At 54.5% G+C, this 270152-nt stretch overlaps 66 protein-coding genes across 66 annotated transcripts; 33 read left to right on the forward strand and 33 right to left on the reverse strand.

Moving 5' to 3' along the window:
• Positions 1–2026: 2026 nt before the first annotated feature.
• Positions 2027–2799, forward strand: rib5 (Riboflavin synthase; the record flags this gene model as incomplete). Its single annotated transcript, XM_032023426.2, has 2 exons — positions 2027–2057; positions 2135–2799. The coding sequence occupies 2 exons, from the start codon at positions 2027–2029 to the stop codon at positions 2797–2799; spliced, it is 696 nt and encodes a 231-aa protein (XP_031879799.2).
• A 141-nt stretch (positions 2800–2940) lies between these two features.
• MUS81 (Crossover junction endonuclease MUS81) lies at positions 2941–4704 on the reverse strand (the record flags this gene model as incomplete). The annotated part of the gene is made up of 1 exon (XM_032023424.1): positions 2941–4704. The coding sequence occupies one exon, from the start codon at positions 4702–4704 to the stop codon at positions 2941–2943; it is 1764 nt and encodes a 587-aa protein (XP_031879856.1).
• A 969-nt stretch (positions 4705–5673) lies between these two features.
• On the forward strand, positions 5674–7345 carry AGM1 (Phosphoacetylglucosamine mutase; the record flags this gene model as incomplete). Its single annotated transcript, XM_032023423.1, has 2 exons — positions 5674–6432; positions 6485–7345. 2 exons carry the CDS (start codon positions 5674–5676, stop codon positions 7343–7345), a joined length of 1620 nt encoding a protein of 539 aa, XP_031879855.1.
• A 1543-nt stretch (positions 7346–8888) lies between these two features.
• CGGC5_v013733 (uncharacterized protein) lies at positions 8889–12327 on the reverse strand (the record flags this gene model as incomplete). Its single annotated transcript, XM_032023422.1, has 2 exons — positions 8889–11727; positions 11861–12327. 2 exons carry the CDS (start codon positions 12325–12327, stop codon positions 8889–8891), a joined length of 3306 nt encoding a protein of 1101 aa, XP_031879854.1.
• Positions 12328–16804: 4477 nt separating this feature from the next.
• Positions 16805–19313, reverse strand: CGGC5_v013734 (Aconitate hydratase; the record flags this gene model as incomplete). The annotated part of the gene is made up of 3 exons (XM_032023420.1): positions 16805–18423; positions 18488–19130; positions 19200–19313. The coding sequence occupies 3 exons, from the start codon at positions 19311–19313 to the stop codon at positions 16805–16807; spliced, it is 2376 nt and encodes a 791-aa protein (XP_031879805.1).
• A 5963-nt stretch (positions 19314–25276) lies between these two features.
• gsfR2-1 (Transcription factor gsfR2) lies at positions 25277–26647 on the forward strand (the record flags this gene model as incomplete). The annotated part of the gene is made up of 1 exon (XM_032023419.1): positions 25277–26647. One exon carries the CDS (start codon positions 25277–25279, stop codon positions 26645–26647), a length of 1371 nt encoding a protein of 456 aa, XP_031879852.1.
• Positions 26648–27806: 1159 nt separating this feature from the next.
• On the reverse strand, positions 27807–29244 carry rmt1 (Protein arginine N-methyltransferase 1; the record flags this gene model as incomplete). The annotated part of the gene is made up of 6 exons (XM_032023418.1): positions 27807–28285; positions 28365–28696; positions 28777–28886; positions 28979–28998; positions 29069–29082; positions 29162–29244. 6 exons carry the CDS (start codon positions 29242–29244, stop codon positions 27807–27809), a joined length of 1038 nt encoding a protein of 345 aa, XP_031879851.1.
• A 698-nt stretch (positions 29245–29942) lies between these two features.
• Poll (DNA polymerase lambda) lies at positions 29943–32372 on the reverse strand (the record flags this gene model as incomplete). Its single annotated transcript, XM_032023417.1, has 1 exon — positions 29943–32372. The coding sequence occupies one exon, from the start codon at positions 32370–32372 to the stop codon at positions 29943–29945; it is 2430 nt and encodes an 809-aa protein (XP_031879850.1).
• Positions 32373–33473: 1101 nt separating this feature from the next.
• On the reverse strand, positions 33474–35197 carry amt1-0 (Ammonium transporter 1; the record flags this gene model as incomplete). Its single annotated transcript, XM_032023416.1, has 4 exons — positions 33474–34057; positions 34114–34874; positions 34940–35004; positions 35066–35197. The coding sequence occupies 4 exons, from the start codon at positions 35195–35197 to the stop codon at positions 33474–33476; spliced, it is 1542 nt and encodes a 513-aa protein (XP_031879849.1).
• A 3580-nt stretch (positions 35198–38777) lies between these two features.
• On the forward strand, positions 38778–39261 carry CGGC5_v013739 (uncharacterized protein; the record flags this gene model as incomplete). Its single annotated transcript, XM_066152970.1, has 3 exons — positions 38778–38783; positions 38960–39001; positions 39079–39261. The coding sequence occupies 3 exons, from the start codon at positions 38778–38780 to the stop codon at positions 39259–39261; spliced, it is 231 nt and encodes a 76-aa protein (XP_066007742.1).
• Positions 39262–41222: 1961 nt separating this feature from the next.
• On the reverse strand, positions 41223–44555 carry sin4 (Mediator of RNA polymerase II transcription subunit 16; the record flags this gene model as incomplete). The annotated part of the gene is made up of 8 exons (XM_032023415.1): positions 41223–42469; positions 42520–42633; positions 42689–42808; positions 42862–43087; positions 43139–43578; positions 43628–43877; positions 43932–44286; positions 44350–44555. 8 exons carry the CDS (start codon positions 44553–44555, stop codon positions 41223–41225), a joined length of 2958 nt encoding a protein of 985 aa, XP_031879848.1.
• Positions 44556–47210: 2655 nt separating this feature from the next.
• Positions 47211–49238, forward strand: CGGC5_v013741 (NAD-dependent protein deacetylase hst4; the record flags this gene model as incomplete). Its single annotated transcript, XM_032023413.2, has 1 exon — positions 47211–49238. One exon carries the CDS (start codon positions 47211–47213, stop codon positions 49236–49238), a length of 2028 nt encoding a protein of 675 aa, XP_031879788.2.
• Positions 49239–50684: 1446 nt separating this feature from the next.
• Positions 50685–56220, reverse strand: hrp3 (Chromodomain helicase hrp3; the record flags this gene model as incomplete). The annotated part of the gene is made up of 7 exons (XM_066152971.1): positions 50685–50847; positions 50903–55022; positions 55085–55178; positions 55236–55262; positions 55316–55656; positions 55728–55756; positions 56183–56220. The coding sequence occupies 7 exons, from the start codon at positions 56218–56220 to the stop codon at positions 50685–50687; spliced, it is 4812 nt and encodes a 1603-aa protein (XP_066007619.1).
• Positions 56221–58106: 1886 nt separating this feature from the next.
• Positions 58107–60042, forward strand: RLI1 (Translation initiation factor RLI1; the record flags this gene model as incomplete). Its single annotated transcript, XM_032023411.1, has 3 exons — positions 58107–58566; positions 58623–59953; positions 60010–60042. The coding sequence occupies 3 exons, from the start codon at positions 58107–58109 to the stop codon at positions 60040–60042; spliced, it is 1824 nt and encodes a 607-aa protein (XP_031879790.1).
• Positions 60043–60829: 787 nt separating this feature from the next.
• prp40 (Pre-mRNA-processing protein prp40) lies at positions 60830–63532 on the reverse strand (the record flags this gene model as incomplete). Its single annotated transcript, XM_032023410.1, has 6 exons — positions 60830–61015; positions 61078–61845; positions 61897–62013; positions 62067–63141; positions 63190–63338; positions 63389–63532. The coding sequence occupies 6 exons, from the start codon at positions 63530–63532 to the stop codon at positions 60830–60832; spliced, it is 2439 nt and encodes an 812-aa protein (XP_031879791.1).
• A 619-nt stretch (positions 63533–64151) lies between these two features.
• CGGC5_v013745 (uncharacterized protein) lies at positions 64152–66095 on the forward strand (the record flags this gene model as incomplete). Its single annotated transcript, XM_032023409.1, has 2 exons — positions 64152–64329; positions 64384–66095. The coding sequence occupies 2 exons, from the start codon at positions 64152–64154 to the stop codon at positions 66093–66095; spliced, it is 1890 nt and encodes a 629-aa protein (XP_031879792.1).
• A 299-nt stretch (positions 66096–66394) lies between these two features.
• CGGC5_v013746 (uncharacterized protein) lies at positions 66395–69085 on the reverse strand (the record flags this gene model as incomplete). The annotated part of the gene is made up of 4 exons (XM_032023408.2): positions 66395–66975; positions 67027–67535; positions 67585–68303; positions 68357–69085. 4 exons carry the CDS (start codon positions 69083–69085, stop codon positions 66395–66397), a joined length of 2538 nt encoding a protein of 845 aa, XP_031879793.2.
• Positions 69086–82474: 13389 nt separating this feature from the next.
• On the forward strand, positions 82475–83605 carry CGGC5_v013747 (uncharacterized protein; the record flags this gene model as incomplete). Its single annotated transcript, XM_066152972.1, has 3 exons — positions 82475–82796; positions 83053–83300; positions 83405–83605. The coding sequence occupies 3 exons, from the start codon at positions 82475–82477 to the stop codon at positions 83603–83605; spliced, it is 771 nt and encodes a 256-aa protein (XP_066007624.1).
• Positions 83606–83681: 76 nt separating this feature from the next.
• Positions 83682–84515, forward strand: CGGC5_v013748 (uncharacterized protein; the record flags this gene model as incomplete). Its single annotated transcript, XM_032023407.1, has 1 exon — positions 83682–84515. The coding sequence occupies one exon, from the start codon at positions 83682–83684 to the stop codon at positions 84513–84515; it is 834 nt and encodes a 277-aa protein (XP_031879794.1).
• A 3041-nt stretch (positions 84516–87556) lies between these two features.
• Positions 87557–88905, forward strand: dpb4 (DNA polymerase epsilon subunit D; the record flags this gene model as incomplete). The annotated part of the gene is made up of 4 exons (XM_032023406.1): positions 87557–87880; positions 87974–88107; positions 88234–88352; positions 88490–88905. 4 exons carry the CDS (start codon positions 87557–87559, stop codon positions 88903–88905), a joined length of 993 nt encoding a protein of 330 aa, XP_031879795.1.
• Positions 88906–92814: 3909 nt separating this feature from the next.
• On the reverse strand, positions 92815–95273 carry CGGC5_v013750 (Chromatin structure-remodeling complex subunit rsc7; the record flags this gene model as incomplete). Its single annotated transcript, XM_066152973.1, has 7 exons — positions 92815–92857; positions 92938–93013; positions 93064–93357; positions 93412–93840; positions 93901–94734; positions 94865–94948; positions 95207–95273. The coding sequence occupies 7 exons, from the start codon at positions 95271–95273 to the stop codon at positions 92815–92817; spliced, it is 1827 nt and encodes a 608-aa protein (XP_066007613.1).
• A 13924-nt stretch (positions 95274–109197) lies between these two features.
• dis3 (Exosome complex exonuclease dis3) lies at positions 109198–112203 on the forward strand (the record flags this gene model as incomplete). The annotated part of the gene is made up of 2 exons (XM_032023402.1): positions 109198–109393; positions 109448–112203. The coding sequence occupies 2 exons, from the start codon at positions 109198–109200 to the stop codon at positions 112201–112203; spliced, it is 2952 nt and encodes a 983-aa protein (XP_031879838.1).
• Positions 112204–113294: 1091 nt separating this feature from the next.
• NUG1 (Nuclear GTP-binding protein NUG1) lies at positions 113295–114991 on the reverse strand (the record flags this gene model as incomplete). The annotated part of the gene is made up of 2 exons (XM_032023401.1): positions 113295–114913; positions 114964–114991. 2 exons carry the CDS (start codon positions 114989–114991, stop codon positions 113295–113297), a joined length of 1647 nt encoding a protein of 548 aa, XP_031879837.1.
• A 340-nt stretch (positions 114992–115331) lies between these two features.
• On the forward strand, positions 115332–116673 carry GPP2-0 (Glycerol-1-phosphate phosphohydrolase 2; the record flags this gene model as incomplete). Its single annotated transcript, XM_032023400.1, has 5 exons — positions 115332–115349; positions 115536–115608; positions 115662–115776; positions 115895–116004; positions 116171–116673. The coding sequence occupies 5 exons, from the start codon at positions 115332–115334 to the stop codon at positions 116671–116673; spliced, it is 819 nt and encodes a 272-aa protein (XP_031879831.1).
• A 12920-nt stretch (positions 116674–129593) lies between these two features.
• ceh-14 (Homeobox protein ceh-14) lies at positions 129594–131448 on the forward strand (the record flags this gene model as incomplete). Its single annotated transcript, XM_032023398.1, has 2 exons — positions 129594–129896; positions 129949–131448. 2 exons carry the CDS (start codon positions 129594–129596, stop codon positions 131446–131448), a joined length of 1803 nt encoding a protein of 600 aa, XP_031879833.1.
• A 969-nt stretch (positions 131449–132417) lies between these two features.
• CGGC5_v013755 (uncharacterized protein) lies at positions 132418–132725 on the forward strand (the record flags this gene model as incomplete). The annotated part of the gene is made up of 2 exons (XM_066152974.1): positions 132418–132522; positions 132591–132725. The coding sequence occupies 2 exons, from the start codon at positions 132418–132420 to the stop codon at positions 132723–132725; spliced, it is 240 nt and encodes a 79-aa protein (XP_066007689.1).
• Positions 132726–133345: 620 nt separating this feature from the next.
• On the forward strand, positions 133346–135625 carry LIP1-3 (Lipase 1; the record flags this gene model as incomplete). Its single annotated transcript, XM_032023397.2, has 7 exons — positions 133346–133666; positions 133724–133939; positions 134001–134167; positions 134220–134353; positions 134408–135029; positions 135084–135213; positions 135314–135625. The coding sequence occupies 7 exons, from the start codon at positions 133346–133348 to the stop codon at positions 135623–135625; spliced, it is 1902 nt and encodes a 633-aa protein (XP_031879832.2).
• Positions 135626–136732: 1107 nt separating this feature from the next.
• On the forward strand, positions 136733–137980 carry CGGC5_v013757 (putative carboxypeptidase; the record flags this gene model as incomplete). The annotated part of the gene is made up of 1 exon (XM_032023396.2): positions 136733–137980. One exon carries the CDS (start codon positions 136733–136735, stop codon positions 137978–137980), a length of 1248 nt encoding a protein of 415 aa, XP_031879835.2.
• A 590-nt stretch (positions 137981–138570) lies between these two features.
• wis4 (MAP kinase kinase kinase wis4) lies at positions 138571–142687 on the reverse strand (the record flags this gene model as incomplete). The annotated part of the gene is made up of 2 exons (XM_032023395.1): positions 138571–139100; positions 139147–142687. The coding sequence occupies 2 exons, from the start codon at positions 142685–142687 to the stop codon at positions 138571–138573; spliced, it is 4071 nt and encodes a 1356-aa protein (XP_031879834.1).
• Positions 142688–145285: 2598 nt separating this feature from the next.
• Positions 145286–146707, forward strand: CGGC5_v013759 (putative aminomethyltransferase; the record flags this gene model as incomplete). The annotated part of the gene is made up of 1 exon (XM_032023394.1): positions 145286–146707. The coding sequence occupies one exon, from the start codon at positions 145286–145288 to the stop codon at positions 146705–146707; it is 1422 nt and encodes a 473-aa protein (XP_031879862.1).
• A 2999-nt stretch (positions 146708–149706) lies between these two features.
• On the forward strand, positions 149707–151881 carry epp-1 (Endopolyphosphatase; the record flags this gene model as incomplete). Its single annotated transcript, XM_066152975.1, has 2 exons — positions 149707–149831; positions 150045–151881. 2 exons carry the CDS (start codon positions 149707–149709, stop codon positions 151879–151881), a joined length of 1962 nt encoding a protein of 653 aa, XP_066007630.1.
• A 420-nt stretch (positions 151882–152301) lies between these two features.
• Positions 152302–154326, reverse strand: ofd1 (Prolyl 3,4-dihydroxylase ofd1; the record flags this gene model as incomplete). Its single annotated transcript, XM_032023391.1, has 2 exons — positions 152302–154199; positions 154263–154326. The coding sequence occupies 2 exons, from the start codon at positions 154324–154326 to the stop codon at positions 152302–152304; spliced, it is 1962 nt and encodes a 653-aa protein (XP_031879785.1).
• A 1075-nt stretch (positions 154327–155401) lies between these two features.
• Positions 155402–156776, forward strand: ustD-0 (Cysteine desulfurase-like protein ustD; the record flags this gene model as incomplete). The annotated part of the gene is made up of 4 exons (XM_032023390.2): positions 155402–155523; positions 155578–155711; positions 155758–156663; positions 156718–156776. The coding sequence occupies 4 exons, from the start codon at positions 155402–155404 to the stop codon at positions 156774–156776; spliced, it is 1221 nt and encodes a 406-aa protein (XP_031879798.2).
• A 217-nt stretch (positions 156777–156993) lies between these two features.
• Positions 156994–158048, reverse strand: RPE1 (Ribulose-phosphate 3-epimerase; the record flags this gene model as incomplete). The annotated part of the gene is made up of 4 exons (XM_032023389.1): positions 156994–157260; positions 157345–157590; positions 157682–157808; positions 157933–158048. 4 exons carry the CDS (start codon positions 158046–158048, stop codon positions 156994–156996), a joined length of 756 nt encoding a protein of 251 aa, XP_031879780.1.
• A 1032-nt stretch (positions 158049–159080) lies between these two features.
• On the reverse strand, positions 159081–160727 carry vma13 (V-type proton ATPase subunit H; the record flags this gene model as incomplete). Its single annotated transcript, XM_032023388.1, has 3 exons — positions 159081–159693; positions 159743–160271; positions 160430–160727. 3 exons carry the CDS (start codon positions 160725–160727, stop codon positions 159081–159083), a joined length of 1440 nt encoding a protein of 479 aa, XP_031879781.1.
• A 2200-nt stretch (positions 160728–162927) lies between these two features.
• CGGC5_v013765 (uncharacterized protein) lies at positions 162928–164115 on the forward strand (the record flags this gene model as incomplete). Its single annotated transcript, XM_032023387.1, has 2 exons — positions 162928–163984; positions 164036–164115. The coding sequence occupies 2 exons, from the start codon at positions 162928–162930 to the stop codon at positions 164113–164115; spliced, it is 1137 nt and encodes a 378-aa protein (XP_031879779.1).
• Positions 164116–165252: 1137 nt separating this feature from the next.
• RPL9B (60S ribosomal protein L9-B) lies at positions 165253–166680 on the reverse strand (the record flags this gene model as incomplete). Its single annotated transcript, XM_066152976.1, has 6 exons — positions 165253–165306; positions 165364–165541; positions 165596–165851; positions 165988–166035; positions 166396–166554; positions 166626–166680. The coding sequence occupies 6 exons, from the start codon at positions 166678–166680 to the stop codon at positions 165253–165255; spliced, it is 750 nt and encodes a 249-aa protein (XP_066007631.1).
• A 413-nt stretch (positions 166681–167093) lies between these two features.
• vps26 (Vacuolar protein sorting-associated protein 26) lies at positions 167094–168244 on the forward strand (the record flags this gene model as incomplete). Its single annotated transcript, XM_032023385.1, has 4 exons — positions 167094–167310; positions 167388–167860; positions 167914–168055; positions 168111–168244. The coding sequence occupies 4 exons, from the start codon at positions 167094–167096 to the stop codon at positions 168242–168244; spliced, it is 966 nt and encodes a 321-aa protein (XP_031879784.1).
• Positions 168245–168518: 274 nt separating this feature from the next.
• NUP120 (Nucleoporin NUP120) lies at positions 168519–172161 on the reverse strand (the record flags this gene model as incomplete). The annotated part of the gene is made up of 3 exons (XM_032023384.1): positions 168519–169354; positions 169406–171460; positions 171513–172161. The coding sequence occupies 3 exons, from the start codon at positions 172159–172161 to the stop codon at positions 168519–168521; spliced, it is 3540 nt and encodes a 1179-aa protein (XP_031879786.1).
• A 583-nt stretch (positions 172162–172744) lies between these two features.
• rhp51 (DNA repair protein rhp51) lies at positions 172745–173906 on the reverse strand (the record flags this gene model as incomplete). The annotated part of the gene is made up of 3 exons (XM_032023383.1): positions 172745–173556; positions 173610–173757; positions 173814–173906. 3 exons carry the CDS (start codon positions 173904–173906, stop codon positions 172745–172747), a joined length of 1053 nt encoding a protein of 350 aa, XP_031879782.1.
• A 673-nt stretch (positions 173907–174579) lies between these two features.
• On the reverse strand, positions 174580–175257 carry hsp30 (30 kDa heat shock protein; the record flags this gene model as incomplete). Its single annotated transcript, XM_032023382.1, has 1 exon — positions 174580–175257. The coding sequence occupies one exon, from the start codon at positions 175255–175257 to the stop codon at positions 174580–174582; it is 678 nt and encodes a 225-aa protein (XP_031879783.1).
• Positions 175258–177353: 2096 nt separating this feature from the next.
• On the reverse strand, positions 177354–181230 carry CGGC5_v013771 (Zinc finger CCCH domain-containing protein 45; the record flags this gene model as incomplete). Its single annotated transcript, XM_032023379.2, has 12 exons — positions 177354–177962; positions 178016–178530; positions 178588–178647; positions 178702–179341; positions 179411–179532; positions 179607–179619; positions 179761–179776; positions 179835–179916; positions 180150–180215; positions 180390–180428; positions 180603–180637; positions 180947–181230. 12 exons carry the CDS (start codon positions 181228–181230, stop codon positions 177354–177356), a joined length of 2481 nt encoding a protein of 826 aa, XP_031879820.2.
• A 5542-nt stretch (positions 181231–186772) lies between these two features.
• On the forward strand, positions 186773–187500 carry CGGC5_v013772 (uncharacterized protein; the record flags this gene model as incomplete). The annotated part of the gene is made up of 4 exons (XM_066152977.1): positions 187055–187088; positions 187139–187197; positions 187260–187271; positions 187333–187500. 4 exons carry the CDS (start codon positions 187055–187057, stop codon positions 187498–187500), a joined length of 273 nt encoding a protein of 90 aa, XP_066007761.1.
• Positions 187501–189069: 1569 nt separating this feature from the next.
• PRE7 (Proteasome subunit beta type-6) lies at positions 189070–189943 on the reverse strand (the record flags this gene model as incomplete). Its single annotated transcript, XM_032023378.1, has 2 exons — positions 189070–189757; positions 189837–189943. 2 exons carry the CDS (start codon positions 189941–189943, stop codon positions 189070–189072), a joined length of 795 nt encoding a protein of 264 aa, XP_031879847.1.
• Positions 189944–190498: 555 nt separating this feature from the next.
• On the forward strand, positions 190499–196566 carry STT4 (Phosphatidylinositol 4-kinase STT4; the record flags this gene model as incomplete). Its single annotated transcript, XM_032023377.1, has 6 exons — positions 190499–190681; positions 190753–194063; positions 194112–194730; positions 194777–194983; positions 195034–195321; positions 195373–196566. The coding sequence occupies 6 exons, from the start codon at positions 190499–190501 to the stop codon at positions 196564–196566; spliced, it is 5802 nt and encodes a 1933-aa protein (XP_031879815.1).
• Positions 196567–197304: 738 nt separating this feature from the next.
• Positions 197305–199771, reverse strand: MTP7-0 (Metal tolerance protein 7; the record flags this gene model as incomplete). The annotated part of the gene is made up of 6 exons (XM_032023376.1): positions 197305–197549; positions 197820–198025; positions 198125–198223; positions 198301–198414; positions 198519–199169; positions 199350–199771. The coding sequence occupies 6 exons, from the start codon at positions 199769–199771 to the stop codon at positions 197305–197307; spliced, it is 1737 nt and encodes a 578-aa protein (XP_031879845.1).
• A 2331-nt stretch (positions 199772–202102) lies between these two features.
• ade5 (Phosphoribosylglycinamide formyltransferase) lies at positions 202103–203547 on the reverse strand (the record flags this gene model as incomplete). The annotated part of the gene is made up of 11 exons (XM_066152978.1): positions 202103–202131; positions 202189–202215; positions 202337–202411; positions 202474–202492; positions 202540–202585; positions 202642–202740; positions 202798–202860; positions 202917–202938; positions 203017–203031; positions 203084–203145; positions 203210–203547. 11 exons carry the CDS (start codon positions 203545–203547, stop codon positions 202103–202105), a joined length of 795 nt encoding a protein of 264 aa, XP_066007762.1.
• Positions 203548–209031: 5484 nt separating this feature from the next.
• On the forward strand, positions 209032–213550 carry CGGC5_v013777 (uncharacterized protein; the record flags this gene model as incomplete). Its single annotated transcript, XM_032023372.1, has 6 exons — positions 209032–209040; positions 209530–209628; positions 210041–210165; positions 210346–210600; positions 210934–213222; positions 213283–213550. The coding sequence occupies 6 exons, from the start codon at positions 209032–209034 to the stop codon at positions 213548–213550; spliced, it is 3045 nt and encodes a 1014-aa protein (XP_031879817.1).
• A 354-nt stretch (positions 213551–213904) lies between these two features.
• Positions 213905–214898, reverse strand: CGGC5_v013778 (6,7-dimethyl-8-ribityllumazine synthase; the record flags this gene model as incomplete). Its single annotated transcript, XM_032023371.2, has 3 exons — positions 213905–213923; positions 214167–214556; positions 214693–214898. The coding sequence occupies 3 exons, from the start codon at positions 214896–214898 to the stop codon at positions 213905–213907; spliced, it is 615 nt and encodes a 204-aa protein (XP_031879819.2).
• An 823-nt stretch (positions 214899–215721) lies between these two features.
• Positions 215722–217105, forward strand: CGGC5_v013779 (PMS1 protein-like protein 1; the record flags this gene model as incomplete). Its single annotated transcript, XM_032023370.1, has 4 exons — positions 215722–216263; positions 216426–216877; positions 216941–216987; positions 217070–217105. The coding sequence occupies 4 exons, from the start codon at positions 215722–215724 to the stop codon at positions 217103–217105; spliced, it is 1077 nt and encodes a 358-aa protein (XP_031879816.1).
• Positions 217106–223570: 6465 nt separating this feature from the next.
• CGGC5_v013780 (uncharacterized protein) lies at positions 223571–226794 on the forward strand (the record flags this gene model as incomplete). The annotated part of the gene is made up of 5 exons (XM_066152979.1): positions 223571–223800; positions 223890–223895; positions 224047–224091; positions 224143–226525; positions 226687–226794. The coding sequence occupies 5 exons, from the start codon at positions 223571–223573 to the stop codon at positions 226792–226794; spliced, it is 2772 nt and encodes a 923-aa protein (XP_066007599.1).
• Positions 226795–227975: 1181 nt separating this feature from the next.
• CGGC5_v013781 (putative assembly chaperone of rpl4) lies at positions 227976–229100 on the forward strand (the record flags this gene model as incomplete). Its single annotated transcript, XM_032023367.1, has 1 exon — positions 227976–229100. The coding sequence occupies one exon, from the start codon at positions 227976–227978 to the stop codon at positions 229098–229100; it is 1125 nt and encodes a 374-aa protein (XP_031879870.1).
• A 269-nt stretch (positions 229101–229369) lies between these two features.
• On the reverse strand, positions 229370–230114 carry CGGC5_v013782 (RWD domain-containing protein; the record flags this gene model as incomplete). The annotated part of the gene is made up of 2 exons (XM_032023366.1): positions 229370–229983; positions 230048–230114. 2 exons carry the CDS (start codon positions 230112–230114, stop codon positions 229370–229372), a joined length of 681 nt encoding a protein of 226 aa, XP_031879812.1.
• Positions 230115–230465: 351 nt separating this feature from the next.
• CGGC5_v013783 (Pumilio-like proteiny domain family member 6) lies at positions 230466–232621 on the forward strand (the record flags this gene model as incomplete). The annotated part of the gene is made up of 2 exons (XM_032023365.1): positions 230466–230736; positions 230796–232621. The coding sequence occupies 2 exons, from the start codon at positions 230466–230468 to the stop codon at positions 232619–232621; spliced, it is 2097 nt and encodes a 698-aa protein (XP_031879864.1).
• Positions 232622–233812: 1191 nt separating this feature from the next.
• CGGC5_v013784 (uncharacterized protein) lies at positions 233813–235130 on the forward strand (the record flags this gene model as incomplete). The annotated part of the gene is made up of 4 exons (XM_066152980.1): positions 233813–234533; positions 234585–234677; positions 234777–234996; positions 235097–235130. 4 exons carry the CDS (start codon positions 233813–233815, stop codon positions 235128–235130), a joined length of 1068 nt encoding a protein of 355 aa, XP_066007660.1.
• A 581-nt stretch (positions 235131–235711) lies between these two features.
• rpb4 (DNA-directed RNA polymerase II subunit rpb4) lies at positions 235712–236301 on the reverse strand (the record flags this gene model as incomplete). Its single annotated transcript, XM_032023363.1, has 3 exons — positions 235712–235833; positions 235895–236022; positions 236117–236301. The coding sequence occupies 3 exons, from the start codon at positions 236299–236301 to the stop codon at positions 235712–235714; spliced, it is 435 nt and encodes a 144-aa protein (XP_031879866.1).
• An 18-nt stretch (positions 236302–236319) lies between these two features.
• On the forward strand, positions 236320–237400 carry trs23 (Transport protein particle subunit trs23; the record flags this gene model as incomplete). Its single annotated transcript, XM_066152981.1, has 4 exons — positions 236320–236376; positions 236731–236816; positions 236869–236994; positions 237049–237400. 4 exons carry the CDS (start codon positions 236320–236322, stop codon positions 237398–237400), a joined length of 621 nt encoding a protein of 206 aa, XP_066007661.1.
• A 207-nt stretch (positions 237401–237607) lies between these two features.
• On the reverse strand, positions 237608–238565 carry CGGC5_v013787 (26S proteasome non-ATPase regulatory subunit 4-like protein; the record flags this gene model as incomplete). Its single annotated transcript, XM_032023361.1, has 2 exons — positions 237608–238198; positions 238275–238565. 2 exons carry the CDS (start codon positions 238563–238565, stop codon positions 237608–237610), a joined length of 882 nt encoding a protein of 293 aa, XP_031879868.1.
• Positions 238566–239388: 823 nt separating this feature from the next.
• Positions 239389–240568, forward strand: CGGC5_v013788 (uncharacterized protein; the record flags this gene model as incomplete). The annotated part of the gene is made up of 4 exons (XM_066152982.1): positions 239389–239575; positions 239632–239890; positions 239947–240121; positions 240197–240568. 4 exons carry the CDS (start codon positions 239389–239391, stop codon positions 240566–240568), a joined length of 993 nt encoding a protein of 330 aa, XP_066007636.1.
• A 192-nt stretch (positions 240569–240760) lies between these two features.
• TMA22 (Translation machinery-associated protein 22) lies at positions 240761–241697 on the reverse strand (the record flags this gene model as incomplete). Its single annotated transcript, XM_032023359.1, has 4 exons — positions 240761–241170; positions 241232–241319; positions 241385–241404; positions 241472–241697. The coding sequence occupies 4 exons, from the start codon at positions 241695–241697 to the stop codon at positions 240761–240763; spliced, it is 744 nt and encodes a 247-aa protein (XP_031879869.1).
• Positions 241698–243030: 1333 nt separating this feature from the next.
• On the forward strand, positions 243031–245979 carry CGGC5_v013790 (uncharacterized protein; the record flags this gene model as incomplete). The annotated part of the gene is made up of 1 exon (XM_032023358.1): positions 243031–245979. The coding sequence occupies one exon, from the start codon at positions 243031–243033 to the stop codon at positions 245977–245979; it is 2949 nt and encodes a 982-aa protein (XP_031879825.1).
• Positions 245980–246563: 584 nt separating this feature from the next.
• ACE2-0 (Metallothionein expression activator) lies at positions 246564–250246 on the reverse strand (the record flags this gene model as incomplete). The annotated part of the gene is made up of 6 exons (XM_066152983.1): positions 246564–247477; positions 247529–248959; positions 249010–249133; positions 249188–249828; positions 249894–249989; positions 250054–250246. 6 exons carry the CDS (start codon positions 250244–250246, stop codon positions 246564–246566), a joined length of 3399 nt encoding a protein of 1132 aa, XP_066007797.1.
• Positions 250247–257483: 7237 nt separating this feature from the next.
• Positions 257484–258897, reverse strand: etnk (putative ethanolamine kinase; the record flags this gene model as incomplete). Its single annotated transcript, XM_066152984.1, has 4 exons — positions 257484–257517; positions 257573–258090; positions 258154–258767; positions 258888–258897. The coding sequence occupies 4 exons, from the start codon at positions 258895–258897 to the stop codon at positions 257484–257486; spliced, it is 1176 nt and encodes a 391-aa protein (XP_066007796.1).
• A 2241-nt stretch (positions 258898–261138) lies between these two features.
• Positions 261139–263402, forward strand: NPR3 (Nitrogen permease regulator 3; the record flags this gene model as incomplete). The annotated part of the gene is made up of 3 exons (XM_032023354.1): positions 261139–261958; positions 262012–262408; positions 262472–263402. The coding sequence occupies 3 exons, from the start codon at positions 261139–261141 to the stop codon at positions 263400–263402; spliced, it is 2148 nt and encodes a 715-aa protein (XP_031879877.1).
• A 788-nt stretch (positions 263403–264190) lies between these two features.
• CGGC5_v013794 (uncharacterized protein) lies at positions 264191–265789 on the reverse strand (the record flags this gene model as incomplete). Its single annotated transcript, XM_032023353.1, has 1 exon — positions 264191–265789. The coding sequence occupies one exon, from the start codon at positions 265787–265789 to the stop codon at positions 264191–264193; it is 1599 nt and encodes a 532-aa protein (XP_031879811.1).
• Positions 265790–265885: 96 nt separating this feature from the next.
• CGGC5_v013795 (uncharacterized protein) lies at positions 265886–268652 on the reverse strand (the record flags this gene model as incomplete). Its single annotated transcript, XM_066152985.1, has 9 exons — positions 265886–265977; positions 266222–266276; positions 266347–266373; positions 266688–266770; positions 267426–267433; positions 267474–267821; positions 267883–267949; positions 268363–268380; positions 268580–268652. 9 exons carry the CDS (start codon positions 268650–268652, stop codon positions 265886–265888), a joined length of 771 nt encoding a protein of 256 aa, XP_066007800.1.
• Positions 268653–270152: the final 1500 nt, after the last annotated feature.

Below are 270152 nucleotides of genomic sequence, written 5' to 3' on the forward strand. Positions count from 1 at the left end.
ACGGGCTTCATGCTGGCTGACTACAATGACTTCCCCGAAGAAGATGGGCTTCACTGGGATTTGGCGAGGCAGAAACAGTTTGGATGGTTCGAGATCCAACGTTCCACGTCTTGTCGAGTTACACATACTTTACAGGGTTCTAATGCTGTGTTATAGAGACCGCAATTATGTCGCTCTGAAAGCATTCCCCAAACTTTGGCCTTCAGAGCCGACGATCTTTCGTTATAAGCAGATGGCGCCCCTCATTGCCAAAGCTGACCATCCTGGGGGGACAGAGGATAAGGGGAATGCTGAATAGCTTCACCGTTGGGGAAAAGTCGACTTTCTTATTATTTCTCCGGTGCAGATGTCATTTGGCGACCTTCTGCTTCTGAATTTGGTGGCATCTGGGCGCGGGTTCGCCGAAGACTTTGTTAAGGCAGCGACAAGAGAGCTTCTTTTGGCCGTGGACTTTCTACATACTGAAGTTGACATCATACACACCCGTGGGTTGCTGTCTGAGTCTTTAGAAGGGATTCCACGCTAATTACCTCAGAAATTCATGCAATTAACTTATTCTTTGGAGTAGACGAACGCAGTAGAAACTTCCTCGAAGAGCTCGCAGAGGCAGAGTTCGCCCAACCAAGCTCACGAAGAATCATTACTCCCGAATATACTGTCTTCGCCTCCACGATCATGGATCCAAGGGAGGGACCGCTATTACTTTCAAGCTTCAGCCTCGCAAGATGTGGAGACAGGCAGCTGGGGACTATGAGATGCTCGAAATCTGCAGCCCGGAGGTCTTGTTGCGCACCGAATGGAGCTTCATCTGATGTCTACAGGCATGGAAGCCTTTTTAACATTGGCAATTTGTTCACACCGCAGTACTGGCATGATTTGGACTCTGATGCTACGTATCTAGCTCAGCTGATTGCCGCCTAATTCCATATCAAACGTTAGAAAGCCTTATGAGACAGGCTTTACAGGACAGTTCCGGTTTCTTGAAGTTTCTTCTAAGAACTCTTACGCGGGTCCCAGAAGAGAGGGCCTCTGAGAAAGATCTTCTTGGAGAGACCCTTGGCTGCAAGGAGCATGTTCCCTGGCGTAGAGCTGCCAGACTCGAACGCATAGAAGAGCAGAGAGAGAAAAACTCATACACTCCTATCGACTGATAGTTTATTAATTTCCCGATAAATTGTTGTTCGCTAAAAAAGAAAAAAAAGAAAAAAAAACAGGACAAGGGCAGACTTGAAGAAACCAACGTCAGCTTATGGCTGGGTATTTTGCAAAACCTTGATCGAAACTCGAATTTAGTGTGACTGAGCCATATCTAGCAGGTTACTAACCTGATATCTTTCTCATCAGATTCTGAAATGACGGAGCCACGGTCGGTTCACCCATACACGAATGAAACTTGCCCGGATACGACCGCTGCATAAGCTCACGTCACGGTGTTTATCGCCCGGGGCCTCTCGGGCATCATAATGCACCTACCTCAGAAACACCTCAATACATCAGCTGCACTATCCAACGACAGAGTCGATTGCATGTGTGATGATATCCCCATACTGCCGAAGCCGCGCGGGTAGATGCGCGAAAAAACCCACGAGACCCGAGCGCTGGCACCTGGGTTTGAGGAAGCTTAGTAATTCACATCAAGCCACCTAGAACGCCTGAGAAACCGGGAGACTTGGAGCAATGAGGCTGTTACTGAAGCCACATGTAGCGTCGATCTGAGGCGAATCAACTACTGACCTGAATCGCCTTTCAATCAATCGAACGAAGAGTAACTGGGAAGACACACTCAGGCTTACCAGGGTTGTTGAGTGGTGACGGCTCTACACTGTATGCGATGCCCCCGTTGCAGGAAGTGGGGTGTTTTTGGAGGGGTACCTAAGACTGCACCGGAAGCTCCGCAGAGCTTCCGAAGCTTCACTCAACACCTCATCTAACAAACAATCTGCTTGGTAATAAAGAACACATCCTCTCGACGCGCTTGATTCACGTAGACATACCTAACACGATTGCAGCGCATAACAGTATCATCATGTTCACGGGCATTGTTGAAGAGATCGGAGGTCTGAATCCATCCCCTCACTTGTTGACTCACATATTCTCATCCCTCGACTCCCTCAGTCAACTAACACGCACCCAGTCGTCTCCGAGCTGAACCCGAACGATGAGACGGGCGGCACCTCTCTCAAAATCTCCCTACCGGAGACCTCCAATCTCCTCGCAGACTGCAACCTCGGCGACTCCATCGCCATCAATGGCGTCTGCCTGACGGTGACTCAGTTCGAGACCTCTCCGCCCTACTTCAAGGTCGGCGTCGCCCCCGAGACCCTCCGCATCACCAACCTGGGTTCTCTGGCGCAGGATTCGCGCGTCAACCTCGAGCGAGCCGTCCGCGCCGACACCCGCATGGGCGGCCACTTCGTCCAGGGACACGTCGACACCACCGCCACCATCCTGGCCGTCACGCCGGACGGTAACGCCTTGACTTTCCGCTTTGGACCACGTGATGCGGCTGTGTTGCGCTACATTGTCTACAAGGGCTATGTTGCGCTTGACGGCACCAGCTTGACAGTTACCAAGGTGAACGACGAGGAGGGTTGGTGGGAGGTTATGCTCATTAGCTACACCCAGGAGAAGGTTGTCGTCGCTGGCAAGAAGCCGGGCGACACAGTCAACGTCGAGGTCGACATGATGGCCAAGTACGCTGAGAAGAGCTTGGCGGGCTTCCTGAGCGGATCCGGAGGTGTCCCCCTCGAAAAGATGGTGGAACGTATCGTCGCTGCGGGACTGGGTGGAAAGTCTTGAGCGCTGATGTTTTGGTTCAGAAATACGTCTTGCTTCTATTTTCTTGCTTCTGAGAGCTAGCCATACAATAGCCATGACCCAACATGCTTGATTTGTACAATGCTTGCGCAGTAAACTCCATCTACTACTTCTTGAATGGCTTCACGCATCGCCCCAAACTTCTGCGAGTCGTTGGCTGACGGCTTTGGGTATTTTCTTCCGACCCACGAGGTTGGGCAATCCACTTATGACCATTTCCCGCTTTCTCTTGGTCCCCTGCTCGCCCGAGCCACACTCTTCAAACGCCTTTATCAAATCATGAGGTGTCTTCCACTTCTTCTGAATCTCTAGTGCCTTCTCCCCTGTAATGCCCCTTGTCGTCATGAGCATCTTAAGATATATGTCTCGTAATGTCATCATGTCGGACTTTGACGCGAGAGATGCGAATGCCGGGTACGTGATGTAGTAACCGGTCGATGGTTCTTTCTCACGAAGGTGCTGGAGCAGCGGGAGGTAGTTCTGCGCGGTCAAGACCGTGGTGGGGATCACCAACAGGGGCTTTCGCTCATACATCTTCTTGAGCATGAATGTCATCCGCGTCAGATAGCGGATGGTGTCGTCCATCTTCTGCGTTTTCTTAAGAAAGTAGCCATTAACCACCTGGGTCGACGCTATTGAGGACTGAATCATCTCCTCGACCTTTTGAAAGTAACTAGAATCCATGGAAATCTCTTCGATGATGTAGATGACGTTTTTGACGCCGGACTTTCGCAAGCGAAATTTCTGTTCGTGGAAACGGCCGTCTTTGACGCTGCCGACCAAGTCGTCGAGCCGCTTGCGCTCAACAATCCAATCAAGGACAACTTCGTCTCCTTCTGCGCCATGGCGGGACAGGGCAGCCGGATCGTGACATTTTGCAATCCACTGGGCATCGCCAATTTCCAAAGCCCGCACCAGAGGTTTGACGCCCTTCTTGGTCAATTCTTCTTGCATATAGTCGCGGTCCTTCAGTGCTCGGACTTCGCGATTGTCCAGTGCTAAGTGAACTGTAAACGAGCCTGGGAGCAACCGGATTGGGGTGAATTTGGGCAGTGCCGCATTGTCTGCAACGCCTGGGCCATTCGAAACGACCCCTTCATATTGTGATGAAGGCTTAGGCTGCTCAATCGGTTCAACAGAGGCAGAAGCCTCTCTCCCAATCTGGTTGAACACCGAATCCGGCCTGACGGATTCCGTGCGGGTGCTTGGTCCAGCAGCGATGTCATCTGCTTGCTCGCCCTCTGTTGTTTTCTTAATCCGCCTGGCAACATCCCAGCCATCGTCTGTAAGGGAGTAGCGTCTCTGCGGGCGGCCTTTTTCGCACACCAGGTCCTTGTCAATCAATGTCTTCATCGAGTTCCAGGCCGTGTAGAACTTGGTAGGATCACTCGGCGCGGTAAATGACGAATCGCAGTTTTCTTGGGCAAGTTCAATCAACTTCGTCTTGGTCATGCCGAGGGAGGCATCTTCGTCCAGGGTAGCGAGGGCCAGGATGAGAGCGTAGGGGCCTGAACGATATGTTGGGACGTATGGCTTGGCCTTACGTGCCTTCTTTGGTGGAGGAGCGGGCTCATCTTCTTCAGCGGCAGCGCCAAGGGATGCGCGGTCTTCCTTAGATGACCGAGGATTCTTGGGCATGGGTAGGCCGTTGGCTTCGCAGTGCTCCTTCAATTTGTCCGTAAGGCGAGACGACAGCTTGTCCCCAAAGCCTTTGAGCTGGACCAGCTGGCGTGGATGCTTGAAAGTGATGGGGCATGCCTTCAACGACTCGTAGGCATTCCTATAGGTTGTGATGCTCTTCATACCTCGCTCTCTGGCGGTATTCAGCCACTCCTTGACCCAGTCAAGGAGCAGGGGGTTCGCATATTGCTCATGTTCGCCAGCCATGATGCTGACGTGATGGAGGAGTGCTGAGTCGTTCCAAACGGGCCATCACCAAGGGCTAAGTTTCATCTGCAGCGTTGCCTGCATCATCTCTCGGTGTCAGAAATGCGAGAGGTTGTCCGGATGCAAACAAGGCCGGGAAGGAGAAGATGCAAAGGAAAAGGGCCAAAGCCAGAAGGAAGTGCCGTGACGCGCTGACGCGAAGACTTGTTCGGGGCTAATGGATCGCGTTCACGAAGACACGTGACTCGTATTAGATCTCTGCACGGACTGCCGGCTGATCTGAGTCCTTAGAAGGAGGGGCTTCCAGAGGAGGGGCTCTCAGGTCTGACAACCCCACTCCTTCCATTGTGGCACTGTGGTTGCGGTGTGTTGTGGTTGGTACTGGTGCCGCATCCATCTGACTTGCATGATTCCAGGTTGATTGCATCAGGGCGGGCAGGCAGTGTCAGCTGGCTGGCGAAGCCTGTCTACGTTGGCGCCCACCAGGTAGCCTACCTACCCCGTACCTACCTACCTTAGGTAAGGTAGGTAGGCATGTAGTAGGTAGGCAGGTAAGCTACGGATGCCTGCCTACCTACCCACCTACCTTACCTGAGGTAGGTACCTAGGTAATGGCAGGGAGCTTTGTTGAAGCCACCCACTGTTGAGGTGAGGTGAGGAAGCGTGGGGAGAAGGGGGGCGTGGAGTGGCAGCCCAGGTGCAGCCCAGGTCTCAAGGAGAGAAAACACTGGAATGGCGGCGGCCTCCACGTCACTAGCAACCCGTCACCGTCGCTGCTATTGTCGTCGTCGCCGTCGTCGTCCTTGATCGTCGCCCTCTTCCCCCACTGTTCTCCGTCAACGCCCCTGGTGCATTCTTCCCCTGCTTTAATTCACTCTTTACGTCCCCAATCGCTCCTCCACTGTCACGTCGCCGTCGCCGTCGTCAATCGTCACTTCTAAACAATCACCACCACCACCACCACCCGCCATGGATGAGAAGATTATTGCCGCTTCGCAGAAGCACCCCATCGTCCCAAACCATACCTTCAAGTATGGCACTGCGGGATTCCGGATGAAGGCCGATCTTTTGGATGGAGTCACCTTCCGCGTCGGCCTCCTCTCCGGCCTCCGCAGCCGTAAGCTTAACGGTCAGACCATTGGTGTCATGATTACGGCCAGCCACAACCCTGCCGCTGACAATGGTGTCAAAATTGTTGACCCTATGGGTGACATGCTTGAGCAGGAGTGGGAGTCGTACGCTACCAAGCTTGTGAACAGCTCCTCTGACCAGGAGCTTGTCGAGAACTACAAAGCCCTGGCTTCCCAGCTGCGCATCGACCTCTCTTCTCCCGCCCGCGTTGTCTATGGTCGAGACACCCGCCCTTCGGGCCACAAGCTCGTCGCTGCCCTTGCCGACTCTTTCGAGGCCACCAACACCGAATACACCGACTACAAGATCCTCACCACTCCCCAGCTCCACTACCTCACCCGCTGCGTCAACACCGAGGGCACTCCTCAGTCCTACGGCGAGGTCAGCGAGCTTGGCTACTACAAGAAGTTTGCCGATGCTTTCGTCAAGGCCTTGAAGGGCCGCAAGGTTGACGGCCAGCTGACGGTTGACTGCTCCAACGGCGTCGGTGGTCCCAAGCTGGTCGAGTTCCTCAAGCACGTTCCCAAGGATGTCACTGGTTTTGACGTCAAGGTCGTCAACGATGACGTCCTCCGTCCTGAGGTTCTCAACCTCGACGTAAGTCCATGTATACCCAAATCATCACAATGGCATAGACTGACAGTTCTAGTGCGGAGCAGACTTTGTCAAGACCAAGCAACGCGCACCCGCTTCTCCCAAGCCCGTCCCGGGTGCTCGCTACTGCTCCTTCGATGGCGATGCCGACCGCCTGATCTACTACTACACCGACCCCGATACCGGTTTCTTCATGCTGGACGGCGACCGTATTTCGACTCTGGCTGCTTCTTTCATCGGCGATCTCGTCCGATCTGCTGGTCTGGAAAATGACCTTCGTATCGGCGTTGTTCAGACGGCCTATGCAAACGGTGCTAGCACCAACTACATTGAGAAGCATCTCGGATTGCCCGTCGTGTGCACACCTACCGGCGTCAAGCACTTGCACCACGCTGCTCTCAAGTTCGATATTGGCCCTTATTTCGAGGCCAACGGCCACGGCACTGTGCTTTTTAGCCAGGATGCCATGCGGGCTTTCCGTGAGACTAAGCCTCAGTCTCCTGCTCAGAAGGACGCTCTCGACACTCTTGCCGCTGTTGGCGATCTCATCAACCAAACCGTGGGCGATGCGCTCTCTGATATGTTGATGGTCGAGGTGATCCTTGCCCATAAGGGCTGGACTCTCAAGGACTGGGCCTCCACCTACTCGGATCTCCCCAACCGCCTCGTTCGCGTCGAGGTTGCCAACAAGGACGCCTTCCAGACGACCGACGCTGAGCGCCGCCTCAGCCATCCCGCAGGTGCCCAGGACGAGATCGATCAGTGTGTCAGAAAGTACACCAGCGCTCGTTCTTTTGCTCGTGCCAGTGGTACAGAGAACGCTTGCCGCGTGTACGCAGAGGCGGCCACTCGATCCGAGGCTGACGAACTTGCCAACAAGGTTGCGGGTATTGTGAAGCAGTACGGTGGCTTGTAGGCAGGGTATCCCAAACTGCTGAACGATAAACGACGACATATCAGTTATAGCGATGAATAAGATGACAAATGTATTTCTTTCAAGATGGGAAAAAGTTGGCGTGGTTTATTTGGACGTTAGAATCGGCAGGGCTAAATAAAAAAAAAGTACGAAATTCACGTGAGATTTTCCTGGGTGACTCCCCTGGCGGCTTTGCAAACATCGGCGTCCTAGTCCCCGTCGTCGTCGCCATCGCTGTTGTCGCTGGTGATGTTATCCGTCGTCCCTCGTCGTCGTTCCTCGTCGTCGTCCCTCGTCGTCGTCGCCTGTAGCCCTTGTTGACGTCCCTAATATTGTCGCTGTGCCTATCATTCGACCTTATTCTTTGCATTTCTTGCTGGCCAGACTCTCTCCTCCATGATGCTGGAGCTGCTGCAATGAACGTGACTTCCCTCGACAGTCGGTTGAAAGCGTGATCTGCAGTCGTGTTGGGGACTCCCCTGTCGCTCAGATTGTTCCAAGCCGGGTCTGACAAGAGCTTCTCTGCGGCCCGTCCGAAAGAAGAGTGTGGGTGGTTTGTGTGTGGGTATGGGTGGGTGTGTTTCCGACCCCTGAATCAGATCAGGTCGATCTCGGAGCTGAGGACGACCATGTGCAACTTTGGTAAGGCTTCCAGAAGCTCTCTAGCATTCTTCTCTTCTCCTTTCCCCGCAACAATGGGCTAACACACGCGCCGCAATTTCAGTTTACGGATTTGAACGAATCTTCTCATGCAAAGCGGGCATTGAGAGTTCACATACTTAGCATGTAGGCGAGGTGGTATTGGCGGCGTGGTTCAAGTCGTCAATTCTTCTGTATCATACAGGTCCTCTCTGCTCACCAACTCTTCTTGACGCTTGTCCCTCGTCCATCTCTTCCCCTACCCGTCCTTCTCTTGAATACATGCCCCTCAATACTTTTTGCGCTTTATACAATCTTACCCACGGAAGCAAGCCAGGAGCCCATACAGAGGCCGGACTGCCAAATAGCCAACAGGGAAGAAACAAAACCTAGATAATACATTACGCAAACACTTTGGTGCTTGTCCGCCCAGTAAATATATGCGGTATAAAGAATCTGCAGTCTGGCAGATGGGTAAAAAAAAATCATGTACTGTAGTTGTTCGGCCGTCAAGGGTAGGTGGTGGTCGAGGCACAGGGAAGAACCAGTTGTTGGCTCACCAGTTCGCTGTGTCGCCCCTTCCCGGAGATGGATGATGTTCTCATGTGCAGAGACATAAATCCAAGTATTAAAAAATGAATCGCATGCGCCCTTCGCTTTCCCAATGCATGGTTTGCTGGCTTTAATAGACCGGCGCCGCCACCAATGCGGTGGTCTGTACTTCAAGAAATGACAATTGTATGTGCTGACTGTTGGCGAAGGCGTCCGTAGTTGAGGGGCTGACCTGGCCCAGGTGCTCAGTCTGAAACGGGGCGCGCCGCATGCTGGTGACGGGTATACGAGGCTGTGTTATGCCGTGGCACAAACCCCTATTCGAGCAGGCGAACTCCGTCGTTTAAAGTGTTCAAGCGTTGCCGCTGAGAGACTTGAAGCGATCTTCGAAAGACTTCAGTTTCTCCTTCTCCAATTCTTGCTGGATGCGTCTGGTCTCGCGCCTCGCGGCCTCACGCTCTTCTTGTAAGGTCAGTACCTCGATTTGCGCCGTACTCATCCGGGCTATGACGTCCTGCATCTCAGAATCGGCATTCGTCAACGCCGTCTCCAGCTCCACAACCTTGACGCGCAGCCTTTCAATCTGGGTCTCGTCTTCGACGGATTGCTTAGGCATGGAGCGTGGCGACCGGGGGAAGAGAGGGGAGGGCAGAGGGCTCAAGCCGGACTTGCGAGAAGTTCGTAGGCCGTTGCCGGCAGGCGAAGGGCTCATACGACGAAGCTGAGCGTTTTGCGCATCCTTCAACTCTCTGAGCTGTTCCTCATGTCGAGTGACACGTTCTTCGGACGCAGTCTGAGCAGCTTGCAGTTGCTCTTCAAGGTTCTTGAGGCGGCTTTGGAGGCGTGTGATGCGGTCTGCGTTAGCCTTGCGGTCCGCATCTCCACGAGCCACTGCCTCTGCCAGACGCTGGCGGAGCTCTGAGTTCAGAGACAATTGCTTCTGGACTTGGGTAGCGAGCTCCTCTACCCGTTGAGCGGAGACGCGAAGCTCATCCGCAAGTGCGCGCTCGCTCTCGAGATGGGCCACTTCGCTGCTGGCGAGGCTTTCCAATTGATCCTTGTATGCGGAAGCTTCATCCTTTGCAGCATCGCGTTCGAAAACTGCCGAAGAAAGGGACTGCTCAAGCCTCTGAATGGCGAGCTGAGTCGACTCGTCTTGACTGATTAAGGGGCCGTTGGCTTCAAGTTCCCTGATCTTGTCGAGGGACTCTCTGTACGCAAGCTGTAGGTCTTTGAAGGCCGCCTCAAGCGACTCTGACGTAACAGGCGCAGAAAGGGCCGAGTGGTCGACGCTGGACCGAGCCATTGAAGGCGGGATGAGAATGTCCTTCTCCTTGAGCAAGCCACGCAGCACAGCAACTTCCTCTTCGGCGCGATCGAGATCCATCTTAAGGCCGGCCAGACCCTTCTCGACTTGCCACTTTTGCTCGGCCGCTTCCTCAGCGCGCCGGCGCAACACGTTAACCTCTACGCGGAGATTGGAGATGTCCTTCTCGAAGCCCGCCTTTCGCGGCGAGGTGGACATGAGACGATCGCGCTCGACCTCCAGTATCTTGATCTTTTTCTCGTTCTCTCGGTTCTGGAACTCTTGTCTCTCGAGCAAGCTCTTCAAGGCGTTGTGGAGAGCGTCCCTCTGGGCCTCTACGTCTTTTAGACGCTCAGACAGCTGCTCACGGGACTCGGTGACTCCAGACTTAACAGTATTCGACCGGGTCAGACCCTTGGGGGCCTTTTGGAGCGTGAAGGGGGATGCTGCTGTGACGGAACTCGACCTGGACAGTCGAGGGGCAGAGCGAATGGTAGAACTCCTAGACCGTGTCTCTTCCTGGGCTGGCTGGCCGGTGGCCTTCAGTGTCTTGTTTTCTTGCTTCAGAGCTTCCAACTCCTGCTGCATCTTCGACGATTCGTAAGTCAAGTTGGCGTACTCGGACGCCTCTGCCTCGAGGCCTTCCAGCTGGGCCTTTAATTGTGGCACGATCTCGTCTCGGAGGTTATCGCGCTCGTTGGTGGCACTTTGGAGCTCAACTTTGAGCACAGAGAGCAGGTCTTCAAAGTTAGACTTGACCTGAACCTCTTCGCCTAGTCGGCGTCGTAGATCCTCGCAAGAATTCTCCAACTCCTTGAGGCGGTTGTTGGTATCCTCGCTATTTATTTGAGCAACGTCGACCTGAGCTGCCTTTTCCGCAAGCTCCTTAATTTGCTGATCAAGTTCGTTCCTGCGTGTGCGTTCCTCCTGCAACTTGTTGGTCAACTCCAAGCGCATAGACGCCTTTTCTTGTTCCGCGCGTCTCTGGACCTTTTCAATCTCCTCCTTGTTTTGGTCAAATTCACTAAACTTGGCGGAGCTGTAGCCTGAGTCGGAAAAGTAGTCACTGGTTCGCTTGCCGGGAGCTTGAGGGTTGTTGATCTCGGATTGCAGTCGATCAACCAAATCTTCGAGATCCATCTCGCGCCGGATGGACGAGGCCAGCTCGGCGCTGATGGCCTTCAGCTCGTCCTCCATCTCTTCGATTTGAATCGATGGTGCTAGGGAGGAATAAGGTGGTGTTTGCAAGTGTGATTCGCAATAGCCCAGGGCGTTTGTGGGTGTAGCATTCCTCTTTGAGGGTTCTGGCAGAAGTGAGGGCACTCCGGTTGTGAGAGGAGTGTCATCTGTCAGAGTGGCACGTCGTGGTGATGCGAAGGGTGATGAAAGAGACGAGAACTCGGTTGTCGACGGCGACGGCGATCCTCCCCAACCAAAGAAGTTGGCAAGTTTGGAGGAGCCGGGTGACTTAGGCAACGGCTTGTTGATCGATGGTGTCGGAGTCGCTGAGGTTGATGGAGTTATAGACAGAGGCGCGTCGAGCACTGTTGTGACTGTCTGTGATGAATCTTGTCGATTCAACGAAAGATTCAGATGAGGAGGGGTAGGTTTGGTAGCGGGTAAGGACATGATAGAGTTCTCATTAGTGTTGTGACTGTAGGTTGACTCGGAATCTTTGTCCGTGTCCTCCTCCTCCTCTTCGATGATCGGGTGAGGTATCGCTTTCGGCAACCTCGGGGAGAAGGTTGGGGTGACGTCGGCGGTCAGGTAGGCAGCTTCTGACAGGCCGTCTGAAGGTTTTGTTTGAGGAGCTGCAAGGTTGGTGCTTGGGATGTTTCGCGAGGCAAAGTGAGCCGCGTCGTCTGAGATGTCGGCAGGTGGGGGACTGTTTGCGGAAAGACAGTGTCTGGTTAGCCAGAGCTGAGGGGAGGTTGTCTTCAGGCAGGCAATGACCCGGCAATGACAGAGCGATGTTGGACGAAGGTCGGCAAAGAGAAGAAGAGGCAGGAAAGACTCACGGCTTGTCAAGCTTCTGATGAGCGGCGGGAGGCGCAAACAGAGGTCGTACGTCCTCTGAGGGATACTCGTACAGAGTAGGGCTGTCGACGGAATAAGACCGCGAGAAACGTGTCTCGGGCATGGGCAAGTCACCGGGTGACAGGATAGCTGGGCTACTGGAACCGGAGCCGTAGCTAGCAGCTATCTGGGAGGCGGTAGAAGAAAGAGGCTTGCGCTTGAAGGCCTTGGCGGTATTGAAGGTGGGCGTTATGACAGCGACGGGAAGAGTCTGCGATCTGGTGCGGCCGGGTGAGGGCGAAGGGGAGGTTGCAGCGTGGTGGGAATCGCGGTAGGGTGGTCGGCCCCGTGGTACATCAGATGAAGCGTTGAGAGTATCAGAATTGGAAGGGAGTCCCACGGCAAGGTTTTGGCGTTCGAGTGAAAGGTCGAGACGGGCGGGACGGGGATGGGGATCGCGTTGAGCCATGGCTTTGTTCGACATCTGAGCGGATGTGGCTTTCTCTATGAATGGTTGTTATCTCGCAGGGAGAAGGAGAGAGATTGGAACCATGGGCTGAACCTGAACCTGAACCAGAGCCGACGAGAGATGATCATGTCCAAGTCCACGCTCCATTGGAAAAGGACGGCACAATAAGAGAAAATGGGACTTGTATTGGGGGGGCAATTGAGAGGCAGAGGATCAAAGAGGGCATAGGGTGGGATTGGAAACGGCGACTGGTCGAAAAGGGGCCATGTTCGCGCGCAAGGACCCTTGGAGATGGAGGAGTGGAGAGGTCGTCGTAGCGCCCAGGTGCCCTCGCCCTCCACTACCCACCCACGGTGCCGCCCCCCGGTGCCTGGCTCTTTTTTGGCGCCATTTCCCGTTTTGGCGCTTTGGTGTGGGTGTCCCAGCAATTGGATGGAACGGTGCCTGGAACCATTTCCTGACTGCTGCGTCCATAATCCATATTTGTACGTGCCTACGGCGTGCGCGGTACCGTAGCAATGGGCGATGCGCCTGTATTCGTACACAGGCTGCACGCAGGTGCGTTTTTGTGCGAGTACCTGACATCCATGATACGACGGATGCCGGGGCCGAAACAGCTCGGAGGTGTGATTTGTCGCCAATGTCGATTGATGAGAGGGTGATCTGAGAGTATCTGTAGGAGGAATTAAGAAAAAGATCCGGCGGGAGGCAGCCGCCGTATAGTAGCCGACGGAAAGAATGCTACTGGATGTGCAAAGGCATTGTCAATGTCAACAACGAACGGATGTGTTCTCCATGGTTTGCAGCAGAGAACTCTTTTTTTCCTCCCGTCCCCAAGGCCCAGCCAGAGACATGGCCTGGCCGCCATCCAAACGAGATGGAAGACGGGAGCTTGGTGCAGCAAGGAGCCCGGCGGTACCTTGCAGAGGGCTTGCTAGGTTCCCTGCTGGCGGCAGGGGTGAGACAACCGTTTTTCGACGAATTCGAGCTGGTGCAATTTTAGCGTGTGGGGCTGCCCCCGTCCAATCAGCCGACGATCTTACTATTACTTAGTAGGACTTCCACTTCCACCTTTCATCTCTGTTCACCTTAGGCTTCACCAGGAACTGTGAAGGTTCGCCCACCATGCATTATCCCGTCTGCAGTCCAGAGCGCGCGCCTCCATGTCGCCCTGCCGTGTTTCCCGCCAGTTCCTTAGGTCCTGCTGATAGATAGCCTCTTGCTTTGCTTTGCATTGCCGCCGTCTGTCCAACTTTGATTTGGTCTCCTCACCCTCCCTCAGGCACAGATGACACCTGCGAGGTCCGTCCCTGCCTGACCTCCATGTGCCCGTCCACAACCTCACGGCAGCAACCTCGGAATACCTCAGCTTCCCTACGTATACCATTGGAGCTTCCATGCATCCATCGTACCTGCATTCTACGGCGTCTACCGTCCAGTCTCCCAGAAATCGTGGCTTTCATTCTGCAGGCGTGCAGGCATGCATGACTTTGGTCTCTGACCAAGATATGATGAAGCCATCTCACCAACGTTATGCTTCCGTCTCTGCTGATGGCTTCATGCTCCACCACTGCTGACCACCACGACCGACGCCCGGCTCTGGGGAAAGCTGTCATCTGCCAGAAGCCACATGCCATCCCGCCGCCGTGTCCGTCTTTTCTTTCGTCGACTCGTCTCGCGTTTCGTTCCGTGACCCGACACAGAGACAAGAAAGCCAAAATAGCGACTACGATATTGACCAGGAAACTTAGCCTTTCCCACCTAAAACACCGGCAGCCAGCCCGAACTCGTTGCCACCTTACCTCGCCGAAGCCGCACCGAACAAACAAAAAACTACCTTAGTTGGCCTTGGCTTTTTTTCTGCCAATGTTTCGTGCGTGTCGTCGAAACATTGACACCATCAGACGCCATGACAGCTGCAAGCCTCCTTGTTTCCGCCTCGTCAACTCTCTCTCTCTCTCTACAACCCACGCAGCCGCGGCCTCACGCGGTAGTTCCCTACCTCGAAGGTTCAATCCCTTCCTGGCATTCCCCATAACCTCCACCACCAACAGGGAGTACACAACGACAACATCATGCTACCCACCAATTTCATGCCCAGTCGTCTGGGCATCGAATTCTGCTCCCCATCGAAAACCAACGTCGGCAACCCCTTGCGTGAACTCCATTTCAGCTCAGCTCAACTCAACCGAACCCAGCGACTAGCTCTCGGTTCTCGATGCACAGACGCCGATTCCGATTCGGTCGAACGCATACCATACAACACTCACTGTGCTACGAAGTTTGCTTTTCCGGACACTGATAGAATTTGTCTCCAGACTCTGGCCAAACAGTCACGTTGCAACGTCAACGCATACGTTGCCCAAAGGACTTTAAAAAACCCAAGCCTCTCTCATGAGCATGCCCAATATGGAATAGGGGCCTCAGCTCCAACATCACATAGCGTTCAAACATTCTGCCGAAACCAACCCTCTGGGCGAGACGCCTGCGCCGGCGACTGACTGAGCAGCCGCTCGACTGTTGACAGTCACGCAGCACTCTTCGCCGATCTCCCTCCAGCCAGGCGACTAAAGTTGTTTCCATTGTTTAGCGTCGACGGCAAAAGCAATGGAACTCTGAGCCTGGTGCCACAATGAACGACAATTGGCTAGCATATCGACCCCAAGATCTTGTGTGAATTCCACTCGATCATCCCCCACAGCCTGCATCGTGAATTCGTGATTGGACTTTGCACCGATGCGCTCCCCTGAAGCGGCTGTGCTCGCAATCTCTTCATTGGCCCTCGGCCAGGAACAATCACGTCCAAAAGTGGAATAGCGTCAGGGACAGACACCCTGATATGTGCCCACCCCTGACCGGAGCAATGTCGACTCGTGCGCCTCGGAAGATCACTTGCTTTTTGGATCAACCGGGGGCGCATCATAATTGCTGGTGCGTCTGGGCCAGACGCAAACCCAATCGTTACCGATGTTCCCATCAATTGCGGCGGCAATGCTGTGCAAGTGATCGTTTTGAAAAAGAAAAGCCTACGGCGCCGACGTCACTCAACACTCGAGAACTAATACTATTCTCCGTCCGTGAACGAACTGCTTAAGCCTTTCATGCGTGCGGTCCCAGACGACAAAACATCCGAAAAGAACGCGTATTCGTAGGCGGCAGCAAGGCGGCTGCATCTCAGTTGGGTGGTGCTACATACGATGCAGACAATATGCATCTGGTTCCAATTCGGACGGTCTTGCTTTGAACAGCAAGGGATTGTAATTACCATCTCCGCGATGGGTGGACACTAGACAAGAACGGCTGCTTTTGGTTGAGGATCATCGGACATCTTCATCCGGGGTGGCTACTGGCAGGCAATGATCAGCGAGGCGATGCTAAATCCCTGCTCTTGTCATCTGGCGTGGCTTTGGCGGGGTGGTTATTCAGCGCCGCAATTTCATCTCCCACAATGTCGGTCGGTGAATGACCTCCTCAAATGAACACTGGCTCCTATCATGCTAGCGATTATTTTGGGACGCCACTCTGCCTTCTAGGCGCCCGTGTCATTTAACCCTGTGTATAACAGACTGCGGGCAGACGGCAATCCGCAGCAACCCGAGCGGCTCATCGGGAATTGATGGGTTCCAGACACAAATCCGTCAATGTTCCGCTTTCATGCGGCGGCTCCCACCCGTATTCGGCTGTCCGGAGCCATCGCACCCGGACCATATTTTCCACTACCCTCTCCCCGGGCCCCTTTCCGGCGCGTGACACCGGACGTGGCGCCGCTACCGCCGGCGCCGATAAATTATGGGGCTGTTTCTACTTTCGGCTCTCCTCGTGCGTTTTCTCAAGGTTTTTTTTCTTTTTTCTTTTTTTCAACAATCGTGACTACAACTCTCCCAGCGCGTCTCGTTGAGCTCAAGAAATGCCATGCAGATGAACTTGTGTCAGGCATCCCACAGCAGCTTCTTTCCTCATGCGGGGCTTATGATGTGACACTCTAATCCATCATCCGTTGCCCACCGCCGTCAGTGTATCTAGGTGAGCTACATCGAGTATGATAAATCGTCTTGGCTAAAGGAACCCCTCTTGACTCGAAAGTCTTCTAGGAAGAGCTTTCTTGCAGCGCCTCCGCTGGGATGACGCACCGCCGCGTTTCACTCGCCGGCTGTGGAAGTAATACTTTTGCTCACCGGGGGAGCTGGGGTGGTAAATGCCATGTCCCTCCTAACAAATATACTTCCAAGATTTCACAGCTACTACGGACTCAATTCTGGTTTGAAGAGTTTGAAATTTGTACAGACTAAGAAATCATTGGCCTACATAAAAAATAAACAAGTCCCAGAGGTATGATTGCCCAACCATAAAACAAAAGGGCGTAACGCGGCCATTGACTTTAGTTATACCGACCGACACCCCATAGCATGCAAAATAAGTACGCCTACACCACCCAATTCACATAACTACCCATTCAATGCACCTTCATACTGCCCCTTTATGACCTGGCAGCGGCAGCGGCCTTGGCCATGGTGTTCAGAGCGGAACCGTTCTTGAACCACTCAATCTGGGGGGCGTTGAAGGTGTGGGAGAGCTTGATCTCAAAGTCGGCGCTGCCGTCGGCAGGGTGTACGACCATGGTCAGAGGCTTGCCAACCTCGAGCTCGGTGGCAAGGATGTCGACCTTGTCCTCGGGCTTGATCTTGTCGTAGTCGGCGGGGTCGGAGAAGGTGAGAGGAAGCATGCCCTGCTTCTTCAGGTTGGTCTCGTGGATACGAGCGAAGGAACGGGTGATGATGGCAAGACCACCCAGGTGACGGGGCTCAAGAGCGGCGTGCTCACGGGAAGAACCCTCGCCGTAGTTCCAGTCACCAATGACAACCCACTTGATGCCTTTGGCCTTGTAGTCACGGGCGACAGCGGGGACAGCATCCCACTCGCCAGTGGTGTAGTTGTGGACCTTGTTGGCCTCACCGTTAGCCTCGTTGATGGCACCGATGAGCATGTTGTTGGAGATGTTGTCCAAGTGGCCACGGTACTTCAACCAGGGACCGGCCATGGAAATGTGGTCAGTGGTGGTCTTTCCCTTGGCCTTGATCAGGATGGGGATGTTCTTGACGTCCTTACCATCCCAAGCGTTGAAGGGAGACAGAACCTGAAGACGGTCGGAAGAGGGAGAAACCTGGACATTGACGGTGCTGCGGTCGGCGGGAGGGGCCTGGTAGGTGTTCTGGCCGGGGTCGTAGCCGTGGACGGGGAGACCATCGCCAGAGGGAGGCTTGAGCATGAACTCGTTGCCGTCCTTGTCCTTGAGCTTGTCGGTAAGGGGGTTGAAGTGGAGGCTGCCGGCAACGGTCATGGCAACGACCAAGTCGGGGGAGGTGACGAAGGAGTGGGTGGCGGGGTTACCGTCGTTGCGGCCGGTGAAGTTACGGTTGTACGACGAGATGATGGAGTTGGGGGTGCCCTTCTTGACGTCCTGACGATCCCACTGACCAATGCAGGGGCCGCAGGCGTTGGCGAGAACAATACCGCCGTACTCCTCGAAGGTCTGGAGCTGACCATCGCGGGCGATGGTAGCACGAATCTGCTCAGAACCGGGGGTAATGGTGAAGATGGCCTTGGACTTGATGCCGTGGTCGAGAGCGTCACGGGCAATAGAGGCGGCGCGGGACATGTCCTCGTAGGAGGAGTTGGTGCAAGAACCAATCAGACCGACCTTGAGCTCCTCGGGCCAGTTGTTGGCCTTGACAGCCTCGGAGAACTTGGAGATGGGAGTGGCCAGATCGGGGGTGAAGGGGCCGTTGATGTGGGGCTCGAGCTCGGACAGGTTGATCTCGATGAGCTGGTCGTACTCGGCACCCTCATCCTCGCGGAGGTCCTTGGCGTAGACGCGGGCGAAGTCACCGATATCCTTGCGCTTGGTGGCGGCGAGGTAGTCGTACATGCGGTCGTTGAAGGGGAACAGGGAGGTAGTGGCACCAATCTCGGCACCCATGTTGCAGATGGTACCCATACCGGTGGCAGAGATCTGGTCAACACCAGGGCCGTGGTACTCGACAATAGCACCGGTTCCACCCTTGACGGTCAGGATACCAGCGACCTTGAGGATGATGTCTGGAGGTTGTCAGTATGCGAGACACGGAACTGGGCGTATAGATTCTTCATGCGAGCAACTTACCCTTAGGAGTAGTCCAGCCAGACATCTCACCAGTGAGCTTGACACCAATAACCTTAGGGGCCTTCAGCTCCCAGGGCAGGTTGGCCATAACATCGACGGCATCGGCACCACCGACACCGATGGCGCACATGCCGAGACCACCAGCGTTGGGGGTGTGGGAGTCGGTTCCGATCAGCAGACCACCGGGGAAAGCGTAGTTCTCGAGGACGATCTGATGGATGATACCAGAGCCGGGCTTCCAGAAACCGATGTTGTACTTGGCGCAAGCAGAGGACAGGAAGTCGTAGACCTCCTTGTTGATACCGACAGCACGGGCAAGATCCTTCTCGCCACCGACCTGAGCCTCGATCAAGTGATCACAGTGGACAGTGGTGGGGTTAGCGACGGAAGGCATGCCAGCAGACATGAACTGAAGAATAGCCATCTGGGCAGTGGCATCCTGGCAAGCAACGCGGTCGGGGCGAAGCTTCAGGTATGAGACACCACGCTCGATTTCCTGCTCGGCGGGCTTGTCAAGATGGGAGTAAAGAATCTTCTCGGCGTAGGTGAGGGGCTTGTTGAGACGCTTGCGCACAATGGCAAGGTTCTCAGACATCTTCTTGTAGTTGATGAAGTTGCTCTCCTCGTGAATGTTTTGCCTGACCTGTGTTTCCGGCGAGTCAGCTACTGCTTCTTCCGTGGCTGATCAGTCAAATGATGGTTCTCAGCTTACCTTGCGGTCGAGGGGAGAGTCAGAGACGGTAGCCATACGGCGCAGTCCCAGACTGGCACTGGCAGCCGTGCGGCTCCGGGCAACAGAGCCCAGGAGCTGTCTTGAGGCCAACATGGCTGAAATCGATGCAGCGAGAAGCTGTCACTGTTCAATTGTGATGGAGTGGAGAGTGTTGGAGCGGTGGTAAAGCTCTAACGGGTATCTCAGTGCCCTGGCCTTTGGGAAGGGGGACTTTGTTTTGGAGGAGGGGGAGGATGGGAGGGGAGGATGAAGAAAGAAAAAGAATATTAAGAGGAGGAAAATAAGAAGGTGGAGAGGTTTTCCGGCGAAGATGGGAAGTAGTAGAAGAAGGTTCCCCTCGGCACCGGCTGGGGGTGGCAGTAAAAGGCTCGTCCACCCTTTGCCTTGCGAAAAGGTGCGAGTGTGCCATGGTCGTTCCGCCCTCACTCCGGCGTGTGAGACGCTCCTCCGCCCTCCCACGGTGCGTGCTCGGCACAAATTGGGCTGGCAATGGGTGGTTGCCGCGCTCCTGTGTGGACTGTGGAGAGGAGCAGGGTCGGCCAGGTGGGCTTGCTCGGCTATGACGAAGGCGACAGCGGCCCAGCGGGCCAATCACACGAATTGGATTATTTTCACTCAGCAGCAAAAAGCTGTCGCGACTGGAAAGTGGGGCTTCTGTAGAACCTGCCTGAGTGTGCCTGCACCACGACGGCGACGCCTGTGGCCGGGTGTGGGGACCTGCCTACCTTCAATGGAACACTGGACTACGACCGCAGCTGCTGCATCCATGGGGCTGGAGGTACTTTGCCGTCACACGATGCACCGTACCGGCCATGTACCTTTTGTTTTTGTCTCCTTCTTTGCTCCCCATCACTGCAACTGCAGTCTGCATTCGATTGCGGGTTGCTGCGTAATTTTTTGCTCCCCTCTGGCTTTTTCTTTACCCATCGCCATTATCCCACTTGCCCGCCAGCCCGTCGTCCCGCATTCTCGTACACAATCTATCTCCATCCATTACCTACGACATGGAAAAAGCTTGCAAGGAGGTGAGGGACCGGAGGGTTGCCGTCGAGCGAGATACGGATTCTCATGTCCTTGTTTCCGTCCAGGTCGAGACTCAAGCCCGCCGGTTTCTCCGTACCCCCAAGAGCAACCTTACCACAACTCGCAACTCGAGTCTGGGTTGTGCCGCGGTGGCGGCTGGCTTGGTATCTGGTTTCGGCAAAGGAAGAATCAGATAATTGCCTAGTGTACAAATATGCACATGGCAGGTTGGCTGCTGCGGTACAGGTATTGTAGCGTGCCCTCCCACATTTTGCCAAACGTGTTCAGCGAATAATGCGGCAGCCAATAGAAAGATGATGGGAACCGAACGTCACTAATGGACGTGCCCAGGACACTTTCCTGCCCTGGATGCCGTCATCGTCGTCTTCTGCTCGTTGCGGTGCCTATACCATACCTTGGTCTGACTGGAATGAAGTCGAACCTACGCGCATTGCATCCTGCCTCGTTGCTAGCGGTATGCAAAACTCAATTGACAGTCTGGCATATTTGACAGCACCTACCTGCGCATCTGACCGCCCGGCCGATGGCCGACCTTAATGAACACGGTCGATCACAAAAAAAAGAGAACAGACTGGACTCTCCGTGGGCCCCGCCCGGAAACGAGACTAACCCCCATGAAGGAGGGGCAGTCCCCTCCAACGACCCCGGGGCCACCGCTGTTGCGACCTGTGTTGCTGCTGATGCTCATGCTGATGCTGCACCGGGCTGGCTACGACTCCATCATGTGAAGACGTGTGTACCTGGGACTCAGGGCCATGCAAGTACTGCATAGTACCTCTGGCGTAGCATCTTGTGCGCGCTATCAAGTACCCGACGACGCCGACCACCGCCCTCTGCTCCGGCGTTTTCTTACTGCGACAGGGGGCATGGCGACGCGGACAAGTGCATCCCCACACGTCGCCGGACGGAATCGCGACGAAGCAGTGTCGAGTTCGGGCAGCTGTAACTCAATGCAGAGAAGCACACGGAACGGCACCGACGGCGGCTTCGAGAAGACCAACTCCAGGAGTGTTCCAGTCGCAAGAGCCGCGTCTCAGACTTTTCGAATGCGGCCTCTGCAGCAGGCGGCAGAGTCATGTCGCCGAAGCTGTGGTCGCAGTAGGGCATCTGCAGTAGGGCAATCGAGAATGGGTACTTTATCCAAAGTACATTAAGCTCCCGTCCAGCCGGCTCGGTTCCTGTGGGTGCCCGCAGCAAGATGAGCAAAAGATACATACCTGACTGCTGCCGTTTGCTCCTCTCTTACTAAGTCTCCTTAGTAAGTAAAGGCTCTTCGTCCACACAGCAGCCACACACTAAAGGCACCTGGAAAGAGGACACTCACCTACCTCGACTCGAGGGCGCGAACCACGTCTGTATCAAAGACCCCGTGATGCCGTCTCCAGACTTCAGGCACTACGTCGCCTACCTCGTCGAGGAATTGGAAAGTCCCGCAATAGGCGAGAAAATGATTTGCTGCGAGGTGTCTCGGGCTTCGAGGAGGTCGAGGCATGCGGTTCCTGCTGTTAGTGTGCCGCCATCGGCTCCGCCGCCGGAAACAGGTCGAGGGCTCGGTGCGGTGCCTGTGTCTGCACTAACGTGGGCTACCTGACCCTGCTTCCGTGGTTTGCGCCCAATCACCAGGGGCAATTACAATATCAGCCAATTTTCTTTGGTCTGGAGACCTCGATTTTTTTTTTCCCCCCTCGCACGCCTGCAAGTCCGGGGCGGGGGGAGGGGGTGCCAGGTGCTCCTCCTGGAGACGAGCCTCGTCTCTGCGGGACCTTGGACCCCTGTCGCATCGTGCTTCCGTCGGTGGCAGTGTGGATGATGAAGAGCCTCGGGAGGCTTCGGTCGCAAGCTTTATATCTCGTAGTTCCGGATCTGCCCTCGGGCGGAAGGAGGAGTTATGATAGGAGATAGTCTCGCCTCGCCCGAGGCAACGTCCGAGCTTGTCGCTTATCATCGCCACGACGCCGATTGGCTGCGCAGTTCCTTCTGCGAACCGGTCTCAACCAACTCACTCTCACTGGCACTTTTGTTATGTAACACTCCCTTCCCAGGAATCCGACGGTGATGATGCTGGTTGCTTCCCCACATTGGAAGATCATGGTACATAACAGTTAACATCACCATGACTGCTTCAGCAAGTGCTGCGGCAAAAGAGATGCCCACCTCTTTGAGCTCCAAGATGCACATCCACGGAAATCTTGCAGAGTGATATTTGGCCTCGCTTTCTGACCTAGTAGTCTTGGAGACCAGATTCAGCATGAGTAGATTCACTACTCAAGGCATCGTCAAATCCGCCGATGGACGAGTCGTTCACTGAGCAAGGCTTCTGCGATCCTCTGCTCCTGGAAAGCTCATTGGGGCAATCATTCATCAATGCATCTGACTTGCAAACATCGGAACGTGCAAGTTTGTGTTCATCTCACCTCTGGGCAGACCGGGTCATTCTTAGTTGTCTGATGCCACGCGGCTAACCATCGAATACCGCACGAGACAGTAGGAAGCGCAAGCTATCATCAATCATCTGAGTTTGCGTTCACGAAACAAAATTCTGATCACAGTCGCTAATCATGGTCCGACAGGTGTGGCACGCCAAAGGCAGCCTTCCAAGTTGGCGAATTCAATCGCGTCCATCTCAATCACCATCAGCGCTTGTCTTTTTTTCTTTTTCTCTTTCTCACTCTGTCCCTCTCAATCACTTTTGAACCAGCGACAGAGTGATTAAATAGGTACGATGCGGAGCTTGTAGAAAGGTATGCGAAAGGTCCACCTTTCAAGCGCCGTTCTATCTCTAAATGTAGAACCGCTGCCGCAACTCAGGGTACTGGATTCAATGGCTCTTACCAAAGTATGCAGGCGATGATATGATCGTGAGCGTACGCTCCTTGAGTGCTGAGTGGCCTCCGATCCGCAGTGGCACGATTGACGGTGCTATTTTTATCAACCTTGCGCTCGGAATGGTCCATTTGATCTCTGCCCGCCTCCCGAGTGCGGCCGGCACGTTTATGGCGGTTGAGAATATATCGCATGGCTGGCGGCGCCTCGGTCGATTATTGCAATAGGAGCACAAGGTGCTTCTGCTCTGCTTCTGGACATCTTGAGCAGCTTTCCTGGTTTTTCTCCTTGTTGCCTACAGCCGTTGATGGGGTTTAGAGGGCCCTTTGGTGGTCTAAAATAGGAATACGAGGTTCGCAGCGCGCGTAGTGGGAGACCCCGGGCGACGGTGGCTGGTAGCCGCAGACGCGACTCGTCGGGCTGGAATAGCTTCAACCCACGTCACAATTTCCCGTGTCGGCGGGCGATATGCTGCGATTCGGGCTTGGCCACTGCTGTCGGCGTTGATAGCGCCGTGTCCTTCACCGACAACTCGGATCTGCACATCGGGGCTGGCTGCAAACAGGGAAAACGAGGTCAAGCAATGGAGGGATTAACCAACGGGGTTGTCTCATACGCACCGGAAGATGGCAGCGGACCTTAGGACCGACCTGACTCTCACAACACCTGAGCATCAAGCGACAAGCTATGCGGGACTCACGACAATGCGCGGGAGTTGTAGAGAAGACAGCAAGGCAGGCGGCTGTCAGAAATGCGCGTGAGAGGTTCTCGGCAATGTGCGTGCTTCGTAAGGCTGAGTTGAGTTGGCGGAACGTACATGACAGTTCTGGGTTGCTTACAAAATGCCTGGGCAAAAATAGCAGGGCGATTACTTATGTGACGCAATGGGTCATATGGGGAATGCCGGGGTGAGAAAAGAAGCATCCCAGACCTCGTGTCTGCAGACGGGGGTTGGGTGTGCGGTCTACCCTCTCGTTCGCCCACTCGTTCGTACCAGCGGCATGGGAACGCTGGCGTCGGAGGAAAGCGACCAGTGGTGGTTGTAGTGTGTCCCTTTGGAGACAATGCATATGCAGATGAGCCAACACTTCTCGGCGAGGCGAAAGGAAGAAAAGGAAAAGAAGAACATTGTTGGCGTCGAGCTCAGTTGCTCTCGTGTGAAGCTGTCAGCCACAGACAGGGCTCTGGTTTGTTGCCTGTTTTGGAACACAGTCTCTCACACGGCCCAGAGCACTCACTTTTGTGTGTCTTGTTTGGTCTAGTCATATCGTAAATAACCATGCCGTTGACAGGACGGGATAGGAAGGACAGGAACGCCGAGAGCTAGATGCCGGCCACAACGACGGGAAACGATGCACCATAACTCAAATTCAGCTGCATGACCCATCGGGCAAGATCTCGCCTTCCCTGCCTCCCAGTTCCAGACGTAGCCTAGCTGACACACCACCCCGAACGACACCCCATCCTGGGGTGGGAACCGGGTCGAACATCAGGGCAACAGTTTTTCGCACCGCGCATCTGTTCCTCGTCGGTACCGCGCGCTTCATTGTCGCCGTGTTCCGTTTGCTTCTTCTTTTCCTCTCCTTCTCTTGTCTCTTCCAAGCCGCAACGAAGGTCCTTACTTCCACGTCAATCCCTTCCTTACACACGCTTACTCACGAGCGACGTTCGATGACCTGACCGGAACAGCCATGCTCCCGATGTCGGCGTTCTGAATAGACGCTTACTCCGTCCGGGCTACCATCATCTTCTTCTCGGTTCATCAAACGTCTTCTTGTGTGGCTCGTGTGAGCGTGCGAGCTCGTGAGGAAGAGCAGCCCACGCGGACCGCAACTCACACCCAAACCCATCCCACCTCCATATAAGGAGGACCGCCACCGACGGCGGGCTTGATTGTGCCCCTCCTCGGACTTCCTCACCATGTCCATCAAGCATTGCGGAGCACCGCCTGAGCCGAACAGACAAGAGAAAACCCGGGGGTATCATCAAAGTTCAGTCCTGCTAAGAGAGAAGAAACATCAACAACGCGGAAGCCCGTCGGCCGTTGCGGAGTTCCACCCACGCCAAAAGCGGAGAGCCGCAACCGCAACCGCTCCCGCTACCGCTCCCGCTACCGCTCCGGACCGGCGACGACCACCCACCCCGTCTCTACGGCACCAGAGCTGCCGCACCCTCCGTCACTTGACACAATGTCAGGCCCCTCAAGCTCCTCGTCTCCTCTAATATCAACCAGACGCCGTGCCTGCACGGCATGCCAGCAAGCCAAGCGTCGTTGCGACCAGCGGCTGCCACGATGTGGCCGGTGCACTCAAAAGGGGTTCGAGGACTGCAACTATCCGTCCCTTGAGGCCGCTGTCGCCGCAGCAGACTTCAACTTCTTCACCGATGTTCTCAGCGGCTCCGCGGCAACGCCGGACTCTCTGCAAAACATCATGCCGGTACCAGTCGTGCCTGACACCGAGAACTCGTGGTCAATGTTCTACAACAACAATAACAACACGGCCGCGGGTCCGACGCCATCACCATCGCTGCTACCGCCGCCGAGCAGTGAATTCGTCTCCCGAGACACCGTGACGTACTGCAGCGAGCAGTTCAGGAACTACCCCCGGCGCTGGGTCAGCCAGAATGGCGTAGCCCCCTTTATACATCCGGCTCTCTACCTCCCTACGACGAACGGCGCCGACGGACTGCCGCCAGTTCTGCAAGACTGTTTCTGCGCATGCGCAGCATACTCAGCCAAGAACGACGAAAACGCCGCCCTCGTGCTAGGCGTCATCGAAGCCAAGGCGACCTCCCTTCTTTACGTCCCAGAGCAGGCGACATGGACTCTGCCACAACAGGTCGCGGCGCTACAGGCTCTTGTCATGTATCAGATCATGCGCTGGTTCGATGGCGATATCCGTCAGCGCGTGCTGGCGGACTCTGTGGAGCCTGTCCTCGCAACGTGGACGTCCGCACTGCAGTCACGCGTTGGCGCGGGGGTATTTTCGACGGAGGAAGCAATACCCTCCGTCGTCCTCCCGGAGTCGCACATTCCGCCACCACAGCAGTCTTCATCGTCCTCCTCAACGTATCAACATGAAGGCCTCTCGCCAGGCAATTCTCGCTCCAACACGCCCGGCAGACTTGCCAAAGAGGAACTGAAGGCCGTCTGGCGCCGCTGGTTGATGGCGGAGACGATCCGCCGCGTGCTCGTCATGGCACACCTCGTCCGCGCGGTATACGCGACGGCTAAACAAGGAGGGGGCTACGGGAAGCCCCGGGGCGGCGGTGGCGGCGGCGGCGGGCATCACCGGGCTGGGGCCCACCATCAAATCCTGAGCCTCTCGGACATGAGCTTCACGGCCCAGGCGAGGTTATGGGCAGCAACGACAGCAGAGCGGTGGAATAGATCGCGTGAAGGCGATACCCCTTGGTGGGTTGGCGGGATGGACTTTTCCGGTCTCCTGGCGCTCGCAGACCCAAGAGATGTGGATGAGTTTACGGTTCTGCTCGCCGTTGTGTTTCATGATAAAGACACCATCGAGGACTGGATGAATCATGGCCCTAATAGCATGTGATGAGTATGGTTTCTCGTATGGAAACGAAGACTTTTAGAAGTAGAAAACGAAAAGGGAAGGGAGGGGGGCATTTTTGTTTTTCCTCGTTAGTTTCTTTTCGTTTTGAGAGAATTGCGTCAGCCAGACCGGCGTTTCGGCGGGGATGGTCTCGTTTCGTGCATCATCAGCGTTGTCATCAGGCATTTTCTTTTTTCCCCTATTGGTCTGTAGATAGTTGCGGATCTCTTACGGTTTTTTCTTCACGCCTTTCGCAAACGGTTTTCAACAGAAAAAAAGGGGATGGTTTAGAGGGACTTGATATCCAGAGGGCTCGAGTGCATAGCATGGCGGATGAGTGCGATGACAGCAGTAGTACGGCCGAAAAGCTTCAGATAGATAAATTAGTACAGACATGTTAGAATAGCACAGGGCATTTTGTGACGCAATGTTGTTGTATTGTACATAAACAAGCATTGTAATATACTTGAAGCTCGTTGGGGCTATGTTACTTGCGGGTTTTACCTTGACGAGACGCGAGCATCAAAACACCAACCTCAAGACCATCGCCGCCTAGCGTCCTCTTGTGTTGTGCGTTTTGGAAAGATAGCTACACACCGGCAGAAGAAGCTGCGGGGTTGATATTACTGGGCCGCTGTCAATGATCAGAACCTCGTAAAATTTGGTTGGAGTGTAGATGCGAAGGGACTCAATGTAGAGAGAGTTTAGCGGAGGTTGATGTTTGGTTCATTAGTCGTAATCTATTCCTCGAGGTGGAAGATTGTAAATGCCATGGTCTCTATGTAATGATTTCCTTCCATTCACGCTCACCCGTCGGCGGCGGTATCTCCCTTCTCATTAGAACCAAATCAGGCACACAAAAGGGCATCCTTAGGAAAGAAGGCCGCGCCATGCCTCCTCGCCGGCGCAGGTTACGCAGCCAGGCTGGATCATCTCCCTTCTGCTTTTTTTATTTGTTTCAGGCGCAAAGAATGCAGGCTTGTCGCTTTCCATTGTCTGGAGAGCAGAGGCCGGGTTGATCTACATGCCCACTACAGTTCGTAGAGGACCGGCTCAGCACTCGAATGCTCTTACTGCGACGAAACTCTGCGATCCCGGGTATCGTCTTCCCCAGAAGACAGACTGCCCGAGACGAGCGGATGCGGGGCCGTGACGATGGCACTTAGCACATCTTGTATTCGGCAGAGCCCTCAGCGGCACGTGTGGGGTCCTCAGTCGGGAACTTGTAGGCGATCTTGATGTCTAGGTCGCGGCGGTTCTTCTCATTGGGCTTGACCTCGAGGCTGGCCTCAACCTCCTCGCCGGCAGACATGGTAAGAACGTCCTTCAGATAGAAGACAGTCTGCTTCCAGTGGGTGTACTTCGTATGCGGACCAGTGGAGAAGCGGATTGGCTTGTGGGCGGCGCTGAAATCAATGTCAAACCAGGCGACGAGGGCATGGATGAAGTCGTCGCGGCGGGCAGACAGCTTGAAGTTGGTGGCGAAGGCCAGGTCGGCAACCTGGCACTTGTACAGGTCCAGGGTGAGAACGGCGGCGGGGTCCGTGACCACGGCCTTCATGTCGACGGTGTCGACGAGCGGCTCGGCGAGAGCAGTGGCCTTGAGCGGCGTATAGTCAAAGCCGTACACGTTGTCCCAGACTGGAGGTTGCGGTTAGCGGCTGACATATGAATGACTGGCAACTATGTCTGCCTGCCAAGAGTCGTGGTCGAGACTTACATCCAATCTTCTCATCCTTGTAGTCGCCATCCTCGATACCAGCAACAAAGATGGTCGCCTTGTCGGGGAAGATGAGACCGCCAGGGTTGAGATACCTGTCACGGGCATAGAGGACAGTGTCCAGCATGGACTCGTAGAGCAAGAAGTAGCCCATCCACTCAGAGATGATGATGTCAACCTTGGGGAAGGGGAGCTCGACCTCCTCCATCTTGCCCTGGATCAAGGTGATCTTGTCGGACATGCCGTTAACCTTGACGATCTCGCGGGCCTTGAAAATGATGGTGGACATGTCGACACCAATAACGTGCTTGGCACCGGCCTTAACGGCGAACCTGCGCGAAGGGAAAACCTGTAAGTCTGGGGGCTCGTTGGGAGGACAAAACTGCGCGGAACAGTCTCGGAACAGGCGTACATGGACAGAATGGCAGTGCCGCAACCGACATCGAGGACAACCTTGTCCTTGAACAGATGCTTGTTCTGGACAATGGCGTTCATGTAGGAGCGTGTGCGGACCTCATCTTTCTGCAGGGGAGACAGGGTTAGCGAGTGGTTCACCACAGATGCCAGCCTTGGAGGGGCAGCTAGCTGTGCGACGTATTTGGCGGGCTGCATACCAACATCTCCTCGTGGATGCCTGTTCCACATTCCTTCTCGTTAGACAATTTCTTCCCCTTATCGATCGCACATCGCAAGAAGACGCTTACCGTGGTGGTCGTAGCTGCAGAACGTCTGTTAGCAACAGTGTCCTTGCTCTGGAGAAAAAAAGCCTCCAATCACCTGGGGAGAAAACAACGTACCTCTTGAAGTAATGCTGCTCAGAGTGCGCCATGGCCTTGAGCTTCGCCTCGGCGGCGTCGACCTCCATGTGGTCGCCAGACATGGTGAATACTCGGCTGGGTTTCGGGAGGGGTAGAGGTGAACAAGAGGCAGCTGCAACTTTTTACTGCGACAAGTTGTAAAGTGGAAGCGGATGTGCCTGGTGGTCCTCGAGATGAAGGAGGAAATTTCAGGAGGAAAGGAAACACGGACAAGCGCGCGGTGAAGGAGGAAGGGTCGGCTGGCGGGGCTGGGCCTGAACGGAGACCTTCTACACGATCGGGCAGAATGGACTGGACTGGATGGGACTGGACCTCTGAGATGCAGAAACTGCCACGACTGGAGGGGAAGAAAAAAAAAATTAAAGCTGATTGCGCCGCTCATGCCTGTCACCGCCTGCACCCTGCATCGGCCAGTCCCCACTTCCCATTTTTGGCCACATTGCGCGGTCCTCCCAGCTGGCAGACCCTTACTGTCGGCCCGTTCCATGCCACTTAACCACCGCTATGAGCGAGACCTTTTCCATGGATGATAAAAGTTCCCCATGTCCGTTTGTCGTTTAGGGGCGTCTCTTGTTTGGTTCCTCACCGGCAAGCGAACATTAAGTCATCAGGCCGCGAACATGTAAATGAACTTGATGTCTCCTGAATTAGGGATCATGAGGTACACAGAATGAACGGAATAGTCCAACAATTGCCATCCAACGCCACGCTATGCGATGCGACTCAGAGACCACGACTCGCGGGGGGAAAGCTCCAAGACCTAGCACCACCTCTCATGTGGCTCTCTCCACTTAACTCCCAAGATCTCAAAGATCTTTCTCTCATCCTGGCCCTCAACCAATTCGCCCTCGGTCATTTTGACCCGACTAGGGCCCCTCATCACATCCTTGTATAAACCTCTCTGGTTTAACCGCATGCCCTTCTTGGATGCCAGTAGCCGGATGCTCCTGTTGAAAATGTCGTTGCCAGTGAAGTATATCAACGCCGCCCCTAACTCCGTTTCAGGAACAAGGAGGAAATCAACACGCCTCCATATTTTGCGGTAGTCTTTCTCGTTGAAGCCGTTGATTTTCGGCAAGACACAGCAACCGTGCCACTTGCTACCGTCTCCATCGTCTCGTGAGCTCGCTAACCTGGCGACGAGAAATCTCTGCGACTCCAGTACACGGACTAGTTCGTTCAGGAACGAGATGAGGTCGGATGTTGACTTGGTTCTCTTTTTTGTGATCAAAAAGTCGACATCTCCACTATTGTCTGCTCCCCTGCGATAGCTGCCACCGATGATGATTTGCACCGCCGGGTCCAACTTTGCTGCCTCCGATCTCACAACAGCTCCGAGAAGCTTGACCTCAGAACGTGGAATGCGAGTGTTTAGATCATCGTAGTGGTCGATGCCAACGTGTTGGTTTGCGGTCAGCTTGGCCTTTTGCTTCAAGTCCCCGAGCGTTCTGAAGCCTTGAGAGATCCAGTGGCTAGCTTGGACGCTGCCCACTCCGTATATCTTGAGGAACGTCTGCAGAATCTCATCCATAGGCTCACTTTCGGCATGCTCCAAGCGCTGGAGCCTATTAGTCGTGACGATCTCCTCGATCTTGTCCGCGAGTCTCTGGCCAACGCCGGGCAACCTGATTGCTTCTTCGGCCGTGGAAACTTTATTGGGCTGTCGTTTGAGTTGTGTGATGGCCTTTCGATATGCGATTGGGCGCCATGTATCATTTGTCCGTGTATAGTAGTCGCACATCTGTTGCAAGACCTCGATGGTGCGATTGTTCGGATTGGTCTTGTCGCCTCCTTTCGTCCCTCCCTTATAGCAGGCAAATTTATCTTCCCAGGTCAAGTCTTTCCTGCTGCTGGACTTCGTGACAGACTGCTTCTTTCTCTGGCGCTCATCCTCAGAGCATTCACGTTCGGACTCTGGCTCGACTGGGTCCGAACTTGGCAGATCGTCTTCGTCACGTTCCAATGGCAGGTCCCTATATCTCTGCAATTGGGAAATGACTCCCTCGAGTTCGTCTCCGGATGCCAAAGCTGTAATTCCTCCTGCTGGACTAGAGGAATGGTCACCAGACCCATCGAAAACCTGGTTAGACAAGGTTTGTCCGGCTTCTGAATGTTGGACCGGTGTGATATCTCTCAGGATGGGAGGCGAATCTGGCGCTGGCTGTTGCTCACTTCTTCTGCCCGAAAAATCCTGACTTCGTGAAGGTGTCGAAGGGGGCGGTGCATAGTCCCATTTGTCAGGCTTGGTTTGGCGCTTCTTGAGCGGTCGGTCCTGTAGGGGCAGCACTGGAAGTTGAGGTTGCTGATGTTCAACTGCCAAACTCGATGAGTGTTCCGGACATCCAGACACTTGGTATTGTTTCTGACCAGCGTTTAGCAATGTCTTGAACCGAACACAGTCGAGCGGGTATTCTTCGGTGACGACAGTATATGCAGGTGAAGCATTTGTAGAGGAAAGGATTTTCTCAATGTTCTTCCACTCCAGCTTCTTGTCTACAATGACGTGGGTCGCGTCCTCCAAATTCCTCACCCAAGTGGCGCCGTACTCCTGTGATTTCCTGATACGAATCTTCCTGGCAGGTGCGATGTCGTCGTTGGGGATGAAGTAGAGGCGCATTCCGCGCAAGACCTGTTGCACCTCCGGCACAAGCTTGAGACTCGGCTCCCTCTTTCTCTTTTTCATGGCCATGATGGACGGCGAGTTGTCCGCCACGTGAGCAAGCAAATGCCGCTTTGCTGGGAGCGGCGTCGCGGCAATTCTTGTGAGAGTGGGTAGGGGCTGGAGGGGCTGCCTGGATGAAGAGTCCGGAATCGGAGTGTCCTCAACAAAACTGGTGTCTGCGGCTGGAGGCGCACCTCGATCTTTCCTTCCCGGGCCCTTGATCTCGGCGAGAGGAGTGCGTTCGATGACGTCCTTCCGCCTAAGCTCCACGAGGGGCGTCGCGGTCGATGTCGGAGCTGAAGTCGTCCCTGTTAGAGTTGGGTGAGAAGGAGGAGCGATGACAACTGGTGATGTTTCTTGCAACGGTTGACGAGGTTGCGCCGCGGCTTGGAAGGCCTTTAATTGTCGTCTGTGCTGTTCCTCGGCTTCCTCAAAGTCGTCATCATCATCATCTGCCAAGTAACCGATGGCGTCCAGATGATGAAAAAAGCGAGCTTTGTCTCTCAATGGGGTGTCTGTGTTTGTCATGGTGCGTCGACGATGTCCAATAGGTTCGCGATAGCCCTGCTGTTGAACGCTGCTGAGCCACCGTCATGTCGAGGTTGGTTTGCTTCCTGGGCTTGATGGATGGATGGATGGATGGATGGACTGAGCAAAGTTCGAGGTGGGCGAAGGCGACACCGAGGCAAGGCAGCTTGCCTGTTGGGGTGAGGTGTCAATTGAAGGGAGGGATGGATGGATGGATGTCTTTGTTATGGCCCATAAGGTACACACCTAGGTAGGTGCGATTGGAACTGAATATGGGTGGCCCAAAGGGGTGCTGCACCGTGGAGAACAGCGCCGCATTAGTGTTGTGGACGCTGCAAGTCATCCAATTAAGCCATGCCTCAGCACTGACAGCTCCCCCACCGGTAAGGTATGAAGCACCCGTGGACCCAATAGGCTCTTTCCGAGCGGATTGGCTCCAGCCTGCATCAGATCGACACGGAATTCTTCAAGGCAAGATACGTGCATGGGTCTCGGACTCAGCATACCTACCTCAGAGACATGGGATCTAGCAGGCTAATCCATCGGCATGCTGCCTCTGCCTCACCGGCCCCAACTTTACAAACATTCATGCAGCACAGCACGGTGTGTTCGACCAGGGGAACCCGCACCTCTTTCGCCTATTAGGTCTGCCAATCATCGCACTGGTGGTGAGACATTGAATTCCGTTTACTCGAACAAAGAAACTTATTTTGGTCTATTTGCCAAAAAGAACCAGCCCACAAGTCGTCGCCGGCTTGTCCTGCTCTGAGTGTATAAATTACAAAAGTACAGCGGTCAGGGAAGGACCGTCTCATCCTCCGCTTCCCATGGTATCACCGTAGTCCAAAACTTCCAAGTGTATGTACAAAACATCGCTCATTTCCATCATAGTTTAACTCCTGGTAATTGGTAAGCCCCACCTAGTAAAGATCCGGCTGTAGGCTTGAAGGTGACTGTGGTATTGGATCCTGGTTGGGCCGGCAGCATTGCCGTGCTGTGGTAGGTTTGGTTGTTCCATCGAAGTCTCCTTCCAGGATCCTTCAACTTTTATTCTTTGTTTTCTTGTTTGAATCGGCGCTGCGTCATAATCATGTATGGGGTTCACTGGGCGTGACCAAATTGTGGAGGGAAGTGTGATGATCCTGCGAAGTTGCGAGCATCCATCAACGGAATGCTATTGTTCTTCTCCATCGGTTGGAAGGAAGCCATGTCGTTGGAGTAACGGCTGGCGGCCTCGTTGTCCATGTCATTCAGAACCTCCCTGGTAAGCTCAACATAGTCGTATGCGAACTCGCCGATCTCGGCGTCGTCGATACCTAGAATCTCGGCCTCCTCCGTGGCGCGAAGACGAAGGCCAGGGATCATGTTCATGATGAAAAGTATGATGCAAGTGCCAACGAACGAATAGGCACCGCCAGTGAAGGAGTCAGCGAGTTGGTATCCAAGCTGAATCCAGTTGTGGTTGATCCAGCCGCCGTCGATGGTGGAAACGCCGTCCAGGTGCGCAATGTAGTTAGCGGCGAAGAAGGCCGTACAGACGTTGCCGACCAGACCGCCAATGCCATGGACGGCGAAAATATCGAGGGCATCGTCAATCCTCAGAATGAACTTCAGCTTGGTGGCGTAATTGGCAAAGGCAGCTCCAAGGACGCCGAACGGAACGGCAGCCCACACTGGGACGTATCCTGGACTAAGTCAGTAAAGTGTGGTTCGTTACAGGTACACACTGCGCATCACGTACCAGAACCAGGAGTGATGGAGACCAGACCAGCAACGACACCAGAGCAGAATCCGACCGTGGACCACTTGCGCTCCAGCCTGTAGTCCAGTACACACCAAGTGATACCTCCGACGCAAGCTGCGAGATTCGTTACGACAGCAGCAAGGACAGCGCGCAAGTTTGCCGATAGCGCCGATCCAGCGTTGAAACCAAACCAACCAACCCACAGAAAGACGGTGCCAATAACAATGTGAGTGACATTGTGGGGTCGGTAGTTGAGCTCGTGGGTGCCGTGACCGCGGCGCTTGCCCAACATCATGGAGTAGGCCAGAGCGGCTGTGCCAGACGCGATGTGCACGGGTGTTCCTCCGGCAAAGTCGAGACCACCCATCTTGTTAGACCAGCCACTAGGGTTCCACGTCCAGCAGGCGATAGGATCGTAGATAACCGTCGCCCAGATAAACATGAAGATGACGCACGGGAGCATGCGTCCACGCTCGGCAACGGCTCCGGTCGCAAGAGCAACCGTGATGCACGAGAACATTCCCTGGTAAACGGCGAAGAGGAGATCGGGCAGGCGGTCGGAGCCTACGGAAGGTCGGGCGAGAACGTTCCTGAAGCCAAAGTTGGCCAGGTCGCCAATGAAGGCGCCTGCTGTGTGCGAAAAGGTGAGAGAATAACCCCAGAAGAACCATTGGAAGCTGGTGACGGCCGTGGCCATAACGGAGAGCCAGATGAGAGACAGAGCCGACTTTCTTCGGGCCAATCCAGAGTAGAAGAAACTGAACGAGGTGGTGTTAATCGCTGCACTGGTTGGTGACTGTCGTTCGGAAGTGATTGAGCTTACCCAACTCCGGGGATCATGAGCAGCACGAGAGCTGTCGCAGTGATCATCCATGCGATATCACCAGTCTTGAAGTCCCCTCATTAGCGGTCCGTCACGTGGGCCTCACAAACGTTGGCCGCAACATACCTCGTACCAAATGTTGAGATCCTCTGTAAGAGAGTCTCCTCCCGTAGGGCCGGAGCCGTTGTATGGCACCAGGTGCACGTAGTCGAGGTCGTTGAGGTCGACCTGGTCGACCAAGTCTCCGAGGGACGCCATTGTTCTAGGTCGTTCGGTAACGCTCAGAGCCGATTCGGGAAATCGTATATACTGGGACCGCGGAGACAGTCGGTTACAGACCAGACCACACGGCCAGACAGAAAAATCGACAAAGTCCTGAATCGAGAGGCCTTGTCGACAGGCTCTAAATGAGCGAAGGCTCGGATGAGAGCGCTGTATACCGTCGCGGGGTTTGCAGAAGAGACAGCAATGGGTCAGGCAGCATGACGAAGCGGAAGCAAGACCATGTGGATGTGGGAGGCGCGAACCTTATGAATGTGGATGTCGGGCGTTCAACACGCAGAGTTGCGTTGCGGGCGGCGGAATGAGTAGCCCTGAGAGTGGCGGGCAAGCTAGCGGGACGGACGGTACTTTGAAGTTCGCAGGCCTCGCCCGACGACTCCAGAGGCAGCAAAGACACCGACCCGCCGGCGGATCAGAGAGCGAGAGAGAGTCGCAGCATTACTGGGCTGTCCCACGGAGGACGCCTGGGAACTGCCTGGGCCGTTCAGGGCCAAGGCTTGCCGGACTAGGGACTAGGGTGTGGCCAAAGTTTTCTTTCGAGGAGGTTACGGGTGTGGGAGGTCGTCTCTCAGACTCTCACACTCTCACTCACTCACCCACCCACACTCTCCCACCTTCATCTTTCATACTCACCAATGCAGGCCTTGCAGGGTTTCCAGCAGGGTTCCATTTCCAGCAGGGCCAATCGGCAGGGGGGAGGCACGGGGGCGGAGGCTTATCGATTGCGACGTACCTATCCGTAGATCTACTCTAGTGCCTCTGCCGTCAGGGGTTTGGAAGGGGGATTGGATGAGTGGTCCAGGGGACAGACGAAGATGCGATACAAACCTAGCCGACGGCTTTTAACCTGCTACAGTATGTGAGGTCTGCCAACACAGCGATGCAGTCGGAGGGAAAAGCAACCTCAGACGACTACCTATGAAAGAAGAAGAAGACGGGTCGCCGTGTTTAGTTAGTGTGTATCTCCGCCCCTTCAGGGGAAAGGGAGTGTTATTGCATATACTTATACATTTGCATTACCTTTTAAGGTGTTTAAGACTATTACGGTTAATATAACTAACCCTATATATTTATAAATATCTAATATTATTAGACCTCTATTAATACTTATTCCTTTTATAATAGTATACTTAGGATCTTTAGTTTAAATAGTAGATTAATAAAGTTATAGCTATACTTAATATTCTTAAATATATATTAAAATACTACTTAAATCTTATATATTTAATATACTACTTTAGTAGGAACTATTAAACTATTAATTATTGTAACAGGCTAGGTCTGTCACATGGGATGCTCTCGGCTATGTTCGGCACTGAGTAAGACATCAAGGGATAGGATATCAAGGGATAGGATATCAAGGGATAGGATATCAAGGGATAGGATATCAAGGGATAGGATATCAAGGGATAGGATATCAGGGTCGAAGATAAAAGGGCATGTAGATGTAGCTGAGATGAACAAGAAACCTTCCTTCCTCATCTGAGGATTCTCATTTGAGAAAGGAAGTACGAGTTGCAACACTGCTCCTACCAACCCTTTGCAATTATTATTTTATATCTAAAGATATAGAAGTAAACTTTTTTATAGTTAGATAATTATATATATATTACTATTATATTATTAAGTCTAAATTAAATTCTATTAAAGAATATAATATAGAACTTATTTTAAACTTAAATAGTATTATATAGATCTAACTAAAATATTTTGATAATTTCTAGTAACTTTCTAATTACTTTTTAAAATAAGATCTAATAATAATAGTTCTTTAATCTCTTTTTAGGGGAGGATATATATATATAATTTCAACTATTAGTTTTACTTTAAAAGTTAGTATTAGAGATAATAAAGTTAAAGATATCTTATTTAGTTAGAAAGAACTTTTTAAGCTTATATAGTTTCTTAGAAATTATAGAAGTAGAAAAGCTTACTATTATAAAAGTATTTTAAACTTTATTATTACTAGTATCTACTTATTTTTTAAACTTAATTTCTATCTTAAGAGATTTTTAATAAAATAGAGTTATATATATAGATTAAGTATATTTATTAGATAATTAACTATACTAGATACTCAACTAGGTATGTAAGAAGAAAAAAAAAGAAGAAAAAAGTTAGTATGTATCTCATCCAAGACTCTAGACCGAGACTAATCTTGCTGACTTGATCCAACCTGGCATCAGACGGCCTTGTTGGACGACGGCATGCAGAGCTCTTGAGAACAATTTCCATCAGCCCAAGGCCTTCCTTCGTTCGAATGCAGGTCACAATGGATGAAAAATGCATGTACATTGTTAATTTGACCACGCCTCCTCCCTGCTGTATTACAAGGGTCCGGATTCCCATTGACTGGCAGAGAATCAATGGGGAAGCACCCGCTTCTGTTATCAAAAGCAAGGGTTCCGGGTGTCTAGCGCGGCATAGATAACGGTCAGAGAAGCTACCTACAGTCGATGCCTCATATTCTCAGCTGTCGATTTGTACGTGCCGTTTCTCCTGTTCTCCGAGTAGCCGACACGCCATGTGTATGATGTGGTTATTGCAGTCCCGAATAAAGACGACAATGGCCAGAACATCTCCTTAGTCCCTACGGGCGCAGAGTAGGACAGATCCGGGGAGGCACAGCGACATCTCCTAGAACCCTGAGACGACGCACCAGCGGGCGAAGCGCTGTTTGCAGCCGGATGGACTTCCTTGCCGAGTACACTGCGAGGGCACCGTTTCGCTCGTCTGGCCATGGCGGCAACTGTGAGGAGCGCGACGGCATCGGCACGAGAGACAGACACATTTCGGGTAGGGCTTCGGTTCGGGATGGGTATTCACTATTCAGGGACAGACGGAGACGAAGAATAGGCTTTAGGAGATGCATGGAAAGTGAACCGTGTTGTGTATGACCATGTTTCTTGAGACGAAATACGGAAAAGTCGGCCGTCGTCTGGTGTCTGCCTGAAACGGGCGGAATTTGAGCAATCTCATCACTGTCATGATTCGCCCAGTGTCTGAGTCCTTCATCATCTCCGTTCATCTCGTCCACCTGCCGTATTCGACATGGCACTGAGCAGAGCAGACCAAAGCAGAGAATCAGAGGAGCAGTATCCATAACCACCCAAGGTAGTGTAAGGAGGCAAAGCTCCCCAGCTCTTAGCTTTGCAGCTTCCCATCTGGACATCGAGCCCATAACGCCGGTTTGGGGAAGTGGACAAGGATGACAAGGCAACCTTCCCGCCGCTACCAACCTGATGGGAGACCGACAAAAGAAGGCAGGGGCACCGGCCGAAGTGCCCGAGTAACTGCACTTTGTCATGATAAGCCATCCGCGGCTGATTGGACGATACCGCTCCGGTGAGAACGCGGCAGGTGCCCCGGTGCGTGCCAGTGGGGGCCGGCCAGCTTCCAGTGGCACTCACCTTCGAACCTTCTTTGCTTTTCCTGGACCCCTGCCCATCCACGTCCCATCCATGCAGTGTACTGCGTACTCCGCCCCTGCTTTCAACATCACTTCCTCCAGTGTCTTTCTCCTCCTCCTCCTTCTGCTGCGCTGCTGCGAGTCACAATGTCCGTCAGTCTGTCTCTCCTACCCACCCAATCAAGGCGCGCAGGACTTGACTTTAACAGCGCGCTTTCTCGCCGTTGAACCGCGCACGAGACAGACCTCATGCCGTGTGACAACCAAAAACACATTCTCTCGGCATCAACCGACTTTTCCACGCGGATTAGTCTCCGTACATAAACCAGCCCGCCGGCCAGCGTCTCAATCTCTCTGATGCTACGCCAGAGGTAGGTTTGCTTGAAACAGAAATGCTCCGGCGCCAGCAGCGCCCTGTGTTGATTATCCATCTCACCGAAATCACCAGTGCTTCATCTCGGCCTGCAGGGATATCAACCCGCCCTACCACCTGTCCCACCCGGACTCAAGGACCGCCGGCTGCACCAAGCCTCCCGGACTTTTGTCCTGCTCTCCTCCTACTGGCATCAGTGCTGGCCACTCTTTTTCCAGAACAGGCATCTTGAGTGGTTCCTTGCCCTCGTTGTCGTAGGCGCCTGTTGACCCAGCCAACTAGCGTCGCCCTGTGCCTGGCATACGATATGTACTACGTATGGGGGCCGTGGATAGCGGAATATTGGCTACTACTCTTCGCAAGTGCTGCCACAGTCAGCTCAGAGGCCGTGCGCATGTTGGGCTTGACCATCCCCCACGGCTAACTTTGATCTGCCACTGCAGAAGGGTTGATAAAAGACTGGCGTGAGCCATCACTAACATCTGTCGGCAGGGGAGATCGAACGGCCCCCTTGTCAGATCATGGAATTTCTCACACTTTCTCGTCATACAGTCATCTCCAAGGGTGTTTATCTCCCCAGAGTTAAGGGGGCCGAATCCTACCTCCAGGAACCATCTCCGAGCCTGCCGTCACGTCATTCCACCGCGGCCTATGATCCGCGCCAGGAAATGCTCGCGACTCCGCCTCCCCAGGTGCTTGGCCATATCAATACCCCTCTGCTTCCACGCGAGCCAGCCCTTGATCATCTCGTCAGCTACGATATAAGTTACGGGGACACACGAAGTGTTTGCGTGTCTGGTTGTCGACGACTGTCCCTCATAAACTGGTTGTAATCTGAAGATGGTTTTACTGAGAGAAGCGCTAGATGGTCGCATCTACAAGCACCAAAATTTGAGAATTCCTGAATATACGCCAAATAACCAGCCACTTCTCGAGATGGCATTACTATTACCGGTTTACATGCAGCTCGTCACTGCCACCGTTGTGCGGGTACAGCCAGAACGTTAGATTGGGACATGAGAGCCACAAAGTCTTGAATACTTCCTCAAACAGAAGGCGGGTAGGCCCCAGTCATGCCGCCCCTGAATCTCAGAGCAAGTCTTGGAAATGGTTGGAAATGGGTAAACCTCCATCATCGACAGCAGTGTTGGATCTGGGCTTCGGCAGCTACCTTGCCTGCTCGATGAGCCGCTGCTGAACGGCACCTCGGTGTCGGCTAGGCCCGATGGAGTCTTGCAGACTTCCATCAGTCTGGCCCTTGCAGCTAGCTCGAACGCGCGCGTTGTAACCCCCCAGCAAATGCTTCGCAAGCAGTGTCGAATCTAGCCTTGTCCCGCCGACGAAGCTTGGTGGCCAACCTCGGACGGTGAGCGAGTTATCTCGGTGCTTACGATACTACTAACAAGGGGTTCTGTTGAAACGTTCTCGTCCGTGTCGCCTGCATCAACCGCATTTCACGCGGAAGCGCGGGAGAAAGCCGCGTAATTGTGCTTACAGGTGAGAGCTAGCAGGATTGCGTAGACGATAGAACATTCCGGCCCTGAATCTAAGCTTCTTCTCTACTCTGCATTGTGGTTTGTGACATGGTTCATTTTACCCCTTTATGGCTACCCGTTTGCCAAAAGTATGACTGGCGAGTAACGAAGTCAAGTTGCAGCTACGCAAGCATAATCGAGCTGAGCCATAATGCCAGACGATATGTATCATTCTCTCCACCAACTGTACTATATCAGTTTGGGTAGGAGACCCTTACCTTCTCCTATATATTTGTGCACATGTATCTGGGGCGCATTGGAGAAAACCCCATCATTGCGGAAGGGTGAAGCGTCCGGCTTGAAATAATGGGTTATACATTCTGTTGCTCAGCTCCATCTCTACCGAGGCTAGCAAAAGTTGCCGATCGTCGCGATGTCAGTCTTGCACGGTGATGTTCGCATTATTTGCCCGTGGTCGGCTGTGTTCAGCATTGACAAGCGGTCCTCTGGCGCAGTGTCTTCCGTAGGCAGATGGAACGATGTATGACGGCCATGACGAAAATCACCTCTCGTGAGCCCGACAAGTAAAGAATCTATCTAGTACATTGAGTAAACCTAGGCTACCCCTCGCTGACTGTATTATCTCTTAGACACTCCGGCTCCAAATGACTGCGATCAGACACCTGCCGACAGAGAGCCTGCCAAACAGGTAGAACCAACCACATTGACAACCCTTCCTCCAACTTAGCTAATCAAAGCCCCTCGCGGGAGCAATGCCCAGTGTCCACCACAAGAGCACTTCCGCTGCTGCGCCAGGACGAACGTGAAGCCGGGTCTCGAGCCAGAGGCATCTTCCATAATAGCAGCGCACCGTACACAACGCCTCCACTGCGGCGTCTTCGCCTCCTCGAGCTCCTTGGCGCCTCTGACCGGCGGACCGACCAGCTCGACGCGCTTGAACGCGTCGATGTACTGGCCCCGCGCCCTCCTGGCTGACAAAGAGCGGCGGTCGTCGTCAATCTCGAGGAGGTCAAAGTCTGCAAAGAAGAGCTTGGACGGGTCGGTCTGTGCGCGGTAGTTCTTGAGGTCTGTGTTGAAAAACTTGAGAAGGACTTGGAGGAACGATGGGGGTGGAGAGGAGGCTAGAAGCATGTTGAGCTCGCAGTGGAACTGGGCGCCCTTGATCTGTTGCTCGATGGCTTTTGGGTTCCCCTGAGCGCCGGCGGGGTTCTTGTTCGCTAATGCCGCGAGAGACGTTTGATAGGCCGAGCGGATATCGTTATTGAGCACGGTGAGGAGGCGGTCGAACTCTTGTACTTTTATGAGGCTACTTGATGTAACGCGCTGCATCTTTTGGTATGCCTTGTAAAGGACCGTGTGGAGGTTCTTGGATGTCGCGGCGTTGGGGTCGTTGGCGTTTGAAATCGCAGCTCGACGCTCGTAGAACTCGATGGCTCTGTTGGAGAGGATCTCGAGGTGAAGTATGCGGCGGCAAACGGCAGAGAGGAAGCCACGGGTAGAAGAGCAGAGGAGGAGATGGAGCGAAACGTCAGAGCGGGACTGTAGGTAGGCGCTCATCTCTGAGAAACGCTGTGGGGTGAGGAGAGCGAGGAACTGCGGATCGTCCAGAAGGGCGAAAAGAGAATCAGTGAGCCACGAGAGCAGGTCGAGAGACCACTTCGCGCATCCCGAGAGGGCATCAACGACTTCGTGCTCGTCCAAGGGGCTAAGCTTCTCGCGGATGTTGACCGGTGTGTTACTGGCGATTGTGATGAGGATGACGACATTGCGCGCGTTGAGAGCTAGCATCGCAAATTTGCTGCCAAAGGAGCGTGGCTGGAACATTCCCTTGTATCCCAAGTGGTTGAGAATGCTCAGACACATTTGAAGTGAGCTGTTCCGGACGAGACTATCGTGATGAGTGTCTTCAGAGTAATCCACGGGAATCTTGAGCATGCGAACAATCTCGTTCATCCAGTCGAAGGTGAAGCCTGTTCAAGTCAGATGGCTCAGCAGGAGAAAGGAGGAAAGGCCCACGCACGCTTCTTGTCTGCATATGGCCTTGCAACGGCTAGGATATCGTCGTAGTTGATACTGTTGAAAGTCGCTGTTGACGCAGCTACTGTCAGGCCCGCCAGCACTGCGGAGTATTGGGCTGTCATACATCAGTCAGGGCTACAATGACAATATCAATTGCTAGATATCATTACCCTCTTGGTTGGAGTTTCCGATATCCCCCAATGGATAGTGCAATCTTGTCCATTTCACTTTCCCGTCGTCCTGTATCTTGACCAGGGAACAGTTGGTTGGGGACAGGGCTGCTTGTAGACCTGTAGGGTTGTGTAAGCCGAGGTTGCAAATAGGAAACAGAGTCTGGGCTCACAAGGGGAATCATCCTGAAAAGTGAAGCCGACTTGGTTGAGAGACATGATGCGCTCCAGGTTCATTTCGTTGTAGATTTCCTGTAATGTGAAGCGGTCGCGGTACTCCACAGAGCCGTCACTAAACGCCAGACAGACGACTCTGCCGTATTGTAGACTATGGACACCGATGATTGCTTTGTTAACTACCACGGGGTCGTATTTCTTGAGGCGAGATGTGGGCTTGGGCTGTGCCAGGATTTAGCATTAGTCACTTTTCGTGCATGGCTCTATGCTTACTGTGGGCGCTGAGCCCGTGCTATTTCTCCGGTTTCCCAGCTGCTCAAAGGCAGGATGCAGACTTTGGGGTTGGTCGTTGATGACCTCCCATTTGTCAATGATGCTCTGTGTTTCTTGGTACGGGGTATTCGGGGTTGGCAGGTAAGTGCGGACAGCGAGGATGACAAGAGGAGCCCATCCCTGGCCAGTCAAATCCATAGTCGATGGCAAGATCTCCAGGTGTGTTAACTGTGTCATGGCGGAGTCAATCGGCGACGTACTTGATCCGCCAGGCAACCAGCTGGAGATGGCGACGTGCTTTTCTTGCATTGTCGGGTTCAGCGGCTGGCTCCCTGGGGGTGGCTTGTTGTCTGATTGTGACTGCGGTAGACCCCAGTGTATGCCCACCCTCACAACTTTCAGTTGCTTGGATGCAGTAGCCAGAACCACCCACAATGAGCCTGCATAAAACGTTAACGACTGCGGTGGTTATGATGCCGAGTTACTCACTCTTGTCGCTGTGAAGGGCGGCATGTGTGATCAAGTCGTCAGATGAGTTGATGCTCTCGAGCTCCAAGGTTGTCTCTTCAATCTTGTTGTTGTTCTGGGCCCAGAACATCTTCAAATCACCGTTTGCTGTGACGCACAGCAAAGCACTCTTTGACTGATTGGGGTGCCAAGGGCCATACGCATGGACGAAAGAGCTCTCGTATCGATACTGATTTCCATCCTTGACGGCTGGTCCATGACACACGTAGTACTGAGCATGAGCAGGACGTTAGCGAGGGAAAAGATGATGCTTCGAACTACTAACCTGCTTGCTTTGAGGGGCCAAGGCAAGCCAGTAACAACCAACGACAGCGTGAAGGTCGTCGCATGGCTCGTGGTCCCATTTCCGAGTGGCAAAGGGTCGGTTTAGGTTGATGGAGTAGGTCAGTATTGAAACCCGCCCTGTTGCGTCGATGACAGCCAGCTCGGGGCTCGCGGTCGACGCCCAAGCAAGATGAACAATAGGGCTCGATGGATTCGTGCTGACGAGTTCAACCTTTGTGGGCTCGCTGAGGCCCCATTCGCCATTGTCGGGGTGAGAACGCAGAAACCTGGTTTCCAGAGACCTGCCATCTGGAGAGACGGAGGCGATGGCGCCAGATCTCGACCAGGCTACTCCCCTAGTATTTCAGTAAGTACAAGGCTCATAGTTGTTACGAACGTGTGTCTAAGAGGGTGCTCACTGGCAACAGCCACGAGTTCGCAGTTCATCTATCCTCTGGCGCAGCTGCTTGGAGGGGGGGCGGGCGGTTTGGAGAGACAGGCCAACGCCAACGCCAACTCCTACGCCAACGCCGACGCCGACCCCGTCACCGAACAGGTCATCGACGTCGAGCTGATCAACTTGCATGGGACCACCGTTCATGGCATTGTCCAGCATAAGAGGCATCTTTGCTTCAGTCATGAGGGCCTTTAGTCCCAATGTCGACGTTTACGAATGCTTGTGCGTATCCAATCCAAAAATCCAACGTCGTCAACCACTAAGATTCGTCTCAGTAAGGCTGTAGGGTTGAGTTCAGGGCGACGACTTTACAAGCCGACTGGAGGTCATCTTCCGGAGCAGTTGAGTGATAGGAAGTTTACCCTACCAGTTGGACTGGAACCGAAAATGCTGCCCGGAAAGTATGGACAGGCAGGCTGGATGTCGTCGTAGTGTGAGGTGGCTTCGAATTGGATAGGTAAGGTAGGTTGGCACGTTGGTAGGTCGAGTCGACAATCAGTGATTTGTTGGAACCAATGGGCGTAACGATTGACATGAACACACGCTGGACCCTCTACAGTGCAGAGGACCTTGGCTGCTGGGTGGAAGGTACGCCAGCGGATCCTTGCCTCAGCCTCAAATTCTCAGGATGGTAGAGTGGAGACGCGTCTTGCTTCCCACGGGATTGAAAGCTTACCTCAGCCAGCCACATGTCTGGTTGAGCCACATAGGTGTCAGCCACAGTGAGGCTGAAGTCTACTTTCTAAGGTAAGATTTGAGGTGCGGTGCGCCCTGAGTGATGTGCATTGCGGCAGTCCACACAATCTCAACGCCGTGGGGAAACAGCGACCCGTGACGTCCGTCCGATGATCCCTGCAGGAAAGGGCCGGGCCCCCAATCGATTGTGACAGGGAAGGGCAGACGGACAGACGTGGACACGGGGGCGAGCAATGTTTCCGAGCAACGGGCGTCCACTCACAGTTCCCTCCAGGCTCCGGTTCGCCTGCCTTGTGGCCCTGTGGGCTGCGGTAAAGTACCTACTTAGACACTAAAAGGTACCTACGAACACCACCGCAGTCTGAACCGTTACCTCACAATGTGTTGTCGCTTTTCCTGGCGCCCGCGACTCGGCCGCGTTTCAGCCGACCATGGCCGCCGCTTGCATTGTGTAATGACGGTTGAAGGACGATAGTGCTCTGTGCATGGCACCGTCATATCTTACCTAGGGCCATCAAGAGACATGGAAAGAGTCTTCATACCATGCACTCAATAGACTGAAGCATGTTGGCAAATCTCATCTTCAGCCCATGAATGGATGACGTAGTGTTGGCCAACTATGTTCTGCGCGACTTTGCACGCGAGCATTGTTTGCCCTGGCATTTGCGTCCAATTGACGGAGTTGAAAAATTGAGAGATCACGTCCGCGCATATAGCTACTTTTCACACACACGGAGGCTGAAAGGGTCTTGTTAGACCTGGGCTGTTGTACGCTGGAATAGCCAGCTGCATCTCACCGCTGGATCGACAGGCCACTTGTGACGGCCCCATACATGGCCGGTTGAGAGAGAAGATGTAGGAGAACGGTCGAGTGCGGGATCGAGTCATTTTCGACCAGCAGCTAGAAATACCTAAGCAGCGGGGTTGCTCGTCAGCAGCCGGATGTCGCATGATTCCCAATGAACAAAACGAAGTAAGTGTAGGTATAGCAGTTGAGGGAAGAGGGGAACGGCTCAATAACAAGAGGGGAAGGGCGGTTGGGAGTTAGCACAGGCGATGTATCTCTTCTGCAGATTGACGCAGAACGGTACCACGAACCAACGACCGGAAAGTGGAGTCGCTGTTAGATTTTTTCCTCAGTGTTTTTTTTTTCTTTCTTCCCACCTCCAACATCAGAGGCGAGAACCAATGGGAAACTAAGCGACACTCTCGCTGGAGGCCGGAACCAAAACAAGAGGCACCTAGCTAACGTGCCGCAGACTGTAGTGGGAGCGTGCGCGAACAAGAAGAAGCGTGGCACCGAACCCAGCCAGAACCGCCAACGCGCACTAGCCACCGGACGGGTACTCTTGCCCGCCCGCATCCCCATCTGCTACGGCGCCGTCGCCGGCTCTTGTTCCTCGTTCCTCGTTCCTCTCGACTTTTGCTTTTCCCTTTGCCTTTCTGATTGCTTGTGTGATCTGAATCTGACAGTCATTCTGATGGTCGGGCTCGACCCTCCAACACCCCCCCTTTCCTCCACACTCTGCCTCACCGTCACTGCCCTCACATCTGCTCTGCCCTCTCTGTCTCTCTTTCTCTCTCTTTCCGGCTCTTCCTAGCTTACTGGCCGGCCACCTTACTCAGTACCCATCGCACCCAACAAGCTTGTTGTTATTGACGGCACCTCGCTGCGCTGCTTGCCCTACTTTATCTGCCCTGCCCAAGGTTCCAAGTCATCCGCCGCTCTCATTCCCGCCGCCGCTGCCCAGGTCCCAAAGGCCCCTTCCTTCCCTTCTCCCCCCTCCCCCCCCCCCCTTCTCCCTCCGTGCCCCATCCATGTACGTCTGCGTACAGGTTGTACGGACAGGTACTTGTTAAGGTACCCTCGCCCGGATCCTCTCTCCACACCTTGTCTTTCTTCAACGACACTTCTCATCTCCCGTGGACAGCGAAAACCCTTTCAACCCTACCTTGGAGAAAGGACTATTCAACCAGCATACACCTTTACAATCGCCATGGTATAGAACATTTTTGCTCATGACTTTCTTTGATTTTATCAACCGTCTTCTCTCCTCCAATCCCTTGTCTCCGGCCACCGATACCCACACCGACACCGAAATGGACGCACCTTCCTCCCCTTCAAATATGGGTGTCGACGCGCATCAAAACACCTCATCTCCCTCCGACTCGCCCCTTTCATCGCCCCTGTCGCTTCTCTCAAAGTCGCCCTCAATACCGTCATCCCCTGAAGCCGATCTCGACGCGTCAAAACGTTACCCTTCCCCGACCTCCTCCATGCCTTCGGGTGCTCAGTCACCAGTCAAGCTAGAGACCGCCGATGAATCCGTCCCCGCCATCAAGCTCGATGACCCTTCCGACTCCATTAACGTGAACTCGAGCGACGCCAACGAAGGCCAGCCTCCCCGAAAGCGTCGCAAGATCACACCTCCCAAAGAGCGCACTACCGAGCATCTTGACTTGGAGAGCTGCAGCGAGAATGACGAGAAATTGGCCCGCCTGGTCTCCGCCTTAAAGAAGAGGAAGAAGATTGTCGTCATCGCCGGTGCTGGAATTTCCGTATCCGCAGGCATCCCCGATTTCCGGTCCAAGAAGGGTCTTTTCGCAACTTTGCCCAACGATCACAAAATGAAGGGGTCCGGCAAGCATCTTTTCGACGCGTCTGTCTACAAACACGACTCCTCCACCGAAAAGTTCCACAAGATGATTTGCGATCTGTCCAACATGGTCAAGGCCGCCGAGCCGACGCCCTTCCATCACCTACTAGCCTCACTTGCCCACGAAAAACGATTATTACGACTCTACAGCCAGAATGTCGACTGCATCGATACCAGCATGGAGCCTTTGAAGACGGCTGTTCCTCTCAACACGAAGGGACCCTGGCCAACGACCATTCAACTGCACGGCAGCGTTGAACATATGGTATGCTCCAAATGCGCCGACATCAAGCCTTTGAAAACAGAGCTTTTCGTGGGTCACGAGGCTCCACTATGCGAGGAGTGTGTTATGATTGACACACTCCGAACTCAGTATGAGCAGAGGAGGAGCCACGGCATCGGTCGCTTGCGACCCAGAATGGTACTCTATAACGAGTTTAATCCTGATGAAGAGGCCATTGGAAAGGTTTCCAGCGTCGACCTCAAGTCGCGTCCAGATGCCGTGATTGTTGTCGGCACTAGCCTGAAAATCCCTGGCGTCAGACGACTCGTCAAGGAGCTGTGTCAGGTGACCCGCAGCCGCAGGGATGGGTTTACCGCATGGATCAACACCGACTCGGAACCTCAACACAACGATTTCAAGGACTGCTGGGACCTGGTTGTCCGAGGAAAGTGCGACGATGTCGCTCATTGGGTCAGCTTGCCACGGTTCGATGAGCCTCAGAGCGGGGATAGCCCTTACCTTAGTGAGGAGGATGAGCAGCAACGTCGGGCTAGGCTTTTGAGAGACAACTTGCTGGTAACTCTCCCCGGGTCGCCCACCAAATCCGACTCTGGATCTGCAACCGAAAACAAGAAGCGCAAGCTTGTTGACCCCATCCAGAGTATTCCTACTCCAACAGCCAGCCCTAGAATCAAGGCAGCCGAGACTGGGAAGAAAGGACCCAAGTCAAAACAGAGCAAGCTCTCGTTCGGTGGCCATCAAGTCGCATCAGACACCGATGTGTCAGCCAAGAAGGTCAAGAAGATAACGGTCAAAAGACCTCGCAAATCCAACGGCAAGAAATCTAACGAGCCGCCCAAGAATGCGCTCAGTCAGACCTTCAAGACTCAGAAGAATCGCGAACTTGCCGATATGCCTCAAGAGACACTCGCCGGCAAACTGGACAATCAGCATTACAAATTTGCAGAGGACAAGCTTGCTTCTCTGCTGCCACCTCTGCGACCCGAAGCCCAGAAGCCAGCCAGGAACATTTACTACCCTCAAAAGCCAGCAGCGGAATCTGCTCACGATGACAAGACACCGTCATCAAAGTCATTTGAGAACATCACACGGCCCGCCTTGACAGAGCGTCCGAAGTCATCGCCTGCCACCAGCAGCACGCTGGAAGGTATGCAGAGCGACATGCGGCCGGCAACCCCCATGCATGAGCGACGTAAATCCGAGACCATTTCGCCTCAGTCTATTCCTAGGGGGATGGAGCAGCTGATGGACTGAATACGAAAACAACGCCCACCTTATAGGTGCAGCCAACATTGATATTTGTTTACATTTTATGCATAGAGGACGGATTCGTCATGCTGGTACCGAAGCGTTCGGGCCGCAACCAACGATCATTGGGATGCTGTTATTTTTATGAGAGGAGTTGGCCTGGATCATTATTACGCCGTTTTCTAACTATGTACATAACGTCGACTCCTTGTACAAAGGCGCTCCTGCAGTTGAGGTACGAGCCATTATGATCTGGGTAGGACAGGCGGAGGCTTTCTCAGGCGGGCTCTCATAACCCTACCGACGTACAAAGAGGCGCAGAGAGCATGGACCAAAATAACGGAATAGAAGGCGTTGAGTCTCCGGCTGCGAGGCGATATCGTTAATATATCACTTGATATGCACCTGGCCTTTGGGCGCTTTTCCGAGTTAATTCATATGCAGTCTGGTTTTGTTGGGTTCCCAATGGTCACACAGCACGGAGATGGAGATACTGCCCAGCAACAAGGGCTCGTCGTTATCGAAGATGGCCGGGGCGTGCGGTACGCTACATACGCCAATAGGTCTTTCTTTGCGCGTTCTGCGGATGTCGGCCTCAGGTGGTCCCTGACAACATCAGCGACTCTCCCAATTGCGTTGTTCTTCCGTTCCTTCATCCGACGACAGACGAACATGGCCATTTTCTCACGTTCACATTCGCAATACAGTTTCAACGAGAAGTATTAAATAGATTTGTAAGGCGGAGTATTCCGCCATCTCTTCGTGGGGGCTCTGCGCGATCGCGGGGCGTCTTTTCCACCGCCAACCCCGTCGTAGGGGTCCGCGCACACCCCATCTTGTTCACGAATCAGGGCTCTTCAGGCCGTCAAGATACCTAAACACATGCAGGTCCCTTATTTTTGTGCTCTCTGACTCCCCTCGCTGCTTGTAAATACTCTAATAATGAGGACATATGCTCTTTCCATGGGCTCGACAGGTCCAGCGTGACTCACGGCGAGTTCCGCTCTGGGCCCAACCGACAAGAAGCCGAGCCATGTGGGCACGCGAGTCCACGTCCAGTCGAACACGGCTGACAAGGCTGCTCACCGAGCAGAGACAAGGCCAACGTCATGTGACCGCGACCTCGACGCCTATGATGCTTCTTCCGCGAATCAACGTTGTCACCTGGTCCACACGGTAGATGTGCCTTTCTTCGTCTGCCCCCTATGAGACCAAAGAGCAGGAGAAAAGACACGATGCTTTCGCAAAACTCCAAAACGGGTCGTCCTGTACCATGCAAGTCCGGGTATGTTGTAGTTCATCATTCCCTCGCCTCGACAAAGATGCCTTCCTCCCTAAGTACCGAAACGCCGGGCCAATGCTGAAATAAACACGAATCATGACTTGATCGAAACTCTGCAGAAGGAAAATGCCATCCGCTTTTCTGTGTTGTTATCATGCGAGATCTTGCACCTAGGAGGCGGCAGCCGTGCCATTCGCCGCCACGGCAACTGGCTTGTCTCCGTTTTGCTTCTTCGCTTCTCTGTCCCGCAGGACTCTATACATGGCGCTCAGTCGGTCGCCTGTCACCTCATTGCTGGTGCTGTCGACAGGCCAGAGATTCGCCAAGAATTCCCTATGATTCTGTTAGTATGCAGTGACTTGAAAAGCATCGTGTCGATGTCTCATACCAGAAGCGGTTCTTCAGCGAGTCATCGCGTTCCTTGACGAATTCGCGATCCAAAAAATTGCCAATGACAATCAACTCTTCGCCGAAAATCTTGGCCCGCTCCTTGCTAGACTTGACTCTTTCCTTTGTCGTACACAGGATAGCCTCAAAGTTTGCACGAACTGGCTTAAGCAGATACCATAGCATGGCATCTGCATCCGTCTCCCGCTCCTCCTTGTTGTCTCCCATCCTGCGCAGCTGGTCCAACCGACGCAGGGCCTGGTTACGGCGATCGCTGTCGGGCTGATTAGTTCTTGGGGTGTTGCTCGAACGGCGGCGGTCATCGCCATGCCGGTTCTCGTCAGGTCGGCGAATCTTTTGGCTGCGTTCACCATCATCACGGTGTCTGCGCTGATCGGCCCTCGGAGATTGTTGCTCATCGCCATTATTCTTAGTACGGCGAGTCTCGTCCATTCTCCGATGCTTGGGAATGCGGCCTTCGTCATGCCCGGAGTGCTTCCGCTTTGAATCAGGTCGCGGCGTTCCTCGCTCTTCGGCATTGCTGCGGCTGCGGTGGTGCTCGCCGTGGCTGCGTTCTCGATCCCTGTAAGAGCTGCTCTTCTTTAAAGCCGGTGGTGCAGGGGACGCGGCGGCGCTACCCACGTCACTGCGACGGTGCCCGTTTGTCAATCGCTTGTTATTGCGATGGTGATTTTCGACAGTTCGGTGGGCCAGTGGGTCTGTAGAATGCTTGGCCTGGAGCACAGAGAGCAGGTACTCCGAACGGCGCACCAGATGAACAGCACCAGGGGAGCTGACGCCCTTGTCGGAGGCCTTGTTCCGCTCTTCCTTCTTCTCTATACGGTGTTCTTCGAGGAAGAACTTGTCCCCCATGTCCAGCTGAGGGTCGTCTCGGATCTGCGTCCACGCGCCAAAACCATACCGGTCAATGCCAACAAGCAGCATGCCATCCTCTCGTGCGCCCCACTCGCAAGTGTAATGGGCAGCCTTAGTCGCGTCGGCGAGGCGAAAAGTCTTGAAGTCATCATTCTTCTGCAAGATTTGACGAAGAAGACGAAGTTGCTGCGGCCGCTCTATTGCGGTTTCGGCGTTCATCTTGCGAACTTCGCCAAAGTCCACCAAAACTGCCTTTTTGTCCTTCTTGGTCAGGGACTTCCCGAGCTTCCTTTCGTCATCCATTAGGCGTGCGCTGTTCTCGTCGAGTGCGTCGCCACATCTCTTGGTGAAGTCATCCAGGATGGATTTGAGGAAGTCGCGGTCACGACCTCCAAGTCTTGCTTCTTGAATGATCTCATCGCCGCGGTCTTCCATTGAGCCGTACCGAAAGAAGGCCTTGAGAAGATTGCGGGTTTCCTTTTCATTGAGTGGCCGCTTCGGGTCTGACAGTAAAGCACGTTGCTCTTCGGCCTCCTGCCGTTGTTGTTCTTCTCTCTGGCGCTTCTTTGCGAGGCGGTCCGACCGGTCCGTCTCGCCTCCATGCCGGTTTTTGATCGTAGCCCTCCGTGGTGCACTCTCAGCAGCGACCTTTGCGAGATACTCCTCATTCTTCCGATGGTCCTCCTCAGCTTTGATGACGGCAAGTTCCTCTGCAGGAATAATCTGGTCCCAGTCCAGTGTGAGATCGTCCACCTTTACGTCAGTGTACTGCATGAAATTGTCCCAGTCGATGCCACCGCTGCTCAGGTTCATCTTGTCGTCAACCTTGGTCTTAGTGACTTCAGCGTTCTCCAAGATGGAGTCAATGTCCAGCTGTTCAAGTCGTTCCTGGTTTCCGGTCTGCTCGAACATCTTCTGAGAGCGCATCTTGAGGATCCATTGAATATCTTCCGCAGAATTGGGGCCGTCGACCCTAATGCCTTTCTTGTTCATCTCGTCGCGGAAAGCTTTTCCATCATCGGTGACGCCAGCCTGAATAGTGAGATATTCAAGAAGTAGCTTGTTGCGGGCTCGCTCAAGGACTTCTTCCTCGACAGTTTCTTTTGACACAAGGCGGTAGATGCTGACTGGTTTCTTTTGGCCAATTCGGTGAGCACGGCCCATCGCTTGCAGATCAGCTTGCGGGTTCCAGTCAGAGTCGAAGATGACGACGGTGTCTGCAGTCATCAGGTTGATACCGAGACCACCAGCTCTGGTAGATAAGAGGAAGCAGAAATCCTCGCTGTCCTCGGCGTTGAAGTGATTGATCGCCAGGCGCCTGGGGCCTGCGGCAATGGTTCCATCAAGACGCTGAAATTTATACCCTCTCAAGACCATGTAGTCGCTCAGGATATCCAGCATTTTAACCATCTGACTGAAGATCAGGACTCGGTGGCCGTCCTTCCTGAGCTTTGTCAACAGCTGGTCGAGAAGCATCATCTTTCCACTGCTGGCAATCAAACCCTTGATCTGGTCTTCACGACGGGTACTGCCGGCCAGCACTCTGTCTTCGGCACCGGCAAACATGTACGGATGGTTGCTGACTTTTTTCAACTCCATCATGATATTCAATAACGAGTTCTTCTGGCCGGTCGCGTCGGAGAGAGCAGCATAGTTTCGGGTCAAGATGTTCTTGTAGTACTCCAGCTGGACATCGGAAAGCTCAACGCGAATAATCTTTTCAGTCTTCGGCGGCAAGTCTGATTCGACAGTCTCTTTGGTACGGCGGAGGATGTAAGGAGCGATGGATTTATGCAAATCTTGCAGCTTCTCCTGTGCGTCATTTCCTGCTAAGCTCTCGAGCTCCTCGTCAATGATGACTTTGCCAGGGTTCAAGAAGTCCATGAGTGCCGAAAGTTCAGCCAAATTGTTTTGAATGGGTGTGCCGGTGATCAAGATTTTGCAAGGAATTCCGAAGCTCACAAGTCTTTGATACAACTGCGATTCCTTGTTCTTCAGACGGTGAGCTTCATCGACGAGGAGGGCCTGCCATTTGATTGTCGAGAGGAATTGCCAGTCTTGGAGAATCATCTCGTAGGAGGTAATCAGAGCGTTGAACTTGGGCTTTTTAGGGTTGCCGTTGACGATGAGTTCGTTTTCACGAATGGTATTGCGAGCAGTCTCGTTTCCGAGATACACGACATAGTTCATGTCTGGAGACCAATTGTCGAAGGTATCTCCCCATGCTGGAATGACACTGAGGGGAGCAACAATCAGGAAGGGGCCCTCTTGCTCCCGTTCATTGCGGAGCCAGCTGAGGAAAGAGACACTTTGAACGGTCTTTCCAAGACCCATTTCATCGGCGAGGATGACGTTGTTGGCGCGGGTCCAGTTGAGGCAGAGGAAATTCAAGCCCCTCAGTTGAAAAGAGCGCAGCTCGCCGCCTTTGATGTAATCAGGCTGCGCTTCCAGCTTCGTCATTCTTGTTCGCGTATCCGGATTCGACTCTTTCCGATCCGATACCCATGAGCGCGAGGATCGGTCCAGATACTGGTCGATCTTGTCTTGGAACTCTGCGTTGATAGCAGATGCGGCTTCCCACGTACACTCGTCGTAGTAGCAACCCTTCCACTTGACGAGATATTCGTCGCCGTCATCGCCGTCTCGCACTGCGACAACTCTGTCTACTTTGGTAAAATCCTCCAACGCCTCTTCTTTTCGCTCGCGCTCCAAGAAGAATTGTTCCTTATTTTCGGGTGCGATGTCATCACCGAATCGGATGTAAAGTTCGTGTTCTACGACGGCTCTGTAGTAGTTTTCGATCCTGCGGTAGCCTCGCAGACCGCGGAGTGTGTCTGTGGTCTCCCAAGTGTCGTGCATATGCGATTTCCCTTGCCACTTAATGTAGTATTCGAAGTCGTCTTTGCCGGAACTCCATGAGAGGTCGAGGTCGTCTTTGAGCTTGTGCTTCAGGACCTTGTCGATGTAGGGAGAATCGTCAACGACGTCTGCAGCATAGTAATTGGGTGTGAGCTCGGACGCGTCTTCATCCTCATCGTCAACGTCGCTCTCTTCGTATGCTCCTTGCTGCACCTGGGCGGCCCGCCTACTGGACCAACGCTTCTCAGCGAAGACCACGTTTGGCTGGGCTTCTCGCTGGCGCCGTGCCTTCTTTTGCAGGCTTTTTGCGCGTGCACCGCCGTAGTTATCAGAATCGGAATCGGAGTCGACGGACGGCTGTCGCGCGGGAGTACCTCTTTTCGAAGCTGTGATGCGGAAGTCAGTCTAATGGTGCGGAAGGCATCGATGAGGAGAAGGGGCGTTTTACATTGTCTTGAGGTTTCTACACGTCTTCTCTTGATAGTCCTTCGGTTAGTAGGAACGACGTCGGAATCATCATCAGAGTCGTCGGAAGAATCGACCTAAAATGGCGAAATCGTCAGGAACAGCCATCGAGGCGGGGAGATTGAGGCACTCACCATCTTGCGCTGCTGTGTTGGGCGAGACTGAAGCAGTAGTTAGTGGAGACACTCGTCTCATGGATCGCGAATCAACGTACGCTTCTTCTCAAGCCATACAGCTCTGGATTTGCTTTGATGTATTCGTCTTCTCTTGCGGCGACCTTGCGCTTTGACGGACGTTGAGAGTCGTTGGAGCTTGAATGAGCATCGCCAGCTCCGTCACTCTGGACAATGGATGCCGCGTCATCATCCATGTCAAAGTCTGCGTCATCAGAAGCATTATTATCATCACCGGAGCTGTCGCTCTCGGCGAAGTCGGGTGCTCCGTTGATGTATCCAGTCGAGTCGTTGGGATCCGGCGACGGCGACGATGAAACAGGTACTGCGGCATTATCGTGCACATCAGAGAGGTCACTATCGCTCTGGTGACCACGGGCGACTATTGGAGAGGGAGAACCGCCCTGTGGCGACCGGAACCCGTTTGTGGGACCGGGTTCGAGGGGGCTAGACATGACGATGGTCTAAGTCGAGGCTGCCTGCTATAGATGGAACGGCATTAGCCATGTGCCATAACGGTGAGAGGCATGGGCACAGAAATAGCATAATGAGCCAGCTCTGGCGACAGGATATGTCATCATAGAACGGGGAAAAGCGCAATATTGATGGAGGAGGCACCCTCGTCGCATCGCAAAGACGCGATCGATGGAGACGAGGCTGAAAGTTGATGGCGGTGCCATTGTGCCCATCAGACGTAACAGATGCGCCGTGGCATGACTCCAGGGCATCAGAATCGTTTATGGGGGCGCCATCTTCATCAACCAAAACGATTCCATTGGCCACTAGGGTCATGGCCGATATGGATATCAAGATGCGAGCGCGCCAGCTCGAGGCTGAGATGATGGTTCGCGACGGGAATTTGGGCCGGCCGTTGCAAGGCCAGTATGGTGGGTGAAGAGGCAACTTACAAGTCATTAACATGTGGCCCCCAGGCAGCAAGTACCATTGATCTGTATCAGATGAGGTATTGAAGAAGGATATGGACAAGTGACGTTGCGTGGGTTGTCCAGAGCCTGGCGGGTGAAGGGTGGTGGTGGATGGAAAATGTACTGGTGGAGAGGCAGGAAAGAATTGAGGTGGATGCACGGGTGAGGTACAGGTGGTTGTAGCGCTAGCCGCACTGAATCACCCCCGAGAAAAGTGTCGCACGTGGTGGCCTCAGGCACCGATCCTCTTGGGAGCCTTCAGCAAGCGGGCGACCCAGCCGGAGGGCAAGACCGGCAGTACGTACCTCGTTGCTATCGATAAGGTAAGGTAAGCGTAGTCCGACTCTCGCCGGTGAATGAGCGAATGAGCGAATGAGCGACAGGGGTGGGAGGATGGGGGCCACGACCTCCAGCCTCAGCATCTGGACCAGGCGCACGCGCCGCCGCGAGCGGGCATAGTTCACCGAGACTCGGAACCCCGCTAGCGCCGCGATTTCACCGCTCCCGTCTCGTTTCCCCACTCTCAACATCGCAACTCCGTTACTGCCGATCTGATAAACATATGAGAGGCGGGATCGGACAACATAAAGGATCGGCTAGCTATCAGATTTACTTGCCGAGAGTAGAACAGACGTACTGACTCTAGTCTACGCTGTGACTTGCTCGGTTGATGCCCACTGGATACCGATTTTCGAGCCTTCGCCCAAGATCAAATCCCAATGTCAGAAAGGTTTTTAGTACCTAGGCAGACAGTCGTAGAATCTGTTCTGGTATGCCGATAGTTAAGCTAAAGCAAAGTTTCAACTGGAAGGCTTGGTTAAGTTCTGAACAGAAATTAGTGTTTCGATGTGTCCAGAACCTGGAAAACGAAGAAGCGAAGACTGCGCATTGATCATACGACTTTCTCTTTCGCGTTTGTCTTTCTCTTTCTGACGGGCCACTCCTTTCTTTCTGCATGTGTTAGTTGTGTTCTAAGAAATTGTTGCTAAGCAAACGACAACCGCCCTAGGAGACTGGAATGCAATGGCGGGCGTCTGCGCAGTCATCTTGGACAACCTAGTCGCTATGCCCTCGCTTGGCCAGGGGTTGGTGGACAGCTGCCAGATGGAGCGACCGAGGCTTCAGAAAGCACGTCTTCCGGCAGAAGCTCCAGACTCCAGAGACTCGAGGCAACCGAGTGGATACGTTCTCCATGGTTCGATCGAACACGCACAGTTGGAGAGTGCATAATTAAAGTATTCTGGCAGGTATTAGTTGGCAAATAGGTAAACAAGCGGTCAACGGTCTTTCGGACGAGTGCGAGTGCATAGGCACATTCCAAACAAGATTGGTGGATGGCACTTGCAGTGGTTGCTGAGCGCACTCTAGGCATGGGAAGCCGGGCGTTTGGCCTCACCTAGCATAGTGATGTCAGGTGTTTCCAAAGTAGCGCAAGGTACTGTTTCTCGCAAATTTGGTGTCCGATTACTTGGACAGGACCCAAGAACCCTCACTGGCGGGGTAGTGTGGCAGGTAGGGTATCGAAAAGTGCCCCGCCAAAAATTGGGCGATTCACACCAGTGACGGCGCACACAAATTGGATGACCGACTGCTTTTCGCTGCCGCAACCGTGTTTCTCGTCTCCGACACTTTGCAACAACACCAAAAATTCTTTTCTTCCGTCATCTCCAGAAGGCCAGGTCGCGACGCCTCGACAATCCTCGCCGCTTTGCCCGGTCCTGCAAATTTAATCCCGTCTCCTCCCAACTCGACCGACCGAACTCTCTCGCATTGCCTCGCTGCGCTACGCTCCCGCCCTCCCCTCCTCTTTTTTTTATTTTTATTTCCTTCGCGCGCAGAAAAAAAACTGCCCCACCAACCCTCCCATCGTTAACCCCGCCTCGACCAGTCGGGCACCATCATCACCATGTCGGACAAGCTCACCCGTGTCGCTATCGTCAACAGCGATAAGTGCAAGCCCAAGAAGTGTCGCCAGGAGTGCAAAAAGTCTTGCCCTGTCGTTCGCTCCGGCAAGCTCTGCATCGAAGTCAGCCCCGAATCCCGCATCGCCTTCCTGTCCGAGTCGCTATGCATCGGTTGTGGTATTTGCCCCAAGAAGTGCCCCTTCGGCGCCATCACCATCATCAACTTGCCCACGAACCTCGAGACCCAGGTCACCCACCGTTATTCCGCCAACAGCTTCAAGCTTCATCGTCTGCCCATGCCCCGACCAGGAAATGTGCTGGGTCTCGTCGGTACCAACGGTATTGGAAAGAGTACCGCTCTGAAGATTCTCTCCGGCAAACTTAAGCCCAACTTGGGTCGCTACGACAACCCTCCTGACTGGGAAGATGTCATCAAGTACTTCCGTGGTTCTGAGCTCCAGAGTGCGTGAACCGAGCTCCAGAAACTTGGCCTATCACATGCTGACCCCTTTTTACAGACTACTTCACCAAGCTCTTGGAGGATGACCTCAAGGCTGTCGTCAAGCCGCAATACGTCGACCAGATTCCCCGTGCCGTCAAGGGCCCCCAGAAATCCGTCAAGGCTTTGATCGACGCCCAGAGCTCCCTCGACAACAAGAAGGAGGTTTGCGACGTTCTTGAGCTCAACCATATTATGGACCGTGAGATCAACCTCCTGTCTGGTGGAGAACTGCAGCGTTTTGCCATCGGAACCGTCTGTGTTCGCAAGGCCGACGTTTACATGTTCGACGAGCCGTCTTCCTACCTCGATGTCAAGCAGAGATTGGCCGCCGCCCGTATCATCCGCTCTCTCCTCCGTGACGACGACTACGTCATCGTCGTCGAGCACGATTTGTCTGTCCTGGACTACCTCTCCGACTTCATCTGCGTTCTGTACGGTCGTCCTGCTGTTTACGGTGTCGTCACCCTTCCTCAGTCCGTGCGCGAAGGTATCAACATCTTCCTCGACGGCCACATCCCCACCGAGAACCTGCGTTTCCGCGACGAATCCTTGACCTTCAAGCTGGCCGAGGCTGCCGATGAGTTCGCTGCTGAGAAGTCCCGTGCCTTCAAGTATCCCAAGATGGAGAAGACATTGGGCAACTTCAAGCTGAAAATCGACTCTGGCGACTTCACTGACTCTGAGATCATTGTCATGATGGGAGAGAACGGAACCGGAAAGACCACCTTCTGCCGCATGCTTGCGGGCGCACTCAAGCCCGATAACAAGGCCTCAGTCCCTGAGATGAAGATCTCCATGAAGCCCCAGACCATCACTCCCAAATTCGAGGGCACTGTTCGTCAGCTCTTCTTCAAGAAGATCAGGGCCGCTTTCCTGTCCCCTCAATTCCAGACCGATGTCGTCAAGCCCCTGAAGCTGGATGACTTCATTGACCAGGAAGTCAAGAACTTGTCCGGTGGTGAATTGCAGCGTGTCGCCATCGTTCTGTCTCTGGGTATGCCTGCCGACATCTACCTCATCGACGAGCCTTCTGCCTACCTCGATTCCGAGCAGCGTATCATTGCTTCTCGTGTCATCAAGCGTTTCATTATGCACGCCAAGAAGACCGCCTTCATCGTCGAGCACGATTTCATCATGGCCACTTATCTCGCCGACCGAGTCATTGTCTTCGACGGCAAGCCCGGTATCGATGCGCATGCGAACAAGCCCGAGTCTTTGCTGACCGGCTGCAACACTTTCCTCAAGAACCTTGATGTCACCTTCCGTCGCGATCCCACCAACTACCGTCCCCGTATCAACAAGCTGAACTCTCAGCTCGACCAGGAGCAGAAGCTGGGTGGCAACTACGTAAGTTTTATCGTAAAAGAGCGTGGCTCGACCACATTTACTAACTGCGCATGTAGTTCTTCCTGGACGACGGAGACAAGACGAGTTAAAGAGGGCATCCACAAGGATATTTTTTTCCCTCTGCGTCACAATGCATTCTTTGACACAGGCGTTAAGGGCGTTCAAAAGGGGCATAAGCGGCAGCTGGGGAGGCGCGCTTCCGGCGGTCAGGATCACGGTTTGGGTTTAGAGGAGGCCGGCGCGTCCGAGGACGATGACGCCGAAGGCTAACAACGGCGACGGCAGTCTATCCCCTGTTGTCTGGTCCTACGGAGAATGACGTGGGTTGATCCCGCTGCGTAGGGAAATCCCTCATTCGGGTCCGAGCCACTTCTTCCTCGGCCGGCACATTCATTTGGGACACCCAGACTCTGTAGATTGAGGGACAATGGATCAAGCAGGATGACTGCCGTCAGTCTTGTCATCAGCAATGTGCTGTGGCAAGACTCGTGCATATATAGAACATGGCAAGATATATATCACGTAGCAAAATAAGAGGAAACAAAAGACCGTTGTTAAAAAAGCTAAGTACGTTTTTTATACTATCCGAGAAGTGCGCACCTGCAGTTAGGTCAAACAAGAGATATACATACAGACTAAACAAATGCCGGGAATGCCCACTCCTGATGGTGGTAGCGGATGAAACACGCGAAGGGCGTACGGCAGAAGAGAAATGCCACCCGACGAACAGCGCGCCGGGAAATGCAGGGAAGAACAGGTGTGTCTGTAGGCGCAGCAGTAATCACGCTCTCACTGACGGCTGGTGATTTCCGATACGTACTCGAAAGTCACTTCTCATGCTGGTTAATTCCTCCTCCGACCCTCGTCGTGACTGGCTCAATCTTCCTCGATTTCGCCTTCCTCGGAGCCAGAGTGGACCCCAGCGTCGTCCTTGTTATTCTTGCCCTTGTCTTCGTTGCTGCTCGCAGCAGCGGGAGCTGCGGCCGGGGGCGGAGTCCTGTTTTTGGTGCGTGTATCACGTTGGGGGGTGCGCTCACGGGGTGTTCTTTCTCTCCTCACTCTCTGAACCAAGGTTAGCGAGTCGTTCCAAGGAAGAACATGCTTGCCCAACACAGGCGACGTACCTTTGAATCTCTGGAATCGCGACGGTCATCCTCATCTTCCTCGCGGCGACGCCGAGATCCAGATGGGCGCTCGTCCCCATAAGGGAGCTCATCGTACGATCCCATTCGTCGTCGGTAAAGTCTCTCGCGCTCCTCTTCCCTGTCCCTCCTTTCGCGGTCGTAGTGGCCATCATCATCGCGGCGGGAACGATGACGGTCATAGTCGCGGTCTCGGTCGCGCTCGCGATCTCTGTCCCGCTCACGCTCACGCTCCCTCTCGCGGCGGGGAGGTGGCGATAAGCGGCGGTCGCGATCCGAAAGAAGGCTCTCGGCCATGGTCGACTTGCGGTGGTTGCGCTCGCGCTCTGCAATGGCTTTACGCCTATCCGCCTCGTATGCGTCTGGCTCTGGGCTACGACTTCGCCTAGTAGCACGGCCACTGCTACGATGAGATCGCTCACCTCTAGATCGGGGTCTCTCACGGTACAGATCGCGTTCGCTAGAGTCGCGGCCACGGCGCCGGCGGCGGTCGCGATCAGCCTCTTCCTCCTTCTCACGGAGTCGTTTCATGTGCCTGTCAAAGGCTGAGATGCGCGCCTCTTCCGAGGTGACTGCCAGGTAGGCAGGGATATCCGCAAGGCGAGATTTGACCTTCTCGTACGTGTCATCCAATGTGATGGGGGGATCCATACGTTTAAAGTATGCCCGGAGATCATCGGCCGCTCTCCGCTGTTGTCGCTCGGATTGGCGCTCCTCCTCGGAACGCTTGGAGGACCGTCTCTCCTTGATCTGCACAAACATCAGCTGCGGCGATAAACGATTGAGTTGAGACAGCCTTACCCGTTCGAAAATAACCATAAGCGTTTCACGATCAATGTTAGCAGTTCGTCGATTCTTCTTGATAACGGCGTGGAACTCCTCAAAAGTAGTCTTGGGGGTGACATCAAACTGCTCATCCTGTGAAAGGGTTAGTGGGCCGCACACAAAAACGGAAGACACGGGCAACGTACTTCAAGGACATCCCCCACGTCATTCTTGGCACCGCGGATGGCTTTTTCCTCCTCTTCAACGAGGTCCCAAAATAGTTCCTGGGGTGTAGAGCCGCCCTGGCCGGCCATGTTCTTGTAGCGATCGTCGTTCTCAATGAGGGGGTGAATCAGGCGCCACTTTGTGCCGGCATTGATCTTGCCGTCTCTCCTGAGCTCATTAAGGAGCGAAAGGAAGGCGTCACGAGCCTTGCGCTCTTTACGGAACTTCTTGTTCTTCTGCTCCTGCTTAGAGTCGTTGAAAGCACGTTCCAAAGCCTTCATGTGGTTTTGGAATGCAATCAGGATGTCAAACTTGCTCAGGGTCATGTACTTCTCATCATTTTGGAAAGGTGCCGTGGATGAAATAAGCCCTTGGGCGTCCGACCAGCGTGTGTAAGGCTCCAGGTTGAGCTTTGGCAGCAAATCAATCAAGCCGTCCATAGCGGTCTTGCGCATGGCGGCCTGGTTCTCCGTGTGCGCCTTCTTGAGTTCGATGATGTACTCCTCGAAGAGCTGACGGCGCTCGGATTCGTTATTGGTAGACCGGAAAATGGTCTCGCCTTCGATCATGGGTCGTGCCGTCTTCCACCGGGTGTAGTGCTTGATCTCGGGATGACGCTTAAGCATGGTCTCGAAGTCAGTACGAAGCTTCGTCAGTCTCTCCTTTGCGCGCTCCTTGTCTTGGACGATCATGTCATCGCAGTACTTCTCGAACGCTGCCTTGCGATCCTTCGGATCCTTTATCGCCCGATACTGAGGGTCCTTCGCAATGGCTCGCAGCGTCTGCTCCCATGTCCAGTCGGATTGTACACCACTACGCTTCAGCAGCTTAGTGAAAGCAGCTTCGGCTTCCTCCTGCGTAGCAAATTCGGGCTCATTGCTGGCGGGAACGAACGCCTTTGCGTTTGTGTCGTTTCCATACGTCAACTGGCGCGATTCGGGGAATGTTTCACGATCACGGTCGCGATCGCGATGGTCGCCACGGTAAGAGTCATATCCGGAGTTGGAGTACCCACCACAAGGTCCTCCTCGGTCGTAACCTCGATCATTCGTGGGCCTGCGCTTGTTAGCTAGCGACGTGCATGGGGGTGGTTAATTTGCGTACGCAGATATGGCCGGACCATTGGTAGCTCCCAAAGCGGCCTTATACGCCTCGGGCATCTCCCATGAGCTCGTCTTCGTCTCGGTGTTGTACCAGTACTTGCGACCGCCTTCGGCAGTATACTCCTTCCACGGCTGATTGGCAAGCGCTCTCTGTAGATCAATTAGCGATAGTCACACGTGTCGCAGGTCAATTCTAATACCTCAGCAGACGTCATCATGTCCTCGGGTTTGGTCCATTGCGTGACCTTCGTCGCGGGGTTGTAATAGTAGGCTCTGCCGTCAGGCGTGCGATGCTCCTGCCAAGCCGCGGGCGGCTGGCCGTACGGGCTACCGGAGCCGTTCATGGCGAAATTATCGTCCGTGGCTGATCCGTACAAGATCGGTGCGAAGCTCGACAGTTACTTGTGTCGATTTTGATGAAGGAATGGGTTTGGAGATGATCTGGCTAGCGTCTCGAGGAGAAGATCAAGCAGGTCGTCACGCGGCAGGTACGCGAGAAAAGGCTGCGAACAATTTGCGAATGCACGGAATGCGCAATTTGGTTCGGGGCACGGACTGGGGTAGCTTGGAGGGTGAGGGATCCACTGCCCGTCCAGCATGTCCGTGTCCCCGCTGAGGTAAGCCAAACAGGGGACCTCCAATCCCATTCAGAGCCAATCAACGCTCTCAATGAGACCGGCTGCCAACACCACGACCTCACCTCGATACATCGGAGCTTTCACCGAGACCCTTTGCCGCACTGCAACGATACTTGCGAGGCAACAACTCAACCGACTGTCTCTCTTCTAATCGTAAGAAGTAAATCGTGAAGCTACTGCCGTTCAACACCTGAGCTTGACTAAGCAGCCTGTCCGGGCGTCTCCTATACCTCTTTATGCGGACACAGTTGTGAAACTGACCCTCACCAACATTCCACGATTGAGCATGAGAAGCTACGTCTCACAGCACATAAGGTAGCCCGGCATGGCTACGAATGAACACAGGCGAGAGCCTCCCGAGGTGGAAGAATTCATCGAAAACGCCTTTCTCACATACATCATTCCTAAGGCAACCAATTTGAATCTGGAGGAAGCTTTCAAGGACGTTGACGACACCCAAGCTCTATTTGACTCCATTGAGCGAAGGGAAAATCTCTTCTTCGGTGTGTTTCTCTTTTTACAAATTGCAAAGGACTTGGAATAATAACTTGTTCAAGACGAAACGGTCGATGTGCTTCTCGTGCTTAGGGCACCTCTTGTCGACGAAAAGACATTGCGATCTCACTTCAATCGGCTAGCCATCTCACTCGAAACCCAAATCGTCAACAGTCACGCCGCAGATCGGGACCACCCGTCGACAGACATCATCTTCCAAGGCACAATCGAGGACACTTCGGATCCGTTCATCGTCGTTGATGAACCTGACGAGGGAAGCGAGAACGAGACCGAGACCGATAACAAAGCAGAGGCCAGAAACAGGCCGTTGTATATCTACGCCGTCTGGAAGCTCCCTGTCTTCCTAGCTCGCCCTCGTATCCGCCTTCAGGGCCCCTTTGCGGTGTTCAGCGCCTCCGCCGGCCTCAAGCCCGCCTCGGCAGCCGCGTCGGGGACCTCCACGCCGGAACGCACAGCAGGCCGCAAGAATGGCGGTGCGTATCTTCAGTCCGGAGTACCTTCGGGTCTCAATCTCCTGGAACCATTCAGCAGTGATCCGGGCTTGGGCGGCGTCGTTCCACGACTTTCAGCCCTGCGCGTCTCCCGAGTTGCCCCAGTCACTCAGCCCAAGGACCAGACGCGACCCCTTCGCGCCCTCAACAGCATTCGTGTGCGCATCTTCCCGGCAGTTCATACTCGCGTGCGATTCTCCCGTCCAAACACAATGCCCACTTCTCCAGCACTCATTGCCCTCCTCGAAGTTGACTTCACATCTTACTTCGACTGCCCCGTCGAGCTGACAAGCATTCGCCTCTCGGTCGCAGATGGCGGCATGGTCGAGGACCTCAATGCTTCAGACACCTCTGGTCTTTCTCTTCCCATGTCTTGCGTGCCACACGACCATGTGACCTTCCTCTACCGCCTCTCGCCACCACAGCAGCTCGATCTTCCGTCATCCAAGAACCCAAGCCGCGATCTCGATATCCACATTGAGGCCATCGTCCAGAGACAACCTGGCCTCTGTACTCCCCGCCTAACCATGAAGTGGTCCACAACCCTCGATTTCACCCTCCCCGTTAACCCAGGCTTCAACGCGGCAATGCAACCGATGCAGCCCATCCAGCGTTCACACCGGCCTTCCCAGCTCTCCATCAACGGAATAGAGGCGGCGCAGTCCCTGGTTGCACCGGCAGTCAGCAGACCCGACTCCCTTCCGTCTCTCGAAGCAGCGACACGCTCAATCGAAGCACCTCTGCCGGAGCTGGGCATCACCATGACCTTTTGCGGTCCTGAAGGTCCCATTTACACTGGCGAGGTCTTCTCATGGACGGTCTTCGTTGTAAACCGTAGCGCAGAGAAGGCCAACGTCCCGGCGGCCCCTCCACGCAAGCTGGCGCTCGTCGCGATCCCGAAGCGCAGACGCAACGAGGTACGACTCATGCGCCCGCCCTCAACCAGCGGTCGGGGCAAGACGGCATCCGATGCCAAGGAGCTCGCCGACGCGGTGCTTGACGAGAACGTACTTCACGCGATGCAGCGGAACTCCGTCGTCGAATCGACAGAGGTTGTTTGCCTGACCGCCGACTCTCGTGTTGGCCCTCTCGCTCCTGGCGCATGCCACGTCGTGGAGATCAAGTTCTTACCCCTGAAGGAGGGCATCGTGGGCATTGAAGCCGTCAGGGTCATTGACCTTGGGTCTCAAGAGCACGTAGACGTGAGAGACCTGCCCATCATGTTCGTAGAGAAGCGACCGGAGGAACAAAAGACGGTATAACCAGACGAGGAACGGGCATTTTCGATTGAGAGCAGCGAATCCGTTTTCCTTTTAACCCTAATCTAACCCCGATGATTGCTACGTGCCATCCTCTCGGGGGAAATGCAATGCAATGCTACCCGAATGCAAAATCCTTGGCTCCAAGTGATGCTATGGTATGTCATGTTTGTTCGTCAAGCTGATCCGATCCATCTTTCTTTCCCATTCCGTCCACGACCCGGCAAAAAGTTTCAAACCCACTTGGTATCTGTTTGCCTGATAATTTCATACACGCCTAGGAATGCAAATGCAAATGCAAATCATAACAAGTCGTCAAAATCATCATCCCACCCTAGTCTTTCGTATATCGACTTCGGCTTCTCTTGCGGCGGCGGCGATGGTGGCGGGATAGTCGTCGCTGCATTGGCCATTGGAGTCGCCGCCACCTCATCGCCTATTACATCTCTGGTTTTTTGTTTGCATGGCGTCGCCGGCAGGCCAACGTCCGGCGACTGCGATCGTACTGGATCAGGCCGCTCACGAATCACACTGGCGGGCACGCTCAAATGTTGAGACCTCGCAGGCTTCCTCATCATCAGCGGCGATGAGGGCGGAATGGCGTACTCATCATCACGCGAAGGTCCTGCAAATATGCCACCACGCTTGACTGGTGTGGCCTGAATAGCCGAAGACGGTGTGCTGCCCAAAACATTGATATGACCTCTTCGCGGCCCAGTCGAGGGAATTCTCGACGCGCTAGAGGGGGGAATGCTCGACATCGGTATCGACATATTACTAGCATTTTTCGCTTCCGCCAAGGCATCTCGGAAGCGGTAATTCGCTGGTGTAACCTTCACCTGAACTGTATCAAATAGAGGATGTCTTGTCGGTTTCTTGGATTCTGAGAAGAGTCAGCAGTGTAGAGAATCAGCTAGTAGAGGACAGAGCGTACTCTTAATCGAAGACAAACCACCCGAGGTTCGTTTCTCTGCGTCCTCCACTATGGCCTTGCCCGCTAGCTCACGGTTGGGCTTTCTGAGAGCTGTGATGGCATCCTTGAGCTCGGCCTCCACCATAGCCTTCTTTTGCGCCTTGGCATCATCCAAGGCGGTCAAGCTGTTACTCCTAGAAAGTAGGCCAATCCTTTCGACTGAGGGCCGTCGATCAATGTCGCTATTCTCGCGCTTGAGCCCCGGGAGATTGGCTGCGGTTGCGGATCTCAATAACGCAATCGCATTGCTAGGGCCCCTGGAAACGCTACGACGAGACTGTTCTTTGAACAAGGCCTTCTCGATATTCTTTGACGCAGCCTTCAGAGTTGGCCGCTTCGCAGCTGCACCAGGCTTCGCATCTGACTTGCTGGATGAGGGCTTTGTCTTGGGTTTTGGTGGAGCTATGATGATGGGGCCACCAAGCTTGCGATTGATCGAGTCACAAATACCAGGCAGTCGGGCCGCGAAGCTACGGGCGTTAGCATAGAAATCGGTGATGCTGTTCCACGAGGACTTACAAGGGCATAATGATATCGGTGCAGAAGTCCTTTAACGGGTCAGCGGACGCCTTCTGAGCCGGTGCGCCGTCAGCAGCCACAGACACCTGAGAATCCTCAAGAAGTCTCGTCTCATCAGAGGCTGTCGACTGCCAGATGCACAAGCGGTCGGCGTGAACATCGGCCAGCACGGGGAAGTTATGCTTGCTGCGCTTCTTGGGCTGCGCCTCAGGAGCGTTCTCAGCCTCCTCCATCGGCAAGCCTGGTAACTGACTCTCTCCCTCTCCGTCAGCTGCTCGCAGCGGTTCCAAGGCAAGGATCTCAAGAATAAGGATCATTTGCAGCTGTGTCTCACGGGTCCTGAGAAGGGAAACATGAGACTTGATCTGAGCCGGAGTAATGGTTGCATCGTCGTTTTGATGCTCCGGTTTGCTCGAGTCCCACCACTTGCGGACGTGGTCATCCTCGCCAGGGTACATGCCGTCTTTACCCAGTTTCATCTTTTTGGTTCTTCTTTTCTTGGACTTGCCTCCTTCATCAGAGCTGTCGACGTGGGTCTTCATCTTGGAAATTATTTCAGGTACTGTCTCACGGTACTTCTTGTCAATTTGAACCGTAGTCATGACCAGACTCTTGAGAAAGTCTATGAGGTCGTTCATATTCATGGTACCGTCGCAGTCGAGATGGAATGCGGCACGCGCTCGAGATAACGGCCCCTTTGCAAAATACGCCAGAGATCCCTGTGGCAGGTCAGCAATGTATCCGTCGAGTGGCGTCCAAGGACTTCGCCTACCATCGACTTGTAAAGTGCTTCCATGTATTGCGTCCTGACGTTCTCCATGATCTCGCCGGCCGTCTGCGCGGTGTTGAGCTCCCTAACCGGCTGCGGGATCGCTTCGACTGCGTCCAGGTGTGTCCCAATCCACTCGGCAGGCTCCGGCTTCGTCTCCACCATCTGGACTGGATTCATGCTTGGGTTCAGAACGCTGGGCGTCTGCGGCCGCGAGGCATTGTCATCATCGGACCTGGTCCTCTTCTCCGCCCTCGTAGCTTCGTCAAAGGTCGACACGGACTGCGAGCGGCCTCTCTTGCGCACAATTGACTGCAGCGCCTCGATCGCCATCCTCTTCTCTTTATGCCCTTTGTGTATCCCGGGAGTCGTAGTCGGCAGCTCATGTTGTGCCTGGAGCAACTGGGTCTGCCGCGCCTCCTCTGCCTGCCGCATGTGCGCGATGTGTTTTCCTGTTACAGTTGCGTTCTCGGCCAGCGCCAATAGGTCCGCCCGTGAACTGAGCTTGAAAATCGCGTACAGCGCATTTCCAGCGGTGGCAGCGCGTTCAATCGCGTAGAGGGCTTTAGATGCATCGTTTCGTGCAATCAGGAGGCTCGGTCTGTCGGCGACTCGGTCTTCGAGGTCAAGGATCTCGATATGTGACTCGTAAAATTGGCTGGGAGGCAATTCGCCATGGGGTGCGCTAAAGTTGAGGCATGATAGAGGGAGATATTCGCGAGGGAGCAGCATAAGCGGTTGCAAGGTACATGGCTTCGACGTCATGCTCGACGGGTGCGCCTACACGCGACAGTCAGCCATTTACACGACGCGACGATACGCAACCCACGCAGACTGCAACTTGCCTTTATAGCAATGGTGGCCTTGAGCAAGTCGCCCATTGCATGAGAGGCACTACGCTTCCTCTGCACACTTGGCTTGGGCTGCGGCGTGGTTCCATGCTTGGAGTTCAAAGAGCCATCGGAAATGGGTGTGAGGATTCCCGATCTTTGACGCGACGCGTCTGAGGGCGGGAACAGCTTGGAGGAAGACATGAATTCATGGAAGAGGTATTGAGATAATAAACTTTTGAAAAAGTGCTCTTTAAAAAGACATTGAACTTAAGCAGAGTTCTGTACGCCTGACGGATCGTGGAGTAAGTGAATTTGCAGCGCGCGCAGATTAATTGTGTACCTTACGAGAATGACATGGGGCGGACGGACAAGCACAGAGAAATTGATTGCGCCAGCCCCGGGCGGGAATGTGTGTGTGGCGTCACGCGTCGCACGGTAAGGTATTAATTACAGTGCATCTCCAGCGCGTTTGTTGCCCGTGTGGAGCGCGGGAAGCGGCCAGGGCTAAAATGGAGGGGCACGAAGAATCCCACCTCGTCATCAACACTAACAACGACGACGACGACTTCACGATGTGCCTGTATTCCACATACAGCAATGGCAAAGGCCAGTTCTTGATGCCGGACGGTCGTAGGTTCTAGATCTTGGACACCTCTCGCATGATATGCTTTTTAAATAGCTACATGTTTTCAAGTCACGCATTGGCCCATTCTCAGTTTACAGAGAATCCCAAACACACTTGGGCATCTCTGGAGCCGCAATTACCTTGATACCTTGATCGCATAAGTCGCAGCTACTTTCAATCTTTATAGTCTGAATTATGCGCTCTCAATGCCTCTTTAAAGCTCCATATTTGGTTCGGGTTTGCCTTCAATTTGGCCTCAGTACTTGGCTGCATAATAGATTGGCCTCAAGAACGCTCATGATTTGGCCTCAACTGTCCCTGTCCCAAATATATCTAAGACTGTGACTTATCCCTCTCATCTTCCGGAATTCTTCTTTTCTTCTTCACCAGCTCTTTAGCCTCAGGCTAAGATCAAGTGTAGTATCTGTTCTTTTCAGTTTAGCCGCTGATACGTCTCTAAGGGGGACATCTTGCCAACCGGTTAACCAATTTTTCTCTTCCAGAGCAGATGGGTCTCTGTACTTGTGCGGGACAGTCTGTTCATTGTGTTCCCGGTATTACACTGCATCCGGGCGACGCGAATTACTTCCTCATCCTCTGCTTCCTCATCAAACTTCGCTTCCTCCGTCTAGGGACGTGAAGAGGGGCTCGCCGCATGAATCGCTCATTCGGCACACCTCCGTCGGTTCCAGCAGCCGAACACTCCTTGTTTACACGGTCTTCTTGGACGACTTGGCGCGATATCCATAAGGCTGTGGCGGTTGAGCCCGCCGAAAGATTCCTACTTGATGCTCATCAGCCTTAGCCGGCCTGGCGTTGAAGGATGCCAGCAGAGCTAGTTGTCCAACTTCACATGGCCTTGGCTGAGTGACACCTGTCGCGCTTGCAAGACTCGCAATGATCCATCACCAAAACTCAACCGGCTTCCGACACGTCAATGATTCATTCTATCCCTCGGCTCGGGGCCGATAGAGCCGACGCATCGCCGGACCTGTGACACGACATCCGTAACCATCTTCTGACTAACACAGCCCACGCATCTCAGACAGCTGAATCAGTACCCAGGGGCGGGGGCAAAGCTTTAGGTCGGTATATCAATCATCCCGAGAAACATATCCCGTTTAACAGCCTAGGCAATTGACTTGGATAGTCGTGTGTGTGCCTCTCTCTCTGTCCACATTCGCCTGCATCCCAGCCCGCACAGCCATCACGACGCCCCCGGTCCAGCCCTAAAACACTCTGCTCGGGATGAGGTGCCCGCCCGAGATTTCCCATCAACCCGTCAATCTATTTTTCTCGGCGTTTGGAGCTTTGTATCTGTCAAACCGGAATCCACATCTTGGACCTTCCTCATCTCATGGACAGGTGAAACGACCAAGACCCATACCGATGGTTGAACAAACACGGTGTTTTCCCCCCTCATACCTGTCTCGAGGGCAAAACATCTTCGCAAAAAAGAGAACTGGATCGTGCAGAAATGTAAAGCTCGAGCCCCTTCCTATTCTCACATGGTCTGTTCTTCCCCAACCTCCGCCGCTCACACATGATGCATATGCATGCAGAAAGACAGGAATAGGCTCTCGCAGCCACTATGACACGATGCTTTGACGACGGGTACTTTAAATGGCAAGGGGCAGAGTATCCCACTTTCGGCCGGGTCATCTGGGCCTTGGACTCGGAGCCGGTGACTTTCCCCCCCTGCTGATGGCGAGCTGGTAGTGCCCTCGATAGTTTGAAGATTTACTGCTCCCTAGGGCATACTGTAGTATAATGGCGACATGATAGTTCCAAGATTGTTGTCTTTTCATCGCATCTTACGAAGAGAAGTGGGAAGGTTTCATACGCCTTTTCCCCATGCTTCGTCGTCGGCATCCCCAGCGCTCGCCACCGTTTTATGAATCACCTCATCATTCGCCTCTCCAGGTTTGACTGTTCGAGAACACGCCTTGTTGTGTCTCAAATCTCGGGCTTCTTCAAGGTTTTCGCAGACGTGTTGTGATCTTAGATTTGCGGGCTCTGACGCCTCTACGAGACAGGCATGTATATACGTTGCCAGGAAACGCATGCCTGATAGAACAGGTCAGCTTGGTTCTGCCTTGAGATGTAATAAAGTTCCTTCTATTATAGTCATGTCTCCGAACTTGTCTACACGTTCCGGTTCTTTCCCCTCCTCAGATGGGCGGGGATGCCCTTTGTCTCTTTTTCGCCCGAGCCATTCCACCATGGCTCCCGTCCGCGACGGCCTCCTCTTTGCATAAATCACAGTAATCATGAGTGGCGGGGTGTTCCTTACACATGTTCCAGAGATTATCCATCATAACCCGTTCAGTTGCCGTAGAGCAATATGTGCACAATCTTATCGTTCATGACAAGCATATCAAAGGGATTGTCACTGCTCAACAGGTCAATTTGAGCTGGACTGATGGATGCTGTTGGAATAGCCATGTGATCAAAAACGCAATCTAAACCCTGGAAACGTCGGCAGTCGATAGCAGACAAGCCGAGGCGGTGACATTTAGACGCCCATGAGACGTCATATGTCGGCCCCGGATCTTCAGCCGTTGACTAGCCGATCCTCTTTGGGCGCAGCCATCACCGCATCGTCAGCTGTGCAAGGTCTTTTTGCACTCGCAGATCGAGGAAAATCTTGAGACGACAGGACGACACGCCTAAGCAGACCACCACAGTGAGGAGCTGCGCCGCTGGATATGAAACGCCAAAGAAGGATGGCACGGCGAGACCACTGTTTCGAACTGTCAAGTTGAACCAGACGTCGTCTTTACTTTGCGGAGCCAAAAAAAGCAAGCGGCTTTGGCTGAAGTTCACAAAGCATTGATTTCACGTTTGGGCGGTGGCCCAGGCGCAAAAGAGTCAGCGAGGGATCATTGTGTGGACGATTCCGTAGCAGGGATTTTCTCGGACGGACGACGTAGCTGAGTGCTAAGTTGGGGAGGAACAAAAACAAAAGTCAACAGCAGCATGGAGGCGGGATCTTTGGCTCCCGTCAATAAACTTAACGAAAACGAGAAGGTGGATTGGAAGCTTAGCCATCTGGTTTCGTCCACCAAAACGACATATGGACGAACTCGACGATTTGTTTGCTCGGAAATATCTTGGGCGCAACCAGGGATCGAGCAAGCCTGGGAGCAGGAAAGCCGCGGGGCCGACCCGCCGGCAACACTCCCCTTTACCGTTCGCTCAAGCTGCCGTCGAGAATGTTGCTGACATCTTGATTCATAACGGGCGTCCGCGAGAACTCGCCATTGGCCACACCTCGGACACTTGCATCCCGGGCAAGTTGGGTCTGTAGGGTTCTTGTGTTTTTCCTTCTTCGTAGATCAAAACATTACCAGGCGCGATCATCACAGTATCGAGTCATTTCTTTTTTTTCCCGACATCGAAGACACTTTTCTCATCTTCGGGAATCAACGGCGAGCTCCGCGATACCTCATGATATAGTCATACACATGACAGGCTTCCGAGGCACCCATTGCGGAGCGTGGTTTCCGCAACTGTGATTCTGGCATTTGATACGAGGAAAGCGAATTTCTTCCATGAGCTCGTGTGCTTGGGAGGGTGAAAGAGTTGACGTCAGATTCCTCTGGTGATTTTCCGCCCCGAGCCCGGTACGAAACGTGGCATATGAGTATCACTGCATTGATCCACATTCAAACATGGACAGTTTGGCTTGAGATCATCAACCTTCAACTGCCGTGCGCTCTGCGGATTGACTGAAATCGGGACAAAAGTTCACGATGCCTCCAAGAGCCGGTGATCGGCTTGGACTACACCCGAGATCTGGATAGAATGAGGGTGAACTCTCAGACGTAGGTGCCGCCGGTTCGGTAGCTTTGTCTGTTGCGATGGCAAATATCAAACATTAAGACGCCGTATTAAGTGTGCAGCCAAATATGAGATTCCATTATAGGTGTCATCGCCTGTTGACAATGTGACATCCGGAAAAAATTGGTTTGGATACCGCGGAGGTTTGGTCAAGCCAGCCACTTACTTGCCAGAAACACGGAAAGGCTAGTCCAGATGACATCTTTCCAGCCCGCGTTTTGAATTCCACTCTACCATCTACAAGCATCCGATGTTCCCCACATCACAACCTTGTTCCTGGCTTTGCGAAAGAAAGAGAAAAAAAGACAAAGAGCCAGGAGTATCCCGTCCTACTTGGCGATCCGAGTCATATGCAGGAACAACACATCATTTCTAAATCCAGGGCAGTTCGAGTCATGATGCCCTCACTTTGTCGCTCGTCGTTGCGCACATAAGTCGCACTGAGACAACGCATCTCATGGGACCCATCTGCGTTAGATCGCCTGCCCTTCGCAAACGCCCGCGCCTTAGCCTGCCCGGGATGTTGGTTGAAAGTCGGAGAGACACGTGGAGAGCTTCCGTACCGAGACAAAGACTTCTCACCGGCGGTAAGGGCACCTCCCCGGCGAATCAACGGGTCGCATTGGCCGTTCCGTTCGATCGCGGAGTGCACGGTCGAGGTCGAGCCTTTTGTGGTTCACAGCAGACGGTGAGCACGGAAGATAGCGACAGATCTGGCTATGGAAATCAACACGGGTGCACGAGCGAATTTTTGATCAAAAATAGCAGGTAGTGTGATGTGCGCTGTCAGAGCAAGCCACTGCTTGAGTACGACCGGCCGGGAGCTAGAAGCAAGCAATGTTCGAGTTCCAGCCGGTGGCCAGATTAGAAACACCGGTCTCGCTACCATCCCGGCGGTAGCTGGCGGTAGCCCGTAGTTTGGTTCGACGCGATTGAACGTGCGCCTGCCTGTCCGTGGGCCACGCCGTTGTCGTTGCTGGCTTCAGTTCTGTCGACGGGTTGCGGTCATTGTCGTAGAAAGCGCCATGAGCACAGATGATGAGGCGGTGAAGGGCACTGTTGAACTAACAGCATCCACGTTTGTGATACAAGGCGGCGAAGTAAGGAAGAAGATACCTCATCTATTAGAATTCAAACAACCGGTATATGTGTTGGTTCAAGAGCACGAGGTATATGTCGATCTGTAAGGAGTATTGATGCAAAGCATAATGGACGCCGCTGGGGGAGCGGACGCCGTTCGCCATGCACTCTACCCCTGCGCGTCTGCATGTGCTGCAAGTCATTGCGTTGCGTGCGCATGGAGAGGGGTGACTCCAGGCCTCACAATTGTCACGAAATAGTCTTGCTGGCACTGTCGTCAGCAGGAAAAAAAAAAAAAGGTGACTGCTCGGTGCCTTGCAGTAACTTGCAGTGCGCATCCTCTTTGCCGGGCTGGACCATGGATGATAATGATGGCCGAACGAGGGGAACCTAATGCAGGGAGCGAGGAAGCCAGACGGAGCCTGTGACGATGACAGCGAATCGATTCCCGGTGAAAGAGCGGTGAATTGGAGTTACTGCACACCATGAGTCTGACCCTCCACTTGCCCAAGCCGCAAAATGGTCAGCAGATGGCTTCAGAAAAGCCGCTAGAAGAGGCAGCAAGCAACGGGGCCGTTCCCAGTACTTGACAGCCCGAGAGCGATTCTTTCACGACGTGTCTGTGGATCGGTGAACACGAAGTCGGCACGGGGTCCACAGGGCAGAGAACAGAACAATCAATCAAGCGAGGAGCGTCGATCCGAGCATGGGTGAGCCATGATGTGACGACAGCGACGGACCAGGTATTGGGGGCTATTTACGATGGGACTGACAACGGGATCTCCGCACTCTGCCGCAACACAACAAATTTGCAAGTGCCTCACTATGAATACTCACTCGCTCGGCTGGAGGTGGACACCGGTTTCAACGTAGGGTCCCCATGGTAATTAGGTATTTGGAGTGTACCTGACGGCGCGGGCGGACATCTGACATATGCACAAGTCCACTGCGTATGAAGAGCTCAGGAGTTCCGAGTGGATTTGGCTGCCATGGCCGGGTAGCATTCGTTTGCTCGGGTGGTGGTGATCCGATGCGCCGCTATCGTTACAGCGCACAGAAGGATTTGCACTGGTCCCAGGCAGGAAGGCCCAGCATGGAGCTCGCCGCGCGCGCGGGAGGGGTAGTGAGGGACATGTTGATGGATGTCAGGTCCTCTGGGTGAAACTTGACGGCCAGAGGGGGGTCGCCAGGAATGAGGGAGGGGCAGGGCACTTACTATCGATGGCGCGTTTGGTTTATCGATAATTGTCCAGGGCTGATTGAGGCAAGGAGGTTATCCGTAAACGGCCTTGTCGCGGGAGGAGGGGAAAATCCCTTGGCTAGCGTGGGCGAGGTGACACCAGGCGCCAAATCGACCAGTCGTGATGGTGGATTGCCATGTACTCGAAACCCTCCTGTTGGCCGGTGTCTGGTCTGCTGTGAGGCAACTCAGCAAGGCTCTGAAGGACCAAACTAAACCGGCAGGCAAGTACGAGGACCGGCTTCGGTCTGGCCAGACTTGAGCTGAAGGGAGGACGGCCCGTAGGCTCTCATGATATCTCATGGAACCTCGACTGAGAGTGAATCCATCGACGAGGTTTCGGCCGAACAACCTAGGTGACAGAAGTTGTCTTCCAACGGTGACCTTGAGCGGACGCTGATCAGTGCGCACGCACCCGCCTAGGTAGGTACCTAGGGAGCCATGTCTTTAACGCTCACCGTTCACCGTACCCAAGGCTTTCGTGGTGAGGGGCTCCTACCGCTTCTAGTGTCGTGTAGCGCACCGGTTACCGCTGGCCGGCTCCAATTGTGGCTTGGTCCATCTCTCCGATGTGCTCGGTGGCGTCTTCCTTCGACGTTGAATCGTTTTAACGAACTGATCACCTGTCCCTTCTCCCCCATCTTCAGCAGCGTATGTGTGTGCTAGTGTGCGATAGTTTCAGCAGACTTGTTTCTCCCAGCTCGACAAGTCCATGGCGTTCGTCTTCTCGTGAGCGCAGATCGAAAAGCAGGTACTGGTGAGACATTTTGCAAAAGAAAATTCGCTGCAAGCCAGTTCCAACGGCACAAAACCAGCCAATCCGCTTGTTTGATCTCGGTGCGGGAGACGAGCCCAGTGGGGGAGGGTATCATGGATAGACCCTCGACTTAAGCGTCAGTCAGTGCGCGATGCATGTGGTATGCAAGGTACCAGGGGTAAAGAAGGCATGAGATGGGAGGACTGCCCGGGGATTCAGAACTAAGACAATAGGCCTCGACGTAACGAACGAGAACTGACGACGGGGCGGCGAAAAAGAAACCACCTTGGAGACAAGTCTGAGAAAGGAGCATCTGACCGCTGCTGCCGCTGCCATCAGCTGGTTATTCCTTGATTGTGATGAGCCTTCAGAACCACACAAAGGCAGACGGCCATCGAACCGTTCCGTTTGTACCCGTGGGCAGCTCGAACTGAACCGAAACAGAACAGACAAACGAGATGGTCCTCGCTTTCCTTGGTCGCTTGCCAGAGTGCAAAGATGGACCGGCCCTGGGTCGCGCAACAAGTCGCTTAGCTCAGTTTGGGATCGATCTTCATAATTCTCCTCGAGGATAATACTCCGAGACTCAGCGGGAAGCTTCCGATCCTTGTGCTTCGGGCTGATACGCACTGTACGTGTGCCGGAGACTTTACCAGCACGGTCACAGTGCCGCATGTCGCGCACACTATCAACCGCCAGCGCCCAGGTATCGACAGCGGTCATGGTCGCATCTTCCCGGCTTTGCCATCGCCAGCTTCAGCCCAGATTGGCAACTCGGTGCTCTGCAGTGCATGACCAGAGAAAGCAAGTGACAGATTAGCTAGCGGTCATCATCTCCATCTTCATTCGTTAGTCCATCTACCGACCCGACTTCTGGCTTGCCCTGGTACGCCACGCCGGGCTTGCTTGCGAACTATCAAGTTCAAGACGATCCATGGTGGAGGAAGTGTGCGCGTCGTGGGACCGGACTATTGCTCGATTGAGATGTTATCCGGTTCTGGCCGGGATTCGCAACTCGTGAGGACTCCAAGTCGGGGCCCGACTGTGAACTCCCCAGGCCAGACTCAGTTTGGTAGTCCAGTGTCGTGGTTGATAGATGGCCGGCCCATCTGCCATGCCCCTTGCATGAGACCCGATGAGAGGCCTGATAGCGTTGAAGCGCGGCCAATCAGTTACCACCACGCCGAGGAGCGGAGAGTTGTTTCAGCGCAGCTCCTTGGGGCGAGGACGGCATGTCTAATTGGACTGCATACATGCTGCGTTGCGCCTCTCAGAGTGGCGCCGTGCAGCGATGTGCTGATTTCCCCGCGATGCGTTGTTTTTTGCTTTTTCTTTGCCCGTCGTCTCTCTGTCCCCCTCGCCTAACAGTGAGGTCGTGCCGGCGCTGGCGCTGGTGGTGACGGAGGGAAACCGAACGGTTATCGAGGCTTGCTGACAGGATCAAGCATACGGATGCTAAAAACGAGTCGGAAATCCATTGAGCCGGCGCAGCGAAACGGTCGCAAGCTACACACACACACACTTCAACGTCCACACCACGACGCTTGTAGACATGGCTGCTAGGCCATGCCATCCCATCCCGTTCCAGGGCAGCTCCCGAGCCCAGACCCAGCCCTCGGGCGGGTTCGTGTGTGGTGTATGGCTGGCGTCTATTCGTAGTGTCGTCTGGTGTGTGCCAGCCCTTCCTTGACTCGCTCACCGCTTCGGGAACAAGACGTGGGGGACCCAGGCTACTTGAGTTAGGCGCCCCAAGTCGAGTAGCGACCGGCGCGATAGTTGACCGGTCACAAGTCTAGGTCCTGCGCAGCTTCGCAATTGAGTTCCTGAAGCGATCGCGACGTCCAGTTCGCCATAGCCTGGGTGTAAAGAAAGCATCGAGGGAAATTCGGTGGTTGGTCTCTAGCTTTGGTGTCATTGTTCTCGGGTTTTGCAACACCGGAATTGGCAATGGGCGGGCGTAGTAGACAACCCAATGCATGCCGCTTCACTGCATGGCAGGACAAGCGCGGTACAGCCTCTGATGTGTGTATCCGGGCAGACTCTGCAGGACAGACAGCACGAGCTGTCATGATGTCGTGTCTCGTCAGATGGCTGCGACGTGCCTGATGGGTTGTGTGGTGGTTGTGCGTGCGTTGCGACGGACAGGACAGCAGGCAAGGAAACGTGCTGCGGGGAACCCGACAAGGGCCCTGGCGACAGACAAATTGCTTGCATGGAAGCGAGGGGTCGAGGAAGGGATTCGCGCAAAACGAGAGGTTCATGTTGCTTTGCGTTGTCCTGCAGGCGGAGAGCGTTGGTTCCAGTGAGGGGCGAGGTCAAGGCGAGGGGTTGCAGTTGCGGTTGCAGTCGCCGTTGCAGTCGCCGTTGTTACAATCGGAGTCGCCATCTGCACCGTTGCGTGCCATGGATCGAGCGGGCAGGTAGTCAGTCGTCCAGCGGCTTTTGGCCATCACGGGATGTTCCCGGCCATCCTCACCTTGCGGTCGGTGGCTAAGACGATTCCATTGCGCTGGTGTTGGACTTGTGAATAAATGGCCCGGCACAAAGGCAAGAAAGACGGCGTGCCACAGGTAAGGCAGGGTGAGGTACGTATTTGGCGGGCGGGCGATGGATGACACGGGCGTTGAAGACGACGACCTCACCGCAAGTTGACGAGTGCGAGGTCTGTGGTAGGTATTGGGTTTGGACGGATCGTGGAACGGAATGTGGCTTTGCGGTCGGTGGGCGAGTGAGGTCAGACGTTGGATACGAAGTACGTAGTTGGTAGTGTTCATCGAAGTAGAAGTGGAAGTCGAAGCCCGGGCCTGGAAGGGCAAGGAACCTACGGATGAGAAAACGGAGTGGACGGGAAGCTGAGTAAGGTACCTACCTCTACGCAGGGAGTTCCCAGCAAAGATACCTTACCCTTCAGATAAGTCGAGCAGGGGTACAACATGCCAGCCTCCCACTGATGACTGACTGCCTTTTTTTTTTTTTTTTGTTTTTTTTTTTTGCCTTGCGCTTTTCCATACTTGAGATGTTTTAGAGGCAGACAGACATGGCTCTTGCGCCGTTTGCCGGCCAGGGCGTCCTGACCGTCCTTCCCTTTTTTTTTTTTCTTATTCATCCTTCGCGGCAAGGCCTGTCAGGAACGTTTATCGTCCGAGTAAGGTTACTCAGGCCAAGACTCTCGTTTTGTTCCTCGGCACCGCTTCCTGGAATTCGTTGTTTTCTCTGTGTTCCCGTCTCGGCCTCCAACACACACAATGGAATCTTTCAACAGATGGACCAAACTGTGCGCATGCAGGCCAATGTGCCATTGAGCCCGAATTAGCATCATCCAATGCTGCCGTCGCCGGACCGAGCGGCGGCGCACTGCAAGTTGGGTTGGGACTTGATGGGCCTTACCTTACGGATACACGTTGTTGCATGCTGCATGGTCTGTCCTTGGCTGCACCTGCGCATAGAAATCTGCATGAGATCTATCTTTTTCACGTTGCTGCTGGGGGGGCCGAGGGCTGGGCGGCGACGACGGGATTGCCTCTTTTCCGTCCAGCTTTGTTTTCTTGCGCCATTGTTCGTTAAACGGTTACATGCGCAACCATTGCTTTTTGGGCTGCTGTCTTGCATGTTCATCACCACCACCACCACCTCCTCCTCCTCCTCCTCCTCCTCCTCCTCCTCCACCAGCAGCCTGCTTCACGTTCTGGCCCTGCCTTAGCTCTGTCCGGAGAAGGGGGGCTTAGGGCCTGTCATTGGCTGATCTGTTTAAACGCCATCGCTGTGCCTTGCGTAGGAACGGCCCTCAACATGCCGTCAGAAATCAGCAAAAGACCACATGGCACCATCCAGGCCATGCCATTGCGCTGTAACCAAGTATTTTCCAGCCTGAACAGCCTCACATCACCAATTCGGCCTCATTCAGGGTTGAAGATAAGGCAAACAAGAGTTCTGTTGGGCGAAACATGGCTGCTGTCTAGAATGATGTCTGGTTAGGCTCTTCATTTGACTCGAGTGCTTGTCGTCCACCTCACCTCGTTCTCGTCATCGGCATCCAGGCGGCAGCTGTATCGTGGGACTAAAACGCCAAACGGCGACCAAGTCGAAAATTAGAAACATGATCCGTCTGCCAATGGCCTCCCGTAGCAGCTCAGGTGCAGCAAAACGCTATTCCCCTCCCCACCCCCTCTTTCTCCAACTTGCACCCCTGTTCTTGTGTCCTGTGGCCTGTGCCTGTGCCTGCGCCTGCGCCTGAGTGCGCAAAGCCAGACTTTTTCCACGGGCTGCTTACGGCGTAGGTGTGTTGCTCAACTCTTACGGATAGAGGCGGGCGGGCGGCGGATTCTTTCAACAGCACACCAACTGTGACAAGACCAAGCAGCTTCGCACAGCTTCCACCCCCCTGCCTCCCCCCTCCCCCCTCCCCCCTCACCCCCCTGGTCAAGAACCCCGACACATCTCAACCTCCGATGGCCCGCTTTGGATCCACGTCTCCACTGCCTTGAACTCGCTTCGTGCAGTGCAGTGCGGTTCGTTCGTTTCTCACTTCCTCTAACCACGGACCACTTTCTCTTCCAATGACCACAGACACGACACACCTGGGGACAGAACCAGGAACAGAAACAGGAACAGGAACAGGAACCCGCAACTGACCACCACCACCACCACCACCACCACCACCCACCCACTGCTGCCGCCCGCCGCCCGCTCCGCTTCAGAATCTGCCAGACCGAGAGAAGGCCTCTGTTTCTCCGTCTGTAAGAGCTCTCTTCTGGCACTCTGTTTCTTCCTCATACTTGCTACCTTATTCTGAGGGCCTGCGCCATGGGAGCCCCTAGATGCGTCCGCCGAATATGTCTCCTGCGGGATTATTCAACTCACATGCCGTCCTCCAAAGCGGGTGCACGGGTGTACAGCTTATCCCTACAGAGAATTCGTACTCTGTACCCTGCCCTGTCATGTTTCCCTCTTGCTGGCTGTCCACGCCGCCATCTGCAGCCCAAGCCAAGGCCATACAAAATAGGGCGCCATTGTGAGTGTACAAGTGCACATACTATGTACATGCCTGGATCGTCTGTCTACCCTGCCTAGGTACGCAGCAAGTGGTTGGATGGACGGCTGCGGAGTGGTCCAAGGTGCCACCTCCCACCACCACACACACACCACACCACACCACAGTACCTACTTGTTGAGGTACTATGGTACACGTCCTCCCCATATTAGTGCTGCCGCAAGTGCCGCATCCAAGGAACCATGGATGTACCCTTTCACATCTTTTCTACACCGCGCAGCTGCACTTCGTACATAACCCGGGGTCTCGTCCACCACTCTCCCCTTTGGCCTCTCTGCGCGAGCCTCCTCTCTCGTCTCCAGCCCTTTCCTTTCCTTTTTTTTTTTTTGAAGGTCTCCAGCACCAACCGGCTCCAAGTGTCCTGCTTGGAGTTGTGGAACCTCACTCACTTCACCCAAATCCTCATCTTGACCTGGTTCCAAGGTCAACCCGCCTGAACCGTTTGTTACCCTCTCCTTCTTATTTCCTAGCTGTTTATTTCTATTTCCTTCTACTTCTCTCGCCCAAGTGGTCTTATTTCGCCTCCCTCGACAAGGGAGAGTCCAGTACTCGACGTTGGGGACTTGTCCATGGCATAGGCGTTTACTTGCCACGCTGGAACGTAATCTTGTGTGCAGTGATATTCGAGAAAACGGAGATTCTACCGGGCTGGCCCATACAATACACGGAGGCACGAATGTTAATATGTCGACAATGAGATATCTCTTGGTTACGGCATGGCTCGCGAGTCGCTCGACTCCAAGCAGAGCATCCTTGCTCAACGCAGACGAGGGTATCGACAGCACCATTGACGATGAAGATGAACGACTTGGCAAGGGGAAGGGCAAGGGAAAAGGGAAAGGAAAGGGTAAAAGCAGAGACCAAGGTCCGTCTGTGAACCCAGAGCTGGAGCTTGCACCCGGCGCCAACACCGAACCCTTGCCCGCCGTACTTGGACCGGGCCGAGTTGACGCACCTACCGACGGAACTATCAACAACGGCTTGGAAGAAGCCAAAGGTGGCGGAGGAACAGAAGGTGCGGTCTTGGAAAGAGCACCCAGTATCTAACACACAGCACAGCACAGCACAGAGCACAGAGCTTTCAATGTTTACTCTCAAGCGGCCGCTACACCTGTGTTTTATGTTGCTCTCACCTCAGTGGACGACCTCCGATCGCCTCAGAACAAACATATCTTTACTATATCACCCACTCTTCGGATTACTCTGGACATTTCCTAACGTCTTTCATCTCATTTACGTGTATCGAACTTTGATGCTAACTCAACTTATAGGCGTGACAGCTGAGGAAGAACCACCACCTCCCCCGCCGCCAGAGGAGCCCCCTCATCAAGAGCCTCCTCCGCCTCCTCCACCTCCTGAGGAGCCGCCGCCGCCGCCGCCACCTCCACCACCTCCTCCCCCGGAGCAACCACAACCTCCTCCACCACCACCCCCTCCTCCGCAGACCACTCCCCAGGCGCCCCCTCCGACAACTTCTTCACAGATCAGACCATCTCCGACGACGTCTCTACTTGTTCCTGTACTTTCTACTTCACGACCGGTGGCTTCCATTGTTTCTTCCTTTTCAACACCCAGCCTCCCCCGAGCGACCCTACCTGTTCCTAAACCTCCTCCTCGCTTTAGCACAACACCCGTTTTCTCTGTGCCGAGTTTCCCTCGACCGAGTTCACCACCGTCAAGGCCGCCACCGCAGAGTTCATCAACTCCTATCTTCGTTCCTCCGCAAAGTTCATCCACGTCTATCGTTGTACTGCCGCCGCCGCCGCCTTCGCCTCCCACGACAAATCCACCTGTCCAGACGTTGCCGCCTGCTCAACCAACTGATGCCGGTAGCAGACCTCCAGTCTCTCCGGCGCCGGCTGCACCAAGCTCAACCTCGTTGACGGACCAGCAAGGTGTCATGGCTGGCAACGCACAGAACTTCGAGGGCGACCGAAGCCTCGTCATCGCCCTCAGTACCGTACTCTCGGTACTTGGAGTTGCGCTCATCGTTCTCACCATTTGCCTATGCTACCGCTACCGCTACGGCCGTCTCCCTCTCGCCCCTTGGCGCAGACGGGGCCCATTCAGTCAACGCGGATGTACGCCCATTGACGACGAGGAGATTGAGTCTTGGAAGGCCAACCGAGCCATTGAGAAATCGACGACAATCGTCATTGACAAGCACGATCCGGCTCCCACTGTCAGCAAGCCGCCCAGCGTGATCGTCTACCAGAATCACCACCACTCGAACCAGTCTCGTGCCTCGTCCGAGATTTCCCCTCGGTCTCTGTATCACAAGCGCAGTATGGACAAAAAGAGTATGGATGTTCCGAACACTCCCGTCCTCGCTCGGGCGCCCAATGCTCGCGTCGGTCTGACTGACGACACAATCGAGGGAGACGCCGCCTTCCTCCCTTCACCGAAGCGCCAAAACTCGAGGCTGTCCAAATTGCCACCACTCTCACCCCGCAATGGTCACGGCAGACACCGCAGCTCCCGCAGCAGTGCCAGCGTCGGTAGCCTACGAGACCACTGGTTCGGCTACCAAACCGACGTTGAGCTCTCACCACGAGGCTCCATCGACCATTACGCCCACATGCCTTCATCTGCGCACTCTGATGGTAGGCACCAGCGGATCTACTCCGACTCCTCGATCCCTCCGCGGCTGTCTCTCGACGAGGAAGTACGCATGGGTGGCCTCTCCCCCCGACCCTATCTCCGGCAATCTGAGATTGGCATTGCCGTAGGCTGAAGCTCCGATTCGAATTCTTGCCTTCGCCGAGAAGTCACACCCCTGGCGAAGTGCCGTGTTTTACTACCTACTTTTTTGCGCGAAACCCTGCAAACGATTGCGGCTACCAATACGCGCCGCACGCAACCACAACCCACACTCGTTTCAGCTCTTGCGCTATTCCCGCAGGCCTGGAAAGTGCGGGGTGCTATCTTGTGAGCACTTGTTTCACAAACCGATGGATGGCAAACATATCACAATACCTTGTGTGTGCGACTTGGTACCACACGAGCGAGGTGGAGGTTACCCGGGAACGGCTTTTGCCTTATCCAAGAACGCGACGGGGCAACACCTGTTGCCACCGCCGCCGCCGTTGAACTTTTGGGTTTTCGATGCCTTCGATGAACCGTCTTAGCCAGGAGACTCTGCTAGGCGCGAGGCACACATACACATCACTCCTCTCAAATGTTCTTCTTAACTGAATGAGCATTCAGCAGTGCACTGCATGGACTGAGTCCATGGAGAAGACACGTAGATGCCCTTGACGGCATCTCATTTTCCTTTGTCTTACGGAGCCATGATCTTCGAAACACCAACATCGGATTGGTGATGGACGGAAATACCCCTACGAATGGATTCATCACAGAAGCTGCAAAGGCAGCCAATTTTCCTTAACTTCATGACACTAGGGCACACACAAGTTGGATGAAAGAGCCCGATCGCAAAGAATGCAATCTATACAAACCATCTTCTTCTACCCATGCGATGTCAACCGTGCCACGTCAGTGACCTCAGTGACCAGAATAACTTTGACCCTAGCCCAGCGAACCATCTCATCCTCGTGCAGGCATGGTATAGCATCATTGTGGCGATCACGGCATGCAAGTCATTCTTAGCTCCGTCCCAATGAGGAACTTGTTGCGTGCCGTGAGGGGACGACGACGACGGCATGTCGTCCCAAGTAAGCACAAACGCCTCCCGACGCCAGTCATGGCGCTGAGCACGCCGCTACATCCATTATTAGTGAAACAAACAGCTCACTGAGAAGGTGGGGGAAGGCACGATGGTGGATGGCTCCGACGTTGCCCAGCGTTCGTGAGGAAAGGCAATTCTTTCTTGGTATTGTGACCAAGGTTTCCGCGTTGTTGGTCCCACGCACGCACGGGAGAAGAAGGGGCGGCAAGCCACGCCTGCGACAGATGCCATCCCAGCATGAGGGATGCGATGACGGGCCCAATGTGAAACACCGCGCTTCGTCGTCGGATGGGTGCGCGAATGACAGCGGAGGTTGGCGAAGGGGCGACGGGGCGGGGTAGACAAGGGTTCACTTTGGAGTTGTAAAGAGAGAGAGAGAGAGAGAGAGAGAGAGAGAGAGAGAGAGAGCGACTTCCTCGGGAATACTAAGTTCGCCAAGCTCAGTCTGTGGATGGCTGGGCAGCAAGGCAGATGAGGAATTGTGGACGGCAAATCGTTGCCCTAGTCCAAGAGGCCTGTCGATCCAAGAGTGTCAGCCTTTTAGAGCCATTCGATTAGATACTCGATGCAGGTCCAGATCGGGGCATGCATATGTGTGGGGGTGTAGTAGTTGACAGGTGCCTCCAAGGTTGAGTTTGCTTTTCTTCGGGGTTTGACTTCTTTTGACAGATGTCCTCGATCAAGTAAGTCTCTTTGGGGGAAAAGAGGTGGGCTGGCGTGATCCAGCCTTTGCCTGATGCATCCACGATAAAAGTTCTCTCACATGCGAGTTCGCGACTTCTTGGCGACTATTGTCTGCGAGAGCGGGGTGTGACGCCGACGGGCGGCTTCAGGTTGGTTCGTCCGGAAGAGCTTCGACCATGCGGGACAAGATGCCATTTTCTCAAGGACATGCGGACAGCAGCGGTATTCATGGTGGGTCAGATAAGGGGCACACGATGAAGAGGGTATCCCGCGCTCCCCGCTTCACAGCCTTGAGGTTCGCGAAGATGCTTCTCGTTGTCGTTAAGTGCGACAGGTGCAGGAGGTAAAGATGAGATGGTTAAGTGAAGCACATGAAATTGTCGTTTTCCCGAAATCATGAAAATCATTGGGGGTTTCCATCGTGGGATGGGATCCAACATTTACTTGGATTAAGACTAGTGCGATTATTCGTATTTTAAAAGAAGACATTCGTTTGAATACGAGAAGATGTTGAAGGGTGTGGAGGGCAGCAATTAGACGGTGAAATCAGGAGTGAAGTGAGGTGTGATGTTGTTCAGTGAGATGAGTAATCAAGATGGGCCTGGGGCAAAGGGAGATCGAAATGCACTAAACGCGTCCATACCTATGGAGTACTGCGGTATGCTCTGGGATAGTGGGGCACTCACTACCTTTCCTACCTAGGTACTCGAAAAGTCGTGTCTACCTTGCAACGCACGACGCGCCGGCGAGTCGTCAATTCGCTAGGTTGGCTGTACGGATACGTTGGCCGACGACGGGCGAGCGCAGTCGCAGCAGCCGGGTGCAGTTGTTGCAGTTCACATTGGCTCTCACTCCCGTTGCAGTCTCCACCCGCCACACCATACCTTACCATACCTTACCTCACCTTACTCTCACGACCAGAGCCTCCCTCGACCTCCCCTTTCCGTGCCTGAGTGACATTCTCACGCCCTCCACCTGCGGAAGCGATCGACGGCCATGCTGTTTGAGTTGAATTGAAGCCCCGTCTCTTTCAATTGCCAACAAACTCACACGTCCACCTCCCAACCCGACGCTGGCTCACGACAACCACGGCGCATCCCGCAAAGACACCCAACCTGACCCTGGTCTCCCCTGAGAAGCAGCCCAGAGCAGCACTCAGCCCGTCCGTGGGTGAAAAACTTCAACTTCTCACCAATCCACGCCCGCGTTTACGCCTACGCCACCTTCTCTCACCACACCTCCCGCGCGACATCGTCTCGCAGAAACGAGCTGCCCGCGTGCATCGCAAACTCAATCCGTGCCTGGTCTTTTTCTCCGGTCACACAACCGCCACCCTACCACCGTACAACACCTCTCTCACCCACAACCCGCAAACTTCACCCACACAGACAAACTGACACAAAATGCCTCCGCGCAAAAGCGACGCCAGCCGTAGGAGCGACGTCTCCACCGCCCGATTCGCCGTAATGGACGAGGACCCGGCCACCACCCCGACCACGGGACCGACTCCCGCTGCTCCCGCAACTCCCGCCGCCGCCGCTTCCACCGCTCCTGTCTCGGCGGCGCCCTCCAGTGCCGCTGCCGGAGCGAAGTCGACACCCGAGTCAGCCAAGGTGTCTTCATCAACACCTCTCACGATGACGACAGTCTTGAACGCTGGATCTGACAAGAAGGACTCTGAGAAGGCACCGAAGGAGAAGGCTGACAAGGATTCTCTGACCATTGAAGTATGTGCTCATTATTCACGTGTATCTCGGTACACGGGGAAGGAAGAGACAGACACATGCAGAAGAATGAATACTAAGCTTACACATCGTCAGGACCTTAACTTGCCCAAGTCCATCATCACAAGACTGGCCAAGGGTGTGCTACCTCCACAATCTCAGATCCAGGCCAATGCTGTCTTGGCAATGAGCAAGAGCGCCACAGTCTTCATCAACTACCTTGCAGCACAGTGCGTTCACCGAGACAACCCCCTTTGATGAATGTTCTTGAAAGATGTGTCCCGTGAAGCAAATGTGCCCCCGACATGGGCTTGTTATCGTGGAAGGATCTGAAGGCTGACTTTGTGTGACTGAAGCGCTAACCAAAATACTGTCAATGCCAACAAAAAGACGGTTAGTGCTGAAGATGTGTTCAAAGCTCTTGAAGACATTGAGTTTGGGTTTCTGCGAGAGCCTTTGGAGCAGGAGTTTGCGAGTGAGTCAAACCCGAGATTCCAACTCACGATACCAAAACGACCATCACTTCACCAACCATCCGAGGCTCAGCCTGGCTGATACTACCTGACACCTTCCGGCATATGCTCGAGGCTCAGCCGCTAATTGTCTGTCCAGAATTCAACCAGATACAATCTGCGAAGCGCTCCTCATACCGCCAAAAGGTCGCTGCCAAGAAGGGCGGCGCAGCAGCAGGCGGTGCGGCAGGAGTCGCTGGGGCTGCAGCCGCCGCCGCATCTGCAGATGATAGCATCATCAGCACTGCTTCTGCCGACGGTGACGCCCCTAGGGCGAAGAAGGCCCGCGTTGACGAGTCTTCCATGACCGTCGACGAGGCTGACGACGCCGAGACGGAGCCTGAAGAGGAGGCCAACGAGGACGAAGACGAAGACGAGGAAGCAGAGGAAGAAGAAGACGAGGACGAGGATGAGGGTGAAGGCAGTGGCGAGGAGACGCAAGACGCCTTGGAGGAGAAGGAGGAGGGCGATGAGGAGGATGTCGACGAGGCGATTGACGGCGACGAGAGTGATTAGTACGCGATGACCGCCACAGACCGGCGGAGGCATGGTCGGTGCCTCACTCTGAAGCCAGCTGGAGCTGCATACGGTGTTGGCGAAGCATGCGGCGTACGTGGGCGATGGCGTCCGCACGTTCATATAGACGGCCTTTCGTATGTATTTGTCAAAAGTCCTTGAAGCGGAAATGAAGCACTCATATCTGCCACATTCACGATCTGTTCATTTACTTCGTGTTATCTCTCTCTCCTACGCATCCACCCGATCCTGCTTGGCCACTCGCCCAGTCGAATGATCTTTGTTTCTCTCTTGCCTGTTGCCTTTCACATCTCTCTGTCTATATCCGATCCCGGGCTCTCGCGGGCCCCTTTCCAAAAACAACATCGCTATCACGTGGGTTCCCCGAGTCCTGATAAACTTTCTCAATAGCCATGTCAGCTCCGCTTGAAAGATGGTAAACTTGCCAAGTGACCAGTTCCCAGAGGACAACCCCACCCCCTGCTGATTTCCGTTCCTAGCTTACCTACAACAACAATAACGTTCAAGGAAACTGAGTCAAAAAGGAATATGAAAACAAAATAGCTTAACAACAGACTACCCCACAACCGAACTCCGGTCTCGTTCATGCTCAGTCTCGTGTCCTTTTTTTCTTGCAGACTGAAAGACAACCAGCGAGTAACGCACATGGGACGATGACGATCTAGAAGAAAGCCGTTATATTAAAACAAAAAAGGCAGGCAACCCAACTTCTGATTGGCGCCGCCTGTTCGTTGCCTTTCCGAACGTTTGGTTTTCCTCCCAAACCAAAAAAAAAAGCCAATCCATTGTTTCGTTTCATTCAGCCTGAAATTCACTTTTTCTTCTTCTACAGTTCGCCTCGACCTTCTCCTTTCGACTCCCTTTTCGTACATCTCTTGTGGTTTTTCCTTTTCCCACGCGCCCTACTCTCCCCCAAGAGTTCCTCCGGCGATGGGGCTGGCCACATGTTCAGGACATACACACACCACCGCCCCCCTCCCCTCCCATTCATTATATTTAACCCCCAATGGCGGATTCAGACGAGACGAAACATCCCACACAAACCCGTCATAAACCTCTTTTGGTCTCTGTCTCTCTGTGTCTCTCCACACCCGTGTCCGTGTCACCCGTTCTTTCTCTCGGGCCCTAATTACGAGTAGGAGCAAGTCTTCACCGCTACAAACAGACTCAAACCTTCGTCAGCGGTCTGGAATTCAATGGACGAAATACGATTTCCGGTCGGCTCCGAAGACTAGACATATCATCGTTTCTGAATGTCTCAGCGCCAAATCTTCGTCGTCCTCGCAGTTCCCAGCCCTATTCCTTGCATGTTGCCAGATCCTCTTGGGAATTCTGACGACCCTATCGCAATATCTGCTGGCTTACTTCTCCAATGCGACTATGCTTTCCCCCCTCACCCGGGCGGAGACTAGACTTTTCTATATGCGATGAATAAGTTGCCTCCTGTCTCCCGTCTGATGTAAGCCCGCCCATGCCGTGTGGAGCGCGCCGCATTATGTCCCGCGCCCCGTCTTTCCCGACTCTCCCGCCGGTGGCGGATCCGAATATGCCGGGACGTTCCCGAGTATTTCGACTTTTACGAATCTACAGAGCCTATCTCTCTTTCTCTCCCAGCTTCTGATCAAAACAGACAAAGAAGAAGAAGGAAAACCAGTTCGCGACGCTACTGTTCGCCGAGAGCAAGATCCACCTGTCTGTATTCTTCCACCACTCCGATTTCGCCCTTTCGGCCTTCAGGCTTCGGCCGAGAGTTTCATGGGGCATACTGCCATCGACCTGGACCGCCCAAGCCCGAACATGTACGAGACACGGGGGGGTTCGAACGGAGGTCAGTGCGGTGAGGGCAGGAAAGAGAGAGCGAGAAGAACGAGGTGCCAGAGAGGGGAAGGGGGGAGGGAGAAGGAGGGAGGGCAGGGAGGCAAAGCCCCTTGGTGCCACAGTCGGGGAGGGTGGGAAGACGAAAGAGGAAAGCAGAAAGTGACGGGGGGAGCTTAAAGAAAGCCGCAAGGGTAAAGGAAACAAGAAATAAGAAAAAGATTGGACGTGGGTGTGGAGGGGAGGTGGTTTAAAAAAACACGCTTTTTCGTCCCCTTTTTATCCTGAACCATCGAAGAATGGGAAGAAGCCAAAAGGAAGACGATGTTTATTACAGATACCCCACCGGGGCCGGGCGCCAAACACTATCATCCCCGTCTCACAAACGGGCTTTCGTCCCGATAACGAGCCTTTCTGGTTTGGACAGACCACAAACTCAAACGACCAGATGGCACATGCGAGGAGGAGAAAGCTCCCCAGCCACCGGAGCAGGCTGTTACCGACACAGAAACAGGTGAGCACAGATGCTTCATAAAAATAGTTGCTACGGCGTATGGTTCTTCTACAGAAGACAATGGCATATTTCTGTGTTGTGGAAAAAGTCGTTTGGAATAGTGCTCGCATGCGCATTCGCAAACAAGCCTTTTCGAAACCTCGGGCAAGGACTTAGAGAAGGGGACAGTGAGATCAGGAAATCAAAAAGGACCACTCGTTTGCATTGATTCGAGACTACGAAACCTCCGCGGAGGTCCAAGAACCCGTCATCTTTCACCATCTTCAAGTACATAGCCGTAGTAGTTGCGACAGAATAGGTCGTAAAACAGAAGTGTCAAGAGCTTTGAAAACAAAACCAAGTGTTCGATCGACGCAGCTCCATGCAACCAACAAGACCCGTTTCCATCCATGCCATGAAATTCCCCCACGAGAGAAAAAGTAGATGTGGGAAATAACGAAAACAATTGTTACCAAATGCCGCATATCGTGGCGCTTCTTGCCGACCCCCCTCAATAGGGCCCCCAAAGTGTGACGACGAATATCAAGTCTCATCACCAAGTACACAGCGCAACTTCCTCCGATGCTGCTGCGGTGTGTCGGCCGACACAAAGATAAAACAAGGCCAGTATGATTTGGCTGCCGACGTGCAGATGGAAAGGGGTCCTCGTCCATGTCGACTGCTCAAGAGCAAATGCGATCCTGCTACCCTGGGAAGAAGGGTACACCCCAGACCACGAGCAAACCTTAAAACTATATCGCGACTTGTCCCCTGAGCTTTGTCGCCTCCGCGGTTCTTCGCTTTCGTGACAACCTTGAACCCAAGTCGGGGAAGTTCCCGGTCGTTCGGCACGGGCCAGAGTGGTAACCTCCCACCCAGAGAGCTGGAGGAACTGCCATTCGTCAAGTTGGAGGTGCTAGTTGCTGTCCCTCAAAGCTAGATCTCGACTCGAAATTGCTGCAAGTGCTCGACTAGGCAAAAGATCGTGATCTCCCTTGTCAAGCCTGCCTACTATGGCTGGCGCTGAGTGATGGCGGCCGATGTCGTGAGAATGCCCTCAGTGCGCATGAGTCGTAGTCTGCCACTAAACTTGCTGCTGAGTCAACCTCCGCAGCTTCAGCCGCGCGGCAGGAGAAACGACGCGTGGACGGTGTGTTCGTATGGTATCGTATTCGAGAGGATGAGAGGGACTAGCTAACACAGTGCGCGAAGCGAGTCGGCGACAAGAAGACGATGGTATCAAATTGAAGTCGAAATTGCCCGCGTGCCCACGGCGAGGAAACCAAAAATAACAAAAAGTCGGGGAGACAAGAGACAAAAACATGTTGTCGATGAGTGGTAATAAAGTCAAAAGAAATCGAATACAAGGCCAACCAATGTTGCAAACAGAAATGCATCCTCCCATGATGCAGATACCAGAAAGAAACCAACTGAGAACGCAGTACAGTGATAATCAATTCCCCTCCTGACCTGAGATGATGTGTTCCCGGATCCCCTGCGACTCCTCTATTCATCCCTTCTCGGCCAAAATGCTGTACGAAGACTGACAGGCCGGCGGCCCAAAAGCACATAGCCTCCACCTAACTGTATGCTTGGGTATCCTTCAGAGGGCAGCAGAAAAGCCTGCCAAACCGGCGAAAGTCAGGAGTCGCCGCCGCGTATATAAGAGAAACGAAACTAAGGATTGTTGCCAAAATACTGACAAAATGAAGAGCATAAGAGGGCAAGAAGACGATGACGTCGTGTTTCTTAAGTTCATTGGGGCTGGTTTGTCCACCACTGTGCAGGTGTCTGTTGATTCGACCACGCCTGCGTAACCGCTGGAGAACCTTGGTTCGGTTGAGGCATGTACTGGCGAGGAGTCTGGTCTGTGGGGTACATTGCCTGACCCGCACCGTAGTTCTGGCCCATACCCGGCATGCCAGGAAATTGCATCGCTGGCTGGACACTGCTCGTCGCGTGCCGAAGCTGAGGCGCTGGTGATTGCTGATGCGACTGCTGATTCTGCGTCGTGTACCCCGAGTAGTTGTGCTGAGGCGTTTGTTGTGTCTGGGGCCACATTTGGCCGGACGCAGGATAGTGGTAGCCCTGAGCCCCCTGCGGCATATTGCTCGCACTCCCTGCTGCAGGCAAAGTCGTTGGCTTGTTGTTCTTTTGGGAAGATGGTTGGGCCATACCTCTCATCGGAGCCTGACTGATCGGATTCTGCGCGTGTATCGACTGGGAGTAAGGCGGGGCCGTCATCATCATTTGCGGGCTTTGGTTAGGCACAATACCAGACTGTGGCATGCCACTGGCAGATGTGTGGGGTGACTGCGTTGCACGCGTCGTCGGGGCTGCCGCGTCGCTCGTAGATACAGCCTGCGCCAGGTTGGAGGACTGGGGTTGCTCATGGGGTCTCCTCCAAATGCCCTGGAGATAGTCTCCACGCATGTCACGTTGCTGATTGAGCGAACGGTTGTACTCAGCAGCGTGGTGCGCCTGGGCGTGAACCTCTCCAATCTGGGCAGGGCGTGTTTGGTCCTGGTAAGCCGGGCCGGTAATTTCCTGGCGGGGACCGCCTTTGAGGATGCCGCTGTAATCACGAGGGCGGTTGTCACTGAGCTCTGATCCTAGTGTTATCACGGGCATTCTGGTCGTTGTTCCGGTTGGCGCTCCAAGCATACCTGGTTGGACGATCTGGGGTTGGGGGGCGCCGGGGAACTGGCTGGGAGTGTTGCTGTAAACGATTTCTCCGTGCGGACCTCCCATCATGACCTGGTTTTGCGCCTCGGCGGCAGCTTCTCTGGCCTTGGCGGCCCCGGGACGCTTCTCACCAGCGAGGTCGGCTTCGGTGAAGCCTTGCTTTCGTGCCTTGGTTTCCCAATAGTCGTCGCGGACTCTTCGGCCATTGGTAATGACGCGACTGCCGAATTGCCTGAACATGGATCGTGCCGTGACGATGGCAATCTGTCGTGACCGATACGAAAATGGTAAAATCTCCTGGCTGACAAGGTCGTCCTTTTCGGGCTGGCTGGCGATGATTTTGTAGAGCGATCTGTTCTTGTTGAACAGCAAGTACGAATCACGATATCCCAGTACTCTTGCGCACTCCGTGGCCAACATGAAGAGCTTGTCGCCACGGTTAGGGACCAAGAATGTCCGGCATTTGTATTCACGACCGCCTAAAAGCTGCCCGTTGGGCATCACCTTCTTCTCTCCAAATTCATCGATCTCTCTCGGGAGGTATTCGTCACCGGCGGCGTTGAGCTGGTCGGTGGTGTGGTCTCTCACGGTCGGTAGGGCCTTCAGCGTGGTCTTCGTCGGAGTAGTCTTCGGCGGGGGGGAGGCTTGCGCAGGCGCGTAGGCAACGGCTTGCCCTCCTGGCAACGGCGCGGCCTGGTTTTGGGGAGTTTGCGGTGGTGGGATGGTTTGAGGCATGTTGCTAACGGGGGCCTGACCGGCAGTCTCGGAGGTTCTCCCCTTCAAAGATTTTCCACGTTTTCTCGGGTTGGAGTCACCTTGCGAGGACGCACGAGATGTTAGCTTGTATTGCGTTGCGCGCTGCGGGAAGGAGCCTGGAGGTGACACGCGCGCTTGATGAACAGCACAAGCATTCTGGGGTTGATCGCTAAGATTAAGAAAACATACCGGCACCGCCTGCAGGAGCTCTTTCGAGGAAACTGTCGGGGGATCGACTTCTTTTGATACCGCGGAGGCTGGCGTTTAGGAGGTCTTGTTAATAATCGGAGGCGTCAGCACATACAAGTCATTGCGGGATAGCAACGCAGAGACTGGCGCAGCCATGGTGCAAGACAGAGAGAGGCGTAAGCGACTGCGCCGGTATTACCTGTTACCGACACCGACGAACAGGGCCTCGCTGTGGAATGCGATGACGGCTAGCGGCAAGGCAGGCAGGCTGAGGCTGGGTAGAGGGCGGGGGGGAAGTGAAACTGGGGAGGGGGGGCTATTAAGAGCAAATAAGCAACATACCAGGTGAGTTGAGGGCAGCCGGATTGATTGTCGCACTATCAGCTCCGTTCGGCTGAGTGGAGTACATTGAGCGCGCAAAACGTCTCCCAGCAGCAGCAGCAAGATTGAGGAAAGAAGGTCTACGACGACGTGTCTTGATATAGTTGGATTGCCTTCCGGCCGGGTCGCGGTCAAGGGCGACACTGAGTCTGGAGGTGGTGCGCTGGGCGATGCAGGGCAAGGTTATGCGTGCATATGGTTGGCGCAAACCTCTGATATGTCCCTGGCGGGAGGTGTCGAGTAATAACAGGTAGGGGGAGCGGCCTGGGAAGAAGTCGAATGGAAGCTTTCGTGCCTCTCCGTCTCGTTCGCTCTTCTTGCCGCAAGGCAGGCAGTGAAGGGGGGGATGAGGGGTGTATAGCTAAGAAAAGTTTGAATTCAAGATGAAAATGCAAAGAGCTGAGTTGCAGCGCCGGTACAACCAAGCCGTAGAACTCAATAGAGTATGGGTAGGGTCTGTGTCCTGGCCGTGGGGTATGCGGCGGGAAGATTCCTTCGCGAAGAGGGCCTGTGTGAGGCCTGCTATGTAAGATGCGAAGAATCGTGTGGCGAGATTGCTGCTTCGGGCGGGTAGTTGTCGCGCGGCAAGTGAAGAGACAGAGACAGGCTCAGTCAAAGCGAAGAGGCAGAGAGGGCGAGGACAAAAACAAAAAAAAAACAGTTGATGAGTGCCCCTCTAGTTGGCGACGGCGAGGGACGAGTGTGGGCGAGGAATGTAGAGGTCGTCGCCAGTGGAGATGCGCGAGCGCGTGGTGGTGAAGGAGGGAAGATGACGGATGGTTGGCTGGTGTTCGCAAAGATGCTGCGTGGTAAGGATAAGGTCGATGATGGATGGACGGAGAGAAGTGGGCGACTGAGAACGGCAAGGCAGGGTCGGCTGGTAGGTAGGGTGGATGAGGTGTGTTGTATCTTGCCGTCGGGTGGGTGAAGAAAGTACTTGGGCAAGTACTTTTGTACTTTTGGCGTTTGGGGTCGGCGGGCAGAGTCCGCAGGTACCTGATGCTTGGCAGACTGAGGCAAAAGCGAAGGAACCTAGGCAAGGACTGCGTGACTGCGTGACTGCGTGAGGATGGATAGGTAAGCAAGCAGCAGAGGAAGAGAGGCAGCACGGAGCAGCGACAGCGAGGCGGCGGCGGCGTGGTCGGATGCTTGCGCTTGTCAACTTGCAGCCGTATGCCTTTCTGGGCGACTTCTGTGCTCGACAACCAAGGGTTTGCGCGAGAGTGTGTTAAGAGTGAGAGGGGGCGTGTGAGAAAATGCGAGTCCGCAAATAGTATGTGCAAACTGGAGACTACCGACGGGGTATCTTGCAGAAGAGAAAAACGTCGCCTTCCAAGTCAGGTACGATGACGATGCGCTGGAGACGATGGCTTTGGCGGAATGAATCAGCAGAAGCAGGCTGGTTCTACGGTTGGGTTGTTGGATATGCGCCGCTCCTGTGTTTCCGACTTTTCCGAAAGTCCCTGCCTGTCCCAGGGCGTCGACGGCGAGGGGCCAGCGAGCAGAGCAGAACAGAGCAGATGCAGCTTTACGCCGGGATGTTTGAACGTGTTCTGGAGTACAGATCTTTGATGTCTGATCTATGAAGCTGGAGTCGAGTCGACGAGGAGCTGGACCCCGCGATACTCGAGATTGCGACTGGTGATGGCGGCGTCGGATAGCGCGCAGCAAACAGGGTCGCATCAGGTGCGATGCGAGAGTCGTTGGTAGGGGCCTGGAGCTGGGTGATGTCGATGCCACAGCTGGAGCTAACACTACATAGTAGAGCTACCGGGCTGGGCTGGTTCTCGCGCTACGCAGTAGGTACCTTGCCGAGTACTTGACCGGGCTGGCGCATGCGCATGCGCAGAGGAGGTGCAGGCAGGTTGCAGGTGCAGATGTCCCGGCGCAGCGCGACGCAGATGGAGGAGGGGAGTGGAGGGGAGGGGAGAAAAGGCTGGGACTGACTGGAATGAATTGGTGGATGGATGGACGTTGAGAGGGTGGGTACGTAGGTAGGTGTGGGTGGATGGACTTGACCGGGACAGGGCCTCCTGTTACTAGGATTGAGATTGGGATTGGGGACTGGGAAAGTCTGGGAGTGGTGGGAGTGTGACTGAGAATGACGGCGACAGGGACATGGACCAGACGAATCCCAGAAAACGAGAAAGACGGCTTGCATGCAAGAGCCAGCCCGAATAGATGTTGATGGTAGACGGCGGCGGCGGCGGCGGCGGGGGAGCAGAAGACGTGCCTCGGGTGTGGCGAGCACACTACTCTTTTTCAGGCAGCACGGGGTTGAGGGTGGTGGAATTAGAGAAGTTGGCAGCGGCAGCAGACAGGACGCTGTCGGGGGGGAGGCATGATCAGGAAAAATGAAGAAAGAAAAAAAAAAAAAAAAAAAAAACTGTTCTCCCCTCTCTCTTGCTCATCCTCATGGAAAGCAGCAGGGAAGTGGAACACAACGACAAAACGGACAGAAGATGGAGCCGGGGTATACCCTTGTCACACGGTTACGAGAAGCCAGCCAAGACCAGAGACTGTGAGAACATCGATTTTTTTTCTCCTCGAAGACTGACTGGAGCGCTGTCATGATCTGAGTGAGTCCAATGTGGACGAGGTCTGGTCTGGTCTGCTCGGAATGAAGTGGGCAAAAGACGTGCATTGTTAGATAGGTACCTTACCAGGATGCGGAAAGTGCCTTGTATGCAAGTGACTGACTGCAGGAGTCAGAAGTGGAAGGCCAAGGTCAGGTAGCGGCAGCGGTAGCGGCAGCGGGGAGGATACCTTCCATGACCTTAGTCGCAGTGTTGCTCGCAGAAGAAGCACGAGGTACCTAGGTTCCGAGCCGTCAACCAATGGATCAAGCAGCATGACTACCTAACCACGATAGCACCTAGGTACGGTAGCGTATTCCCAGCTCATAACACGCCGTGATATGCAGCTGGCGCAAAAGAGAGGAGGAGTCAAAATGTGGGGACCTTCCATCTGGGCGAGGGCACGGACACTGCGACCGACGGCGACCGCGCCAGGGAGTGTCGTGGTGCGCGTGGAAGGCGGCGACCGACAGGGCAGGGCAGGCGCAGGGTAAGGTAGGGCGTGTCTAGTATCCGTACTTGCCATGCCTGGCCTTGCCTTGCCTTGCCTTGCACTTCACCTCGAAGGGCAAATGAAAGTGAGAGTGCAATTGCAACAGCTGCAGCAAACCAAAGCAAACCTACCGACCTTAAGCAAAGCAGCAGACAGACGCAAGAAGCTGTGAGCTAGGCGGCTTGACGTCGAATTTCCTACCCCCCCCCCGCCGATTTGGCGGAATTATTGCCATTACTCTCACCCGCTAGCACCGATCGGGCTCGGTCTGACGGCCGCAGTCTTACACGACGACCGCGACGACAGCGGCGGTCTGTTCTCTGCAGCAGCCATTCATACATATGTAATAAGCCGGCTGGGAGGGGCGCCGTCACATTCGCGGTCACAGAACGTGACTGACAGATGGAAGCCATCTTGGCCATGGCCAATGTCGAGAACCCAGCCTATCCGTACCTACCTTGCCTGGTCATGGTCATGGCCATGGGCTGGGGGGGTGCTTTGATCGGAGACCAGGGAACTGGCAGGCAGGCAGGCAGGCCTTCAGAACACGCCGCGGACAGGCAAGCAACATGGCAATATGTCCGATGAACGAAGACGACGACGACACGACCCTACCTTACTCTACGCTCGGCATCGCAAAGAATCTCACTCACCATGGCTCTGCCTGCCTGCCTGCCTGCCTGCCTGGCCGGGCGTCGACACAAGACAAGATACTTCCAGTGTTGCATCCTCCTCCTTACCTGGCATCCGCGCTTCCACCGACCGGTCAAACTCGCGATCCAGTTCAAGTCATGAACGCGCTCGCCGTCATCCTTTTTCCAGGGTTATTAACCGCGCAGTGTGGAGAACGCGCAAGACCAACGCCAACACCAACGCTAGCATCAGCAACAGTACCAGCGCCAGCGCCACGTCCAGATCTGACGCGGTGGCCAGGTATCATGTACCTCTCGTCATGGAAAGCATATGGGCATCAACGGCAACGTAATGCCTCAACGCCGATACTGCACTTCCGCAATCACCTCAAAGTCAGGTGCCCACTCATTACCAAAGGCTTCAAGAGCTGGTAATTCTGAACAAATACGAACTGTGTGTCAGGCGAGGCTCTCATTGCAACGCAACTGTCACAGGGCACTCGTTCTCGTTCGGCCACTGATATCCGGATGTGACAACCAAGTCTGCCAATGAACGTTCGCCTCGACGTTGTACTCAACACCGCCACCACCCTTCATCTTCGTCTACTCGCGGCCTTCTCTCTCGTGCTACGAACGCTTCGGCGACATTCCTGCTACCGAAGGGTTTGTCAATGGTTTGTCCGAGGCCCTGGAAAGGCCTAGACTTCTCAACACACAAAACTTCATCCCCCCTCCTCCTGCATTACCCTGGACCAACATCTAGCGCCAATCTCACATCTGAGCCCAACCAAGCTTCTCTACTGGGCAGCCTTCACGAATTGGCAGCAGCCTCCACAAAGACTTCACATAAGCAGTAACAGATGTGGACGGCAAAGCTCACCGTTGGCCCCGTACGAAGATCCCTAGGTACAGGCTGTTTCTTGCCCGCCTGATCGACTTGCCGCTTGCTGTCTGCTGAGAAAGCCCACGGACCTGACAACCTATGTTCTTCCTTCTCAACTTCCACCACGGCGATCCTGCGTCTTGCCTCTTGCTCATTTGCTTCAAACTCTGCACGTAAATGCTACCACGAGAATCCTGGGAAGACAATGCTGCAAAACGAGCCCGAAGTGGATTTTGCCCGACGGCCACGAGTCTTGGATGACGCCAACCGAGGCCCGCTCCGATAATCACACCTGGGGACTAGACGTGAGTGTCGCGACTTAGACCCCGGGCACGCATTTGCCCTCGGCCACGGCGGGATTCTTCTCTCTAAGACTGACCTTGAATTTCGCTGTCTGCGGCCCGTCTGGACTTCCACTTAACCTAATCGGTGCCCCGACAGGGGCCTCAAGGAGAACCGTCCCCTGTTCCAGTCTCACGACACTGCATGAGAAAAAGGAAGCGGGCCACACTGCTGCGGCAGAGTGGCACCCCAACTTGCGTAGATGGGGTGCGGGAACGATCACTCGACATTGAACCCCGGAGCAGCATCAGGCGGCAGCGGGCCAGACATGCCCACCACTTCAACATACCTACCACCGCCATCACCCGTACCTCACATCCATGATCCCAAGCGTTCCTGTGCTTATTGGCTTAGCAAGGGGCATGCTGCCATCATATGCCACCTGGAGAGTGCCTCCTCCATATTTCAGTGCATCTGGACACAGGCACTCTAGGTAGATGTCGTCCGGTTCTGATACGAAAGACGGCAGGATCTACCGTGGCATCTGGCCCGACGCCAAACTGGTATGTTGACATGCGACGTCTTGAACAGTGACCGAATGCCCCCCCCCTTTTTTTTTTCTTCTTTTTTCCCTTTTTTTTTTTTTTTTTTTTTTTTTTTTTCCTTTTCTGTTTCTTTTAGGATTGTTTCTCAGAATGGGCCTTGAGGAACGACAAGCTTCCCAAATTGTTCACAGTCAAACAGTCAATCCAAAGCTTCGAGCCGCACGTTTGCACGCCGCTTTTACGTGCGCGTTGCTCTGTACGCGAGATGACGGCAATCTGTGGATGACCTTTAACCGACAAGACTCCCTCTTCGTCTCTACATGCCAATTCAACTCTCCATGGCAGCAGAATCGATATCATACATTACTGGCTACGGCCAGTAATGTGAGAACTTCAACCCAAGGGACTTGCTACAGCGCTAGCTTCGGTCTAAGGAAGCAAGCTGCTTTACCTGGCGTCCCAAAAGTGAATGATTCGCGGTTCCGAAGAGTCAACGGCTGAAAACTACGTTGCTTTCAAACTACCGCTCACCAACGTGCAGATTTTGCCGATTGCGCAACATCTTGCAACGGAAAATCAACCCGATTCGGTCTGGATATGGGCGCCCTTGTCTCATCAACCCTTTCAACAATCCATATCACTCTACCCGCCGGCGACATGGCCAACCCGGGATAGTATTAACTGTCTGAGCCAGCGAAATGCACAAGGCCTGATATGGAAATAATCGCAGCTGGCGCAAACGGTCGGTGGAAGGTCGAGATCAGCGTCCGCCCCCTCGGGGTCTTCCTGTTGCTTGTAACAGTTTCTGCAAGGCTGCTGTTTGGCAAATTCAGACCCACGTCAAAAAACACAGGATGAATGTTCTGGCACTCCTCTAAAGCAGCGAAAGCATGCACTTTCTCTGCAAGTCTCATGGGTAGGTGCCTTCTAGTTTGCTGACCGATACTTCTGGACAGGCTTCGCTGGTCCATGCCATGGTGCTGTTGGCGAATTACTGACACGGAAACTTCGTCCCGAGAGGAGACGGATCTGTTCTTGACACATAGCTTCCCTCTAAGAATGGACCCAACCCCAGACCGACCAACAGAAGCGTCAAAGTTCGGCCAGTGTCTCTGGCATGCCGGCGGCTGGCGCTGAAGCCAGGACAACTCCTTCGGCATGCCCCGTTTTGGGCTGCGTGCAACGACATGTACAGCGCTCGATTCACGATAACGAAACTTGTTGGTGAAAGAGGGCCCGTCCTTGCTCGACGCGGTTGGAACTGGGTGAATTGCCCTCGCCGCTAAGGCTGTGTGTCTTGCTTGATATTCGCTTTGTACGAATACTCCAGCTGAGAAGGCATGAAGACGTGAGCAGGGCCGCGGAGTGGAGCGGTAAAATCCCCGACAACCTTTTCTGGACTGACTCGCCACTGGGCATGCCCCCGGTCAACGTTGTTCTTGGCGCGTCTTTCGCACAGACACCGTTCTTGTCGCCAGGAATATGATCGACCAATCGCTCTAGCCTGAGCTGCCATCGGCTGGAGGAGGACCCCCCGTAATGGCGCACGCGCTATCGACAACAACCCCTGTCGAACAATGTCCACACGCACTGTCAAAGGCGATCGAAACGGACGGGATCAGGATCAGGGAATTGTCTCCGCCAAGTTCCTTCTGTTAGCCGAACGTCGTGGCTCTCGCAGGGCGTCTGCCTCTAGCAAAAACGACGGCCTCGTCTTCGCGCCCTCGTACACGAGACAGAGAGAGATGACATGCGAGCCGGCCTCTCGCGCGCGACTCGCGTGTTCCTCACTTAATTGCCACAGACGAATGCTAATTTAGACTCAAACCGCTGCGCGTGGATGATACTACCACAACCCTCGAAGCAGCGGGCAGAGAGACTTCTTGCATCAACCAGAAGGGAAACCCACGAACCAAGGGCAAGTACAATGATGCTCATGCGCTGGAGTGAGGAATCGGGGCAGAACGGCGGGCGGCCACGCCGGGTGATGAAAGCCCAACGAGGTGCGTAGGGAACCGGAGTTGATGAGGCCGCTGCCCTACATGGATGGCTCTGACTCTGACACAGATGAGGTCAGCCTGCAGCCGCTATTTCCTCCAATATCCGCGGCTTCCCTCTCGTGTAGAGCTGCCTGCCGCCGCTAGAGGACCGTTTCTGATAAAACGAGGAATAATGACCCCCCGTTCCAACATATCACGCGGGCATCTCTAAGATCTTTAGGGGCGGCCCATCAACGCCTCGGGTCGGGCTAGGCCAGAGACACTTCGTCATTCTCGTCGCGACGTCAAGAAAGCATTGCTTACTAAAAAGCCATAGCATCTCGTCCCCAATGCTTCTTGTTGAACGGCGTACTGATGCAGGACCGCAAAACTGCGACCCGACCACGACTCCTCAGCTCCTTCAAACTCTTCCAAACCTCGCAGGCCGGCTCCGTGTCGGCGCAACTGACCTTGTCATAAGATCCTGCCATTGCGATCTCCAGTAGTCACATAATCAGGGAGGAAAGGGTGAAGCCGGCGATGAGCTCGCCGTAATGGTAAGGTGGTACAAGGCCAGACGCGAAACACTGCAGCCAAGCAAAATGGACAATGTTCTTACGTTCGGGCATGACCGGGGTCTCGTCATAGCAAGGCTCCTGGAATGGCACGATATTGTCCTGCCGCGGTCTTCTTCTTCTCGCACCGAGCATTTTAGACTCCAGCTGTCACCTCGGCCGGTCCATAAACAACCGACAAGGTTCCAGCTCACGGGTGAAGACTGGGAAACAGGACACAATATTGCAAAAGACTGACATGGTGCCACGGATCTAACCCATGGGAAGTCACATATGTGCCTACGATTGCCGACGGCCCAATCGTACTGGCCAATGTGGAGGTGCTGTGCGGACCCGACTTGTTGGAGATGGCCGCTCTCCCAGCCGCAGTGCAAGCGAAAGAGGAAGGGGGGGCCGGCACAGGAATCCTCTGCAATCACATTGCCTTTGAGTTGATTTTGCATTGGCCGCAAAAGCTTCTCGACGTGCATCGTCCCTCATCAGGCGACAGCGGAGCATGCGACGGCTAAGTGTGCTCTTTTGACCTGCCAGTCGCATGGGTCTCCGCCGCTGGCTGGCCTCACAGACGTTTCTCAAGTCGACATCAGCCGAAGCTGATTGGCCCACCCGCAAAGATCCTGGCCTGGACAATATGAGAAAGCGCCACAGCTGAAACTCGGTGCTAACTGGGAGCCCGTCATCGATAATGGCTGCGAGGGAAATGAACCATGCAGCCGACCTACTTGGTTGTATCCTTATGACGCTCAACCAAGTTGGAACAGCGCCGGCATCAAGATCGCAAGATGGCACTTGCACAAACGGTGCTTCACTAGCTTCGTCTCGGCCTCTGCTCAACGACGGCATATTCGAAAAGCAAGAGGCCAAAAAGAATAACACGCAGCGGTCGAGAAGCTTCCTATTACTCGTGTCTCTGCAGCATGCTTGCTGTACTGGCGGGCGAGCCAGCGAAGAAGATGTCGACGGACGAAGAAGCGTTTCAGCCGACTCGGCTTCAAGCCAGGATGTGTGTTTCTTGGCATCGACGGCGCGGAGGATTCGACATGACGGGTCCTCCTAAACGGGGATGCCTCGGATTTAAGAAAAGACCGATCAATCGCGAAAACACGATGTGGTCCCAGTCTAGTTTCCTCGCTCGTTTCGTATCTGGTCATGTTGACTATGCCTTCCTTCTCCATCTCTGTCTCTCTCGCCCTAATATCGTCTGAGGCGCGTCGCAATCGCTCTACAGAGCTGAGCCACGCGTCTGCCCCTCATACGGCTCGATCTGATAAGAAGGCGCGGGAAAGATAAACGAGGCTGGGAATAAGAAACAGGTGACCGAATATGGGCGAAATGGCATCTGGGCCATCCATCCAGTGCATCCAAGCTAGAGCAGCCAGGCCGCGCAGAAAGTGTGGGAGGCAAGCGTGAAGCTGGCCAGAGAAGATGGTGTGCAAGGTTGAGCTTGGCTGGTGGACCGCTAAGTTAGTCGAGAGATGGCCTGGAGAGACAGTATGGACGACGGAGGGGGGGGGTGGACAACGACGACTGCGAAGTTGGCGGGGAGGGTAAGTACGGAAAGCGGTTGATGGAGGGGCAACCTGGAGGACATCTTGGCTGTTGGTTCTCCCGAAGAGGCCAGGATGATTGGTTTGGGACGTCTCAATCACGGTGGCGCACTGGCCACGCTGCAAATCATGGGTTCAACGACGGCCCACCACTAAAAAGCAGTGCTTTTCCTCTTCGCACAGCATGTGCATGGCATGACATGGCATAGCATGGCTCTGCGGTTGGTTGACTGGGGGTGACCTGGCCAGCCCAGGAAAAGGCAGGATAAAGTGGTGTGGAGGTGTGGGAGAGGAAGAGAGTAAGAAAAAGGAAGAAGAGTCGTGTTCCTTGCCCACGGCTTGGGATGACTTCCTGCTGACCAGGTCGAGCTGTTGTGCGATGAGGAAAGAGACAGGCGCAAGAGAGTTTCCACGGTCGAGACAAGAGACGAAGAGAGTTGAGAGTGAGATCGGGGGTGTAGTGTGTATGTGCCCACACCTCCAACATCTCGTTTCTCTCCGAGCGAGCCGTGCCAGGCCAGGCCAGACCAGGCCAGTAGCTTGCTTCCACGGGTGTGCAGATGGTATGTACTATGTATGGTCAACGTGTGTTGCGGGCGGCGGAGAGCCGCCGAAGCTGGCTGATGTTCCCGTGGATTCGCAGCCGGTCAGCAGCAGCGGGATCCGTTTCGTCTTAGTAGTATCCGTACGGAACATTCGTGCTTTCGAGGCGCCAAGCAGGCGGCTTGGGTCTTCGTACGTGCTATCCATGGATGTATTTGCGATTCGCATGGCGCCCTGGCCAGGCTGTCCCGTGTTATCCTGCCCTTGCTGATGCTGCATTGGTGGCCCTTGCTTCCGGGGGCGATGCGATGGGAACGGATGGCCACGCTGCTGGTTGTGAAAGTGGTGGGTGTCCGGGACGGGCATGCTGCCAGGTAGGTGCTGCTGCTACCCAGAGGGCGGTGATGGGTGGCTGTCACTCAAGAGGATGCCGCCGCAACGGCACCCAATGGTCTGGAGAATGGGAAGACAAAGATGGGAAGGGGCGCGCCCCCCGTCCGCCAGGGGAGTCGTCCTTCGCATTGAGCCGCTGAGCGCAGGCTGGGGTGTCTGACAGTGGTGTCGGGGTGTCTGCGGTTCTAGGCAGAGTCCGTGGGCGGCTGCTGTGCATCCTCCCGGCTGGCTGGTATGAGTAGATTGGGGTGTTTTGCGTTTGGTTGCGCACCAGGCTGGAATTGACGTGGTGGTGGTGATTAGAGCGATGGGCAGAAGGGAGCTTGAAAGTTAAATCCTGGTCATTGTTGTTGTGGCTTGGTTGGATATTGTCGATGTTGCCAGAAGAAGGATCTCCCCAGCCAAGATATGGATGGCAAGCGCCTCCCGTACGCAGTACTCTGTACGGACTTTGAAGATGAAAGAAAGAGTGGCAGACTTGGTTCGGTATTCGTACGGATACCTAGGAAAGCTGAGGAACCGGGGTAGCAGGACTGGGGACTGGGGATTGGGACTGGGACTGGGACTGGCCCGCTGTGTTTCTTTTTTCCACGGTGCGGGAGCTACCCTTGGATCCTTGCTTACCCGCTCCTGCAGCAAACCAAACACTCATCGGTGCCATCCATTCCCCATGTCATGTCCCATTGATTCTTCCATCCTCCCTCCCACCTTCCCAGGCTCCCTCCAAACTGCCATGCTCTTGTTCCCTTCCCTCGTTTCCTCCTCGGCCTGCTACTCGTCCTCCTCCTCCCCTCCCGTGCTTTGCACCTTGTTGGACCCTTCCCGCCCCTGAAATCTCACCCATCACTGTCTTCCTGCCCCTCCCTCCCCTCCCTCCATCTCGCGCTGGTGGGTAGGCCCCCCCCTCCACGTCCACCCCGACCCAACCCAACCCAACTTGCAGAAGAGCATCGTCCATCTCGTTTCTTTTTAGGAACCCATCAGAACGAAGCTCTTCCGATCTCAGTCGCCTCTCGTTCGCAGCAAGAAAGCAGTACAGTAGCGGCTAATGTACACCGGCGCGTGTCTTACCGCCCGCTGTGGAGAACGGGGCAGCCACCACCAACAATAACCCCATGTGAACACCAACACCCCCCGCCCACTGTACATATGTAAGTCATTCCTTGTCCCGCCCCTCGCTCGACTGCCGGCGCCATTGTAGTGCTGTGAGGTGCGGTGCGCGACCACAAGCAGAGAAAGTTGTCCATTCTTTGCTCTGATGCGCGCATCTGTACTATGTGGAGTACACTTTACCATGGATTCGATATCTCCAACGTCGTCCATTTTACGTTTCACTTCTTGCCCTGTGACTGCTCTGCCTCACGGAAGAGGAGGCCTTTGGATTCCTCGGCATACAAACACCTTTCGTTCGGTTGTCATGTCCGAGCAACTACCGGTTGACGGAATACCACTTCACGACAGCGATGGACCTTGCTAGAGCCGTTTTGCTACACTTGATCCGCCATTGGCTGCAATACGCTCTCTTCCTCTGTCTTCCATTCGTAGTGCATTGTGAGAGGTGCCTATCCTAATCAACAATGGTAAGACAATCAAGTTTGGCCAACCTCCATAATTTAGCTCCCGCCTCCGCACGGATGCATTTCGGTCAGGACCAAGCCTTGCCTATCCAGTTTCGTCTTCATCTTCCTTTCTTGCACCCTATTTCAGACGACGGGCATCTAGAGGCAGTGCACCATCATGTCGTTTAGCAGTTGATCTATTCAATGCGCTGACTCGGTTTGCGGCGAATGCAACGGCTCTCGGGCCTCCCGTCATCTCCTCGACTGATGTTAGTCTTTGACACTGCAGACACAGATATCCCTAAGCTTTTCAGGGTCCCCAGCCAGCCCACAGACCCCTAGTTTTGGCTCTGCAATGCAGGAAGCCCGGGCTTCCGGCCGAGAGGGACGGCACCTCGAGGCTTGATGGCCGAGTGCCATTGCTTCAGAGTCAAAAGTAGTTTTTCCAACGTCGTCGACTCCCAGTTCGTTGCAAGAGAAAACATTATAAACGTTTTGGGCTGATGTCTCATCTCTTACAGCTGGAACCTTCGTTTCCGCAGCCCAAGTCCGTTTCTCAGACTAGCCAGCCACGAGTTACCGATCATGTCAAGAGTCAGCCTGATCCCGAGCGGAACGTGGCTCGTTTCCGTTATGTGCTTGCTTGTGAGATGGGAGACGAACGGACCACAGCAGGCCACGCCGCTGACCAAGGTATGAGAGTGCCACCTCCGCTATGCCTGTTTCCAGGTTCTTGCAGACTACCTGCTGCGTTGGCCATGGAACTGGGGGCGGCCGATCCAGGCAAGCAAGAAGCGAGCAATGGCAACATCAGCAGGGTGAAATCCTTTTCGCAGATCATATCATTACCACATAAGCCAATTAATAAGAAGCGCCTGATGATAAGTAAGCGTGGCTGACATGCCCACATTTCGTCCATTCATCGCCACAGTTCCCTCTAAAGGTTCAAAGGGAAACGCTGCACGTTGTACGGGCTGCATGCCTCGTGCGGACGGACTTGTTGGGTGGGGGTTCTACGAAACGGGCGGTTGTTTCTCGACGTGATGGGATGAAGTAAAGCCTCGTTCGTTTTTTCTCTATGCGACGGCGAGGTTTCTCTGTGGTAGTACTGTGAAGTGGTACGCGCTTTCTGCGCGCGCGCGATGCGCTGTGCAGGACGGGAACCGGGGAGAAGGGAGAAACAGATGTTCGGGAGCGATGCCGTGCGACGGTTCTGTCGGAGATGGCAGACTCGGGATTCCGGGGAAGTACCAATAGCATTTGCGTTGACGTCGAGGGTTCTGATGACACTGCGACTTGTCTCGCGTCTCCCCAGGCATGAGAGAACCCGATTCCGAGCTTGTCTTGCATTGGCGGCCGCGGCGGGTTCGGCTCGCCGCCTGGTTCCTTCAGACGTATGAATGAATGCAAAGACGCGCCTGTTCAACGCGTTCTTCCATCAATTCTGCCATGGGGGGGGGGGGCCTTGGCTAGCTGCTCGGGTCAGCCACATCCGGGCTCCCATCAGAGATGACCTGGACTCTCGATGAGGCACGCATTTATGGGATGACGTTGTACCAGAATAGCCTCTGTCTCGCTCAGCTCCGGCGGCGAGATGCATCACGATATCAATCTGGGGAAGCACAGCAGTAGGCGTTATTCGGAATGGAAGACGAGGCGAAGGGATTCTTTGTGAAGTAGCGGTAGGTGACTGACGTAAGGTAGGTACCTCGTGCCTGTGGGTAGTGTTATCGATAGGTGTAACAGTGTTGGCGATAAGGATGGCTTTCCGATAAGAGCTTGCAAGCGCCACAACGCGCGCCTCTGATTCGTTTGTCAGCCGCCCCGCGCCTCACCTCCATCAATTTTCATCACCATCAGCCTCAACAGGAAGGGGCGACGACATACTCATCGCCTGCACCAGCAACTCACCTCAGCATCAAGATTTCCACAGGGGAAGTACATCATGACGAGTCTCAAGCGCTCGTTTGAGGCGGATCCCTTTGCCGCGAACATCTCCAGCAAGGTCTATGTCCGTTCTACGAGGAAAGGCAAGGTTCAGAAGATTGTGAGGGAGGTCTACCTGCGTCAAGATATCCCCTGCTCATCTAAGCTTTGCCGGAGCTGCCTTCAGACGGCCCCCAGAGATGCGGCCAACAACAGTAAGTGAGACATGTCTGCATCGACACGAGCTGTACGCTGATAAGATCCCCCAGTCCAACCATTCGTCCTCTCGGACAAGCCCGCCGGGACTAAGGCGTTCCCTCAGGGGCACTATATCGTCCCAGACACCAATGCGCTCCTGAACGCTATGGATCTCTTCGAACAAGGCTCTGCATTTTACGATGTCATCATTCTGCAGACTGTTCTCGAGGAGCTGCGCAATCGCTCGCTACCGCTATACAACCGTCTCGTCGGCCTGACCAAGAGCGAGGACAAGCGCTTCTATGTCTTCTTCAACGACTTCCGATTGGAGACATACGTCAATCGCGAGCCTAACGAGACCGTTAACGACCGAAATGACCGTGCTGTACGCAAGGCTGTCAAGTGGTACGCCGACCACCTGGCGCAAGCCAAAGCCAAGAGCGTCCCTGCCGTTGTCATGCTCAGTGACGACCAAGATTGCTTGAAGAAGGCTAAGACAGAGGGTGTCGCTGCCATGTCTCTGCGTGATTACGTTGGAGGCCTCGAAGATAGCGACAGACTGCTGGACATGGTCGCCGAGTCGCGAAACTCTGACTTTTCCAAGAAGCCCAGCGGGCCCTTGTACGCGGAATACTACAGCATGTCCAAGATGATGACTGGTGTCAAGGCTGGATTGATGCACCAGGGTAACTTCAATGTCTCTCCTTACAACTATCTGGAAGGTTCTATCAACGTCCCCGCGTTCCCAAAGCCTCTTATTGTGCTGGGAAGAGAGAACATCAACCGCGCAGTCAACGGTGACGTCGTAGTCGTCGAGGTTCTGCCCAAGGACCAGTGGAAGGAGCCTTCCACAAAAATCATTGAGGAAGAGGCCATTACCCGCGACGAGAATGCCGATGCCGAAGAAGCTCAGGACTTTGTATCTGAGAAGGAGCGCAAGGCGCTGCAAGAGGAGGTCAAGAAGACACAGAGCAAGAGCACCGAGGGCCGGGCACAACCAACAGCAAAGGTTGTCGGCATCATTAAGCGTAACTGGCGTCAGTACGTCGGACATATCGATCCGTCATCGGCAAGCAAGAGCGGCGGCCAGGGCCGTAAGCAGGACAACGTCTTCCTCATTCCCATGGACAGGCGCATTCCCAAGATCAAGCTGCGCTCAAGACAAGTCTCTGAGCTCCTCGGCAAGCGTCTGTTGGTCACAATCGATGCCTGGGAGCGCGACTCAAGACATCCTGTCGGCCACTTTGTTCGTTCCCTGGGTGAGCTCGAGACCAAGGCGGCAGAGACGGAAGCCCTTCTCCTGGAGTACGACGTTCAGTACCGCCCATTCCCCAAAACCGTTCTGGACTGCTTGCCAAAGGAGGGTCATGACTGGAGGGTTCCTCAGAGTACGGAAGATCCGGGCTGGAGGGACAGAGAGGATCTTCGCAAACTCCTCATCTGCAGTATTGATCCCATTGGTTGCCAAGATATCGACGATGCTCTCCACGCCAGGCCACTTCCCAACGGCAACTTCGAGGTGGGCGTGCACATTGCCGACGTATCTCACTTCGTCAAACCCGGAAACGCCATGGACACAGAGGCTAGCTTACGTGGTACAACCGTATACCTTGTGGATAAGCGTATTGACATGTTACCTATGCTTCTCGGCACTGACCTCTGCTCGCTGAAGCCGTACGTCGAGCGCTACGCCTTCTCCTGTATCTGGGAGATGAACTCGAACGCAGATGTCGTCAGCGTTCGGTTCACCAAGTCGGTGATCCAGTCCAAGGAAGCCTTCAGCTATGAGGCGGCACAACTTCGTATCGATGACGGCTCCCAGCAGGACGACCTTACGAACAGCATCAGAACGCTTCTTGCACTGTCCAAGAAGCTGAAGCAGAAGCGTATGGATGCCGGTGCCCTCAGCCTGTCTTCTCCCGAGGTCAAGGTGCAGATGGAGTCCGAGACATCAGATCCCATCGACGTCAAAACGAAGCAGCACCTCGACACCATGTCTCTGGTCGAAGAGTTCATGTTGCTCGCAAACGTCAGTGTAGCTACCAAGATCCATGAGGCCTTCCCTCAGACCGCCATCCTCCGTCGTCACGGTGCTCCCCCCAAGACCAACTTTGACGAGCTTGCAGACCAGCTGCGTGTGAAGAAGGGGCTCGAGCTCCGTGTCGACTCTAGCAAGGCCCTTGCCGATTCCCTCGATACTTGCGTCGACCCAGCCAACCCCTTCTTCAACACCCTTGTCCGTATCATGGCCACTCGTTGCATGATGAGCGCCGAGTACTTCTGTTCCGGAACCCAGGCTTACCCTGAGTTCCGCCACTACGGTCTCGCCTCCGAGATCTACACCCATTTTACCTCTCCCATCCGTCGTTACGCCGATCTTGTGGCTCATCGCCAGCTCGCAGCCGCTATCGGCTACGAGGCCATCCACCCGGCTGTCCGTAGTCGCGGACGTCTGGAGGCAGTCTGCAAGAACATCAATGTCCGCCACCGCAATGCACAGCTTGCGGGCCGCGCCAGTATCGCGTACTACGTCGGCCAGGCGCTCAAGGGCAAGGTCGCCGAGGAAGAGGCGTTCGTGATGAAGGTGTTCAGCAACGGCTTCGTGGTTCTTGTGCCGAGGTTCGGTATCGAGGGACTCATTCGGCTCCGGGACCTTGCGGAGACGGAACCTGACAGTGTCTACGATGCGGAGAACTACACGCTCACGACATCGGGTAGCCGCAAGCTGAAGGTGGATCTCTTCCAGAAGGTCAAGGTCAAGGTCACTGATGAGAAGGACGAAGCCACCGGCAAGAGAGGTGTCAAGATGGAGCTTGTCAGCGCATGAGCTCTGAAATGGCTAAGAGTGGCATAGGAAAAAGTAACGGTGTTTTCTATTTCGTAATGTAACGTAGAAGACGGCATGGCGCCGCTGATAAAGGCTCGAGAAAATGCATAGCCCTCATGTTTTGAATTTTGTGACTTGAATCTCGGCAACCACCCTGTGCCAGTCAAGGTAAACTGTCTGCGCCTTGACGCCAATCACACAACTGCCTACTGCCCACACGGCAGACGTTTGTTTTCCATGCAAGCGAGAATATGGACCGACGTTGATTTCTTACTTTTGAATCCAAACAGCGCAGTGCTGTGTCTCTTAACCCCATCGCTCATCCCATTCACCACTTCTGCATGGCCTGAAACTCCAGTTTGACGCTTCTCTGCTCGAAAACAGGCAGTAGCCCCAATTTCGGAATCGAACAAAGTGCTACTGTTCGGCTAGAATAGTGTTCTGAAAACCGTCAAGGGCAGAGCGCGGCATCTTGTGAAGATGGTGGATTACGGAAAGCAACATCCTCTTGGTGTTAAATAAGCCAACTAGGGTTAGAATCCGATCTCATCCCTGATGAAGACGGGCCAGCAACCCATGCTTGTCTCTCACAATAACGTGGATGAGTGGAGGGCGTCCAGGGAATCATGGGCGGAAAGCAGACAAGGTGAAAGGCCTCCTGGATTTGGCTTTTCTAATTACAAGTGAGTTCAGAAGATGTCACCATGTCCACCAGTTGCAGAAGTCATACCAGAACAGGCAATTCCATGCTGAGAAATGAAGAGTTGAATGGTTCTTCCCGTGGGCGGGCTCCGACCTCGCCCTTTTCCAGTGGCCGCTCTTAATCTAGAACGACAAATGGCTAGTACGAACATCACAACAGTCATTTGAACCCGGAGGCAGCTTTTAAAGGCGGATGAGCATATGTGAATGAGGGCCAACGTGTTTTGATGGTCACTGCCCCTTTTTATTCTTTTCCCCTAAACCGCCCCAAACGCCGGGTAAATAGACGAGACAGCTAGGCCATGATGAAGAAAACCACAACGCATCTATACTCTTTTGATATCATGCTCCGCCCACACCCAAGATCTACTCATTATACCAACCAAGGCCTACTGCTCCATGGCATCGTCTCCAGCAGTAGCAGCCGCGCCTAGATCCGCGAAGAGGTCGTCAATGTTGAACTCCTTGGCCCATTCCGTGACGATAGTCTTCTGGTCAGGAGCAGCAGCGTCATCGGCAACAGAAGCAGTGGCAGCGGCATCCTTGACGTCGCCCTGGACAGCGAGCACAGGTGCCTCAACCCAACCCTGGATGCGTCCGTCACGCCAGTCCGTAACCACAGTCATGGCAGCAGCGGCGATGTTGGGAACACCACCGCGGCCAAGACGTCCGCGCTTGCGAGCAACCTGCACCAGAAAGTCGGTCGTAAGGTCGCCATCGGTGCGGCTGGGCATGAGAGGAGGCAGGTCGTACACATCCGTCAACTTCTGCAGCAGGTCGGGGGTCGCAGAGAGACGGCGCAGTAGCAGTGTGACGGCGGGAACCGGGTCGTCGATGTTCTTGGGGGGCACGGCGTTAAGGAGGACGAGGTGGGCGTGGGCGTCGGTTGAGTTCTTGAGCGACACGAGGCCAGACGAGGAAGCGTTAGAGGCGGAGGGGAAGACAATACCGGGGGAATCGAGGAGAGTAAGCTTGCTGTCGATCTTAACAGCGCGGATGCTCGTCGTGACACCGGCCTCGGCGCCGGCGGGGCAGGCCTTGGAAGAGCCGCGAGCGCCACTGAGGCGGCCCAGGAGGGCGTTGATGACGGAAGACTTGCCGACATTGGGATAGCCAATGACACCAACCGACACGGCGCGCTTGAGCTGTCTCGTCGCAGCGTACGACTTGAGAGCACGGAAGAGGTCTGCAGAAGTTTTTTGCACGGTGAGCTCCTTGTGGTTGAAGGTCTGCGCATTAGGCGCCGGGTTGGACGCGCGCAGGGGCAGAGTCGGGAAGTAGCGGCGCAGGTGGGTGAGCCATGCCTGGAGGGTCTTGGGGGGCACAAGATCGATCTTGTTGACGATCAGAATCAGACGCTTGCCGCCGTTGGCGGCGGCCATGACACTGCGCTCAACGTCGCGGGAGCGGGTGGATTCCGGGTCGCGGGCGTCGAGAACGTAGAGGATGACGTCGGCTTGTTCGACAACGTTCTTGAAGACCTTGTCAAAAGCCTTGCGGGAAGTCGCATTGCCAACAGCAATCTCGGCCGGGGCGTCCGAGTCGTCTGAATCCTCATCATCGTCCATCTCGTCGTCGTCGACGTCGCGCAGGTCCTTCTCGTAGCTCTGGGCGGCGGCTCTGGCGCTGGCGAGAAGCGCAGCCATGGGGTTCGACTCGTCCACGTCCTCGTCGTCGTCCTCGACCATCATGTCGTCATCCTCCTCCTCACCATCCTCGGCCATCCCGGTCGCATCTGCATCTTCAGCGGTAGCGACGCCGGTCTTGGCCGCCTTGGCCAGCTCGCGACGCTTTTGCGCCTCCTCGGCCTTGCGTAGCTTCTTCTCCTCAATCTCCTCGAGAATCTTTTCCTTGTAAGGGAACAGGTTGGGAATTCCCGGGTCCTTCTTGAGCTTGGAGCGCCATTCGGGGTTCTTCTTGGCGAGCTTTCTCTGTTTTCTCTGCTTGGCCGCCGACGCCTTCTCGATCTTGTGGCGAAGGCGGACGGGCGTCCTCTTGGACTTTGGCTCTGCGATATTGTTAGATGCAATCTATCAAGATTAGAAAGTTTCAACGTACTCTTGGGCTTGTTGATTGATCCGGCCATCTTGGAAAGCTGTCCGCGCAGAAAGTCGACAAGATGTTGCGGAGGAGGACGTTGTAATTGCTGCCGGGTCGCGACGAAATTTCCTACATACCGGCTTTGCGGTGGCCCAGTGCTTTCAAAAATTTAGTGGGAGGTCGGTTTCTGCCGGGTCTCACCGCTCGTTATCTCTATCAGACCCCCACCAGAGCCTCTCACCGCCCTGAGCTAGTCCTATCACGGAAGCCCCGTCAACCCGAGGGGCTGCCGTCCAGCCCGTGCAGTTCGTTGCGGGTACCCCAACCACGATCAACGTGCTGGGACTAGTGGACCGCAAGCGCTGACAAGGCAATGTTCGGCGGGCATGTCCGCTAAAAAAGGTGTAAGAGCGTGAGGTGTGACTCTTGCAGCGGATTACCAGACTTGTCGACGCCGACTTGCACTGGTCGTTTTCCATGTCACACAAAGAGTCATCCTGCCTCATCAACTCCAACTGGCTTCATATCAACTTACTTATCGACTGAAAGCCCTGCACCTGTACCACTCTGCATATATTTGAGACGCAAAGACTCTGGCGAACGAGCGTTCAGGCTTGTCAATAAAACTAGATTGTCACTTTTACACGTCTCTCGCATACTTGAGTAAGTTTTCGTACTGCTTAGAGCCCATGATCTTGACATTGACAACTCCGAAGCTCTCAACATGTCGTACACAGCCCCTCCGCAACGCAGCACCTTCGATGGTTTTCTATTCGATATGGACGGCACTATCATCGACTCAACGGAGGCCGTCATCAAGCACTGGCAAACGTAAGTAGCCAAATATCATCGTCATCAACCAGCTGCCCCTTGCATCAACTCTCCCCTCTCGTCTCCCCCGGGTTAGAAGAACTCCACTAACACATGAACCCCCTTTTCTCCCTTGCAGAGTCGGCAACGAAATAGGTGTCGCACCCGAGGTTATCCTCGAAACGTCTCACGGCCGCCGGAGTATCGACATCTTGAAGATTTTGGCCCCTGAAAAAGCAAACTGGGAATGTGAGTCCTCAGATCTCCTCTGCTCGGTCCCCTTGCTTCCCACTCCACCGTCCTGTCCCATCCACCACCGCTCCTTTACCCGCACAAATTCAGGTTGTCGTCCGAGTCACCGGGCAAGCAAGGGGGTTGTCAGGCACAAGAACAAAAGGCTAACTTTCCATCGCAGACACCCGTGAGATGGAGGGCCGACTTCCGAAACTGTACGGCAAGGACGCCGTCGAGATCCCGGGAGCGAGGGCACTGCTGGATGCCCTAATCAAGGAGAAGGCTCCCTGGGCTATTGTCACGTCGGGAACTGAGCCCCTCGTTGGCGGATGGCTCGAGGCCCTCGGCCTGCCCAAGCCCGAGCACCTCGTAACCGCCGAGTCCGTCGAGAACGGCAAGCCGGACCCAACCTGCTACAAGATCGGCCGCGAAAAGCTCGGTCTGCAAGACGCGTTTAAGCAGGTTCTTGTCTTTGAGGACAGCCCGGCAGGCATCAAGGCCGGCAAGGACGCTGGATGCAAGGTGCTTGGCCTCGTCACAAGCCACACCGTTGAGCAGGTTGTCAGCGCCGAGCCGGACTGGATCGTCCAAGACCTGGACTCAGTCAGGCTCATCGAAGTCAAGGGGGGTTCCATCACCTTGGAGTTCTCCAATGCCCTGGTGTCGGAGGTATCAGCTGCCTGAGGAATGGAGGCTCTGCTAATGAACCAATAGACTAGAATAGACTTCTCTACAATAGATTACAGCATTCAAATGCTATTGCTCGTGGTGCCCCTCTCGTTTGATAGATCTGGACGAACTAGGTTGCTAAGGGGTGAGCGTGTCTGGAGCCAACTGGACCGATGGTGAGATGGCCCAGAGACAATAATCTACCTCTGGGCTGACTTCTCCTTTAACCTGCTCCTGGAAAGACATCATGGAACTTCATACAAAGAAGCGAGCGTCAAGCAAGCAGCCTTCCGCAGATCCGAGGATGGCAATTGCTTCACCAGCCAGAAGGATCTTGAAGGAACCCAATGTCTACTCAGGAACAGACAATAGTGTAACGAAAACTGCAAGGCACCTTCCGAATGAACCCGGTCTGGGGTAAGTTGAGAAGGCCGCGGGCCCAAGACATGTGTCTCTTCGGTCCGGAGACGACACATGCCGCCTGTTGTGTGTCCATGGCGTGCAACCTCAGTATCCAAGAATATCTTGCTCCGGCCGAGTCTGTGATGCACCAACTTTCATTTGATTGTCTCGAAAGTTGATTCACATGACAACTGCGAGATTGGTGTCCCGTTTACATCATACAGTGCATGAACCATACCCTGAACCCAGAACCCGAGCCGACGGGCCTTCGCAGGATCAGACAAGACAACCCGCTGGTTTAGCCCGATTCTCCCCTTCGCCGAGCAGGAGATCAACTAGTCTCACGTATCTGAGTCCGGATGCCCCTAAAAGCAACATTTACCAACCAGCCAGCCCAATCGCCGCTCACGATGAGAGACAAGGGGCAAAAGCAAGCGTCCCCTCCAAGGATTGGATTCGTTTCACAGCAGAGTCGTATAAGGAACTTTACCAAGTTGCCGAATCCTTCCGGATGCCTGTTGTCCAACTTGTGCAGAAACTACACGATACCGACACCATGGTTGTGGCGCAACTTTGCATAACCGCAGGACGACATCGGTATTGACACAAGAGAGAAAAAAAAGTTAAAGAGAGACAGCGGGTTGACGAGTTAAGGGAGGGTGACCGCAAGCTGCGCTGCTGCAAGGCCCCGAGCGTACAACTGTTTTGCTTGTCAGCACGCAGTTTGCCCTGATTGACGGTCCGGTTACATGCAGGCCAGCAACGTGCACGCAGACGAACACGCGTGATATGAGAGATGAGCCAAGTGACATCTATAATCAGCATCTTGCAGTATATCCTAGAGATCCTCACTCCCCCTTGGGTCCCAACCGGCGATGTGTGTAACGGTCTGGGTCACACGAAAAGTCGGGCTGACCCCGAGTTGTTCATCTTCATTGGCGAAGGTTGGACAGCAGCGGAAAGTATTCCTCCACGTCACAGAGCTTTTTTTTTTTTTTTGGGGGGGGGGGGGGGGGGGGTTTGGTCATCTCCAACGCCTTTCTTGTTACATCATTGGATCTCACCACTTGGTCCCGACGGCCTTCTAGAGTCAGCGATTGCTGGTTCCCTAGTTGGCTGCGCCTTCATTGGCGGTAGGCGCCCGACGATGCTATTTCGACACGTATCACGGCATACGCCAACTCCCGCACGGGGGAAGCATGCAGGAACAGCCCGTCAGACTAACCCATGCCGGGCGCTGGCCGCGAGGGACGATTTGGTAGGTTAGGTATGATAAGAGGTACGATTATTGCAAGAGGGGGGGAAAAACAAAAGTGATATTTTCCCAGTAACGCGGCTTGAATGTGGCTGAACGGCCCTGTCAGGGGCAATGAATGCCACCGGCAGTTGTGGGAGGCTGCAGGTACACATTTTGGGCAAACTACCTTATCCGTAGCTGCGTGCAGCCGCAGGCGGTGGTGGAGGCAGCGGTGGTTGCGCCAACGACAGACACCGCCACGCCTTCAAGTTCGGAGAAGGCATCTCCATCTGGACTGGCAGTCATGTGCCAATCTCCATCGTGGTGAAACGGAGATTGTGAATCATGTAGTTATCAAGCCCGCAGCGCGCCGCGACGCTTGCCTAGACGATGAGGCCGCGGGGGATATTCCCATATGGCCGGGCCGGGCTGGGCTGGGCTGGCTTGGGCTGGGTTGTGTTGGGCGGAGGCTCCCATGTGGCTCGGTTTAGGGGCGGGCTAAGGTAGAGTCCGACAGACTGACAACAGACCGGACTCACAGCGCCAGGAGCCAGACAGCTGGGTCGATTGGACGGTTGGGAAAACGAGGCTGGCTGTCAGGGAGATAGAAGGGGTGGAAAAACCACCTACTCATGAGCGACAGCCCGTGGTGTTCGTTTCTACACCATCTATCCGTACTTACCGTGGCGACGGCGACGGCGACCGCTGCTGTTTCGTCGTCCTTGACTCTTTCGCTACGGTTTCACGGATGGTCTGGCGATATCCGTAGATGGGGGGTGATGTTTTGGTGCCTTGCATGATACCATGATGTCCTCCCTCCCTCCCCCTCCGTGCCACTTCACTTCGCGCGGCGGCCGTAGGTTGTGCTCCGTCGGGACTCACTCGGCAGCGGAGCCGGACACAGCCTGACTCGAGATGACCATGTCGGGGAGGCTGTGCCAAACCCAAGCGAGCGAGAAGGAAATTGTGCAGTCGTAGACGATGGGTCACCTGGGTTGGGTGGGGACGGACGCGCGCGCCAGCCCGGTCAACAACGGGTGCAGCACGCGTCGTCTCTCGACGTTTTCCTTTTACGGCCGTAACGAGGACCCTTGACGTGAGTTTAATGAGGGAAGCATGGGCCCGAGGCTTGCGGGCAGGGGCCTCGATGGAAAACCAACAGCGGTGGCCCCTTGTCGGCAGAAACGAATACTTACTACTACGGTACAACACTACAACTTGCCCTCTCAGCTATGAGGTCTGTGCCTGCTCTCTCTCTCAGTCTCTCTCCAGTGCGTGCTCCACACGCAGGGGCAGGGTCGGCATCTCGTCCATCTCATCAGTCGTCACGGTCGGCGCCGCACGTGGCCGCCGGGGCCCGATTTTGATCCCAATCTCATTCTCCCCGTTTGCCGCCGTTTCCACCTTTTGAATCTTGATGAGGACGCCATGCCCCCATCATCCTGGTGCACTGCTGTTGTTTTTGGTGTTGGCCGCGTTGGTGGTGGTGGGTGGTGGCCTGTCTTCAGGTTGCAACATCCCCAAGGATCCAAGCCACGCTGTATCCGTTCCGTACTCTGTACCGTACCTCGTATATCGTCATTGCCGTTTGTTGAAATCAATGACCTTGGTGACACGCACCTGCACGTCCAGAAAGAAAGAACAACGACCGACTTGAGCGGTTGGGTGATAATGCCATCCATCCAGCTCATCAAGCACGGCCATCTGTCACATGTCCCTTTCTTGGCTGGGTGTCTGTATCTGTATCCGTACGGTACGTACGGCGCCAATGGCCCCTTTTCGTTGCATCGTGCCTCGCGCATGTACGTCAACAACAGACTCATCTCCCCTGTGCAGATTTGCCAGCCCAGGGTCATGACTAATTCAGCAAGCCCCCGTGTCCGCCATCCCGTCCCTAGACATCACGAAGATGGATGGCGTGTTGTACGGATGGTCCGTAGTTTTTTTGCTGGTGTTACTCCGCCGCAGCGACCGGCGTTGTTGGTCTTGACTCTTGAGTGCTTCTGGCATTGTACCAGGTAGTCGGACCGCCCGCCCGCTTCCCGCATTCCAGAATGCCGCGCCAGTGTCCATTCGTCGCATTTCGCAGGTTTGTTCTTGTCTCGACGACATCGTCGTTGGTCAAAGAGAAAGGCAAATGATACCTACGTTGCTTAGCATGCATCCCGGCCCCGGTACGAATCGCTGCTCGCGAGATGGCGATCTGGCGGCGGCCTGTTGGCCGAGTTGGAGACGAGACACCAAAATAGAAGCGGTAGCCTCCGGCCCAATCCCCAATCCCAGTCCGCTGAGCCCTGCGATGGTGTGCTGGGTTTTGCCAACATCATCTCCGGGGATGGATTCTCTGTGTCGTCAAAATCGGCTGAGCAGCCAGGGTTGATCGCGCAAGCCTGACATACATACGATGTCTTCTGGTTCGGGGTCCATCGTCCATGAAGGCAGGCTTAGGGTACCATGGCGCTGGTAACAGAAGAGATCCCGCTCCCGCCTTCGCCATGTACGTACAAGCAAGTCAAGGAGACGATATGCGCTAATGACGCCGCAAACCCACTGTAAATCTTGATGAGAGGCACTCCACGAGGTAGAAATCCATCTGACGAACAGCTCTGCCGCCTGCGCCTTTCCCTAGTTCACTGCGAAGAATATGTACTGCGTATACATGGATATTTTTGACTCGGGTTTGGATATCTTTCATGTCTCCTCCCCCACCCCCGCGGGCGTCTTCAATGACTCAGGGAGTGTCGTTCGCCGCTTCCTGAATGTCCATGTCAGACCTGGAACATGTTGGTAGTCGCCATCAACTAGTACGGAGGGGAGCATGAAGAAGATAGCCACGCGACTCCGAGATGTTCGCCTCGACCCGGCTCGGTGGGATAATCTTCTGTATCGAGGCATACGCGAGCTATCGTACGCTGTCCAATCAGGCTTGTCAACTGTGCCAAGCATCTGGGACCACTGAGACAACGGCTCCTTTGGCTGATTTAGTTTCTTTGGCGCACTCGGTCTTTGAAGAGCTCCCAAGTAACGCTCCAGGCCGCTCCTCTCTTGCGTCGATCCAGAGACTTCGGCACGTAGAACCAACGGCCCCGTTTGGATTTTGAGAAAAAAAAAAAGCCTTTGTGGGCAGCTGAGCGCTGTGACACGCCGCGACTCCGCGTGGACATTTCATTGAAGCCACAGAGACTGATATCGATGCTTACATAACGATCACAGAACACCTCCGAGTTCTGAGCAGTACTTGCTATGGCGACCACAGTTTGACGGCACAGTCAACCATACATGAATGCTACCGTGCTGTGCGATTTCGCGCCCATACCGAAAGTTCTCGAGGCGGCTTCGCTGGTGAGGTTACAACGCCTACGGATGGGCGACGGTCCGAGAAACACCCCACGTCACCACCCGGGGACATCGTCTTTGCCCTGCTGGCTCATATTCCCCCCCATCAGCGCCAATCAAGCGTTGATTCAAGCGTTGCGTGGTCCACATGAGCAAGGGCCGAGAACGAAGCGACAGACCGCAACTGATCCTCGCTATCACCTTCATTGAGACTTGTTGGCCGACTCACAAAAGGTGATGGACACAGAAGGTCTGGGACAGTCGATGGCTTTCAAGGTGTCCCATGCGCGCACTGGAGCCGGTCTAGACTTGAATGTAGTGTAGAATGCCGCTGGATCGCCATCCGATAACCATTATGAAGGCGTCAAACATAGACCACGCTTCTCAAATGGACGGCTGCTCTCTCCCACCAAACTCACCGAAGCCCACTCTGAAATTCGCCGCCGGAACTCTATAGGCGAGGAGTCGGCATGCGCAGGATGTGATGTGTGCTGCTAGGATGTATTCCTTCGGAGTTTTGGCCGGGATTCTCAAGGTGCCGCAGACGTGCTGCCATCGGCAAGATCATGCGGGGTGTACGAGCCTGGACCGCCCAGCTGAACAAAACGAGAAAAGGCTGAACTGTGATAACACTCGACATGACGATGGAGTTTCCTGTTTAACTGAGGATCCATGCTGAGATGCCGCCACTCCAGTCCAGCGTACCTATCATCTCCCTAGCTTCTCATCTCCAGAGCCTGCTGCGGATAGAGGACGGCGATTTTGCGCTTTCGGCGTCGATGCCGCAAAGCGAGAACGATTGTTTCCTGGCAGGGGGCCGGGGGGTCCTATAATGCACATCTTAAGAAAATCCAACAGACGAACCTTGGGGTTGGTCCAGGTCTGGCGACCTTGTCTGGCTTTTAGCACTGTAACGCCGACGGGCAAGCCAATTGACAGCATGGGCAGCAACCACCAGCGTCTGGGATCAGCCGCTTTTCAAACAGACGCCCGGGTGGCGCGATGTCACACTAGATTATGCCTTCAAGTCGGTTTTCGATGCCACGGACGCTGGTGAGCGCCCATCGCCAGAAACCTGATCTTCCGGTGGTGGTATATCGAGATACCGGAAGATGCCGTTGGGATCGCAAATTGGCGGCTTGGATTTCATCTCGTGCTCGGGAGGAGTAGCTAAAGTTCACCATGCTGTCGTATTGTAGAGCTGACGCCTCAAGCGAGACTGTGCGTGTTGACCTTGACACTGTCCAGTATTACCTCGAAAGGACATTGACCACGGAGAATTGGCGGCAGGGTGTGGTCACCGAGTCGTTCAATCCGGTATTGCGTGACGAGGCGGCAGACTTCCGCGGGCTGCATGACAGATCGCAAGCCACTTGGGTGCAGTCAATGCGCACTCCGTCCCAGACCACTGACGCTTACTCTTGCTCTTGTCAGGTTTAAGCGGAACGGCTTCCCGCCGTAAGATGTTTGTCATGCGCAGCACGGGCAATGATGGACCTGTCAGTTCTGCGAATCGGGGGCAGCTCTGGAAATGAGCTTCCGGGAATAGCAGCAGTTCCCCGTGCTGTTGTACGACTCTGCAAGACTGACGGCTTAGCTCGAGGGGACTCTGTCAATCCTTTATTGCCCTGGACTATCCGTAGTGTTCTTGCAGACGGAAATCCAGTTGTCAAGCCCAGCACTGGTAACGCAGTCTTGCGGCTTAGAAACAGAAGTACGTAGCTGACTAGTCGTGAGGTCCCCGGAGAGGCGGGGATGCGCGCATAGGTATCGTGACCTGAGGACGCTAAGACTGGATGTGGCATGAAATCCGTTACTACTGCTCCAGGCTCTGTCGCGCTCTTCCGATGTCACAGCCATGATAGGGTCTCTGCCGGCTCAGAATCATTGTCAAGCAGTTCCCACTCCTGGCAGCACATTTGAAGGCGTTTCTGTGCCTCTCCAAGCAGAAGCCAGACCGCACAAGCTCTCTCGGCAAATGCTCATGATACGGCCGAGAGGCATCGGTGTGCTGGCAGCTCGAGCGCTTCTTGGGCTGACCAAAGGGCTGGAAAGACCTCGGAAAGCAGACATGGGCGAGCTGAACGTGTGTATCATCGCCTATGGCTTGATAGAGCCCGATTGTTGCAGAACAATGGTGTGGGAGAAGCATTGGATGTACGTGCTGCGGTGCGACCTGTTGTCGAGGTTTTCTGGCCCTGCGATCCGTGCATACGGCGGAGCGATGGCTGCACGGCGAACTTCGAAGGAGCGTTCGGAGCGTCGGAGGCCAACTCCACCCACATTTCCTCTGGCTCCACTTGTGCTCTTTGCACGGCAGACGGTGCATTCACTTATGGAGTGAAGTCGCCCGCCGGCAGACAGTGCGAGTGGATTTGGGTGAAAATGATTTGTGAAGCGTGCTCAGGCTAAGGTGCTGCATCTTTGTTAATCAGAAGGTTGCTCGGCTCTGCGCGAAGAAACGAGGCATCAGCACCTGTTGACGGACCGGATCTCCTTGGTCGTAGCAGCGGCAACGGTAACGGCTGGAGGCCAGATGCAAGTCCAAGATTCACATAATGAGTGGTCTCCCAAGGCAAAGGCCAGGCAGGTCTCAGCCTGAAAAGGCATGGGCTTGATGCGTTTGGGCACCTCCGGCGTCGTCAAAGTTTGACTTGCTTGCGAGCCAACGCAACGCCGAGTGAGACACGCGGAAGCCAGGTGGGGGGCCCATTGAGCTAGCCTGCGGGAACAGCGGTAGGTACCTTACTGCGTACCTCGAGAGCGCCGTAAAGGGGCCAGCCGTCTCCTTCTGGGCGACCTCCAGCTACGGCTGGGCCTGTTTGGGCCTTGTGTTGCAAAGCAGGCAAAAGAAGAGCCGACGAGTGGTGACGACGATGCCCGTTTTGTCGTAGCAGGTCATCGTCGACGGGGATCATGGTGATCGTTGCAGGCAAGCCGTGGCGAAGAGTGGAAAACGGCCGCGAAGGCTGGCCATTCGACATACGTAGTAGGTATCCCTCCCTCTTCAAGGCGGACGACGCAGTGGCTGGCCCGAACTTGCATCACAGCGTTACGTTTTGGGACTCGCTGAGGAGAATCGGGAAGTCGTAGGACCGTAAAGCACCCCACCAACTTGTCAGTTGATCACAGCGGGGGGGAGAAAAAAAGTTGTCGTTTTCTTTTTCTCTTTTTTGGCGTCGTTGAGGTGCGTTAGCGCGGCCAAGCTCCAGGGGCAGGAGACAGGGCGACAGGGGCCGGTTGCGCCCACGAATCGCACGCGTCCAGTTTTGGTCAGGCAGGCTGGGATGTGAGAGCGGAGATGGTCGTAGAGCGTGAAGGATGGGCAGAACTTGTCCCAATTCATCGTCGTGTGCGCATCCTTTCCGTCCAGACCTGGCCCTTCCCACAACAAATGGCGGACATGAACAACAGCCGGCGAGGGCAGTGATCGCAATGGTTGCTCCATTCGTCGCGTGGCAGCATGGGCCGTCATGTATCTGGACGGCACGGCGCCTGGGGCACACACGATGGAGGGATATCGGTAGCTACCATACGGCGGCTGGAAGCGCGCGCTGCAAGGTGAAGTGGTAGCCGACAGCGTGCGGCATTGGGTTGGAAGGGATTCGATAAGGCGGGAAGGTCGACCAGTGCAAGTAGGTTAGGCGTTGAGACGAACTGGGGCCATGTCCTAGCAAGCGAGCAAGGCCCAGATACGTATCCGTAGCTGATGTGATCCAGCTTGGTGGTTTTGCTTTGATCTGGTGCGGTGGTAACGCGGGCGGGAAGGGCAGATGACGGCTGGGCGGACGGGACGAGGTGACGGCGACAGTGGTACAGCTGGCGGTTGGGCGATGGGTGTGGTTGCCGTGAGTCCAAAGCATGGTGGGTCGGTGCAAGCGGTGGTGTTTATCTGAGTGACGAACATGCGTATCCGTAGACTGAGACTTGCAATGGTAGCGTAGAGATTGACAGTTGGGTAGTTCCCGTGAACCCATGGAAGTAAAATCCCAAGGCCGATCGGAAGTTGCGGCATTCCGAGACAGGAAGTGACAAGATCAGGATCAGCACCAGCGGTGCAGAGAGATTTGCAACGCGAGTGGTGGTCGTGGGGAAGCCAAGGATGAGGCTGGATGAGGAAGAAGAAAGTTGCAGGTGGTGGAGGTGGTGCAGGCGATGGTGAGCGAGAGGCGGCTTGCCCAGAGCGGCAGTCGTGGGTGTAGATGAAGAAGCTATCTGGGGCTGTTCATCTTGCGAGAGATGACGATGGCGGTGACGGTAACGGTGAATGGAATGGAATGGCCAACGGTGGCAGTTGCACCTCAGTGACGTGATGGATGGCTCGATCCGCCCCGGCATAAAGAACAAAGAACAGAGAGGTGTTTTGTTTTTTGGGGCTTTGTTTCGTTTTTCGGGTACGTCAAATAAGCGTTTTTTTTCTGCAAACTCAATTGAAGATGATGTCCACCTTAGTACTGTTTGTGGCTGGCCATCAAGGTAGAGGAAAAGAAGTTAATTCCATTGCTGCAGCGCTGGAAGTTACAAATGGAAGATTTGACAAGATTGAAGCGTCACAGTCTCTCCAGGTGCCGAGTCCAAGACTCCAAGATGCGTATTACAATGTGGGTTGGGTTATTCGTCCCTAAGGTAGGTAGGTAGGTAGGTACCTTAACCGACATCAGTGCTCTCTATCTGTCAGTCTGAGATTGAGACTCGTACAAGCTGATGAGGCCATGACCCGTGGACGGGACGCACTGGTCGCAAAAGCGTCTTCTTGACCGACCAGTCCGTGTCCACACTCGGTAGGGAATCCATCCGAACAAGTCCGTCTAATAAACACGGACAAACAGACGTGGAATGTCTAAAAGCACCACGATTCACCGGACGACGACCAACGCCTGGTCCGTGTGATTGGGGGCTGTGTCAATCTATTCCACACTGTCTGGCACCAAGATGAACCCAAGCTCCCACGCTCCTTCCCTCCAAGGTACCCATAATTTCCTCACCGTCTCTCCACAGTGTGACCTCTGACCGACAACACGTGTGCTCCAATGGCTAAGTAGGCAGGTAGGTAAGGCAGGTGGTAGCTACCACCTTACCTCGTTTTCGACGCTCTCCGCGAAGGTGCCTGAGGTCACATACCTCCTTACCTACCTATGTCCTTATCTGACATTACCCACTTGTGATCTCTACTGCGTACTCGACCACGGGCTTCACATCCTTCACCTTACGTTTACGTACAGCAGTCGCCGAATCCTTTACCATGCTCAGATCCTCTGCCAGCACGTCAGTCAGCCAACGGCAACCTCATCTTAGAAGTCGCCCATCTACCTACCGCGAGGTACCTGCCTATCTCACCTGCCCTTAGGCAGGTACGGATAATGAGCTGTAGTCGGCACTAAGGTAAGTAGGCTAAGGTAGGTAGGTAGACAGGACCCGACATGTCAACCCGCGGCGGCAACCACTGACTTTACTTTGGCCTTAGAACAGCCCTTTCAAAACATTTCGGCCCCTCGCTCTGTTAGCTTCAGCAAACATCTGTTCGCCAGCCCGCCAAGCCCATCGTTCTGTCCGCCGTCCGCCCAAGTCCTCCGCCGCAAATTGGCCCTCGCCGTCCCGCCCGCCCTCAGAACCAAGAGACATGATGCTGCTGCTGCTGCTGCTCAATTACTACAACCCCATCGCACAGACTTCAGCTGCCCTGAGTGAACCTCTCTCCGCTTCCCCGAATCAGATGATGCCATTGCGATCGTCGCTCTGGGCTTCTCATGCCCTACGAATATCCGTACCTGTCTCTATCGTGTGCGACCCTCCCCTTGTTGCCTCTCCTGCTTCAATTCTATCGACTCACATTCCGTCCCTTGTTACGAATATTCCACACAGTACTGCCTTGCCTTTAGACTCCCCCCCATGATATCGTCATGGCAAGGCTGCTGCTTCGCCCTCGCCTTGTCCCACTACCCAGTTTAATCACTGCCCGCTCTGTCGGTTGCTGCCCTTCGCCCGGCCGGCGCCGTCGTGACTTGTCAACCTGCAATGTCTCGCCCTCACCCCTTTTGTCCGTCAGTCAAAACACCGCCCTGTCGTCCAGCCTAGCCACCATACGATGCACTGTCTGTATCTGTCACTCACTGACGGTACTTGCCCCTCTGCTCTACTTTCCCATCATCTATCTGCCAGAGGCCTCGTTGACGCCTACCGGGCTATCTTCAGCCCACAACAGGGGACTTGAGCCCAAACTTTTTTAGTGTGCCACCGGTTGACAGGGGGGCGTCGTCCAAACCCAGGGACGCAAAGACGCTTCAAGGACAAGGATCCGGGACTCGACGCCGGGGTCGGGACCAGGGGGTGTGGGATGCCATGGGATGGGACGTCGTGGCATGGGATGGCATGCTTAGCCTTGGGGACGTGTGGATGCCTCTGTGGATGTGAAGGGTTCACTCTCACTTGTCCTTCAGGTTTATTCAGGTGGGTGCAACCATCCCCCATCCTCTGAGCTGTGCTGTGCTGGACTGGAGCATAACCACCCACGTCTGGCTGGAGTTCGGCCTCGAGGTCGCAGTCCAGCTCATCGAACACGCGCATCCATGCACCACCACCACTACCACCACCACACACACACACACACACACACACGCTCACTCGCTCCCACACACCTACCCACGCAGTACCTACTGCCACCGCGGCACACAGACAACAACAGGTAGCGAGTCACCCAAAGTCACTCACCACCCGTTGTTCCCCCTCGGCTGACTCTGGTTCTGACATGGACGCGGAAGCAGGAACCTGTCCGGTTCTTTTGCTCAAGCCCCTCCTCCCGCTCGCTGGCTCGGCCTTTGACATACCTACACACCTGCCTGCATACGAACACTTCACTTTCCCTACGCACTCGGCGGCGTCTAGCTGTATGTAGCTGCACACTCTTCCTCAGCCTGCTTGTGCTTCCGGGACTTCATCGTCCTGTCTTCGACTATCCGTACCTACCCTGCGTCCCCGTCGAGAAACCTAGTCGTCCGGCATTGCATAAACTTAGTGTAGTAGCTTTGTTTGCACAGTCTGCACGCTGCATCTGCATAGCACTTCACTGGTAATGCTCGGACCCTGTCATATCCTCCACTGCTGACCATGTCTCCTTGGCTTGTCAACCCCGGTCCCTTCTTGCCCCTGGTCCCTGGAGAACAACCCTCGCGGCCTCTGTCCCCTTTCTCTTCCCTCCTCTCAGGCCCCGGCCATGAGGGCTCGACAGACAGAAAGGTTACGCCCCCTTGCTCCCTTGGTCTCCCGACACCTCCACCCGAAGATGATCTCCTCGATTCTAGCAAGTACCCAGTGGGTTGAGGAACCTCTCTCCCCTCTTGCCGCTCTGAACCCACACCCGCGCCTACTCCTGGAGTTTGTGTGTGCGTGATGGGTCGAGAAGACAAATGATACTTCTTTGACCACCCCCCTCCTCGCTCCTCTTGTCATTGTTTTTTTGACCCTTTCCTCAAGCCTCGTCTGTGCCCTTCCCAAGCCCTTGCCTGGACAGATCCATCATCTCGCCCTCAAGCCTTGGGAGACTTGAGCAGACCTTCTTGTCTCATCTCTTCCCGGATCTGCCTCACCCTTCTTTATATCGTCTGTCCCTCCTCATTCAATCTTAAAGCGGACAAGCTCCCCTCGACCTCTACTTCCGAGTCCCGTGCCTCCATCACACCCACGTTCCCTCTTGATATCTTCTTTCATCACCAGGCCCTCGGCCATCTCTAACCCCCAGTCACTCTTTCACTCTGCTCCATAGCCTGGCACCGCCCGCGTCTCCTTTCCGGGTCTCCTTCGTCTTTCGTTATCTCATAATCAACACGCACAAGCCGATGATACCTCCTGTGCTCGCTACACCTTTGCTCACCACACTCGCTACCCCTTCCGTTATCACATCGACCGAACGTCCCTTGGACTGTTCACCAATCAGGCTTTGATCGACATCGACCCGACAGCAACAATGAGTTACTACCAGAACTTCAACCAGTACGAGTATGCGGCGCCGGCGGTCTACCCGCATTGTGCGGCCAACTTTTACTATCAAAATCCAAACTTTGAGCACAACGAAATGTACAATCATATGAATATGATGGGCTCACATATGATGCCGGGTGTTGGTGGAAAGGCAACGGAAACGAAGCCCAGACTGGCCAAGGACGAGGTCGAAAAGCTCGAGAGCGTGTTTCAGGCAAACAACAAGCCCAACAGCAGTACGAAGAAACAACTTGCTGAGCAGATGGGAGTGGATGTCGCAAGAATCAACGTACTTGACTGCCCTTCCTCCGTGCGAGATACCTTCAACTAACTAGTCTCAGAATTGGTTCCAAAACCGAAGGGCAAAAGCGAAGCAGGAGAAAAGGCACGCAATGAATGAGGAGAAGGAGCGTCAAAAGTCGGAACAAGATGCCGAGACGAGAGACACCACTGCCGACACTGTCAAGGAGTACTACGCTTCCAACGATCAAGAGGAAGATCTCCGTCCATCCGCCGCGCCTTTCCCCCCTGTGAAGGCATCAGAGGAAACAACTTCGGTCACAGCGAGCCCGCCTGTCGAGGAAGCCGAACCCGAGACGGAAATGGAGGAAATGTTGCAGGCGACAGCGGAAGAGACCGAAGCAGAATACACCTCCCCGGAGTCGCCCAATTGCCCGGCCCAAGAAATCAACATCAGCTACTCCCTGACCACCGACAACTTCTTCCCTGACACGTGCGACTTTGCGACGTCTCTAACTTCCGAGGCCACCTCACAAGCGCCATGCTTGACGATCTCAATACCTCAGTTCATGCCAGAGATTACCGATGCCACGAGCGCCTCATCGTACCAACACCTGTCCGGGTCCACTGACATGCATGGCATGGCATCTCATTACATGATGGCGGACTCTCTCCACATGGACATCAAGCAGGAGCAGATGCAGAGTGAGGGTGTCAACGGATTTGACCAATTTTCCCCGGAATCCATGGCCCATTCCCCACCAGAAATCCCCACCACCGATTTCCGATTCAAGCCGCCCCCCACGATTGACATTGCAAGCCGAAGAAATTCCAAGCGTCCCGCTCAGCTCGTCAGCTGTATGCGCAGCCAGTCATACAATCTCTCGGGTCCCAAGACAGGGATTGAGATGTCTAGACGCATAGAAGCACCGAGCCCGATGCGACGTGTTGCGTCGGCCACAGGCAATTTCCCAAGAGGGATCCAAAAAGCAACTAGCGCGGGGCCGCGATCACCACTGTGCTTTGATCGGAACCAGGAAAACCTTCTCCTGCAAATGGCAGCCCACTCACCAGTGTCCAGAAGCTCGGTGGCGCCTCCAACTCCTAACACGCCAGTGGTGCCCACTCAGCAGCAGAACATGCGCGAGGCAACAGTCTCGTCCATGTCTTCCGAGGATGACAAGAGCTACAGCGTACAGACCAATCTGACGGTTCCCCAGTACGCGATGGACCCGACGATGAGGACGCCACCTGACACCCCGGGGCTGATGACAAACATGCCGGGCTCTCTCTTCTCGTACGAGTACCAGGTGCCCGACGAACCCATACACACTCCCAGCTTTGGCACCTTCGACAACGAATTCGGACTCCAGACGAATGTGCCGGCCTACGTCGCCCAGAGTTGCGGCAGCCAGCCAGTAACACCGTCGTTCCCGCACAACGCTATGGGACCGGCATTTTACTCTTCGTACGAGGGCGGCAACGCCGAGTACAATTGGTCAGATGCTTCTTCAATGGCGATCAAGCCTTCGCCGGAGCACACAAGATCGAGGCATTACGCGTTTAGCAACATAACTGCTCAAGACTTCCAAAGAGAGTAGATGGCGACTCGGGCAACTGAATGTCGTCAGCTCAGCGATGTCTGGTTGAGCTGTTTATAAAATCGGCGTTTCTACTTTGTGTGTTCGCATGGGATCTCAGCGACTGGCAGACATCATACCTGGCGCGTCCCTTGGTATACGCAAGCCTTTCATTTTTAATCAGCAACGTTTTCCTTTCTGACGATACCTACAACACCACAGAAACAATTTCTCAATTAATGTAATGATATACATACGGCTGATGTCCTGCTGGCGGTGGCGCTGTTTGTTTGTGGCTGGGAGGAGAAAGACGCGGAGGGGGAACCGGGATGGATACCCGAGAGGGAACCAGGAGGAGGAAGACGGGAACAGAAAGAGCTGGAGGTATGGGATCACTACATTGCGGACTGGTTCGGGGACGGGAATCCGGGCGTTGGACACGGTGGTGGGAGGGGACGGGAGCATGCATTCGGCGGATCAGGGTACCATACAAGGACATTGATGCGTATTTGCAAGAAAGAGGGGGAAGTGAAAGGATGGCGGGCGTTTCGTGTTCCAGCATCGAGCATCGAGCCTCGGGCAAAGCAAAGCCAGAGTGAGAGGTCGAGAATAAAAAGAAAACATTCAATCGTACTTTGGTCGGCTACGGTCCGTTATTGAAGAAAGCAGCCTCGTATGGTGCGAGCCTGGGATCTGGTCACGCACGTACTTGGTATCTTCAGCTGGTGGGCAGCCGTCGGTCGGTAGTGTGTGTACGGAGTAGTACCTTACCTTTATGTAGGTAAGGTAAGGTAGGTGAGGTTGCAGCAGAGTTCACAATTGACGACGGGAAAGGAAAGTCGGATCCCCACCGTTTGTTGGGGCTGGAATTCGCCAATGACACTGCACCGACGGACGGGGGCTCCCCTTACCCACTTTATCCGTGCCCAAACCGTCATCTGGCTCGTGTGGGGAAAGGTAGCGATCTGCAACGACCTTCCTTGCGAGACAATGGAAGACACCGGCATTCCCTCCTTTCGCATTCCCAGCCTTCCACATGGCTCACTCATGGTTCATGGTTTTGCTGGCCGAGCAGACGGGCGACGAGGAATGTGGGTGAGACTTCTCTCCAGCACTAAGTACATAGTAGACCGACCACATTTGGACTGACCGTCCGAGCAAAGAAGAAGAAGATGTCTGTCGGGCACGCACCGACGCCTCCCGACCTGAACCAGCGGGACACGAAACACCGAGACCGGCGTCGCTCCCGCTCCGACCTGGGACTGGGCGGTTCCATTAACACCGCACGCAGTCCCTGAGGTCAAGGAAACAGGGAGCGAAGAGGCCTACCTGACTAATTCATTCGGAAGAATGACCACGCGCCCGGTACGTTTTTCTGGTGTGTGTGGCTCTGCAGCACTTCTTCATTCCCCAAACCCCATGCCAACCCCATGTTTCCCCGCATCGGCCTCCATATGTTCTCCCCAAACCGTCGCCTCACTACCGCTCATGACAGCCGGGCATCCACTCCCTACCTCGTCAACCCATGCCCATAACACCAAAAGAGGCCATCATAACCACTCCTTACTAGCCTTGTTGTGCTTGCGATTGGCTTCTTCCCCTTCGCTCCTCAACTACCGCCGAAGTTCCACCGTCATTGCACACCAAGTGGCCCCTCTGGCTTGCGGGGAGTTGTTTCTTGCCCTATTAATCCCTCTCGGAATACCTCGAAGAAGGATGCACTTCATCGCTTGACGGCACCTTGCCTGCCGGCCTGACTACCTCTATCGGTGCCTGTCACCGCCCACTTCTCCTCGAGGTTCCAGGCCCCTCGTCGTGTAAACAGACCCGATGCCACTCGGTCCGATATATCCTAGTTGACGTTTTCTTGGCATCTTGCTGATGCGACGGGAGGGAAGTAAATGATGCTTGTCACAGCATGTCCGTCATGGATCGATCGAGCTATAAGAAGAGTAACGACGGCCCTGGTGGCCTGTCCCTATCCGTATTCCCAGAACCACCACTCCCCGGCGGCAAACACCATCGACTTCTACGTCTGAAGAGTGTCTTCTCCACGCTTCTGACCATGGTTTTCACCGCCTACCTGTTGGCATCTTGCCTCTACCTTCTTCCGGCCTTCTCTGCTTCCATTCGCTACAGGGATGAGGCCCCAGTGGTGGCTGTCAAGAATGGCTCCTATGCCGGCATCCACAGTGCTGAATACAATCAGGACTTCTTCCTCGGGATTCCCTATGCAAAGGTGATGGACAAGCGGATCCTCCAGCTTTGAAGCATCAATCTAACATTGTCTTTACAGACCCCTGAACGGTTCACCATCTCTGAGAGCCTAGACTCCGCATGGGATGGCACTCGTTCTGCCACTGAGTACCCTCCACACTGCATTGGCTACGGCGGTGACATGATCGGGTATCAGCAGTCGGAAGATTGTCTGTACCTTAACGTCATCCGGCCAGCTGGTTTATCTCCTGACGCACAGCTGCCCGTCGCGGTCTGGATTCACGGAGGCGGTTTAGTACGATATACCTTGCCACCTATAACACCGTGCCGCTGCGCTCATCACTAACACAAAACAGTACATGGGTGGCTCTGCCGATAGACGCTACAACCTCTCTTTCATCGTCGAGAACAGTGTCAAGCAGGGTACTCCAGTCATCGGCGTAAGCTTGAACTATCGCCTCTCCGTATTCGGTTTTCCCGGCGGTAAAGAAGCCGTAGATGCTAACGCCACAAACCTGGGTTTGTATGTCATTCTCAACACCGCCTTTTCAAGACAAATTCTAATCGAGCCACAGCCGTGATCAACGATTGGCTTTACACTGGGTGAATGAGAACATCGCGAGCTTTGGCGGAGCTTCGGATGAGGTCACCATCTTTGGCGAGAGTTCTGGCGCTGAGAGCGTTTCCGCCCAGGTCTTGGCTTACAACGGTTCGCTTCCGGCAGATCAACCGAGAAGATTTGGATAGGGCTAACTTTACATAGGGCGAGACGATGGCCTCTTTAGAGGCGCCATTGCTGAGTCCGGGTTCGGCGGCGTTATCCCTCGGTGGGCAGGCGGCTTCAACAACACAGATGCGTATCAAGCCAGCTGGGACAACCTTGTGACCAACATTTCATCTTGTGCCTCCACCGTCGGGACTCAGGAGTCGCTTGAGTGTCTTCGCACCGCCTCCCTCGAAGATTTCAACGCTGTCTTGAACGTTACGGCATTCCCTTTTCCGCCTGTGCTCGATGGCGACTTCATTGCGGACTACGCCTCCAGCCAGCTTGAACGTGGCGACTTTGTCAAGGTCCCCATCCTCATCGGCTGCAACACTGACGAGGGCTCTGCCTTCGGACAGGGTCGTGGACCCAATGGCGGAACAGTCAACACAGATGATGACTTCCGATATGCAGTTGGCACCTTCATCCCTGGCGGCGTCCAGGAGACTACCGGCCAGTCGGCCGATGAGCTGATTGAGGAAGTCTTGAAACTCTACCCCAATGACCAAGCCCAAGGTATCCCCAGCCTGCAAACGTGGCCACACATCATTGAACCTGGTGAGGAAATTGCTGTGTTGCGGGGCTTGCAGCAACGCCGCACCGGGGCGTTCTTTGGAGATTTGTATGCACAACCCCGACCCGTCTCCAAAAGGTCCCACTGACGGTTTTCTTGCAGGACCTTCCAGTTCACGAGGAGGAGGGCCAACATCTTCTGGTCCACACACAATGTGCCTTCGTATGCCTATCGCTTCGATGTCACGGTCAATGGGAACCCGCCTTTCATCGGCTCTACTCATTTTGTAGAGGTGAGTTCGACCACATTAAGCTTCCCGCCCTAAAAGCTCCGAAGAGGCACAAGAACCTCGGACATGGACATGAAATGGACATGAAGCTAAAGGCATACAGGTCGCTTTTGTATTCTACAACCTCAATGGCGACGGCTATGATGTAAACCCATTCGGTGGCAATGACACCGCGTACACTGAAAAGGCCACAAGTCTTGCCAAGACAATGAACTCGGCCTGGATCAATTTCTTCGCTGGCCTTGATCCCAATGGCGCCCCTGAGCTAGCTTCTTGGCCTATCTACGAGACCGCCAGTGGCTCTGGGAGCGACCTCGTCTTCGGAATTAATGGAACCGAGGTCGAGACGGATGACTGGAGAAAAGAGGGCATGGACTGGCTGATCGAGCATGGCCTCACTGTCTACGGAAATTAGGTGGTTTTGGCGCGCGAGACCCTGATGAGGCATGGGGAGACCCTCCTCCAAGGCAATGCAAGCACGTAGGAAAGTAACAGTCATGATCTCCTCCAAGACCATCCAACAGTGTTACCCCTCAGTCAACCACCCTTTGTGTTGGCCAAGGAGGCGCAGTCCGAGTGGTACGCCCCTGTATGACCGAGCTATTACATGTGGTTCGGTTCGGACTCGGTTCCGTCGAATGAAATGATGCTCTACACTATGATGCTTCTAAAGATTTCCCTTCGATGCACCTCGAAGCTTAAATCATGAGAATAAAAGACTCGCCTGGAGATGAAACTGTGGATCTCTAAGAATCCGCATCGTGTTCCAGCCTACGTTCGAATGCCAAGGTTTTTCATGGCGTTATGCCTAGATTGCACGGTCTGTTACAACGCAGGTAGAAGCCATAGTGGTGTCGCAGGCCACGGCACATGAAGGTTTTGACTCTGTGGTGTGTGTCATAATAAACAGAAGAAGCTTTGCTCGCCGACGAGAGTCACTGTTCTCCAAAGTCTCCAAAGTCTCAAGAGGCGTTAAGCCACCATGCATGTACGAAAGGCAGGACAGGAATCTAGATACGGATATTTGCAAGGAGATATATGGAAGGTGATAGGCGATTAAAGGGTACTCAAAGGCTATGGCCATCACCAGACTAAGGTACCGTCGGACGTGTTGTAGGTCCGATTTGTACTGCGAAAGGAGTCACTTGCGGGCCTCCGGGCCCGACGCCGTTGAGGTCGGGCCGGGATATGGGGCCGTACCCGACCAGGTTTTCCGATACCCCCTTCGGCATAACGATCCGTGTGCGGGATAGACTTTCTGCCTTAACAAGACTCTATAAGATGCAGATTGCGCAACTTGTAGTTCACTCGTCGCAGGCTGAAAGAGCCACTCTCAGGAAGACCAGACACTTTGGTGAGCGGCATTGCTTAAAAACAGCACCTTTCTAATTCAATTGACTCCTCTTTTCATATGGACCCCGTCACATGTGTGATCGTCCCAGACCTTGCGGTCAACCACATGCCACTTATCCTGCATCATCTCTGACAGCCAAAAAGCATTTCACTCGAACTGACTGCCAAGATGCCTCCGACAATTATCCCAAAGGCCCTACACCCCAATGCCAAAATCGCCTTCGTCTCGCCGTCCTCCCGCATCAACAATCTCATACCCACAGCCGTCGCCCGCTCCATAGCCCTCCTCGAGTCCATCGGCTACTCCGTCACAGCTTTCTTCATCAACGAAGGCGAAGATGCCGACCTGGTCTCAACCGACGGCGAGCCGGTCGTCGCCTGCATCAGGAACCGCCTGGCCGAGCTCCGCGCCGCCTTCAGCGACTCCTCCATCGACGCCGTCTTCTGCACCATCGGCGGGTCTACCATGACGGAGCTCATTCCCTACCTGGTCCAAGACACGGAGCTCCACGAGCTGGTCAAGAGGAACCCCAAGATCGTCGTCGGATACTCCGACATCACGGTGCTGCACTGGTCTCTCCACGCCCTGACCGGCCTACAGACGTTCTACGGTCCTTGCCCAGTGACAGAGCTCGGCGAGGCCGTCAGATCGACTGCCGCATCCATCGCCGCCTTTCCTGACGCTGGGAAAATGCACAGCACAGAAGGAACAGATGACGACGGCTACCTCCAGGACTTCCACCTCGCAAACCTCCTCGCCGCGACCTCCCACCCAGACAGACCCTTCGGCCCCGTTCCCCGCTCAAGGGTGTACGCCCCGCTGCTCCCGCCCTACTTCCTCTCCTCCTCCTCCTCCTCCTCCTCCTCCTCCTCCTCCTCCTCCTCCTCCTCCTCCTCCTCCTCCTCCCAGGCCGCAACAGCACCAGCACCCCGGCAGGTCCTCCCCTCCCCCGCCTGGACCTGGCTCCGCCCGGGGCGCGCAGAGGGCCGGCTCTTTGGCGGCTGCCTGACCGTCGTGGCGCGCATCCAGGGCATCCCGCAGATATCCCCGGACTGGAACGGCAGGATCCTCTTCCTCGAGTCCGCCATGGCCGAGGGCGACCTGACCAAGGGGAGCCCGCTGGGCAAGGTCAGACAGGCCGTCGCAGACCTGGCTGCCCGGGGCGTTTTTGACGAGATCGCCGGCCTGGTGATCGGGCGGCCCTACGGGTACGACTCCGCCCGGGCCAGGGAGGAGTATGCGGCCGTGTTCAAGGGGCTGCTCTGCCATGGCCGTCTGGCCGCGAAAAGGTTTCCCATCCTGATGAATGTGGATTTCGGGCACACTGCGCCGATGGTCACTTTGCCCATGGACGCCGCGGCGGTGCTGGACTCGGACAAGGACGAGTTTGCTGTAACGGAGGCTGTCGTTGCCTAGGTGATGTTTTACCAGGTCTGGGGGGGAAAGACCTTTGAAACCATATCTGCCAAAGGCAGACGAGAAACTGTACGGATTTAACTCCCGCATGGGTTCACGTCCATCCGAATAAATTCAAGTCCAGGCAAGCAAGTGCCTTCATGGGGGGTATTGTATTGAATTATATGATATGACGTGGCGTCATGTCCTAGCCATACTCATGGTCGACCTGCCTACCGTACCTCCGCCTTTCCTTACTTTCCATTCATGTTCGTGTGTTCATCATGGAGAAACAATAGAAACGAGCCCTCCTTTCTCTCCCATCAACGACCGACTGTTGCTGTTCTTGTTGCTGTGTACTACCTTTGAACCCCATGTCCAGAAAAAGCACAAAGACCCTCGAGGAAATGACTCCAAACGCTTCGCTGATGCTATTTCTGGGGGTTGCCCGGTACGATGGAAAAAAAATGATCGTGTGCTGTTGTTGTAGAAGAAAATATGTATGCCTAGGCCGCCAATATTGCGTTATTGGCTTCTGGAATAGAATCATCCGTCGTAGTTTCCGCTTCCTCGACAGACGGGAGGTCAATGCCGAGCGGCGATCTCTGTTCCTAGTAGAAACCGTCGTTGGTGTTGCTCCTAGAGCTAGGTGTCGACTGAGCTGAGCTACTTGCATCACTAGGCGTAGGCGGCTCCACGACCTGGCTCTTGATCGTCATGATCCATTCGTGCTGGAGAAGCTCCACAGCAGAAGCCCGCTTCTTGGGGTCCCTGGTAAAGCACCTCCCGAGGAAGTCGATGCCCTGTGGGCTGAGTTGGTCGGTTGAGGGCAATTGGGGCGGGTTTCCCTGGGCAATGTTGTACATGATGGCCCATTCGTTGTCGAGATTGGCCCAAGGACGACGGCCTGTGGCCATCTCCAAGATCACACAGCCCAGAGACCAGATGTCGACAGCGCCAGCTCTGCCTGGATTCTCGCCCTTGATAACCTCGGGAGACATGTACATTGGTGTTCCCGTCATCGACTTGTTAGGTTTCGTGGCGGTAATATCCTGTACGAGCGTCTTGCCTTGCCTTGCAATGACCTTGGCGGCGCCAAAGTCGACGTACTTGATAATGCCGTTGTGATCGAGGAGGATATCTGTATCCATTAGCATGTGCTGTTTTGCAGTAAGCGATCGACTTACTTTCTGGTTTGATGTCACGGTGGGCTATGCCGCTCTCGTGGAGGTACGCAAGACCCTCGAGTAGCTGCAACGCGTAAACCATAGTGACCTGTTCATCCTCAATACGGCCGTGCTCCAGCAAATTTGCAAGAGAGCCCCCTTGACAGAACTCCATGAAGATATAGACTCTGTCTCGGTGGACTTCGATACCATAATACGAGACGACGTTTGGATGGTCGAGAACCTCCAAAACGCCCATCTCGTCCTTGATCTGCTCGGCAATAGTCGGGATCAACTTGGGGTCCTGTAGACGAATCTCCTTGACGGCCATCAAGTGGCCAGAATCGAGGTTCATGGCAGCGTAGACATTGCCGAAAGTACCACCGCCGACGAAATGGCCCTGCTGCCAGCGCATCGTGATATTTGTCGCTGATGATGAGAGGTAGGCCAGGGATCGATCCACTTCGTTGTTTCCCTCGAGCACGCGGCCAAGCGCCTGCCTTTCGGCTTCCTTTGCCTTCCTGATCTCGTCTACTTTGTCGATCTCCTCCAATCGTTGTTCCGTAATTGCCTTGGAGGCTTCCTGGTCGTCGAGCATCCGATTTTTATCGAGACGCTTGAACTGTCCCACCAAAGCCTCGATGCGCTCCTTTTCTGCCTGGGCGGCCAAATTCGACCTCGCTCCCATGATATCAAAGTGAGAGATGAGAAGAGCCATGCAACCCGCCACTTTAGCACGAAGTCTTGCATACTCATCCTCGCCCAGGGCCAGGATGTGTCTTCCTCGCGTCATTCCCATGGCGAACTCAAGAGCCAAAACCGCCCATCGGAACGTCTTTCGATCCGATGCGATACAGTCATCGCAAATGAAGCTAACCCAGTCCAGGGCGAGCTTGGTGAGTTTCAGGTTGTTCATCTGTTTCCGGTTGCTGTCCATGACAAGAAGCGACCGCTGGCCGAATTCCGTTGCAAAGACGAAGCAAGTCTGGATGAGTTCTTGGACTTCTCTGCCTTCAGTCTGCTTGCGGATGATCTCGACACTGTCCATGAAGTTGTTGGACAGCTTGTAAGCAACGCGTCTGATCTCCATAAGACGGGTGTTGACCTTGTGTAGGTTTGACCGCTGCTCAACGACGAGGTCGACGTGCATGTCCACGGCGTCGATGAAAGCCTTTCTGGCATTGACGAGCCTAGCCTGAGCACCAGTGGCTACCAGTCTCATGTGCCCCTTTTTCAAGTCGATATTGCGTTCCCTGACTGTGAGAGGCACCACATCGCCGAACCAATGCGGGTTACTTTCAGGCCGCAAGATCAAGAGATATGGGTCGGTAGGATCCTCGGCAAACTGTTCCGGAGAGCTGAGACCCAGGATGGAATGGATGGCATCATGCCTCTCGATAAGAGAGGCTGAAGCCATCACGAAGATGCCTTCTTGCTCGTAAAGGTCCGTGAAGACTTGGAAATGACCCGAAGAGATCAGCCGGTCGTAAAACTCTTGCAGCTTTTCCGGAGCAAAGGCAATGCTGAAGTCTGATGCGTTTTCGTAGTTTTCGCTCAGCATCCTGGAGAAACGCTGCAACATTCGCTGCCTTACTCGGACGGAGTCCAGGCACTGCTTGTATCGCTTGCTCATCTCGGAAGTGCTTTCCTTTGGCTTGACCTGCAGTTCCTTCTCGAATGTCACACTGAGACGGTTGATGGCCTTGAATGTCAAGGAACTGAATTGCTCAGCAACTTCGACGTCTCCACCCAGAAGATGGCTACCGATCTCATTGGCAAAGTCCCATTCCTGGAATAACAGCTCGGCTTCCTTGAAGGTGTTCTTGTTGCCACTGAGCTTCCAGTTGAGCATTTTGAAGTAGTACTTCAAGGCATCCAGAACGACTTGGTCAAAGGATTCGTCGATGCAGGGTGGCAGCTCCCAACCGGGTTCTGGCTGTGTTACAGCAAGGCACTCCAGTTTGATCCGTATGGCCAACTTCAGAAGTAGCTGGAATTGTCCAATCATCTGGTCTTGCATCATCGGGTTTTGCTGAGCTGACTCCTTGACCTTCTTAGCGTAAGCAAGTCGCATCTTGATGATCTCCTCAATCAGGCGGGACGGGAAGCTGATCAAGGTAAGCAGCTCCTCAATGTAGGGAGGAAGGTGCCGCTTCTGGAAGGCGGCGAAATTGCGGATCAGCGTCTCCTTGGATTTATTGATGACGGTCGAGATGCCCGGCAACATGCCCTTATGAGCATCTTTGTTCTTCTCATCGTCAAATTCCTCGTCGTAGAGAGACTTCAGACCGTCTTCCTTCATCAAACGATCTAGGAATGAGGACTCGTCCGTGATACCGTTGCCGACAGGGGAGCGTTGGCGTGTCCGAGTGAAGTCCAAATCTTCGTTGCCGACCCACTTCTTGAGAATGGCGAGTTCTGTGTTGATAAGTTCGTTGGTGTTGTACCATGAGACGATGGATTCTGATGCCTCGTGGAAGAGTGGTGAGTTTGCGGACTGATGCTCGGCTGCTAGTGAGGTCCATGAGGGATACAGGCTCTCGCACTTGTCGATCTTCTTCACCACATCCTTCACTTGTTCGTACGGCGGCTTTCCCGCCTCGCTCTCACCCTTGACGGAAAAGTTGATGATCTCGTCCAGGGTGCGGTCCAGGGATGCGCGAGCCTCCTCTACCATTCGCCTTTGCACGGGCAAGTGCCGTCCGCACACCTTTGACCGAATTCCTAGCCAAAGCTCTGCCTTTTGCCCGCTTTTCCCCACTGCCGTCTCGTTGGATCCAATCAATCTCTTCTTCTCCTGCCTAACAACATCTCCGGTCAGGACAGCCTCTAACATGCCATGCCATTCCAGTCTTTCCTTGTTCATGGGATCTTTGAGGTCTTCATCGGTTGGTTGCAAGTCGTCATTCCCATAAAACATTATGGTTTCCTGGTCGTATCTGTCATCGAAGGGTCCTTCAGAAGAGGGTGTCTCTCCCTCGGAGTCGGAATCCCCGCCTTGGCTCATTCCATTGGTGTAGCCGTCGAAAGGATATCCATCACCGTGATCCTGGCGCAGTCTCTGGACGTATGCTCTCTCCTGCTGGCGGAACCTCTCGCTGGGACGAGGTCGACCTCTGGATGATGCTCGAACGGTTTCGACGAAGGACGGAGGGGCTATGGGTTGTGGCCTACGATGGGCAGCCGGGGCATAGGTATTGGAAGGAGTTCTCGCGGGGGCACTGGGTCTTTGAGTCTTGGTAGAGGCAGTGCCGTTGGCATATGTGCCGTCGCTATCGCTGGCGTTGCTTCGTAGACTTCGGGTGGTGCCACCGTTTGCGACGGCAGCTTGGACTAGGTTTGCCACGGAACCGACGTGGCCCTCGGAGTATCTGGCGAGGGAGCCAACTTCATCCTGACGCTCGAGGGCGTGGAGGTCATCGGGTTGGGATTCGGCAGAGGAGGCAGAGTTGTCAGAGTCGACAGCGATGGGGAGAGGACGCTGGGGCATGATCTTGTCTGGGCGCAAGTCGTCGTCGCCGTTGGAAAATCGCACAGCGCGAGGGGAGGGTTCGGTGGACATTTTGCCTAATTGTATATCGGTTGAGAGGAGCCCCGGAGAGGTAGGCGATGGGTTCCCAATACGGGCTTGGTCGGCCGGCGCGCCTCGGTCTGTCGCTCAGCACTGCAGCTACCTGTGGAGCCTCATCCAAAAGAGGCACAGCAGCATGCAATGGAGAAGCGACAGAGGCGGATGGCCCTGCGAGTCGACCGTTCGAGATTGAATTGAACGGAAATTAGGATGGCATGAGGCAACCGTATCCGTGTCGGTTGGGCAGGAGAACGGAGGACGACGGCGAGAGAGAAGGAGCACGATAGGTTGCAGTTTGGGAACCGGACGAAGCTAGGCCGAAAGCAATCTTGCCTTTCCGTGCGGCAGCGCGAAGGCGAAGGTAGAGAGAGCGGGGGGGTTGCGGCAATAGTTTCCGTGGCAGGGGGAGGGAGTGACCAGAGAGACACAGGGAGAGAGGACGGGAGAAAAAAAAATATGGGCAAAAGAGGACCAACAAGCGAAGAGATCACGATGCCGATGCAGCTTGTCGAGCCCGCTGCAGTCGAAATGAGCCTGACGTGAAATTTGATATGGAGAGGACGGAGCTAAAGGGACCACCTCAGAGACAGAGACAGAGAGCGCGACGACGGGACAATGCTGGCGTGCGGCGATTGGCTGGTGGCGGGACAAACGTATCTAGCACCACCACGACCGAGAGGAGACTCAAGCCCGTATCAGCATGCGACGGGCACATCAGCGGGGGCGGAACCAACCTTTGAACGCTGACGGGCGCTGCCTTACCCATGGACCTTAGCAGACTGAGGAGGCTAAGACCGCTAAGGGGGGCTGCTCGGAGCACTATGCAGCGTTTGCTGTTACCTAGGTAGGTACGTACCTACCTACCGTCCAGTACCTTGCCCAAGGTACGAATGCTACGCTGTGCGGCGGCACCGTAAGATTGCTCCAGCGTGTTGGACGGTCGAGTCGGCCCCAGTGCTTTTGCGGGGGGGTGTTTGGTCAACGGCAGTCTCAGTTTGGGTACCTTAGGTAGGTACCTTACGGTGGGTAGGTAGGTACGGTAGTGCTGGAAACGGTTCGGAGGTGTGGCTGCATGGCCCCTGTTTCCCCGTTCGACGCTCCAGCCCAGTGTGGCCGTGGTCATCGAAGCTTTTGCTTTGCGATCGAAGACGAACTCGACTTTTTTTTTTTTTTTTTTTTTTTTTTTTTGGCGGAACAGATGTCTGAAAGCTCCAGATCATCCTACCGACTGTGGCGAGTGCCCACGCAATCCCGCCCACCTCACGAGCCTGCGATGCTCCCTGTAGTTCCTGATGTGGCTCCATGTGGCTGCTGCTGGCGAGACTCTGGCATGTCCGGCCTGCTCATCTCCATGCCACTATGCCTCGGCCAACCCTATTCAACTCATCTTTTGATCAAAATTCTGTTCCGCTTTTCGACGCTGGACCGAGAACACGATCCGCCAAGCCAGTCAAGCTCCTTGGTGTCGCACGCTTGCATTAGCTCGCATAGCCCGAGCAAGTGCATGTGGTCGCGTCTTTCGCGTGTCCCCCTGTTTCGCCTCCCCCCCCTTCAAGTGTTCGTCTCTTTCGTAGGAATGCCGAAGACTAAACGTCTAGACAATCGATTGTCAGGATGAATTGTGTTGCCGTTAGTCTGGCTTCATTTTGTTTCGTTTCAACAAGGTAACAACCGCCCAAACACGGTGAAAGCCCGGTTCGCTTGCGACATTCCCACGTGATGCCGAGTCTCTTACCTACGTCCCCGAAAACTGACCGGGACTTTATCAATGTCTGGGTACCGCGAGCAAGACTAGCCTTGACTTGTCGCCCGGGTATCGAGTGTATATCATCAAGGGGTGATTCAGGACCTCCTACAAAGCGGAAACTGCGCAGAGGCGGCTCCAAAGAAACAGGGTAGTATTTATTGAGGGTGGGAAATGGTCGTGGTGTGCTCGCACTGAATGTTGATAACCCAGTCCAAATGATAACGGACCACTTCCGCTTCGAACGGTGGAACGGCAGCTGGGTACGGCCCCGGGAGTGGAGCATTGTCGGAGCCGCGTCCAGCGGCAAAACCGCCGCCACTACGGGCATTTACTGAACGTGGGGATCGGGATGGAGGAAACAAGCATGAGGACAATCATACAGCGAACAACTTTCGAACGAACTTGGGATTCGTGTATTATGTTGGAAGATTACCACACAAACAACAGAATGAAAGCACCCAAGGTGGCGAGAGCGTCCAACAGCGATCTCTCATGGGTTTCTGTCCATCTTCACCTGCAAGTCTTAGATGGAAAGAAGTTCATCACAGACAAGCGAGGAATGAGACAGTCGACAAATTCTACTGTTCGGGCTGATGGATGGTGGCTCATCCACGGCACCATTCCGACATCGCCTTGGCAAACTCGCATCTTCGGATGGCTGCCGCAGCTCGGTCCGCCATCCGAGACGGGTGGACCCGCTTACCGTCCCTATCGCATTCTTATCGGTTTTCCTACCTCATAGGACCTCTACAAGCTCCCACCCCTTCGACCCCTCCTCGCCCGCATTCTCCTCTCCAGGAACTTTCCCTCGATTCTCCAAAACCAGTCAATTGACAACCAATATGACCAGATTACGCTTGATCGCAGCCGCCAGGACGGCGAGGCCGTTTTTGGCATCTCCCTGCCGCAATGGCAGGCCTCTCGCCCTTGCGGCCACCGCCGCCGGAGCAAACTCCACCTCGGCCCCGGCCCCGATGCCAGCGCCCGTACGCTTCTATTCGGCGGAGGCGCGCAAGAACTGGAAGCAGAAGCTCGAGGCCTTCTCAAAGCAGGACAAGACCCCTCTGTACGATTTCCACCTTGCCCACGGCGGCAAGATGGTCATCTTTGGCGGCCACCACATGCCCGTGCAGTACACCGGTTTGAGTCTCGCCGAGTCCCACCACTTCACCCGCAACCACGCCTCCCTCTTTGACGTCAGCCACATGGTCCAGCACCGCTTCACCGGCCCCAAAGCCGCGTCATTCCTCGAGACCGTGACTCCCTCGAGCGTCTTGGACATGGAGATCAACTCCAGCAAGCTCAGCACGTTCCTGTGGCCGAAGACCGGCGGCATTGTTGACGACACCATGATCACCCGCCTCGGCGAGAACGAGTATGCGGTAGTTTCCAACGCTGGTACTCGCGAGAAGATCTTCAAATACCTCACCGAGCAGACGGCCGACCTGCAGAAGCCTGAGAGCAACGACTTCTGGTGGGAGGTTCTTGAGGGCTATGGTCTGGTTGCTCTCCAGGGCCCCCAAGCGGCCGAGGTCCTCCAGGAGGTTATTGACCCCGCGGACGGTCTGAACCTGGAGCAGCTGTACTTTGGCAATACCGGTTTCGCCAAGCTGAGATACAAGGTCAATGGCGAGTGGAAGACGACTTCCGAGAAGGCCATGATCAGCCGAGGAGGATACACTGGAGAGGACGGCTTCGAGATCTCCTTCAAGTCGACCAACGGCGAAGCGCAACCGCTGGCCGAGACCCTTCTCGAGGTCGCCGGTCCCGAGAGGCTTCAGCTCGCCGGTCTCGGTGCGCGTGATAGCTTGCGCCTGGAGGCCGGCATGTGCTTGTACGGCCACGACATCGACGACACCACGACGCCGGTGGAGGGTAGCCTCTCTTGGATCATTCCCAAGGAGAGGAGGACCAAGGGCGGCTTCCACGGCGCCGAGGTCATCACCAAGCAGCTCGTGCCTAAGAGCAAGGGTGGCTCTGGCATCGAGAGACGCCGTGTAGGCTTCCTCGTCGCCGGCGCTCCCGCTCGCGAGGGTGCCGAGATCTTCACCAAGGACGGCGAGAAGGTGGGCGTCATCACCAGTGGCTCACCTAGCCCGACACTGGGCAAGAACATTGCCATGGGATACGTCAAGGAGGGACAGCACAAGTCCGGCACGGAGCTGGACGTGGTGGTACGCGGTAAGAAGAGGGCAGCAACAGTGGCGAAGATGCCTCTTGTCCCAAGCAAGTACTTCAAGGGACCTACACCTGCGCCGGCGTGAGAAAGTGCGCGCTGTCTCGACCTGTATCATTAACAAAAACTTTCAACAAGATATCCCGGTAATTGTCACGACATGTTTCCTCGAGCCGAGGATCTTGGCCTCGGTCTCATCGTCATTTGTTTGCCTCGGGTAGGAGTATCCGACGTAGTCTAGGAGCCAAAGCGCCAATGCAGTTAAAAACAAAACAAGATTTCGGAATCTGATAAGATCGAAGGCGTGATGACCAACAAGAGTTTCACAAGGCTCGGACTAGCTGTGTTCTTGTTACATGTGGCCGCGAAAAACCATGGGAGGCCATCACGGAAGAGAAAAGCGATGGCGACCCTCAAACGAGCGGCTGTATGATCTAGCAACGATAGCCTGGTATGCGACAAACATGGCAGAGGTTAGCAGCGTGAGTCGACAGGATCGTGTTGCGTGAATATATGTTGAAAAGAGGAAAAACGGGAAAGGCCAGACGAGCGCAGAAAATCTTTTGGTGTTTGGCTGATGGAGCTCGGACGCTAAGGCGGATCCGGCTTAGTTTCGGGTTCCCCTGGCTGCATTAGCTGAAGTGGGGACGGTGCAGTGACTGCTTCACCGTGCCCCTTCTGAGAGTTGAGTTGAAGGCATCCGAGCCGAGTTTCGTTCTCCTTCGACATTTGAATTCTCTCCTGTCCGGCTACGCTTGCCCACTAGCAGCCGTTTTTCGATCTGATCTGAACACCCTTCCGAAAGTCGATGCCGATGCAAGCTGGGAAGCCGCGGATAGTTGACACTCGGTGACAGGCCGTCCTTTGCCAAGCCAAGCCCAGCCGGAAGATGCGAGGGCCCTAAGTCCGGCTCCAATTCGGCGTTGGCTTGGATGGTGCAGATGCAAGTGCGCAAGTGCAAGTGCAAGCAAGTGCAGGTGGGTTGTGGGCGGTGTTGGTGTTGGTTGGTGCGTATTCGTTGTGTTGGTTGTACCGTGACAGGACCCCTCAAGATTCGACGAATCGAACCTGATTGGCATTCAGTCAACTGACCAACTTTGAGATGAGGCACAGCAACAACGGAGCTGTTTTTCGGGCAAGACGACGCAATGCGGTTGGGAACTGTCTGCCAGCCCTTGTAACTTTGGCATCCTCCACTGTCAACCACACATTAGTTGCGCCGTGGACATGTTCTATGCATTTTTCCAGAAAGGGTCAGCCAGCAGAGGCGAAGCATGTTGACGGGACATGACGTCAGTTGTCAGCCGAGGGATAGCACAAGCCCAACTCTGCTATATTGAACTTTGCAACGGCGTCTCTTCAGACGCGGTTAGCATGAAGAACTACCTTGGCACTTTCAAGCACGAATATAGACTACAGCCTCTGAAGATCATGGATTGGTTGGTGGTGGAGACATCACGCGGCCCCAAGATGGGGGAGCGGGCAGATCAAGCGACGGGGACGAACAAGTGCCGTTTGACTCGCGCCAACCAGCTTACCCCAGGATGCGGCGATGCGGGTTTTTTGCACAATCCAAAGAAGCATATGGTCGCATTTCTGATCTTACGACCACAGGACGCGTGGGATGGGGCGGCAAAGGCGCAATGCCACGAGGGCCCGGTCAGAGGTGCCGAGACCATCAGCACACCTACAGGCCTGTCTTTTTGGTCGACTCAGACGTCGAATCGATGGATGCCGGGCACAAGACACACAGAACACTTGTGGGCTTGTGTGCCGTGTTGCCTTTGAGTTCTGGAGGGATTACGGCCCCAGAGGGTGTCGTCGAGTGAACACACGTGTTGGCGTGCTGCGACTCGATTGGCTGCTTTCCCCAACATAGAGTTCTCAGCCTTGTGGATGGATATCAGCGTGTCAGTTAAGTGGGCGCGAGATGCTGAGCGTGGAGATGTGATGCGACTAGTAGACTGCGACAAAGCAGCATTGCGTTGTTCAGTGAGGGGTGCCATGGACCTTGATGGCTTTGTTTTGTCATGTTTCCGGCGACGTGCACCACGATTTGGTGGTGGTGGGCGGGGAAGGGCGATGTCCTGCGTGTTGCGTCTTGCGACCTTTTTTTTTGCAAGCGTGGCAGACGACGGCGACGGCATGCGACGATGCGCAACCTGGATTGGCCGGAAGGATCGGACTGGCAGCACATTAAAAAGCATGGGACGACGCCCTTCCCGCCTGGCATCTGAGTCTTAGACGATGGCGCTTGTGACGCTCTCTTCCGCCTCGCTGACAACCATATTCCCAGTCACAGGCGGTCAGCAGCAACAGTGCCAAACGACGGTCAGCCACAAAAACATCATCACTGCCTTCTCCGGCCGTCAGATTAAAAGCCTACGAGCGGGCGACGGGAGGATCACCCCTCGAGTTCAACTGGTTTTTTATTTTAGGGTCTTCCCACCACCATTCCAGACGCAGCATAGCGAGCCGGGACCTCCCCAAGAGCTGTAACTCTGACGTGGACCCCTGGCCCTTTTTTGTCTTTTCTTGCGCCCTTGTTCTGGTGCAGAGAAAGGGGAGGGAAGGCAAGCAGGAAAGAAAAAAAGGGAAAAAAAAGGGACGAAAGATACAAGCAATACTGCCGGACACACCCTTACAAGTTACGTAGGTAGGTACCACCACCCAGCATTCTCAGCTTCCCAGGTAGCGTCCCTGGTCCCTGCGCCCGCCTCGCCCAGCCCCGGAGCCCTGAAAGTGACCCAGGTCACGGCCAAGCCAGAAAACAAGTCAAGTCCCTGTTCGGACCATTTACAGACCGCACTTGCTCTTCATCTACCTATTTTCTACGGGGACGAAAGAAGCTCGGGGAAGGAAAACCATGATTAAATAACCTTGAATCGCTCCCCCGTCATATCATACCGCAAATCCCGATTCTCCCTTCGCTCCCGCTCGCTCCCACGCGACCTGTCGCTCTCAAGCTCAGATTTTCGTCCTCTCTCTTCGGCTGAACATTGCGCGCCTACCTACACTACACGTCAAAGCTACCTAGAAAAAAAAGACCTACCCAGGCACTGCGCGCCTTGGGCCTGCCTCCCAGCAATGCGGTCTCTACCCGCAATAGTGGGCTTGCTGCCTCTGCACCTCGCCCTGCTCCAGCAGCAGTTCCTGCATGGCGTCATTGCAACGCCCGTCGTCAGCGGGCCGCAAAAAGTCATTGGCTCTGCGTCTGCGCTTGCAAGAACTCAGGAAGAGCCTCGCCGCTTGAGCGGGAAGTTTCTGCACATTACAGGCACGTGAAATGCAACCCGAGCACACCCAAATGCTCGCCATTGGGACAGAAATGGCTAACAGCTGCCGTGCGGCGATCCTACAGATTTCCACCCAGATCAGTTCTATAAAGCCCACACCTCAACACAAGAAGATATAGCTTGCCACAGGGGCAGCGGGCCTTCAGGCTACTACGGCGCAGAAACCTCAGACTGCGACTCCCCCATCTCTCTTGTAGACGCGACTTTCGACTGGATTGCCAAGAACATCGCCGACGACATCGACTTCGTCATTTGGACTGGCGACTCAGCGCGCCACGACAGCGATGAAGAAATTCCTCGAAATGCCAGCCAGGTGCTTGGCACGAATCGATTGATCGCCGACAAATTCGTCGAAACATTCGCTCACCCGACCGATGTCACGCGCATGACCGTACCGGTCATTCCCACCTTTGGAAACAACGACATTCTACCGCACAATATCCTGCGACCGGGCCCTAACAAGTGGCTGGGATATTACTCGGAGATCTGGAAGCGTTTCATCCCGGAGGAGCAGCGTCACTCGTTTGGTTTCGGTGGCTGGTTCTACGTTGAGGTCATCCCCAATAAGCTGGCGGTCTTCAGCTTAAATACGCTATATTTTTTTGACCGAAATGCGGGCGTCGATGACTGCCAGCAGCCCTCAGAGCCTGGCTTCAAGCAGATGGAATGGCTCCGCGTGCAGCTGCAATTCCTCCGCGAGCGTGGCATGAAGGCGATCCTGATGGGCCATGTGCCCCCGGCCCGCACCGACAGCAAGAAGAACTGGGACGAGACATGCTGGCAGAAGTATAACTTATGGATGCGACAATACCGTGACGTTGTCGTCGGGTCTCTGTATGGTCACATGAACATCGACCACTTCATTGTGCATGATACTAAGGATATGGACATCAATGTCCTCAGCGGCTTCGCCGTTGACGATGATGTTGGTCGAGAAGCTTTCGAGGACGAACTTGAAATTCAGTCTGCAGCGGACTACCTCCAAGAGTTGCGAGAAGGCTGGTCGAAACTTCCGAACGTGTCCAAGGCCCTGCTCGATGAGGCCGACGCCGTGGAGCCAGAGAAGAAGAAGAAGAAGAAAGGCAAGAAGAAGCCGTCCAAGGACCTGGGCGGTAAGTACGCCGAGCGATACCATCTTTCCCTCATCGGACCCAGCATTGTGCCCAACTACTTCCCCACCATTCGGGTCATGGAGTACAACATCTCTGGGCTTGAAAATGCGGCGGTTTGGACCGATTCCTTCACCGATGCGCTGCCGGCGATCCAGCTGCCGATCGACGATGATCCGATACACGAGGAACTGAGGCGTGATATGGAGGCTGCAAAGAAGAAGAAGAAGGGCAAGAAAGGAAAGAAGGGCAAAGACAAGAAGCCGGACATGGGCGAGGATCCCAACCTGGTCGTTCCCGAGCCACCACCTGCAGGAACAGGGCCAGGCCCGGCTTACGACCCTCAGCCCCTGACGTTCCTTGGGTATACCCAGTACTTTGCGAACCTGACCTACATCAACAACGATATGACGCACGACGACGGCGCATCAGGCAGCAAGTGGCGCGACGGCATCCATAAAGACAAGGATCCCAAGTCCAGCAAGCCCAAGCCGAATCCCTTCGAGTTCGAGGTTGAGTACAGCACCTTCACGGACAAGATCTACGGCCTGTCAGATCTGACCGTGCGGAGCTACGTCAAGTTGGCTCACCGCATCGGTCAGGAGAGCGCCAAAGGCAAGGTCCTTGCAGAAGACTTTGAAGACTACAGCGAAGAAGACATAGAGGAGAACGATGACGAAGAATATGATTCTGACGACGTAGACGAAGACGTAGAGACGGAGAAGAAGAAGAAGAAGAAAGGAAAGAAGGGCAAGAAAGGCGGCAAGAAGAAAAAGAAGCACAATAAGGTTTGGTTGCATTTCCTCAAGCATGCCTTCGTCAGGACGGTGCCGGAGAAGGATCTGAAGAAATTTTAGAGATTCGGAAATAAGCCTAGAGGGAGAGAGAGAGCGTTGTGGGGTGCATCGTTGAAATTCTGCATTGTCGTTTATCGTGTTGCTTTTTGCATGATTAGATGAAGAGGGCGTTCGGGGAGCATGATCAAGGGTAGCGAAATTTGTCTTTTTCCTGTTCGTCTTCTTTCAGTCGAGCAATACGCACGTTTGCAAAATGAAGCATTTACATGGCTGCAACCTGGCGTGTTTGATTGGCGGCTTTTTTTGGCGCTGTCTTTTTCCGTAGCATGGCTCTGCGAGCTTTGGGTTGCAATGAGTAGAAAGAATCCAGAAACCATGTTGTCATTCATTACTTTTGGTCTACCGGCAAATTCCTACATAATCTGGAAACGGGGAAGCAGTGTCGTTTTCTTTTTACATGTCGTTACAATTGGGAATGATTTAGTCGCTCTCGCTCGACTCTCCGGCAGGAGGGTCAGAGAAGCCGTCCCACTCGTCCTCCTCCGAATCCTCGTCATCGGACTCGGCATTGATTTGAGCCTCGAGGTCGTCGGCGTCGATGCCAATGGAACCCGAGATATCCCAGCGATCGCCCTTGGCAGCACGTCCAACGTACTTGACGAAGCGCAGAGTACCGCTGTCGCGAAGCACCAGCGTGAGCTTGTTCCACGCCGCAGCCTGGAAGAAGAGGATATTGTCATCGTCGCCGCTTGACTTGTAGATCGCCGCATCCTCTTCCTCCTCGCCATCGTCGCCGGCCATATAGACCTCGTGACCACCAACCTCAAGCTCCTCTTCCGGCTCAGGCTTCGGCTTGGCCTTGGCCTTAGCTTTGCCCTTGCCCTTTTTATCCTTCTTGGACTTGCCATTGGACTTCTCTACCTCTTCCTCCCCAGCCTGCTTCTCCTCCTCCTCCTCTTCATCATCCCCCCAACCCTTTGACGGGGTAATGCCGAGGTTGAACTCCAGACGCGGCTTGCCCTCGTGCCCTGTAGCGAGCGTGTAATCCAGACCGTGACGGAATCGACGAGCGAGGAATTCGTGGCTCTCAACGACCGTGCCGGTAGCAACCTGTAGCCACTCGCGGAACTGACGCGAGGGGAGGAGGTTATCGAGAAGCTCTGTCAGGGGGTTCTCCTCCTGCGAGCTGCGTAGCTCGTCAGCGCCTGCAGGCTGTTGGTAGAGATAGCGGTGCTTGTGAGGAGGACGGGCGACGCGCCACGCCGACCTCTTCTCGATCTTGCTGCTGTCTTCTGGAAGCACAGCCTTCTCCTGAGACTCAATGTACTCCCTCAACCGGGCACTGAACTTCTTTGACAGAATGTTGGAGAGCGTGATGCTCGAATTCTCTTCAAAATGCTCTGTGATCTGTTCCAGCGTGTCCGGCGTTAGGTACTGTGGGTTAATGTACCTGAGTAAAAACTCAAGGCCTGCCTCGTCAAAGCCAGCTGCCAGATCCGAGCCGGGCTCGTTGATCTTGACGGGCCGCGGGCGCGGGGTATCGTGCTGGTCAGGGTTGCCCTGCAACTGCATGAGACCCGAGTTCTTGACCTGCTTCTCCTCGGCACCCTCTACATATCCGTCCTCGCCAATCTGGGGGATGTGGAACCAGCCAGAGATGGCCATGCGGATGCGGCCACCATCTTCCTCGAGCTGGGCCTTGGATTCGGCGTGGTAGACCTCCTCGACGTCGTGGAAGGACTCACCCGGCTGCACGGCGAAAAAGGAAAGCTGGTTCCAGGCCGGCGGTATGACCTTGGTGTGATCCGGCGCAGGCGTCTTGGCAACCTCGCCGTCCTTGCCTTCGAGCTCGTCGACAGGGAACAGACGGAGAGCACCGCCCCACTCGGCCTTCCATGGCTTGTCTGGGTCGGTGAGGTACAGGATATAGCTGACCTTGCGGCTGCCAATCACGTCGTCGTGGCAGAGGAGGTAGCAGCCAGGTGTGTAAACGTTGATGGCCATGTCGGTCTTGCGACCGCTCAATGGGCCGCAGCCTGTGATGTGGGAGACATAGTTGCGGAAAGTCTCGGAGTAGATGGCATCGCGCAGAGAGAGGAGAGAGGGGAGCTTGGCTAGAGCCTCATCGTCGAGGCCGTCGAGGTTGGCGAGGTCGCCAGACTGGTGGATCTTGTAGATGTCGGTCTCTTTGGGGGTGAAGGAGACGTTTTCGCGGATCTCGTCGCGGACGGAGCGCAGGAGCTTGTCGTCGACAAGGCCGGTGATTACGGAGTGTTTGTACGGGCTCGACTTGGCGTACTCGTCGGTGTAGGACTCGAGGACGTTGGAGTCGAAGAGGCCCTTGCGGAATCGTGACTTTGCGACGTCGGCCGAGAGAGCTGTTGTAGGACTCGGTGTTAGTGCGACGTCATTTCTTGACAGAAAGGTGCTGGTTCGCTCACTCGTCTTGGACTTCTTCTTGGACTTCTTCTTGTCGTCAATCCGCGATTCAGCCTTGCGCTTCATTATGGGAAATCAATGGATCTGTGAGGGAAGGGAGGTGTTGCTGTGCGCGGAGGAGGAGAGATAAAAAAAAAAATTGTTGGCAACCTCCCAGACCATATCTGGGTCGAGAGCTTCGATCGGACGTGGGCTGAGGTCCCACATAAAGTTTTTTTTGTTGCCCATTCTAGCAGCTGTTTTCGCGGCAAATCGTCCCATGGCTCGGCGTTGGCCCCTGCAGAGCACCGCAATGCGCCCTCCCATCCACCACCGTGACGTTGGGTGCGCCCTGCTAGGTTTCTTAATTACACCGCTGCTCAGTCTGGTGGTCAGAGTCTTCTCAACGAAGAAGGGTGAAATGCGACCCGGTCACACAATTGGCAATGCAGATAAGCGCAGACGAGACGCACATTTGAGGGGGATCTTGTTTCCATTCAAATGTTTCCAGGAACTTGCATAACACCCCAAGCGCCGGGTGCTTCGTTGTCGAGTAACAATGCGAACCGCCAGCCTTGACTTGTGAGTAAGTAGCCAATGCCGTCGCCTGCAGCATACTACTCTTAGGCGCTGGGGAGTTCAAAACAGGCTGAGAAGGACTATCGCATCAGGAAGAGCCGGCCAACTTCAGCCAGCGTGAGTATGGTGTGGCCTCCGAGCACGCGGGGTTGGGACGGAGCCCGCGCTTTGAAGACCGCAGCGGACCCATCGGCGAGCCGTTGCCAACCGCCGATGGACCCCCGCGTCCCTCAGTACCCCGCCGCCCGTCCTCTTGGTGTCATGCATCCCCATTCATTGGCGTCGATTGCGGCTCCAGGTGCGTCTTCTTGGTCATTAGTGTCTCGATTGGGCAGTTCGCCGGCATCTTGACCCAGCTTCTCCGCGTGCTTGCTTCAATTACAAAGACAGCTCAACCCCGCTTGTAATCCGATAGAGCTACTGCAAGTGTCCCATTCTTTAAGAGCTAAACTTGTCGAGTCCGAGTCATCCATCCAACGTCTTATCTCTCACGCACAGCAACTCCTCTACTTTACAAACACCTCATTGCAAGAACTTATTGTTCTAATCCTTTGGACACAAAACTAAGCCTTGGAAGTCGAACATGACAATGTCTGCACAAATCGACATCGCGGCCACGAGAGCCAAGTTCCCTGCCCTCGGCCAGGACCAAGTCTTCTTTGATAACGCCGGTGGCAGTCAGACTCTTGGGACTGTCATAGACTCGTACGTTCTTGAACCCTGTAGCCGCCATACACGCAACCCACTGACGCGACGCAGGATCCGCGACTATCTCTCTCAGACCAATGTTCAGCTAGGAGCCTCATACAAAGTTGGCCAGCGCTCCACTGCTCTCTACGGTGACGGCTACCAGGCCGGGGCTAAGTACATTAATGCATCCCCCGATGAAATTGGTAACAATGTCCAATCCCACCCTTTGTATCTCAACTGACCAAGCAGTCTTCGGCGCTTCGACCACTCAGCTGTTCAGAAACCTCTCTCACACCTTCTCCTTCAGCAAAGGCGATGAGATCGTCGTCTCCGGAGTTGATCACGAGGCCAACATTGCATCCTGGGTCGATCTCGCCGCCCACCAGGATCTGGTTCTCAAGTGGTGGAAGCCAGACAACTCGCCCAACCCCAAACTCACTGTTGACAATCTCAAGCCTCTGCTCTCAGACAAGACTCGCCTGGTAACCTGCACCCATGCGAGCAACATTCTCGGCACAATCCACGATGTGGGTGCCATCGCATCCTTGGTCCACGAAAGCACGCCAAGGGGTCTCGTCTGCGTCGACGGCGTGGCGTATGCTCCGCACCGGCCCATCGATGTCAAGGCCCTCGGTGTTGACTTTTACGCCTTCTCCTGGTACAAGGTCTACGGCCCGCACACGGCCATGTTGTACGCCAGTCGCAAGGCGCAGAATACCCACATGCGGTCGTTGGGACACTTCTTCAACCAGGGCGATACGCTCGAGGGCAAGCTAGGTTTGGCGGGTGGCAGCTACGAGCTGGTTTCCGCCGTGCCGAAGGTTCTAGAGTATCTCGGTACGCCGAATTCGGACGGCTGGAAGGGGAAGATTGAGCAGGAAAGGCAGCTTCAGTCGACCCTCCTAGAGTATCTCAACGGCCGGGGGGATGTCACCATCTATGGCGAGTCAGATGCAGGCACCGAGCGCCGTGTCCCAACGATCAGCTTCAGAGTGAAGAACTGGGGCGCGCGAGAGTTGGTCGAGACCGTCGAGAAGGAAACAGACTTTGGTTTCAGATGGGGCCACTTCTACTCTTATCGTCTATTGAAAGATGTGCTTGGTCTAGATCCATCGGATGGTATCGTCAGGGTCAGTATGGTCCATTACAACAGCTGTAAGTCTTCGCCAATGTTCTCTTACTGCAGAATCAGAGCTGACGCCGTTATAGTGGAAGAAATCAAGAGCTTCGTTGCCGCCTTGGACAAAGCGCTGGCGCAAAAGAAGTGAAAGAAAAAAAATTGTCTAGTTGTATATAATTAGGATTAAGAAGACCAATGCATTTCCACTAGGGGAGCGCGTTGTCCGACTTAGTTGTAATATGTACCGAACATAAAAACGCATGGCTTGCTTCCTTTTTGTCCCCGCGCAAATATAAATCAACCAACAAAAGAAGCGCACACATCAAAGTCATAAACATCATCTGGTAGCCCGCCACATGCCATTTTCAGAGCTTGCCAATCCTCTTCTCCACGGCCGACTTCAACATCGAAATGACCTCTGACGGGTCCTTTGCGCCAAACACAGCGCTACCTGCCACAATGACGTTCGCACCAGCATCGGCTGCCTGGTCAATGGTGCCGGCTCCGAGACCACCATCGACCTCAATGTTGAGGTCTGGGTACTTTTCGCGCAGGGCTTGAACCTTGGGCAGCTCAGAGGCCATAAACTTTTGCCCGCCGAAGCCAGGCTCGACCGTCATGACGAGGACCATCTGTGGTTTGACGAGTTAGTATCGACCTGAACGGAGAACCCATGTCGTGTAACATGCGCATCGGCGGGACCAAAGGAAACTCACTTCGGGTCTCTCGAGAGGGTCCTCGCTCTCAAGAATGTCCCAGAGAACGTCAACAGGCGTTGCAGGCTTGATCGCGATACCAGCATGAAGACCTTGCTCGTGAATGTAGCGGATCAGAGCCTTGGGATTCGTCGTCTCGTCGGATTTGTCCTCGGGCCTCTCGGCGTTGGAGGAGAAGGCGGCTTCGTAGTGGAAGCAGTAAAGATCGCAGCCGGCGTCCTTGAACTCCTTAACCCACTTCTTAGGCTGGAGGGAATCATAGCTCGTTAGTTGACTGCTGCAGTATTTTGGCCGCCTGGTGACCATTGTCAACATCAGAGCTTGACTTGAGACTCACTTCTGAGATCATCATGTGGCAATCGAAGGTTCCCTTGCCGTCCTTCTCAGAGGGCTTGGTGACATGGCCGCGGATCTTGCTCACGACACCCGGCCCAAACGTGATGTTGGGCACGAAGTGTCCATCCCTGTGGCACAGATCAGCTCTGTCGGACCTGAAGCTCTCGAGCGTCGTTCGAAGACAGACGTGCGTCTGGTATTTTGGATCTCGCGACGCCCTCGGCTGGTTTGGTTCTGGCGGGGTGTGTTTACATAATGTCAACATGAAGCCAGTCGGCTCCTTGAGAAATTGTGCGCGAGCAGCATGCGCCGAGGTCGGCAAAGTCGGCCGCCAGGATCGAGGGTGCAACAATAGCTTTGGGCGCCATCTTGTTTGTGTATGTTGGATGGTCGTGTGTGTATGTGATTTGGAAGAAAGCAGACGGCCGAGGAGGGAGCGGTGTGGACGGATTATGTGTATTTTTGAGCGGGTGTGTTTTCGTGAAGGTTCTGTTGAGGGCGGGAGGGTTCACTGAAAGCTGCGACGGAACATGCGACCCTCGGAAGCTATGGTAAGGTATGGACCCTGAACTCAGGTCAGCTCTTTTAGCGGGGCAGAGCCTGGGTCACCGTGGTTTCGCTGGGTTGTTCCCACATTCTAGAATCTAGAACCGCTAATTATTGAGGGGTTGACGTCCACTACGCGGTGGGGTGGTCGACCCGCCGGGGCACGTACCGCCCGTATGATAAGGTCCGGAGTACATAACGCCGCGGGGTCCCATCGGAGTTACAGGAGCATCTCTGGCGCACGCGAGGAGCTGTGCCTTCGAATAGCTCCACTGATCCCTCCCATTGGGCTGGCAAAGGCCGCGAGACGGGGGCCGGACGGGGTCCCAGACGGGGCCAAGTCGGCAAAGTCTTGACGTTGGGAAAATGTCATGCTGGGCCACTCGGGCCATAATCCGCCGGGCGGATTTTGCTCATCAGGTGCGCAACTGGACCCCACACACAAATCTCACGATGCGGAAAACAGGAAAAGCGACTGGCGAAAGGCGAAGGAAGGCCACACACACACACACATACGCACCACCAGCACCGTCACCCCTGCCGATAATAACGAAAATCACCATCATCATCAAGTCTTGGTAAATCGTCATAATGCTCTGTTCAAATTACTACACGCCGTCGCGTGGTGTGCTGTCAACCTCGTGGCGTGATGCAGGGGCAAAGAAGAAGCACATCAATTTCTCGGCCGAGACCGTCGGCACGGCGGCTGGCAGCAGTCGGGCTGCGAGAAATAAAAGCACGACACACTCGAAATGACTCCTGATCCACTCTAACTGCCTGGATAATGCTGCCCGCCCATCCATTTATACTTACACGTGCTTTGGCCCATGGTCCCAGTTGTGCTGGAACCATGTTTAGCCGTCAAAGCTGTACTTCAACCAGCCTCCCAACGCCTTCAAGCTCTCCCACCGAACGTGTTCGTCTGCGTCCCCCATGAGCTCCATGACCCTGGTCTTCAGGCCGAGCTTCTCCAGCTGGTACCTCTTTTCCGGAACCTCCTTGACCAAAGCTCCGACATCATTGCAAGCAATGGCCAACACCTGCTTGTCGTTGTCCCATGGCCTCTTCATGATATCGGCAAGTTTGCGGGGGACTTGCCCGTTCTCATGCTCGAGAATCTTGCGCGCATTCTCGGCCCAGAAAACCTGGCTTCTGTGAGGCGGGGACCACCGAAGATGGCCAGATTCAACTTCTGCAACGTATTCGTCAAAGGTAGTCTTCGTCTTGGTATACTCCTCAAGAAGCTCCTTCAATTTTTGGAGATCTTCCAAGAGGTCGGGGTCGGTCAAGTGACGGCCGCTGAGATTATCGAGGAGTGCAGGCAGCCTTGCAAGCACTGCGGTAGGAAGGAGTGATTTCTGGTTCTTTTCGAGCAAATTGTAAAGGGTCGACACAATCAAACGTGTTGTCTTCTCCTTCGGAGACAGGCGAAGAAGCTGAGTGTACAACAAGACGATGTCGTACTCGCTGCCAACCGTTAGCTTAGAGATAGTCATGGATTTCCCGGGCACCGTACTCGTTCAGGTCGTCACCAATGTCCTCAGCCTCAAAGCTCAGTTGCCAGACAACCAACAGAACATGATATAATAGCTGAAGCCCAACTCCGCCACCGAGCGAACCCTCAAAGCCGGTGGATCTCGAAGGAGCATTGCCACTCCATATGCTTGCGGAAGAACTGCCGTTGCTTCCAATGCCCGCAGCAGTCTTAAGGATGTCGATCAGAGGAGAAATTGTCTCGCTTCTTTGGTTCCAGAACTGTTGCCGCGACACATGTCCGAAAAGTAGCGAGGAATACTCCTGGACTGCGATATCTTGAAGACCCGCATCGGAACTCTTGGCAAGGCCCGAGAGATATGTGAGCAGGACGGGAATGGCGTTGCGTGTCGCCTGGGATTCGTCGAGCGCGAGAGACATCAGCTTGGTCAGAGCAGTCGACGTGAGCAACGGGATCGGGTCCTCGGTATTGTTGGAGTGCGCGAGCAACGGTAGAAAGTGTTTGTAGGGGTCTGTATTCTTAATAAGAGCCTTTGCGAGTGACGGTACGCCTGTGAAACGAGGTCGATCAGGTTAGCTCAGATTCGATGTTGTCCGCGTGATATGAAGATTAAAGCGCCGCAATCAATCTCGGAGCATACGATTCTTAGGGCAGAGGAGTTGGTTGCTAGGAAGATGGCTTGATAGGGAACAGTTGCGCATGACGTACTAGGCAAAAGGTCGGCTAGCAGGACGAGGACGAATTGAACGACGTTCGCCTGCTTTCCAGCAGACTCCAGCACGCTGGGCTTGCCGGGCTCCCCAACAAAGAGTGAGCGGTAGCCATCGAGATCGCCTTCTACAATGTCCTTCCTTGCCTCGGGCTTCTTCGCCTTGTCGACGGCGCGGATGCGGGCCAGGTGGTCCTCGGTGATGGTGCCTGCCCTAACAGCGCCATCCCAGGGGATTGGCCGCTGGCGAATGTTGCTTTGCAGCGAGGCCAGGTACGTGGGAGGATCGAGCGACATTTGGGGCGGTGGGTGAGAGAGAGCGACCCTGGCGGCTTCTAAATGGATGGAGGTGCGTCGCCGAGGGAGTTGAGGATGAACTGCGTAGATGGAATCGGCGAGATTCGATAGGTAGTCGTCGCAGGTGGGAGCTGTCTGATGAACGTAGCAAGCACACTCGAGCCGCAGCCGCAGCCGCGCACGCCCACTTTTGGGTGCACTTTCCCTGCTGCAAGTCACAGCGTCAGCGACCGCGCTTGATTGGCTCGAGGTCCAGTTCTAAGTCAGCCACAGATGAGAGCTTCCTAGAATCCACCAAAGCTTACAAGTGGCCAGTCATACAGCTCCATGGGAAGCCAGCAGCTGGGGCAGGTGCGGCGGTGCACCATCCACCTTGGAGACCTCTGTTCGGTCGTACCCAGCCTGTCCACTCTCACGGAGCTTGGCTTCTCGCCTGTGTGCCTCTTCACACCTCCAGGCTCCAAATAGCAACCATGATGTAGTCTGCCCCGACTTCCAGCCTCCCAATTTTATTCAGGGGCAGCACTCCTCCGCTGTCACAGTCAACTTCATCAAATCGGCATGCGCTGCACAGTTTCCCCATGATTGGAATGGCCCACGCCATGCAGGAGACCTCTCTAGAGGCGGTCCCAGGATAACGCGGGGGGCGGCTCTAGCCAGGAACATACAGATACGTCGTCGATTCGAAGTGGGAGTGCTCGCGTAGACGATGCGCCGTACAACACATCCCGTCGGCCTTGCGCAATCCGGAGCCCACGGACAGTCGGCTAGTGAGATGTCAATGCGATGTCACAACTACAGCGACAAGGTAATTGTAGCGGCTGTCACTGCACCGCCATCTGCCTCGCCTGCCTTATGCGCCTCACAGATGCTGTTTGCACGGCTGATGGCCTAGAGGCTTGGTGCTGTAAGGTAGTGACAGCAAGGCGGGAGAGCGTGCCACGCCGCAGCATGTCTCTTTCGCGAAGCAGGCGATGCCTCACATTAAGACGTCTGAACTGGTGGCAGCGAATGAGCAAGCTTACATCGCCCGATTCTACAGAGAAGAGTGCTGCCAAGGAAGGAAGGTGCAACTTAACTCGGTGTAAGGGTGAGAAACGGCAGGGAACACGCCGCTGAAGCAGGGAAACACAGGGCGCCGGACGGGAAGTTGGAACTGGCTCCCGTCGTCACCTCTTTCTCCTGCGCTCTTTTCCTATCGATTGCCCAGCGTCCCCCGTCCCCATCGTCGTCGCCCAGTGGACGGATCGACCCCTGCAGGTAAACAGTGGAGGCAAGGCGCTCTGAGCCGGACCAGTCACAAAAGTGAAGGCCATTCGTTTGCCAGCTCACACAGGCATCTCCCCGCACCAGCGCCATGGAACCACTTTAATACCCTCGCCTTTTCAATTCAAGACTCACCTCCCGGTGCCCGATCTTCAGGAACAGCGCCAGAATTCGTCTGCCAGCAGCTGCGACGAAATCGAGCAATCACAAGGGAGAAAGAGAGAGAGAGACGCAGAGAAGCCTTGCTCCAGAGCCTCCGCCCTGCGCTGCAGACTGCAGACTGGACAGCTAATCGGTGAGACCAGATCCCTGCGACATTTCGTATCATTCGAGGGTAGTATTGTGGGTGCCAGTGTCAGTGTCAGTGTGGATGCGGGTGTGGTGACAGCAGCGGAAAATCGAAGAGGTTGGACTTGGCCCCAAGAGAGGAGGTTGGGAATCCCGCGAAAAAAAGACTCTCTGCCCAAACCAAGTAATACTACGCTTCAGTTTGTCCGCTACCCTCTCTTAAAGTCACCTTGCCTGCAGATTTCGTTCTTTTCCCGATTTCTTGGTCTTTTCCCCTCTAGCAAAACTTTCAAAAACATTGCAACCGTCGAGAGCGACCCTGTCGATAATACAGCAGCTGCTGGCTTACACTTTGCGGTCTGCACACTAACAGACTAGGCCGGTCAGCTCACTCGCTCTTCTCACATTCCACGCTCTTCTTTACCCAGCCATTAATACCTCATTATTTCTCTTGATCATTCCTCCTGCTTGCCTACCTACACACCCATCCACCGTAGCCCTCGCGGCGACGAGACAAGACAAGCTCCGCGACACATCCCGCTGCAAACGTCGCCCGCGATTTGCCAGTTTTTCATCCTGCCGTTTTTTTTCTCCGGCTCTTCACATTCCTGGCCCACGACCACGCCGCGCTGCGCCTTCCGTCAGAATGGGCCGGAACAAGCAATCGGGCGCGGTCTCTTGGGTCGCCGCCGGCCTTGTTCTTTTGGCCTCCGCCCCCACTCCGATTCTCGCTCATCCGTATCCTTTGCAAAACATCGCCAACAACCTCTTTTACGAGCTTGGTGACAAGTTCATGAAACGCGACTGTGTCCAGCGATGTGGCGCTGATTCTCAGTACTGCTGCGGCTCTGGCGAGCAGTGCTACACCGTCAACAATATTGCTGGCTGTAGCACAGTCAATGGCGGCGGAGGCTATGGCATCTACACTACAACATGGACAGAGACGAACACTTTCACGAGCACAGTCACCACCAATTGGCCCGAGACGACAAAGGCGTCGGGAGGAGGCAGCACCGGCGCGACTTGCGTTCCTCAGAACGACGGAGAGACGGCGTGCGGCACCATTTGCTGTGCCTCTAACCAGTACTGCGCCTACTCTGGCCAATGCGCCCAGAAGGGCTGGGACATCACAACAATCACCTCTAACGGCGTTCCTATCACGACACAGTTCTCTGCTCCTTACAGGGTCACCAGCACCGGGGCCACTGGCACGTTCGCATCCCAGACGGCAACGGGAACCGGAACCGCGGTACCAATCGCCGATGAAGGTACTGGCGGTGGCTTGAGCGGCGGCGCCATTGCGGGCATCGTCATCGGCACGCTCGCTGGTCTCGGCCTGCTCATGCTGCTCTGCTTCTGCTGCATTGCCCGTGGTCTCTGGGGCCTCATCTTTGGTGGCAAGAAGAAGGAACGCAGTCGCGAGCGTGTCGAGGTTGTCGAAGAGAGATATTCGCGTCATGGCAGCCGCATGCCTTCGGCTCACTCTCATCGCCCATCTCACGGCGGTTGGTTCGGCGGGGGCCGCCCCGCATCTGCCTCTCGTCGCAAGGAAGAGAAGAAGGAGGGCGCCAAGTGGTTGGGTCTCGGCGCCGCGGCCGCAACCATGGCGGCTCTGTTGAACATGAAGAAGGACAAACCCGCACGCAAGCCCGAGCGATCAACATACACCGACTCGTATTACTCCTACACGGGGACAAGTCCCAGTGAGTCTTCATGGGATTCTCGGACTAGATCGAATCTGACCTCCTACCTAGGCAGTTCGAGCTCTGGGGGAAGAACTCACCGAACGGGCCACACGCGTGGCACCCGCACTACGCGGCACTCACGGCGGTAGAAAACTGAGTTCTTCTCGAGACTCGCCAAGATGCATGTGCTTTCGAATGTCTCTTTGACCGGCTTTTTTTTTTTGAGGCTTGAACATGCTTCGGACGTACATAAATTGGTATTATTTCTCTACTTTCAACCGGCGTTTAAGGGGGAACAAATCATAATTTGGCTTTAGGTTGTTGAGTGTGACACCGGAAGGGCACAAGACAACAACACCACAGCATGAGAGATGAAACATTCGGCGACGAAGAGGAACGCTGATTTCAGAGACGAACGCGAGATTGGAACGATTACGACGAAACTGGGTGGAATGATGGGTTTGGAGACGAAGGAGATGAAGACGACGACGAAAAGGGGTGTGAGAGAAGATCTCTTGGACATGGCGGCCCTCTCCTTTCGAGCGATTCCGAAGTTTTTCTTGGCGTGCTTCCATACCACACACACATAGCCCCGGCATAGCATGTACGATGTCAGAACGATTTAAGTGTTATAGACGAAACTTTTGGTGGTAAGCTCGTAAGCTGACAAGCCACCGTAATGCATCAGACGAAAGGATTCTGTCATACTGAATTGACTTTGAACTTTTTGCAAAGGCCACAATGTTTGCTTTGAACTGGAGTTTGGAAGCCATGTTCAGATGAACATACGAAACTCGGGCCAAAGTCTGCGATAACGTTTGTCCTGCAAAAGAGCGGAATGCTTTCCCGCATCGCCTAGCCTCTGGCGAATGCCGAATGAACTCTTCGTGGTCCAGTCAGTCCAGTCAGCCTGTGCTCGCACAGAAAACATCCTCGTCACCAAGCACCAGATACGAAGCGAGGGAAGGGTATGAGGCTTTTGAAGAGGTATCATTTCACCAATAAACGCCAATTCGTTTCATGCATATAGACTTTAGACAGGCAGTATTTGAGTAAACCGCTCATAAGCGAGCTGGTGCGTCTTCTTGCTTTTTGATGGTATAGCCCTGTGCTACACTCACACGACACCATCTTTTTGGGTGCTATGCTGTGCCTGCAAATGATTGAACCCCGGCCACTCCTTGTCATAAGAACCCAGACCAGAACCCAGAAGTTTTTTTATTCCCCGCAGAGACCGAGGGCCTCGAAAACACTAGACCATCACACATTCCGTGATAATGTCGCGTTTACTGGTCCTCGACAATGTTGCCCTTCTCAGAGACGTACATACCGTCAAGGAACTAGATCAGTTTTAGCATGCTGGGGTTTCCGAGGGTTCAACACAAGTTACAACATACCTTACGGATATCCTTGTTGCGGACCTTGCAGATCTGCTGGATGTCGGCAGCAGACTGGGAGACGGCCTCGAGAGAGTTGCCAGAGAGGACGAGCTCATCCTTCTGGGCCTTGGAGACCTCGACGTCGACACCGGCGCGCATCACAACGCGGCGGACGAGCTTCTCACCAATGAAGTTGCTAATTGAGAGTCAGTACGACAATGCCTATATGAAAGGATGCATTGATACATACCGGATCTCAACCTCGTACAGGCCAGTCTCGGAGTTCTTCTCAACGTTGACGTTGATGGGGAAATGGGCGTAGACGTAGCGCATCTTGTACTTGTAGCCCTTGGTGACACCGACAACCAGGTTGTTGATGAGGGTGCGGACGGTGCGGAGAGTGGCAACGTTCTTTCTTGAGCCGTGGTGGATCTCAATGTTGATGGTGCCCTTCTGGGGCTGGGAGAAGTTGACAGCCAAGTGGCTGAGATCCTTCACCAGCTTGCCTGTTGATCTGGTCAGCCCATGGCTTCCTCAAGAAGACAGATACCCTCTCTAGCTGCGTGACGGAATCACTTCGGCTGCTCTTTGGCTGGCCAACAACGCGAAATAGGGTGAAAAAGATGCATGTGTAAGACTTACCACGGGGGCCCTCGACGGTGACGACGCGGGACTTGATGTGAACCTTGACTGTTGGAGAATCCAAGTCAGCATGCATTCAATTGCCTGCCACTACTGCTCCTTTCGAGCTCATCCACAGTCTAAAACTTTTCAACCCAAACACACTCTCCGTCCCCGCCGATCCCATTATCGCTCTTCCTGACGTCGCATTTCCCCAGCGCACGAGCGCAGAGCATGGCCGGCATTGAAGAGACGTAGAGATAGAATAAGCGGATGCGGAGAGAGTGTTTCGTGTCCCAAATTTCAGAATCCGGCGGAGCTCGCAGGGCCGCACATGTTGGCCGTGGAGTTCGACGGTTGTGTATTTGTTTGCGTGGCTTTTTCTCGGGAGTCGTTCTGTCGACGACAACGACAACGGTGTTCACATACCATCCTGGGGGATGTCAAGGGACTCCTGGGAGTGAATGTACTTCATCTTGACGTCGGGGAGGGTTGTCGGCTGGGCGATTGGCGACTGGTTTGTGAGGGTATCGTTGGGCGTTGAGGGTCGGATCTCCAAAAAGTTTGCTGGGCGTAAGTCGAATTTCGCTGTGGGATTATTTTCGGAAGGTAGGGCTCGCATGCACGTGAGTCGAGTGGGAGCGACTTCCCCAACTTACCTGGCTCGAGCGTCAACGTAAAGAGTGCAACTTGGACTATGAGGCGACGCCACATTGCGTTCCTTTGGTGGGGCAGCCGGCCAGCTTCAGCCACATCTTGACCAGACTAGTCTCTCTAGCAATGTTGACTGCCTGGCACTGTCACGTGTGGCATCTGTCCAATGAGAGAGGCTACGTCCGGGAGCTCCTCCCAGCCCACCTCCGATAGCTGGATGGGTCAGCGCAATAGCAGCAGCAGCAGCAGCAGCAGCAGCAGCATCAAGTAATACCAAGCGACATTGAATGCACGTACGTCAGCAACGCTATTCCTCCAAGACCACCACCGAGTTCAATCGCCCCGGCCATTTCAACCACGAAACCGATCCGAGCAGGAGGTCACCACAATTGGCTTGCCCGCATATATCTCAGCCATCAGGCATCCCCGAAACGGAGTAATCGCGCGGGATCCGGGTAACCACCGAAGCCAAGATGTCGTACTTCTTCTCGACCCCCGTCGACATCGACATCGTGCTAGAGGACGCCGACGAGCGGTCCATGGTCGATGTCAAGCTCGACAAGAACAGGCGCGAGAAAGCGCCTTTGTACATGGACGGCGAGTCTGTCAAGGGCGCCGTGACCATCAGACCCAAGGACGGCAAGCGACTAGAGCATACCGGCATCAAGGTCCAATTCATCGGCACGATAGGTATGTAACTGGTGATTCTGCTGATTGCGCATGTTTGCGCGTCATTGGAACATTCGAAACTCACATCTCTTCGATAGAAATGTTCTTCGACCGTGGTAACCATTACGAATTCCTCTCCCTCGTCCAGGAGCTCGCGGCGCCAGGCGAGCTGCAGCACCCTCAAACCTTCGACTTTAACTTCAAAAACGTCGAGAAGCAGTATGAGTCGTACAATGGCATCAATGTCAAGCTCCGCTACTTCGTCCGCGTCACGGTCTCTCGCCGCATGGCCGACGTCATCCGCGAGAAGGATATCTGGGTCTATTCGTACCGCATACCCCCTGAGATGAACTCATCCATCAAAATGGACGTCGGCATTGAGGACTGTCTGCACATTGAGTTTGAGTACTCCAAGAGCAAGTACCATCTTAAGGACGTCATTGTTGGCCGTATATACTTCCTTCTCGTCCGACTCAAGATCAAACATATGGAACTGTCCATTATCAGGAGGGAGACGACGGGCGCAGCGCCGAACCAGTACAACGAAAGTGAGACCTTGGTGCGCTTCGAGGTGAGCGGCTCCATTTCCAAGATATGCGGATAGATGTTGACTGTTGCTTGCAGATCATGGACGGATCCCCGTCCAGAGGAGAAACTATCCCTATTCGTCTCTTCCTTGGAGGCTTCGACTTGACCCCTACATTCCGGGATGTAAACAAGAAGTTTTCGACCAGGTACTACCTCAGCTTGGTTCTCATTGACGAAGGTAAGGAGACCGCGCGCATTCTGCAGCAGGCCAATCCTCTGCTAACCTCTGGAAGATGCTCGAAGATATTTCAAACAGTCCGAAATCATTCTCTACCGCCAAGCACCGGACGCAGCCCAAGGTCAAACTATGATCATGGCTGCTGCCCCCGAGAACCCCAAGCTGATGCCACAGCCCTCGCAAGCGTAGAGCTGTGTTGCAATGCTGCAAGTATGATAATAACCGGCGGTGGTCACGCACTTTTAGCATATGTCACGGCGTTTGGGGTAAAGAAGCTGGGTCTGACTGATACGAAAAATGAAATTATTTCTCTTCCATCGAAAATACCAAAGCCCAATCCATGCAATTCGTGAGGTATCTGCTGTATCCGAAGCCTTCTTATCCGGAAAGATTCTGGTTATTTGTACATGCTCTCTGCCGCCATCGCCGTGCCTTGTGCGTCTGCCTTTTGTCATTCATCCATTTACAAAATGTCCATAGCGTCGTCCGCCTCGAATCCGAACTGGTTGTTCTGGATGGCAGCGATTCTGTCCAGCTCGTCCTGGTACTGTTTGCGTAAGTCTGGCAGCGTGACGACCTTGCGCTTGCCTTGGAAGTTGGCGTCCCTCGAGTTGGGAGGCGGCAATTCCTCTGAGAAGATCCAAGCTTGCTTCGGGTCAACGCAGCTCAAGGCGTTGATGAGCAGCAGGTACTGCTTCGTTACGGGTGTGTCCAGGATGTCCTCCCCAATGAACTTGTCACCCTCGCCGGCGAACTGCAGCTTCTGAATGCGATCCAATAAGACCGTGGCCGCGCCACGATAGTCGTTGTGCTTGATCCTCCAGGAGTAGAGTATTTGGTGGTAAGGGATGCCGCTCAGTACATCCATCGTCGACTTGCATCTCTGGGACAAAATCTCATCGATGGAGTCTGACAGCCCAGGGAAGGGTAGCGACATTAGTTCCTTGTTGTGATAAGATTCGCACATCTTGTCCACCAGCTTGCGCAGGGACGAGTGCTGCATTGCCTTGTCCTTCATGGCAAGTAGGCTGGCGTGAGCAACATCGAAGCGCGAGAGCACTGTGGCTGCGTTGAACTGGCGACTAAGCATCTCGCTTCGCACTAATGCAGCTTCGGGGCTGGCGTGAGAGTACTGAATAGCCAGACCGGCAAACTCGATAACGTAAGAGTACGCCTTGGCCTTCTCAAACAGGGCCACGGTGTGACAATAATAACGGGCAGGGCCCTTGTTGAGCAGGTTCCATTCCGTGTCGTCCAGGAGACCACTGCTATGGCGGTCGACATCAACATCCTTCACACCTAACGTACATGTCAGCAAAGAACGAGGTAAGAAGAACGCCGCAAGCGTACTCATTCCAATGGCCGCCTTGCGGAAATGAATAGCGGCTGATGCAAAATCTTTGAGGGCAAGGGAGACTCGGCCCTGGATATAAATGGCGAAAGGCGTTTGGCTGCAGAAGGGGTTTAGCTCCAGGGCCAAATCGGCCCGTTCTCTCCTGATCAAGGAGCATTGAATGAGGGTAGGTGACACCTCAATGTCGCTGTTTGATGCGCACAAATCGTTGACAATATCTGTGATGCTCGAGGCCAAAAGCTCGTTCTTGCCATCGACGAAGCCCAGGAGGTGTCCTACATTGCCCTCCAAAGCGGTGATGGTTTGGGTCTCCTCGCCAGATCGCTTGGTGGCGCTTGGCGAGCCAGAGAAGGAGCCGTTGCGTTCGTGCTTGTTTCCAATAGGAACTGTGATCTCGGTTTTGGAAAGCCACCTAAGCAGCTCTAACCTGCGGAGGGACTCGAGCAACTGGCGAAACACGTTGCCAATATCGAATCGCTTGGATAGCATGTCCTCCTCTTGCTCCCAGTCGAATTCCATGTGAACCAATAGTAAGATCTGACTGAAGACAACCTTCCACTGGAGCTCGATTGTTTCCTGAACAGCCTTGACAATCAGTTTTCTTCCAAAGTCAGTGAGAGGCTGCCGGGTCTTGCGGCTTCCTGACTCTACGCGGGCGGCGATCAAGGCAGCGAGGCTGTTGTACAGCTCCATCGTCACACCGCTGTAGTTTTGCCCCAGGCTTTCAATGACCTGCGCGCAATCCTCCTCGCTTACACTTCGCCACATGGCGGTGGTGTCGAACATGTACTGAATCCGCTCGTAATCCGTCCTCGGCGTCTCCTCAAAAATTTCAGGGCGCAGCGCCGCGTTGCAGACTTGCAGGATATTGTCAGAAATTGTGTCAACAAAGTTGATTCCCGTGGAAATTAGAGTCGCTGTCCGCTCTGATCCTTCGTCTGGGCGCGAAAGGTTATAGTATAATCGTTCGAGTGAGCTGCATTCTCTGATGGCAGACACAGCATCGGCACAAACTACCCAGGTCATATCTGTGTCTGAATCGAGAATCAGAGAGACCGCCTCGCCACGCTGCTTGTCTAGCTCGATCAGCAGTCTGTAGAATCTTCGCCACTGGATTTCGCTGCTCGCACGGAATTGCTCATAGTCCATGCCACCGGCTGAGTTGCGATCCAGAGATGCTGTAGAAGCGAGAACGGAACAGATAGACTCCGCCAAGCCCCTTTGTCCCCTCGATCCGCTGTCTTTTTGGGCTCCCAGCCCCTTTTCGTAGATTGAAAGGGCCGTCTCCAAGGTAGCTCTTGTGAAACGGCCAGGTGCCAAGATCAGCTCCAGCCATTTCTCAGTTGTATCTGTTGGGTCGGACGGGCCCGAGACCTGCGCTGCTGGATATGTCGTATCGATGTGCACGGAGTTCCACTCAGTCTCCCAAGAATCTCCAATATTGTCCATATCGAGCTCCAACTCCTGGACCCGGTAGGTCATGTTATTCTTCCACAACGTCCACAACTGAACACCACCATCCGACGGGCTGGAAAGAACGAAATCTGCGAGGGTCCAGACATCCGACAATGACGGTGAAGACGGGACCAAGTGTGTCTCAGGGAATGCATCCTCTACGTAGACGGTCTCGGTATCATGAGCCTTGATATTCCAGAACTTGAACTCTCCGGCACCGATAGGCGAATAGGTAGCACACATCCTCTTACCGGCACCATCGCCAACGAGCTGCAGCAGATTTGATTGAGATGGATCAATCTGCCACTTGCCCATCTCTTGAGGGTTGCGGTCAGCGTTCAGGATGTCTCCGGTGAAAAGGATTTGTCCGGTCCGCAAGTTCCAAATCCGCATGCGGTGGTCGAGGCAGACAGTAAACAGGAAGGCAGCATCATCCAAGCCCAGATCCGTGACCTGTATCGATGTGGCCGCGCTGGCGTCCATGGACATGTTGTGGTATCGAATAGAGTTGTTCTGCTTGAAAGGGAGGAAGTTGCGGATTCCCTGCGCCCAACCTTGGGAGTTATAGATCGTCTCTTTCCACGGGTTGCTGGCGGCTGTAGGATGTCAGGATGAGGAATATCAACAGCACAATGGGGTGGCACATACAGTCTTGAGCCTTGTTCTTATCGAGCCTCACAAGGCCACCATCGTAGAGGGAAATGACAACCTGATCGGTGCTTGCTGCGACCATTCGGTGCGGATGCTTCAGGCCGAAGACCTTTGGCTGGTAAGCCTTGCAAGCATCGCCTGGACCAGTCTCAATCGCGGAGCGCTTCCTGAAAAAATCGGGTCGTAGAGTAAATGTGTAGAGAGAGTTAGACTCGTCGAGGACGAACATCGAGAGCGCATCGTGTTCGCGGGGGTCGGCGAAGGCGATGCAGGACGGTTGGATCGGTACCGAGAATCTGAAGTTGAGCGTAAGGGGCGCATCCGCCGCCTTTTCTTGGCGACAGGTATCGACCACACGAAGGCTCAATACCAAGCCGTCCTCGAGCAACCTCCAGAGGAAGCTGCGCGGTGCATCGTGCCATTTTCTGTGGTAGACCGACGAGGCAGCAGCGAGGTTCTTAAGTCGGAAAGCCCCCTCATCTTCGCTCACATTCTTGCCGCTGTTCCCGTTGGTCAGTCTGCGGATTGCGCCTCTGCCGTTGGATGTCAGCGAGGGAACGCGGATATTGACGATAGACGACGTAGAAGCCGCTTCGAGGTTGAGACGAGTCTCTCGGTAAAGGTATTGCGTGTCTGCGGAATCCATCTTTCTTTGCGCGGACCTAATTCATCAAAACCTCTCACACCTTCGGGGGAAAGAAAGAGGCCGCTGGAGTCGCGAGTCGGGCTCGGCGCATCAAACAATCTGATGCTGCAGCAAAAGTTCGTCGCGATTCGAGATGTTGGAATTTCACTTTGCCAGGCTCCAAGCGCGTTGGTGGGGCTAGTCCCAAAACAGCAACCAGCTTGTTTACAGTGTCGTTGGACAGTGCGGTTTGTCAATGCACAGTGCAACGTTGAAGCTTGTCCGCCTTTTGGACATATCCATGAAAGTCTTTATGTCACGATAGGATACTTGCGCGTCGAGAATGACTTCGAACTTTGTTCTGTTTACGTATTTTGTGCCATAAATTTCGTCTACCTAGCAAATGGTACATCTCGATACTCTCCTGTCGAGTAATAGCAGAATCACCACAACTCCAGGAAAACAATATGCCGTCCAACGCCAACAAACATGCATGCCACCTCCTGCCAACTGGGGAGTTAACAAAACCTCACTCATGTGCGCGTAACCGAATCGTGGCCCAGATCCATACTAATACAACTGCCAACTGCTAAACAGACAGTACTCAGTCCTTCTCCAGGTCCTTGGGACTTGGGTCTCCAATGCCATCCTCATTGATCGCGAAGAGACAGTCACTCTCCGGCAGGCAAGGACTGTCATAAATCTTGGCGACGCGAGTCTCACCACGGCCCTTCCTCAAGCTGATTCTTGTGGTACTGGCATGCGCGATAATGTTACCGCCAATGGGCTTCTTCGGGTCAGGGTTGAACATGGCGCTCGGTCCACCGTCAACCTGCGCAACGACCTGGTTGGTGATGACCACAGCGATTCCAAATTCATCGGCAAGACGCTGCAGGGTGCGCATAAATTTCGCAAGGTGAGTCTGTCTGGACGACAACTCGCCACGGCCCAAGAAATCGGTTCTGTACAGAGCAGTCGCGCTGTCGACAATGAGGAGCGAGAATCGCGTCTCGCACATCATTGCAGACGCCTGCTGGAGAAGTTGCAGCTGGTGATCCGAGTTGTAGGCGCGCGCGTACGCCACATTGTCCAGAACCTCTTCTCCAGAGAGGCCGAACCTGTTGGCGACGGCCAGCAGACGGACGGGTCGGAACGTGCCTTCAGTGTCGATGTATAAGCATTTGCCTTCACCACCCCCCATGTCGAATGGAAGCTGGCAAGTTACTGCCAGGGTATGGCAGATCTGACTCTTTCCTGTACGGAACTCTCCGAACAGCTCTGTCACCGACCCGGTCTCGATACCACCGGCGAGAAGTGTATCCAGCTGCTTGGAACCCGTAGTGATAGAGATGAGCTCACTTCGGCGTTGGTGCATTTCTGTGGCAGTAGTGAAACCCATTGGTACAAGCTTAGAGGCTACAGATATGTCAGAATTAGTACTTCGCACATTTCCCTATGAGAATTCCAACCTTCAGCAAGGATCTTGGTGGCTTTTTGCTCCGAGATACCCTTGATCTGCTCCAAGACTCGACGCGGGGTGTACGCGACGGACTCCACGGTGTTGTAGCCGCCATCAACAACAAGCTGAATGTCGCGCTTGGTCAACCCGGCGATTCCCTAATTACCAAGAGTCAATATCTTTGAGTCGGCAATGCCTCACAGTAAGGATATACCTCAAGAGCGGTCAGTGGCGTGGGTGCGCCAGGGCCAGTCATTTGGCTCTCGTCGCCCATATTGCTTTCATCATATCCGTCGGCTTCGGCCATTGTGACTTGGGAAGATCTGAACTGCGCTTGAATCGATTGACGTGTGTGTAGACCACGATGTCGGAGGTGAGATAAGGGTCCTTCGCGGCGCTGAGCTTGTGTTGTGTGGGCGACGCGAGTTTTAAGACGCGTCGAGGAAGTGGCAAGGAAAGTGCCACACCAACTCACGTGCGCTTTCCGGCTTCAATCAAGAATCGGCCCCACTTGTTGCCTGGCTTTAGCGTCTCCACCACGCTAATATCGTTGGCCACTGACGGAAGTTTAGAACTGGAGCAAAGTCAACCATTCATCTGCTTACACAAGTTCAGGCAGCATCGCCTGCCTGCTTGTGGTGTTGTTTGTCATTAGAACTGGTCTGTTACACTCCGCCGTCTAGACCTTCTCGTCCCCTTCCAACGGTCACGTCTCCTGCAATCTCTCGATTTGAACCTTTCAGGTTTCGTAAAAAAAATAGTAACTTTGATTTCAGTTGCTATCTACAAGCGAGTAAAGAGCGCGTCCATCAGTTTGGTGCTATGAAGAAGGACCGAAACACCAAGCCATGCTGTAGGATCATTAATGCAATCTCGTTTTCGAAACCCCGGAATTTCTAGCCGTCATGATTGTTACCATTGTATAAGAATCGTAAAATGTTCGTAAAGGAGAGTGTTTTTGGTCGAGTCGAAGGGCTTGCTTAAGCAATCTGGATGCGGCGGGTCTCATGCTTGGGAGCCTTGGGCACACGGATCGTGAGGATTCCGTCCGTGAACTTGGCAGAGACGTTGTCGGTCGAGACCTGGCCAGGGAAGTTGAAGACCCTGCTGAACTCGCCGATGCTGCGCTCCGAGACCCAGTACTTGGCGTTGTCGACTGGGCCTTCTTGCTTCTGCTGCTGCTTGCCGCTCTTGTCCACCTCGGCGACAGTAGTGGCCGGTGTGGGCTGGGCGGTGGAGTTGGTTTCGTTGTCATCGTCCTCAACAGTGGCCTGGTGCGCGGAGCGGGGGCGTTCCTGGCCGTCGGTGATGGCACCGCTCATCTCATTGCTCTGCTGGAGGAGACCAGCGGGGGGAGTACCCGCGGTGTAGGAGCGCTCGACGCGGCCCCGAATATGGAGGGTGTGGGGGTCGGTGAATTCGATGGAGACGTCCTCCTTCTTCAAACCGGGGAGCTCGCCGTGAAGCTCATAGGCATCCTCGACCTCGCGGACATCGAACTTGGGCTGGAAGGTCGGGACGTGGTTGCGGTGGGTGCCGCGGGTGGTGCCGTTCTGACCGCCCTGGCGGGAATAGTTGTCGAAGTCCTCCAGAAGACGGAAGAGAGGAGTGAAGGAGGCGTCAGAGTTGTAGAAGTTGCGGGGGAAGAAAGCGGCCATTTTGATCGTGTTGGGTAGATTGTGATGTGAAAGAGCTGCACTTGGAATTTTGTTTGGGTTTTGAGTTATAAGCGAGTTGAGTCGCAGGGTGCTTGGAAGTTGTTGTTGAGAGTGTGTTTGTGTGTTTGTTTGCGTGTTGTTCTTGTTGTTGTTGTTGTTGTTGTTGTTGTTGTTGTTATTCTGATGGAGAGAAAAGGCTCCTAGATGGGGATCAAGTCGGTCGATTTATACACTTGAGGCAGGCACTACCAAGCCTTCGACACAGTTCCGGAATCATCGCTGAAAGCTAGCATGTCATCATCGCCAGGTCATTCTGGAAACAGCTCGGGTGCTACGGAAGAGACGCGAACGTGTATGGAAACCTGCTGGTAGGATTCTATGGGGTAAGCATATGGCGATGGCTTCACGAGACGCTTCGAAGTGCTTCTACGTATGGAAGCATGTGGAAGCTTCCAGCACCTTCCACAACTGTGGTTCTCGCATCAAGGCTCACCTGGCAAGAAAATGCCACTAAAAGTAACACAATTGGCAAATTCCGCATCATTTCATCATTACGCTTGGCCGTTCAGCACTCGGTTCTGCTCTGTAGTTCATCAAGAGCGCATTCGTAGTGACTGATGCTGTATGTACCCGACCTAAGCAGATAGATCCCGGGAGAATGCTTCCTGCCTTTCGTTGCCCACCCAGGATTTAGAGTTTCGGCGTTAGGCCGGGGCCCCGCTTAACTGCCGCTGTGCGACCTGTCCATGAAGAAGTATCTGACCAATCATATATCCAGTTCCTGGATCAGACGGGCTCTCTTGGACGGACCCCTGTACTTCTGAGGCCTGGACTGGGCGATTTCCATCTCTCACCCTCTCCACGTCTTCCTCTGCCCATCCGAGAGAGATGTCCTCCGGAGATGAGGGGTCTAGACCTTCCATCTCCTTCCAGTCGTCTCGTGACGCCGCTCAGCTGGTTTCAATTCGATCGTGGGCGTTTACTTAGTGCGACCATTGGGACGGAACGTCCGGCGCAGACAGTGCAGGCTGATGACTGAGGCTTGAATTGAGGAAAACGGGACCCCAAATACCCAACACCTACTCCAGCAACGAAAGGTATGAGTGGCCCGTTTCCAATGAGTGTGTCACATACACACATACACATCTGCTCTGACGAAAACCGAGAGTCAATGTCAATGTTTGGCATAAGCCCGCCTTGGCCCTGAAATCATTCGAAACTCTTCCTCCGTCACGATGTAACGGTGCACCGGCGCTGCGATTCGCGAACCTCGCTGCACACACAAGCGGCCACGGAAGCCAGACCAGATTGACCCTAGCAGCATGTCCAGGTCGAACACGGCGTCCGACGGCTCTCCAAACCTCCCCGCAGCAGCGCTTGCTACAGGGCCCGCATCTTGAGCGGCAAGCCGACCTGGACAATTGACGGTCAACATCGCGACATTTCTGGTACGTGCCCTCCATGCCAGCGGCGGCCTCTCCAATTAAACTTTGTCCTTGCATCTCGACTCTTTGACCCCGGGTTCATCCCTTCCCGACGTCTAGGGTCAAGCCACAATGTGGATGTCGCCACTCCTAAGTGCCACAGTCGATCGACGACATGTCTTGGGACTGCGCAGCGCACAACCTCATCATCTCAATTTTTATTCTTTCTGGTAGCGCACCAAGTCATTCATATCACCAGGGAAAACCAGTTGGGAAAAGGCTGATAATGAAGCGTAGGGACGGGCACCAGCCTGCTGACCTGGCCTAGAAGCCGGCTCACCCCGCACCTTCATGTCTCTGTAGTTGTCCGTCTCAGCAAAATCCTCCTCTCTTTTCGTGACTCGGGCCATGCCTAGTGTACATTGTACTTGCTCGTAGAATTAGACAGTCGGATTAGGTACATTGAAGACCAATATCGTATAGCCAAAAGTCCCATCTCTGCGCTCGTCATGGCCCGCATATGCGCTCGTCGTTGAAGCATGCTCAAAACCATCATCGTCAACCATAAATGTCCGATCCAAGGTAAATCTTTCTTTCAGGAAATTCTGCGTGAGAACCACATCTACCGCCCGACGAATTCGTTCAAGCAAGAGATGGCTCAATCGGTTCAAATCACTGCTGGAACTGCGGCCTCATGGGCGGATATCCTGCAATCATCGCCATCCCAGGTCGCATGGCAGCTGGTACTGCCCCGGGGTTCGGAGGGCTCTGCACACGATTGAACAGACCGATTAGTCTTCGTCCAACGGATGGCTCCAACTCCGTACCGTCCCGCGCAATCTTTACTTCTCGGTTCGAGTTCCACGGGTTCCGGAGCCCACGTGTCCGATAAAAGGGCAATCGCGCGGTCGACAACCATTCCAGCTTGAACGGCTTGCCCCATGCCTTATTGGTCGTGCCATCTCCTTCCTGATTCCAACTCTTTCTGCTGCTCACGTCGCTTTGCTCCTCCTCTTCGTCGCCGCTCTCACCATCTTCGCGCTCTGCTTCCCAAAAGATTGTTCCCCTGGCCGAGTCGTCGATGATCCTGCCCTTCGGCGCATAATCGGTGGCTTCGGTTGGGATGGCCTTCGGTAGGTCGGTATCGTTCGCAGACTGTGCCTTCGGAGCGAACTCGATCGCGGCCGCCGGGTCTTCATTGATAGACGATGTCATCCTCGCGTAACCGAAATACTCTCCTGACTTGTTTGCAGAGAACACAAGGTATACATTGTCCACAGACTGCTAGATTGTCAGTCAAGTGCACCCTTCCGCGTTCCCGACTTTCTGCTCACCTGGAAAGCCCCGTTCAGAGTCTCCTCATTGTGGGATTGGGTGGCCCAGATACCAGTCCTCACGCTTAGCTCTAGGTCCTCGACAGTCAGACTCTTCAGAACGAAGAACTTGTCCTTTTGAGGTGCTGCATCGACCGATGTAGCCGGTTTGGTCTCGGCTGCCTCAGGAGCTGTCGCTTCAGTCGAGGCTTCTACCACTGTCGGCTGCACAGGAACATCGTGCGGAGTCTGGGATCCCGATGACGCCGATGGACCTGTCGGTGCCGTTACCCCAGTCGCGCCTTCTACCGTGCTCTTCCTGAGTCTACTGACCAACCGGACAGACTGGAATTTCGAATCGTGGAGTTTCTGCTGCGCCGTAACGCATGTTGTTTCGTCCTTAAAGTTAGCGAAAGCGCAGTTGCTCTTTGAGATTAAAAACAAGGATTCGAGTCCATTCGCTTCCTTGCAGACGTGGTGTACCAGGCTCATGAGGTCTGTCTGGGGCGGCAGATTTCCGATCCAAATCGCATGGCCTATGTTTTGTCAATGACTTTCTACCTTGCTTGGCGGAGGACAGTGTGAACTCTTACCGCTTTGTCGCGGCTTTCTCGGTGGCCCTCGAACGATGCCAGATCTTCCCTCTCCATCCTCTATGCAAATGTGAGCACCAAGACGCAATTGCGAATCTTTCGGAGTTGACTGACCGCCGAGTTTGTGGTTTGGAGAGACGTTGACATTAGATTGATCAACGCCATTGATGGGCGGCACAATTCTCGGATCGGCGTGTGCAGTGTTCGTTGTCGAAAGGTACTGCGCCGCGACCATGTGGTTAGGCATGGCCTGCCCCTGGTTCGGGTAGGGACCCGACGGATAGTAGTATCCTTGGGGTATGTGGCTGTTCTGCGGATGGTTCATGACCATCTGGTTCGGGTAGAAGCCCATGTTTGGTCGAGCCTGCTGCTGCGTCGGGGACAGTTGACTTGCATAGTAATGCTGCATTTGATGGTGCTGAGGCATGTAGTAGTGCGGGTTGCCCATCGGCATTGCTGCTTGGCCGGGATACTGGGGAGCCATTTGAGGCATTTGGGGCATCATGGACGGTGAGGACGCCGCAGGGCTGAATCGTTGCTGCTGTTGGTGTTGCTGCTGTTGGTGTTGCTGCTGTTGGTGTTGCTGCTGGCCAGCAGGCAAATATTGCCCGTGTCTCATGGAAGCTTGAGGAAGCGCGTTCGCCATGCCGTTCATGTTGAAAGCCCCGGGGCGGCCAGGAGCGGGTTGCTGTGCCATGTCGAGCTGGGATGAAAAGGCATGCTGCGGGGGTCCGTACTGTTGATGCTGGTGATACTGCGGCAGAGTTGCACCTTGAGCTTCCATTCTTGACTGTTCATCAAGAAGATATGGCGAGGCACCTACAGCATTCAGGCCTTGGTGAGATTCCACGACTGGATACTCGGTGGCAGTGGGTGGGGGTTGAACATCTCCCATTTGTAAGGTGGTTGGTGCAACCTGGGACTCGAGTGTACGCCGCCCACAAACTGTCTCGCCCAAGTTAGCAACCCACGAACGGTGCCAAACGGCGCCAGAAGCTGGTCCGTTATGTAGTTTATACCTTCCGCGAAGCACTAGTTCAAGCCTCTGGCTGCTAAGTTGACAACTCTGACTAAGGCGATCCCGGCAGGAGAATTACAAAGATATGATGGATGTGTGCTTCGAAGCGCCACAGAAGAGATTGAGCTATTTGCGGAAGATGAGTGACTGCCCACGTTGTGGCCAATGTGGCTAGTTTGCACAGCCTTTAGGAGAAAGGGGGGGGGTTTTCTCCGTCAGAAAAAGTCACGCTTCCGAGCGCCCCAGGGTATATGTGGCAGTAAACCCTGCTCGGGATGAAGAGTTGTGAAAATGTGGCTCAATGGAAATTCCTGGAAGGTGATCAGCTCGTGCGGGCGGCCAATGCCGATGCAGAGAAGAGCCCGAAGCAGGGAGCACGGCGTAGCCTTGGGTGCTGGGGTAACGGGGGAGCTGCCGACGAAAGGACGGGACGAGGAAACGAGACGCGAGGGGCTAGATTAGGGAACTCCAGGCATGCATATCGTGTGGAGAGGTGCAGCTGTCTGGGTGGTGCAATCGCCACTAAACGAGGGCTGTCTCTTACCTGAACTTCGTGGAGCTGAGGCAAGCGTAGCTTTGCCGGCAGAGTTCGCAGATAACGTGTCCGATGCTGGAAGAGTGCACGCGAGGCGAGGGATCAAGCCGAGCAATGTCAACTTGAGGAGAATGCCGGACTCGGGCTCAACGAGTCAAGAGTGTGCGCAGAGAGCAGTCTGAGAGAGAGCGAAGAAAGACGCAAAGAGCTAAGGTAGGCGTAAGGTGAAGAGCGTGCCGATCGAATGACATTCGGAATAGCTCAGGGGAATGTCTGGCGAAGTGTTTCCTGGCGTGACCGTTAGAGACCTACTGCCATTGTCGAGTGACGGAGACAACACAAAGACTGGCTTGACCTCAGACGTCCAATGATATTTATGGAGGGAAAAGGGCAAGAGCCATCATGAGACCCGGACAGTTGCAGACAACCAAAGAAGATAGCGCAGGGAAGATGACGAGTTACCGGTTGGAAGGTGGCCAATACCCAAGTTCGAGGATCTGGCTAGCGCAGACAATGGAGATGCCGGGAAGTCCAGTTTACCAACTGATTAGCAATATCGGGGTCTGGACGGACAACTTTGGCAACAAGGCTCTTCGATGGGCCAAGAGAAAGGGGTTTTTTTTTCTTCCTTGGTGCGGACCTCAAATGAGTAGTCGTTATGTAGATGGTACCGGACAGTCCTAGGATTCAAGACCGGGGGCTATCGAGGACGAGCCGGGAGAAACGGGAGGCGTATTTGGAGGAGCGAAGCGGACTGGTAGTACCGCGCTGGGGTAAAGGCGGCGACGTCTTCTGCGACAGCGTACTGTAGTAGCTTGTATGCGTCCACGTCGCCCCCGGATGGTAACCGCCAGGAAGAGGCCGAGATGGCAGTGCCGTTCCACACCGAGCTGTTGAAGGAGAAGGGAGCGAGAGGGACAGTGGACTGGCAAGGCGAGATGAGAGCAATCGGGCCAGGCAGTGGGTTAAGTGGCGTTCGGCGAGGGGTGGGTTTAAGATCAACGAGGTGTAAGTGCCGAAACAGACGCAAACGCGAAAGCCGCTCGAGGAGAGCTCTGAGACGATTTTGGCGGATGGAAGCTGCAGCCATGCCAGTTCAACCTAGGTGGAACGGGGTCCAAGAAGGAGCAGCGAGGGGGTGATGATAGAAGAGGCGGATTGAGAGCTGCGGGTAAGGGGACATCCTTGAGGGTGGGAACGAACTGATGTGCATGGCCAGGTGCCCGTTCTGGAGCGAGGAGCAGCAAATTGGATGAAGAAAGATGGGATTTTTTTTCTTCGGTTCTTGGCTGCCGCTCTCAGATGTGCAAGGGACACAGATATGGTCGGGTGGCCCTCCCACTTGACCGGGCCACGAACTAAAGTAGGCAAGGCTCTTTGCGACTTGTCCAGAGAGTGATCGGTAAGGTTTCTTTTGATACAACTTCAGACATTATACAGCCAGCCAGTGTTGACGGGAACGGAGACGGAATGCCGTACTGCTTGAGTACGAGAAGAGGGAGACCAGAAGACTCGGTCGGTGTCCGGTGGGCAGCAAAACAGAAGAAACAGGACGGAGACGGAGAAAGAGAGTGAGTCGCGAGACCAGGTCGAATCGAGCAGAACGGAACAGGTGGACGCTCTCGATGGAGAGCGACCCAGTCTTGTGGTTTGCCACTCGACCCGCAGGGCCATTTTCAATGTCGGGATCAAATTTGCTTGGGTGCGTGTAGTGCAAGCCGACCGAGTACCTAAAGAGACAAGCCAGTTGCTGTCGAGTACTGATTCCTACCCCCAATTCGATGGAGGCCAACGCGACAGAAACAGAAAAAAGAAGACGCATAGACATGGAGTTTGCTTGCTTGGCTGTTGGGGATTGCTCTCTTCTCCGGCAGCCTCCCAGCCACGTCGAATCCAGCCGGATTCGCCTCCCGGTACGTACATTCGAGGTAAGGTACTGCTCGAGGTACATGACTTGTACAAAGAAAGGTACCTGCAAGCAAGCTACCCGCAATTGCAATGCAAGGTGCCAATTCAAATGTTGCTGATACTGCTTGTTTTAGTTGCGTACCAACAAGTAATAGTTGCCGTTCATTGCCATCATTCGATGGATCGTCAAAATCGCCCTCACTTCGTCTTGCGACCGTCAACGGGTAAAGATATGCACCTGATCTATCAATAGACCATCGTGCCCCCTGGAAATGGGCATGGAACAGAGGACCCTTCAACAGATCATCATCTGCTCGTCATTGCTTTTTCCAATTGGGCTCCTCGGGTGCTTTTGCATAGCTGCGACGCAGGAATCAAGCAAAGTGATACGTCTGTAAAAGGAAGCCCTGGGATGCCGATGGTGGCACAAACATTTCATCTCCTCTCACTGCACCCCTGGTAGTTGGCCCAAGCCTCATTTTAGGCTTTAGCTATCCGTACCTTGCCTGATCGACCCAGAGTCTCTGGCGTGATGTAATCAGAGCTGAGCTCGCCTGGGCTGGGCGTCTGGTATTGGCTTCTGCTTGGGCTCCCGACATTGAGAATCCGGGGGCGGCTATGCGCTTCGGAAAGCCAATGAACGGAATGATGCAGACTCCCAGGCCGGAATTGATGATGAGCGCGATCTTATCCGCCAGAAACACGCGAGGTCTGCATGTACTTCGTGGGTGGTCGATAGGCATTGGAAGAGGTCTCGTGTCTCTCTTTCTTTCGACCTTCCGCCCGCCTCCGTCGACCGTTGGTCTCTTGGCAATTTGGAATAGTATGCCCAGTCGTCCACAGCGAAACCGCCATGCCCAATGCCTCATTGTGCTCCCTGACGCCCCCTTTGGAGTCATGACGTATTTGAACATACCAGCCAACGACTTTTGTTCTGAACTGGTGGGAAAAAAACTATGGCGGATACGCGGCTCGGGACACGCATGGGCTTTCCGTCCGTCGTCTCAGACGGACAATGGACTGGCCCAAGCCATGACACTACAGTTGTTCCTGTCAGGCGCAAACAAGGGGCCTACTGTGTTGCTGGAAGCAAGCGGAGGGCCATCTACGAATAGCGCGTGGTAGGCCTGCAAAGGTCGGACCAGGCGGAGGGAGCAAAGACTGCATCCATCGTACCCCGCCGTAAGCAAGCGAGCAAGCAAGCTGGACGTGGTGGGATGGCGTGGTTCGGCAAGGTGCGATCTGGCAACAATGTCTCGATGGGCGGGAGTGTCAGGGTCGCAATGCTGCAGGAGGTGGCAGGCGAAATAAGATTAGAGGCTCGTCTCGCCGCGTACTGCAGGAGCAGGAGAGGAGTATAGGGCCAGGCTCGGGCCAGGACTTGTGACTACCTATGCTGCGGCGGTATGTCAAGCTGTCAGCCGCATGGCTGGTACTTCAGGGACCGTGAGTGTCGTGGTGGTGCGGGGGGACCGGTGGTCTAGACCGTTCTCCCCTTACCCAGAACCCATCTGGCATATCTAGGAGAAATTTCTGGAGCGGGCGGCCTATCATTGGCCCTTCGCCCGCAGGTGGTCTGATGAGGGTGAGGGGTCCCAAGGCCAGAATTGTTTCGTTCCGGGATGCCTCGCGAACGGCGGCAACCGGTGAAGGCAGAACGGCAGAGGGGGGCTGGCTATCGACGTCTGATGCGGATAATGGTGTGCGTGTACTTGGTAGACACATGTGTGTGTATGTGCGGAAGTAAAAGTTGAGGACCGGTCGGGAAGAAAGATGTAGACGGCAGACCGGACGTCGACGTGTTGGAACTTGGAGAGGAGGCGAAGGCAAAAGTACGTGGAGTCATGTCCCGCAATTTTGGGAGGACGGCCGAGAGTATTGCCTGTGCCTGTGTGCCTGGACGTGATGTTGTGGGTGGTGGTCTGCTTGTGTTTGTTCCGTGTAAGGTGAGTGGCTGGGCCGAAGAGCAGAACCTACCTACTCTGTACCTAAGAAGAGAAGGAGGAAGAGGAGGAGGAGGAGGAGGAGGAGGAGGAGGACGGGAGAGGTGGTGGAAGGTTGTCGGGCGGCACACGGGGGGCCAGGTGAGGTGAGGGAAGGGCAGCGAGTTGGAGCAAGCGAAGACCGGGGCGGAAGACAAGAAATGCGGTGCTCCCGCCGCCGGCCACCTAATGCTGCTGATTCGCGCCCGAGTCTGAGTGGACCCAACACTTTTCACATCCAGGCCGGTGCAGGGCAGGGAACCCACTTCCATATGGAGTAAGGTAGGTACGGAGTACACTACCTTACCATAGGTACCTAGGTAAGCAAGTAAGGTAGGTAGGTACCTTAGTACACAGTAGAAGTTCAGTTGGAGAGGATGAGGACGGGACGGGAGTCGGTTTCTCACAGTGGGAAATCCAGGGCACTTCAGGTCTGGCATCTGGACCCCACAAGACGCCCCACGATCATAGATGAAAACCGTATCGCGCGCAGTATCCGTACAGAGTACAAAGGTGTTGGTGGTTACTTTACGCAGTACTTTAGTGTTGTAGGGTGGGTAATTACTTAGTATTCGTCTGCCACCTACCTCAGCATGAACATGTGCGTCTCCCGTGCCGTTGGGCGACGTCTATCCCAATGTTCCTATTGGAAACCGGCATTCACTCCGGCTTCAGCGCAACTTGTCTGTTTGTGTCCGTCCTGTCTTGTATTGTCTCGCCTTGCCCTGCTTTTCCTGGCCCTGTCTTGGCCTGCCTTCGCCTTGGCTGGCCTGGCCTTGCCTCGCCCTGCCTTGCCTTGCCTCGACTTGGCCATTTCCTTGACACGACGGATACCTTAAGGAACGAATGTACATACATAGGATGCTGACTACGTACCTGCCCGCTGCTCGCCTCGTCTTCCCTGAACCCTCCCGTCCATTCCCTCCACTGACACCGCACTGTCGTCACTGTAATTGCCAATTGATGGCCCAAAGTATCGATTCGTGTACCGACGACGTACCTGATCCCGAAGCACCGTCGCCGGTCCCCTGATCAGTTCCCCCCCTCCTTTGCATGCAGCCAGTAGTAACCTTGAAGCCAGTGGACCCTGACCTGGCAGCACCAGTTTTTGACGACGTCCAGACACAGAAACATGGGAATCTCCAAACTTTTCGATTTTTTTCCCTTGACATCCACTCCGAATATTGCAAACCCCTGCCGCCTTCCACGGAAGTCCCCAGTGCCTAACGCTCAACCTTTCTCGCAGCCTCGCTCCGTCAATCGTTTCCGCCCCCCCCCCCCCCCCCCTCCAATTCATCCCACCATGGAATCCCTGGTTCCCTGTGCCTCCCTCTGCCGCCCGCCATCTCGAATTCTCTGTGGCAAATCTTTCCTCTGCACCCGTCAGAACCGCGAAGCCGTCCTTGAAACCCTGTTCCTGACAATCCTGAACCTCAACGCTCGAGCAACACATGGACCCTCGCCCGTATCCGTACCATCTGCCCAAAAAAACAAATAATCTGGATCCAATGAGCATCCTCGACTCCAACTTGCCTATTCAAGCTTGCAACGGCCGGATCTTTTACTCCGTAGAGAAGCCAACTCCAAACCAACAGCCACTTCATTCGGATATGTGGCGCGCCGAAATCATGGAATCCGCTCCTGGGTGAAGCCCGCCCATGTTGCCGGCTCTCCACTGACCAGGAAGCCGCCGAACCACCGCGACCATGCATGCGCCGCCGAGGGATGCGGCTTGCCGGTCGGACAATTTGCCACACTGACCAAGCCTTCCTTGACCGGCGCCGATCATTAACCTATGTGCCCGAGATCTTCATCGCATCCTTCAAGACTCGTCACTGCCTGCACTGCTTTCGCATCATTATGATCTTGCCTTGAGATCATGCTCGGAAACTCCTGCCAGCCTTCATCCCGCCCATGTTGCAACAGACGCCCAGGGTCTTGGTCTTCAGCCTGCCATCCCAGCCAGGAGCAAGGCCCAAATCTGTCTGTCAACCCTCCTTATTCGAACTCTAATGGCAATTGGAACTGGCCATCCTTTTTTTTTTTTTTTTTTTTCCAACACCCTCTTACGCAACTTAATTATATCCATTCAACGGCCCAGTTGCATCTTGCGGCACTAGAATAGCAGCACCGTCCATGTTACAATGCACTCACTAGCCTTCTATCATACTCGGCCGACCGACACCGAAGAAAATCAAATGATTGAGTACCTGTATGTTTGTCCGTACTTTGCGGCGTGGGTTTTTCTCGCATTTGCGTCACCCATGAGACCCGTTATGACGACATTGAGGTCGTCTCACTAGTAATCCTGGCTGTCTATAGTGCCCCCCTGCTGCTGGGTTGCTGGGCTGGCTAATGCACTCTAGTTGATGTGTGCCAGCGCATGCAAGAGGATTCATATGGCAAGTGGCCGAGAGCCTCCAAGCGGCGAATGAACATTTTTGCAACTTCGAAAGCACGCTATGTAAGATCAATACGGATTTGCACAATACCCGAGGCGTCAGGAGATGGTTTCCCTCGTTTATGATCACCTTACAGGTGTTGAAACCGCTTCTCGTTGGTGGCATACTAGGTAGTGCACCCGATATTTACGTGCCGCTCACGTGCTCGCGGACGTAGAAGTGACATCCAGTTGTTATCTGATTTGAGCAGAGACAGCGCTAGGTGGTTAGGTTTGCGTTCGAAAGCCCTGCTTGGGCTCGTTCGCATCTCAAACCACATCCTGCCTAGTGCGCCGAACATATGCTTCTGGTCGTCAACTGCCAGGGCTTGGTCTGATGATACACCCATACATTGCCGCCTCAACGATCGCTGTCCAGCCAGTAGTCCACTCGCGTGGTCGTCTGGCGTCGACTTTTGACAGCTTCGCGCTGGACTCCTTCCGGCAAAACCTTTCGGTGGCGACATACCAACGTCGGCGTCAAGAACGTTCTGCAATGTCACCCGCCGGGTGATCCATGCGTCCGAGACCATCACCCACGTTCGTGGAGGCCAACCAGTTGCTTTAGCTATTACCGGTGAGGAATGAGTCGACGTCTAACTTTGGGGGGTAACCTGAGTTAGGGACTTGGTTGCCAGATGCCCAATCATCCGGCTGACTTCCACAAGCATTGGAACCATGTCCTGGCAAGCCACACTCTGAGCTCCTTCAGCCACGTCTAGCCATAGTAAGTGATGATCCTCTGCAAATCTCATGCACGTCTGACGACGATGTGCGACAACCGGCCAGTGTGTTTCTGCGGTATGTTTCTACAACTCTTCAATGCTTGGCACCAGGCATACGTAAGACTGAGCCGTATAAGTCGCCTAGAGAGCCTGACGGGGGCGAATCCCCTGATCTGCCGCTGCCCACAGAGACACACACACACCTTCGTCTTGCAACCAAGTCGGCATCATCCCCGCTGCCGGCGCGAGCCGGCGATCGGACATTGGTGCGGCGGCTTGACTTGTCAGATGCCCTTACGCACTGATCAAGCAGAAGCTCGTCCAGCCCCGCGAGGATTGGAGCGATGTCTCCAACACAAACCCGCCATGCCACCGTCGCAACAAGGGGGGCAAGGGGGGGGGGGGGGGGGGGGGGGGGGATGAAGTTCAGCTGGTCAGGGCCATCCTGTCTTTCCGTCCCGTCGCCGCCGCCGGGTGGCAAACAGATAGCAGACCACCTGGTTTCAACTACTACCGAAAGATGCGGCGGTGCTGTGGCTTTGTTGGGTTCTTTGAGGAAGTTTCGATGAAGATCGCGTTCCTCGGGAAGTATACGTCCTGCTTGAACAAGCTTACTGCAGTAGAATGTTTAGGCTTCTTTTTCCAGTTACTTGTTAGCTGCGTTTCGTTTTTCCGGGTGTCTGGAGCGGTCTGCAATCCGCAACTCTGCATCGCGCGGTCGTGGCAATGATGGAAAGCTGCTCACCACATCCCCATCAACCCTCCGGCGGAGACACATTCGCCTAGTCCGAATGTTGGGCTGTCGTCAGACTAGACCCTAGTCGTGACTCCCCATTCTCGTTCGAACCGCGAATGAGCCGTCGGGATTCCTGAACGCCAGGGCCCTGTTGAGCGGGAGCACCGTTATTGGCTGTGGCAACTAACCTCATGTTCTACGACTATATGCGGATACCTGCCGACTTGACTGGTTCAGCTAAGCCTCCGGAAACGCTGTTGACCCCTGAGCAAAGTGACAAGTCGACCGTGATCCTCAGGAGCATCGTCTGTGGCGCATATGGACCTTCCGAAAACCCGGCAACGACATGTCTCGCCCTCGTCAACAGCCCTCCCCGTGAGCTACCGAGACGTCAACCACGAGCGCCGAGACCGTTAATGGACGCCTTGATTCGTCTGTGACCCAAGAGCCTCGCTTATTCGGGACAGCCCGTCATCTGACAGGGACGATGGAACGCATCCAATAGAAGACGGAATCCAGACTGCCAGGCATCGCCTATGGGCCCCTAGTGTTGAGCTGTGAATTTATATCTGTAGCGGACATGGGCCTAGGCTGCCGTCGCCCGTGAGAACGACGACATTGCCTAGAATGGAAACTAATGCGAGCAGCTTTCGTCGACTGCAAAGGCTCTGCCCGCTACCTCAGTCTGCCGTTCAATCGATGTTAGGGTTTCTGACCGGACTGCGGATTATGCAGCAAATCCATCGTATTCGTACTCGCCTCCGACAAGCTGGGGGATTGCATATGAACCATAGACAGTGCTGAATAGGCAGTTGCGTTGCTCAACGCCATTCGGCATGTTGGCGCCTGGTTGAAGCCCACCCAAGGCTGGCGCCTCCCTCCATGGAAAGTGACAAACAGCCCGGTATGCAACTCAATCTCTATGTTTCCACTTCACTGGCTGACTCGAGATTGATGATCAGGGGAAACTGCCACGTCATTCGAGAAGGCGGACGTTGATTACTGCTTTGGGAAGGACAAAAGGGCACTTTGATTGATACATTGGTGATGTTTGGTCAGCTGAACCGGCGACGATGCTGTCTGAAATTGCTACCTGCCTCGTGTTGTACAACTACCCCGATCCCGAGTTCAGGCGACCTTAATCCTTCTTCAAGGGCAGAAGAACCTCCTCGACTCCATTCTTGGTGATAATCATCATCTGCAAATGATCACCGACCTCGATGTGTCTCTCCACAGCTCCGTCAAACGCATCCTTGACAAGTATCTCGGCCTCCTTCCGCTCCAAGGGAACGCGAGGACGCTCCTGCAGCTCGTGGCCCACACCGCTACCCGGGACGTACTGGTTCTTGAAGTTGACCTGGTTGTCGAGGAAGGGGGTGATCAAGCTGGCGGCAGCACCGCCAGCACGGCTTTGCTCGCGCTCGTAACTTCCGACGGGATCGTAAGAGAAGACAGCGCCAACGCCATCCTCATCGAGGCCGCCGAGAATTGCGTAGACGTAGTATGGGAAGAAGCGCTTCTGGTAGAGAATGGTGGAGAGGCGCTTTGCACAGGCGGTGACACTCATGGGCTTACCGTGACGGTAACGGTAGATCTTGCAGATGGTGTCGAGGCGGTCCTTGAGAGCTTCGCCGTCGGCAGCGAAGCCAACGACGGAGAGCAGAATGGTAGCGTCTTCTTGTGATGAGGTCGTTCCGCCGATCTTGAAGACTTTGGGGGTGTATCTGGAGTTGATGCTGTAGCCTGAGGTGCTACGGGTGTCGCCGGCCATGATGGCGTAGTCGGCACCGGCGATGGCCAGGGTCGAGCCGCCATTGTCGGTGTACCTGTTTGCGGAATTGATTAGCCCTCAGAAAGTCCAAACATCTGTAAGGGAGGAGTTTGAGAATGAGGGAGCTTTCTTACGGGTTGAAACGGTGCTCTCTGAATTCACCGTTGACGCTCTTCGGGGCATCGGAGAAGGAGTAGTTGGGCCCGTTCATCAGGGGATTTTGGCTGAACATGGCAGCCATCGTTGCAGTATTATCGTGAGGAAGGAAAGAGAGAAAGAGGATTCGTTACTGTTCGTGAAGGTATCTCGTTTCGTCCAAGGCGTACGTGTATGCCCGTCGGTTCGTTGGGAATGCGGGGAATGTCTTTGCTGTGATGGAGGTCAAGGCTGCGACGATGATGATTGAGGTCGGTTGTAGTGGACTACGCACGCGTCAAGCTGGCAGCCTTGCCAGGTGGAGGGTGGGAGCTGCGAGCTGGTAATGGCAGGGGTAGCTGTTAGTTTTGTTGCTGACTAAGACTGGACAGAATCAGCGCCTACAACAGTAATTGGCGGGCGCCAGGGGAGGTAGGTGCAGGGATGAGTGGCTTTCAGATGAACGGGATATTATTTGGGGGGAAGCACGTCAGGTGTAGCCATCGTCACCGCGCAGTTGCAGCAAGGCAGGCAAAGGATCATACCTTCCTGAATACCGCTACAACGAAAGGCTTCATTAATTAACGAATACTATTTATCACGTCCAGCCGGTGACGGTACACCCTCTTTAAAGGGTCTTGCACCCTTTACGGCAGCGAAAATGACCCGCGACATTCGGCAGCGAGCGCTCGAGAAGATCGCGTCTCTGTCCGCTGCCAGCTCCAAAACATCCTTTGATCGGTCCGATCTCGACAAACTGTGCAAGGCCACCCAGTCCTCTGGCAAGGGAGTCAATGGATACTCGGCAAAACAGGCTTCCACGTCGCTGGGGAGACAGCCCATGGTACTAGGCCTTGGTTATTGTGCCGTTGTTCCTCAAGATCCGCAGCTAACACGTACCCCCTTATTCTGTAGACGATCCGCGAATTCGAGGTTCTGCTGTCGTTGTGCAAAGCCGCCCCTGCCATCCAAACAAGCCAGAGCGCCCAAAAACTCGTCCACCAGTTAACCCCATACGTTCTCGAGGCACACATCCAGGTTTTCTCGCCGTCGCCCTTCTTCCGCAAGGTCGAGCCATCCCCGACCGAAGCACTCGCTTTCCATGTCACGGCTGCGCTACTCTCTCTCGGTTCCCAGTACGACGACTTACATGAAGAGGTCTCGGACAACATATGGGCTTTCGTGAATGCCTGCGATCATGTTGCGGGGCGCGTTGTACCCCCAGGGGCAGACGACGAGGACCCAAATTTGGAGGACGCCATTAGAACAGCGACGATTGCCGTGTCGCTGTTGGGCTTCCTCGATGCAGCCTCGGCGCAGGCGGACTTTTGGAGAGCCGGTGGCAGATACTCTCTGATTACACGATTCAGGGACATCCTGCAGCAGCCATTCTTGACTGCTGTTGAGACGGCTTTCTCGACGATCCGAAACTCGCAATCTGCAGACCGACATGCCAAAGAGTGGAAACGTTACCTTCGTCACTATTCTGCTGCCGGACGGCCCCTGGGAGCTGTTCTCTTGCAGCGTAGCTACATGTGGCTTCTAGTTGCTGGCACGTCGCTCCTCGTCACCGATGCATCTCTCTTGCGAGGCACTCATATCCTCGACCTGCTCATGTCAGGAGACGGTGCCTACAGGCCAGGCTCGCCTCGAAGCCCGGATGCTGACTACCGGTCTCTCGATATGTATACCGCCATTGCTATGGAACAAATGAACTACTTGGAGGCGACCGCTGACTATCTTCAACTCGGGTCGTCATGGCAGCAAAGACTTGCCTTTGCTGTAAAGTTAGCCACTCTCGTTAGCTATCTCAACTGCGCGCTCATAAATGAGGAGGTAGCTGACGTCGACAACCTCATCGGATGGCTAGAAGAGACACTTGCCGACCCCCTTCAGATGGCGGACGAAGCCTTGGCGGCGACCGTTCTGAAATCTATCGCGTTGGCGTGCAAGGTCTCACCGACTTACGCTACAACCGCAAGCAGGCTTTTGCCTCGATTCATCGTCCAAAGCGCACCCCATGCCCGCACTGTTGCCGTTGCTTCTAAGAGTCTGGCTTACGTATTGAAAATGCTTTCTCACGATGCCGTCATTACAACTCTCTATACTCTCGGGAACGTGTTAAGTCCCGGTTCCGACAGATCCATGGCTAACGGCACCAACGGCGACTTGAGTATAGACGGTGCCAATGCCATTTACCCCAACAGGCAGTCAACTGGTAGCAGCATCTCTCTTGCAATCACCGGCGAGGAAGAAACAGCTATGGTCTATGGAAACGTCGTCCAAGCCATCTGTGGCATTGCAACAGCTTGTAACGATGAGAAGATCACTGCTTTGGCGCAAACGATGTTGTTGCAGAAGATCGACAAGGTGAACAGCAGTGTCGATGCTCAGATCATCATCGGCGCCGCCGCCCTCGCGCTGCAAGGTGGACAGCTTGAATTCCGATCGCTGTTAAAGGTGTTCTCCCGAATTTGTCACATTGGGGTCGTCGATCACAAGGACTTCCTCCTGGTGGCTGTGATGAAGGCGAGGACGTATATATCGGCAAACTTGTACAAAGACTCACCTCTGTACGAAATTTACTGGGAGTACTTGCTAGAGAGCATCATCTCTATGGGCGATGTACATCAGTCCAACCATACCAAGGAGGCCGATGTGCAGCTAGCCGCTCGCGAGATAGCCGAGCTGTTGCACCCACTAGCTGTCCTCATGTCCACTAACGACCTTGCCTTCACCTCTGTCACCGACGATGATTCGCACTCCTTAGTCAGAGATGCGTGGTTCAACATTGTTGTCCATGGCTTTACGACACAGACCGACATGGGCAAGAGATATCTCAACGAGCTGCGGGTTATGGCTGTACATTCGCCACCACTCGTCGCCGAACAACGAGGCGAGCAGATCGAGAGTGACATCGAGCTAAACACCGTCTTGCGTCGAGGGATGAGCAACGACAGGGAGACGATGCAGAAGAGACAACTCACCGAATTGATCCCTAGCAAGACCACAGAGATTAAGGGTTTGAGTTACCGCAAGGTGATCTTCCTGCAGGCAGCCTATTTGGTTGAGAGCCTTCGAGCTGATGCCGGAGACTGCACAAAAGCTCTATCATACTTCCTGGAACCCAGCATGCGTAAAGGGGAAGTTAGCAGTACCATGGAGGGGATTGCCGCCGCTGTGGTAGACAAGTATCTACGCAAGACTCTGGGCGGTGCCGATGCCACCTTTTCAGCCCAATATGCTGCCAGTCAGCTCGTTGCAATCTTCTGCGGCTGCTGCTACCGGATCGAGCGCGTTCAGCAAGCAGCCTTCAGTTGCGCTGACCGTATCATCAGCCAAGTACCATCGGCGTTGTGCCATAGATCCTCTCTCTTCGCTCTTCTGGAGCTCCTGTCATTGATGTGGTCAAGTTGTCTCGAGGCAGAAACAGACCTCTATGCTCCACGGTCAAAATTCACGTCCAGCCTTGGGGACGTGTCTGTTGAGCTGTCCGACGACTACAGCTTCAGACGCCACACTTTGGACATTTTGAATCGCAAAGCAAAACAATGGGTGTCTAGCGTAATCGGCATTGCTCCTCTCGACATCAAGGGGCTTCTTCAGACATACTTATCGGAATTTGATGACGAAGGCGCCTATGGCCATATTTCCCTTGGCCGTTCATTTGCGATCGAGCTCGGATCTCTCATGCCCTCGACGGATCAAAGACTGCAGTCTCTTGACCGCGTCGGAGATTGCAACATCAATACTGGCTCCGACTTCGTTGCTCAGTACACGACTCGCCAAGAGTACCGATACGGAGAGACGCTGCCGGATCGCGGTAACGAGCTCGTTAACTTCATGCAATTGAATCGTAGGGCGTCTTTCTTGCAGTCATCGGTTTCCTCCGCCAGCGAAAGCGCCAACGCCGCGACTGCGCTGGCACATGTAGAGGCTCGAATCAAGAGCAAGAAGACCACAGCGTTGAATGAGGTTCGCGACATCTTGCGCCGGGCTGCTGCCTTGCTCTGCCGCAGCGACCGTGATGAGTCCGCTGTCGCACACTACCTCGTCAGCATTCCATTTGCTATGTTTACAAAACAATCAATCAAGCTGGGCGTTTCTCTTTGGTTAGGGGTCATTAACGAGAACCCTCGCCTTGAGCCAAGACTTCTCACGGAGATTGCCCAGCAGTGGGAGGGCACCATTCATAAAGGGCTTGGCCTCTTCAACCCTTCAATGTCGTAAGTCGGCTTACCCATTACCACATCTTTTCACTCACCTTAGTACAGGCATCCCGATCCATTCTTCCTCAAGGAGGAATTTGCGCCAAGTGATCTGGAGGCTCTGGCGAAGCGTAAGCAGCAAGTGCACAACTTGCTCTCGCCACACATGCGCCTACTGCAATTTTTTGGAAGCCACTTCAACGCAACCCGACTGGGCAGTCCAGATGTTCAACGAATCTTCTTGCGTCTCCTCGACGTGACTCTAGATTCTATACGGACGTCGACACCTCATCCGATGGCGCGAGAACTCAGATTTCAGCTTGTGTTATTCGGACTCAAGGTGTTGCATGTCTGTACCACAATTGGCGCCATCGCGCAGTGGAGGCTGAAGGAGAAGTGCCTATCGGCTGCCCTCAGCTGGTTCAGGTTCACGCCGAGGTGGTCCTTTGGCAGCAACATACTTCAGCTCAAGACGGAACTTCGCCTCTTGACTGATATCGTGGCCGCTTTAAAGAGCGTTGCTTTCATTGGCTCTCACGCTGTGGACAGCATCAAGTCGCTCCAGGCAAAAGAGCAATTGCTCGTGCTGCTCCTGGAGAGCGAGCTGACTCGATTGGCGGTGTGGGTGCATCCTCTGGGTGAGACTGGAAAGGCGCAGGCGTCAACTACAAAGGCTGCAATCGAGGTGCGTACACAACCGTGTATCAAGGTTTTCATACTGACAGTTTCAGACCTCCCTCACCCCCCTGATCAAGGTCGCATGGGCCGAAGACCCCGCCATTGCCATTGAACTCGTTACCCGATTCCCCTACCCCCGCATTCAGCGCGAAGTGAGATGGCTCTTAATCAACTTCCCCCAGAAGGCCATCTCGGAACCTGAGGGCTTGCCCATCCTTCTCGACGGTTCTTTGCCAAGTGATGTCAATTTCCAACTAAAAGTATGTCTCTTTCCACGTTCCATCACATGGTCTACTGCTAACAATCGCAGTATCTGCTGTTCTGGTCGCCCGTGAACCCAATCACAGCCGCCACCTACTTTCTTCCTGCCTATCGGAACCACCCGTTCTTGATCCAGTATGCAATGAGGGCTTTGGAGAGCCACTCCAGCGATGTCACCTTCTTCTACGTGCCACAAATCGTCCAGACCTTACGGTACGACGCCTTGGGCTATGTGGAACGGTACATTCTCGAGACCGCCCAATTCTCGCAGTTATTCGCGCATCAGATCATTTGGAACATGAAGGCCAACGCGTACAAGGATGACGACGCCACAATCGTAGGTTACACGTAACACGTGGAGCAAAATGTAGCGCTGACCACTTCATAGCCCGATGCAATTAAGCCCACTCTCGACAAAGTCATGGAGAAGATGATTTCAAGCTTCTCTGACGTTGATCGGACCTTCTACGAACGCGAGTTCTCCTTCTTCGACGAGGTCACTGGCATTTCGGGTAAGTTGAAGCCTTACGTCGGAAAACCAAAGCCGGAGAAAGCACAGAAGATTGAGGAAGAGCTGCGCAAAATCAAGGTCGAGGTCGGTGTGTACCTCCCCAGTAACCCAGATGGCGTTGTCATCGGAATCGATCGTAAGTCGGGCAAGCCTCTCCAGAGTCACGCCAAGGCGCCGTACATGGCTACTTTCCGCATCAAGAAAGCCAAGGGTGGTCTCGAAGAAGTCAACGACATGCTCGAAGAGGCGAACAAGAAGGACCAGCAGCCCCAAGAAAACACGATTGAGGTGTGGCAGTCTGCCATCTTCAAGGTCGGCGATGACTGCAGACAGGATGTTCTCGCCCTGCAGATGATCGCTGCTTTCCGAGGCATCTTTCACAACGTTGGCCTGGACGTGTATGTCAACCCATACCGTGTCACGGCGACGGCCCCAGGTTGTGGTGTCATTGATGTGTTGCCCAACTCTGTCTCTCGAGATATGCTTGGGCGAGAGGCTGTCAACGGCTTGTACGACTACTTCATCTCCAAGTACGGCAACGAAGACTCGCTTCGCTTCCAGCAAGCCCGCAGCAACTTTGTGAAGAGTATGGCGGCCTATTCCATCATCTCCTTCCTACTGCAGTTCAAGGACAGGCACAACGGAAACATCATGATCGACGACGCGGGCCACATACTGCACATCGATTTCGGCTTCTGCTTTGACATCGCTCCGGGTGGTATCAAGTTCGAGCGCGCGCCGTTCAAACTGACGCAGGAGATGCTGGCGGTCATGGGCGGCAGCCCTCACCACCAATCCTTCAAGTGGTTCGAGGAGCTCTGTGTCAAGGCCTTCCTTGCATCTCGTCAGCACTGCGAGAAGCTCAGTCAGATTGTGCTTCTGATGATGGACTCTGGTCTGCCGTGCTTCAAGCCTGAGAGTGTACAGCACTTCAAGGAGCGTTTCGTGCTAGAGCGCAGCGAGCGCGAGGCGGCTGACTTTGTCAAGGACTTGATTCGGAGAAGCGCCAACAGCTATTCGACTGGCGTGTACGATCAATTCCAGCTCTTGACCAACGGCATTCCATACTAAGTTCTGAGGATGAGGGGCGGGAGGGAGAAGGCGGTGGGACACGGAGGTCTCGACATGACGGCGTTGTTGACCGCTCAAAGCCAACTAGTAACTAGCAAGCGTCTCGCCCCTGGTTTCTTGTTGGTTGGTGTTCAAGCCTTTGATGCTGCTGATACACGCTCCTCACATGCCTGGGTGTTTTTGTTTTCCATGAATTCCTTCAATCCTACGCTACTATTGTACATGTGCGCCACAAATACGCACGCTGATAAATAATGACACCCTGCCTTTTTTGCCCGATGAGATTCCGGCTCGTCTGTGAGAGGTTTTTTTCGCTTGCGCCTCGTCTTTCTCTCTCTCTCTCTCGCTCTTTGCTCCTGGATCATGCACCTGAAACTTGTTGTATGCCGGGAAAGGGTCTCCAAAACATTACACGCCGGCCAGACTATTGCCAACCGATCACACCTTGGCCAGTGAAAGGCCATGCATAATGCTAAAACAAAACATGAAAAATGAGACACCTTTAAACAAACCTCCGAGTTCAAGTCGACGAGACTTCGTCGCCGGAGAATATCCATGATCCACCCCAGATGCTGCCTTTTTATTCTTTTCCGTCCCGTCCGTCCTTTTCTGTGTCTTGTTCTGAGTTGAACCACATCTCCCGGGCCGCTACCACCATCCCCCTGCTTGGCTACCGTTCCCGGAATGATCTGCACTGGACATGTAGTCGGCGTACACCATCGCCAGATCCAATATGAATTATTGCGTGATATGTGTGTCGACGTTGTACGTGGCGTAGTCGACGTGCACAAAGGCCCGGTCAACAATGGGAACCGACTCCAGGAAGTAGGTCAAAACCTCACTGAGATCGTGGCTGTCCTTGAGCGGCATGTTGGCCGAGAGGACAATGTCAACTTCGACGAAGAGCTTGTCGCCGGCATGGTAGGCGCGCAAGTTTTGGATCTGCCTGATGGACGTTGCGAAGCGCATGGTAAGGTAGAGCACTGTTGTCTTAGGTCAGCCCTGGCCACCGACAGAACGACCATGAAGTCTGAAGATCAGTAGCATTGCCGCCGCCCACATGCCCGAGATCCAGCTGCAGCAGTGGATGGCTGCAAAGGAAACGCGCAAAGGCGGGAATGAGCAACAAACAAACGGGAAACTTAGGGGGTTGGCATGGGTGAGGTATAGCAGGGTCCAATTATAGCAACTGTGGGGAGACGAAACGACAGGGGTAGCAGGGAATAGAGAGCAAAGAGAAATCATGTACGCACAGAGGTTTCTTTCGTCCGAAGTGGCCGAGAAACCCGTCAGGTTGCGAACGTGGTGCATTGAAGTTTGGCTCCAATTGAAAATTACGACAGCGGAAAGCAAAAGACCGCCGAGAGCATCCAGCCACCATATCTTGGCATAGAAGCCGACGATGGGGAAAAGGATGGAGCCAGTGTTGAAAATGACATCGGTCATGGCATCGTCCGCCCTGCGTATATTGTTAGTAACCCCAGTTCAAAGATGTGCCGATCAGGAGTCGGCAACGTAAACAACGTTGCGACAAAGGAGGGGCGGCAACACAACTCACAGGGCTCGAACGCTGGAGTTCTTGATCACACGGCACCAGAGCCAGCACAGGCCCTTGATGACGACGGTCCCAACCATGATGGCGATGGCCGGAATGCCTCTGTGTATTCCCGAATGGTTAGCGGTCGCACAGCGGCGGAGCGGAGCTGGAGAACCGTAGCAGTGGATGCGACTTACAATTGGATGATTTCGTGTTCAGGCGACATGAGGCGTTGGATGGCTTCAAGAGCGACCTGGCAGAACGATGTGACCATGACGATGGAGAAGACCAGAACGCCAAGAGGCTCGAGACTGGAACGAGTCAGCACACGTCTCGCGGGATGTAACGCGGAGGCGAACGAGGGTGATGACAAAGAAGGGGTAATTATGGTATAGAAAAGAAAATTGAGACTCACCGTCGTCTACCAACAGGGTACGAGTGCTGGTCATTTTGGCTGGCAGCAATGAGTCTAGTTGTGGTCCACACGATGGCGGTGCTGAGGAAATCGAGAACGGCGTCGACCAAGCTGGCGAGAACGGAGACGGAGGGGACGGAGAAGACGACAATGATCTTTCCCAACAGCAAGATGCCGTTGGCAATGAAATTGACCCAAATGGCGAGGGTGACGATGGGGTCACTGCTGTCGACATCGGCATCCTCGAGCCAGGGAATTTCGGGCTTGGGGGCATCTGCGTCTTCGGCTAAACCTTCCTCCTCGTCGTGGCCGTTGAGCGTTAGGAGTGGGGTGGACTCGGTGGGCCGAAAAATGTCCTTTGGCGTGCGTTTTACCTTTTGCTGAATGCTGTTTGCCGAACTGCTGTGCTCCGTGCTGCTGTTTTGGACTGAAGCAGTGCTGCCATAGCCGGGGCCACCGCGCGACGGAGGGGAGGTAGGAGTTGGCGACTCCTCGGTGATGGTTTGGGGCACGTCAACCGGGCGAAATGCTGAGGCGTCCAGAGCTTGGTGGTACTCGTTGAGCAGATCGTGGGGTACTGAGGAATCCAGAAGCTGGTCGATGTAGAGGTACATGCGAATGAGGTCATTGTTTCTCTCGTAATATTCGCGTCTTTGGGCAGTTGCCGGAGGCGTCAGTCAGCATTCGATTCGATACGGACGGTTTTGTGTCTCTACGAATTGGTGGTGTTTGGACGTGGGCAAGGTGCATTGGCGGCAGACATGAGCATCGCGAGGTAAGGTACGGTAAGGTAGGTAGGTCTGTAGGTAGGCAGCCATGGCACACACTCACATAGGCTTTGACATGGCCTGGAGCTCGGCCTCGGTCTTCCAGTAGCGTTCCCATTGATAGCGCGGGTTGCTGTTTCCGATAAGGCGCATACTCCTCATCTGAGGGCCAAAGATGATCTCGCTCAGTCGGCGCTCCTCGGCGGCGGAGCGGCGGTGGTCGTCGTCCGAGTCCCTGTGGAGGAAGCCCAGCAGCGACTGGCCCTCGTGATCGTCCTCATCGTGGCCCAGCTGATGGTAGGCCGGGCTCTTGAGAGATTCGCGCAGAGTGGCCGAGGAGCGGTTCCTGATGAGAGTGACCAAGGCGCCGCTGCCTCTTGTGGTCAAGGGATAGGGATCGTGGTCGGGGTTGAGGACGGAAGGACGCTTGAAGGAACCCACTCGAGGGCTGCCGGAGCCATGAGGCTGCTGCTGGGGCGAGCTCATGTTGGCGGCGACAGCAATTGAGCAAGTAGGGAGCCAACAGGTGCGTAGTGGTAGTGGCAGTGGCAGTGGCAGTGGCAGTGACGGTAAGTAAGTAGTAGTATGACGACGGATTGGAGGCGGCGGCGACTGGAGCGAAATTGGGGGTGGATAAGAGGAGGAGGAAAAGAGAAGGAAGAAGAGAGAGGAAGAGAGAAAAGAGAAATTCTAACCGGGCGCTAGATGAGGGAGAGGCGAGGCTAATAGATGAGATTGATAACCTCGTGGGGGAGACGCGCCGCGATGATGAAGATGGGCCCGGAGGGTCTGAGGAGGAGCAGAGACGAGAGCCAAGACTTTCAGGTCCAATATGCATGCATGGTGAGGTACGGTACGATACGGTAAGGTATGGTATGGTACCTAAGATCCCTTCCTTCGTTACCTTACTCCGTACGCCGTGCGCCGAGCAAAGGACGGGACTCAGAGCTCGCCTCGTCTGGAGCTTCCCAACCTTCCCGGGGGGCTGTGATTCGACGGCAAGGGACGCTTGGGGAGCTCGACGCCACGGGCTCTAGCAGACCCGACTAATGTTGTATCGAAGGGGTGGGCTGCTGGCGTTTTAAGCTGTCGCTGCGCCATGGGTAGCTCTCTCTGCCTACCTAGGTTTCTACGCGTGCTGCCTCTGTTTTTTTTTTTTTTTTTTTTTTCCCTTGTATCTTCGTTCTCTCTGTCTCTTTAGCTGTCTGCGTGCCTACCGCATTGTCTTTCGCGGTAATATCTGCTCAACATGTCCACACACTCAAGGTTTGCCCGCGCACCCACACACCATTCCCACTCAAGCAAATTAGTTTCCAGATCCAGCAGCTAGAGCAAATAGGAAGTCCACCGTCCGGGACCCTCACCTCGCGCCAAATTGCCATTTCAGCCGGTGTCGGCTCTCCGCAATGTCCACTGGAGAGCCTGTGTGTAGAGCCCCTCCTCGAAAACATTAGAAATCTCGCCTCCCTCTCCCCGTCTCTCTCTCTCTCTCTCCTAGACAGACTGGGTTGGACCTTTGGGCTGCCGGGTTTCGTGACTTCATCGCATAACCTGCTTGACGCCCCGGCTGCGGTTGTAAGGCGAGCCTTGAGAACGGTCCCTCCATCACTGCTCGTCTGCCTGTAATGAGGAAGCCGACCTGACTAAGTAGTCCGAATTCTGAATGCACAGATCTGAAGAAACGGAAGCTCTACTCGACGCCAAGATTGGATCAAACGACAACTGTTTGCTTTTGCTCCTCTTTTCCCCTCCCCTTTACCCCTTCGTGACACTCTTGTGCGAGGCGCAGCTCGTCGGCATCGCGTAGAGTGAATTGACGTGCAAATCCAAGAGTCTCGAATGACTGGAGTCGTTTCTTCCAGGTCAACATGGCCAACCAATGTTTCATAGAACAAATGCAACCAACCTTGCAACTTGTCACCCGTGACTTTGTCAACCTACCTAGGTACCTAGCCAAAGAAAACCCTTCGTCGTGTCCAAGCCCCATCTCGGCTTGGATACTCTATTCTGTCTATTCTGCACCTGCCATTGGCTCTGGTCGGCTCCTACAGATGTCGACGTCGGTTTTTTTTTTTTTGTTTTTTTTTTTTTCTGTGGTCCCCCTGCTTGCAAACCTGCAGAAAACGGCAGAGCCGCAAGTCTTCGACAACTCCTTTCAGCAACTTTTGGCGAAGTCGTCATTTGCTAATGCCCCTCAACCGGCTCCGACTCCCTCGCAGACAAAACCGACTGGTCTTTCTCATCCGACCCGCACAGTGATTCGCCTCGGCATTGGTTGCTGCTTCCCTCACATGCGAGATGGGATTCCGAGCCGATCGAGCTTGAACTACATCATCGGCAGCATGGGCTTGGATGGCGGCTAATGTTGCTTTTGATTGTCTCATTGCTGTGGCCGTGTGAGATAGTCACTGCGGTCGTCCCAAATTGTATATTTTGGCAACTTGTCATGCTTGGAGCCCTTGCTGTCGTCGTTATTCTTCATATCATTATTGTCATCATCCTCATTACTTCCATCGCCACTGCCGGCTGCATTCACAAACGCGTGGATGCCTTCAACCATCCACCTTCAGGTCTTCGGCAATCGATGTCGCTTCCCTCCATCTACAGCGATGCATCGCAACCAGGAGAAAGCTGGGTATTGATTTCATCTTCTACAGTGATCACGATTGTCCCTTGGCTTGACCACTGCTTTCATTGCCGCATGTCAGTTCTCATCGAGTGAAGCAGACAGGCGACGATCTCTATCTGCTGAAGTCCACGTTGTTTGTGCTTCTACGTTGGCCTCCTCTCCTATTATTCATACGATATGTTCCTGTGTCATTGGGTCTTTGCCCGATTAAATGAACCTGGCCGATGTCAACTCTCCCTCCCTTTCAAGCTGACCTTGTGCTTAAATTACTAACCCAAAGACCAGTCGAGGACTTGACTGGCTGGTATGTCAGAACAGAGGCAACACAATCATGATGTGCGACCAAGGAAGTAGCTTTGCTCATCGGCGGAGTGTGGACCTTGTGGTGACCAGAAATACATCCATCTCATATCTGAACCAACCCGCAAGAAAGAAAGAGAGGTAAATGAAGGGCACTTCCACAATACTGCTGATGCGCCTCGTGCGCACTGGCCTACCTGCTCGTGTTTCAGTCTTGATGGGACGCTTGTTCGCAACGCCCTTCTCGGCTCTCCCCTACCTTCGGCGCGGATAGCTGACTTTACTGCTTTTTCTGCTGCTTCTTGGCCAAAACTTCTTGCGAGACTTGAGCTGTGGCCTTGACGATGATGTCATGCTCAACATCGTGCATCCTGCTGCTAGTGAGTCGAATGGAATGGTTGAAGACGTTGTTGTGGGAGTACACTACCTCTTCTCGAGGTCTTCCAATTTGTCGGTTCGGAGGACTTCAACCTCTTGAACCAGGATAGGCTCACCACGATCAACCTGGGCGATCACATAGTGAATCCTTCGAAACCTTGGTCAACAGCTGGGGTCTCTTTGGGGCACCACTCGGGGTTCTTACATGGCACCCGTTCGGTTGTTCTCCAATTTACCAGCCTTGAAATCTTCGTATGCCCTGCCAATACTGAGAGAGAGTCAGTTTGTTTGCGGTGTGTGATTGAAAGGTGCCAAGTGACGTACGCGTTGGCGCCATCGTAACGGCCTTTAGGAAGACGTTAGCAAGCACCCGACCGCAGTTACTCCAGTCCGTCAAGATGACAACAAACGAGAAGTAACGTACCGGGCAGCGCTGGGTCTATCGCCATGGTCAGCAAACGTTAAATACCTGATGTCGAGAGGTAACATACGAAGGTTTATCACCGGAATGCCAGCCGCGGCGAGCGGGTCCAGAAATGGCTCGCTGAAGACGCTGGAGGACTAGTCAGCATCGCTCCGCAACAATCCAGCCTACTCGGAGATGGATATTCACGTACTGCATCCAGCCCGCGAGAACGACAAGATCGGGCTTGTCCCCGAGGACTTTCTGAGCCAACTCGGCATCGTAGCGAGCGCGGCCCGCTTTCAGCTTGGCCTCGTCCTTCTCGCCCTTCGCCACGAAACCTTGAGAGACGAGATTGAAGTAATCGTGAGGGATGCCGGCGTCCTTTGCCCTTTGCACTGAGAAAGCCTTTGCACGATTGACAATGACTTTGATGATCTTGCTATTGGAAATCTGGCCATTCTGAACAGCATCAATAATGGCCTGCAGATTTGTCCCGCTCCCCGAACACAGAATGGAGATGCGGCAAGTCTGGGCGTCGTTCGCAGCCATGGTGAAGTAGACGAGGCTGAGGAGAGGGTGGTTTGTGTAGGGGCACCAACAACAACTGATGGCCAAGACGAATTGGTGAGATGCGGAGTACGACGACAGTCGATTTGAGTCTTTGACTAAGAATGTAGGATAAAGCTAGGCCTTTGTGACTGTCTCTCCGGCTTCTTGGGTCTTGGGCCTAGGGTTACTCGGTGGCTCCGCGGCGTTGTGTGTCGTCGTACTGGGAGATACTTCCGGGTTGGATTGCTCAACGTGAGGAAGGGGGGGAAAAAAAAAAATCGGCGGTCCTGAGGGGTAGCGGGGGAGCCCCGCGATTGGCTCGTCCGTCAGCGAAGTTGGAGCGGCCGGGCTGGGGCCGCTGCCCGGGCCGTAGACGGGCCTCCGACCGAGAAAATCTGGAACTGTCTTTACCAGCTGCTCATTGGGCAGCCTTGATCCATACTGCATAGTAGGTAGATGCGCCGTCCAGGTCCAAATCAATCAGCTCAGTGGACACGACAGGTTCAACAGACGGCTCGGAATGGGCGAGGCGAAGGATGCATCAGGCTCCGACGTGCTCCAGAGCACAGCAGATGAAGTTGTGAAATACATGCGGATGTTCCGGAGGGCCGCCCGTATTCGTGGGCAAACGATCAACTGAACTGCCACGGGAAATACCGATGTCAAGTGAAGCGGACGATTCGGAGCATTCTGCCCATGTATACCCAATGGAACCCAGTTACTTGACTGAAGGACAGGCAACAGCGGAGGTTATCCCCCCAAGACGCTATTCATTCGCACCGGACCAGCCTACATGGCCACGACAGTATTGACAGAGAGACAAGGGGAATGAGGAATGGTTTTGCGAACGGCGTCGCCCCGTAGGAGGCACATTCTGCTAACGGATGGATCTATTGCGCGAAAATGTTTAAGAGGTCAGAAAACCCAAGCTCTACGTATTCTTTAGCGCATCTCACTCCCTCAAGCCCAGCACGATCCATTCCCGTCCCGTACCAAGAACTTCCGGGCTCCGGACTGTTCCGCGGGAATCAATGATCCCACTCGGGCCGTGTGGCATTCATTCGTGATATGCTGAGACGAGCTGCGGTCTTGGGACTTTCTGTACGTGACCCAAGTATCCGTAAGGGGCTTAAGCAAAGGTTTGGTGCGCGGTTGCAAGCACTCGCCCTGTTGCAAATGCTGCAGGCCTTGAGTGCAAAAGTCAGAGGCAACATTCACATAATCGACAATACCTGTCCGTACGGATACACCAACAAGCTTAGCTATCCGTACTGCGTAGATGAGCCTGTCAACAATTTTGCGTCGGCCCCATTCCTTCTAGCAGGGGTCCGGAGCGCTACCCAAGCAACTCCATGCTCGATTTGTACCACACTTGCACACCTCGAGCTCTAGGCTCAGGCACAAGACGATAGCTCAGAGCATCGCCAGGGGTTCCGGTCCATTCACGAGCCATCCGCGCACCATCCGCGCATCATCGTCAGATCTGTGATCTCCGACCCCTGCCAGCAGAAGCGCACGAGAGCGCCAAAGACGGACGCGAGAGGTCCGGCACCATCGACAGGCTGCGGTGGGGCAGCAATTGGAGACCGTTTGACCGTCCATTGCATACCTCGCGAGGCCAGATGGGGTCGGGTGCAATGGGAATTATTGTCCAAACGCTGGGGCGGTAGACCAGCCCATGCGGCCAGCCAAACCCAAAGTAGGTAGGCAGCGCGGTTTAGCAGGAGGATACCTACGGTATGTATCTATCCATCGTACGGGGCTTCAAGCCTGTCTGATATTGACGAGGATGCCATTGTTATGGCTTCCAAGTTGCGGTGTTTGGTTGCATGTCTTCCTTGGACGCGGTCCCAGAGAAATGCCATGGTCGGGTCGAAGGGTGACGGATGAGGAGGATGCGACCAGACTGTAGCTGGGGTTCGCAACGCAACACGACACGTGAACAGAACAGACGAGACGCCCAGAAACCCTAGCCAGTGGCATCGTACGGGTGGATGCATTGCAGAGTCACGTTGTTGCAGACTGCAGTCACTTATCCGTACGCACCACGACCTCAGTTTGTTTACCTACCTTACTTGGACCACTTTTCTGTGGAAAAGACCGTGACTCCCGCCCGAATCACCGAGACCTAAGCTAAGGTACTCAGGCTGAGTTGGAGGAGGTCGGCAGTTTGTCGAGGCGCCGGGCTTGGCTTCCTGTCAGACTCTGGAGCGGCGTCAATCACTTTGCTTCTTGCAGGTTTTTTTTTCTGGTTTGGGGGATATCCGTTGAGATGGTCCAAATATGCGATACGAGGCAGTGTGTGCGGAAAATAGAAATCTGGAATGGGTCGGCGGCAAAGCCCACCTGATGGACTGGAAGTGACAGGGTGGAGAGAGGTTGTGTGTGTTGTTTCGTTCCAGGTACAGTGTCTTTTAGCGCGCGATGAAGCCGGAGGTCCAGGCTGCTTGGCCACCTGCTTGCTCAGCGATGGAAGGCAGCGTGGTCCAGTCGCCGCGTCGTTCCTTCCCACATGCTTGCCGTGCCCGCAAGGCGAGTTACATAAGGCACCTCAGGGAATGCACTTATAGTACTGTAGCCATCGTATCGCACCGCACCGCACCGCGTCGCATCGCATCGCATCGCATCGCGTCACATCATATATCACTGATCAATAGCCACTTTCCGAGTCAAGTTCGTGCAAAAACATGGAACCCGCAGCACGCACTACCTTATGATTCATCCACCTGCTAACATCTGGAGGTCCAATGCGTCATTGCCTCTGTTGCTTTGCATGTAACAACACCACGCCTTCCTGATACCTTACTTAGGCACAGCCAGGCGAGCGTTGCAGTTGTGAGCTTCTGGTCCACTTCACGCATGGAACAAACAGGTGCCACTATTCAAGCTCCAGGATTATCGGCGAGTCCTTCTGGGGCTACGAGCAGGTAGCGCTGCGCTAGAGCCCCCTGGAGCCATCGTCCTGTGCTCTCTTTTGATTCGCGTGTCGCATTTGACCGAACTACTGCGTAGCTGGCTTTTCTGAGGTGGGCGGGCGGCTTGCAAAGTTGGTCGTTGGTTGTATTGGATACTTCCCTGAGTCACTCTCTGTGAGGCTCTTCATGGGAATAAACCGTCGCCGAAAACTACTGACTGGTTCATGGCCTCTGCTGCCTCCAGATCGAGATCATCAGGGCTACAGCCGGGAAGAACAGATTGCATAGGACAGAAGAAGCAACCAAGCCCGCTCCGTTTGTGCCTCCTCCTTCTCCCGCCGTGCTTCTCGGGCTGGGCATCTTCGGTCAACGCAGCCTAAAGGCCAAAAGGCTGCATTTGTACTTACTTGATACCTAGAAAATTGCCCACGGAGCGCGGAGACAGGGGAATGACCTACCTTCCACGCAGGCCCGCTCGGCCCTGGCTGAACTCCCGCCGTTCAATCGACAGTCGGTCTTGCGTCAACGGCGCGCCCCAGATCCCGAGTTTCTGCGAGCGCTGAGAACGGCCGAGCTGAGGTCTAATCGCGATTCGCGTCTAAACATTTCGCCATTCTGTCACGACCACAGCAGACAGACATCAGCAATAGCAACAGCAACAAGCCTCAAAGAGTGGCGGTGATCCAAGGTCGCAGGCTGGCCTGGCGTTCACACGCAACCAGCCATTCATTTCCCGGCACATGGCTTCGTTCGCAGCCACAGGCACAGGCACCATAGGCAAGGCGTGCAGCCCAACGGAGCAAAAGAAAAGAAACTATGAGACATGGCACACTGTTCAACGGACGCGGTTGTCACTGGCCGCCGTTGGATTTGGCTAGTTCATGTGAGTCTTCAGCGTCAATCCGTACCTACAATTTCGGATCTTTACGGTGTACGGGTAAGTATGTATTCGTTGAAGGCGGCGGCAGCTCCGAGGTCCAATTTCACAACGCCCGGCCTCGCGACCGACGTTGCCGCCGGTACGAGGTCGTCCAGGCTTCCTTCCCTATTGACCGACCAGGATGCTCGCCCTACGCCGCACACACGCACACACAGCCAGAACGTGAGGCAGTCCGCTGGGATTTGCTCTTCCATTCAAAGTTCAATTTGCCCAAGTTAGTCGTAAAGCTTGCTGGTGTTGTCTGAACATCTCCGGCTGCAGGGTTCAGCCGATGTCAACAGGTTTTCGCAGCAGGGCCAAAGAACGGAGGCGGGAAAGCTTGCAGGACGGGAGGCTGGGCAGGGTGGCCCGGTGCAGCAAGCAGCACCGCATGGGACGAGATGGCGGGGCTGCATGCTAAAGTACGAATACCGCACGGCGTGGTGGCGGGAACCTTGAGGGCGGACGACGCCGTGCAACATACCTTGGGTAGGGTATCTTACGCAGTAAGAAGCAGTCCAGTCCTACTTATTGGTACCATTGGTGGTGGCATGGTAAAGGGGAAATGAGTGATTGTTCCAGCAGCACACGACGAGACTAGGCCGAATGAGTCTCCCCGTCAAAGGGTTCATGGCCCGAAATGTCACCCAGCCCACGAATTTTCCGAGCTAGAGGGAGAGACAATGGCGAAAACCTCCGGAACTTTGGACGACGCTGTGCCGACGGGAGGCGGAGGACGGGGAGCTTGAAGAGGCAACCCAAGGCAAAGAAGCAAGCAAGTAAGTCAAGAAGCCGTCGGTCTTCCACGCTCTGTCTCTGTCTGTTGCTCATCTACGGATACTGCATAGTACGGATAGTCTGCGCTCATGATCAGAGTTCAGCATAGCAGCTGCAAACCACCGACCGCATCGCCCGGCCCACCGTGTGGTTGAGCTGGCTGATTGTCTCCGGGCCATCCCATACCATACCTAGGTGCCTTACCATGCCTCCATCCATGCCATGCCGTCAACTTTCAAGCATCCCTCCCCTTGTCCACCATTCTCCACCCACACCCCCCTCCCCCCCTTGACCCTGAGCCCCTGGACCCAAAGATTTTTTAGCATTGCGTACCAAGGAAGGACAGACACTAAGAAAAAAGGGACAGAGGCAGGCAGAGGCACACCTCAAGGCGCATGAGAATGCATGTTGTCGGCGGGCCGGCCACGAAGTAGTGGTCATTGGTGGATGGTTCTGGTCTTTGGAGAACGTGGACGTCGACAGAAGGCCCTGCCCTGTTGGCCTGGCACGTCTTCTCCAGAGCAACAACTACTGAAGTATTGATTGCTTGATCTCTCCACCCTCAAATGGAAGTGCGTTGACAGAGCATTCACTCGTACCTATCGTGTCTACGTGAGCAGAAGAAGATCAGATCAGATTGACTTGGCCAGGCTGAAGCCTCAAGCCTCAAGCCTCAAGTCAAAAGAGAGACGCGACGCCGAGAGTCAGGGTCAACAGACAGACAGAAAGACTTCTTCTTCTCCTCCTCCTCCTTCTCTTCCCCCCTCCAACAACCCATCCATCATCCACCCCCGTGCCCCATCCTCTTCCCGACATCCCCTGCTGATGCTCGGCCTGCCTTAGCTGACCTTGCAGTCCACTTTACTACGGCCCATGTACATAGTACTGCGTACGGATACCCTCTTTCTGTTCCTTGCTGTGCCTACTTACTGATCGGATCGCCTCCTCTTGCTCCTCCTCCTCCTTTCCACATTCCCCCTCGTTCGCTCCAACCTCCCGTCGTCTGCTTCGTCGACCCTCGTTGTTGCTGTCATCATTTGCTGCATATCCCTTCGTATCGCGCCCATCCGGCCCACGACTCGAGCTGTTCTTATCCCTTTCATTCGTTCTTCATATCCTAATTACCCCATTTCCATCCCACATCCCCTAGTCAAGCCCGCGTGCTTACTTGCTTATCCTCGTCTCTGGCCTTGTAGTCCGCTCCGGTCTGGGCCCAACTCTCTCTCACCTTGTTGCATCTTTTTTTTATTTGCTTCTGGATAAAAAAAAAAAGTTCTGGATGAGATCATACGCCTTTTGATTTTACGCCCTGGCATCGCATCGTATCGCTTCCTATCGCATCATCGCACACGCTCTTTGCGCGCAGTATAGACTAATATCCAACCCGTCACCGGCTCATCTCGTCTTGTCGTTCCGCCGACTCTTCGTTTCGTCCTACGACCTGTGTTGGCTCGTTGCAGACCCCCTTCGGTAAGTCGTTGGCCCATTCCTCTCGTCATGCCTCATTCCACCACGGCTTTCAGCCCTCTAGCCCTTTGGACCACGACCCATTACATATTTGTCGTTTCCCCCTTTCGATTCGCGACAGTCAAACACGAAGCGCACGCGGGAGAATCGACCACTGTCGGGTCTGGTCCATCGCTAAGGCTGTCGGTGGCCACCCTGCCGAAATACCTACCACCCTCATTCCCCGTTTCCTGGGCCCACGCTGGGTCGCAGAGACAGAATTTCATCCGCATACACTCTCACAACACCTCTCTTGCCTCACCTCCATACATCCAATCCGGCAGAGCGAGACAATCAAGACAGGCGGACAGACATTCACAAGAACACAAGGCCCTTTGCATTCATAGCTGACACTTGGGTTCCTTCGCCCGCGCAGCATCTTCTCGCTTATCACCCTACCGTATCACGCTCCGCAGCGCCCACTGACACGAGCCACAACAAAGCCGACCCGAGTCTCAGCTTTTCTGTCGTCATCCCCTATCAGCTGACCCGCCTCGTATCGTGATTTATTTTATTTTATTTTTGTTGACAACGGTTCCGACTCCCAAGCGAGCGAAGGGCAACCACCCGAGGAGTTCCATCCTGAACGGCCCTCCGTCTCCTATCGACCCCCGCGCGTAGATGCGCGCCGATTAAAATCCCGCCGGGGATCTACGATTTGCCGTCGCTCTCTATGCCTAGATTCTCCGTCGCTTTTGGCAGGCGGCGATCGACCGTCAACTCCGAGGAGTTCCTCCAACATGGGCCGGTAACAACAGGGGATCAGCAGCAACAGCAGTCCTCCTTCCGTGTACTGGAGAGAACCGAGGTTGGAGGCAATAAGTCGTTTGACGGCGGACACAGACTGCTCAAGGCGGCAACAACAGCGATTCCGTCCAAACACTACAACGACCTGTCTTTGGAGGACAACATGTTTGCAGACGTGAAGAACAATCGGTATGTGCATCCACCCCGTCTCCTTGCCCCATTCCATTTCCAGACACACATTCTCGGCCCTGGCAAGAAGCAACAAGGCGTGGGAGACAGAAAGAGTGCAGAAAGAAAAGAGTCCGAGCGAAGGAAAGGGAAGAGGGAAATGAAAGAGAAGGGGACGAAAAAAAAAATAGTAACTGTGCCTGGCATGCATTCAATAGCGGCATGTCTCGGACCCAGCGGTGAATTCCTGGGCTGTTGGCCATCGGCTGGTGGTCCTCTCTCTCCCCCCTAGTCTGCAATTCATTTCAGGGCCAAGGCAAGGATTGTGTCTAACGTCGACTGACTCAGCTTAAGGGGAAGTGGGTCATCCAATACCACGAAAACAACTTCGACAGACACCTCGTCGCGCCACAGCAACGTCTCGACCACACCGTCTTCGGCTGACCTCGGTGCCCAAGGCCCTCAGGAAGAATGGAGAAATTCGATTAGGAAATCTCATACCGACCTGCCGCCTCCTCCTCCAAAGCATAGTTCCGGCGGATTCCTCAGCAAAGCCGGCAGGACCTTTTCCTTTGGCGGTCAGAAGAAGAACCAAGCCTCCGTCTCTTCCGTTGACGAACATCCTCTGCCTCCGCCGCCCTTGCCCTCCCAGGCACTGGAGGACGACTCCAGCCGCAGACCTAGAGGCCTCACAGCTTCCACAGCCAGCACAGCCACTCCTCCTAAGCTTAGCGAGGAGGAATTCAACCTCAATTTTGGCAGTGACTTTGGTAATATGTTCAAGGGGTCCGGATTCGACAAAAGAGCTAGCCAAATGACGCTAAACGGAAACGACAAGTCCAACATGGGACCTCGCTCCCTCACCACCAACCGTGTCAACCAACCTCAACCTTCACCCATCAAGATTGACAAGTCCATCAAAGTTGAGGCCTCCCCTTACTCATGGAGCAGCCAGCACTCCAACGATAACCTTCTACACGACGACAACATGTTTCGCTCCGGCCCCGGCTCTCCCACCAATACTGACCGCACATCCGTACCACCGCCACCAGTTCCTCGTCATGGCTCACCGCTCGCCTTCCGCAACAACGTACCGTCTGATATCGTGGAGGATGAAGACGCGAACTTGTTGAAGGACTCACTGGCTGCCAGCCGCTTCCTTGGCAACAGTCAACCCAGCAACCCATCTCCACAAGGAAGGTTCCGCAGAAATGAAGACACATTCTCGACAGGATGGGATGAGACGGACAGTAAAAAGGAAGAGGAGAACATGTTTGAAAATAGCACAGCTCGCCCACCCAAGCCCACGCACCACTACAGCTCTGGCAGCGGCAGCAACCCGAGCCCGCCTCGAAACAAGGTCATGACTCCCGCCGAGTTCGAGAAATACCGCAAAGACAAGGAACGTCGGGACAGCGCCAGCGAAACCGTGAAGGCATCCAACGAAAGCCGAGATGACGATGATGACCAGTACGAAGATGATGAAGACGACATGGAGAAGGCGAAGTTGGCTGCCAAGCAGAGGAGGAAGCAGGAGGCGCACATGGCGGTCTATCGACAACAAATGATGAAGGTGACTGGCGAGCAGCCAAACCTTCCATCCGAACATGCTGCTCGTCCCAGCCTGTCAATGTCCCTCAGCACCCCCAACCTCGCCATTCCCCCGGGCCCATTGACCGGCAAGTCAGACGCATCCGAAGAGGAGGACGAAGAAGTGCCACTCGCCATCTTGGCCGCCCACGGGTTCCCGAACAAGAACAAGCCACCCACTCGCCTCATGAACATGGCATCGAACCCTGACCTGAGATCTTCGGTCCAGTCTCAGCCCCCTCAGCCTCAGCGCCCCGGGTCAAGCATGGGTGAGGGCACCGGTCCAAGAGGAACTAGCGGTGGCCATCTCCCCGCCTTTGCACGGAAGCTGCCACAGGATCCTTTCCTGGGTGCCGGCCTGATCAACGCACCCCCACGCGAATCTCTGACTTTCGGTGGTGGCTCGCCGGCTCCTGGCGCGGCCCCGGCTGTTCCCATGGGCGGCCTTGTTGGAGTTATTGCCAGCGAGGAGCGATCTCGGGCCCTGCGTAGAGGCAGCCCCAACATTGAGGCACAAAATGTCAATCCTTTCACTGGTGCCCCGGTCGACCCTGCCGCAGCAGTCCCGCCGCAGATGATGTACAGCAACATGAACGGTATGAACGGCGGCATGGGCCAGATGGCTGGCATGGGCATGGGCGGAATGCCCCAGATGCAGCAGATGCCTCAAATGCCCCAGATGCCCCAGATGATGCTCACTCCAGGAGACCAGGCTCAGATCCAAATGACTCAGCAGATGCAGCAGTTTATGCAGATGCAGATGCAGTTCATGCAGATGATGGCTACGCCAAACCAGATGAACATGAACAATGGCATGGCGAGGCCGATGAGCCATGTCATGACGCCGTCGATGAACGACAGCCAGCGGCAGTCCTACTTTGGCGACTCTATGCTCGAGCCCCCCGGACTCGATTCCCGCTCCAGAACCATGAGCATGGTGCAACCCAGCTCGGCTTCGTGGATCCAACCCGGAGGTGGCTACACCCCATCCATTCACGGAGGCATGGGCGGCGGCGGCGGGTATGCGCCCAGCATTCACGCCCCAGGCCTTGGGTATGCCCCCTCGATAGCACCCTCGGAGCGAAGCAACGTGGGCTTACCAGGGCGTTACAGACCAGTGACGCAGGCTCCCGCACCCTTGGACTCAGGTCGGCGCATGTCCGTAATGTCGGGCGCTAGGGGCTGGGACGAACCGCCCAAGGTGATGCAGCACCAGCAACACCAGCAGGAGACCAAGACCACGCTGCAGAAGTCGAGCAGCAACTCTGACGATGATGACGAGGAAGGATGGGCCGCCATGAAGGCCAAGAAGGAGAAGAAGCGCTCTCTGTGGAAGACGAAGAAGAGCATTGGCAGCGAAATCGGAGCTTTAATTTCGTAACGGACATGGGGAAATGCAAGAGAAAAAGGAGGACGAGACCGAGGCTTCATGGGTAGGAGCATGGAAAAACAAAAAGACTGGACATATACGACATAACCGCAAGCCACGCTCCTCATACGGGACTGTGTCTAGGGTTTTGCCATTTTTGAGACGTGTGAGCCTCTCGAGACACACCTTACCCTTGTGTATACTTTTTAAGGGATCATCTTTTTCAGGCGTCGTTGTGGGAGTGAAAGAGCAGATGGAAAGGCTCGGATTGTTCAATACTCAAAGTCATGATAGACAGCTCTTGGTGCAATAATCTAGTAATGTTGGAGAACTCCCGAGGCACATATCTCTTCTCGATCGCGGGTCTCAATGCAGTCGGCGCCGTCTATGATTGATGCCACGTCCCTGTCAATCAGATCGAAGTGAGGTAGCAATATTTCTCTTGGCCTAACAGGTAATGTGTTGGGTGGATTTCTGCCCATGATGTGTGGTAGCGAATACCCCTTTTGGGAATTTGTACCTTGTTTTTTCCTCCTCTTTTTTTTTCTTCTTCTTCCTAAGCTGGTATCCGTCGTCTACAATAGTGTCCGCTCAAAGAGGTGCATGCAACAAAAAGAGCCAGACTTACTCAATCTTGCCCGCGGTCCAAGCCTTACGCTTGACGCCCAATTCGACCGCAGCAAGACCCCAATCCTCGCCGTGGTTGTGGCCACCGGAGGTGATACCAGCGCGGGCCTGGGCCTGGTCGTCGTTCAGGACGGTGAGAACGCCAAAGATGACCGGTACACCGGTGTCGAGCTGTACGCGCATAAGGCCGTGAGACACAGCGTCGGCGATGTACTCGAAATGCATGGTCTCGCCCTTGATGAGGACGCCGACGGCGATGATGGCGTCGAAGGGGCCGCCAGATGTTTCGGTGGGGAGGGAAGTCAGGTCTGTGGTTGAGGCGCCGAGAAGGTCACCAGCGGAGGAACCGGAGCCAGCTTGGGCTGATTGGACTTGGGAGGCGGAGAAAAGCCTTGAGGGAAGAAGCATATCAGCGGCAGGCCCTATTGGGTTGGACAATGTTTTCGCGCATACATTTCGCGCAGGCTCAATGCGACCGAAGAGGGATGGATCCTTGGGTAGGGGAAGGGGCAAGGGCTTGAGCTTACCTCTGCACAGCGAAGGGGAGCTCCCAGGATCCCGGGACAGACTGAACGACGATGTTGGACTCCTTGACACCGCAGCCGAGCAGCTTCTCCTTGGCGCCCTGAACGAGGGGCTCGATGATGGTCGGGTTCCAGCGGGCGTGGACAATACCGATGCGCAGGGCGCTGCCGTCGTGCTCCTGGGGGGACGGTCCCTTGATGCCGGACATTTTGGTCAGGAGGTGTTCGAGAAGATGAGTTTAAGAGATGCCGTGGGTATAGTATGCAGACAGGTGTGGTGGTGGTGGTGGTGGTGTTCAAGTCGAATGTACCGGGTTGCGTGGTTAAGAGAAGGAAGCAAGGTAGCTTCTATGGCGGGGTGGATGATGCGGAAGGGGGGGGGTGATGACAGCTGGGAGCTACCGACGTCTGGGTGCTTATGAATTGGGCGGGCCGGCTGACTGCTCGGTGTTCGGGTGCGTGCCTTGCGTGCTCTCAGGGCGGGAGGGAACGAGAAGGCGGAACGGGACCTTGCGATGCGGGGCATGCGGTTTGAGGTGTTGCGTGCCTGGGAAGAAACAGCTGCGGGGCTTTGGCGCTCTCTTGGATCTTGCTAGGTGTGAACCCTGCAGCAAGTGGAGGAAACATGCGCAGCAAGGGAGCTGCAAGCTGCATCCGTCTCCAGCGGGATGGGAAGCAAGGTCAGGCCGCGGTCATCCCGGCTGGTGCCAGGTGCAGAGGCTTGAAGCTGGCAGTGCCCATTCGCCATTTCCATTCTTGGAAAGAGTACTCGACTTGCTTCACTTACATGGTTCCTGCCTTTCCCTCTTCTTTCCCCTCCCTCCTAATGCCCTCTCTCTGGGCCAACTGCAGAAACTCCCATGTTACACTGCAATTGATCTTTTCACTTATCGTGCATCTCAGAGGCGCGATCTGCGATCGAAAACCCTGGCTTTCACAATACCAATCGAGAGCGAACCCGCTTGGGGTTAGCTTCTCGTCCATGTACACCATTTCGATCAATTAGACCTCTCTCCTTCGTTTTCGATCACCATGCCAATTACTCGGCTTCCTCTGACGACTGTACGCCGTCTAGGCTCTTCCGTTGTCATCGTGACCCCTGTATCGCTCGTCAAGGAGCTCGTTGACAACTCCATCGACGCCGGCGCAACTAGCATCGAAATCACCGTCTCGGCCAATGCCGTCGACAAGATCCAGGTCCGAGATAATGGACTTGGTATCGATTCCGAAGACTTCGATGCCCTTGGCCGGCGATCACACACCAGCAAGCTTCGGACTTTTGAGGAGCTTCAGTTCAAGGGCGGCCAGACGCTTGGATTCCGTGGCGACGCACTCGCAAGCACAAACATCATGTCGAAACTCACCATCACAACCAGGACGGCCGAGGATCCTGTTGCGAACCTTCTCACGCTCAATCCTAATGGGGGAGGAATCTTGGCCCAGAAGCCCGTTGCCGGTCCCGTTGGAACGACAGTCGACGCCTCCGATATCTTTTCCGGATTTCCTGTTCGGCGGCAGCAGGCTATCAAGGAAAGCAAGAGAGCCCACAACCAGATCAAAGAATTGCTTTTCACGTATGCTCTGACAATACCTCGGATCAGACTCTCGTTGAAGATTCAAAGCAACCACAAACTCTCTTGGTCTTATGCTTCCACTGCTGGGGCCGACGTCAGGGAAGCAGTTCTCCAAGTCTTCGGCAACGAGCTCGTTTCTCAATGTGTCTAGAAGACATATAGTGGCAACACTTTGGAGGGCGGGGCGAAGCGGAGCAGGCCAGACACTCCGGCCTCTATTCTCCGCCTTGAGGCTTTCATGCCGAAGCCCGGCGCGAAACCAGCTGCGATAGCGGGAAAAGGATACTTCATCTCGGTTGATGCTCGTCCCATGACAACCGCCAGAGGTACCATGAAGAAGCTCGTTGGGATATACAAACAGCATTTACGCAAACATGTCGGGGCTTCATCAGAGAACCTCAAGACTCCATTCATCAGACTCAACATTGAGTGTATACTTGGCAGCTACGACCCGAACGTGGCCAGGAACAAAGACGAGGTTCTCTTTGCGAACGAGCCGAAGCTTTTGCAGTTGTTCGAAGACATGTGCCAGGATTTGTATCAGAACTGCGATGGTCAGGCGGACATACCCAAGCAAAATGCTGTAGTTGAGTCATCAAGCTCTCGCCAGGGTGGTATGGAATTAATCTCACACAATGACAAAGAAGTATGATTGCTAATTCAGAGACGGCTATCAGGACATCTGTACAACCTAGAGGCCACACCCGCTGAGAAGGCCAGCCATGTAATTAACAGACAGCTCGCAAGTCCCCCTTCAGACAGGACTTCTGCGGTTGAAAGTTCTGCCGCGTTTGCCAACAAAGCAGGCGGCTATCATGACCATCCAGACAGAAGTGCCTTGAAATATACCACTCACCTAGCGGATGACACTCTATCCTTGGCCAATGAGAAGACGTCTCAAACCAACAGCAGCGAGGCACAGATATCACGGCAAGATTCTCTAGAATCCTCTAGTGATTCTGGGCTGACTCAGTCTTTCCTCCGGTCGAGTTGGGACGTCGACATGGCAAGAAGTAACACTGCGAGCCCGGTGGAAGATACACGAGAAATGTTTCTTAATCCGCTGCTCTCAGACATTTCCGAGCTCCTGAGTACGCAGAGAATGGAGCAAAGCCAGTGGGAGAAGCCAAACCCGTGGTCTCTAGCCAAAAAAGCAGCGAAGAAAAGTGGAGGGATTCATAGCGATCATTCGAAAAATTCGGCCGACATTGAGCAGAGTGAAGACAATACCACCGTCCCGGTCCTCAAAGAGTCGACTCACATCCCCAACGTTGAGAATGTCGTGCATGAGACGGAGAGCATGACCAAGCTGGTTCCCGAAGACCGAGAAAATGCCCTTGGTCAACTTTCTCAACGCCACCAGGCCCTTGCTATGCAGCGGGAACATGCACATGAGACAGATGACTTCGAGTCGTCCAGGTTGAGAACGCTCGACGCCCCACATGGTTTTCCGCAGGACCCAAGCCACATAGGCGTGCCGCGAATTCTCGGAGATGAAGAGCAATTCCAGCGACCCGGACTGAGACACGCATTCGATGATCTTCCAGACGATATTGCGAGGGATTTGGGTTTACACCGGCGCCGCGCACAAACACCACATCCATCTACGATTCGTGGCCAAGACAATTTCTTTGGAACTCCTCCGTCTTCTTCGAGTCCTCTGCACAAGCCATTTCGTGTACCTGCTCGTGCGGAGGTCGGTAGACAAGAACGAAGCTCTGCTCGAAGTAACCGGCCCCGAGGTGCTCAAGGACAACCAAGCGTTGGGGATCGCAAGAGAAATGGACTTAGTCAAAGCAAGCTTGCTTTCAATGCCACCAAGAGCTTGAAAAGCTCACAGCCCGGAGAGTTCCTACACGCCGCTGCAGGTTGTAGTCCTCATGGAGATTTCGATGATAATTATGATGCTGAACCAGAGATCACCTGGCATTTGCGGCATAACAGCCCCAGTCCAACAGAGAGGGACATTGCTGGTGCCATTGAGAGGTTGAACGCTCTTCGTCCCAGGTCTCACAGCATCATTCACAAGGACTTGGACCGTTCTGTCAGCCTGAGTCCCACAGAGAGAGACATTAGCAGTGCTGTATCAAGGATGAAGGTTCTCCGCCATCAGAAAGACGCTTTCGAACCCCCAATCGAAGATACGACGTTCAAGGAAAGAGGGAGGCCCCTTATCCGAGGGTCGACAACAACTACGTTGGAGATATCACCGCGTGGATATCTGAGGAAGAGACTGGCATCGAGGTCTAGATCAAGGAACAAGACTCACAAGAGGATGAAGTCTGAGTTGCTGCCCTTTGAAAGACCCTCCGAAGAGTTATACTTGCAGTTGAAATCTCTCATGATCGATCTAAGCCAACTGCGAAAACAGGCCACAAAAGCTTTCCCTTGGGATCTGTATGTCTCCAGGGACATACCAGAGTCGCCGGCATTTGATCTAGAGCCGGCAGAAATGGATGATATAAGTAACAGACTTCAGGAGATCGTGGCTGAATGGGCGTTTGACAAGTATGCAGTGGAGCTCGACCTCGAAATTAACCTGGGCGATTTGCTTTGTGGGGATGCATAGAACGGCTGTTTGACGATGATTTCATGGAACACGTACGTCGGATGGAGATACTGCACGGAATAAATTATTCGATGCGTACTGGTAGAGTTGCAAGTCCCCTTATATAAGGGGGAGACAGATAGCATGCCAAATAAGAGCTACCGTACTTTATATGCTGATTGTGAGGTTATCCCTTGGCCGCATGTTGAATGCATTTTTGTAGGTTGAAGTCTTTCAACAATGTCGTCGTTGTGTTTTCTCTGCTCTTATACTTCCCCGTGAGGTGGTTTGGCCCACTGCTGTTCAAATATATTTCAATACACGCGACATGAGAACCATGGTGCATTCAGTTCGACTCGACCAATGGACTCATATAGAGGAAGGATCTACGTGCAGGCACTCACACCAAAACACTTGACATTCGATATTTGCGCACCGGTTTACCGACCCGCTCCGGACGACCAGGACGACAACAGCCGGGACGACAGCACTCAGCAAGACAGCACAGATACTCCACAGAGAATCGTGGCCACATGTGAATGGGCATATACAGCCGCAAGTGAAACCGCAGTACCCAGCGGGAGTCACGTATCACCGCCTGAAGAGCAGGAGCTAAGATTGGCAACATGCATCGGCCCAGTAACACGCTCGAACGCCATCTCCGCGTTGCCGTATCGTATTCCCACGGCTTGCTGCATGCCGTTAATCTACTGCCACCAAGTGTAAAGGTCAAGCCAAGCTAGCGACCCGTGACGCATTTCTTAAAGACTGGCAGAAGGTAGGGGTTTTGGAGAGTGCGCATCGTATTTACGATGATGACCCGCGTGGACAATTCCGCCGAGGGGCGCAGTAGCCAAAGAGCTCCTTCTCTGCATTACTCCGGAGCCTGGTTCTCTAATAGCGGCGCGTAACCAGCCTCTGGGAGAACAAAGCCTGTGGCCGGGCGATGTGGCTTGCCGGAACGGCGCATGTGAGAGGGCCCGGTGGTGTGGGATCCGTATTTTCCTGGGACTCTTCTCTGGCGTTCCTACTAACTTCAACCTTTTCGAGAGTAGAGGCTGGCCATGGGAAGGAAGACACCGGTAGAAACAAACGGCTTTGCATATGTGTTGGATAATAACGCATGGTGCTTTTTCATTCTTTTATTATTATTATTATTATTTATTGTTCCTTCTGACGTGCCCATCTTGCGTCGTCGTCGGAACCCCCATGTAAGTTAGAAGGCGTCACACCTTTGGCGGGCACGCAGTGCATCAAATCATCAATTGAGAAAATAAAGTCCATATGTGGACATGGGTAGACGTTTCCAACGACATCTTAACAGGGCGACCATGGACTACGGAACATCGCTCGGCAGTCGGCTCCGTGTATGCGAATGGAACTCGACTCGGTCATGGATTGTTGCTGTTGGTTTCCCTGCTCCGATTTCGTCATTTGGCTTGCGGGGCAACTGCAACCATGAGAAATGGTTAAAAGGGATGGACCATACTTGTAATTGTAAGTAAGGTGATATTCTCCACCTAGACTGAGATAAAGGGATCAAATGTTACTCTCCCACGGCATTCGTCGCTGGGGACGGGGGACGACATTGGGGAAGATGGAGGTCTGTCGGGCGGGGCGGCTGTACATTAGTTATCGAGTTCATGGTTCAAGAATCATGTGCGTGCGTGCGTCCTATCCTGGGATGACATTAGGACTACGTACGAATAGCAATGAGTGGCATGCGCGGGGAAGACTTCCGCAACCCTGCAGTGCCGGCGGAGTTCCATTTGACGCTGAAAATAGCCGGCTAAGGCAGGGACTTGAGCGAGAGCTGACACTGGGATTGGGTTGTGCTGGGAGAGCGGTTCGTATTACTGATGTGAAGGTCAGCTAGGAATAAGATCCTTAAGTACTCTGGTATGTCTCTTGCTGCGGATGCCGGTGAGGTGATTGGGTGAGCCAGCGAGTTCGCTATCAACGTGGGATGATGACAGGAGATGTCTCCTGCGGCACGGCATATGTCCACTGGCTGGAGCTGGACGGGCCCTTTTGTCCTCGGGGAGACTGTGCAGACTACGTAAGATGGTTGTTGCAACGATACCTGCGCGAGAAGCGTAATTCAACGTGGAATGCTATCGGTGTAAACCAGGCACTTGATACGTAGTTTGAGCACATTGGTTGCCGGGGCCTGGGTTCGTATGGATGAGGTGCCCAGCTGTGCGGATAGGGGTATAACAAAGCTGGTATTATACATGGAGAATCTGGCAATCACAATTGAATACTGTTGCATGTCGGCGCCTGTTTCTGGGTCTTTGCATACATTGACGCGGGTCGGTCGATCACTTTGCGACGCCATCGCGGCTTGGTGGCCGGATGCCTTGGAAAAAGTCTTGAAAAAAAAAAGTGCATGTCCTTGGGGGCAGGGCGATCTCGATGCGGGACTATCGCGGTTGCCATTACTACCTGCTACATGGTTGATTGCTATTGCTGTCACTGCCGCTGCGGTGTTTTATCATGGCACCGGACAACAAAAAAAAGATGACTGATGAGTGGTGGCCGGGGTTTCGTCTGAAGTCGTCATAGTTTGTCCTGCCACTGTCTGGCTCAGCTGTGATCCCGGCAAGTGCTGGTCCATGCGCGCTGGTCCTCATCTCCGTTCAATTGGAGACTGCGCGATGCGCAGTTGGTATCCCAAGAGCAAGGTTCTTTAGAATAACTTAGACGACGGTTCGTCGGTTAAGGCGTGGGCGGGACAAAGCCGCGCACACTTGGGGGAGTTTGGCGTACTTACCATATGAGACACGGCCGGTACAGGCGCATTGCGATGGCATTAAGCGTTATCTTAGCCAGAGACAAGAGTCTCAGTTTCGGGTCTCACACCAGCTGGCGAGAGTGGTACGAATAGGAATCTGCGTACTTGCCTCTTACTGGAGCATGATGCGGAATACGGGTGCTTCCCAGCGGCACGTCATAGAGTGCCAGTGCTGGGGGGTTTTAGACGGGCATAGGTACCTACCTACCTTTAGCCAATTTGAGCAAATGGACATTTTTTTCTTTTCTCCCCCTTCCCCCCTTCTCTTCTTGCCATGCGTCCATCCCGCCCCAGCAGTCGGGCCCTCTTCAATGTTACGCCGTCCCCCGGACAGTCTGCACTGACAGACGGCCGTGGGTAGGTACGGATACCTAGGTTAACGACAAGACCAAAAGAAGGGGTCTAGTTCGCAGAGCAAGTGTCGACAACACTAGGCCTGACCTGATGCTGGTTGAGGAATTCTTACCTGACATGACCTGAATTGAAATGGACCAGACGGGCAACGACGGGGCTCGTCTGCGCCTTACTGAGTGGAGACCGCATATCTGACTGGGGGGGCCCAACGAGCGTCCAACCGGCAACTTTGGACTCGGCCGGGGGTCCCTTGGACCAGTGGCTTTTCTGGCCAGGGGGGCGGGGAGCAGTGAGGGAAGGACGTGGGCGAAGGAAGTGGAGGACGGTGCTGCACTGGTGAGCAGGCAACAGCAGATTCCATCCATCGCGGCGTACCTTACCTTACTATGTAGTAGGTAGGTCAGGTAGAATAAGGTACCTCCTGACAAACCAATGGCCTCGCGCCAGCGCACTGATCGGTTCTCAGTATCGGAGGGGATGCTGGTCCATGCCCTGTCCTTCCCGTCTGCACCGAGGAAGAGGGAGCCGCGGAGACCCAAAGAAGGACGACTTGACAAGGGACGAGGGATCCAAAGAGACCAGACTGGTGTGGACGGGATGGGATGCTCAGCCACTGGGGGGGCCTTGGAGTGGTTTCGTTTCCGCGACGCAACTTTCTGGGCCAACGATCCGCTACTCGCTAGGTGTTCGTAGGTACCTTACCTTACCTTACCTTAGCTGGTGCTGCGGTGCACAACAACACACGCCTGGCAGCACAGCACACGGCACCCTGGCATTGGCGTTGGCATTGGCATTGGCAGGGGATGGGCATGGGGATACTTTTTGTTACCTACCTTAGCTGCTGTCTTCCCATTCCCCTACCTTTACCCATCTTTTGCCCGTCTGCCTTCCTTGCATCTCGCCCACCCACCTACCTAACCTAAGGTACCTTACCTATTCGTACCCGCGCAACATCATCCCGTCCAATCTTTCCTGGCTGTGCTTGCGTCTGCACCACCACCACCACACCTCGCTTTACTCAGTCAGACACTCTCACACACCCGTCTGCCGTTTCTCCCTCGCTCGCCCCTCCTCGGATTGCTCTTCTCTCACCTTACGCTGTTTCTCCGACACCCCATCGAAACGACTTCTCCATCCATCCAGAATTGTCAACTCTGCGAACCGAACAGTACGGTCGATCCCAAAGCTCAACTGCGTCGAGCGAACGAACCGAACATACCGACAAGACTGGAGGCCAGGCGAGGCGAGGCGACTACAGCGGGGCCCCAAGATGCCGAGATTCTAGAACACAATCTTGTGTTTCTCTTCTCTTCTTTCCTGTGTGTGCCTGTCGTCCATTCTGTCCCATCCGGCTTCAGCGTCAACAACACTCGTCCATTGCGACTTCATAAGCTGGTTCGAAACATGCGAACCCATCGCAAAGCCCCTCCACAACACCAGCCAGACGCTCCTCGTGCACCAAGACATGAAGCCTCTCCTTGCTATGGACACGGAAAACTCGCCCCTTCGCTACCACTCCAGGCTATGACATCTTCACGTCCGCTGCCGACCTCGAATCAGACTGCTCGCTCGTTTTCCCGAGAACACCGATATCTTCCATCCCTTTCCGCCATGGACTCGGGCCGTCGGCGACCACGGCCACGACCGCCGCACTCAAGCTTCCCCAGCGCCGCCTCTAGCATTCTTGGCATGCTTCTCATCACTTTTGCCTGCCTACTTATTCAACCAGCCGCCGCCGTCTTGATCCCTTTCGACAACTGTCTTGACAGCTCCTACACACAGGCCGAGACCGAGACTGGCGTCCCTAATCTGCAATGGAACGCCCTCTATGTTGACGCTCGGTTCGACAACCAAGATCCCGCGCACAATCTTCAAATAATTGTCTGGGGAAATGTCACAGGCTCGTATACTGTCAAGACTAACGACACAGTCCCTAGTCCAAATGACCCCTCGTGGAATGACCCCTCAAGTACATTTGGCAAAATACTTGAAAGACCCGACGAAAAAAATCTCACGACTCTTCAGACCAGGGTAAACGTGTTAAGCTATCAGCCATTCTACAACAGAAGCGCGTTCTGTAACGACAGTCTTGTCAACGGGTCCTGCCCCCTGGCCCCTGTCTTTAAGACTGTGTAAGCTGCCTTCGTGTATGTCAATTTCCAACCAAGCTAACTAGACATCAGCGAGAGCCCGTGGGGTAACTTGCCGTCGGTAAACCTGACTCAGGACTTTAACTCTTCTTACGCCTTTTCGTCGTTCGCTTCGACGTTTCTAGTCCTGTACGGCAACACAGCCGCCACGCAGATCAGCTGCGTATCGGCAATCGTAACCCCTGATCTAGGCAGCCTTTCAGCACTTTTGCGCTACCTGCCACTCGTCGTTCTCCTCTTCGTCGGGTTTGCAACCATGTTCGCATCCGTCTTTAGCCCCTGGGGCTCGACAGATATTTTCCACTGGACGACAAACTACGGCCGAGACGAGGATTTGTTGCGCTTGGTGACACCGGGTTTCGGGGATTGTCTTCAGTACATTCAGTTTGTTGCGCTTACTGGTGGCTTGTCTATTAACTATCCCGGATTCTACCAGCCAGTTGTAAGCCAGGTAGGCTGGTCGGCACTGATGTTCAACGAAAGTTTCGTGAGCAAATCGCCAGGCTGGCAGGCGATCCAGGATGGTATCTATGTGACGAATGCCACATATGGACTTCACCGATATGCACAAATGATTGGTATGTCCGATGTCGAGGACATCTGGGCCGGTACAATGGTTTGGGTATGCGTCATTGTAGGAGCCCTTTTTGTTCTGATTCAGCTTGGCTTCTTCTTCCGTTGGGTATTTCGACTTATCAGCAACACTCCCGAGGAGGATCTCCGCGCCAAGAACATTCCGTTCTCAGTCGGCAATATCGTCCGGGTCGTATTCAACTACCTGCTACTACCAATTGTCGCCCTCTCGACGTTCCAGCTCGTTGTCGCCGGCCAGTCCCAAGAATTTGCCGTTGCGTTGGCTGTCATCACTTTAATCATCTTGATCTGCTTCGCCGCATGGCTGCTGTACTTGATTTTCAAGACCCGGCCGAGAGCAGTTCTGTTTGACGATCTGCCTACGGTACTCCTTTACGGACCTCTCTACAACACATACTCAGACGAAGCTGCGGCATTTGCACTGATACCGGTTATTCTGACGTTCATTCGTGGCATCACTATCGGAGCTGTGCAGCCAGTCGGCATTGCGCAGATCGTCATTCTTGCTATATGCGAGGTCATCTACATTTTGACCCTCCACGCATTTCGTCCTTTCCAATCTCCAACATCGATGAATGCATACCACACCCTTTTCTCCGTTCTTCGTTTCGCTACCGTTATGCTGATGGTAGCGTTCGTTCCTCAAATGGGGGTGACAGAAGGGCCAAAGGGGTGGATTGGGTACACCATCTTGCTCATCCACGCGTGTGTTTTGGTTCTAGGATTTATGCTCAACGCCCTCCAGACAATCATCGAAGTCACCGCACGACTTCTTGGTGCTGGCGGTGATGATACCCGGGGTTTACAGCGAGGCGGCTTATCCAAGATTTTCGGTATGCGGCAGTTGCAGCGGCGCACTTCTCGACGAAACAATGGGCCTTCCCGAGCAAGTCAACTGTCAACTACCGGCATGCTTGACGCAGACGAAGCGTCGAAGACTGGCTATGTGATGCGTGGGGGTAGGCTAAGGAGTGAGTCGGCAGGCAGTGGATTTCTACTCAGAAGCCAGCACCGCAGCTCTTCCGCCCTTGACAGCATCGATCCCTACACCGGACAGGTTCGGAACTTCGACAGTGGCAGCAATTTTACTCCGACAACTCCGGGTGAAGTCAGCACCTTCTCATTTTTACCGTCACCTGCTGCTGCAACCCGGCCACCAGCTGCCGTGACGGTGGAATCCGCTGACCCTTATTACCGGCCTCCGCGACGTCGCGGAGATACACTCAATGGCTCATCCACCTCGCTGAACCGGCATTCAGTGGCTGAGTCGCGTCGGTATAGCCAAGCAGGCACACATCTAGGGGATGCGACTGCGGATCTTGAGGCCCAGCTTTCAAGAGGACCTACACCGGCCCCTCAGGCTATTAACTTGACGCCGAGGGCAGACTATTCGACGAGGGAGGTCGACTTTTACTACGGCGTCAGAGGCCCGGCGCTGAATTCGGAAGGGGTGGGCCGCAAGCTTGGAACCGGTCCAGCCGACCCTACTGGTCCGATGTCCTCGGCTGCTGGGTGGTTCCGCAATTTCTTTGGAGGCAAAACCAAGGAGAAGGGCAAAGGTTTTGAGGTCGTACGTAGCTCAAGGATGCCACCTGCTATGCGCGCAGCAGCCGATGCAGAGTACGAGGCTGAACCTCCGCCGGAAGGTATACCTGTGGCCATGGGCGTCCTCAGGAACGGGCCGATCGAGTCAGATGACGACGAACCCAAGAACAAGGCGACTCAGAAGCATGCCGATAACGTGGAGAATGCCGAAAATTCGGACAACCTACTCAACGATGATGGGGTTTCAGTTGTGTCATCGGACTCGGAAATCGAGACGGTTAGCATTCCGAAGGTTTCTGACGCACCGCCTATGCTTCCCGGGATCGCGAGTTCGGGCAGTTTCAAGCTCCCAAGTCGAGTGGCGTCCAAGGCAAGCCGACAGGCGTCTCAGAAACACAGGCGCCAGTCAACGGAATCAGACATTCCTGAAATTCCAAGAAAAAGCTCGAAAAGGGATTCGGCCGTGCTCCGTGGACACTCACCCACGCCATCGTTCAACCTGATCCCGCCAACGTCACCCACGGGGCCTCTATCAGGTCCGTCTGATGGCAAGATGCATACGCCGGGCAGCTTAGCGTCGTCTCCAAACCCCGGTCGTCTTCCTTTTGAGCGTTCAAATTCTCACCAGAAACGTCTTTCATCCAACGGATCATCCATGGAAGAATTCAATATTCGTAGAACGCCAAGCACGGAGCGACCAACAAGTTACGGTGTGGTTGCACAACACAGCATCAGTCGAGTGGACCCTGGGTCGGACCAGCAGGTCGATCTCCTCGGCACCTCGGCAGAGCTCGTCGATGAACGAGGCCCTTCGAGCCGGAGCTCATCAGCGGAAGGACGGGCTCGTTAGCAGTACATCTCACTCCACTGTGCATTTCTTGCTTTAGTTCTTTAATTATTTTCTTCAACACGGGGATCACTCAGTTAGTACACACGATATATAGATCCACACCGGCGGAATACTGCAAACCGCTCGTTACTGAGCAAAATGAATGTGGGTTGGGAAAGGAGTCCGGTTTACATGATTTCAAGCGACGGCGTCATAAAAATCTGGACCAGGCTGGTATGTATTGGGCGGGCGGATGTTGTGCTTGAAATATTTCTCAGAGAACTTGGGAGGGCTTAGGTGAGAACTGTATCTAGTCATTAGGCTTCCTTGCGAAGGTCAATAGTCCCAATGAAATAGCTCAATAATCGCTTGTGTCCTGGGCAACTCAATCTTGAACGGTCATGGGAGCAGGGCGTGTCGCATGGCAAGGATGTATCGGATGGGTGTGCACTTCTCAGAACCCTCATAGTTGCTAACGCGAACACCCTGCAATTAGCATCTACCAGCTGAATAAGCTGTCTGACCCATGTCTTGATCTGAAAATCCAGGAAGTGAAGCCGCGGCTTTCGGTGATTTCTGCTGGCCAGAACTCTGTGAACAAAAGTATTTCATTTGAGATGAGGTAATAATGTCAAAGTCGGTCACCGGTGAAGCTTCGGTGTAGCATGGTTGGTTACTTACCTAGCTTGCCATCCCACTTGCTATCGATAAGATTGTGTGATAAGAATTTTTCGACAGGCCCAGTTGGAACCCACCACCAGCCCCAATGCATGCTCGCTCAACTCACTTCTCATCCATCATTCACACGATTTCTTTCTTTGATCCTGGACACTTGAACACGTCGTATCCCCTCCTCCAATTTCATTGACTCGGTCCAAGAGAACAACAATACCAAAAAATGGCGCCAACTCGCCCAAACAAAAAGTCGAAGAAGAGAATCGAAAAGAAGCCTGTCAACCCCGGACTACTCCTCGCCGAGGCAGTCGCAAAGCTCCAAGAAGGCGATCTTGAGAAAGCAGTCGCGGCTGGAAAGAAAGCGCTCGATGGCACCGGCTCGGGTGGAGACTATGAGCTGGCGGCCATCAATCTTCTGGGACAGATCAGCATTGAGATGGGCGAGATTGACGATGCGAGAGCCTATTTCATAAAGGCCGTTGAGCTCGATCAAGACGGTTCTCTGGATGAGCGCATAGGCGGCGGACCCGAGAAGTTTCTCTGGCTGGCGCAACTCAGCGAAGACGGCGGCCAGGACAGCGTGAAGTGGTTCGAGCGTGGAGCATCGTCGCTCAGGGGCCAGATTCAGACGTTGGTGGACCTACCGAAGCGCAACGAGGAACAGGAGGCGCAGCTCGAGGAGAAGAAGAAGAAGCTGGGCGGAACACTATGTGCCGTTGCTGAAGTGTACATGACGGATTTATCATGGGAGGCCGATGCGGAGCAGAAGTGCGAAGCGCTCGTCACAGAGGCGCTGTTGGTGGCACCCGATCTGGCGGAAACATGGCAGACTGTTGCCAATGTGCGGATATCCCAGGAAAAAACGGACGAAGCGAAGGAGGCTCTGAAGCGGAGTCTGGAGCTGTGGACTGACTTGCACCCCCTGGACCCCAACGTGCCCGACTTCTCCACGCGCATTAGTTTGGTGCGTTTGCTACTCGAGGTGGAAATGGAACAGGAAGCCATTGATGTGCTGGAGAGGCTCGTCGGTGACGACGATCAAAGTGTCGAGGCCTGGTACCTTGGCGGCTGGGCACTCTTTATCTTCGGCGAGAAGCAGAGAGAAAAGAAGCTGGAGAGCAAGGACGAGGAGGAATGGAAAGTCACATGGAGCACCTCGCGTCGCTGGCTGATGCGTTGCATGAACCTGTACGCCGCTCAGGATTATGAGGATGAGCGTCTGGGTGAACACGCCAAAGAGTTGTTCGCCGCAATCAACAAGGAGCTAGGCGACCCCCCGGCAGACGAGGAAGATGATGACGGTTGGGAGGATGCTGTCAGCGATGGCGATGAGGCTATGGAAGAGTAAACTACGAAAACGTCGCTCTACACAGAAGTCAATGATTAGATAGATACCTGGGGAACGAGGGATATCAAAGTGCGGCGTTTGGAGTCTGGCAACGAAAATGACATTGATAGGATCGTGTCTACTCCTTTTCTAGGGGAAAATCTTCAATGAGGCATATAGATGAGGTCTACTACCCGAACCGCTTCAGTCCTCCTTAGATCCCACACTATGAACCCAAAACGCCAGTGTAATGCACCCTCCCCCCCATCTGTAGGAACAGACGTGCCCCCTCACGCAGCTTCCACCTTGAGCTTTTCGACACTCTCAGTCAAACCGCCCTCATCGTCATCGTCATCAACCTTGCCGGCCAGACCACGCTCCCAAAGCTGCTTCCCTGTCAGCTTCACTGGCTCCTTGACCTTGGCCTTCTTCAGCTCCGCGAGACGCTCCTCATCTTCCTTCTGCCGTAGTTCCTCCATCTCCTTGATGAAATCGGCACGCCACTTGAGGAAGGTCTCAGGCGTCACTGGGGTGCCCTGGAACTTCTTGTTTTCCTCGCGCTCGGCGGCGAGGACAGCCTCTTCGTGCTCCTTGTCCTTGGCCTGCTTGCGCTCCTCGACGAGGTTCTCGGCAGCTTCCTTCAAGGTCGTGACTAGGGTAAAGACCATTGCCATGCCGAGGTTCTCCTGTATCGTCTCTTCCAGTCCTCGGAGAAGGCGCTCCTTGTCTTGTGAGACGTTGAACCACTCGTGCGGGGCTGCGTTGGGAGTGGACTGCAGGTCGAGCATCGGCGCCTCATCGGGGTAGGCTTCTGGATATCGCACCTGCAAGAGCATGGTGGGCGGCTCTTCGTCGCCGAGGACATCAAGGGCGATTGATATTCTGTATTCGGTCTCCGAGACATCTGGCACCTAGGTTTAGCGACATGTGCGGCGAATGTGCCATGCTCAATGGTGGGGTAATCGAACCTGTGATCTCATCTGGAAAGATGGAATCGAGCACCTCGCGCTCTTCGACCTGCTCTTCGCGACCCATGATTTATGCTGCAACCAAGGATCAGTCTATGGATGTTTCTGGGGAGGGATCCAGGTGACCTGGCGCACAGTTGGCAATGTTACGTCTTTGAGAGGTACGATAACAGTTAGTAGTAGCACGAAGCTGCTTTCTTAGTGGAGGTACGTACATGCATGGTAGTGGGGTTGATGATTGACTTGAGCTTAGCGCAGTGCTGACCGCCCGGCAATTCAAATAAAAATTTCAGATTTCCAGCACTTTGATGGGCGCTGTAAGCACCATCCGCCAGCCCATCCGTCCCATTGTTTTCCGAGACAGAGAGCTCATACTTTGCGATTGCTTCTGTTCCCAGCACAACACTCGCACAACACAATGGCTGCCAACGGTGTCAAGGCAGGCAGCAAGCGCAAGACTGCTCCCGCTTCCAAGGGCGCCTCTGACAGCAAATCGAAAAAGACCAAGTTCGAGAAGAAGGCTACGCCCGTTGAGACCCCCGAGGACGACGAGATGGAGGATGCTGCAGAGTCTTCAGACTCTGACGATGGCGGAGTCAAGCTCAACCCCCGCGAGAGGGCGAAGCAGGCTCAGGCGAATAGCAAGAAGGAAGGCGCCAACTTCGACAAGAGCAAGCAGTTTGAGAAAGGTAGGCCACATAAGTCGGGACCTCTACGATTGCGACTTGTACTTACAAACATCACACAGGACAAACTTCGAAGGAGTCCCATGCCATCCAGAAGAAACTCGCCCTTGAGCGCAAGGCCGCGAAGCCCCTGGCCGATGAAGTACAACGAACCAAGAAGATTTGGGAGCGATTGAGGAGGAAGTCCCACGTGCCCTCTGAGGAGAGGAAGCAACTCGTCGATGAGCTCTTCAGCATCATCACTGGACGGATTAAAGAGTTTGTCTTGAAGCACGACGCGACCCGTGCTGTTCAGACTGCGATCAAGTACGCGACAGCCGCGCAAAGGAAACAGATCACGAAGGAGCTACAGGGAACGTACGCCCAGCTCGCCGAGAGCAGATACGCCAAGTTCCTTATCGCCAAGCTGATCGTGCAGGCCGACGCTGAGATCAAGGAGATTATCGTTCCAGAGTTTTACGGCAAGGTGCGGAAGCTGATCAATCACCCTGAGGCCTCTTGGATCCTGGACGACATCTACCGTCAAATCGCTACGAAGGAGCAGAAGGCCATCATCCTGAGAGAATGGTACGGCCCAGAATTCGCTTTGCTGGAGCGCAATAAGGATGAGAAGCCGACATCTGATCTGTCCGAGATTCTCGAGGAGAAATCTAGCAAGCGCGGTCCCATCTTGAAAAGTCTCCACGACATGATCAACTCTTTGGTGCAGAAGAAGATGACGGGCTTCACTATGCTGCACGACGCTATGCTGCAATACTTCCTGAACATCAAGCCCGGCACCGACGATTTTACCATGTTCCTCGAGATGATCAAGGACGACGAGACTGGTGACCTGTTGAAAAACATGGCATTTACTCGCTCGGGATCTAGACTGGTGGCTCTTCTCTTGGCCCACGGCTCATCCAAGGACCGTAGGAACCTACTGAAGGCTTTCAAGGATAACTTTGTCCTTATGTCGGGTGACCCCTTTGCTCACATCGTGATTCTGACTGCCTTCGATGTTATCGATGACACGAAAATGACACAGAAGGCTATCTTTCCTGAGCTGATTGGCGATGACAAGGACAGAGCGACGGAAAACATCATCGTTTCCACGACAAATCCCTTTGCTAGGGCGACGCTCTTGTATCTGCTTGAGGGCCAGTCCAGAGCAATCTTCCCTGCTAGCATGAACGAGGATCTTGCAATTCTGAAGGAGGTGCACGAGATTCGCCAGACCACCAGTAAGAAGGATGCCGATATGAGGAGAAAGGAGTTGGTGGTTGCCATTTCTCCGGCTCTCATTGAGGCCGTGGTGTCCTCAGCACAGACATTAGTTGCAGACCCCTTTGGTTGCCAACTTGTTGCTAACGTACTGCTATCTGCCGAGGGCGATAAGACGAAGGCCCTCGAGGCTGTTGCGGCTGTTGCCGCGGGTGATCCCAGCGCGGAGCCCATGGAGGAGGATGGCATTGTTACCCCGGTCCATGTCTCCCGCACGCCATTTGGAGGTCGTCTGATCAAGACTTTGATCGCTGGTGGCAAGTTCAACAAAGAGACCGGTAAAGTCGAGGCTGTTGATCCACCATTGAAGTTTTCCGATATCTTATACCCGGTGATCAAGGATTACATTCTTGATTGGGCCACGGGGCCGAGTTCCTTTGTTGTTCTCAACATGCTTGAGGCCGAGGACTTCAGCCACGCCTCCGAGTTGAAGAAGATGCTGAAGGCCCACAAGAAGGACCTCCAGAGGGCCGCAATGGAGGAGTCTGCGGAGCAAAAGGCGGACCGGGAGGCCAGGGCCCAGAAGGAGGCCGAGAAGAGCGAGAAGGGAGCAAAGAAGGGCAAGAAAGGTGGTGACAAGCCTGTCGGTAATCTCGGCAGCAAGCTCTTGTTGGAGAAGCTCTAGGCGAGGTTGAATGCGAATGGGTTTGCGGAGCAAAAGAGAAACCAAAAGTTATTAATGTTGTTCAGTACTCGCACGCATACGGCAGTGCGGCGACTCGGTGTGCGGACGGCGTCCAAGAGGTTCCCATAGCTGGGTGGCATCAATAGAAGGAGTTTGGTGGTTATCATCTTTGATCATTGAATGTCTCAGTTCCCGCAGCGTTGCAGTTGGCTAACAACTTGAGATCGCCTGACTCACATCTAAGGCCGGCGAAGACAACGGGGTCCAGATGCTGGCAAACTTCGTGGCTTCGGACAGTGTCTCAGGTATCTCGAGACGTAGAGGACGCAACGGGCGTGGTGCATTTAGCCTCCAAGTTTGTCCTACAGTCTGTTTCCGTCCATGACTACCGCCCTTACGTCGTTGAATGTTGTAGCGAGTTGACCTCGTCAACCACAAAAGCATTGATCCGGCAACAAACATATTTCTTACTCTGAACACGGCCAAGTGAGAGGGCCAACATCGTCAACGTCAACGCCATGAGCATGAAATCCAGCGCTCAAACCGCTATAGACGGGACGAAAACCACAGTGTGATTCTTGCAGTGTTGACCCAATGATCCGTCCTATCTTGGCACAGGTTCCCCAAATGGAGGCGATGAGGAAGCAGAGGCATGGCCAGTGAATGCTCGAGGTGAACAAGTGAATATACGAGGCGGCGAATAATCAATCGGGTCTGATGTGATTGTCAAATCGCGGCCGAGGGTGGACAGTTCCTACCTAGGACGATAAGAAGCACAAGCTGGACAAGGACTCCTTCAGTCAGGGAAGGTAGGTAAGGGGCAAGTGACACTATCCCATCGTGCCTTCCTTTCATACCTGGGTGACGACACCAACCTACCGCCGTTCAATCCTCCCCTTCTGCGCGCCTGACCCCTTCCATTTTGCTACCCACCTGAAAAAAATCCAGCTAAGCGGCCTCCAGGCGCTGTTGAATCACGCCTGGGCGGCTTTTTCCAACACGTTGGCAACCCGATCGTCACTCTTTTGGCCCAGGTAACTTGGATCCATCACCACCTCACCCATTTCCACTTCGCTACCGTCGCTCTGTGATGGTGGCACGAGGTGTTCTCATACTTTTACCAACATCAATTTCTTCTCGTTACTTGTAAATATTCGCTCACCTCCATTCACAAGAACAGCAGCAACCAACATGCGGCTTGCCCTCACTTCGCCGCCTCAGGCCCAGCAAAAGGCACGCGACGTGCGCAACGCCTGCCTGGCCGGGGAGGATCTCTTTGAATGCCCTGGCGGTTTCAAGGGTTGCTGCACCTCCAGCCCTTGCGGCAGCAAAGTCTGCACGCGCAGTGGTGAAGTCACCGACAAGAAGACGACGACCATCGCAGCTGTCGCCCCGCCCGTCTTGGCCTCGTCGACCCCCATCATTCCAGCGAAGACCCTGCCCGAGAAGCAAGTCGGCGTCACTACCTATTTCAATATCCAGCCAACTACTGGTGGTGGTTACTTCTCTGACAGCCTGACTCTGCCTTCACCCACAATCGTCACCGCGAATCCCAGCATCACCGCCACTCAGGCCTCTGTCCCAGTCATTTCAGCTACCGCACTTGCAACCAAAGAGTCGAATTCCCAGCTATCAGCTGCTGCCAAGGGTGGTATCATTGCTGGTGCTGCTGCAATCGTGCTGATCGTTATCGTTCTCTACTTCATGTGCGGCAAGCAGAGAAGGAAGCTGAGAAATAAGGATTCCATCGACTCCCTCGACAAGCATGGAATCGAGGGCGGCGGTGCTACCGAGGAGGATGGTCATACCGAGCCGGCCAGCCCCTCACAGCCTGATGGACCCCATCAAGGAAGCCACGCGAACGAGACCAGTGATGCGACCAGGCCTGAGGACGTCTTTGCATCTTTCGGAGGTAGGTTTTTGATATTGATGACGTTCAAGTTCCTTGACTGACACCTCGCAGGACGATACGAAGAGCCCCAGAGTCGTTTCAACCGGGTCAGCGACATGAGCTCCAACAGCAGAATGATGAATCACCCCGTCAGCCCCATGTCTCGTGAGACTGCCTCTCTCCCAGCTCCTGCACCTCCAGCGTCTGCGGTTGTTGCTAGATCCGTTACCGCCAGCCCTGACTTCGTGTCTCGTCTGGGCACAGCAACCCCTGAGCTCCAAGGCCCCCCGCAGCAGGCAGCCATTGCCGAGTTGGCTTCTCCGGGACTCCCCAAGGTCGTCGAGATCCACAGCAGCCGCAGTGGTATCCAGAAATACAAGCCCTACCGTCCCAACGCAACAAACCTGTATCCGGTTGCTGAGACTACGCCCAGCTACCTTACGGGTACGTTGAATGCTACAAAGGAGGAGCGATCTCGCAAGACGTACGTGAACAGCTGGAAAGAGTGGGAGTCAACTGCCTGAGCAAAGGCACGAGGACGCCCATCACTAAGACGGGGGCTAACGACGTTGACGGCCTGTCAGGGGTAAGCATGGTTTGGAATTTTGCCGGCGTTAACGATACCCAGGAATTGCTTTTCTTACTCACTCGCCTGGGCGGGCCGGTTTTTGTCAGAGTCAATTCGCAGATGAAGTTTGAGGAATCAGTTTGGGAACTAAGCTAGCCAGGAGACCAGCCTCGCAGGGTCCTTAAGTAGGCCTACTAATAATCGATCGTCTCTAGTCGTAAAACGCGTACCTTTTCATCGTCGCCTGCGCATACTGCGCGAGAGTAAACATAGCTCGTGGCATCCAGCAAGGCGAATGCGCGCGTGTGCTCATGACTGGTCAAATCGTAGGGTATTTAGGTATTCGACACGTACGTACTAAAACAATCTGGTCCCCTCCAGTTTACGCCAAAACAAATGCAGCATGGTTTTCTTATGCGAAAAAAATTCCCGGTCCTGTCCCAATTTTATTTATTCTTTCCCCGCCATTTGATCATCTTCCTCTCCTCTCTCGCGTCCGTGTCTCTGGACGTCTCTACCAGGGCGAAGCAGACAAAGTGTCTAGTCCCGAGTCGCGTGCCTACTGGCCGGGCCATTCATTGCTCCAAGGCCACAGCAATCCGGGATTGGTAGTGCGGTCGCTACTAGTGCGTCATCTGCTCTGTAGCTTGCTAATCTCGTCGAGGAGTATTTGCAGGTCGTCATCGCTGATCTTGTCCTGGAGGGACGGGATAAGGGTCTTGGCCTCCTCGGCGGTTTCGCAGCACAGCGAGCCTGCAAGAATGGTAAGTCGGGAGGCTGTCCATGGCGCACGATGACGGGACATTTTGCGTACCTATTTGCGCCCGCTCAAATTTGGCCAGCTGCTTGTGGGCGCTCAGCAGTCGCTCAACGGCTTCCACGTTCTCCTTTTGACGGAAACGGGAAAAGGCATCGAGGTAGTTCAAAGTCTGGGTCAGCATCCTGGCAAGCGCATTAGTGATTGCATTATATCAAGGCCCAATTCGGTGTTTCGATGGACGGAAAGGCCGTGCTGAACGGCAGGCGCATTGCTCACTCGGTCTCGTTGATGTTCTTGCGATCCATCTTCCGCTTGGCAACCAGCGCATTGATGACAAGGGAAGCTTCTGACAGCGTGAGAGTGTCCACGTGTTGGAATTCGCCGAGGTTCAGAACGCTCGACGCTTCCTCGCTGCCGGGCGGCGGAGGCTTCGGGCGCGACGTGGGTGCGTGATGGGACATGTTGGGCGTATCGTGAGGATGGTGGTGTTTGGCTTAATCGTCGATCGCGACCACAGGCGGGAAGAGACGCGTATAGTGGGCAATTCTGCGGGCGGTGACGGGATAAACGTTCGAAATTAGTATGTCGTAGAATCAGAAACGTCGGCGCGGAAGCATTGGCTATAGCGTGTAGTGTGATTGCGTGAGGCTGAAGGCTTGATGAGAGTTAAGAATGACTCCACTGGCAGGTAGTCGGAGTAGTGCTCCATGTGTGTTGCTTGCTTTCGGTTTGGTCCACCGGCCTTCGGGGCTAGTGCAGCCGCGGCCGCAGGGGTGAATGCCAATTCTTGGGTGTGGCTGTAGTGGGTGGCCGCTGTGTGGCAGTAGCCACCTTAGCAGAGGCCAACTGAGGTGTCGAGTTGACCACGGGATTGGCGAAAAGTGAGATAGATCAACATCGATGAGAAGAGGCCAGATCAGAAACCTCATTTCATCAGAAGAGTCGCCAGCTGTGAGCTGATCGGACAGATAGTCATGTACGTGCCGTCCCGCGTCGTGTCCTGGAGGAGTTGACTGACCTAGACACAGGACCGTATTCGCGCTCATCGTCATCAACAAAGCAGGCGGTTTGATTTACAACCGAACCTTCCACGATGGCGGCCTCAACCAGCTAAGTACAAATGACTATCTTGTGCTTGCAGGCACCTTCCACGGGTGAGCAGGGCCAGGCAACATCCATCTACCCCAATGAAGCTGACATGGCTACAGCATCCATGCCATCACCGCCAGGCTTCACCCCCTGAAGAACCAGCAGGCAGCAGCCGCAGCTGCTACAGCAGCAGCGGGAGGAATTCCCAGCCGCCCGGAGCCGCCGTCAGGGCTCGAAGTCATGGAGACGGAGAACTTCAGGTTGCAGTGTTTCACTACCATGACGGGCACCAAGTTCCTGCTCTTCACCGACACAACGCAAACCAACATTGATGTGATATTACGAAGGATATACGATCTCTACAGCGACTATGTCATGAAGAACCCCTTCTACCAGCTGGAGATGCCTATTCGTTGCGAGATGTTTGAGCGGAAGCTCCTATCATACATTAGAGAGATCAACAATCGATAGATGGTGACTAGACAGGCGGCTTGTGTGACGAGGGTTATGAGCTTTTCGTTCTTGAACCGGGAAGGGAATTTTCATGTAATGGCGTTTGCGGAGTACCAGGACCTTCTATTGAGCAGCATATGCCTCTAGGACCAAGCCAATATTCTATTTTACACACTCATGGTGATGACGCAAACAAACCATCGATCAGGGAGGCTTCAGTTCCGATTACGAGGTATCCATCCTGTCATCGTCTTTCTTGTCGTTCTTCTTGCTCGACTCGCCTCCGTCCTTGTTGAGCAGGGGGGCATTCTCGCCTTCCTCCTTGATATCATCCAGCGATCCCTTGCCCGCCGCATCGGCCTCCTCGCGCGCCTTCTTCTCCTGTCTTGCCTTCTCGTCCTCCATACTCATACGCAGGGCGAGGGCAAGTTCCGGGTCCATAGCCGGATCGAAGTCGAACTCTCCAAAGTTTCCGCCTCCGCCGCTCTCCATACCACCGCTACCACTACCACCTGCGGCGTCACCCAGCAGGATAGGGCTAGAGATGAGCTGGTCGCTGAGCAACTTGCTGCTTGGGGGGATGACGACAAGGTGGGAACCTTCGCCACCCTTGACACTTTCGTTGAATGCTTGCAGCTTCTTCTGGGTGTCGTCATCGTCGAGGTCACCGAAGAGCACGAAATCGACCGAGATGTTGCCCTTCTTCATCTTCTTCGCCAACTGCACCAGCTTCTTCTCTTCCTCCTCGATAGGCGAGCAAACGAAGACGATTATCCGTTGCCGTTGGGACTTGTTCTGACGGTGCTTGAGGGCGAGCTGCAAGAGGCACGGAGGTTAGCGGGGAAAGGCCGGGTCAGAGCATTGAGAAGGTGAATCATTCAGATGCACTTACACCAGCGACTTGGATGCCCGTTGCGAGGTGTGATGAGCCCTTGATCTTGGTCTTGGTGCGGTGCAAGCCGTCGAGGATCTTGCCCTGGTCTGTCGTGAGAGTGACCAACACCTCGGGTCCCTTGCCCCCCATGCTCATGAGGCCGACAGAGGATTCGGGGTTGCCGTTGGTGATTGTCTGAAAAATTACATTGACGGCGTCGGCTTGGGAATCGAATCTTGTGGGCTGGTAGTCCCCGTTGCGACTGCTTTCGCTGTTGTCAACGACGACCATCACCGCTTCCAGGACCATCTTGACGGTGGTGCGAATAGCCGGCTATCAAATGAAGATGGTGTACGGAGGGATTTGAAGGATCAAGTCGTGGCGACCGACAGATTCGAGACGGTGGGAAAACTTGTGAAAAAGTGTTGTGGTGAATGTGTTGGTGAATGGTGCAGCTTCGGATGGCTGAGGGCGAGCTTGGTGTAAGGTGGGCGGGTGGGAGAGCTCCTGCGTAAGGCAGTTCAGCCTGGCGATACTGGTTGCGTCCATGTACTGGGTACCTGGAAGGTGCAGCTGGCTTGCCTTTCTTACAAGTACCTGGCTCGAAACATAGCAACACTACCGACCTAGACACCAAGCACCCAGATTGGTCGTCAGTGCTGTCAAAACCCCGTTCACCCTCATGTGCGAAAGTCCTCTTCTACAGGGGCTTTCCCATCAATACCGCTGATCCCCCCTCAAAGCCTCGCCAACACTCGCAAATTGAAATCCCAAATACGTAGTGTAAGCCTTCGTTTATGCTATAGACAAATGAGTCCTTCATACATCACCTAAAAACTTGTAGAAGTTGTTCGTCGCTGTCGGCAAGCATCGAAGGAGGGATCTACACAGGGTGACAACCACCACAACAGGCCAGAATATCCCGGCACCACTAAGGGAGTCCCGTCCGGGTACGATTATGTAAGACGCTGCCTGTTGAGTTTGTTTACTTCCCGGAGCGCTAGCCACTCACAACACGGCTTCCGCCCCCGTCATCTTTAGCTCAGCATCTCCCACGCTTTCGTCGCGACCGGGCTGTTATCTCATCGCCTACTACCATCGCGCAAAACCTTCTCGCGCACATACTACCAATATGCCTCCCGCACGATCAAAGAAGAGATCCTCAGACGATATTGATCAGTCTACTACAATGCAAAAACAGACGATACCTACCAAAACGGGCACCCCCCCTATGTTGAGCAGCAGTCCAAGCAAGAGGCAGAGGCTTGGAATCACGCTGGAACAGAAGCAGGCGATTATTGACAACTTGCAACTGGAAAGTATGTTCAAGACTCCAATGACAAGTCAATGAGCGCGTGTTTAACGGCATAAACAGTCACGGATCGCGCCAGAAGACTACGCGCACAGTACAACCAGCAGGCCCAGACTCTGCGATCACGCATTCAGATGCGTGTCAATCGCGTACCCCGATCTATGCTGAAGATGACCATGGCCGACTTGGTAGCTAGAGCCGCCGAACAGCAAAAGCGTCTTGAAGCATCTTCGCGCCCACCTCCAGTGCCAGAGAAGGACTTCCCTCCACGGTCAAGTCCCCAGAAGCTCGCACTTCCAGCGCGATCCACAAAGCGATTGAGGTTGGTTTTTCATTCTTCGGCTGTGCTGATTGATGTACGCTAAACCATGAAAACAGCGATGCCATGACAGGCGGAGATAAGGAGAATGAGCGGATCGTAAACCCCAAAAAGAAGCACCGGGCAGGCCCTTCCGCGACTGCTTTGAGCTCATCTCAGATTCTGTCGCCAACATCGTTCAATACTCGATCCCTGATCCGTGACCGACCTCTATCGTCTCCATCGAAATCTCATGTTGGCCGACCACCGTCATCTCCAGTCAAGCAGCACAATAGTGCTCGTTCAGCACTGTCTAACATGGTAGAAAAGGCAAAAAAGACCAGCCGCCCAGCCGCCCAGCGGGCGTTGGCATCCTCTACGAACAGCTCGAACGCATCGGCCCCTGTAAACGCGTCAGCTCCTGCGACTACACGAACCAAGCGGGCCAACACGACAACAGCGGCCAAAGCACCATCTCGACCGGCGACGCGGACAGGCAAGCGAGTGAGCGACTCCAGCGAGGGTAGCACGGGAACTGTTGTCAAAAAGACGGCAGCTGCGGCGCCCACCACTACGAAACGGACGGTCATGGGTGCAATCAGGAAGGGTGTTGGCGCCGCGACGACCAGAAAACCAGCAGCTCCAAAGTCAGCACCAGCGTCCACAGCAGGGTCAACCAGGGTGTTGCGGAAGAGAGCATAGATGTCCACCCCCTAGATGATGGTTCGTCGGGTACCTTTATTGTTTTACTCTGGCGTTGAAGATGTCTTCATGGCGTACCTGGCAGGAACAAAGGGCGTTGAGCTTGAGGGGGTTGCGTGGGAATAACGACTGTGAGAAATGACACTCAGGAATAGTCAATGGACATTGTACGCCCTCCGATGGTACGACCCATTACGAGCTCGACTTCTTCTTCTTATCCTCCACCAGTTCAATGTTGTCCTCGGGTATCTCCTTGTACTTCTCCAGCAAAAACTCCTCAATCTCGTCGCTGACGTCGCCCTGCACGACAATCTCCTCGCTACCGCTCGGGGTTTTGGTTACGGAAGAGCCGGTAGCAAACTTCTTCCCAAACTCCTTGGCGACCTTTTTGTTCTCTAGTCCAAAATGTTCCAAGCCAGACACGGACGTGACGAACTTTCTCTTGTTGCGTTCAATTCTCTTGATCGTGACCGTACTCTTGGCGAGCTTATCGGCTTGCTTCGCCTCGGCGGCCTCGGCCTTGGCAGTTTTCTTTTGGGCATCTTTAGCAGCTCGCTTCTGGGCGTCTACAGATAGGGATGCTGTTGCTGCCTCGAGGGCCTCTGTAATAATTCGTCGTAAGTATCGAACTATGTCGCTAGACTGGTGGTGTGGTATTTGTACCTGCAGACCAGATTCTCTGATACAGCTCGGGTTGGTTCTTTTGGAGCCACTCCTGGCACTTCTTCACGGTGCCTCCATATTCGCAGTACTATATTAGTCAATTGGGATGAGTATGTCGGACGCCCTAAGGGTTGCCATCGTTCTGAAGCGTACCTCTGGGGGGAGAGTGCAAACTAGACGTGGGGTAAAGCAGGTCAGAATTCGCGCCTCGAGTGACATTACAATGCGCCTGTTACTTACCGCCGCAGTAGATTACGTGGCGACCTTGAGGCTCGCCTGAGGTCTCTGACTTGTCATTGTCGGCCATAACGCAAGAAAGGGCCGAAGCAGAGCAGGAAACGGAGATGTAGAGAAAGAAAGTGCTCGCGAAGTGAAGCACGGGGTCGAGGACGGAAGTAGACGCGTGCCTCTCAAGTCTCTTCCAAGGACGGCCGACTGCGGGGTTGATCGATGGCGGGGCATGCATGAACTGCCATAGCAGACCACCTTACGTTGATTACCTAAGTGACGTGGCTTGAACTCCAGCCACAGACCACGCCGAGTGGAGAAACCATCGCAACCGCCAAAGTAAACCTCTACGCTCTGATGCGCCTCGGTTGCGTCGAGCCGGACGCTCGATCTCAGGCCGCCGTCTTTTAATTCCTCATACCACCAGGCCAACGTCGTAGCTGAGCACGCTATGGCGAATGTATCACGCAACATTAACATCAAAAAGACGTGTATGCTGCTGCCGACGCGAAAATCGAATACAGAAGTCAGGACCGAAAGTTCATCAAATTCTTGCATAACCAGTCTCAACGAAATCCATGCGCCAGTCAATAGTTTGTTCTCCGCAAGGCCAGCTTAGAGGCCCTTCAATTCATGGCTCGCGGTTGGCCGAGTGGCCTGCCTCCAATCCCCGTCGCATCTAAGCGCCGGGTTGATATACAGCATCGTCATTGGCCGGTGACTCGACAGTCGTGCATCTCCAGTAAGGATGGCTCCCACCTCCCGCCTCTTGAATTCGCGCGCGCCAGCCAGTTGCTGCTCACCCATACCATGGTCGGCCTCTGTGATCCAAAATTAGACACGTCTTCGAGCCTACTGATTGGGTCGAAACATTGCTCGTGGCCCGATGCAGTAGCCCTTTCGGATGGAGATGGGCTCTCTCGTCTTCCCATCACCGCCTTCTCGCCCTCTCATGCGCCGGCAACACGTCCATTTCGGGTCACTGCAGCCTCTTCTAGCAGGCGTGCTGCATGTGATGCTACGCAGTAAACGCATTGCTTCGAAAATGCTGCGCTGTCCCTCCGTCGTGGTCGCATTTGGCCATGCCACTGCCCCATCATGGGCGTGTGCGTGGAAGCCAAGGCAGCGTGCTTCGCAGCCTACTCGTGCGGACACCATCTTAATTAGCCGCCTCCAGCAGTGAAGAACAAGGTCTCTCACGAGACTATATCACTCGGCGATGGCCAACCGTCGGGCCTCCTATCCTTTCCTCCCCTTCTCTCATTACTTTCACCACCGCCCCATTGTTGTCACAAACTTGAGAGCTTCATTGACTGAAGCGGCCTGTCGTTATTCTCGTTTTTCTCTCTTCATTTCCAAAGCGGCGCAGGTCGTCAACCGATTGTCTGGTATTACCGAACGTCGCATTTTGCCTATATTTATACCGTTACAGTACATCGACCCGCAAGTCTATATCAGGATATCTGACTGCATAAGGGAAGATGGCTGAAAGCGATCAGTTACAACCATCAACATATAGACCTCCTTCACCTTCGCAGGCTCGAATGGCAGGGAGGTCGCTTAATACTATAATGGAGGAGGAGACCGAGGAGACTGAGGTTCGTCAGTATGCCACCGACAACAGGGGACTTCGAGATCCGGCCTCAAAGCTCAATATTGAAGCCTGGCTGTCACCGCTGAGTGATCACTTTCCCACTCCACGGGGCTTCCACTTTCTCTCTGCACCCATCTTGCCGTCCTCGCCGTCAACGACCTCAAACGACGAGGGAAGCTCTCCATCTACAAACTCGAACCCCTGGAACAACCGAGCAAGCGTCATGACGGACGTCACAGAGTTCGACGATCTATATGATGTCAGTGATGAAGATGTGCAACCCGCGCTTCGAAGAATGCCCTCGCGTAAGTCGTCAATTAGGAGACGCAATTCGATCCGCAACGAGGTCCCGAAGCAGTCCGCAAGCGGGGTTCGCAGGGCTTTACCTCCTCTCGTCATTCCTGCCGGTCGAAATGCATCCAGCGAAGATTGGTCTGCGGGCCTCAAGAAAGCTCTCGCATCCCCAGTGCCGCCCACGCCGCCGACCCGAGTCGAGATGTCTCCTGCCGTGATGTCTTTCATGCAGGCTCAGCAGTCGCAAGAGGTCCCCACCATCTCTGCACCGCCGTCACTAGATGGAAGTCTGAGCTCTGAACAACTAGCACACATGTCGGCGCCTCCGACTCCTATCATCGGCAGTGAAGGTGGAGACAAGAATGAGGAAGATTGGTCTGGTGTTCGACTTCAACCTGGAGCCCTGGCGACACTACATGCCCTTTCTGGGGATAACGATAGCTTGCATGAGCACGAGGGTGAGCACACCGAACAAGTGATTGAACTCCCACAAGAACCAGTATCCGAAATGCGCCAACAGCCTCTGAGAATCGTTACGAATCTTCGCCCGCGGCCACAACGCGTGGCTGCGCTCTCACCCAGCACCCATCGCCGGTCTCTCGCCGATCTCACCAAGCTCGACATTCCCTCTCCAGGGGGCTTTTTTTCCGGTCTTTCTCCACGAACCAGAACTACTTGGCACATGCCTTCCAGATCGCCCGAGGAGATGATGCCTCCCACATCCACCACGGCAGAGCAGTTCTACCGCTGCCCATGGAACATGAACGCCTCCATCCCCCCTCTGCCGATTGCACAGCCCAGGCTTATCGCCAATGAGAGCGATGAGTCTGTCGAGCAGTTCTACCGCAACTCTCTGCCCTCACCCAATCTGATCGTTGAGCAGGTTGTGGAGGTCAGGAACGAGGTCCCTGACGAAGACGACATGCCCACCGCTAAGCCAATCGTCCCGATGATCTTCTCAACTACGTCGAACACATTGGCCGAGCCAGCTTCGCCGGAGCTTGATGATGCGCCAACTGAGATTGTCACCGTCTATGACCCGGAGTACGCCCGCAAGCAGCAAGAGGTTGCTCTCTCCAATCTCGACCGGACTGAGATGTGGCTCATGGCTCAGCGCGCATACCTAAAGCCAGTCGAAGCCGAAAGCGATGGGGAAGACAACAACAAAAACCTTGATACCATACCTGAGGTTGTGGACGAAGACGCCGAGAACCTGCCAGAACCAGAAACCGTCACTGTTCCTATGAAGAAAACTGTTCGCTTTTCCGAGTTTGTGGCCAAGACCAACATCCCCTGCCGTCTGCCATCCAAGCTTCTGAGGCAGGAGTCCGCGTACTACCGTGCTTTCCAGGACTACGTCATCCGCTCCAGCAGACAAGACGTCTTCGTCCACCAACTTCCACGCTTTGAAGCACTGCAGGCTCAGCGTGTCTGCCTCCGGGAGTTTCACCGCAATCAACTTCTGGGAAAGTACCAACTCAGTGTCGTCCCCCAGTCAGCCAAGAAACGTCTCAGTGCCAACGTCGCCCGTGGCGATGACGTTCTCATTGATGACCCCGAAAAGATCAAGCGTGAAAAGGAACACGAAGCCATGTCCCAGATGGCCATCTCTGCATGGCATGTTGCCGCCATCAGAATGTTGAACGGTGGGAAGCTGATCTCAGCTCCTGTTGCTAAGCGTCTCGCTCGCGTCTCGCGTATGGCGCCTGGTCGTGATGGTGTTGCCCGCGACAGAGCTCGAGTTCTCGATCTTGGGGGACAGTCTACGTGTGACTGGGCATGGCACTGCGCGCTGCAATATCCCAACACCAAAATTTACACTGTCACAACCAAGACAATCCGCCAGCTGTCCAACTCCAACGTCCGAGGCCCCCCCAATCACCGCCAAGTGGCCGTCGAGAGGCTTACTCGCCTCCCCTTCAAAGACGACCAATTCGACCTCATCTCGGCGCGTGAGTTGCACAGCATCCTCAAGTTCGTTGGCGAGAATGGTGAAGACGAATGGGAGACGTGCCTGAAGGAGTGCCTGCGTGTCCTCAAGCCAGGTGGCTATCTTGAGTTTTCTGTCCTCGACTCGGACATTATGAATGCCGGCCCTCTAGGCTTGGCTAAGAGCGTCGAGTTTGGCTTCGACCTCAAAACGTTGGGCTACGATCCCAACCCTACCAGAATGTTTCTCGGGCGGCTCTCACGCGCAGGCTTCGACGAGGTCCGCCGGGCGTGGATGTGCCTGCCCGTAGGCGCGCGTCGCCCTTCACAGCAGCAGGGAAAGCCCCTTCCTTCGCTGCCCGCCCGGGTTAGCCCGACGGGCCAGGAGGTGCGGACGGTGACGATGGAAGCCATGGTTACAGGCAGCACCGACGGAATTGCCAACGTGACGGGCATTGTTGGCGGTTGGAGCTGGGAGCGCTGGCTGCTACGCTGCGAGATGGAAAAGGTCAGCGGTGAGCTGCGGCTTGCCGATATGGTGACGGAGGGCGCAGCCATGAGAGAGGCCGGCAAGAGTGTTGAGGGCGTCGCAGCCATTGTCGAAGAGGGCAGAAGCTGCGGTGCCGGGTGGAGGATGTTGAGCGGGTACGCGAGGAAGCCCAAATCCGGCACGGGGCTCATTTCTGTCGGCATTGCAGCATAATTGTTTGGGGCTCGGGGTCACCGCTGTCGAATCTACGCAAAGAACATGTTTGTTCTTTACCCACTCTTTTCCTTATTTCTTATGTGCAAAGGGGGCGGGGAGGACCGAAGTGGAATCAACGAGACACGAAGAGACGGATTAACGTTAGTTTGGAGATGTGCGTACATACGGATGATATAGGTGTAATGCATGAAATCATGTGCCGGGAACCGGCTGCTTTCTCAGTAAAGATGGGGTCGGCGCAAAGCCAGCGCATGCAAATGAATGATATTCAATGACACCGACTTGCACGCGCTTTCTGTATGATTTATGTGCAATTTTGAACAGGACGGCCATAACCGAATACCAATGGCTCCGAAGGTTTTTGTGTGCGCTGCGAATCACGCACTCATCGACAGACCTCTCGAGAACAGTAAATGGTTTTTCAATTCTTCAGGCCGTTTTGGCCCTTTGGTATCGTATCATTAGATGTTACGCTAAATCCAGAAGTACTGCAAAAACTAGGGGTATTTGGGAAACGACGATCCCAGCCTTTACACGACACATGAATAAAATCAACTGATCTACCCAAATCCCAACCGGCGCTATGGGTTGATATCCATCTTCTCGCCAGGAGGCGACATCGGTTTTACGTTTATGGTATCGCTATCGCCCATCCTCTCTCTGTCCTCCATGCCAGACGATGTTGAGGGAAGCAGCGACGAGTCTCGGGGTGTCTTGGCCGACGAGGGTACAATAACGTTAAGAACGCAATCATCCAAATGCTCATAAAATTCCTGGGCTGTGCCGAAGAAGCCTTGGCAGATGGAACATTGAGCGCCATCGCCGCGAACATTGCCGGATCCACTAATGATTAGTTTCCGACTGTTGGGTGGTGTCTGTTCCACGTTATGGACGGATGTCAAGTGTCGTTTGAACACGTCGGCTCGGTTGAACGCTTTTTCGTACGCAGTACCCACTCCGGGACAAAAGGGGCATATCATGGTGCCCTTATAGTGTGTTAGGGCATGCCGATTCTTGTCATACTTCCGGGCGAAGCCCTTGATATGATATTCGCAAGTCTCTATCGGACATTTCTCCGGCCGCTCCTCCTGATGAGTAAGCATATGTGCTGCTAGATCCTTGAACACTCTTCCACAATCAGGATGAGGACATCGCGTTCGATTGTCGAGAGTCCTTGTTGAAGGACTACTCAGTTGCGAGGGTACCATGGGCTCTGCCGGTGCGATCAGCATCGGGATAGACGGCGGAGCTGCTGCTATCATAGCAGGGCCAAAGTTCGGGGAGCGGATTGGCGGGGGCGGGGGCGGCGCCTGTGTAAAGTATTCCGGCGGCGGTTTGTAGTCCCCCTCTTCACCTCCACTGGACTCGTCGTTGTCTTGGATGTCGACGGATTGCCGCACTTCTCGCATCCAGTCCTTCAAAATGGTCATAGGCGGCCAGTCACCGCTGGCCTTTCCACCTCTGTGCGGATTGAAATGAGCTCTGCGAAGATGCGCTGCCGCGTTATAATAAGCCCCGTAACGCTTTTGCGTGACGCAAGCCTTACACTTCGACAAAGGAACCACTGGCTGAGGTAAAGCCGAGCTGTAACTGTCTGGCTCGGTACACACCCAGCGCTTTACCAGGGCAGCATGCTTCGCGTCGGTGTGTCTTCGTAGCTCATGCTCACCACGAAATCCCTCCGGGTATTCGTTACATTTGATGCAATAGACTCGACGCAGTGGCGGTCGTTGATATGTTGGACGTCCTCTTCCGCCTGCGACTGGTGACTCCAAGGGCCTCATGGGTCCACGAGGAAACGTTGGGCTCTCCCCAACTGTATGTCGACGGCCCAAAGGGTCCATTGCCTGTGGAGATGTCATGTAATCCAGCCCTCCTCCGGCAAATAAGTCTCTTTCCGGGAGTGGGGCCGGGTTCGGGATCCACGGGTCGCCTAGCGCTCGGGGATCGTGCATCGGTCGCCTTGGTTCGTCTCCGGGCTTGACCATTGGCGGCAGTACAAGAGAACTGGCTCTTGCAGGAATCCTTTGCCTGAGAAATCCATTAAAGACGGCCGTGCCTTCCGTATCGCCGTCTCCAAGGCGCATCAAGAAATCCGCGGAAGACGAAAATCCGTACTGCGCCCACAGATCTTTGCGTACAATCATCAACAGGGCCTCCACCACCATTCTGTCGCGCTCATCCATGCTGTAAGCTTGCTCGTCCAAAAGCATCGGCCCCGAGCCGACAAAGATGGTAACAAGAAGCTTGTAGACACTGTGCATTGCTTGTGCGCCGGTACTCCCTCTCCACGTAGTTGGCGTTTGCACTGCATGACGCCTAGGCAGAAAGGACGTCATGTCAATGAAGATCGTTCGTACAACGCTGAATATACATAGAGATATGAAAGTTGCCAGCCACGTCTTTGCGTCTTGAGGGCCTTTCCTCATCGTTACCCCTTCGAACGCTTGGAGGAACTGTGCCATACAGTTATAAAGCAAGCTATAGTGTGCGTCGTGGTCGATCTCGTCCGCAAACAAAGCTCGATGAGGCGGCCCGCCTTCTATCCGGATGGATGGTTCGGGTTGCTGGAGATCCCAGAAAATGACTTCCCGCAACAGGAGTTTTGCTCGGTACAAAACCGGGAACGCTGCCTCTTCCATCTCTCTTGTCGCTGCAATCAAGCCGCTGGTTTTAAGGAGGTGGAGAAAGTTGTACGATGTTCCACCTCCATTCCAGCTTGCCGTCAGAACGCTCAAGATCGGCGGTGGACGCTCAACTGCTTCTCGAGAGTAGTTGGAAAGGGTGGGATTTGTCAGTGATAGACTGGCAAGCTCTTCTGTCCACCAAAAGCCGTCGTCGAAGTCCAGATTTGCTTTGACGGCGTGGAGTATGTCAGGAGGTATTCGATAGCTATTTTCGAGGTGTTCGTTCATGCTCCTCCTCTGCGCAAGCGGAGATGTTATCGGAGTTTGGGTTTGCCTGGGTGACACGGGAGCTGCGGGGTGTTAAGTTCAGCTGCAGGATTTCGGCATGCAAACAACTGACCTGAAAGCATTATGTCGGAAAAGGCCTCCAATGGCCCGCGATGACAGCCAATAACTCGCCAAAACTCGCTGCTCGGACTCGTTGGTTGATCGGTACAATAGTAGCAAGGCTCACTGGAATCGCACTGTCAACCGTCAGTAAACTTACACCCGGCGTCTCCAGGGCCTCGTGTTCTTACTGGCTGTTTCGTCACCATGCAGCGCAAACAAGGCCCGGAGTCCTGGAGTAGCCTGAGCTCACCAATGGACTGCAACCGAGATTGTCCCACCCTGCTGCGCTTCAAAGGTGGGAGTAAAGGGTCGACTTCGGAATCCACAGAACCTCTTCCAGGCCCCGAGGGATCGCTGATAAGCGAGTAGGACTGTAAGGTATCGCGACGGTCTCTCGGCTGACCCGCAGTCGTCAGGGATGCTAGTTGTGCACCGCTTGAGGGATTTGGCAGTTGTAAAGGGAGTAGTTGTTTGCTAGCCTCGGGTCCCCAAGATCTCGTCGTCGAGTATTCGGGAAAAGGAATGGGCGGGGTGTTGCCAACAGACATGCCTGAGTCCCTGTGGACATGAATGCTGTGCTCTCGCGCGTGGGCATCTCGATCCTCTTTGTTGTAGAAGCCGTATATGTAATGTATGCAGCGCTCATCCCAGCATTTGTAAGACGGAGCTCGCGACGATGGTGACAAACTATCCCTCATCCTCCAACCACGAACGACTGGGTCATAATTCGCCAGATTGCGATCGAACCAGGCCGCATAGCCTACGGGTGCCTCATCGTACAGCGACCGCCTGAGCGCCTCCATCATACTTGGGTCTGAGAGATCGTGGCCTGCGAGAAAATTAGGCATTTGACAGAAAAGGGTATTTGGGGGATGCACTCAAGCAGACACCTACCCTGCTCCAAGCAAGCAGTCTCAATGCATTCGCATCGATACTGCAAAGATCTTGCCTCTTCCAACTCGGAGACGACTGGTATACTGCTCGAAATTTCTAATGAAATTTGTTTAATATTTGGTCCATTCAGGTCCATAAAGGCTTGGGGGATGGAACTTACGGTGATGATCGGAGTATGTCTGCAACACGCGTAGCTTATGGCGGAGCATATCAAGCTCCAGCTTGACATTTGGGCCATACTTGGCGGGCAACAAGGCGGCAAGTCTTGCTTGAATCTCTGCTTGCTGATCAAGAAGCTGCCGGATGGCAGTATCGACGGCCGGGTCGGGGAGATTGTGAGGATCGGCCGCCATTCCTCCCGGGCCTCGAAGGCGTCCTCCTCCAGCCGACGACGAAGACACTACGTAAGTGCTCGATGTCAAGGCAGGACAGGGCTGACTGGCAGTTAGAATTTACGGCAGTGCAAGAAACTCTCAGCCTCGCTGGCGTCGGAAGAAATGGCTGGATTACACGTCGCCGCGCTTTGCGTGATTGCATCAACTGGCAGCTTTGGACACAGATTTCATGGTCTCGCTTCAGCCGTTGCTGGGTGTGCAGGCACTGCGAACAGGATTTGCGTCCTAAGTCGGGGATGCTTGCGGCTGCGAGCTGGTCGAAGGTCGTGGTGTCTTTGCTGCTGTAGCTGTGGCTGTTGGTGTTGCTGCTGCTGTTGTTGACTTTGCACGAGGTCAAAATAGCCAGAACAGCAGATGGTCGGGTTCATGGCTTGTCCCTAAAGCCCACCACGCCCGCGGCTCGAAATTCTCGCTTGCTTGTTCCCAGTGCGCGCAGATCCCTTTCTCGGGCAGATGAATGATTTGCCTTTTGGGTCTGTCCAGTCCAAAATTTGCCTCCCTCTCGCCGGGGGTTCTTGCTCAGGGTTAAGGGAAGTGAGGTGAAGTGTGTAGGTATGGATGCTGAAGGGGTCGAAAACGAAACCACAGAGCAATAATACCGGCGCTTGCTGGGTAGGGCAAGGGGGTCGGAACCGAATCGGACCAGGCCCGGTTTCCAGGTCCCCTAGTTCCCGGTGTTCAATCGTCAGTTGAGAAAGTGCGTCGGCGTTGGCGAGTGAGGTAGGGTAAGGTAAGGCAAGGCAAGGTATGAATGATATGCGGTCTCCGGTCTTGTTTCCGATCCAAGCTTTGTCCTCCACAGTGCTCTCTGTTATCGGGACGCTTTCTATCACCAAGACGAAGATTGGATGCAGCACAGTCAAGTCATGACAGGAAGAGAGGAAGAAGAAATTTTGTGAAATTAAATAAGACCCGAAATTCGCTCCAGCGATGTGGTGGTTCGCCGTGGTTGCATTGAATAGCAGGACCGCACCGCACCCGATGAACATTCTGCTGGGCTCCTCCCTCATTGGGGTGATAGCTCTTTTATTAATAATGGGCAGGGTTGATTTGGGGAAGTGGGGCGCGTGGCTAACGGCGATGATTAGATAGACGACAGCGAGCTTCGTACTTGCTAGTGGACAATGGCGATGGCCTGTTGGTAAAGTCGTAGGCAGCATGTAGCAAGTAACATGGCAAGGCATTGCATGGCATGGCATGGCATGCAGTGGGTGGAATGTGTGGAAGGGGGACGGACGGGGACTGGGACTGGGACTGGGATTAGGATTGGGACGTGGATTGAGGCCGGGATGAAGGTTGAGGGGGACGGGATGGTGGAAAGACAAGGTCCCCTACTAAACAGCTTGAGCCTGAGCCTGAGCCTAAGCCTGAGCTGCTGAGGCGGATGGGAAGGTACTATGTAAGGTAGATACGTAGGTAAGGAAGGGAGGGCATGGATGGATGAGGTTCCTGGAGCGGCGACAGGTCCGGCCAGGATCTGGGCAGGTGCAGAGAGGACGCAGACCAGACGGGCTGCGAGGGAGGAGGGAGGGAAGGTCCGGACGGACACAATACGTAGGCACCTACATACCTGACCTCCAGGCGCCATGCCTCTGTTCCTTCCAGTCAGTCAGTACGGATACCTTACTGCGTAATAAAGTGGCTCTGTCCGTTCTCACTTCCGTGTAAGTAACTTCAGAACCTACTTACGCAATACGAATACACCCGCTAAGGTCCATACTTATACCTTAGGTATGCAAGAAAAGGGTACTAGGTTCATCTGTTTTAGGGAACGCTGGCCCCATGTTTTTTTTTTTTTTTTTTCCCCTTGGTCTTGTCATTCTGCCCTCCGGACCTGTCTGCTTTCTACCAGTAATCGGCCGTTGCTTCACGGCCTTAGCTCCGTTGAGGGTCTCGCAATATCGCGCGCCTTGTTCGCGACCTGCGTCTTCCGTCATGGTTCATCCCCACAGAGCGGGCTATATAATTCGCACAGTGTCTTGGCTGCAAGTCTGCTCTTTGCCGGTTGGTCGGTGTGTTGGTCTGTCCAACCAAGCTACTCCCACCCATGGCAACTACGAATACCACGGTACTTCGCCTCAACCTAGCTGAGCCAAGGTGCAGGCAAAGCAGGCACGCAGGTAGCTAAGCTGCGTATACTAACCAAAAAGAAGCCAGACATGCCTGCAGCCGTTGCTTCTCTTCTTTCGCTTTTGACCTTCCATCTTCATCCCCAAATGCAAATACATAAGCATTACCGGCTCACGATTGTTTTATTTTGCCACGGGAAACCCTTGAGCATGCACCTCTCCCGCGAGCCACTGGCGCAAGCAAGCAACCCCATTTCGATATTCCCGGCAAGAGGGGCTCATCGGTCCCAAGTTTGAGGTGCGGTGCTGGTTGGCAACTGGGTTCGAATACCGGGGCCGTTGCGGATGTAACTGTCGACAGAGGCCAGTGTTGGTAAGTTTGCCGCTTCAAATGCCTGCCGGCATCGTTACCGTTACCTTCTCGAGCAGCCAGGGCATGGAGCTGATGAACCACTCAACTTCTCTCGATTCTAGTGACCGCCCCTCAATCCTCTGTCCGTCTCTCTTTCTACATGCAGAGTACATTCAATCCCTCAAATCCTCTCAAACATTTGCGGCGTCCTGTGGGGAGCTCGGCCGCCATCCGACCGACGTTTATCCAATGTTCTCCATGTACAGTCGTCGTACTCCGTGTCTGCGCGTCCGATCCTCGCCCGCAGACAAATCATTCAACCGGGCCTAAGGCTTGCCTCGCCTCGCCTCGCATCGTTCTGCGTCGCCGTCTGTTTCTTGGCCCAGCCTCTCAGTCGGCTCGTCTCTTGTTTTCCTCCACTCGCTGTATCCAGAGTCTTTTTCACCCCTCTCACATACGACGATCTCGGTCTCCAGCCTACTACAAAACTTGCCTGAGCCGGCCCATGATGAGTGTCTGTCGGCTTATGACGCGACTGACGAGCTGTCTTCGAGGCGACGCGAGCCGCCAGGCTCTTGGAACTCGGACAACACGCAGGCCCTGTACGCCTTCCGCCTCTTATCAGCTACCCCCATGCCCTCTCGCTTCGGCCCTACCTCGCCCGTCATATTACCACAGGCCCCCATTTTTGGACCGTACCACCCTCCAACAGTCAACTCGCACAGGTCATGCATGGTCCACAGGGCAGGTATCCTTACTGTACGCGGTATTCTCACACACGCCTCCAGACCCTGTCATCTGGCATCCCACACCCCCGGCTCATCCCAGCTTCTCCCCTACCTCGTTACATTAGCCACTTGCTTGGCTGGTTAGGATGTTACTTGGTAGCTCTTCTCATAACTCTCTGTACCCTCCGTGCAATTCCTACGCCTCAAGTCCAACGGCTGTTTGTTCCAATGATGGCTACGGCGGTACTACATCAACGAGTTCTCAAGCCACCGTGGACTGCGGGGGTTCGAGGCGAGTTGAAGGGAAGCAATGACCGTTGGATTTTGAAAAGGAGGGTGGTCAGCGGCCGCAGACGCACTCAATCGTCGTTGGCAACTACCAAGCCTAACTTCCAGCCCTTCAGCGCGCGCCCTCTCAGCTACTCCCCTCGTCCTTCATCGGTAGGGACTCCTGGCCGGCTCGAGTTTTTACCGCTGTATTTCCCGTCCCGAGAAGTGGAGGCACTGGGAGGAGCAAGCAGAGAAATTCGTTTTTGGACGACTGAGCACCGTAGAAAAAACAAACCAGAGCACTCGAATCCCCCGTCTGACAATGTTCATGGGGTCCATGAGCCTGGGCGAGGGCGCTGGCTTGGCGTCTACGTGGGGCCGCCTGCGCAGTCTTCCGACCGCCGGCCGCTGAGATGCTGCTCAGGCCAGACTAGGCTCGACCGGAAAACACCAGACGAGGTCAGGTCAAATGGACGCCTGGCCTCAATATCTGTTCGCTGTGCTTCGTCTCGAGCCAGTCCGTCTGCTCGTTGGTCGACTGCTGACGTCTGTCACTTGCAGTGGCAGCATACCAGCAAACACACGGCATGCCGCCCCTCCTCTTCGTGTGAGGCTTCAGCTAGATAATTGTCATATACATGGGAATCTCCTCCTGACTTGCCTGCACAAGAACGGCATTTATATACAGCTTTGCCCATCCGTGGACCGGCAGCCTTGGCTTTGTTCCCCCAATGCGCATGCTTGCGCTACTTGGGCCTTGCATGCTTGGTTTTCACTCGGGCTGGAACGGTTCTCGAAGCATCACGCAACTACAGGGGAATCCTTCCATGTACACTGGATGGCGACATTCTGCCTTGCTCGTCCGCTCACTTTTCCACTGCGTACCTCAGCAATAGCTCTCCGCCACTGCAGAGAGCGAGATTCATACGCAGTATCCCATCTCCCTCCGAACCACTGTGCCTTGCTGTGTGGCGTGCTGCCGCAACCAGACCCCGTACCTAGATAGCACCGGAATAACCACACCCTCCTTACAAATTCACACCCATGTCCACATAAGCCCACGCCCACACGGACCAATGCTCCACGTGGGCCACAGAGTCCGTGGTTCGATGCTGGGGGCCAGTCCCGGCAGAAACAAGCATGTGCCGAGTCACCGTTACAACCTGCAGATAGCTGTGCAGGCGAGGTTGAGGGGGAGCCACAGCTACAGCTACCCAGCTGATTGAAGGGTGCTTAAAGCAGCGAGACGCGCGCGATGCCTACATCACTGTCACACGGCGAATGGGGTCGGGCAGTGGCCAAAGATCGAGGTGGGAGCGGCGGTTGGCCAATGCTGTATGGGCTCTTCCTATCCCTCCCCCTCCATGGACCATCACACCTTCTTAGCCCTGGGATGGAAGTCAAATAGTCATCGGCCTTCGAGACGGACGGAAGATAGGACAGGCGGCATTAGCACTTCGAATTCCATCTACAGCATGGTTGTGATTACGGTTCCTCCGCACTGCAGACCCCGGCTCGCGTTCGTGCGTCTCGGGTCATCTAACACCATCAAGACAGCCGAAAACTTTCATCCAGAATATGAGTACCTGAGGCGATCTCCCAGATGTTGGCCACGGCAGAGACGAGAGGGGAATGCTACCCATGTTGTGAGGGGTTCCAAGTCGCGCAGTGAAGGCTGCGAGCGACTATGGACACGGAGAGTTCGAAAATACTCAAATGTTCGCGGCATGAACTGCATCTACATCATGGATGTACCATGAAAGATTGGTACGCGTGCCCGTTGCTCGTTCGCCGCGCTGCATGAGCGGTGCGTCTGGCCAGAAAGTCAAGACGCTCCCAACAGCAGCGGAGTCGAAGTTGCGTGTTCAAAGTAACGAAATCGACAGCACATGCACGCAGATGGATGGAAGGAAGGAAGAACACCAAACCAAGAGCGCCTCGCCCATCCGTCCATCACTACCCATGCCATACTTCATGACGGGACTTCTCCTAGCCGCTCGAATCCCAGTCGATGGTATTTGAGTCTTCTCCCTGCAGCAACCACGTACTTGAGCACCTGTCCTGTCAGCCGGATTTTATACCGCCCAGATACAGAGTACCCGGTTCTGGGTTCATAGCAAGCACACCTTGAATCGACATCCCCCCCTGCCGCAATTGAATTACCCTCAGACCAATTCATGGCTTCGGTTCGGTTCGGTGGGGAGGAGTTCATCCTCCTCGCGAGTCCCATTCGTCCTTGGCCCAGTGGCCAGAATCCTGATCCTTGGATTTGGTACAGAGTAAGAGCATGTTAAACCAAAGCAAAATTACTCAATCAAGCCTTCTCCGTGCAAGATTTATTCATCTCCCCATGCATAGCAGTAGTACTTGAGCCGGCGACAGTCGTTCTCCGACGCCCGACGTGATCAAGTCAGGCCGACTTCGCCAACCTCAGATCCTCCTCCTCCTCCTCCTCATGAGACGGTGACAGAATTCGATTTCAGAGCTGTCCATCGGCCCGCTGTTTCGATATGCTCGTACCACGCGCGTCAGGAGCAGCACGGTTGGCCAAGCGGCTCATGCCTCCGAAACGAAACCTCTGCTTTGGATGGGATGGAAAAGCCGGAACCGCTGCCCCATTCCCAGGCTTCCCGGTCCATCTCTTCCTCGTTCAATCTCATCTTGCTTGTTAGTATTTTACCTCCTCGGCCTCCTATCCTCCTCCCACGACACGACTCGACTCGACCCGATTCGACTGGCTAACCGTCTGCTGCCTCTCGTGTGTACTTGTCATCTACCTTTCCACTCGGCTATCGTCGCCAGCGTATCTCGATGGGGAAGTGTGGCCTATGTCAGACCAAGTCTGCCTACGTGTCTGTTATGATTGATGCTGCTATATCAAAAGCCATTACACTCAGCTTTGAGCAAAACTACCTTTGTCAGTGCTTTTACCTAGGTTGGGCAGTCGGGAGTATCCATTGTGACGAGGCGGCGGGTGTGGCAGCCCCCATCGTCCTTATGTTGAGAGAGACGGGGAGCGATGCGCACTTGAGTGCGGGAAGTTGTTACTCTCTTCTCCGCCGGCCAACATCAGCCTGAAAACCTTACACGCCATTCCGTCGTGGGTTATGAGGCGCAATGATGAATGACGGTAGGGGCATACAGAGTACGTGCGAAGCCCAGACCAAGATCTAATCATCTAGTGCCGTCTCCAAGGTGGTCAGTGCAGAGGCTGAAATAGGTGATGGGTGGGTTGAATTCACATGTGCCTACAATCTGCCTACGTCAAGCCCAATTATTGAATCACTTGTTGTTTCTTTGCACCGATGTGCAAGTACTTGCTATATTTTGTCTCCTGAGATGTATCGCTGCCAGTTTTCGGTTTTTGTTCCTCTCGGGCGTCCACCTTTCCCCCTCTTTTCTTACCCCCCACCCATCTGCTCAAGTCGTGCACACCTACGTAAGGTCGAGAAGCCCAAGTTCTCGCCCTTCGATACGGATGAACCCTGGACAGAGCAGCAAAATGTATGTTTTTTGGTTTGCTTCCACTCGAGATGTGGGGGGAAAAAGTACTGGGACTCGTCTGGCTCATACTCTCTTCTTCTGTCATGCTCATGTGTACTAACAATGGGAGGATAATTATTACTTAGATTCATCTAGTCCCGAAACGCCCCGGAGCTCATTCGAGGCCTTCGTCGAGCTCATGTTGAATGACGCCGGCCCATGTCGATATCATGCTTCGCTCCCGTCGATCCATTTCTGTTTCGCAGTTGAAGTTTATATACAGAAATCCTTGCCTAAAGAAACTCCGTTTTTTGGCGTTGTTCTTCGCTGATGCCCGTCATCAAAGCCTCCTCGTGACAGGAAGCCCTTCATCATTACTTACTCCATTTGTTCCCATCGTCGCTCGCGCAGAGGCTTTTCCTTGTTGGCTGCGGCTCTGCTGCCATCCCTTTCGTCCTTCCAGGCCCAATACTCTGCGAGACGTGTCTCGGCGTAAGATGCGTAGTCGAAGTCGATCTCCGAGATGACAGCTTGGATAAGCGCCCAGATGCCCCAGTAAAAGCCTGGTACGCCACGGAACAGGTCTACCTCGTCGTTGAGTTTCTTTACTTCCGTCTCCAAGTCGATGATGTTCTTGCCAGGCAAAATCTTGAAGTAGGCGCGGACATACTCATCGATGAATTCACGACGCTGGCTACGGCTAGGCAGCGCGCTGTAGTCGCAGTCAAAACCGCCCCATTCGGCGAAGTGGTTGGCGATGTCGAATGCAGCTGGCGACGGGGTTGCGTACTCGTAGTCGATGAACGTGACCGAGACTTGATCCTTAGCGCCACTCGCAGCGTAGGTCGTCGGTAACACTATGACGTTCCCGCTCAAAAGGTCGCAGTGGGCAAACACAAGCTGTGAGCCGGGACTGGTTAGCCAACAATATTCCACAGGGCGATTCAGGTGAGTATTTCTTACCCCATCGACCCCCAATCCAGGGCGCTGGCTGAATTCATTTACAAGCCATTCCAGCTCGTGCTGTAACTTGTCCTGTCTCTGTCTCTGTTCTAATGTATCCGTGGGCAAGGCCAATATCCATTTCTGCATTACGGTCCAGACATTCGGCGTTGGCTTTCCGGGCGCGGCATTCTCAATCATCTCGTCCCGGTCTAGGTGGCTGTGGTCCCCATTTCCCCTGGCGATGCCGTTCTTCGATGTCGGGTGCGTCAGGCAAGGGACAGTGGCGTGCCATTGAGCCAATCTTCTGGCGACGGCGGTGTAGATGGATGGCTTCCTGAGGTCCTCGGGGGCAGTTACGCTGCCTTTGACGAAGCGATAGAGCATGCCATTCTTGAAGCGAGCAAGCAGCTCGGGTGCCAAGCCATACTTCATGAGAAGCTCATGGTTCTGAGCCTCGCGCTCGCGATCAATGAGAACGGCGGTTCCATTGCCATAGGCTCGCAACAGTATAGCCTCCCTGTCCACCTCCTCCGTTGACCACCCTTTTCGCTTATTGATGGCTTTGAGCAAGGTGTTGGTGATGCCGTCGGTGAAGCGAACAAACTCGATCTTGTCATCGGCGGTGTCCCAGTCTGGTCGAACAGTCAGGATCAAACGAGTGGCGGATTGCTGAGAGTCTTCGCTGTCGTAGGGGAGGGGGAGGAATGGAACGTGGGCAGATGTCAACCCGTTCGGGTGGCCGTTGCTCGCACCTTGGGTCATGGCTGGACCGTCAAGGGTGTTGGTGATGGGAAGAAAGGTAAATGTCGAGAGCCCAGACAATAGCGGGAGGGCAATGGCTACAAGGTGACCGGTCTTCGAGGGTGATGGTCTACGACAGCTATGCAAATCGTCAAAGTCGAGCCAGGTTGCGTTAAGTTCAACGACAGATTGCGAATAGGGGTGTTGAGGCGGTCTGAGATAGGCAAGGGGTCGCAAGGGAGGTCGATGATTCGAGGGAGGAGCCGACAGGAGGCGGATATGGTAAGGGCCAGATTGACAGAAAATGTGCCAACAATCCGAATTGATGGGGGCGTGAAGAGTCGAAGAAGGGGAGAGAGGGAGGAGAGAATATTGAGACTGGGGAGTAAATTGGTGGACAGGTTGACAGGGAAGGGGCAGGACTTTCAGTATTAAAGTCGAGAACCAGTTGTCGTCTTTGGCGCGAATCGAGTCAAGCGGAGCACACGACCTGTTGCCTTCCTCGTTGCGGAGCCGAAGGTCGAAAAAAAAGTCGTCGCTAAGCCAGGTAGTTTAATGAGGATGAGTTCTCGTTGGGGGTGTGGTTTTTGGCGGTGGGCAGTGGCTATCCTTCTTTGGTCGTCGGTCAAGGAAAGGAAGCAGACAATACGCAGGCAGCCAGCCAATCAGCCAGGGAATAGCTGATACTAAGGTAGCAGGTTCGGTAGAGTTACAGAGATGCTGAGAGATGAAAAGGCAATAGGCAGGACATGTGAAAGCCACTGGGACCGCCACATTTTCAATTAAGGGACTCTACTGCCCGTAGGCGGGGGGGCGGGGTTGGATTTCTTGACCCGTTGCAGTGTTCGTAGGTACCGACTGCCTACCTTACCTAGTGTCTTTCATGTGTGTTGCAGCGACCCCAACGCCAGCGCCAGAGCCAGATGTGCTTACCAGGGGCGCAATTGATTCAACGATCCCGTATTTGTTGGCCTTTGCGCTGGACGCGTGGCACGAGCGTCAGTCTGTCGTCGGGTGAGAGAGACAAGCGGGTGGACGAGGCGGGGGCGAGGCGGGGTCCAAGAGCTTCTTTCTCTCTCTGCTCTCCCCCATTGCTTTCTCTCGTTTGCTCGTGTGCGAGAGTGTGCTTTTTTCTTTATTGGAACGGTTTCCCCCCCGCCGCCACCAAAGCTGCCGGAAGTGCTAGTTCTGGCTATTTTCCAGGGCCTTGCAGCTGCTGCTACCTGTTCTTGCATGCAGTGCGACAACCAACCACGAGAGCCTGGATCGCCCGGGACTGGACGAATTAGACAGCCACTTGGCCATGTCCTCCCTCGGCATTGGCCGCTCGCTTTCTCCCCCGACCTGGATGATGGATCGTAAATGACCCCCCAAAGTTGGGGCTCCCATGTCGTTCTTTCGTCATTGTTGTAGCCGAGCAGGTCTCGTCATGTCACCTGTCACCTGTCACCACTGCCCACCCTAGCACGCTCACCGACTACATGTGTCTCTCCTCGATGCAGTCCATATGTCGCTGCGCTCGTCTAGGAGCTTGGGCCAGTGTATGACAGGAAGGAGATAAGGAAATCCTGCGATACAGCCTAGCTCGATGGTATGCGTGGATACTTGGAGATGGGGGCTTCTTGGAGGGGGACTCCGAGACATGTGACGGCTCTGGGTTCAGACCCGCATTGGAAGACCCTTTGACAGTGTTTCCGCCTGGGCACACGAATAAACTTCCTCGAAAGTACCAGCTGGAGCATGCTACCACTGCTGCCCACCGCCGAAACCTTGGGAGCCTCAACCCCACTCTGACATCGAAACGGCGTTCAGCCACATGCGCTTAGACCATCCTGCGCTTCCGCCCTCGCCGCCAAGCAGCAGCCTCTCATCTATTGGCCGCGCGCGTTTCCGCTCTTGCTCACCCGTCCATTCACGGCGGCGCATCCCAATTAGATACTGTCGCACGTACAATTGTCCCTCAACATACATCCTTCCGTCGTTACGTACAAACATCGGATCGCGCCCAGCCAACGACCCTGCGCACCATTTACTCGTTGCAACCCTGCCGACGAGCTGCATTTTGGGAGGATGGGATGTAGATTGCCTGCTTGCCGCCTTATCTAGCGTCGAATCCCTTGGTGTCCGCCCGTTCCAACCACGCGGCTGGAATATGACGATGCCTGCTGGACCACTCCCACGGTGCTCATCATTGACAGCTTAGAGCCGTTTGAATATCCCTCCAAACGAGCCATTGTCCCCGTGACACCGATTTTTGCCGACATGGCGCAGCCCGTGCTCCCGAACCCGTCCAACTTTCTAGCCGTGGCGCTCGTCATCAACCGATCTCGTGATGGCCCTAATTTCGTCTTTCACTACCCGCCCCAGGTTCTGCCCCCAAATCAATCAAAGAGCCACGAGCCGGCAGATACCGCCGCGGATAGCGATGACATTCTGCTTGAGCGTCTAAATCAACCCGCCTCGCTTGACGCGGATGCAAACGCGGACGATCTGCAGCAATGGACCGCGGGAGATGATCACCTGATCACCGACGAAGGCACTCAGATCGTGCCCTGGGAGCATGTGGCTGGCTTTCCTACGAAAGATCTCGCCAGTATCTTAACCCCCGGAAGAGCCTATCACAAGAAACTCTTCCAGCTGTCTCTCGACCCACTGTACTGCGTCTCTTATCCCATCCACGTGCCCGAAAGTGGTAGCTGGAAGAAAAAGAAAAAGAAGAAAGGGAAGCCGGAGAGGGCCAAATCTGTGCGGACGGAGGAGTCGGCCGTCTTGGTTGACTATGAACCAAACGAGGACAATGACGAAACGCCCACTGGCGCCGACGCATCTCAGACAGAACCAAGAGACGATGAAAAGCTCCAGCCGGAGGAGGCGGATGACAAACGCGCTTCCATGACCATGTTCAACCTGGTCTTTATTCTCAACCCGAGGAAGCAGGAGGCCAAGGAGCTCATCGACACTCTGTATCTGAACATTATTAAGAAAGTGAACAAGGCCTACAAATACTGCCAACAACACAGTGAGTTCGTGTGGAAAGAGTCAAAACGCATTTCTGCATTAAAAGATAAGGGCCGCGAAGACAGTAAGTTGAATGGCAATTGTTTTTGTGGCATCAATGCTGACGCCGTGCTGTAGAACGCAAGATGAGCTCCTTGTGGAGCGAGATATTAGCAACCTCGTCTCTCGCCGCCTCCGTCCAGGACATTTATGAAGCCGTATCTCAAAACAAGATTGCGGCTCTGCAACTCGACACGGCGGCTGGGCCCATCACACCGTCCGTTCAGATTCCAGTGCCATTCTACGTTACCGACCTCCACCAAATCGGTCAGAAGGAGTCCAGAGGTCTCTGGCTGACAACAGCCAACTCCTTTACAGGGGAAGACACCCTGGACGAGCCCGGCTTCCTGGATCGCAACTTCGCATTGCTTCTCATGGGGGATGAGAAGAAAATCATTGCTGAGCTGCAGGCAGACCCAGACCCCAGCACAGTCGCCATGGTCGAGTTTGCTCGTTTGTCAAAGCCAACACAGTCGTGAGTCGACCCCCGCCCAATGCCTCGTAGCATTCTTTTTGCAAGTCTCTGATCGGAACATAGCTTCTATCAAGTCGGTCAAAGCAACGTACTGACGCTGAGCCAAGTGCGTAAGTACGCACAACACTTCATCTTTTGGCGCCGCGCCATTGCAATCCCGCCTCTGCACGCTCGTGATATCTACATCATGTCTCCGAACTGTGACACTCGCAACCTCCCCAGGGCTAGTTCAGAGTGGCAAAAGACATTTCCCCTGGCGCCGCCACTAACCAACTTCCTCGCCGAACTGTCCTACGCGCCGCGGCCGTACAAGTATTTCTGCCCTAGCAAGGCGCATCGCCCAACGTACTTGGCCATGCTGGCATGGCTGATGCGTGGTGCTTGGGTCACCCAGCTCTGCACCTTCGCATACGTCATCGTCTGGCCCGAGATAATATACGAGGTCGAACACAAGCTCGAGAGTGATGAGCTGCGCAAGGCCGACGCTACCACCTCTCTCAGCACCAGCAGCGGGGCGCGCAGCAGTAGCTCTGGCATCTTGAACTCCGTCGACGAGCAGTCCGAGACCGACGGGGCGGCAGGGGCGCACGTGCCGACGATGAGCGAGCAGGTGGCCGAAAAGGCCCGGCTGGAGCGCATCGCGGAGAAGACGCAGCGCGAAGCTGCCGAGAAGGCCACGGCGCATGCCCGCAAGGTGCTGCCGACGGTGACGGACCACCCGTCAACCAATGACGCGCCGCACCTGGCGCGCATGGTGCCGTACATCATTGTCGACGCCAAGAAGGCCACGGGCAAAGACTCGCTCTACCTTTCGGCCATCGGCAAGCGCTTCAAGGATCCAAAAGTCGCCAAGGCGTGGCAAGACTTTTGGAAATACTTTAATGGGCAGACGGCGCTCGAGAGAATCGCATTGCAGGAGGACATGAAACGTAAGGAGGCTTGGAACCTGTTGACAGCGATGAGCGAGCATCTTCTTTGTGTGCGGCATTGGTAGAGACCATTCCGGGTCTGATGTTCGACCCTGACATCGTCTCGTCTGCGAGGGAAGTCTTGGGCGGCCGTCGGCAAACGCCTATACAGAAGTCCTACACAACTACGAAGCCCGTGATGGGTGGAGCCAAGTGCGAAAAGTCACTAGCTTTATTATGGAAATATAAAAAGAGGGTATCATTGTATGGATGCAGGAGGAAAATGTAAGGTAACACACATGCCACTTACGTGGAGAGGTCGGGACGTCACGCCGAGCATGGTAGATACAAAACAGACCGGATTGACAAACGTAGGCATACAAAGAATACCTTAGCATTAAGAGAGGAGAGAGAGAGAGAGAGATGATGCTTGCGAAATAAAAGAAACGAGCTGCCTGGAATAAGACGCGAGACCGCCCGCAAGATGAGGAGAACATAAATCTTGCAAATGCCCAACCGAACCCCCCAGAGGTATCACGACTGCCAGTAGATAAATGCTCGGTAAACCCAGGAAAGAAAAGGCAAGGAAACAGAGCGTAAAAGAACCAACGCATACCTTTGGCAAATCCGCGTCATGTTGTTGCCCCTCCGCGCGCTTTCCGCCGTTGCCTACGTAACCGCAGATCCTGCCAACGCCGCTGCCTATGATCCAAACCCCTATTGACCGACCGAAGGATGCGAAGCCCACACAAATATAAAAGTATGAGAACGAATCACAAAACGGCATCTAGCTTAAGCCAGCTATAGGCCTCGCCAGTAACAAGAAAAAAAGCTGTCGTTCAAACGCCGTCGTTCCAAGATGCCACCCATGACACTATTGTGTCAAATCCATACCGAACTCGTCCTCTTCCTTGAAGTTCAGCGATACAGGTCCACCTTCGTCGTCGTCTGGGTCGTTCCAGAACTCGCTCCCGGCTCCCAGGTCGTTGGTTAGGACAGCACCGGCATCGTCCCGTGGGCTGACAGGAAGGCCATCGGGATTGGCAGAACCGTTGAGAGGTTCGCCGCGGTAGTCGGTATGATGGGGAACCCTCAGCCCAGAGCCGCTTGCGCGTGAGTACCCCAAGTCATCGTTCTTCGAAATTGCCTCCATCAATTCCGTTTGCATGCGCTTCTCGTCTTCTGTAAGCTCGAACGGGAAGTGGCCGCCGAGTTCCGCAATTGCGTTCATGAGCTCCTCCTGCTGCTGAAGCTTCAAATGCAACATCCACATCAGATCTCTGGTCCAACTGACAGCGCCGTTGAGAATATCGCCCTTATTGGGGCCCTTGTCCTTGTCCTCAATGGGCAGGCCGGTCGTTATGTTGCCAGTCGTGCCACCAGCTGCGCGACGTGCACCGGGACCAGCAAGACCCGAGGTAGCTTGAGAGGGATTCGAGATGCCTGTGAGGGTGGGCGAGAGCGGCGTACCGTTCTGAATCATCTTGCGAATCTTCTCATCTTCCAGACGGTGCGCAGGCACCAATCTGCTGAGGTCTTGGATTCTTTCATTGATATTGTCTCGTCTCCTTCGCTCCACTAGGTTGTGGGACTCACGGCGCCGCTTGCGCTTCATTTCCTGTGAAGACACAGCAGCGGGCTGAACACCAAGCTTTGCGGGCATGGAAGTGCCCCCTTTCATCATTACTTCGTTCAGTTGAGCCAAGCCGGGCTGAATGGGCGACGAAAAGCCCGAGCCGTAAGATGCCGCCATGCTTCCAGTTGGTGTCTGCATCCACTGGCCGGCAGATGGCGACTTCTCATGCAAGCCTTGAGTTCGGATTGACTGTGAACCAAAGCCAGTGGTTTCAGGCACGGAGTGCATGGTCGACTTAGGCGTCATTGGGCTTCGGGTGTTGGAAGAGCTCTTCCGCTGCATTGCTTGGGCCATTCTGGCCCTGTTCTTAGCGTTGAGATAATTGGCATCGGCGCTCTCGGCGTTCATGTCTGATCCGGTCAAAGGCGAGCCCGAGTAAGAAATTGGCGAGTGTAGCGATGTACCGAGAGATTGGGGGTGGTGTAGCTGACGAAACTGCGAGTTATTGTAACTGTGAACGAATGGGCTCTGAATAGGGTCGCCATCGGGGGTGTTGGAGTAACCGTTGATATGATTCTGATCCATGCCATGGTGAGAGCCGTAAATCGTCTGGTTGAAGCCCATACCCATATCTGACATGCCGCCGAAATCTTGGCCGTGGCCGTGGATGCCAGGCTGGGTGTCCGTCGGACTGCCAAGACCATCGAGAAGCTCGTCGTCGCCGAAAAGGGCAGAGCCACTCGAGAAGCCGTTGGAGTTGTTTGCAGAGTTCGAGTTGAAGTTATTGGAGTAGGATGATCCAAAGTTACCGCCCATGGCAAGATCATTGGGATCGATGCTTCCGCCGCCAGCTCCGCCGTGGCCACCGTTAAACTGGCCGAAGCCGTGTTGTGCCATTTCGTGTCTTGTTCTCTCGAAGCGCAGTGTTGACTTATCGTGATTCAAGCGTGTCGGTTCCGTGATTGTCGGAGGCCTCGTGGTACCTGGAGCTGCTCACACCGCCTGTCGTGGAGCAGAGAGGCTGAGCAGGCCGTGGAGGCTATGCAGGTCGTCGAGATGGGAAGAACCGAGGGTAACTTCGACAGCTGCAAGGGGTCGGAAGGTTAGCGGTGCAATCCAGAGGCGTAAGTGCAGACACATATGCGTGAACCCAGGCTGCGCAGTTGCGCAGTTACGCGGGTCATTGTCTTCGTTTCCGACTGACACGAACCTAGCGGTTGGACATGCGGATGTTCTCCACACAGACAGTGGACAGCCCCGAACGCCACCGAGGCAAGCGGAGTAAAGTAGGCAATGAGAGCGGGCGCGCCAAAAGCAGGACTGACTCACCGACTGGGTAGAAGTAAAACGGTTGAAAACGTACGGTATTTGCAGTCGACAGTCGCTTCTTGTCACACGGTGATTCAGCGAAGCGTTGCAAAAGATGCGGGGACGGCGGCCTAAATAGAGCAGACCTGGTAGGGTGCGCGAGCGATTTCCAGCTAGGTGACAGTCGAGAAGGCGGGTGAGAGAAGACGGTGCGAGTGTGGGCGCTAGGGAGAGAGACGGAGAGTCAGAGCGAGGCGAGAGAGATGTTGGTCACTGCCTGTCGGTCAGTCGCAACGGGCGTCAAGATGTTAAAAAAGGTGACCGCCGCTTGTTTCGCTGGTGAAACAGAACAAATAAGAAGAGACGGCGTTTGGTTGTTGCACCTGAGAGAGAGAGAGTGAGAGAGAGAGATGAAGGGAGAAGGAGGGAAAGTTGGCTGGGAGTGGTTGCGACGGAAGTGCGGTGTCGGGGACCCGAGGGTTTGTACGTAGGTAGGTAGGTTAGGTAGGTAGGTAGTGTGTGTAGGTAAGGTGTGTTGGTGTAGCTGCCTCGGGGCTGGGTTGGTCTGGTCTGGCGAATTGTTAGTTGGCACTTTTTGGGTTGGATCGTGTGTAGGTAGGTAGTGTCAAGCAATGGATGAGGTGGTTTGCGGGACACCGTCGCCGAGGCAGAGAGAGGGGCGGGCTGGCGGGCGAGTGACCTAGCGAGTGAGCGAGCGAGGGGTGCTGAGGTCGGGTACCTTGACCTCGCCCGTCCTCTGTGTATACAGTAAGGCAAGGCAGGGTAAGGTACCTAAGGTAGGGAACCTAGGTGGGTAGGGTCGCAGTCGCAGTACTTGGGGGTGGGGTGAGGGGAAATGGGGCGCCGCGCTCCCTCTCTGTCTCTCTCACTTTCTGGCTTTCCCCGTCACACAAAATCCTCAAGCCAGTGAGTGTGTCCAGGCGGTCTCCTGCGTCAAGGGAGGACACGACTACTCTGGAATGTGAGATGGAACTGGCCGTGAGTGATCCAGGCCCAGAGACAGGGGTTCGCAGAGGGGAAGGGACCAGCGAGGGTTTGCTAGGATGCGATGCGACAACACACCTGGGATCCAGGACCTGGAGAGGGAATGGTGGGCAAAGAGGTATGACAATACCGGGAATGGGGGGCAAGGAATAGACAGGAATGAGTCGCAAAAAACAGGCGAGAGCAGAGCGAAAGCAACACGGATGCTGACTTGACTTACCTTGCTGTCTACGGGTAATAATGCGGTGGTGGGTAAAGGTGTATGTACGCCGCGGCTGTTGTCCTTTCGAGGTAGCAAACGCTTTGGCTCGGCTGCTGCGCAGTGTCGCACAAGTACGAGCGAAAAGGTCGCAGGTAGTCTTGGGTTTGCAGGGGCACCTTAACTTGACGGACGCCGATGCTCAAACTGAGGCGATGAGAGTGAGAAGAGGTGTCGAGTTGTGAGTAGCGGACGGGAGACTGCGCAAGGCAAGTCGAGTATGGCGTGGTAAAGTAGGTATGTAAAGGTGAGTGAGCAACGAGACTGGTTCGTGACCGCCGGTTCGGACGGGTCGGGTTTAAGGCGAGGCAGTCCAAGTCAGCCGTCTCGATGTGAAGTCGGTGTCTCTCCTCTGCCCTAGCTCGACGTCAGCTCATGTACTTGGACTCGGCAGGATTTTGGACGGTGGGCGACGTACTTGGGACGAGATGGTGTTAATGCGCGGGCAACACCGTGGGGCGTGCGACCACGGATCCAGCAGCAGTCTTGCGACCAGTCAGATATCGCATCTTCTGAAGGGGTATGGGAGAAACGGGGAGAAGGAGAGAAAGACCACTCAAGCCGAGCAGAAGCCAGAGTACACGGCCAAGTATAATAGATGGCTGGCGGAACAAGCGGCTCTGAGGCTGAGTCGTGACGGTAGGGGGAGCGAAGGATGGATGGGTGAGCATGGACTGGGGTTGCGGTTCCAGCGTACGACGAGCTATCCGTATGTACTTTGCAGTGCAGTGGAGGGCAAAAGGCAGGGCAGGGCAGGGCAGACCAGAGCAGAGCAGAGCAGACCAGAGCAGAGCTATCTGCTTCGACGGGAGGGAGATACTTGGCCAGCCTTGCGTCAAGTCTCCGAGGGCAACGACTGCATGGAAGACTGGAAGAAACGGGGGAAATAAGTACGTACTTGGTTGGACGTTGGGGGCTGTTTGTGATAGGTGCTCCCCAATTCGGTGACGGGACGTAATAAATGGGGTTTGAGATCGGGGTCGGAATCCGGGTCAGAGATGCAGTGCGCGTGTGGTGATCCCTGCCGGGTGTTATTTTTATTGATGTTGTTTGCGCTGCGCAAGCTGTGTCTTCCGGGGCGGCGGCAGTGGTGTTGACGTTGATGTTGATCTTACAGGAGACGGGACTGCCGCTGAAATTGAGTTTGCTGGTCTTTGGTGTTTCTGGAGCAAAATGCCCGACGGGCATACAGGTTGGCCTGCAGTGGAGAACCTAAGGCCAGGCAGGTAGATGTGGAGGTGAAGGCGACGCCGATGGTGACGGGACGCCGGAGCGATGTCTCCAAGAAGAGGCGGGAGGAGGTTGGGCCCGGCGGCTGTGTCGGACAGGACAGTTCGCTCAATCAACGTTGGTCCAAAGTCAACTCCAAGTGCACCGTCGTGGCGTCTTCAGAGCTTCTTCCCTTTTTTGACGTGGTGATCCTGTTCCAGCCCAGCTTGCCAGCGCTTCAGTTGATTCCGTCACTCTCTGGCTCCCAGCGTCGCGCAGCTTGTAAGTCGCTCGGTCTGTCTCTCGCTGCCTAGGTACCTTAGGTAGGTACCTTAGCTAGGTAAGGTAGATACCGTAGGTAAGGTAGGTGGACTGTACTGGGCTATGTACCTTAGCACTCGATGCGGTGTGGTGGTCTGTGCATAAAGTCCAGAACCCCGGAGGTATTGGATCAATATCTGGTAAGTGGCTGAAGTTGATGTGTCTTCCTGATGCTTTGAATCGTGTCAACGACAACTCTGCAATCCTTGCCCTTCTCTGGATCATTTCTTGAACGAACGTACCTCCTCTTTGCCTGCTACCCGGTCGGGTCGTCGTTGCTCTCTGTCGAAGAAGTGGTGTTTTTCGGGAGATTGTCTCTTCTTTCCTCATCCTCTCCCTCGGTCGCTGAAGGGAATCGCGCTAGCATTTATATCAATGCTGGTTTCTACTAATAGCCACTACATCATCTGGTCGAGGCCTGTCACTTCACCAACATCTCCTGACTCGTCCCATAATCCGGGGGTGGCACACCTCACCGTTTCTCGCCGGAGCCTTTTCGCTGCTTCTTGGGCGTAATCGGGACTTGATGGAGGGCACCCGGGGGACGGGAGGGGGGCGAAGGAGGCGACCGGCCGGACCCCGTGATCCCCCCAGTCAGCCAGCTAAGACATCAAGACACCAACTGGTCCCGCGCCGGCCGCGGCGACTCGCGACGCCCATCGGGACCTGCTTAATGATCGGCCAAGACTAAGTGGTCATGCCGTTCAAAGTGTCTAGCTCGGCCACAATCAAACACATCACGAATTCGCCAGGACGGGCCTATCCACAGCTCTCAGACGTGTCGGCCAGGAACCCGGGAAGCAAGAAACGCCTCAAAATGCCTTGGACTCGATTATGGGATTCTGTCTCATTCACATTGCCCCTTCAGAAACCAGTTTCCTCCGCCAGAAAACACCTTACCCATGCCATGCAGCCTCGGACACCGCTGCTGACAGGACGATATCCTGTACAATTGACCTTGGTTGACTTGGAGAGCTTATGTACTCGTGTACAGCAAAACTCATCCTGCCAGGGAAGGCGCTGTCAGAATGCATGCCGTCCATCTGTTCATGCCCGAAATTGTTTGTCCCGAGCCTTCATCGATGGCATCATGTAAAAAGCGGAAGACTCGTGGGCGGTCAAAAGCGGGCGCGGCACGTTCAAGCTTCACCGCCTTGA

This window comes from Colletotrichum fructicola, assembly GCF_000319635.2.
Source record: "Colletotrichum fructicola Nara gc5 chromosome Unknown KSG_Nara_v1_contig08, whole genome shotgun sequence".
In the NCBI taxonomy this organism is placed as follows: Eukaryota; Fungi; Ascomycota; class Sordariomycetes; order Glomerellales; family Glomerellaceae; genus Colletotrichum; species Colletotrichum fructicola.